Consider the following 288,358-nt stretch of genomic DNA (forward strand, 5'->3'; position numbering starts at 1 on the left):
GGGCTAGAAGCTAGGTTCTAGCCCTGAATACCACCAGAGGTCCCTCCTGAGCACAGAGCCAAGCAATAGGGGTGTGGCCCCAAAACCCTAAATAAAGAAATAATATTCAGCTCTCATCGCCCCTCTTCCTGCTTTTTCTAATCACCTCAGGGACAGAGAGTTCTGAGGAGGTTTAGTTTAGACATTGAATGGACACAGTGTTGGTCTCCTTTCACATCTCTTAACCAATAAGACAATTTTCCTTTGTAGATGAAGGGGTTTCAATGACTTTTTCTGTTCCCTAGCCCTGGCTAAACTTCCCTGGAGCTAGGCACAAAGGGTCTTGAAGAAAAAAAAAAGGATGAAGAAGCCTGTGATATATCAGATAAGGCTGGGCAGATCAGAATGAGCCAAGTCACTGATTCCTGAGAAAATCCTAATTTAGGAGTTGCCAAGGACATTCACTACTGGAAACCTGGCAAGCAGAGTAGAGAGGACTAGCAGCCTTTCCTCTGAGCGTTGGTTGCGGGGTTGTAGACATAAGAGTGGCATAGTGGGCATGTAGGCAGGCCTGTAGGTTGAATCCTATCTATTTTTTTGTTTGGTTTGAGGGCAACACCTGGAGGTGCTTAGGGTTTCCTCCTGATTGTGTTCTTGGGGATGACTCCTGGTTGCCCTGGAAGACTAGTGCACGATATGCCAGGCAGATAGATCCCTTACCTCCTATACTAGCTCTCTGGCCCAGGAATCCTGTCTCATATTTGCTCTGAGGTCTTAAGCATATTTAAATCTAGTTTGACAGCCAACAAATGATTAATATAGATAAAGATACACACCTATACATGGTAACCATCAAATATACTAGTATCCAATATGTATTTTTTTTTTTTTTGCTTTTTGGGCCACACCTGGCAATGCTCAGGGGTTGCTCCTGATTCTGCACTTAGAAATTATTCCTGGCAGTGCTTGGGGGACCATATGGGCTAATATGTATTTTTACCTATAACTGACTATATATATGTACATATACATGCATTTGAGTTCCACATTTTTCATTGGAGTAGGAGATAATACAATGGTTAGTGCACCAGCTATGATTCCCGGCACCACTGCTCTTCTGAGCATCATTGGGTGCACTTCTGGAGTCTCCCCAGCACCACCACCAGGGTATCCCAGGTAACCCTGGCACCACACAAAGCAGCATCACATCCTGGCAGTGAACTATCAGCCTGATAGGCCAAGAAATCTATAGGCCCTGATAGGCCCCCAAATCTATTGAGCACTGTTTAGATGTCCTCCTAAAAATAAAACAAAACAAACCAGACCTTTGTATAGAGCAGAGCTTCACAAAAATGCCAATTGTTGCCATTTTCATATTGCACTAGAAAATGGGTTTAAAATTGGGGCTGGAGCAATAGCAAAGTGGATTTGACACTTGCCTTGCACTTAGCGAACATGGATTTGATTCCTTCTCATCTCATGTGGTCCCTCGAATACTGCCAGGAGTGCATGATTCCTGAGAGCAGAGCCAGGAGTAACTCTTGAGCCTGCTGGGTGTAGCCAAAAACTGAGAGAGAGAGAGAGAGAGAGAGAGAGAGAGAGAGAGAGAGAGAGAGAGAAAGAAAGAAAGAACGAAAGAAAGAAAGAGAGAACGAGAGAAAGAGAGAAGAAAGAAAGGAAGGGGAAAGGAAGGAAGGAAACGGAAGGAAGGAAGGAAGGAAGGAAGGAAGGAAGGAAGGAAGGAAGGGAGGGAGGGAGGGAGGGAAGAAGGAAAGAACAAAGGGAGGGAGGGAGGGAGGAGGGAGGGAGGGAAGGAGGGAGGGAGGGAGGGAGGAGGGAGGGAGGAAGGAAGGAAGGAAGTTGGTATAAAATCTACAACTCAAAAAACTAACATCTCTAAGGGATTTGGTCTGCCGTAAACTCAATTCTTAACCTCTCTCTCAAAGTCTCATTGGATTCATCTGGAAATAAAAACATTTACTGCCAGGTCAATTCTGGGAGCTCATAGCATGGGTCTGGATGTTCAGTTAAGTGTTAGTTGAATCTAAAATAAAATTGTTTAAAAACTGTCTGTTGTCTTCTATTATCGACAACTCTATACTAGATAGAAGTCAGAGAATACAACTCAAATCAGGCCTCTGACACTGGCTAGATTGTGCAAGATTATGACTCGTTAGGTGGGTAAATGTCTTCCATAAATCTGGCCCCACTAACATAAAAGGGAGGCATGAGTATGGGGAGGAAACATCTGTATTTCCTTTAGAAATTTAGGAGAGTAAATTTGCTGATTTGAAGGGGGGAATTCCATGAACTTCTATGAAGCAAGAAGGCTTTGGCAGTGCCTTGATGACAGCAAATGGAAGAGGCTGAGGAAGAGTCTTACAAAGAGATCATTCAAGTAGCGAGCATGCACTGCATTCTTCCTTGGTGCCAAGTGATGGCCAGTGCCAACAGTCAACTCAGTGCCTGTAACAACTGTATGATTTATATGCTATGCATTCTATGGAGAAGAAACAGGCACATAGAATTAATTGCCCCTGAAAGGTAGTGGCAGAGTCCTCATAAATGACAATTTGGTGCCAAAACTGTACTCATAACATCCATGTTTGCCCCTACCAAGAACACCCTTAACTATGAAGGAAATAATCAGCTCTCATGTCATCAGGAGTGTTATGCTGGTTGAAACGGGATCCATATGACAGAATGTAATTATGACCCTGAAGGGAGCACAAATCAATTCAGACACAAGGTGGCCTGTAGAGAAAGAGCTTTATGAGTTCAGACCCAACAGGCTGGGAGAGGCTGGGCTCATGTCACAGAGAATCCTCTTGTCTGCACATCCCCAGAAACAGCTCATATAGGAATAGCCCCCAAAAGGATATTTTGATTCATTTTATTTATTTATTTATTTATTTATTTATTTATGTTCGCTTATTGGGTCACACCCAGTGATGCTCAGGGGTTACTCCTGGCTCTGCACTCAGGAATTACTCTTGGCAGAGTTCAGGGGATCATATGGGATGCTGGGAATCGAACCTGGGTTGGCCACGTGCAAGGTAAATGCACTACCCACTGTGCTATCACTCCAGCCCCTATTTTGAATTATTTTTCCTTCCAATTTTTATTGAGACATCATCGTTAACAACATTATTCATGACAGAGTTTCATGCGGACAGGGCTTCAACACCAAAATCACCAGCAGAGTGTCAGCGCCACTCCATCAATGACCCCCCCACCATGCCCCTTCCACTTGGTAAACTCAATTCTGTAGACTAACTCCCATGTTCTTCTGTCATTAATCACTTGTATTTCCTTACTGTAATAATGAGAGACAGCACAGCGGTAGGGCGTTTGCCTTAGAAGCGGCCAACATGGTCGACCCGAGTTCGATTCCTCCGCCCCTCTCGGAGAGCCCGGCAAGCTACCGAGAGTATTCGATATGCCAAACACAGTAACAACAAAGTCTCCAATGGAGACGTTACTGGGCCGCTCGAGCAAATCGACGATCAACGGGAGGGCCTTTACCTTTACCTTAATAATGAGAGACACTATTCCATATTTGTCCCTCTTCTTCTAATTGACTTTACTCAGTATGACACCCTTTAGTCCCTAGGGAGGATATTTTTTAAGGAGGGTTGAGGTCTCTGGAGGAGCCAAGGTAATTAAACAATTTCCTTGTTGCTGGTCCACTGAAACCTAAGAGTTCAGCTACAGGTTATTTTCCCTTTATAAGGATTGGGAGAAACAAGAAGATCAAGGAAACTTTAATCAACCACCCAAGCCCAGAAAAGTTTGCTGGCTTTAATTTTGAGTACAGCTTTTAATTCCTTTGGGACCAGTTTTAGAACCTTAATGTACATCTCTCAATTCCTTACAGAGAAAGCCCCATGGGAAAAAGTCAGAATATACCTAAAGAGGTCACTGCAGAGAAGCAATTCACCTGAGATTTGCTTTAAATTAAAAATTCACATATAATAAGCATTCTAAGTGCTGCATATATTTTACATATTTAAACATTAATTTAACTAATAATGTCAGTGATATTAACTCATCTTCACCCCCATGACCCTGCTCCCCCACTATTTAGCCCATGGTCTCACGTTGGCAAAACACAGCTATTTAAGTTGTGACTTCTGGCCTGTGTTTGAAATTGTTTTCATGGTATCTTCTTGAAAAACATCTCTCAATCCGGCGACTCTTTTAATCTAAATTTCTAACAGTGGGGCATGGATAGCTCTCCTTTCTGGAAAAAAATAATTATCATAGGGTTTATGAGTCTTCAGTTTCAGGACCCATAGTTGTAGGGATGAACATGTTAAAACTTGCCAAAGATAAATATTTTCAACATAATGAGTTCTCTCTTCGATTCCTATTTTTCCTAGTGTATGGCCCCTCTTTTTTGAAGGCAGCAAAATCACTGTGGAAAATTTCAAGATCTAATTGAGCAAACGTTGCTTCGTGGATGTGTTATTTACGGAAGTATGGTATAGCTATGTGCTTTGCATGGGCTTCTGCATGTCCTTAGCTGCTTATTAAAAAAAAGGCTTCCAGAAAATACTTATCCTTTTGCCTACCGACACACCTACGTTTTGATTGGAAGATGTGGTGTCAAAAGTCAAATCAGATGTGACTGTGGTCCACGGGTATGCAATTTTAACAGTGTATGGCTGTTGGAAGAAAGTGAATATTGAGCAAAGCCAGAAGCTACTCTAAAAAATGTTTCCAAATCTTTCACCTTGTGTGTGCAAGAAAGTTTGGAGATTTTCCAATTTTGAGACTGGAAATGTACAGAGCATAACTGAAAGAATCTGAGATATTAATTTGTTCCACCATTCTGAAGGAAAGTCTGGATTATCTTTCTAATTTCTCTATAAAGATACATTACACTATCAAAGCCCTATAAAAAAAAGGAATCAACATACACAGTCAAAAGTGGAAGGGACACTGGTGGAGGAATGGGTATTTGATCATTGTATAATTGAAACCCAAGCACAAAATTTGTAAGTCTACAACTGTACCTCATGGTGTCTCACTAATAAAAAAATAAATAAATAAATTTTTTTTGAAAAAGTGGTAGGGAAAAACTGTTCTCCTGTTATGTTGCTCAGTTGATGAATGAAACTGCTCCTACTGGACACTGATGCTCGCACAACTTGCCAGCTTTTCCATTTTGCAGTTTCTTGGGATTTTGCTAATTTAAAACCTCTCTCTTGTGTTTAATTTGTCACAGTCCCCCCGTTGTTCATCGATTTTTCTCGAGCGGGTCCAGTAACGTCTCCATCGTGAGACTTTTTGTTACTGTGTTTGGCATATTGAAGATGTCAGGGGTAGCTTTCCAGGCTCTGCTGTGCGGGAGAGATACTCTCGGTAGCTTGCCGGACTCTCCGAGAGGGGCAGAGGAATCGAACTCGGGTCAGCCATGTTGGCTGCGTGCCAGGCAAACGCCCTACCGCTTGTAATCTTGCTTAAGAGTATGACTAATGTTCATTCATAAGCCTCAAGCTCCATCAATCTGCATGACCCCTCATTTCCTTGAGAGTACTTCTCTCTTCTCCCTCTGAAAAAGTCATACCCCAGAAAGTTTCAAATACCCTTCCTTTGTTTAATTCATGTCTTAGACTGCTCATAGATTGGTGGCTCATAAACATGGAGTTCTGAAAGCTGGAAGGTCCAAGATGAGGGACCGGCAGTTTGAGCATCTGGTGAAGTGCCCTTCCTGGTTCTTAGGCATCGTCTTTTCTGTGTCCTCACATGATGGAAGTGGCAGAGGATCAGTATGGATGCTCTTTTATAAGGTTATAGTCCCATCCATGACTCAAGTACCTCCCCCAAAGTGTCCCAATATCATTACATCAGGCCTTAAGATTGATTCATCATATGGACTGCCGAGTGGGGAGGAGAGGGAGGTAGATAACTCAATCTATAGCAAATATTACCAGACACAAGAATCCTTGCTAGGGGCTGGAGTGATAGCACAGCGGGTAGGGCATTTGCCTTGCACATGGCCAACCTGGGTTCTATTCCCAGCATCCCATATGGTCCCCGAGCACTGCCAGGAGTAATTCCTGAGTGCAGAGCCAGGAGTAACCCCTGTACATCGCCGGGTGTAACCCAAGAAGAAAAAGAAAATCCTTGCTAGGCCATCGTACAAATCAAACAAACAAAAAACCTTTTGCTCCCCATTATTTTCTGACTCTTTTCACCACTTTATATTTTTTAAAGGTCTTTGTTGATGTTTGGGGAGAACACCTGGAGATGCTCAGGGCTTACTCCTGGCTTTGAGTTCAGAGATCACTACTCCTGGCTGTGCTTATGGGACCATTTGGGATGCCAGGAATCAAACCCAAGTCTGCCACATGCAAGGCTAGTAAGTACCCTACCCGCTGTATTATGACTCCAGCTTCTCTTCATACCACTTTATATCAAAGCATTTACCACCTGCCTTTCTGTGTGTCTCTCACTATAGAAAAAGCTCCCTGCAAGGGACAGGTTTGACTGCTTTGTTCATTGCTTTAAGCACATTGTTGAGATTACTATCTGGCTTATAAACCCCAAATACTTGTGGGTTCAAAGAGATAGGTCAATAGATAGGGAGATAGACTATACAGGGAGATGAGAAAGAAAACATGTTATTCAGATACATCGGTATGTCCATCTGCCTACTGGGAATTTTTGGACTCAGTGAGCACTGTGAAAACTGTACAAAAGAAAAGCAGAAACTGCTCTCACCTTCCTAGGGTGTCTATATCTTAGCCCACTTGCATCACTCCAGACTTCTTTTTTTTTTAATTTATTTATTTATTTATTTATTGAATCACTGTGGGAAAGGTTACAAAGCTTTCAGGTTTAGGTCTCAGTCATGCAAATATCAAACACATTCCCCTTTACCAATACTTATTTTTTACCATGAAGAACCCCAATAAAACCCCAACCCCCACCCCTCCCAGTCCCTGTGAGGCAGATGAATTCTAGTTAACACTCTATCTGCTTTGATTAGATTCATTGTTTCAATAAAAGATTCACCACTATTATTTAGAGTTTACCCCCCACCAAAATCAGACATGCTGAAAAAGCATTGTGAAGTGATTTGCTTTCTACAGCTGGGTTCAAGAATTAAATGTTGGTTTTGGATTTCTGCTATTTTACTTATTGACCCTGGAAGTATTTCTACTGAAAGTCAGATAGTTAAGAAATTGGTTTCTGTGCTCTGGAGTTGTGGCCATGCTGGAGAGCCGCTCGTGGGGGGCAACTGGTGGCCTCGGTAGGGCATGAAGGGCAGACCGAAACGCTCCCCTTCCCATGAGGTATTAGTCGCCCCCACACCCCCGGCTCATACCTGCTGTCCACAAGGCTCCCATGCGGCCGCCATCCTTCTTTCCAGAGAAGAGAGGGCGAATGGGGGCAACACCCTTTCCCCTCCAGGCAGACTTGATGGCCTGGATTAATGCATAGTCCTTTCACTTTTCTGCTCCAAGCTGCTGGGTTCTGCATTAAGTCCTTGTGCTTCTGGGGCTGTGGCCATGCTGGAGAGCCGCTTGTGGGGGGCAACTGGTGACCTCGGTAGGGCATGAAGGACGGACCGGAATGCCCCCCTTCCCATGAGGTTTTAGTCCAGACTTCACTTCTGCAGGTGAAAATTTCAGCAATCTACTCTGTGTCAAAGAAGCGCCCCTATTGCTCTAAAGGGAGAAAAAAAGTTTTCTTTATCCTATTTGGGAGGGAGGGGTGGAAGTGGGGAGTGATAAAATGTTTGGCACAACTGGTGGTGCTCAAGGCTTACACCTGGCTCTGGGAACTTACACCTGGCTCTGGGGACCAAGTGAGGTGCCTGGGATCAAACCCCAATCAGTTGTGTGCAATGCAAGCGTGTTACCCACTGTGCTATCTCTCCATCTGAAGAAAAATAGTAAGAAACTAAAAGTTCTTCAGATCAAGATGAGCATTTTGGCAAAAACTTGATGCTCATTAAGAAAAGACTATAGCCATTAAGAAAAGCCTACAGCCAAATCCCCACTACAAGAGTCATTGGCTCACCCGCTGAAGGAGCTTGGAGGTCATCCCATCAAGACAGTCTCTCAGTGCTGCCTTTGCCATCTGGAAGTCACGGGCCATCCAGACTAGCACCGAGTAAGCTAAAGTGTTCCTCAATCTATGCCCTCAGAAAGGAAAAAAAAAGCAACAATAACAACAAAAAGCCTCCAACACTCTAAGGCTTGGAGGCTTGGTGTAACTTCTAACTTCTCCGTACAGGTATAAGGCTTTGCTCCTCTGAGTTGCAACAGACCAGATTTGCTCCATGGAGGCAATAATCATTTAAATTTCCTGTTAATCCTTCAGCTAGTCTCCTGGAGCTTTCAGCATCGGAGTGTGCTCAGAATGCTGATGGCGGGTGGATCTGTGATTCAAAGACTGACTAGAAAGTTAAAACTGCAGGCGGCTCAGAATCAGAGAGCTGGTGGATTTGTTTTCATCTTGTGCTAACACTGCCACCTAGTGTCATAAATGCATCACAGAAGTGCTTAAGAAAATCCTCCCAAAGAAATGCAGACTCACAGAAATTAGGAAATAGAATGGAGACAGACCTTGATAGGTGTTTTGTTCCAAGCTGCTAGTATCTTATTTTTTACATTTGTTAAAAAAAGTTTATTCTTCCTTTATATCAAGCCAATTATCTAATAGAGATAGTCAGCCAAAATATAAAGTTAAGATAAAATCTGTGCAACAGTGAAGTCAAAACCTCTAATTTAATAAATAATAACTGTTTACTTTGAGAGAAAATATGTAAAGAATTTTAACTTCACTGAATAAAAACTGTGAAATATCAAAAGAAAAAGAAATGCAAACTCTAGGCCTTGATTTTCTAAAATTGTGACAATCTTGTCTCATCTGGAAAGTGGAAATCACGGTTTTAAAAAGATTGATAATTCATTACATTTTACAAAACTCAACATTCATTCTTCAGCTTTGAGTTCAAGATACATTGTTTGAAACTTTTAAAATGTTGAAAAGACCTGAGATTAGAACACACATTAAAAAACACAACTGAGATTTGGAAAAAGACATCAATAGCAACACAGTACTAGTGGGAGACTTCAACACTGCTTTGTCACCTCTTGATAGATCAACCAGACTCAAGCTTAGCAAGGACATACTTCATTTGAGGGAAACAATGGAAGAAAGGGACTTAGTAGATATATACAGGACACTTCATCCACAAAAAGCTGAATACACATTCTTCTCAAGCGTACATGGAACATTCTCCAAGATAGACCACATGCTGAGCCACAAAACATGCCTCCATAAAATTAAGAAGGTAGAGATTGTATCGACAATCTTCTCAGACCATAATGCGCTGAAATTAGAAGTAAATCACACACAAAAACAGAAAACTAAATCAAACACCTGGAAATTAAACAGTGCACTATTGAACAACGAGTGGATTAGACAGGAAATCAAAGAGGAAATCAAAAGATTCCTAGAAACAAATAAAAATGAGAACACGAGTTACCAAAACTTATGGGACACAGCAAAGGCTGTGTTAAGAGGAAAGTTTATAGCTCTACAAGCATTCCTCAGGAAGGAGGAGCGAGCACACATAAGTAACCTAACCTCACAGCTTAAGAGCTTGGAGAAGGACCAAAAAAAGGAGCACAACCCGAACAGGAGAAAGGAAATAATAAAACTCAGAGCAGAGATTAACGAGATGGAAACCCAAAAAACAATCCGAAAGATCAATGAAACCAAAAGCTGGTTCTTCGAGAAAATTAACAAGATCGATAAGCCTCTAGCAAAACTCACAAAGAAAGGGAGAGAGAAAACCCTAATAAACCGAATCAGAAATGAAAAGGGGGTCATTACAACAGAAACCACAGAAATTCAGAGGATCCTCAGGGAGTACTTTTGAAAGCTTTATGCCACGGAACATCAAAACCTCGAGGAAATGGATAAATTCCTAGACTCCTACAGACTCCCAAGGCTGAACCAAGAAGACCTGGAATACCTGAACAGACCTATCACCATCAAGGAAATTGAAATGGTAATAAAAAGTCTCCCCAAGCACAAAAGTCCTGGCCCGGATGGATTCACTAGTGAATTCTTCCAAATCTTTAAAGAGGACTTACTCCCGATGCTCTTTAAGCTTTTCCACGAAATTGAAATATCAAAAACACTTCCGAACAGTTTCTACGAAGCAAATATCACACTGATACCAAAAGCAGACAGAGATACCACAAAGAAAGAGAATTACAGGCCGATATCCCTGATGAACACAGATGCAAAGATCCTCAACAAACTACTAGCAAATAGAATCCAACTACTCATCAAAAAGATCATACACCATGACCAAGTAGGATTCATCCCAGGGATGCAAGGATGGTTTAACATTCGGAAATCAATCAACATAATCCATCATATCAAAAAAAGAAAAGATAAAAAGCATATGATCATATCAATAGATGCAGAGAAAGCATTTGATAAGATCCAGCACCCCTTTATGATGAAAACCCTAGCCAAAATGGGTATAGAGGGGACCTTCCTCAACATAATTAAAGCCATCTACCACAAGCCTACAGCAAGCATCATCCTCAATGGGGAAAAACTGAGAGCCTTCCCTCTAAGATCAGGGACGAGACAGGGATGCCCACTCTCTCCACTGCTGTTCAATATAGTACTGGAAGTACTTGCAATAGCGATTAGGCAGGAAAACGATATTAAGGGCATTCAGGTAGGAAAGGAAGAAATCAAGCTCTCACTATTCGCAGATGATATGATACTCTACTTAGAGAACCCAATAACTTCCACCAAAAAACTCCTAGAAACAATAGACTCGTATAGTAAAGTTGCAGGTTATAAAATCAATACCCAAAAGTCCATGGCTTTCCTATACGCAAACAGTGAGAGAGAAGAAAGCAACATGAAAAAAACAATCCCGTTCACAATTGTGCCCCAGAAAATCAAGTACCTAGGAATCAGCTTAACTAAGGAAGTAAAGGACCTGTACAAAGAAAACTACAAAACGCTACTTCAGGAAATAAAAGAGGACATGAGGAAATGGAAAGATATCCCCTGCTCATGGGTCGGGAGACTTAACATTGTCAAAATGACAATACTACCAAAAGCATTGTATAAATTCAATGCAATCCCTATAAGGATACCCATGACATTCTTCAAAGAAATGGAGCAAACACTCCTGAAATTTATATGGAACAATAAGCCCCCACGAATAGCTAAAGCAATTCTTGGGAAAAAGAAAATGGGAGGAAACAACCTCCCGAACTTCAAACTGTACTACAAAGCGGTAATAATTAAAACAGCATGGTACTGGAACAAAGGCAGAACTGCAGACCAATGGAACAGGGTTGAATACACTGACATCTCTCCTCAATCATATGCTCATCTAATCTTTGATAAAGGTGCAAGTAATGTGAAGTGGAGTAAGGAAAGCCTCTTTAATAAATTGTGTTGGCATCACTGGACGGCTACATGCAAAAAAATAGGCTCAGAACTCTGCCTAACACCATGTACAAAAGTAAGATCAAAATGGATTAAAGACCTCAACATCAGACCAGAAACCATAAGGTACATTGAAGATAAAGTTGGCAAAACCCTCCATGACATTGAAGCTAATGGTATCTTCAAAGATGCCACGCCACTGGCCGAGCAAGTGAAAACAGAGATAGATAAATGGGACTATCTTAAACTAAGAAGCTTCTGCACCTCCAAAGAAACAGTGACCAAAATACAAAGACAGTCTACAGAATGGGAAAGGATATTCGCTGAATACACATCTGACAAGGGGTTGATATCCAGGATATACAAAATACTGGTTAAACTCCACAAGAAGAAAACATCCAACCCCATCCAAAAATGGGGCAATGAAATGAACAGAAACTTTCTCAAAGAAGAAATCCGAATGGCAAAAAAGCACATGAGAAAATGCTCTACATCATTAATCATCAGGGAGATGCAGATCAAAACCACAATGAGATACCATCTCACACCTCAGAGACTAGCCCACATTCAAAAGAACAAAAGCAACCGATGCTGGCGTGGATGTGGCGAGAAAGGGACACTCCTTCACTGTTGGTGGGAATGTCCACTGGTTCAGTCTTTCTGGAAAACAGTATGGACGATTCTCAAAAAATTAGAAATTGAGCTCCCATTTGACCCAGCAATACCACTCCTGGGAATATATCCCAGAGAGGCAAAAATGTATAGCCGAAGTGACATCTGCACTTGTTTGTTCATTGCAGCACTCTTTACAATAGCCAGAAACTGGAAGAAACCTGAGTGCCCAAGAACAGATGACTGGTTAAAGAAACTTTGGTACATCTACACAATGGAGTACTATGTAGCTCTTAGAAAAGATGAAGTCATGAAATTTACATACAAGTGGTACAATATGGAAAGTATCATGCTAAGCGAAATGAGTCAGAAAGAGAGGGATAGACATAGAAAGATTGCATTCATCTGGGGGATATAAAGTAACAAAGTAAGAGATTAATACCCAAGAATAGCTGAGATCAGCACCAGGAGGATTACTCCATAACTTAGAGGCCAGCCGGGTATCCTAGAGGAAAGGGCAGTTCAGAGAGAGAAGGGAGCACCAAATAAAGAATGTTTGGAGGATCCTCCCAGGAGGGGAGATGCATGTCGAAAGTAGACTATGGACTGAACATGTTTGCCACTCAATGCCTCTTTTGCAGACCACAACACCCAAAAGGAGAGAGAGAACACAGGGGATTGCCCTGCCACAGAGACAGGGGGGATGGGGGGATGGGGGTGGGAGGGATATTATCCATGGTGGTGGAAAATGGGCACTGGTGGAGGGATGGGTATCTGATCATTGTATAATTGAAACCAAAGCACAAAAAATTGTAAATCTACAACTTTAAAAATATATATATAATAAAGGGAAAAAAAATAATTTAACTAAAAAAAAAAAAAACACAACTGACCTCTAATGGCATGGATGTGAGGAAAAGCAATCCTCACCCATTGTTTGTGGGAATTTCAACTGATTCAGTCTTTTGGGGAAAACAATATGGATACTTCTCAAAAAAAATTGCCTTTCCATATGACCCAGCAATTCCACTTCTCAGCATATAGCTGGAAGGGACCAAAAAAAAAATTTCAAAAAGACATTTGTGCCTCGACATCCATTGCTTTGCACAAGAGGCAAAATCTGGAAACAGCCCGAATGCACCAAAACAGATAACTTTATAAGGAAATTATGGCATATGATGCTGGATTGATAGCACAGTGGGTAGGGTGTTTGCCTTGCACGCGGTCGAACCAGATTCAATTCTCAGCATCCCATATGGTCTCCTGAACACCGCCAGGAGTAATTCCTGAGTGCATGAGCCAGGAATAAATCCTATGCATTGCCAGATGTGACCCAAAAAGAAAAAAACAAGAAATTATGGTATATATATATATGTGTGTGTGTGTGTGTGTGTGTATGCAAATATCACTGTCACTGTCCTCCCATTGTTCATCGATTTGCTCGAGCGGGCCCAGTAACGTCTCCATTGGAGACTTTGTTGTTACTGTGTTTGGCATATCGAATACATCACGGGTAGCTTGCCAGGCTCTGCCGTGTGGGTGAGATACTCTCGGCAGCTTGCTGGGCTCTCCGAGAGGGGTGGAGGAATCGAACTCGGGTCGGCCATGTTGGTTGCATGCAAGGCAAATGCCCTACCGCTGTGCTATCACTCTTATATTGTTTACATTGAGAGAAAATATGTAAAGAATACTACTAAGCTATAAGAAAAATGAAGCCATGCTATATGGAGGGATCTGGAGAGTATTAGGCTGAGTGAAGTCAGAGGAGAGGAATAGATCCAGAATGATCTCTCTCATTTGTGGGTTACAAGTAAATATAGTAAGAGAACAACAAATGACGGAAATTAACAGAACGGGAGTTGGTCTACAGAACTGAACAGGTAGGAGTAAGCCCTCGGATGGCTGCTGGCCTAGTCACGGCCCTGGTGCTTCAGGCTGCCTCCCAAGTAGGCAGAAGTTTTATCAAAATGAGCTAGCACATTTCCAGTCTAAGGGAGCCATTCACTAACTGTTCCTTTGGTGTATATTTCAAGAACTTGGTTGTGTACATTTCAAGAGCATATTGCACAACTCTGCTGAAACATATCATTTGAATATCTTTTAAAACATATTAGTTTCCAAAATCTGCTGCGCAAGAAATGTTTGGGATTTTGCAATGGTCTTAAGAAGATTTTCTGGGCGGAAGGGGAAACACCCAGCTGTGCTCAGGGCTTACTACTGACTATGTGCTCAGGAATCACTCCTGACTGCGCTCAGAGAATCAGATGTGGTTCTAGGGATTGAACCCCTAGAAACAGATGCAAGCATCTTGCCTGCTATACTATCTCCCTGGCCCTGCATTTAAATTATCACCATATTGCATAAGAGGACTAAGTTAATGTTTTTGTGGGGGTGGGGAGGTTGGTTTGCGGTATTTTGTTCAGGAGTGTGTGGAATACACCTCACTGTGCTCATTTGTCCTTGGAGATCACTCCTGGCAAGATGGACCATATGGGATGCAGGGGACTGAACTTGGGTTGACAGCATGCAAGGCAAACGCCCTCTCTGCTGTACTATCTGTCCAGCCCTGTATTTGTGTTTTAAAAATATATATTAAGAAAATGACAACCATTCATTTATCAGGAAAATGGACAACAAATTTGGAATTTTATTTTCAGCAAAGAAAAAGTACATCTTCAATTTCAACACCAAACATCAGCCAAGCGGCACAAATGCTAGCTGACTTTGACCGTGAGTGTGGAAAGGTAGGACTACAGTTGAATCTTACAAAGACAATGTTTATGAGAAACAGCCTCGTTCCTGATGCCCCATTTGCTCTCAACGGAACGACCATCTCCGAATGCAACAGCTATGTGTACCTAGGTCGAGAAGTCAACATGACAAATGACCTGACACCCGAGCTGCGCAGGAGGAAAAGAGCAGCTTGGAACGCCTTCAAGAACATCGAAGAAATAGCTAAGAGGACGAAGAACCTCCGGCTCCGGGCACATCTCTTTGATTCCACTGTTCTTCCTGCATTAACATATGCCTCAGAGACCTGGGCCCTAAGCAAATAGGATGAGAACGCTATTCGGGTCTCCCAAAGAGGAATTGAAAGATCTATGCTTGGAATATCACGTTTCACTCAAATGAGAGAACGAATCCGGAGTTCTGACGTCCGTCGAGGATCAAGAATCAGGGATGCTGATTTTTGACGCCAAGGTGTCAAAAATCAGATGGGCTGGCCACGTAATGAGATTTAAAGACGACCGCTGGACTAGAGCTGTTACTGACTGGATCCCATGGGATGTCAAAAGACTGTGTGGCCGCCCACCTACCAGATAGTCAGACTTCTTCATCAAGATCATGAATGATCGGTTTGAGGATCTTCATGTTCCCAGAGTGAACAGATGCCATTGGGCTACACTAGCACGCGACAGGGACAAATGGAGACGTTACTGGCGCCCGCTCGAGCAAATCGACGACTAACGGGAAGTTAAGTGATTTAAGTGATTAAGTCTATTACGACCACACAATGTAATTTTTTAAAAGGCAATGAAACATTTTTACCATCAAAAGTACCAAAACTTTTCCTCATTATTCCCTATCTTACTATACAGTGCATTTCCACTTTTATAAAGTTCTTGCTTTTAAAGTAAGAAGGTGATTGCCAAGGACTGGGGAACTAGAGAAGTATGGAAAGGTTAGTAAATGGCATAAACTTTCATTTGATGAGATTAATGAAGTCTGAGGACCTAATAAAGTACAGCATGCTATAGTCAAATTTGTATTGCATAATTCAAATTTGCAAAGTGTAGAACTTGAATGCCATCATCCAGAAAAGAAAATAACCATCTCAGGTATGACAGTTAACAGACTTAACACTAGTTCTCTCACAATATATATGTGTGTATATTCAGAGCACCAGGTTGCATGCTTTAGATATCTTACTATTTCATTTGTTACTGATACCTCAACACAACTTTAAAAAAATTGGAGATACTGGTGCTGGGAAATTACACTGTGGGACGGATGGCTGTATGCCTGTATGCCTGAAATCCAATCACTGTATGACTGAAACCCAATCATGAACAGCTTTGGAATGCTCTATCTCATGGTGATTCAAATTTTTTTTTAAATCTTGTTTACAAAAATTAATGACTGTAGGGGCCAGAGAAATAGCACAGCAGGTAGGGTGTTTTGCCTTGCATGTGCCCCCCTGAACTTGATCCCTGGGTATCCTATCACCAGGAGTAATTCCTGAGCGCAAAGCCAGAAGTAACTCCTGTGTACCGCAAGGTATGGCCCACAAAAACAACAAAAACGCAAAGCAAAAAGAATTAATGACTGCAAATTTCTTTTTATTTTCTTGTTTTATTAGTGAAACACCATGAGGTACAGTTGTAGACTTACAAATTTTTGTGCTTGGGTTTCGATTATACAATGCACAAATACCCATCCCTCCACCAGTGCCCATTTTCCACCACCATGGATCCCAGTATCCCTCCCACCCCCATCCTCCCCATCCCACCCTGCTGTGGCAGGGCATTCCCTTTTGTTCTCTCTCTCCTTTTGGGTGTTGTGGTCTGCAAAAGAGGCAATGAGTGGCAATCATGTTCAGTCCATAGTCTACTTTCAGCATGCATCTCCCATCCTGGGAGGATCTTCCAAACACCCTTTATTTGGTGCTCCCTTCTCTAACTGAGCTGCCCTTTCCCCTAGAATGCCCAGCTGGCTTCTAAGCAATGACTGCAAATTTCTAGCTTCAACATCTTTGAGGATAAAACTTGTAATGAACAATACAGGGGAGTTCGTACAGGAGTTAAGGCACTTGCCTTACACACAGTTGATTCCAGTTCCATCCCAGGATTGCATATGATCCGCAGCACTGCCAGAAATGATCCATGAGCAGAGAATCAGGAGTAAGCCCTGAGCACCATTAGGTGTGGCAAAAAAATCAGGCTAAATAATAATGCGATGAAAAAAGAATATCACATAACTATATTCTGGAATCTTCATACCACCATTTTTCCACTGTTCTAACAATGGAAAAATTTACACAGTTATGACATAAATTTTTTTACAGGAATTTACCATTCAGAATGTGTTTTCTAGGATGTTTTTCTTTCGATGACTCATAGTTTCTCTTGTATTTTATCAGTGAAATGGAATTTAGCAAATACCATAAACAAAGATATGGTAGAGATACACATACTATGTAGCAAACCTCCCACATCAAATTATTTGTTTCCAGAGTCATTCTTTTCTACTTAAGATGTATTTTCTGCATCTCTTCCAACAATATTCACTGGAAAATAAATATTCTATATTGTTCTCCATGTTGTTTTCAGCATTTTATTTCATTATTTTTTACCTTAGCGAGGGAATTTTCCTCTCTATGATCTTCTTTTATTTAAACACAAGGGCTGCTTGTGAACATTTATTTTTATATGTCATAGATAAGTGATAGATGCCATCTTAATTTACTTTAACTATCACAGAAAAAAAGAGTATAGATTTTTCTTCATGTTCCTCATGCTTAATTTTCTGAGATATTGCTTCAAGTAAATTATAATATATCATGATGGCCCTGGAGCGATAGCACAGCGGGTAGGGCGTCTGCCTTGCACGCAGCCAACATGGCCGACCCGAGTTCGATTCCTCCGCCCCTCTCGGAGAGCCTGGCAAGCTACCGAGAGTAGTCGATATGCCAGACACAGTAACAACAAAGTCTCCAATGGAGACGTTACTGGGCCCGCTCGAGCAAATCGAGCAAATCATGATGGCCCAAATGTGGACACCATAGTTAAGCCCCCACATTGTAGAATTTTTATTCAACCCTCAGACTCTCCTGTTTTCTGTGTCACTTGTGACTAAATAATGGATAGGCATGGGTTTCAATATTACTGTGACATAGTAACATGATGACAATTTTTTCAACGAGAGTCCACATAAATAGGGATTCTTCCTACAATACACAGATCAACATGGTACCTCAAATTGGAGACCACTCTAAAAGACTTGAGCTGAGAACAGGTCACTCAGATAGAGTTCATTGGCACAATGCACAAGCCCACTAAAAATAAGGTCTATGGAGACACATAAACATTTCCTAGATCATTTAGTGGAGAGCACATATTGATACATAAAATCTTAGAAAAATTCGTTAAGAGTTTTATCATAATCATTCCCATGCCCTCCCTTTAAGTCAATAGAGGCATGATGGAAAGCTAGGAAATGTTTTTAGCTAGGAAATATCAATAATGACTCTGGTAGAATGAACAGTGTCCTCATCTTAGTTCCTGGAACCTATAACTAAGTTACCCTATATGCCATGTATTGATTTAGGGTCTAGAGAAAGAAGTGAACTTTTGCATCAATAGGGCCAGTTGATTGACAATGATTCTCACAGCTGAGATGAAAGAGGAAACTGAACACAGGATACACTTGCTGCTACACCTCCAGAAGGGAGAGTGGACATCCCACTGGGTGCCAGCATGAAGCGTTCAATGTGTGCCACTATGAGCACTGTCATGGAAAATAATGAGCACAAAGTGGCTTCCTCAAGGCCACCCAAGGGCCGTGATTTGTGACTACGTAAAGATGCCCAAAATTCAGGTGCCAATCATGAAGAAGAAAGGATGGGGAAAGTCTCATTTGACTATACTTAAAGCTGAAAAAGCTGTGGGGAGGAATGGGCAAGGTTGGTCTGCCTTCAGATGGAATGAAGGGGGCTCCTAGTAGATATTAATTTCAATCATGAAACTGCTCATCACTTCCAGCTTCAGCTGTTTACTTTCCTAGCTGAATTTTATGATACAATAGCACCACAATTGTTATCGTGTCCCTAAGAATCCTGGCACACAGAAAATCCTCAATAAACATTTGTTAATGTGAACTTTCTCTACCCACTTATCCCATTCACTATTCAGGATCTCTCTCTCTCCCTCCCTCCTTCCCTCCTTCCCTCTCCCTCTCTCCCTCTCCCCCTCCCCCTCCCTCTCTCCCTCCCTCTCTCCCTCCAGCTCTCTTTCTCTCGCTCTCTCTCTCTCTCCCCCTCCCTCTCCTTCCCTCTTTTCATCTGGTCCTAGCCTCAACTGAGTTATACTCCTGAGACTTGAACTTAAACATACTCAGAATGAAGGCATCAAGAATTCAAAAACTCAATTCTGGATCTTAACTTGAAATGGACACATACTTGGTGTCTCAAACTGCCTGGTTTGATTTGCAAGGGGGAATGGGAGTGATGCACACACTCACAAGCATGAACCAGGAGTCTATCTGGCCATCTTTGATGAATGATTTCCTGCTGTTGCAGGGCAGGTTGAAAGGGTGAATGAGCATCTGACAAAGTAAGAGGTACTCTCTATTGAGCCTGAAATGGAACAGATAGATCAATGACTTACATGCAGGTCTGTGACATTGAATCCATTACAGATCTAATAAAACACTTGAATTACACATCCAAAATGAAAAAAAGAAAGAAAGAAAAAGAAAAGAAAAGCTAATAGCAGCAAGGATTATACTTAAACTGTACAAATTAAAAGCCTGTTTAGAACCTCCAAAAACTGTTGACTCATTTTCCTGATTTTAATACACCTTTTCTATGGACTTCTAAGTGTGTCCTAATTTTTCTCTAATCTAATGTTAAAAGTTGTGGTACCTCCACAAAATAAGTTTATAAAATAGTGATGAAAAATACTTATTATTCATGAAGAACTTGAAGGCTATTCATAGTATAAGTATTAAAAAAATAGGTTGGAGTTATAAAAAAGCAGGCAGGGCACTTACCTTGCACATGGTCAACCCGGGTTTGATCCCTGGCATGCCATATGATTCCCAGTTATCACCAGAAGTGATTCCTGAGCACAGAGCCATGAGTAAGCCCTGAGAACTGGGTGTGCTCCACTCCCCCCAAAATAAGATGTTGCTCATAGTGTTGTTAAACTGAATAATCCAGCGTTACTAGATGAAGTAAACAAGTTAAACAAAATCATGGATTGCAATATGTCATGAGTATTTAAACCACAATGTCTTCTCAAGCTCTTCATATATGAAAACTGGAAAAATACAAGTACTTTCCATACTTTATACAACATTTTCATAAATAACCCAGGTTTCAATTTTCTCACCTTATCACCTGATTTACCATGAGCTGCATATTTATATTTGTCTGAGTGGATCATAGTAACTCTGTACTTATATAATCCTATCTGGATACAACCAAAGGAAGACAATCTTATAAAATGCAAATAATCAGTTTTCAAGAGAATTCATAAGGCTAATAATAACAGAAAATTTAGTTCAGTTCCTGATATTTGTTCTATCTTATCCATTAATTATCAATCATATGATTTGGAAATTGATCTTCATTTAGGGAGGTACTAAGGGCTAAGAGAAGAATTAACCTTAGTTGAAAAATGACAAATATCCCAAGAAAGGCCAATAAGAGTATTTTGCTTCTTGGAAATTCGACACACCTAAGAGCAATGACAAGCCAGTGTGTAGAAATAAGGATATATGAAGCTTATCAGCCATCCTGCAACCTTGGTAGAATCAGGTTGGTACTGAAATTAATGTCATGGGTTTTTTAAAAATGCTATTACTGAAACTGACAGATAATTGATCTTCTTGACTTTCAGATGAGAAAACAAACTCCTGCGTATTTAAGTCAATTTGAGCATGCACACCAATTTCATCCTGTTATTTAAATGAAATATCCAATTCCCAAGAACTTTTAGACACTTTTCTCACAAGTCAACCATTGAGTAGATACAAAAAAAGAATTTATATCCTTCCAACAAATACTCTAGCTAGAGTCAATATTTTCTAACTATTGAAGCTTGGAGTCCCAGAGTTATTTGCATCTTTTCTTTGGTACTTAACAATGGACCAAAAAAATTTTTTAACTTTGACCCATCATCTCCCTACTTACTCTTGTTGTGTCATAACCCAAGATCAGATTTTCACCGTTTTAAGACTACATCATTACAATGAGCTTATCCAGTATTCTGTAAAAATGAGTTGAACTACAAAGGGTTGATGATCGCTGGAGTGCTGATTCCAACTCAAAAATGGCATTTTGTTCCTTTTGCATGCTCTAAGATTGCGTCTACATATTTTTGGTTTTGAGCTATATCCAGTTGTGCTCAAGGATCACTTCTAGAAGCCTATAAAGGACTCAAACATGGGGCTACTGCAAGCAAAGTGCATGTTGCAGTCTGTTATTTTCCTAGCCCCATAATTTCTTTTGTTTCTTCTTTTTTTTTAGTTTTGGGGCCACACTAAGTGGTGCTCAGGTATCACTCCTAATAAGCTCACCATAGGAAGCTGGGGATGGAACTCAGGTCTACTGTGTGCAAGGCAAGTGCCCTATCTGCTGTCCTATAACTCCAGTCCATTTCTGTTCTTATTATTGAGGCTCTGTACTTTACAATACTGTTAAAGATGGTTTCCCATGCTCATAATCCCAACACCACACCCATCACCAGTGTACCCACCTCCCTCCCCAAAAAGGTTCCAAAGCCTCTCCCTATCAACAACCCTCTCCTCCCAACTCAATTATGTGAATCAGTTCTCCCTTTTGAGTTGCCGTTGGCTCTTTGTTGCTAAGTCCCATATATGAGAGAAATCACTCTTTATCTATCCCTTTCCTTCTGACTTCGCTCAGCATAATACTCTAAGTCCCAATGATGTTGCAGCAAAATGCATGGCTTTGTTCTTAGAGCTGCATAGTGTTCCATTGTGTATATGTTCCACAACTTCTTGAACCATTCATCCATAGCTGAGCATTTAGGTCGTTTTCATATCTTGGGTATTGAACACTTGGGTATAAGTGTGGCTATAAATACAGGTGTGCATATATTCCTTCTAATTAATTTTTTTGTATCTTGGGGATAGATGCTATTTTGAAGCTTGCTTGCCACAGTCACAGGTATTTTTTTCTCTTTCCCTTTATGTTGGCCCACAAACACGGAGGACAAAGAACTCTTCACTCTACTAAGCCATTATACTCAAGTGAGAAGCAGGAAGTTTGTCAGGGGAAATAAAACTGATGTTTTTTTTCTATCCTTTCCTCTTGTAAAGAGTCCCAATTGGGTCCAGAGAGAGCTTAGCACAAAGTGTCTTCCTTGCAAGCATGAACCCCTGACTTTCACCTCTGGCAACAACCCATGTAACAATGGAGCGCAATGTTGGCAAAACTGCTATTTGCAATCCTGGTGCTATGTACGACAAAGTGTGTGGTATCCAGTACTGAGTGGTGGAACCAGTGTGTGTGAACCAAACCTAATATGTGCAACCCCCAGCCAAGCATGTATGGAAACACCACAACCAAATGTGCAACCTTAGTTTAGACCACAGTCAAGTGCATATGACTCATGGTCATCACAACCACCGAAGGGGGGGGGGGGGGGAATTAAAAATGGAACCATAAATCAAGAATAAACAAGAGAAAAAAATTTTAAATGTCTTACAAAAACAAAACTACCCAATGGATCCAGTACTCTGAGAAAAGAGAGGGATGTGTGTGTGTGTGTGTGGGGGGGGGGGGGGTTGGAGGGGATTGGAGGGGAAGGCACACACATATGCATGGGTAAACTAATTCTCAACTGGGAAAACTTAAAACATGAGTAATATAGAGAATATATGTGTACCTGTTGCCTCTTGAAGTCAAGGATAGCATGAAATAATCCTCTTATTTATAATTAGATTTTCTAACTTATGTCTTACATATGGCAGGTAGACAGTCATTTTTGACTCAACCTCTATTTGCTTCCCACAGAGCAGATGAGAAGATATTGAAGATAATGAATATCCTGAACACTAATATTCAATGTTTATTAACACTGGGAATTCAATCATTGGGTCAAGGGGAGAATTTCAATCAGATACTGTGAAACTAAACTTGAATCATAATTAAGGACCAAAACATATTTGTAACTTGAAATGAAGCCCAGTGACCTAGGCCTGTGTCTTGGCTAAGAGATTTAAACTCTGTATATCAGCAGAGACGAAGGCAACTTGTTCCTAACTGCTGGCTCCGCCCCTGGGGGTGACCAGTACTTTTTTTCCCATCATATTCTGTGATGCCTCTAGAAACTACACAATTCTGCTCCTCAAATCAACACCCCAACATAACTCTTCTCTTCCTCTCATGCTACATCCGGCCAATTCATCACTGAAATCTGGCAGTTTCATCTTCAACAGTATATATTAAATATATGTAATTATGTAATTAACATAAACCATTTATAAATATATACACATATATCCATATCTTACTCATTATACCCCACCCATTCTTATCCGATGAAGTCCAGCACTATCTTTTGCCTACATAATTTCACAGACTAAACTCACTTTTCTCCTTTTACCTTTGCCCTTTGGTAAGATATTGTTCACATGGCATTATTTTAAAACATAGGTCAGTTTATTTCTCTGTGCAAGTCCCTCCCAGTTTCTCTATCCCATTCAGAGCAAAAACCAAAGTCTTACAATAATACCCTGCTGGCCTCTGTCCTTGACACACTGTTAAGCTCTCTTAGCCCATCCCAACCACGCGACTGTTACTTGAACATACCAGTACACTCCTATTACTAAAGATTTTTTTATTTGCCATTCCCCAAATATAATGTTTTCTCCTCCAATGTCTATGGGCAAACCTCCTTTTCCCTGTCTGGCATATGGATCTTCTTTGCCCTGATCATTTGGTCAATGTTGTGATCATTACATACGTGTTATGTTTTCTTGAATTCCTTTATTCATCATTCCCACTAGAAATATGTCAGTCAAGACTTTATGCTTATCTGTTGCTATACTGTAGTGTCTGAAACTGTGCTTCTCACATAGATGTTTGAACTAAAAGTGTTGAATCTCACCGTGATTTAATTAAAAAACAATTTTCTTAAAGTGTTGAATATCTTTGACCATACTCCAAGCACTGTATAATAAGTGACTTAGGATAAAAACCTCAAAAACATGTTTTAACAACCTGCATAAATCAGAATTTTATTAGTAAATAAGATTGTTATATAAAAAAGAGGAGAAAGTCAGAAAAAAAATCCACTCAGGAGAAAAATCAACAGGATGCAGTGAAAAGACAAAAGATTTAAATGAAAAATAATAATGGCCAGAAAAGGTATTAGATTTTTAAAAATCTGAAATGATCTAAGAACTAAATGTTACAACCAATCCAAGAACAAACAGAATGAAGAAATCAGAAACTAAAGGAGCCATTTATGCATTTATTCAGTTTCTGCACACTGAAGGTACTTCCTACATGTCAGGCATAGGTCAAAGCAATGGCAATGCTTGTGACCAAAGATGCAATGAGCACCAGAATTGCCTGTGAGAGTTTAAACTGGAAATCTCTCTGGAAATCATTCTGACAAGTCATCATGATAACATAACAATGCATAACCCCTGAGCCAATAATCCTATTTCTATGATAATATAAATAGAAATGAACATAGCATTCATCATTATAGATTATAAATACACTTAAACTTACATAATAAAATACTAAATATTAGAAACAACTGAGAGGCTGGAGCAGTGGCACAGTGGGTAGGGCATTTGCCTTGCATATGACTGACCCAGGTTCAACCCCCAGCATCCCATATGGTCCCCCAAGCACTGCCAGGAGTAATTCCTGAGTGCGTGAGCCAGGAGTAACCCTATGCTTCGCTGGGTGTGACCCAAAAAAGCAAAAAAAGAAAAACAACTCTGAAATGTACACAGTTGAATTATCAACTAAACTAATGGTGTCAAAAAAAGGCAACCATTAAGATAAATAAAATTATTTTTACTTTTTAAAAATAATTTTTATTCAAGAACGTAAACAGCCAAAAGTTAGGTATGTGCGAGACACACCCACAAACCACCTCCGGCTCAGCTATATAATTGGAGGCAAGGCCTCTCTGGTTCCTGATCGAACTGCTTAATGACCATGATCCCAGGGACTCAGAGACAAATCTTAGAACCCAGCGGATTTTGGCAGAGATGTGTCTGGTCCCCGCAATGGGTTACTGGTGCTGGACCACGCCAGGGGAAAAGGGTGTTGTCCCTCCGCCTGCTTCCCCTTGGCAGCTCGGTGGCCACCATCCTCCAGAGGCCATTGGACAATCAGATTTAGGCTTGCAGTGATGAGACACATGGGGGCTCACAGGATAGGGGTGAATCCAGCCGTTTTCTCCCCACCCCAACGAGACCCCCAAGTTGCCACCCAAGTATGGTGACCCACTCCTGATCAAGCTGCTTAATGGCTATGATCCAAGAGACTCAGGAACAAATCTCAGAACCAAGCAGGCTTTGGCAGAAATCCTTCCGGATTTCATTGTTAAAATTTCAGAATTCCAAAATCGCATGGCCAGTACTGTGGCCATGCAACCTCATATTCTATTCATAAGCAGCAATAGAAAACAAATTGTCTACAAACAATTGCCTTTTGGCAGATCTGAGTGTTGGAGTAAAATCCCAAATAATAATGGCGGGTCTGGTGTTGAAAAATTGAATGTAATCAAAGTAGAGAGAGAGTAATGTGGAAATCATCTGCCCACAAATAAAGGGAGGGTGTGGGATGGGGGGTATACTGGCATTCTTGATGGTGGAAAATGGGCACTGGTGAAGGGACGGGTGTTTCATTGTATGACCGAGACTTAAACCCGAAAGCTTTGTAACTGATCTCACGGTGATTCAATAAATAAAATTACAAAAAAGGAAAAAAAAAAGTAAGGTGGAGTTCATGCCCAATTCAATCAGCCTAATCAATGGCTGAATAAATAGCAATACTCCTACATTAAAAAAAAATTTTTATTCAAATTTAGAAAGATTGGAGGGGAGTGAAAAAGAAAAACATTTTTTCTTTATTTGGAGGTTCCAACAATGCTTAGGGTGTACTTCTGGCTCTGCACTCGGGAATTACTCTTGTCAGTGGTCAGGGGACCATCTGGGATGGCAGGGATCAATTCCAGGCTGGCCGCTTGCAAAGCAAGTTCCTTGCCCACTGTACTACTGTTCCCGCTTCCAGAATTGTTTTTAGAAGGTGGAAAATTTCACGGACTATGTTAATGAAGAATACAGGCTAAACAACTTTACACAGAATAAGATCAAATGCAGAGCTCCTATCTTGGGGTTTGGAATTACGTATTTCTTATACTTTCATTTGCTCAAGCGGGCCCAGTAACGTCTCCATTGGAGACTTTGTTGTTACTGTGTCTGGCATATCGAATACTCTCGGTAGCTTGCCGGGCTCTCCGAGAGGGGCGGAGGAATCGAACTCGGGTCGGCCATGTTGGCCGCTTGTAAGGGGAACGCCCTACCCGCTGTGCTATCGCTCCTAAATTTGATCATTTAAAAAATACATTATTTTAATAAAAATAAGTATTAACCAGAAATAAAAACTAGAATTAAAGTCCTTATTGTATCCCACAGTAAAGCTATTTTGAACTATTTTAAATAGTTCTCATACCCTAGAATTATCTGGTCCACATTTTATTATAAAGGATCCAAGCAAGTTTATATTTTCACTCAAAGAACATTACAATATTTTCTCATTAACTCATCATCATTGTACAGTAATATGGAATTTCAGTGTATGGTTTTCTACATCTATGTGTGTAATTATCACCATGCCCACCCACCAAAGTTTTAGTGGTGCCCACCACCATACAGACTTTCTGTTCATTTTTCTTACATACCTCTGTTTCTTCTGGTTCCAGCAATGTTTTCACTGATTCCATCAGTTGGCTGTTTATTAGCTAGTTCATTGGCTTTAGCAATTCATATTCAAATATGAATAAAACAATAGTCTTTCACTGAGCCATAGTCACTTTACATTCCATACATTTTGTTTTCAAAAAAATTTTCATCTATTTTGGGGGTTGGGGGTTGGTATTAAGGCCACACCTGGTGATGCTCAGGGAATGATATGAGATGCTGGTGATTGAAGTCAGGTCAACTGCAAGGAAGGTGATAGACTTATCCACTGTACTACCCTTTTCACCCCAGTATTTCATCTTTTTAATGGCAGAGCAGTATTTCAACAAATATTTGTACCACAGTTTCCTTCTCCAGTCATGTTTGATGGGCATTTAGGCTGATCCTATGTTTTTGGCTACTGTGAATAATTCATGTTAATGTCTTATATTCATTTTCATACTCCCACACTCCAAATGTCCATGAACTTATGTGTTCTTTTCATTGAGAAAACAAAAGAATAAGTAAAGAGTTTATGTGCGTTACCCAGCCACCATTTATGTCAACCCTAAACATAACTATGTATAGCATTCAAAATGTGTTTCCATTAAAAAAATAAAAATAAAGTTCCTCTAACTAAAAATATTTTAGTATGGGTCAGAGTGATAGTATAGCAGGTAGGGTGCTTGCCTTGCACAGGGCAGACCCCATTTCAATCCAGGCATCCTTATGGTTCCCCCTGGCCCCTGCCAGGGATGATCCCTGATTGCAGAGCTAAGAGTAATACCTGAACAGTACTGGGTATGGCACCAAACCAAAAATAAGCAACAAAAATGTAGTCGAAATAATATCAAGATTGTAATGATAGTCTTAGAGGTCTACGTTCTTGTCAAATAGTACAATTTAAATAAGTGCAGTTTAAACGTCACAGTATGTGTCAATGTAGTTAATAAACATACAGAAAGTCACCGATTGAGTATGATTAAGGATGAGAAAAGAAATATACACACAAAGAAGCAGCATTTATTTAATGCATCACCAAGTTTATTTACATATTCAGCTGAAGAGAAAGTTTCCTAGAGAAAAGCTCTAGTACACAGACCATGTTGATTTTTGCATTAAGAGAAAGTAGCACTTTTGTACTGGGAATTGCTCAGCAACAATGCTGGTGGATAATACAGGGATCTTCTCATCAAGCAAATAAAATAGTATAGAAGGTAAGGTTCTGTGTTAGAAAGTCATAATATTACATAGAATACAGAAAATGAACTTAGGGGTAGATTTTGGTGAAATTTTCCATATGGTTCTGCATTAATTTAGTATACATTATAATAAACAGAGCAAATGCAATTACATATTTATATTAACTATTTCAAATAATGCTTCAGAACCTTTTTCTTTCCAAAACAATAATAAAATATCCCTCATCAAAACACCACTATAAAAGTCAGACTCATTAGCCACAAGTGTTTGAAACTCCTTTTTCTCTTGTGCTTTTATGATGAAGCTGAAAAGTAAATACTGCACCTTCCCCTCCCCCCCATAATTACTTTCTTATAAATAAACAACAAAAACACAGATTTTACCAACACTCTAATGCTCTGGTGTAATCTAAAGATTCCCCCCCTCCCCATGAAAGAGGTTAATTCTTAAAAAAAAAGCCAAAAAGACATACAACATATATTTATAGATCTCTATCAGCAGCAACCACCTCTTCTTCTATCTGCAACAGTGCCTTCGTAGGGGCGCTTACATCACATGGCGGTTGGCCGGCCAGCTGATCAGGCAAGGAGAGAAGAAAGAAAAGGACTTAGATTCCAAAACCCTTGCAGAGGGCGCTGTAGACTCAAGAGCAGTCATCGCTCCCAACACAGCCAGCCAGAGGCAGAAAGAATAACCTTGTCACTCTCTCAGGACAATGTGAGTCCAAGCATAGCCTCTGGGCACTTGGATTCCTTATTTGTAAACACAGAATCAAAATGAACTGTTGATACAGAGGGTTATACTCAACGCTCTGTTACTTGTATGGGAGAAGACAATCCTGGGCAACGTGGGTCCCACTGATTGCAAAAATCAATTCTCTTTGGCTTTGGAATGTGATGGGAGAGATCAAGAAGCACACACACATCCACGCACTTCCCGCCACCAGCACCCCCCCACAAGCCCAACCTTGCTGCTCCCCAACCTCGTCACAGTCCCTCAGGAAGGAGAGGGACTGCTGAGAGGGGAGCATGGAGCCCACACAGATAAGAGAAAGATGAGTGGACGGTAGCCACGTCCAAAGCACTCTTCACAGAAAGGGCCATATAAATACCTCAGAGTTCAAAAGCAAATGGATTTTCTGATATCACTTGTATGTAACACGCTTTCGCAATGAGGAAGAAACACATGTTACCAGCATCAAAGTTCAAAAAAAAAAAAACAGTGGTAATGGTTGTGTTAAGAGGCTCTAAACACTAAAGAATTCTAGTCACACAAACCAGTTTTATACCAACACTTAACAAGCAAACACACACCTAGACCTAAAATAGCATGGGAAGGCTTCAAAGGAAAACTTGAGTTTTTCCAAAGTGACACTGAACCCCCCATATTATAGATTTATGTCCTCCTTTTATGTCTATTATCTCTATTGTATAGGTATTGTATAGGGCCAGATAGTAACAAAGCATAAAATGACTCCTCCATCTCCATTACCTTTCTAACCATACTTGTTAGAGCTGATGATAATCAATATGACATATTCAAAGCCCACTGATTATATCTTAGAAATGAGGGAACTATGAAGGACCACTCAGCCAATCAACGGATGACAGCTACAAAGAACATCTCTTATATCTTTATCTGTCCCTTCCAAGTCTTCGAAGTGGCTCCTGACTTAAAGCAGATGGCACGAGAACACGGTCCTGAATCTCGGCCCTAGGGTCCTCTCCAATTACTCAGCCCATAGCTCTCCCTTGTCTGGCAAGACCCAGTGGCCACAGTGGAGTGGTCACTGCACCCTCTTTGAAGGGTCCGTACAGACTGCTAGGGCTCAGACCTGGGGCCATTCTAAGGCAGGTCCGTGGAGGGAGGGACGGCCGTCGGATCGGGGAAAGGCAGAGGAACTCGGGGTCGACTCAAAAGGCTAGCAATTTTCTCCCTGATTTGCTCTCTTACTTTTGAATCTGAGATAGCAGTCGTTGCAGTACAGCTCATTGTTTCGGATTCGGACTTCGGCTCCTGAGGTAGAGCCTCCGAGGTCGCAATGACAGGACACGCACTGGAGGGGAAGAAAAGAAGACTTCTAAGTGTTTATCTCAAGAACACAGGTTGGCATTTCCAGCAAAAAAAAAAAAAAAAAGCAGTAAGCACGGTATGCAACTTCTCAGCTCTCAGATGTTCCAGAAAAAAAAAGTCAGAACATAATTAGTAGTTAAAATCAAGCCCACCAGATGAGATAGTAAAGAGTCCATAAAGCTAATTTTGAGAGCCAACATGGTTATTCTAAATATAGCAAGAGAGCAGAAATGATTTGTTGATTGGCTGAAAGGAATTTAGACTTTATTTCCTCCAGGGGGTCCCAGGAGGCTAAGACACCATGGGAAAGAGCGGGCAAGAGAAGCGAAGGCCGGTTTCCTAGCAGGCCAACTGGAGCACACACGCCCAGAACTCCTTGCACCAGCCTGGCACACGGTGCTTTTCCATCTATTTTGGTTCCATGTACTCAAACACTAAGCTTTTTTGACTTTTTTTTGCTCTGCTAAGGAACAATCCCAGGTAAGCCAAAAATAAAATGTGGCCTACTGAACTCTAGGACCAACAATCAGTCTCTCTCTGTCTCTCTCTCTCTCTGTCTGTCTCTCTCTGGCACGATGTACATTCAAGAATCATAGGTGTAATCTGTGTGGGGTGGAGGGTAGTTAAGATATAGGAGGGCCCAGTATGACAACAATAGTTGGAAATGATCACTCTGGAAAAGACCTGAGTGTTGAAAGTAGGTAAAGGGCTATACATGATGACCTTTCAGTATCTGTATTGCAAATCATAATGCAAATCAAAATGAGAGAGAAAAGGAGAGGAGGGGAGGGGAGGGAGAAGAGGAGAGGGGAGGGAGGGGAGGGGAGGAGAGGAATTTTCCTGCCATAGAGGAAGGTTGGGGTAAGTAGGATTTAGAGGTTTGGGAGGGAAACTGGGGACATTGGTGCTGGGAAATTACATTGGTGGAGGGATGGGTGTTCAAACACTATACAAGTGAAACCCAATCATGTACAGCTTTATTGCTCCATCTCATGGTGATTCAATAATAAAATAAAATCATAGGTGTCTTAAAAGATACTGAAAAATGTTACAGTCTTAGTTCTTGACTATGTGCAGGAACCCACTGGGGTAAGCAGGCGGTGCAACTATAAAAATACATGTAAATATGTATGCAAAAAAATTTCCTTAGAGGGTCAGAGGGCTAGAACAGGGGCAAGGTGCTTGCTATGCACAGAGTTGACCTGTGCTTGGTAACTGGCACCACATACGGTCTCTGGAGCCCCACTAGGAGTGATTCCTGGACACAGAGCCAGGAATAGTCCTGGAGCACAACCAGGTGAGCCCCCCACCCCACCGATTTTTGGAAATAAAAATAACAAGAGTTCCTTATGTACTCTTCCTACTCAAACATTGGGGCAATGTTATAATCACCTGTCTGTCCCTCCACTGTTAATAACAGTGAAAAATTACATTTCAAATAGACCTAGGACATGTTACAGCAAGCATGGACATGCTATAAGAATGTTTTGCAGTGTTTCTAGACAATTAATTTTTGAATCAACATTTGACAACTAGGTAGCAGCAAGCAATGGGCGGTTGGAAACGCAGGACTGACTGACAAACACGGCACCTTGCTTGTTAGTGGCACGTCCACCCGCAGCGATCAAAGCAGCCATGCGCTATTCCAAGCAAAGCTCTGAAGCCCCCCAGCCCCGCAAGCTGCTCGGCTCCGTCTCACCTTAAAACAATGTAAATGATAACAGAGCCCCAGGGACTCGATGATCATGGCCGCTCCTTTGCCCAAAATGCTACTACAGGAGGAGCACACACGCTTCCCACTCACTGACCTAGACGTGGAACAAGAACGGAATGGAGGCTTTCATTGGTGCAGTTCGGTTATTAGTTCAAGTCACACTCTGGCACGAAGGTGAATCATTAAGCCGTTCTCTGGATGTCTGGGGGGTAAGTTTCAGCAGCTGACCCGGTGATGCCTCAATCAGCTCAGAGCCCCATCATGGCTCTGCAAACCCTTGATAAGTATCCCCATGAGTGAACGCTGCCTGCACTTTATCATATCCTCTCTGCACCTGATCACACAGCCATCCTGTTCTCAGCAGCCAACTCCCTGCTTCTGATCTCTCCTGACTTGGCCTGGGCAGGTCAGCCTGCCCGAGTACTCTCTCCTCCCGCCATCCCTCCCATGAGAACACGAGGAGACTAAGAGAGCAGCCTCAGCTTCTTTTAAGGAGTTGTGGAAGTTTCTGGAGCGATAGCACAGTGGTACAGCATTTGCCTTGCACTCGGCTGACCTGGGTTTGATTCCTCTGTCCCTCTCGGAGAGCCCGGCAAGCTACCGAGAGTATCCCGCCCACACGGCACAGCCTGGCAAGCTCCCTGTGGTATATTCTATATGCCAAAACCAGTAACAACAAGTCTCACAATGGAGATATTACTGGTGCCCGCTTGAGCAAATCAATGAACAATGGGAGGACAGTGCTGACAGTGCTCCTCTTTCCCCAGCTTCTTTTTCAGTACCTGGTGCTGGACATGTCCATGTTGGAGCGTTCCTGACAGCGCTTCTGGCTTGAAGCACTGCTTCTGTGGAGAATGAAAGGAAAACTGCCCACAAGCAACCTTTCTTCTTTGGGAAAGGAAGTTTTAGGTTTTCCTTTCCCTGCCCATCTTATCTCTGCTCCACAGTGAAAGGGTAAAAGGGCACTAGCTTTTGCATCCCTTGGCACTTCTGCAACATTGTATAGCTTAGAGTGGTGACTGCTGGCTAGATGGCCACTTTTTTTTTCTTTTAGGGCAAATGAATTCCTCTGCCTTTCTCTCCCTCAACAGGCTTTGTCTCTCCCAACACTTGACCATTAACTCTCGCCCTATCTCTTCATTCCAATCCATGAAATATTCTTCACAGTAATATTTTAGACTGGTGTAAAATAAGTTTTCTTCATATTATCCTTTACTTGATACCCTGAAAAAATTCTGCCAGAAGTCATTATATATTGACTTTTTTCAGGATTTGTGATGAAATAAATGCAGCCCAGGCTGGTACACCCTCCGTTAGGTGACAGTCAAAGCCTTGCTGTACCGAAGACAAAAGTAATGTGTGGAGAAGTGACTCAGACCTAAAAACTCAATGCCTCCTCAGACAAGGGCATCACTCAAAAGTCACGTCTCAAGCCTGGCTCATCATTATAGCTCTTATACAGCCCCTGCCACCTAGGATCTACAGAATGTACTTGCTGTGGCCCGAACAAAATGTTGGTAAGCCTGAGAAGAGGCAATGGTTTTGGCAAATAAAAGCTCCAAAATACATGAACTTTTAAAGTGTCATAAACTGTGGAGTATGCATAGAATGCTTTTTAAATGTGTGTGTATATGTACATGGATATAGATATAGATATAGATATAGATATACACACACACACAGACACATACAATATACATGCAGTTTTTATCCAATGAGTTTGTGCTGTGCTCTTGTTCAAAGAGAAATGCATTTTACAATCTTGCTTTTCCTCATGGGCTGGAGCAATAGCACAGCAGGCCAACCTGGGTTCAATTCCTCCATCCCTCTCAGAGCCCCCAGCAAGCTACCGAGAGTATCTCGCCCGCTGGCAGAGCCTGGCAAGCTCCCCGTGGCATATTTAACATGCCAAAAACAGTAACGAGTGTCACAATGGAGATGTTACTGGTTCCTGCTTGAGCATATTGATGAACAATGGGAGGACAGTGTTACAATGCTGCAGTGCTTTTCCTCATAAACCTGAAGTGCACTCAGGTGCTGCTGTGTAGCCGGAGGAGTCCCCGTGAGAACTCCTCAGGGGCATTTGCACCTAAGACAGTGGCCACAAGCACAAGCAAATGGGACAGTTGCGATGATGTGGCCGTTGTCCGGCACTCTGAGATGGCTTCACAAGACACCCACCAAAGCTCTTGGTGCACAAGGCATAAAGAGAGGTTTTTTCATTTCCCTGACTGGAAAAACACAGCACCACACTGAATTTGACGTGTTTGGAAGTTCCCTTCTCTTTCCCTGGAAGGCTTGGACAAGACTAGGGGGTCCACTGGTAATGGCTCAAATACCCATTAAGACCCAGAGGAAAAGGAGAAAGCTCCCCAGTGTCTCACCTGTTGCGCAGTTGTGAGCCTGACTGGGTCACCGAAGGGGACTGGCTGCGTGGGGTGGGGGACGGAGTGCTGGAAGTCCTTGCCAAGCCCGCAGAGGGAAGGGGCACGCTGGAGGAGGGTGTCCGCATGTAGGCGCGGTTCGACGTGGATACCAGATGAGGCAGCGGCCGGCTGAGATCTTGAACCGAGGAAGCAGCTTGGACAGGCCCTGACTGATTGTGCCAAGTGGACTGTCTCCAAGAGTGGGATCTGGGAGAATCCAGGTTATCTAGAGATTCACCTCTGAAACGCAGAGAGGACAACGGTCATAGTTCCAGAGGGAGCAGTTTCACTTCATTCGTGTCCCTAGGGGCTGGAGCGATTGCACAGTGAGTAGGGCATTTGCCTTGCACGCAGCCAACCTGGCCAACCCAGGTTCGATGCCTCTGCCCCTCTCGGAGAGCCTGAGTCTCTTGCCTAGCAGGCAAAGCCTGGCAAGCTACCCGTGACATATTCAATATGCCAAACACAGTAACAAGTCTCACAATGGGCCCGCTCAAGGAAATCGATGAACAATGGGAGTACAGTGCTACAGTGCCTGTCCCTAGGGTTAAGATTAGATAAGATTTGCTCCTTCCCCCCCCCCTTCCGACCAAAGTCCCCAGGATTCTCCGATACTGACCTATTACCTCGAATCTGCTTCTCATCCGCCCACCCACTCCTTCTCCCTGCTGAGACTACATTTTGTAACCCAACGCCCAGGTTTGTCACTGATGGGCCAAGGGTTTGTCATTTTGTATTTTTTTGCTTTAGGGTCCCATCTGGTGGTGCTCACAGGTTACTCCTGGTTCTGCACTTGGGAATTATTCCTGGCGGTGCTTGAGAGGCCATGTGGGATGCCAGAGACTGAAACCAGGTTGGCTGTGTGAAAGGCAAGCGTCCTACTCTCTATACTATCACTCCAGTCTAGGAGTTGTTATTATTCAATATTATCTATTCCCATCTCTTGTCTCTCTCTATTCCTCAGATGAATGAGATCTTCTAGTATTAATTCTCCCCACTGATTGCATGTAACACAATACCCTCCACTTCTATTCACACTGCTTTGAAGAGCATGGTTTCATCTTTTCTTAGAGGCTCATTTTATGTGTCTTCTACACTGGTCTTAATCTAACAAGCCCTCTGGCATGTTAAACCTACTTTTAAGAAGTTCTTTCTCATCAGCAGCATAATGGTAATTCCCATGCAATTAATTTTTCTTTTTAACTTATTGGCTTGGAGGTAAAAGGATAAGAGTCAACATCGAAAGGAAAATGGTAAGAATAAAAATACTCCAAAAATAAAATACTAAGTCAAAGAAGACGTGTGTGGGTCATTTAGATCTTTAGTGAACCCGGCTGGCAAGAGGTCTCAAAGAAGTGGAGTACATGCTTTGCACACAGGAACCCCACGTTTGATCTCCAGCACCACAAGGTCCTCAGATCATGAGGTCCAAAGCCCAAAATAAAGAAATCTTCAACAACATAGCCATAGAGATCTTATAATATTTTAAAAATTCCATCCAAAAATATTTTCAAGCATTTACATAGGTCAAGTATTAGACTAGGAACTATCGCAAATAGTAACTTTTTTTGGGGGGGGGGTCACACCTGGCGATGCTCAGGGGTTATTCCTGGCTTTGCACTCAGGAATCACTCCTGACAGTCCTCAGGGGACCATATGGGATGCTGGGAATTGAACCCAGGTCGGCCGCGTGCAAGGCAAATTCCCTACCGGCTGTGCTATCACTCCAGCCCCATCAAATAGTAACTTTTTTTTAACATTCATAATACTCTGTGATTTTTTTTAAATCTCAGAGATATTAAAGTTGTCTATAGCAAAAGCCAATGAGTACGGAACTAACTTTCAAATTGATTGTTTTAAATCTGACTTGCAACCTTGATTCCAAAGACATCCTGGCGATCGTAAGTGTGAGGCCCTAGATTTTGCACAAATACTGAGAGTTTACATTATAGATTCACTACTTATTTCCCCTAAGTTGAATGTATTCTCTTAAAATAGGATTTAGTTGTTCTTTTTTGTTTGATTTTTGTTCTGTTTTGCTTTTGGTTGTTGAGCCACACACAGCTGTGCTCAGGACTTACTCCTGGCTTTGCACTCAGGAATCACTGCTGGCAGGGCTTGGGGAATTATATGTGGGGCAGAAGATCAAACCCAGGTCAGCTGAGTACAAAGCAAGCACTTACCCACTGTACTAGTTTTCCTGATTCACTTTTGTTGTTCACTTGGATTCACTTTCTACAGTCAGTTCATATCATTATGTCTCGGTAAAGTTGTCAGGGTTGATTTACCGATTGACAGAAGTTATTTGTGTACTGAGATAATTAGACCTGGTCTACAATGTGTTAGCAAAAGATTTGCCATCTGCTTATTTCTCCCTATCAAAGCATTGGCTTTCATTTGCCAAAGACATATTTTAAAAAGAAATCAGGGTCAACCCAGGGGTGCTCAGGACCAGGAGGGTTTGGGGGACCACAGAACCAGAGATTGAACTATCAAAATTATGATAGCTATGTGCTCTACCTCTTCATCTGTCTCCAAGCTCTTCCAATCCCACCCATAATGCATCCTTTAAAGATGTGAATACTCTATTGCTAGGTATAGTTCAAATACCCCTAAACCCACAACAACAAAAAAAGTTTATACTCTTATCTTAACCCACATCTATAGATTTACCTTTGCAAAATTATAAATGCTCGGTTTTCAAACTCAGTAGATCTTTTAGAGTGATTCCAATATAACTCTACCTCATTCTGAATATTAAAAATAGGTCATCAGGCAAAATAGCATTAAGAGGGGTCACAATGATAGTATAGTGGGCAGCCCTATCTGTTATATCCCTAGCATCTTATATGGTCCTCAGAGCACTGCCAGGCATGATTCTAAGTGCAGTGGCAGGAGTGACTCTAAGCTTGACTGGTCAAAAAAACAAAATGAAACAAAACAAAGCGCATTAAGAGCAGAATAAACTAAGTATCTATCTGAATGATACTACCATAGAGTTCCAAGTCCAACTATGAAACCTATTAGTTATGTGGTTTGGTCCAAGATTTTTATTTGTCTGAGCCACAGTTTCTCTATACAGGAAAGCATTTTAAAAATATAATAACAAAAATAAAAATACTACTCCTGCCTCAAAAAATTTTTTCTTGATTAAGAGAGAAACTTAGACAAAGCAAATGGAGCAGGTTTGCAATCTAATTAGCACTCGATGCCCTGTTGATGACAAGTGCCAAAGACAAGTGCTCTACTCCCTCTTCTCCCACCAAACATCTCAGGGAGGTAAACAAAATTGTGCCATCACCTCTGCCCAAAGTACCAATATGTCTGGAAATTAAATATTTGGTTCTCAACACAGAAGAGGAAACAATTTCCAGTTGTCTCGCACCTTCTCATAATCCCAGGCAGACAAATGGGCTCTTTATTTACACTGGAACTGCGCTGGCGGATCCAGCTGTTGTCATTGTGGAGGGAGGTTCTCTTTCTCATTTCTTGAAGGATTTGTTGTCTTTCCAGCTCTGCTCCTGATAGGAATTGTTCCTTCTTGTAGGTTCTCTGCAAGGAGTTGGTGTTCCCGACTCGGTCTAAATATCTATTGCTTCCTAAAAAACACACACAAACACAACAAAAGCCTCAGGATGAAGACATAGGACGGTGAGTCTCTCTCCACAGTTTAGGGAAAAAAAGTGACACTGGCCCATTGGTTAATGTTATCCACTCCAGTGCCCAGTGACACTGCTGAGCACAGACATGAAGCAATGGTTTCCTATTCCTGGAATTTCGATTTCAATTTCAACCAAAGGATGTACTCAGGATAACAAAGGTGACTGCCTGAAAAAAAAGGACACCACTAGCACTGGCCTTAGCAATATTCAGCTGTAAAATGCTGGTCCAATGAACAGTTTCTCTTCTACTTTTCCTTTTTTAATTGAATCCCATGAGCTACATTTATAAAGCTTCCACTTTCAGTTTGAGTTCAGTTTGAGTCACACAATGATCAAACACCCATCCCTTCACCAGTGTAACATTTTCCACCACCAATGTCCCCAGTATCCCCCACCCCCACCCACCATCCAACTCCACTTCCTGCCTCTATGAAGATTGCTCCATAGTTGGAAACGTGACTTATAAGCAGGGAGAGAAGGCAGCTGGGATAGAGAAGGGATCACTAAGTCAATAATGGCTGGAAGGATTGCTCGGAATGGGAGATGTATGCTGAAAGTAGATAAAGGACCAAGCATGATGGCCTCTTGGTATCAGTATTGCAAACCATAATGCCCAAAAGTAGAGAGAGAAAGAAGAAAACTGTCACTTTTCCCTTCTATCCTAAATCAAATCAATCAAACACATGCTCATCACACAACTCTGAAGGGAGCTGGGAGTTACATTCTTTCAGAAACCTCACAGCCTCCTTGAAATAAACACAGACACAAACATGTATCTACAAACTGTGGTATGAAAGTCCTGGGATAAGTCGTGATCAAATCATAAGAATAAAAACACATTTAATCACTGAAATGGCTTACATGAAACTGAAAATGATCCAAATAATACAGATGATAACCAAACAAAAAAAAGTTCAGAGCATTTGCTTCTGGTCAAAGAAAGAAACAGAACTATAATTTGGATGCTAAATGTATTAATAAGTTGTATTTTTTCTTGAAAGCCTTGCTTTATTTGATTTTATGATTATGTTTGATTTGGGAAACATACACATAATTTTGATGTGTACCCTCCACCTTAATTTGAATTAGGAAAACTGATATAAGGTTTTATATTCTGTCTCTAGAGTCACTCCTCTTGTTATTCTTTCAAAATTCAAAATGTTTCTTGCCATCAGTGCATCTTCCAATAAGCAATAAGCCAGGCCATCAAAGGCTTTTAATACACACCTGTGTTAATAATGGTGAAGACACACTGTTCATTAATTTGTCATATTTTAACAAAACATTTTTATTTTTAATGTACATTAGTGTTAATAAAAGCAACTGTTTGGATAAAACACTTAATAATTTTACCTGCCTTCTACTCAGGAGATTGTAAGGGAGAAATATAAAAAACTCCCAGAGCATCACAAATAACAGATATTAGTAAGAATATTCCAGAGATTCACACTTGCCACAGTTAATAGATCATGGTTTAAGACCAGGAGAAAATGTTTTGGCTGCAGGTTAATATTTTTTTTTTAAATCATGGATTAAAGTACTTTAATTTTAATGGAGGGTAGGGGCAAATTCAAAGAGAAACAAACTGGAAATCCAAGCAGAAAGATAAGACAAGTGAAAAGTCACTTTGATTTTAAAAAAAAATCTGATTTATTTGGAACATACCAATCAATTTGGATGCAGTTAAGAGTACTTATGGGCGGGGGGGGGGGGGGGAATAGGAAAATAGGCTGGAAAGTTAAATGAGGACTAATTAATGTATAAGAAAAGGGGTCATCAGAGATCCAAGAATCCTGAAAGAAACTGTAAATTCTACAAGCTTTAATCACTAGACCACACAGGTCCATAGAAGTGCTCTTGAGAGCTTTACTTATTTTTTCTCTACTTATATATTTATTTTTTATGGCTCCCAAAGCATTTTGTATTTTTCAATCCCTTGTCAGCATTTAAAATAGAACAGGAAATCCCAGGCTTTCTTCATTTTTTTATAAGAGAGAAAAGTAAGCACCATTCTTGTATGTTCCCACATTGCAGCAACAGGATGAGGTTGAGACGGGTGGGCCACCAAGTTTATCTCCCGCCTCTCTGACCCTTCATTTACTAATGGAATTGACCAGCAAATGCCTGTGCCAAACCTTATATGCAGGCCCTGCCTACAATGATGTTTAGTGCTTCGTGGGGTTACTTTTCCTGAGTTAAGTTCAACTACTTTATGTTCATCAGAAATACACTGATGGCATCCAATGTCACTGCGTTTTTGCCAAGGAACAAAAATAATGATCATTTCAGATTTGACATCTTGCTATTCCAATGTACAAACTGAAGTCCATCTATAATTAGATTCCCTGATAATCTCTATAACGCTTTTTTGGCCCCATTTCAGTGCCTGTGTGATAAAATCTACAATGGAAAATCTCAGTATAACTTTGCAAACTTTCCACATATTTCACTCGCTATTTAATGAAATTTTTAAAACCATGTAATCTGCCAAGACCCCCTCCATCAAAAGATATGGTCAAAATAAGCCAAATATATTTGTATTCTTTAACAAATGTTAAAAGTAATTAGTATTTTAAGTATATAATTTTAATGAACATGAAATATCTTGGGTTTAAACAGGATGATATCATTTATATGTGGTATTTAGCATAACGGGATGAGGAAACGCCATCATTTAAAAGGGGTATACCTAGATCAACCATGATGCAGAGTCTAGGGAGGAGAGGTAATGAGTGAAGAGGAAGTGGAGAAGAGACAGATAAGAAGCAATGGGGGCAGTGGTCAAGGCAACTCAGGTCCATCAGTGGTGTTAAGGAATAATAGAGCTAAATATCCAAACTTGAGTGTCAACAATAGTGAAATTATGAGACCAAAATTTTAATAACCAAACTTTAGGGTGCTTACGGTGGGTCAAGATAGTAGGCTGGAACTTGGAAGAGTGGAGGTAGCAGGAGGGGGAACCTGGGAATATTGACGGAGGGAAATAGACACTGGTTGATAGCACAGCGGGTAGGGCGTTCGCCTTACAAGCGGCCAACATGGCCGACCCGAGTTCGATTCCTCCGCCCCTCTCGGAGAGCCCGGCAAGCTACCGAGAGTATTCGATATGCCAGACACAGTAACAACAAAGTCTCCAATGGAGACGTTACTGGGCCCGCTCGAGCAAATCAACGATCAACGGGAGGGCCTTTATGAGATCAATGCTGAAACATTATACGTCAAAAACCCAACCATGAGTTTCATGCTTTAACAAAATAAAATTTGGGAGATAGAAAGAGAAATATCTTGGGTTTAAAAGTACTGACTATTGGGCTGGAGTGATAGTACAGTGGGTTGGACATTTTCCTTGTACACAGACAACCCTGGTTCGATCCCTGGCATCCCAAATGGTCCCCTGAGCACCACAAGGAATAATTACTGAGTGCAGAGCCAGGAGTAACCTCTGAGCATCACCAGCATGAGCTCCTCCCCAACCCCACTGCAAAAAAAAAAAAAAACTAAAAAAAAAAAAAAGACCGCTGGCCAAAGAGTCAAAGAGATAGGTTAAAAGACAGAATGTGTGCTTTGCATGCAGGAGAAGAGCCAAAGAGAGTGGTTACAGGGCTGAGTGTGTGTTTTGTATGCAGGAGAACTGAGTTTGGTCCCCTACACCACATAGTTCCCCTAAATATCACTGGAAGTAACTCTCTAGTATCACAGGGTATGACCCCCAAAACAAACATACTTATCATATGATAGCATAAATAAACAGCTCTGGTGAAAAGTATTTTAAAATCATATTTACCATTTTTATTTGTGGGACAAGCATCCAACTCTGTAGTGGATCTAGATTTATTCCTAAAACAAAAAAGACAATACATTACATATGTCATATTAAGAACATTCCTTTTATATTTACGAAATAAGAATATCCAATAAACTGTTTGTTAAAGCAGCTGATTTATTTCCTATGTCTATTGAGAGACAAAAATATTTCCATACCAAATGTTTCTGTTGCATAGACATTATGTGTCTTTTAAAAGGAAAAATTAAAATATAGAACTAGATACAAACTATTGAAAGTCCCCACTAGCTTGTATGATCATTAAGACTATGCTTATTGACAGTCAAACACTTTGAATCTCTTCCTATCTTCACTTTTGAGATAGGACAGAGCATCTGCCATCAGATCACCTGATGTCAACTGCTACTTTCAAAGGACCAGTGTCAAGGTTGGGCAGCATTTAGGGTACAATTCACTGTACCAAATATGATCCTGACTGTTCGAGATAATATTCAGAGTGCAGGCAACTTCTAAAAATTCTGCTTTGTACTGGTACCATTTAGTGTCATGTACCCACAATATTGATTTCATTCTCATTCTATATAATGTCTTCATATAACAGGGAAAACAGTAATTTATACAATGACATACAAAGCAATTACATGTGTGATATATGTATTGCATTTTGTATAGCTTTATAATGCAGTAATATAATAATAATAATGCATCACAATCCTTAGGCAACATTCATAGACATTTGTATTAACACAGAGCCAATTATGAGAAGACATCAAACCCACATTCTTTAGGACTCTATTACAGCTATACATACTGTTTCTTTTTTCCCTTTTTATTGTTTTTTGAGGGAGGGTGGGAGGAGAGATTTGGGCTACACCCAGTGGTGTTTAGGCTTATTCCTGGCTCAATGATCACTCCTGGTGGGGCTTGGAAGGATCATATGTGGTGCTGGGGATCAAACCAAAGTCAGCCATGTTCAAGGCAAGCACTGAACCCACTGTACTTTCGCTCTGACCCCTTTACATGCTGTTTCGATACTGACTGAAGGTAGTAGTTCATTTCTTTAAGGATGACTTAAGCTTTCTCTCTCTTCAATCTAAATCTTTTATCCCATGTGATAAGCCAAGTAAGGTTTAAACATATGTGTGCATATACATATTTATACATATTATTTAAACATACATATATACACACATATGTATACATAGCTACAAAGTGAGATACTTACAATTAAATATATAATATATGAGTATATATATATAGACTGGAGCAATAGCACAGTGGGTAGGGCATTTGCCTTGCACATGGCAACCCAGGTTCTATTCCTCCATCTCTCTCGGAGAGCTCGGCAAGCTACTGAGAATATCCCGCCTGCACGGCAGAGCCTGGCAAGCTCCCCATGGCATATTTGATATGCCAAAAAACAGCAACAATTCTCACAATGGAAACGTTACTGGTGCCTGTTTGAGCAAATCGATAAACAACGGGAGGACAGTGCTACAGTGCCTTATGTATGTATACATACACACACACACACACATATATATATACTGCACTGCACTGTAGCACTGTCCTCCCGTTGTTCATCGATTTGCTTGAGCGGGCCCAGTAACATTGTAAGACTTGTTGTTACTGTGTTTGGCATATCGAATATGTCACGGGTAGCTTGCCAGGCTTTGCCATGTCATGGTATATGTCATGGCAGCTTGCTGGGCTCTCCGAGAGGGGTGGAGGAATCAAACTTGGGTTGGCGGGGTCAGCCTCATGAAAGGCAAATGCCCTACCTGCTGTGCTACTGCTCCAGCCCCAACAAATATATTAAAGCTATATATATATATATATATATATATATATATATATATATATATATACATGTATATAGCTTTAAAATGAGATACTCACAATTTAATACTGTAATTATCCAGAAACATTTATCATAAATAAGATTATCCACAGCTATAAATTTTTCTCGTTGTTGGCCCATTATTGTATCTCTTTTCTTTCCAAGGCTACTTTGAGCTTTATTAGGTCAAATTGATTGCCCAGAGATAAGAATCTTCCCACATCTCTAAAACAAAGTTGCTTATTTATACAGCAAAACATTTTTAGAGTATTAAAAAGTGAATCAATGTAAATAAAATCAATATGCAACCTTATTAAAATCGTACTTAAAATATTAAATTAAATGTTTTTGCTTTGTGGGCTACACCCAACAGTATTCAGGCCTTGCTCCTGGCTCTCTGCTCAGGTATCAATACTGACAGTGCCAGATTAACCCCTGTACTCTCTCTCCAGCCCCCAAATTAAAAGTTTTAAAAAATTCTTAAAACATGTAAAAGTTTTCAGATATCTGAAATCCTGTCTTCAGTCCCTAAAGCTGACCACAAGGACAAATCAAGCTAAGAAAAATGGCATAATTTCATTCATCATTTCAGATGTCCATATGTAGCTACTTTTTGTGACAGTTTGTATCATGACTCAGAAAACCCTTAGAAAAAGATAGATAAGCGAAAAATTGAAAAGAACTCTTCTCCTGCGTCCAGTCACCTTATATCATGGCTCCTTTTATAAAGAGCTGGAATTTTTCTTTTTACCATGAACTGTAGACAACAGAACACTGTAGAATCCAGAGTACACTAGTTCAGAACTTACACCTTGAGATGCTTCACAAGCTTTCTCCCTTTCTCTTTCTCCTGCTCATCATGTATATAACACTTCCTTAGCTTGATGTTGAAAAGCATGATCCAGTTGTGATCACTGCCACAGCTGAAAGCCAGCAAACTACCCAAAGCAGAGTAAAGGATGGCAGATCCCTGAGCAAGCTCAAGGACCATGCTGTCAATTCATACAAAATGTGAATGAATGAATGAATGAATGAATTAGTGAATGAATGAAGTCATTGCATTTAGGGACAGTTGAATACCCAGCAAAAACAAAGATCAACCAGAGATAGTACAGTGGATAGGGTACTTGTCTAGCATGCACCTGAGTCTGGAATCCCATACGGTCCCCTGAACACTACCAGGTGCAATTCCTGAGTGCAGAGCCAGGAGTAACCCCTGAGCATCACTGAGTGTGACCCACACTAGTCCTCCGCATACTACCACCAAAAAAAAAAAGAGAGAATTTCTTGTATTACACAAGAACAAGGGTTGAAACAGTTACCAAAACATCTCTGAAGCCCTAGAATATTCATCCAAGCCTGTTACTTCAAGAAATTTGCAATAAATGTTCTACCTACCTGTCATTAGGATGCAAACCTGAAGATTCTTCCTCTCTCTTTGGTATATCATAGGAATCAGCAGGCCTGCAAAAAAGAGAAAGCAAACAGAACAAGAGGTTATGGTCAAAATATCAGTTGTTAATTCTATCCCTGAGCTAAAGAAATGGAAATCAAAATAATAATTCTATCATTGCCCCTTAATGAGATGGTCTTGGGGTTAGAAACTAGACAAAGAATTTCAACCAATCACTGCTGCAGAAAACAGACTATTACTATTACCAGCAGACATCTGTAACTCATCTCGTCCATAAATCAGTAGCGTGCCTGTTATATTCTGGAACTGTTTCAGGGTTGGGCTTCAGAAATAAAGAAAACCAACCTAAGTATTAAATGCAACACTCACATGTTTGTTTGCAGGGCAGATAGGCCAATAAATGAATGTCATATAAAACAGGAAAGGGACTAGGACAGAAAGGATGGAGAGAGGCAAATGTACTTTCTTTTACAGAAGGGTTCATGACTGATTTTGATCTAGGGCCACCAGGGACATACCTCAAAATGTTGGGGGGGAGGGAGCGAGACACTGCCAGGTATCAAACCCAGGTCCTTGCACATGTTCAGCACGTGTTCTACCATGCAAGAAAGCCATCTGCCCTACATTTAAAGGCCCATGAGCTGTATGTAGAAGATGTTTCTAAAAGGTCTCGAGGTGGTGACATTTGAGCAGAGGCATAAGGAAAATGAATTAGTATGGCAAATACATGAAGGAATACTTCTGCTGGTACACAGACCAGAAAAAGAGGTCAGTGCAACTGGAAAGGAATGAGAGAGAAGGTTGGGAGTTAAGATCTGGCTCACAGGGCTGGAGTGATAGCACAGCAGGTAGGGTGTTTGCCTTGCACACAGCCGACCCAGGTTCAATTTTCAGCATCTCATATGCTCCCTTGAGCACCACCAGGAGTAATCCCTGAGTGCAGAGCCAGGAGTAACCCCTGTGAATTGCCGGGTGTGACCCAAAAGCAAGAAATAAATAAATAAACCCAAATAAAATTAACCAGAAAAATTTTAAAAATAAAAAAAAAGATCTAGTTCATGGGGGTGAGGGGCAGATGCATGGCACTGCATATAGCCACCCAAAACTACCAGGAGTGACCTTTAAGCAAAGAGCCAAGTGTAACCCCTGAGCATCAATACCATCATTACCATGCCCTCCTAAGAAAAAATATAAGAACCAGCTCACTCAAGCCTTGCAGGCCACAGTGAGAACTTTGATGGTATCCTGATAGGCAGAAAGCTACTTGTTGACTTCGAAAGTGGAAAGGAGACATCACGAGACTGAGAAACGCAAAGCGTCCACCCCTGGGTGGACAATGGGTGGTAGGAAAAAGGAAGATGAATTGGGTGACTTGGAAGTGAGGAAAGGATACAGCTAAGACCTGTGAAAAAATATGCCCTATGTTCTTGGCCTGAGGACGGACCTTCGGTATTGGTATATTTTCACTGATGTTTCCCTTTCTCTCTCTGCTTGGCGCTGCTGTTCCTCAGCACGCTGCTTCTGAGCCTCAGCCTGACGCTGCTTCTGCTCCAGCTCCTCTCGGTACTGACGCTGCTTCTGCTCCAGCTCCTCTCGGTACTGACGCTGCTTCAGCTCCTCCTGGTACTGACGCTGCTTCAGCTCCTCCTGGTACTGACGCTGCTCCAGCTCCTCCTGGTACTGACGCTGCTTCTGCTCCAGCTCCTCTTGGTACTGACGCTGCTCCAGCTCCTCCTCGTACTGACGCTGCCTCAGCTCCTGCTCCTCGAGACGCTGCTCTTCCTCCTTCCGTTTCCTCTCCTTCTCCAGATTGAGCTGTTCCTGAAGCTTCTCTTGGAGGGTCTCGCTCACGCTCTCCTCTGGCTGGGGGCTGCTCTCCTCTTCTCCTGCTCGGGTTCCTTCCCTGTCTGAAGATTTGGACCCTTCGCCCCAACTGGCTTCCCAGGTGGCCAGGGCGGGCTCCCGCACCGTCAAAGACATGCTGCTTGAGTTTAGAACCATCAGTTCCTGTGTGACCAGGGAGAAAAGAAACACAACAGAGATGACATAAGGGCACTGGTAAAGAGTCTTGGATATAATAGTTTTTTAAGTTCATTACATTACTGAGGTTTTACCCATATTGCAACATCTATCAATCTGTTGTAAGGATATCCACATTTATTCATTCCTCAACTGAATTTTCACAGTGATGGAAAATGTTGTATGAAATGTTTTCAGTATAAAGTATAAGGTGCTTTTTTGGAGGATCCTCCCAGGATGGGAGATGCATGTTGAAAGTAGACTATAGACCAAACATGATTGCCACTCAATGCCTCTTTTGCAGACAACAACACCCAAAAGGAGAGAGAGAACAAAAGTGAATGCCCTGCCACAGAGGCAGGGTGGGATGGGGGGGATGGGGGTGGGAGGGATACTGGGATCCATGGTGATGGAAAATGGGCACTGGTGGAGGGATGGGTATTTGATCATTGTATAATCAAAACCCAAGCACAAAAATTTGTAAGTCTACAACTGTACCTCATGGTGTTTCACTAATAAAAATTTTTTAAAAATTAAAATATTTTGTTTAGGCTTTAAAAAAGTATAAGGTGCTTTCAGTTTTCTTCAGGCTCTAGAGCTGAAATTGCTGGGTCATGGGAGAATCTATGAGAAACTACCAAACCCTTTTGACAACACATCTTACTGCCATGCAAAACACAAGGATTTCCGTTTCTTCACTTTCTACTTAACCTACTTTCACCTATTTGATGTTGAAGTTTGCACTTCTTAAAAAAAATGTGAAGTATCTTTTTTAAAATATAATAAAAAATTTTGCTAAGGGGGTGAGGAAGAGCAGGCATGAGATACTGGGGAGAGGGGGGATGCTGATACCACTGGTGGCTTTGGAGTTAAAAATAAAGGCATCTAGAAATTCTGTTTTATACTATGCTTTTTGTAGTTGGTCCAGAATTCCCCTTGAAATAAAGTTCAAATTGTATCACCAACAGCCTCAAACATGGGTGACAGAGATGCCCCCTAGAGGAGGAAGATGTACTTGGGTCCGACTGATGACAATTTAAGGATATGGTAGAGAAAGGTTGGAACCAAAAAAGAGAAAGGTTGGAACCAAAAAACAAAATCTGATAATTTAGAGCACATGATATTTTTCTGAAAATATGTGCCAAGATGCAAGTAAAATCTTCCACTTTTCAGCTAATTTCACAAGCAAGATGGGAAAAAGAATAAAAAGGCAAGGGCCAGCCCTACCTCATTCAAATACTTGGAATTCTCTTGCTCAGCCTCTTGTTTAGCCTTTTGCCACTCTTCCCTCAGCTTCTCCTGCTCACGCTGATATTTCTCCTTCAAGAAAAGACAGAATAGAGAAAAAGCAAATCAACAAGTAAACAACAATTACCAGATGGTTTTTCTCTTGTGTGAAATATAAGTGGTTTTTCTCTTGTGTGAAATATAAGTGATCAGAGCAGATGAACTAACAAAACACAACAGCAAAACAAAGGGTTGGAGGGGTAGTACAGTGGGGTTAGATGTTGCCTTGCGAGAGGTTGATTCTGGTATGATCCCAGCACCCCTTATTGTCCCCTGAGAAAACCTGGAAGTGCCCCCACAAAATAAATAAATATTTATAAATAAACTCAATCTCTGAAAAATATGGCTACCGATACAGCCGAAGAGAAGGGCCACATGGAGGGCGGGATCCACAGCTCCCGGAGGAAAAAAAAAAAGGTTCCAAAAAGAAACGAGATCATCGGAAAGTCCCAGATGATCTAGGTACTGCATCCTGCCTCCCCCAGATGGGACCCCGGTGACCAGAAGCCTCTACAAGCACAGCTCGAGTATGCGGGAACTAGGACTTTTCCTCAAAAATGCCGGGGCTACAGCTCCCAGGTAACCTCTGATTCCGGAAGTCACGCCCACAGCCCGCCCCCCAGTGCCATCTTTACAGCATACCGCCAAAGAGAAGGGCCACATGGAGGGCGGGATCCACAGCTCCCGGAGGAAAAATAAAAGAAAAACAGGTTCCAAAAAGAGCCGAGATCATCAGGAAGTCCCAGGTGGGGTAGGTACTGCATCCCACCTCCCCCAGATGGAACCCCGGTGACCAGAAGCCCCTACAAGAACAACTCGAGTATGCGGGAACTAGGACTTTTCCTCAAAACTGCACGGCCGCTTACGTGGCCACGTGACATCTCTCTATATACAAAGTGATCAATGGGAAGTAAACCACCCAACGTTTCTCCCTGAAAATCAGAGTTAAGTTTGGAGCACAGCCACAGCCCCAGAAACACAAGGACTTAATGCAGAACGCAGCAGCTTGGAGCAGAAAAGTGAACGGACTATGCATTAATCCAGGCCATCATGTCTGCCCGGAGGGGAAAGGGTGTTGCCCCATTCGTCCTCTCTTCTCTGGAAAGAAGGATGTCAGCCGCATGGGAGCCTTGTGGACAGCAGGTATGAGCCGGGGGTGTGGGGGCGACTAAAACCTCATGGGAAGGGGGGCGTTCCGGTCCGTCCTTCACGCCCTACTGAGGTCACCAGTTGCCCCCCACGAGCGGCTCTCCAGCACAGCCACAGCCCCAGAAGCACAAGGACTTAATGCAGAACCCAGCAGCTTGGAGCAGAAAAGTGAACGGACTATGCGTTAATCCAGGCCATCATGTCTGCTGGAGGGGAAAGGGTGTTGCCCCATTCGCCCTCTCTTCTCTGGAAAGAAGGATGGCGGCCGCATGGGAGCCTTGTGGACAGCAGGTATGAGCCGGGGGTGTGGGGGCGACTAAAACCTCATGGGAAGGGGAGCGTTTCAGTCCGCCCTTCAAGCCCTACCGAGGCCACCAGTTGCCCCCCATGAGCGGCTCTCCAGCACGGCCACAACTCCAGAGCACAGAAACCAATTTCTTTTTTTTTTTTTTTTCCCTTTATTTTATTTTATTTTTTTTAAAGTTGTAGATTTACAATTTTTTGTGCTTTGGTTTCAATTATACAATGATCAGATACCCATCCCTCCACCAGTGCCCGTTTTCCACCACCATGGATAATATCCCTCCCACCCCCATCCCCCCATCCCCCCTGTCTCTGTGGCAGGGAAATCCCCTGTGTTCTCTCTCTCCTTTTGGGTGTTGTGGTCTGCAAAAGAGGCATTGAGTGGCAAACATGTTCAGTCCATAGTCTACTTTCGACATGCATCTCCCCTCCTGGGAGGATCCTCCAAATATCCTTTATTTGGTGCTCCCTTCTCTATCTGAACTGCCCTTTCCTCTAGGATACCCGGCTGGCCTCTAAGTTATGGAGTAATCCTCCTGGTGCTGATCTCAGCTATTCTTGGGTATTAATCTCATACTTTGTTACTTTATATCCCCCAGATGAATGCAATCTTTCTATGTCTATCCCTCTCTTTCTGACTCATTTCGCTTAGCATGATACCAGAAACCAATTTCTTAACTATCTGACTTTCAGTAGAAATACTTCCAGGGTCAATAAGTAAAATAGCAGAAATCCAAAACCAACATTTAATTCTTGAACCCAGCTGTAGAAAGCAAATCACTTCACAATGCTTTTTCAGCATGTCTGATTTGGGGGGGGGGGGGTAAACTCTAAATAATAGTGGTGAATCTTTTATTGAAACAATGAATCTAATCAAAGCAGATAGTGTTAACTAGAATTCATCTGCCTCACAGGGACTGGGAGGGGTGGGAGTTGGGGTTTTATTGGGGTTCTTCATGGTAAAAAATAAGTATTGGTAAAGGGAAATGTGTTTGATATTTGCATGACTGAGACCTAAACCTGAAAACTTTGTAACCTTTCCCACAGTGATTCAATAAATTAATATATATATATATATGGCTACCAATAGTGCAGTGGCTTGAATGAGTTTAGGTATCACTTTATTTATTTTTAATTTATTAAATTGTCATTAGATAAACGGTTACAAAGTTGTCCATGATTGGGTTTCAGTCATGCAATGTTCCAACACCAGTCCAGGCACCAGTGTACATTTCCTACAACCAATGTCCCTAGTTTCCCTCCTTTTATCCCCACCCCACCCCGGTGAGTCTGTGGCAGACATCTCTTCTCTCTTCTCCCCTCCCTTCCCCTCCTCTTCCCTCTCCTCTCTTCCTTCCCCCTCCCTCCCTCCCTCCCTCCCTCCCTCCCTCTTTCCCTCCCTCCTTCTCTCTCCATCCTTTTGGACATTTTGGTTTGTGGTACAGGTACTGTAAGGTTATCTCTTTGCCTACCTTTAGTACTGCCATTGTCATAGTGGTCCTTTCTGTCCTAATTGCCTTCTCCTACTGTCCCCGACTTGTGACAACCATGATCCAGTCCTCTAGGCCCTCATTTCCATTATCTATGGTTAATAGTCTCATACTGTGTTTTTTTTATATTAGGGCTCACTTTAACACTAGTAATTCGGAGGTAGGAAGATGGTACATATACACATATCAGATACGAGGCTATACTCTCAATATGTATGCAATACTGGAAAAACATGGCGAATCAATATAACTGAACTTCTTTAGAAAGACAGCACATGAAATTATTAAGACACTAGTAATGCCAGGGGCTACTGAGTGAGAGGCACATGCAAAGAGGTAAGAGGCACACATTTTGCATGTATGGGATCTTGGTACGAGTCCTGGTACCACATGGTCCACCCAAGCACTGCCAGGGTCACCCTGGTGGTCCCCAACACCACAGCACTAACCAAGGATCACCAGAAGTGGTACCATAGATCCCCCAAACACTACTTGGGAGATCTCCACAGGGAAAAATAAGAGGGGAGCAAGAGATGACTGATGTTAGGTTTGTTCTCCTCTCTTTACATCAATCATTAGAGACATTAATGTTATTGGCTGGAGCGATAGCATAGCAGTAGGGCATTTGCCTTGTGCCAGCCAGCCGGCCAAGCCAGGTTCGATTCCTGCGCCCCTCTCGGAGAGCCCAGCAACCTACCGAGAGTATCTCACCCGCATGGCAAAGTCTGGTAAGCTACCCGTGTCATATGCATATGCCAGACACAGTAACAACAAGTCTCAAAATGGAGATGTTACTGAGCCCGCTTGAGCAAATCGATGAACAATGGGAGGACAGTGCTACAGTGCTAATATTATTTTAACCAATCAGTCTTTCATCCCCAAAGGAGAAGATGGCTTGCAATAGGTTTAAACACAGGTACGGGGAAAGTGAAGGTACTTGGATCTGAACCAATCTCAAGGTTGCCATTCATTCAAGTCCTCTGGCTAACCTTAAAGACTCTGAAACAGACTGAATACACAATTGGGGCGAGGGGCAGCTCTTAAAAAGCTTATACAACTTGCAAAGAAAAACCCACAAAATTATAGTAACCCATGTTCTAAAATACATGAAAAATCTGCAGTGTGGCTCTGAAAATTTTCAGAATGCAAAATAATAATTTAATACACAATGCAGTCTATATCAAACATGTTCAATATGAGGTCATTGCTTTGCACATTTTATTTTCTTAAATCAATGAATTGATTAATTTTGTTTCAAAAACTATCACTTTTATAGGTATATATTTAAAAATTAATAGTATAAACAATCTTATACTATCATAAAGGGTTCTACCTCTACCCTCATACATGCTAATACATTCTATTTTCTCCTATCTCTATGTTAATACATTTTAAATGTATAATTTGGCAAGTGAGAAAATTAGAACTACAAAAATTTTAAGGCAAAATCTGAATAGGCCTATAAAGGTATAAAAGTGTGTTTTATCCTAAAGAGGGAATTGTCTTTTTGCCAGAAAACTCTGGATCATCCTTAGTATCAAGTAAAAGACAATAATAAAAAATTTGCATGGTGTTTGTGGTTTCCACAATCAGATTTGAAAAAGTCTGTTGGGGAGTATGGTGCTGCCAGCAGGTCAACCTGTACCCGCGGGGTATCAGTGGCCTGTTGGTGCCTTCAGGTTTCCTGATACCCCAAAATTGCTGCTGTGCTTCTGCCCAGAACCCAATTATGCAGGACCAAGTTTCCTGAGAAACTAAATAGCTAAAAATTAGGTATGTGGGAGTCATGCCCATAAATCACCTCAGCTCAGCTATACAAGGTAATTTATCAGCCTTGCTTCAGGGACCCATAAATAAATCTCGAAAGAGATCAAAGGTCGCAGTTAATCTTGGACCCATGAAAGCCTGAAAAGACTGGGGTAAATCAAAGGGGGGCAAGTTAGCCTGGTGCCCACCCAAGCAGAGCCCCTGACAGCTGCTTCTTTCCACAATCTGAAACTGCCATCATGCCCCTGGCTGGACTCCACCATCTCGGGATGGACCTCATTAAGATATAATCTGCTGAAAATTTGGGTATGCAGGTTTTGTGACTGAAATCTCTAGGCTTTCTCAGAGTCAGGTTGGGCCACCATCTCCCACCTCCCTGTAATATTAGCAATCATGTCCATACCCCAAAGCTGCCACCCAGTTAAAAAGCTACTTCAGTCATACCTTCCAAAGAACCTGAACAAACATGATGACATCTTAGTACCTGTAGTGCAAACCATAGTGCACAAAAGGAAAAGGACAGAGAGAGAAAGAAGAAAAGTACCTCTCATAGAGGTAGGCTAGGGGTGGGGAGGTGGGGTGTTGGGGGATGGTGGGAGGGAAACAGGGTATTTTTGGTGGGAAATGTACACTTGTAGAGGGACAGGTGCTGGATCATTGTATGACTGAAATACAGTCAAGAACAGCTTTGTATCTCATGGATAGTCAATTAAAAATTTTTTTTAAAAAAAAAGTAATGTGGAGTTAGTTCATGTCCACTTCAGACATCTTCATCAGTGGCTAAATCAGCAGGAGGAGGAGGAGGAGGAGGAGGAGGAGGATCTATGAGGAGGAGGAGGAGGAGGAGGAGGAGGAGGAGGAGGAGGAGGAGGAGGAGGAGGAGGAGGAGGAGGAGGAGGTTATTCCTAGCTTGCTAAATGTTTTATACATTTTCAGTCATGAATTAATGTTTCATTTATACTAAATGTGCCCTATCAATTCAGCTTTGTGCATTGTTTGAAATTTCCTTCTCCACACTGAACAGAGCAAAGCAGTCACCCCCAGTGGGCGTGAGCGAGGAAACACCCAGGGCAGTTGGCCGAACGGCACTGGGAGGGACAGAGGTTTGTTTTCTACTCTCTTGGGAAAAGCAGGCATAGGCCCTCTGGCTCCCTGATTGGTCAGTGTTACCTGCAGCAGCCGCTCCTGCTCCTTCTGCCATCTCTCCTGTCGCTTTCGCTCCTCCTCTTGATCCCAGGCCCAGCGACTCGGGGCACTGATGGTTGGAACAGGGAGCTAAGTGGTAAGGAGGGAAGAGGTGATTAGCCCAAAGAAAATATTGCTCCTTCCTACTGAAGCACTTGCACACACATTACTCATACCCGTGCCTTTGCCTAAGCCATACCAAAAGAATATTTGACTTTATGTTTCAACTTGGTCTCTTCACCATGGAATGATGACTTCTTGATACTTCAAGAAATTCTCTCTGACTCTCTCTCTCTCTCTCTCTCTCTCAGGTGGAGGGGGCTGGTTTTTGGTTTTGGGGTCACACCTGGCTATGCTCAGGCCTTTCTGATTCTGCATTTAGGTATCCCCACTGGCAGGGCTCAGGGACCATATGCAGGCCTGTGGACTGAATCTGGGTTGGCTGCAGGCAAGGCATGCACTACTAAACTGCCTCTCTGGTCCCTCTTTGATAAATTCTAAAATCAAAGAAAAGAATGGGGAGTGATGCTACTTGTGCATGAATTCAACCCCCCAAGCCCCTAAGGTCACTTTCTTTATTCCAAAAATAAATGATTATTACTCACATCCGGAACCACAGAATCAGTACTTCCTGCTTTGCAGCACATGGTCAAAGAAAAAAAAAACAAACACAATGTAAGTCTTTTCAGGTCTCTGAAATAATTTCTTTCATAAATTACAACACAAGCTATTTCTATGCACATACAATGTGATACCAATTTTAAAATGTTCATAAATCTTTTTCCCTTTAACTCTCTGTAATTCATCTTCCAATTTCAAAATCAGTTTTAAAAACCATTTAAAAAGAACTTCTGGTGGCAAAGGTAAACACTCTCTAGTACTAGAGTGAGAAAATGTTTCTGAGAAGAATTCAAGTTTCTTTATTAAAGATTGGGTGGAATCTCCTACTTTGGTTAAATAGGAAAAAACAAATACAAATGTTTCATCATCCATCAAATCCAATTTCTTTACATACTATTATTCAATTACAGTGTGACTGTTGCAAACACACTTTTCAGGTCTTCTTGTGAATGAGCTACTTTTCTTAAATAAGCCACCGTAACAAACCTGCCCACAAAACATTTCCCTTTCCTTTCCTGTTATTTGAAAATCAAATATTCAAGTAGCATGTGTAAACTTACAGACATGCTTTTATTCTTTAAGGGGCTCACTTCAGAGTGTACATCTATACATCAAGTACATTTTTAATGTCCCTGAAACCTCAGCTGTCAAGTAAGTTATTTCTCTGTACAACTATATTTTTTAAGAAAACTGCTGAGATTTAGAAAAATATTCTTCCTAAAGTAGCCTATTGTAGAAAAAAAGGGTGAAAATTAAATTAAAAAATATAAAAACTGCTTTATTTTATCCAGTTGGAGCTAGGAGCACCCTAGTGTTTCCATCAAATTATCATGGAAAACACACACACGTACACACACACACACACACACATACATATTCACACACACACACACACACATACACACACACACATACCAGGAGTTTAACCAAAAATGTCAAAAACACTAAAGCTTCTGACACAGAATTTACCAGAGCCATGCAGAGCTGCTGAACTATTTCTATCTATGGTCAGAAGGAGACCTGAATTTGCCAGAGGAAGATGCCTGGGAGATCAGCACAAAATATACACAATTTCAGTGAGTATCATGTTAGAAGACAAACCTGAAATGTTTTTTATTATCTTAAAAGTATGAAACAGTAACATTTTAGACACCAACCGCACACACCCCTCAAGCTGTGCTATGGTGTCTCAAATGTTATCACTTTTAAGCTCTGGATAGGCAAAACAGTGCATTCCTGAGAAAAAGCATTAGACCAAGGTGACAGCAGAGGGAACTTCACATGCATGGCACATCACAGAACAGCGCTGCCCAACTACACCAACACCGAGAACCACCCCAATGTACTTGGTTCCCACATCATCTACTTCTGGATGGCTCTCCAAATTGATTGGCTCTTCATTGACTTCAAAGCCTACAGAGCATCCAAGCCACCATCCCAATAGCCAAAAAAATCTGTTCTTCATTTAAAGCATTTTCCACAACCCAAAAATAGGCACTGTTTCAAAGTTGGCCAGTTATATGTTGGTGTAATCTCATTTTATGCAGTTTTTAGGAAGTAGTAAGGCTTCAATGAAAAGTCCTTGGTTCTTATGGCCACCCAGTGGAAAGAAGTATATGTTTAATAGCCTCTCAATTATTTTTGAAAGATTTAAAAAAATAAACAACCAAACTTCAGAGGAATACAAAGGACACACAAAGACCCATTACCACAGAGGTAGACCCATGAACTGTAAGAAAAGCCCGATGACCCTAGGAAAGAATGGAAATGGGTTATATCTCTCAGTCATAATGGGTGCCAGATTGAAGAGGTGCAGTGCTCAGGACTATATACTACCAGGAAAGAATGAATAAAGGGAATGATTTCATGAAAGTACATGAATTGTAAGCTTGGGGGTTTACCTTGTTCAAAAAATTGTGATCGTCTTTTTAAGTTTTTCAAAGAAATAGGTTCAGATGCTATTTGAAAAATACAAAAACAAAAAATCAATACCATGCCATTCATTTGGTTTTCTCAACACTAGAAAATTCAATACTACTTAGATTTACCTTTCTACTCTATAGCAATGTTATATTTAAACCACACACAACTGATAGCCATAGAAGATAATGAGTCATTTCAATGCACAAACACAAAAAATTTTAGTACTCTAAAATACATTCAAATTAGTAAAAAATATAGCGCAATTAATCTAAAAATCATAGCAGATCATACCCTCATTTCAGAAAAGCCAAAGTATCATCTTCTGTGCCAGAGCACATAGTTTTAGAAAACTTTTTGCTTGGAGTTTTGGGGTTAATCCAAAATCTCTTTTAGCACAAGAATAAGTGGCCATAAATGTGTTTTCATAAACCTCATGTATGTGACCAGAGAGACCGTACAGGGGTGTAAGGCACATGCCTGACATGCGGCTGGCCTGGTTCAATCCCCATCACCACATGATCCCTGAAGCATCTCTGAACTTCTGGCTATAGCCCTGGAGGTTCCTAAGCACCACCAGAGTAGCCTCCGGATTCCAACCACCACAGGGCTCACTCTCTCTTAAAAACCCATATCGTCAGGGCCTTGCAGTGAACTGCTGGCCAAGTTAACTGAGAATCACCAAGAGAGACACCCAGGCCTCTTGAGCACCACTTGGGAGCTCTCAAAACTGATGTGTGTGTGTGGGGTCGGGAGGAGGGGGAGGATGAAAAGGAAAATGGTGGGGATGAGAGGAAGAAAATATACAAAACCAAAAGAAATCTAAATGTGGAAGACCTTTAAAAATCCATCCAAGCAAACTATTTTGCCCTCATTTTCAAGATCTTACATTCACTAACTTTAAGCGAAACAAATGGGGTCCAATCAGACCTGTGTTTCTGTCAACTGCTACAAAACTATAACAACTGGTCATTAAACTTCCGTTTATTCAAAAAGTACAAATGCTACTGGTTTCTGATAGCTCATCTAAATCAAACCTTCAAATGACAGGGCCTGCATAGAGTCCTGCAGGCACTAAGGAGTTAGCTTATCTTATCAGTTGGCTCTGAGTCACTGGCGAAACAGGACCCGGACATGTGAGATAGAGCATCAAGAAGAAAACATGTCATGTTTACTTAAAAGCCTCCTTTGATAAGGAACCAAATATGAAACAATTAAAATATAGGCACGGTTTATCAGAAATGAAATAAAGTGATAAGTAATATAGGATATTTATAAATTTAGTTTGACTTTGAAATGAAACACTACAAATTGGCAAATACAACTTCGAAGCCATTCAACAACTGTGGAAACTAAGTCCTCTCCTCTTTTTGTCCTCTGGTTTCAGGGTAAAAGAAATTCCTGCTCTGGTTCTCTCACTCAGCCTACGTAGAGCAGACCTTCCTACTCTTTTTTTTTTTTTAATTTCGCAAGCATAAGACATCGAACACAGCATGTGGCCACTAAATTATTTAGGGATTGGAAGAGGAAGAGAGTGAGAACCTATAATTCAAAATCTCCTTAGATATACTTGATGCCTGTGTTTTCAGTACAAATGAGTACTTTTCCTAAGCACTTGTTACTGCCTTTAGCTTTACACTATGAATGCAAGCTGTCCCTTGCACAACAATAAAGGGAAAAAGGAGAAACTTCATTCATCATCTTTTTTTCCCCCCAGTATTTAAGATTTCTTTGCCAGCATACCATAGCCAGAAGGCTGAAAACCTCAGGAAAACCAGTCTTTTTTATTTGGCTTACACACAGGCACTCAAATCTCCTGGACTTGTTGCCAATGCTTTGTTTGCAGTTCCTGAACTATTCAATGCAGGAACTCATCGCCCTTCCACCTGGTTGCAACTGGATCTGTGCACTAGCCTTTTAGTTTCAACTTGCAGTGAGTCTATTTTTCTTTCACCCGCTGATAATTATTTTTATCAGAATAGAATTTGAGTACTCTGGCTTTTCATTATTAAAAACACACTCTGGAAAGTAAATGTAAGAAAATGGTGATGATTACCTTTTGTTTCAAAACTATTGCTTTCATCACAAATTCCATTGACTTCTTTAGACTGAATATTCTGAAATGCATTAATATGCCAGTTAACAATCACCTCTTCAATTGGTCCTTGGGCTTATAAAATACATTTTCCATTAGTAAAAATATCCTGACAATATGAATTTTTTGGGATATTAATGTGTACCTTTTAGTCTTTTTTTATATATAAAATACATAAATCTTCCACACTTTTTAATACTTGTGGAAGGGTGCTGCAAGCAAGGATAGCTTTAATCACTAATTTGCAAAAATAAATATAATGGATCAAATAATCATTATGAGTATTTCTGAGGATCATAATCACACAGGATTCTCCAACATTGAAACTTCTCTTACACAATGTAGCAAGATCTTAGAATGATAACAATTATATCTGGGGAGTCAATATAAACATTTTTATTTGAAAATTAGATTTAATTATTACTTTGATACTTGAAAAATTCAACATTATAATTATTGTAATCAATTGATGTAACTATCTCTTAACCACATATCCAGGTCTACCCATAAAATTTGCCTACATAAGGACTGAAAATGCTTCATGAGACTTTAAAGTGCACACAATTACCATACTTATTTACTTTTAGTGAAGACTAAAGAAAGCATGAAAAAGTTATAGTGTATAATTTTACATAATTACTACTTCACATTCACAAACATCTGAGATAGGTATAATGATGAAAGATTGATAAGAAACACCTGCAATACCATATTATGAAATCTTTTGATTTTACCATTACATATATCTATATGTAATATAGGTAGATTACCCTTAATGAGTAATGCCTTAAAATTTTCAAAATTATTCAAGTCTCATCACTTCAAATAATCTTTCTTTTTCGATTATTTATACTTTTTAAAGTAATATCAAAACTGTTCAAGCAAAATAAATCCACATTGTTGGGTGGCTCTACACTGATTCTTCTCAAACTACTTACAGAGCCCCGCAGGCTTTCTGAGAATTCAGTCGTTATTGATAGACTTGAAGATTTGTCTGAGCTGTAGATTCCAGAAGTTGCATCAATCCACTTTGTTTCAGGTGAACCTATAATGTTTGTAGCCATACTGGTGAGATTGAGGGTTTTATGCCTTGTAAACGGCAGGGAAGGTTGGTCTTTGGCCCAGTCTGATTGGCACGTGAAGATCAAGAAATGACACATATAAATGTTGAAGTAGAATGAACAAAATTACTGAATGCACATATACAAAATACACATAACACGACAGACAGACAAATCAGGTAGAGTGTGAAAAAAAGAGAGAATTTAGAACTTGTGCCAACAGATATTCTGCTGCAAATACAGACTGTGTTAATGACGAAGACTAGCAATTTTACTGAATCCTTCAGGAACACAGAACTGGATATTTTATTTTTATATCCTAGGTTGGGCTGGAGCGATAGCACAGCAGGTAGGTCGTTTGCCTTGCATGCGGCAGACCCAGATTCAATTCCTCCGCCCCTCTTGGAGAGCCCGGCAATCTACTGAGAGTATCCCACCTGCACGGCAGAGCCTGGCCAGCTCCCCGTGGTGTATACGATATGCCAAAAACAGTAACAAGTCTCACAATAGGGACGTTGCTGGTGCCCGTTCAAGCAAATCCATGAACAAGGGGAGGACAGTGCTACAGTGTGCTACAGGTTGTACAGAGACTTGATGCCCTTTCCTCTGTAACCTCAGCAACTGAGAAACAATAGTGGAATGTATATTGAATATTCCTTGAGAATAAACAACAGGAATGGGGACCTGCCACATATTCCCTGACACCAGGTATAGTTATGGCACTGTGGAGAAACTGAAATCACAGCATAAATCGCAATACTCAACATTATTACAAAATCCCAAATGCAGGCACAATTACAACAGCCCAATTCAATTGCTATTTGCATCAGGTCAGTTCAGTACATAAATTAGTCTTTTAATGTAAAACTCAATAAATTTGCTAGTGAAAAGTTTTCAGACAGAATGTTATAGAAAGTATCATTCAAGACTGATCTTGACAACCACAAAACACTTTTATGCCAAAAAAAAAGAGTAAGATGGAAAGAAAGTTATTGAAGCAAGCTGTTATAACCACCTGCCAAAGACCAGTTCCCAATTTAGAAAGCCACACACAGTGGTAAGCCCACTCACCAGACTTTCCATAGCGCCTGATATCCATCACTAGGTTTCCAGTTTCTTGAGCATTAGCCATGGTTTCCTCCCACTCTTTTTTGTCCTTATATGAAAACTTGGTGTTGTTAACAGCAATAATCTCATCATCTACCTGTAGCTGAGAAAATTCTGCTGCACTACCTAAAAAAAGCAAAGCAAACACACTGTTAAAAAAACCAAATAATCTACTATTGATGAATATATAAAGAAAACAAGATCTTATATGGTAAATAAAAAGCCCATGTATGGTAAATAAAAAGCCCATTTCTAGGTGGAAAGGTATAATGTCTTTTTTAAGTGATGAAATATTTGAGTTATTGACAACAGAGAAAGCACCAAGTGAAATTTTTTATTCCACAGTGATCTGTACTAATACTTAAAGGAGAAAATGTAAACTCATATGATCAATAAAATGTCTTATTACATTCCTAACAACAAAGAAAAACCTAATTTTTAAATGAAACGTGATATGCATTGCCCATTAACTGAACTTCCAAACACTTTGAAACAGAGTGGGAGAAAGGCAATTCTAACCAGCTTAAAATAACTTCTTCCCCTACCAAACTAAAGCTGTCTTGAAATTTCAAAGAAATGACCAAGGTTAGTGTGCAATTTTACGTACCTAAAATATGTGAAGTAGGATTATTTCCTGCTCAATTTTTGGCCCTGTGGTAATATTTTGTTGAATTCCAGGGCTTAAAAAAATCATAAAACCAACTCTTTTTAACCTAGAAGTGATCAGGCAAAGAACACAGTGTGTACTTTGTAACCCTCTTAGTCTCCATGAACAGGATGCATCACTGCATATTATTGTTGGGGGTTTTTTGACACCTGATTTATTCTATATAAAATAAATGCATTTCTGTGGGGTTTTTTCCGTTCAGCATAGGCTAATAAGGGAGAAGGAAATTCAGTAAAGTCAAATCTATGATTTACCTGGTTCGACTGATGCTACGAAGATGCCGGAAAAATCCCATCTTACTGTAAAGCCAAAGTCAAAAGCGTTCCCAGGCGTCTGGTTTATGCTGATTCTCATATCACTGAACTGATCCTGAAAACAAACATGAAACGGTGGGATCGGGTGTCTCTGGCACCCACATGCAGGAAAGTCTATCCATGAACGAAGGGAGGATGCATGCAAGGCGTACTAGATTATTTTGTGGCCAACCCAGAAAGTTAATTCTTTGTGTCTGGGGTTTGGCAAAAAATAATAATAATAAAAATTCATCTAGCACCAAGTTTCTTATTTTTCTGCTTATTTTTCTCATGAGGGAAACGTCATATCAATTTCTTTTCTTCACATTACTATTGTAAATCAGCTGGCCATTGGTACAGCTTAGGCTTTTGCACCGTATAACTGGGTCTAATTTACAGGCTATTTGTTATATTCCCTAGAAATAAAACTGAGTGTCATATTTACTAAAATTAAGGATTTTGTCTTTCACTATGTAACACATTTAGCTGAGTAAATTCAAGGGTACTCATAAACACATACGGTAGCTACCAGTAGTATTGTTCATCCAGACTGTGACTGCCTTCTAAGGGGCATCTGAAATTTGGGCAAGGCAGCTTCACGTTGCCCACTGTTGAAGACTGAGTTGAAAAGGCAGGGCTACCTCAAGTGTCACAACACAGTGCTACATCATCAAACCAAGGAAAACATGTAAAATGTCAGGGTATCCCTACACACATTCTGAGCTCTCCTTGGAGCAATATCAAGTCATAACCCTACAAACAGTAACTTCTTGAACAACAGACATAACTCTCTTAATTTCCATCACCACACTACAAAACTCTAAGTTTCACAAACTTTCTGAAACTGTTTTCTGAGACATATTTAGTTTTAAAATATGCTGTGTCATTGAAAATTTCCATTATCTTTCATAATTTACGAGTTTTAAGCTGCAGACATAAATTTTTGATATAAATTTTTGAAGACTAGAAGTCAGAGCAATAGTACACTAGGTTGGGCACTTGCCTTGCATGCTATCGACCTGGGTTCAAACCCTGGTACCATTGTTGTCCCCCAAGTCCATCACAAGTGATGCCTAAGTACAGAACCAGGAGTAAACCCTGAGCATTACCAGGTGTGGCCCCCAAAGGAAAACAACAACCAAAAAATTTTTGAAGACTGAAACACTAAAAAACTGTGTTTTAGCTCTTTGATTAATAATCATAGATTTGCTATTTTTATTATTTTGGAGGGGAGGGGGATTGGGACATACGAGGTGGTGCTCAGGGATTACTCCTGGTGATGTTCATATGTAGGGTCAGGGATTTAACTAAGGTTGGCTGGCTTCAAGGCAAGTGCCTTGCCCCCATCCCCAACAACTTGCTAACTTTAATAAACTTTCTTTGTAAAAGTCACTTTATTTTTCTCAACAAGACCTACTGTTTATCTGTTTTAATTTAACAGTCAAACCCACAAATTTGCGGACAATTCACAAAGCCTTCTATCTACTAGGGCTGTTCTAAAGTTAGCTTAAAATCTAAGTGAAATATTCCAAGTAAGATAATAATAAAATAAGAAGATAATAATCCATGAGAGAACTTAATAGTATCTATGGCTTTAAAAGAAGACACTGTATAAGGAATCAAAACAGACATTTATCCAACATTGATTACATAAAGGACACAGTGACGGTCAAGAGTGATTAAGGGTAGAACTCTTGCCTCAGATGCAGCCAACCCAGGTTTGATCCCTGGCACCACATATGGTCCCCTGAGGTTGCCAGGAGTAAATCCTAAGCACTGGGTGTGGCCCAAAAACAAAACAATAGTAACAAAAAAGACACCATGCTTAGCAGTTTGGGAAATAAAGATGGATTGGGCATAATTTCTGCTCTCCAGAAATAATTACTGACTCTTCAATAATGAACATAAAGTTTTTAAAGAAAAAATTTTAGTTAATAATATGGAAAAGATTTTATCAGAAAACTCATAAAATACTTTAAATATAGGAAACCAGGACTGGGTAGTGAGAATATTCATTAATAATCAGCCTGAGAAATACCAGTCTCCAGAACATAATAAAACTTTGCTATGAATAGAAAAAAATTACTGGCTTCTCCTCCTTAACCAAAACCACCACACATTTAAATTAGGGATGACTCGATGAAAATAAGTGGTCATCTTCACCACTGTCATCACCCCACCCAAAAAACTCTGACTTAAATTTGAGAACAGAATCTGTTGCTATGTAAAAGCAAAGAGACAGACACTCAAGACATTAACTGAGGCTTCAGGAAAAAAAAAAACACTTCAGTGAAAGCAATGAAAGGCAGGATGGAGTTTTAATGGTCTCAAACTCCATAAATGTGAGTACTCTGTGGGAGACTGTAAGTGAATATTATTTTTTATAACAAATATAGAATGAAAGACTGAGCTTCTGCCATAGATGGGAATTCACATTTATATTAGTCCAGACGAATAATCTACAGAAGGCTACTTATTCTCTTGGAAATAAATACCCTAACTGAACATAAGAAATAACAGGGAAGATAACATCCCCATTGAAACAGTTAACAGAGAAGGACAGCCTCAGTGGTAAAGAGCCTAGCAGACCATTCTGTGGTTCTTGGACAAGAGATCTGCTTGTTTTTGCTTGTGGGGGGGGGGGGCCACACCCAGATGTGCTCAGGGCTTACTCCTGGCTCTGTGCTTAGGGATCACACTTGGTGAGACTCTGGAGACCATAGTGGGTGCCAGAGATCAAACCTAGATCTCCCACATGCAAAGCCAGCCCCTTACCCACTATTCTGCTTCTCTGGTCCTGCACCAGTCCATCTGTGTCTGGTAGCTAGGTGACGTTGAGCACGTTACTGAGTCTGGCACAGACACCACTCTCCCAAGATGACACTGATTTCCAAGATTTTCTTTTTTTCCCCTCAAAACACTACCACCAAATGAAATCTTATATAGATGACCTCCCTCACAAACCAACAAACAGAAGGTATGAAAGTGGGCGACTATATATTCCAGAGACAACATATGAGTAGCTCCACATTTATGGAGGTATGTCATGAGACTGTCCCTGACACTACTTTGGAGGGCAGTGGGTCTATAGTATAGTCAAAAATGAAATATCCAGCAACCAATCTGTTAAAATTTCTAACTATTCTGTGCAAGATACGTGCCACAGGAATATAGTATAAAGATCTATGTTTCAGAAGATAATGGGGAAATGTGGGGAGAAGATAACATTTTGAATGGGATAGAATAAAAATAAAAACTATTAGGGGGAAAAATCTAGGTACTTAATGATCAACAAATAATGACAACTGGTTTCCATTGTCAATGCCAGAAGGAGCAAAACTTAATTATCAACATATGAGCATTTTTTAAATTTTCCTTTCAAGTTAGGTACAACCTAAATTGAAGTATACACTAAAACTATTTCAAGCAAAAACAAAATGAACTCGAGTAATAATGATTAAGAATAACTTTGACAGAATCTTATAAATTAAGATCCTCAAATTACCAGACAGAAATGAATGGAAAATATTCAGGTGTATGTACTAACCATTTAGATAGCTATTTGTCTCAACCTTTTTCAATAAGGTATATCTTTCCACTTTAAGGGAGACTTACTTAAGTCAAACATGGATTCAAGCTGTATTCAACGGTAGCACTATAGCACTGTAGCACTGTCCTCCCGTTGTTCATCGATTTGCTCGAGCAGCCACCAGTAACGTCTCCATTGTGAGACTTGTTGTTACTGATTTTGGCATATCAAATACGCCACAGGGAGCTTGCCAGGCTCTGCAATGTGGGCATGATATTCTTGGGAGCTTGCCCAGATCTCCAAGAGGGACAGAGGAATCGAACCCAAGTAGGCTGCATGCAAGGCAAACACCCTACCCGCTGTGCTATCACTCCAGTTCAATGGTAGAGGAAATAAATAAGCTTTAATTTTTAAACACATGATTCTTTAGTATCTTTTTGTAAGAATCATAATGGAATGAGAACAAAGTTAGTAGCCTCAAACTGTGGATCTTCTTTCTTCACCAGAAATGAAACCTCTCTCTACTCTCATCACTTTCTCCATTTTAGAGACTGGTAGTCTTTCCAGTCCTACCAATTGATTCAACCCATGCCAAACTTATCTCTTACCCACCAAATCTGTGTTCAGTACTCATACCACCCAAGACTAGCAACATATCTTACTTTCATAAAGTCTTATAAATCATTATCCTGTTTTTCTTAGTGGGGAAAGTTCCCCAATCTCTCTCTCTCTCTCATATCTTGGTGCCATTAGTGTATTTTTCTTTTTCTTGTTTCACTTTGTGATTATTTTTTCCCTATGTGTCTCTTTTCTTTGACTATATACTTTCCTGAGTAACTGTATTCAACTACTAAGGCCAATAGATCAAAAATTAAATTCATTATCTTCCTCCCCAGACCTGCTTCTTTACCTCTTTTTTCATATACTGGTTAATTGTGTCGCTTCTTACCCAAATTCACAAGTTAGAAATACCAGACTCGGGGCTGGAGGGATAGCACAGCAGGTAGGGCTTGCATGTGGTCAACCCGGGTTTGATTCCCAGCATCCCCCGAGCACTGCTAGGAGTAATTCCAGGATGCAGAGTCAGGAGTAACCCCTGTGCATCGCTAGGTGTGGCCCAAAAAGGAAAAAAATAAATACCAGTCTCTTTTGGGGGCCTTTTCCTACGTCCTTTCCCTGACTATCAACACCCCACTCCACACATTGGTGCTGTTCCATTCCCATCATACACATGAATTTAGTAAAGTGATACACTGTCAACAATTCATAAATTTATCTTGAATAACCCAATTTCCATCCTCTCTAGGCTCTCCTTTTGTTCAGATCATGGTCTTCCCTCTAAACAGTGTGGGTCAGTTCTCAGTTCACTCACAAGCCTCATTGCCTTCTCATCCATCTTCCGACACAGCTGCCAGGACTTCAGTTACAGAACATGCCAATTATACCACACCCTGGTTTAAAATTGTGGGTAGCTCCTTCCTGCCTTGGGCTAGATTTCAAACTACACTTCAGAAATAGATTCCCTTCTGATAAGTTCCAATAAATATATACCTTTCCTCAAAAAAAAAAGTTCAATGATTTTATCTTTATGAATAGGAAGACATTTCAGTCGCTGTTGGCTCTCAAATCCCAAAGATAAGTCGATTCCAAAACTGAGTCAGCATCTGGTATTTTTAACTAAACATCAGTCACTTTTCCAATGCAAGCGTGCCCCATTTCCAAAAATGCAGAGATCAAGAAATTACTATTGTGGCCAAAGTATGTAACTGGCCTGGGGCAAGTTTCATAACTTTGAACTCTTAAAGTCTTCATTGGTAAAAGTGGATATAACACCATCTACTTTGCAAGGTCACTGAGAGGATTAAATAAAACATTTAAATGGTGCCAAGGCACTTGCCTGATGCTTAGTCATCACCTTCTTCTTCCAATCAAACAATATTACACATCTATAGATGCTAGTTACCAGATCAACTAAATGAAATCATAGTCAACTCCCATGTACTTAGTTTAAGTTCAATAGCTCTTGGTCAGCATTCAACAAATGCTTACAGATCCAACACTACCAACAAAGTAAGGCACGTTTGCATCCTGCCCTCAGTAAGATCTGGTGGCAAAAAAAAAAAAAAACAGTAAAATGCATGGGGTGAAGATGTGATAGGTAGCCTAGGTACAAATAAAATAGGTACCATCCACGCCTGGGATTTGGACAATGGACATGTTGAAAGTTCCTCTTGTCTAAATATGTAATCCTGTTTCCAGGTCCTGCTTGAAAACTCTGGGGCAGGGACCTGAGAGATAGTACAGGGGTTAAAGCACATGCCTTGCATGCAGCTGACCCAGTTTCGATCTCTGTTGCCACAAGATCCCCCAAGCACAGCTGAGTGTGATCCCAGAGGCACTCCTGCACCTTTGGAGTTGACTAGGAAATCCTTATCACTGAATCCTCAGGCCTCATGTTGGACCATCACCTGGATTAGCCAAGAATTGCCAGGAAGGGCCTCTCGACCACTGCTTCAGAAGCCAAATGAATGAATGCAATAAAATGAGCCTGGAGCTGTTTTTGGTGTGGGTTTGGACGGGTTCTGAATATGAGATCTACCCTCTGTCATGACAGACAAGAAAATGAACCCATAGACAAAGCCACTTTGGGTAAAAATCACGAGCGTTACCTTGATGAGGAAACTGGAGGAAGATTACACACTCTGGGAGTTCTCCTCTCTCCCGGTGATGAGGCTCACCTCAGAGATTCCCTGACAATCTGGGCTGACAAGGTGGTGGTGGTGGTGGGGGGGGGGGGGGGGTGGGAAGCAAAGCAACAATATCATAAGAACTGGGAAAGAAAGAGAACCAGTAAGGAACAGATTCCCCAGTTCAGCAATAGAGGCGGGGAAAAAAATTCTGGCAGGTTTCAAATAAGCTTTCCTTCATTACTCAGCTCCTTCTTTAGGACATAAGGCACATCATTTCCACAATTCTGTCTTAGATGGCCAACCAGTCTCCACCCCAAAACTTTGCTCCTGTGAAATAATTCTATGCAACAACACAGTGCATTTCTAAAACCACCCCTAATCTTAAAATTCCCACATGAAAGAACCCATTAACACCTAAATTACCTGCTGGATCAAGTTCATGTTTCAATTTAGTAATCAAGGCCTTAAAGGCAATTGCAGTAGGCAAATTTTTAAGTGCCAACTATATGAAAAGACCTTGGATGGCATGAAATATGCCAGTGATGAGAAACGATGAACATTAGGAATAAGAATGAGTTCATGACCATTTTCTAGTGAAAAGATTTAATTCCAACCTGTGAACAGGAAATACTTTGATTCTTGCAGAAAGTGACCCTACTGGGCTTTGGGAAAGAACATCAAAAGACAGAGACAGATGAAATGGACATTTTTAAATGGGTAAAAATATGAACAAATATATACATGGGGTTTATGACACTATATAAAGTGCCCAAGAAAAAGCAGAAAGTCTCACATGACTAAGACGGTGACTTCCCCTTTGGTTCCTACAAAAAGTATGGGGTACGGGAACCTTCAATTAGACTATGGGGCTCAAATCCTGACTCCATTACTCAGTACCTAATGGATTAAGGCAAATAACACCAGTCGGCCTTGCTCCTTTTCCCACGGCTCAGGGGTGCTGGGGATTAATGAAGACAGTCCCCTGAGAAGCCTGGTAGGCATGTGGAAGGAATTCAGCTATGTGGGAACGGTAGTGTGGGCACTCAGTGCTCCATGGAGTGTGCAGAGCATCTGTCAACAGACCAAAGAGGCCTAGAGAGGCTGCAGAGCAGGGAAAGGATGAGTTCTAGCCTGACATGAAGCATATTGATTTGATGCTCCATAACATAACATACACACCGGGCTGGAGCAATAGCACAGCAGGTAGGGTGTTTGCCTTGGACGTGGATGACCCGGGTTCTATTCCTCCATCCCTCTCGGAGAGCCCAGCAAGCTACTGAGAGTATCCTGCCCACACAGCAGAGCCTGGCAAGCTCCCCATGGCGTATTCGATATGCCAAAAACAGTAACAAGTCTCGCAATGTAACCGTTAGAACAAACGATGAACAATGGGAGGACAGTGCTACAACAGACACACCTGCCTGCATTGAGGGAGAAGAAGTCTGAATTAGGCAGTGGCCAGAGGGATGGAAAATAACAGCATCAAGGAAGAGTCTAGAGGATGAGGAAATAGCAAGTGACCACAACAAAGGGGGGAGGGGAGGGAAGGTGAAAACAGCCTGAAGAATACTCTGCTACAGAGATTTCAAGACACCTCACTGATCAGTTCCACATTTGATTTCTGCAGTTGATTGGATTCCTAAAATAACACAGTGTGGATGAGGGTTTGGAGGAGGGGTGCAGATGCCCTTGTCTTCCTTTCCACGTGCTGTTGTATTCACTGACATCTTCCTTCACACAGTCAATGAGCTCCTTTTCATCGAGGGCCATGGGGAGATGCTACATAAGCTACTTTCCTCACAGTGTGCAAGTGGACATGCCAAGCCCCTAGGACTGCTGGCAAGCCACTGTGTGACATGCGAGTGCAAGAATCCCAAATGACTCCACTCACTTGCTAAATAAAACCGAATTTTGCTGGCTTGAAGACCATTTCAAATCGGTGGCAAAGAAGCCCAGATAAGTCAGCAATGAAACAGGAAACCATGCCATGTTACATGAGGTTCTTCTGGATGGCAATAACCTCAAGCACAGCCCACCCCACATTTGGCCTCTTTTATTTAATCCGTGACTGCAGCTCCATCAGCTGCCACCCTCGGGGAGTTACCATCAGCTACTGCACAATACATTATTCAGGCGCTTTTGTTGAACTGGTGATTTGAAAAGGTCAAGGCAAAGATGCAAGTCCACAAAACAAAAGAGGCCTTGCTTCTGCCTGTACTGATCATTCACTGCTACCTTTGATTATACAAGGGTAAGCAAATCTTATCCACATGAATTTAGGATTCCAATGACAAACTTCTAACTATTAAAAATATTTTAGATTACAATTAATGTCATCAGAAGTTGAATAGATTACATAAATATATACACACATTTGAAAGTGACTATGGTAAGAAAAAAACAAAATTATTAACCAAGTTGATCTCTAAATGAGAGGATTATAGTGGTGTTCGTGACATAAAATTTTCCCGCATTTCCAAATTTTCTCAAGCATACAGCACTTTAAAATGAGAAGAAAATGCTCATTCTGCTACTTTTAAAGCTTGTCTGTCCTAAAATTTAAATGAAACATACTATATTAGGGTCGGAGAGATAGTACAGCAGGGAAGGAATTTACTTTGCACATAGCTCACCTGGATTCAATCCCTGACACCCTATATGGTCCCCTGAGCCCAGCAAGGGAACACAGAGCCAGGAGTAAGCCCTGATCACTAATGGGTGTGGCCCGAAAATAAGCAAACAAAAAAGTAGAATATGCTATACCAAGTTATTTCACAGTTATCTCATTAATATACATTGGCCAAGTTCTATGCTTGATTCTAGATATGAAAAACATATAGGCTCTACTAAGACACATGAGAAACCCTAAGCCAGTAGTTTCCAACCTTTTTATACATGCAGATCAGCTGGTTCAAACTACAGCATTAGACTAAGCCAAAGAACTGAAAGCACTCATCTGGGATACTAGGTTCCATTACAACTATCTAATTCCTTACCAAAAAAATCTAAATAAAAAGTTTCCTATCATCTAAATGGATGTTTCTCCATCTAGAGCCTAATGTCCAGAATATTCCAAGGGGACAAGAGGTGAAAATCAGGAAATAGTGGCCCACGGCATGAGACTGGGGGGGGGGGGGGGGGAGGGCAAAAGGAAGGATGGGGGAGGGGGAGGAGAATTCACAGGAAGGAAGCAAAAAGGAAGAAAACTAGGGAGGGAGTCTCGACTGGAAAAATATTGAGGAAACACTAGATAACCAATGACTTTTTAACCAACATTTAGGATATAATAAGTCATAGTCATTATCTACCGATTCTTTTCGAAGTTATCTACTGGAATTTAAAGTAGGAAAAACTCCCAGTCATTCTTTATCAAACAACATCTTTTGCTTTGCCTTCAAATGTTAAGAAATGCAATAACTCATCCTCAATATTCCCAACATGCAATATAAGAGACAAGAGATGGTGCAATAGTGCAGAATCTCAAAAGTATTGCCCAGCATCAAAAGTTACTGGAAGGTTAATATGCTAGAAAACAAACTCCCATGTCCATAGAAGCCAGCACCTCCAATGTGTACCTTCAGTTTCTTCTAACGTTCAGTTAAGTTCCCTGAAAAGGGGCTTCTATCACCCTTATCTGTTAGACCTGCATCAATAATCTCTGGAGTGACTCTTGTCCCTGAAATTTGGGAGTATTGAGCACTAAACATGTCAGGCTACCGACACGACAATCAGGAGGACAGAAACAAAGAACCAAGTCCAAAAGAGATGGGTCCGAAAAGTCTCAACACATGTAGATCACAAAGAAACCTGCTGCCAACAAACTCAAAGTTGGAAGAGAACTTTCAAGAATTTGTTAAAATAAAAATACAATCTCATTTGACATATGATCACAGTCCAGACTATAACAACCAGGTTGTTATAGGATTCTGGGTCGTAAAAATTCTCTATAGCAGAACTCACTGACGAGAAAGGATGAGCATGAACGAATGATCAGAGCAGCATTTAATAGAACACCCAGGATGTAGAAGCAGCAGTTATCCAATGGCAGGTGGATGAAGAAGGAAGTTGTTTTGTCTTTACCTGTTTTTATATAACAATGCCAATAGCAATGCTGGGTAACATTATAGATTCTTCCAGTTTTGTCATGGTACTACTTGTGATGCATTCTTTTTTGGAAAAGTTCCATTCCCCTTATGTTTAATATTACCTTTATGGTAGATCTTTATGTAAGTGGCCAAAGGAACAACTCCATATTTCTAAAAAGGTCTAAAGAACATTTAAGAATTCCTTTCCTCAGGGCTGGAGCAATAGCACAGTGAGTAGGGCATTTGCCTTGCACACAGCCAACCCAGGTTTGATTCCCAGCATCCCATATGGTCCCCTGAGCACCGCCAGGAGTAATTCCTGAGTGCATGAGCCAGAAGTAACCACTGTGCATTGTCATGTGTAACCCCCCCCCAAAAAAAAAGAATTTATTTCCTCTTTCCCTTGGTGTTCTGGGTTTTTTAAAGTTCTCTCTGGGGGCTGAAGAAATAGAGTAATAGCACAGCGGATAGGGTGTTTGCCTTGCATGTGGCCAACCCAGATTTGATTCCCAGCATCCCATATGGTCCTCTGAACACCGCCAGGAGTAATTCCTGAGTGCAGAGCCAGGAGTAATCCCTGAGCATCGCCAGGTGTGACCCAAAGAGAAAAAAAAAATTCTCTCTCTGTGTGCATGCCTGTGTGGGTATGTCTATGCATGCCATGTCATGGAATAACTACACAGATTCAAGAAAAAAAAATGAAATCATAAGGTGAGATGCAACATGCAACAAAGAGACTTCCTAGACTCACCTGTGACTTTGAAACCTCCCTCTGAGGGGAGCCTGGCCCTTCCCCAGACTCGGACATGGAATCAAGACCAGACATGGAAGACAATGTGGCTTTTGAAGTGGCAGGCTGGTCCTGGGAAAGAGAGGCCAAGGAAGAGGTAGGAGAGGGGCCTTGTGTGACACTCTCTACAGTGGTCTCCTGCACACTGGACAAGCTGGGTGCAAGCGGGACTGGGTCCAGGGTCCGCGTCATGGTGCCGGAACTGGTCTGCGTCCTCTTACTGCTGTCTATATCTCCATTATACTTCCAGGAATCATCCAGCTAAATAGGAAACATCATGCAAAAGTTGGTGCCACCTTAGATTTATTTGTCTGAAAAGGTATACATTCATATTTTAAGACTACAAAAGTTCACAACTGCTAAAAATTGAAGCAGTTTCTTTCACTCCACACGAGGGATGGCTGTGATGTATCCATTTGATACTATATTCAACGTTGTTCAGTTTTCTAGAATTTGAGTATGGATCTTGAGATTTCAAACAGTTGGATTCACTATGTAGTATTAACTTTACATAAATAAAGTTCATAGACTTTCAGCAATGTGGCCCTGTGGCATTCGCATTCTCAGGGTTGATTCCATATTGCATATTCCTAAAATCCCAATATAAATGGAAACATATTTTTAAACAATAAGAAAATTTTTAACGACTATATCTAAACATTTCAAATTCTAATACATGAACCATGAGGAGATAATCTCCTCATCGGCCACCCTCCAGAACTCAGGATGCTCCTCCCAGACAAGAGTATAAAATGAGGCTCCCAGAACCATGCCACTGGACTCAGAGCCAGGCTGTGGGGTGCGTGAGAGCCCTCTGGCATCCGACCTCCACTACCCAACCACTGCCACGCTCCAGGTCGCTTTCTGGACACATTATAAGACACTTCCTACCCATTTTCCACAATTATTACACCATATCTGATGGGATTCAGACAGTAGGCAACAAATCATGGTGAAAAATATATAAATATATGCCTCTTGGAGAGCCCAGCAAGCTACCGAGAGTATCCCGCCTGCACAGGCAGAGCCTGGCAAGCTCCCCGTAGCGTATTCGATATGCCAAATATAGTAACGACAACAGGTCTCATTCCCCTGACCCTGAAAGAGCCTGCAATCATTGGAAAAATACAAGTAAGAAAAGGCTGCTAAAAATCTCAGGGCTGGGAGGAATAGAGACATTACTTGCGCCCACTTGAGTAATTCGACGATAAACCGGGATGACAGTGATGATGACAATACATGGACATAAGAGGAAAAAGAGAAATGTGAACACAGCATCTGAAAACATTTAAGTTAAAATCATAAGAAGTTTGCTATGGGTTGCCTTCTCATCAGTCATAAAGAACAGTATGGACAACACCATACTGTTTAGCCTAATTTATTCCAATACAATTATTTGAGCAAATATGACATTAATATAATGCTATGCCTTAGAATCTATCTTATTCTTTAAAACTACTTTCACTGAACATGAAGTTCAGGCAGTTCAGTTCTGTATTTGAAGTACTTAATTTCTAGGGGCTGTGAATAGGTGACTCTACATGATGATTTATTTTCTATGTAAGTCTTGTATATTATTATACACCAAGTCTGTGCAGCTGAAGTCTGCAAATTCACCAACACATATTCCTAATAACAGACAAAATGAACTAAGATTATTTTTACCGTGTAGGATCTTGGGAGTGATGTGATTCCTCTTGAATGTGAGCCAAAAGGTCTCGCTGTGACCACAGATGTTAACCTGGCAGTATCAGTTTTCTGGTAACTTCTGGGGAAAGAAGCTGAAACTCGAGTCGACTCCATTTGTGTGCTCAAGGAGTACTGAGAAGACAAAGAGACGGGCTGCTGAGAAGACAAAGAGACCGGCTGCTGTTCTTGCTGTTCTTCCATGGAGCTTTTAGAAGGAAGCTGAATTTCAACCGTGATACTGTCCTCTGTTTTTGCTAAAGTTGTAGGATCTTGTTTAGGGGTTTCTACAGGAGATGCCGTTCCTTTCTCTTCCACTCTGCCACTCTGATCACTTGCTTCTGATGTGGTTGATGAAGGGGGAAACACTTCTTCACTTAACAGATCATCAGAAGAGTAAATTCTCCTCCTCGATGTCATTGTAGATGTTTGATTTCGAGATTCCCTTTGCAGGAAGAAACAAACCACAAGCACGATATTATGCATTCGAAACACAGAAATGGACCCACAAATCTTGTTTTGGTAACTAGCATGTAAAACAGACTGGAGTTTGCTTTTTAAAACTACTGACTTCACACAATCAATACAAAATTAACAGCAGGAAGATCAGCACATGCCACTTTTTAAATCCACTCTGATTATAAGAGCTTGACATTGAGTCTCCCAAGTACCTTAGAGATGTTTTTCATTATAGAGACTTCAATAAGGAAATATAAGAATTTAAGAGGATTATTTACAATTTTATCTAAAGATTTATAATTTTTCCAAAATAAACCCTTATAAATGCACTAACTGACAACCAATTTGAAAAAACAAAATGTGTGGTCAGTGTTGAGAACTTTTTCCAGTATACAATTTATAATAATTTTATGCTGGAGAGATAGAACAGTGGTTAAAGTACTTGTTTTGCATGCAGCTGACCCTGTTTCAATCCCCAGCACCAATATGGTCTCCCTTAGGCACCGTTAAGAAAGACCCCAAGCACAGAGCAGGAGTAAACCCTAAGCACCACCATGGATGATCCCAAAACTACTAACAATAATCATTACTATTATTTAGTAAAAATAAAGAACTAAGACTCAGAAAAACACTAAAATTTCCTTTAAAATCAAATTGGAATATTATTTTATACAGCTTGATGCCTGGACAGTTACTATTCAATTTAAAAGTTACCATTCCATAGCTGAGATCAGCACCAGGAGGAGTACTCCATAGCTTAGTGGCCAGTCGGGCATTCTAGAGGAAAGGGCAGCTCAGATAGAGAAGGGAAAACCAAAGAAAGGGTGTTTGAAGGATCCTCCCAGGAGGGGAGATGCATGTCGAAAGTAGACTATGGACTGAACATGTTTGCCACTCAATGCCTCTTTTGCAGATCACAACACCCAAAAGGAGAGAGAGAACACAGGGGATTGCCCTGCCACAGAGACAGGGGGGATGGGGGGATGGGGGTGGGGGGGGATATTATCCATGGTGGTGGAAAATGGGCACTGGTGGAGGGATGGGTATCTGATCATTGTATAATCAAACCCAAGCACAAAAAATTGTAAATCTACAACTGTACCTCATGGTGTTTCACTAATAAAAAAAAAAATAAAAAGTAAAAAAGTTACCATTCCAGTGAACTGTACTTCTTTCTAGTGGTATGTTTAATGGAGCATGCACAAACATGACTGATAATGATATACACTTGAAATTATGTAACGCTATAATGCAATGTGACTTCAATAGAAGTTTTTCTTAAAAGTAGCCATGTTTAAAAAGTCGATGAAATAATCTCATCTGTACTATTTAATAAGGAGTAGCTCTCAAGCTATATTGCATTTAGTTGAATGAAACTGTGTTTACATCAGATTCTAGGGCACAATGCTGCTTTGTTTCATTTCACCTGACAGCACATTTCCTTCTTGGCATGACACATAAAATTATTTGCCTTCTCCCTGACCTGTAAATACCCTGAGGTTTCACAGAAACTAAGAAAGTTTAAATTTAGCTTTTATCTTGCTAGGGTGCAAAGCAAAAACAAAACAAAACAAAACAAAATTTGCTTTTTCATCTTCCTTTAGAATATATTTTAAATATTTAAATTCCACTAAAACACACACACATATACACACACAAGAGAGACAACACACAACCATTATGTTACATTTCACACAGTTCATTTAAAAATTGCTTTTACTTGACTGATTAATTCCTAAACACATACTAAAGGCAGAAAGAACAGTTTATATTCTGCATCCAATACCATCAGCTTCATTCATTTCTGCATGTGACACATAATATTAAAATGAATAAATAGCATATGTTTCTTTTGTCAATACGAATCACTCTGTATCATAGTAATGCTCTTTGCTGCACTGCAGAGCAAAAGGTTGGCAGTTCCAGTGCACATTTGATTACAGTTAATACTGGTACACACCGGATATCCTGCTATGCTACTGATTATTTCTAATCCTGCTATCTCCCAATTGGGAGACACAGTCAGCCTTGTTACCTGTCCTGTTGCATTTCCTTAAAAGTCTTAGAGCTCTTCTCTGATGTCTCAAGAGCCAGTTTTTCAATTTCTTCCCGCTCTTCTTTTTTCTTCTGCAGTTCCGAGGTGTAGCTCTTGCGACGGCTTTTCCATTTGGCAAGGTCCTGATAGAAGAAAAATCACATCAGCACAGGCATACCTGAATTTCTACACACTCTTTCTACCAGGGAACACATGCCAAAATATCCCATTACATCCCTGAAACTATCCACTCCCGCTGCATGCCAAGATGCCCTAATTTTGCTTTTTACAGCCAGGGTTTCTGTACCAAGCCTTTTTCTCATGTGTCTGTCTCAAACACCTGACCTAATAAGATAGACCCCTTTCTTTTTCTTTCTTTTTTTTCAGTTTTCTCAGAAAGAGCATGCCTCATTTCACAAAGAATACTAAGTGCCTGTAATGAGGTGCTAGGTCAGAAAGATCAGGAACTGTTTCTAACTCATTTTTATCTCCTTCCAGTGATTTGTTGGTTGTGGGAGATGACACACTTCCCCTGTGATACCGAGAGACATGACTGCAATAGAGGCATGTCCAGGCTCTCAATGAACACACATGCACCATCCCTCCTCTTCTGGACACAATGGATCAACCTAGACACACAGACACACACACACACACACACACACACACACACACATTTCCAGGTCAAGGAACTCTCAATCTCAAAGGGAAAAAATACTGACTTGTAAATCAGGGTCATACTGGGATCAGGAAAGGGCACCTTGAGAGAGAGGTTGTCTCTTCTATCCCAGGCAGGGGAGGGTTGGGTTTGGAAAGTCTTCACCAGGGAGGTCAGAGTGGAGTGTTATTTCAAAGCAGATAAACTCCCCATAAGGACAGGGCAACAAGAAAGAGCACGCAAGATTGAAGCGGTAACCCAAGAGACTAAATATATAATCCAATGCAAGAGGCCTGCTGTAATCCCTGATGGTCCCCTGAGCACTTCTGGGAGTGACCCCTAAACACAGAACCAGGAGTAGACCATGAGGACCACCAGGTGTGGCCCTAAACCCCCACTCCCCAAAAAATGATAACACAGGGACAAGTGGGCACCTGTTTACCACACCTCAAGGTGAACCTCACTGGGTAATCCCAGGGCAATCAACCTAACCAAGTGTTTAAATTAGCCCTAAGAATCTCACCTGGTTCAGATACCTGAGTGGACATTCTGGGTAGTAAACATATCTGTGTCCCCCAAACAGAGAAATCCTGTGCTAAATGACTGTCATCTAAGTCAAATACAAATACTTCCTAGGTCTAAAGCACTAAACTAAATTTGATTTATAATCTTTGGGAGCTATCAGGGCAACTCTTGCTTAAAAAGCAGCGTCAAATAATTATGAGTAATTTTCAAAAAGAATAAATGCAGGTAATGTGCTATGGTATAAAGAGCATGAATTTTTCAAATCAGTTAACTTACTAAATAACTCCCCAATACATATTTTTTTCATACCCAAACAGCTGTGACAGTGCGTCTCTGAACTTTATAGTAAATATATATAAACATATAATTGTGGTTTTACTCAATTCCTCAAGTGAAAGAGGCACTGAAATTTAGAAAAGTAATCAAAATCTTACTTTCACTGATTTATAATTCCTTTAAAAAATAGTATTGATGATCACCACCCCTAATTTTCATGTTGCCACTCTCTTAAAAAAACATTCTCAAACTTTTCTGAGGTTTTTCTGCATAGTCTATTACATTTCATTACGCTCTTGGTTTATAACAATTGTCCATTTCAAAAAAAAGGTTAAAGTCTTTTCTATAGGAACAAAATTGAAGCATAAATCTCTGGACATATTTATATATTTAAATATATGCCATCTCTACAGAAACATCTCATTTGATTCATGTTGGATCAATTCCTTTCAACCAACATTTTACTGGGTTATAATTCTTATTCCCCAACCTTAAATCCCTATTAACTCTGAGAACTGGTTTCCTCTTATCCTACTTGCCAGTACTCTGTGTTTGACCCACCAATCACTCTTCTATTCCCAAACCTCAAACACAGTATTTTCTTTTCACAAGGATCAATAACATTCACTCCTCAAATTCGACCACCAAAGCAGGTAAGCAAGTTAATCGGTTGTATTGCAAGAAAGCAACATCACAGTTTTGTAACAGAGTTCAGCAGTTAAATTATCTAAATATTTCTTCTGATGAACTATAAGAAAAGCAAGAGTCATAGGCCAAAAAAAATTTATAAATCCTCTTCCATGAAACTGAAGACATTTTCTACAGAACCGAGTTCTGTAACCGCAAAGGTAAATGTCTCGAATATACTGACTTTCCATAAAGAGCAAAGACACACTCCCAGTCTTTGTATCTCCTCATAGAAAGAATACTCACATCTTGCCATTTCTGATCTTGTTCTCTCAACTGTGATTTTATTTTCTGCATTTCGTCGTAATGCAGCTGACGCAGGTGCTGAACATCCTCTGCGCTGACATCACTCATGGACTTACTCCTATAACAAAAAGACCCAAGGTAAGGCAGGTTCATGTGACCACACTGGGGGTTAAAACAGGAAGGTTGGGCTGATACTCGGAAACTCCACCTAAATTTCTGCTCCGCTGCTACCTAGATGTTTTGGTGATAGTATCAGAGAAATTAGCACTACAGAGATAAATGGGTGTTTTTTTTCCAAAACTCAGAAACAAGAGCCTCCCAGTGAACTCAGGTGTGAATTCTTTCACAAACTAGCTAAATAAACCATGCGAATGTCTGGAAAAAATAAGCCTGTGTTCCTAAATGGAGTGGTTCTTGCATAAAAGGGTGGTTTTGGAAAAGAATCATTAGTCAACAGGAATCATCTCTATTTTTATCTCCCCCAAAGATAACCTTGTAAGATTTAGCTACCTCTTCAGAGTACTTATTAAATAATTTAATGATTACCTGATATTTTGTCAAGTTCAATACTATGAATAAATGTGCTATTGCTTCCAGAATTTTCTAAGATCTATCCCACTTCTACATTGTCTGATTCTCAAAGCAAATAGATGTATGCTTCTCTCCAACCTTATCTCTTTTTTCTTTTATCAAGGTGTATTTTATGTCTTCCATACGTGAACCCTGATGCAAATCTATACTGAGGGTTAACTCTCCAAGAAGCCAAAAGCAGAAAACTACAAAGAAGTTGCTGGTCATATGTGTGCAATCTCCAGGCATGAAGAAGGGGGTGGTGAGCTGTGCTGGAGGTGGGGGTGAAGGGGGGAGGTGCTGAGAAATGCCTCCCAAAAAGAAAGGAGTCAGTCAGATGAAGATATTGAAGAATGGGTACAAACAGAGGGCTTTTGAAAGTGAATTGTCCAAAAGTGCCCTGTCCTAGAGTGCTCCTGTAATATACTTCTGATTTTGTTTCACTGGTTCCAATTTTAGTTATTAAGAAATGGTGCATCTCCTTCCTAGGCCCCTAGGATTTGCCTTCTAAGACTATGTAATTTCACATTTTTTATAACATACTGGCCCTTAAGTGGTTGAGAAACGCAATTATAATCTCTATGCAAATGACACCCAAATCCATAGCTCAGGACCAGCCCCTACTTTGGCTCATTTCCAATTACTTATTGAATAAAGGACTCTGCAAGGATATCCCCCAAGGTAACCCAATTTATAAAAGGACCAACTGAAATAACATCTGGAAAGGATTTTGAGCCACATAACTCTCTAAACACTTGCTTACTGTTGATGAAGCCACATTCAAAGTTGTCCCCAAACCTGCTTTCCCTCTTGGGGCTATTACAAGCATTATCTGCACTCCAACCTCCACATTTGAAACCTAAGAATGAATTTTCACCTCTGCCTCTCCCTACCTTCAATTAGTTATCAAGTCCCCTTATTCAGTATCTTTCTTTCCATTTCTACTGCCAACAACCTAGATCAGAGCACAGTCAACTCTTTACCAAGACTTTTAAAGTGGCTTCTTAGATCATCATCCAGCCTCAAAATTTAGCACAGTCTTCTCCCAACTATTCCCTCCAACTCCAAAGCTCATCACCAATATATATGCCTATTTAAATGCCACCCCATTCTTCAGGATCCCTGCCGAACTCTGGATAGGTGTATACAACTTCTGGCTCTTTCTCAAGTTGAGTTTAATAGGCATCCAAGCTTAATACACCAAGAACTAGAAACATGATTGCTCATATTTCTTTCCTTCTCAATAAAAATCAACTTGAGGTTGGCCCTTCTCATTACTTCAGCCACAAACCATGGGGTAATCCTGGATTCATCTCTCTGTCAACTCTACCTTTTTGGAAATGTCATCAGATTTCTCTTATAACACATTTACAATAGCTAGGTGGGAAATATAACTGATTCCATCAGCAAACCCTTGTCACTCTTCTCTCTACATATACCTAGCATATAACCACTTCTCACCATATCCATCATTACCATCCCCTCATCAAGCCACTGTTTCTTCTGAAAGGTCCAGACTGGGCCAGGATCATCCATGAATGATTTCAGTGCTCATTCAGTGCTCATTCCCTGTATGCCTCAAATCTTATCATGTGTCTTTTTCAGAAAATGCCCTCACCAAGAGCAGAGAATGCAATGTCCCCTGGGGGCTCACAGTACAAAGACAAATACATAAGAGATCTCAGACAAGAATGAAGTGAGCCAAATATCATTAGAATGGACATGACATTGCATGAAGCAGGCAGGTGAACTCCTTTGGTTGGGTAATACATAGAAAATCACTTGGATAATCACTGGGCATATTCAAGACAAATGAAACTCAGTTCCAGAATAAGACCCGGAGAAAAGTTAGGGCTCCAGGCAGGCAGGGGCAGCAATTTCCATCCCAAGCGAACACTGCTGAACTGCCGCTGGATCTCAGCCAGCAGGCAGAAAGAAAATGGGTGAGACTATATGGATCACTTTTGAAAACTATCTGACACTAATTACCAAGTTTTCTTAAGGCAAATATGACTGACTCAATCTCCTGAAAACTACCAAAGTAATTTCCAAGTGAAGAAGTCACCCCAGGCCAAAATGATCCAATCTAGAACTTTGGGAGTGCTGGGGCTTCTTTTTTTTTTTTTTAAAAAAAAAATATGGAACACTTCACAAATTTGCATGTCATCCTTTTGCAGGGGCCATGATAATTTTCTCTGTATCATTACAATTTTAATATATGTGCTGCCGAAGTGAGCACGAGTGCTGGGGCTTCTTAGCCAGACCACTAAGCATCATCTCCTTCCTAATGAGATTCTGCAGACGCAATATGGACCAAAACTACTGGTAGACATGAATTATCTCATTGGAAAAAGCCCAAATTCGATACTGCTACCCCTAGCTGTATATCCGTGAGAAAGCGGCAATACGTCTTTCTCTATATCTCTAAAATGCATGTATATCTACCTGTCCAATTCAAAAAATTGAGATATGCACCATGAGGAGCCCTAGGAAAACTGTAAAGCTAAAGGATTACATAACTGCAAGTTTTATTGTTGTTGTTGAATCAACTACTAGTCCTAGCAAATCACAATTCTCTTATATTTCCTAGATATGCTCTTTGTTCCCTTATTTGGAAAAGCTCCAATTTTGAATTGCTTTTCAATTTCTTCACCAAAAACCAAATACACCTGGTTGCCTTTTCAAGTGAGTAGTTGTGCATGTGTGTGTGTGTATTTGTTGTGTGTGGTTTTTTTCACATAGCATTTAGGTTTAAGAGACGAACAAGGAAAAACTTTAAGGAAAAAAGTGTAGACCATAAAACAAGATCACAAATATCTTCCACGATGCTGATCACCTACTCCTCTAGGAAGTAAAGATTCAAAAGATACCACCATGGATCCTTCTGGGGTAGGGGTGGGAAGATAAGGGGAAGAGAAGCAAGTTTTCAAGGAAGATATAACTACAATTATTCATGTAACTCCAAATGCATTTTTAAATTAGATACTACAGAAATTTTCTGATGAGCTATCAATACTAATATCTTGGTAAGAAGATATTAGTAAGAATTTTCACTGACTAGAATGAGAATGTAATTAAAAATTCTCATTTATAGGTTTATATCATCTAAATTTGAATTTCTCTATGAAAGCACTACTAACATTTGGAGTAGAAAAGTATTTGTTGTGGAGGGCTGCACTGCAAGATAGTGAGCTGCACTTTGGTTATAATAAAGACATTAAAAGTCAGTAGTAACATTCCATTCACCTCACCTAGTGTGACAATCACAAATATCTACAGACATTGTCAAATGTCTCCACAGAGCAAAGTTCTCCAGTAACTCACATCAGCTTTCTTCTCCCTTCCTTGCTGTTGTACATGTCCTTACATTCCACAGACTCTTTTGACCAAAACCCCTAATCCATATACAGTTGCCTTAGCTCTCTTTGATTACAACTTCACAATGAATCACTGTTCAGTTCTGATTGATTTTTGTAGGTGAGGCAATGTCTGAATGATACTGAAAAACTCTCTATACCCTTTCAACACTATTCTTTTTTAACAACTTCTGCCAAGAAACATCATAATTAAAATTGCAAACAGCACAGAATCAGGCAGATATCACTTCATGCAACACAAAAGCACACATGTGGGATATGACTGCCACACACAAAGCAACTTACTGGAAATAGGCAAACTGACAGGTGTTAAATGCTAAATAAGAAGCAAGCCAGAAATAAAGACTTTAACGGGAAATTCATTTTTTCATTAACATGATTGGTCCTTAACAAAAAAAAAATAGTTCTCAAGACAGCTAGTTTTTCAATTATGGGATGTCAACAATAATGATTTACCAAGTGCTCAAAATTTGATGATGTATCTTCTACACAGTGAAGTATTACTTAGACACATCACTTGCTCTAGATTAAAAGCCTACATACACTTGATCCAAGTAGTTTATTTTACTGCAGCAAATTTAAGAATACTGATAACAGAATATAGGAGAAAAATCCCATATTATTTTGATTACAAATGGTTTAAAATGTACTCTTTTCTAGATACATATTTATGCCATTTCTATTATTTTAAAAGTCATGCATTAGTCAACAGACTATTTTGCTTTGTGATATTACCTAGATACTAAGCTGTATAAGAAACAGTCTATAAATTAAATATTACAGTATACATGCAACAATCTTGAAATATTCTGCAGAAGCCATTTAATGAAAACCCCAGAGAGAGTGTTAGCTTCTGAGTTATGGCATTTTGCTTCCCTCTTTAAAAAAAAAAAAAAACAGAATCAAATGATGATTAAGGAGAAGTAGGTATAGTCACTGAATTTAACTATACATTCCCAGTAAGTACTTGTTCTCAAGGTATTTATATCCCCTTTAAAAGAGGGGGCTGGGAGACAGCTTAAAGGACTGATATGCATGCTTTGCAAGTGGGAGACCCAGGTTTGATCCCCAGCATGGTCTTATAGCACAAATGAGCACCTGAATAGCCAAGTCTAGAATAATCCCAGGTATTGGATATGACCCAAAACACTCTCTCCCAAAGGAGAAAGAAAAAGAATTTGTTTATACCATAAAAATAACCTTCTTCTAAAAGTTATCATTCAATATACTTAAAATCACAAAGAGATTTTTCACAAGTTGAGACAGCTTTCCCACAATGAACAGAAAGTTTCATTGCCTAAGAGTCATGCTGAAAACTACCTGTTCACCTTCACTGAAAAAATGGGAAAATGCTTTCAACACAAGATCTGGATAGAAGATAAAGTGTCTGTAGTCTGGCACTTTGGAAATGGGAAGGCAACTTGATTTTTAAACTAAGTGCCTAAGAGGTACTTGCAATTAGCTGCCAATGGCTCAATTATACCATTGACCTTTACAACAGTGATAATACTTTAAAGAGTAATATTAGTAACTTCCAAGATCTCTAAATTATCAAAATCGCCAAAATGCTATCAAAGGAAGAGAATCTGAAAGATGAAATAAATTAAAATAGGAGAAAATAAAAGACGTTTAGCTACTAAGTCTTAGGCAGATAGAAACAGTTGACATGCTTAAATTCCCTCCCTATTCAAATGAGCACTGTAGCACTGTCCTCCCGTTGTTCATTGATTTGCTCGAGCGGACACCAGTAACTTCTCCATTGTGAGACTTGTTATTACTGTTTTTGGCATATCGAATACGCCACAGGGAGCTTGCCAGGCTCTGCCAAGCACTATTCAGATAAGATTTATAAAATTACATAAATTTTGCTAAAAAATATTAAGAGAGAGATCTGTCTATTCTGGACTAGGGAAAAAATGATTCTACACATTTAGTGCATAGGAAAAAGTAAGAGCATTTCTCCCAGTTATTCTGGAATTGGAAAATATTTCCAAGAAGCTGCCAGAATACCAAATGACTTAGAATTAAACGGTAGACCAAATTTGAGAATCTGCTATAGTTTAAAATTATAGTGTGAAAATTTTGATATTTGACACTATTGAAAGCCATCAAGGTTTTGTTTTTGGTAGTACTAAAACACCAACTGGATTCTATAGCATATCTGTATTATAACTTTGACCCTAACTGGGAGTATTGAAGATTTTTCTAAGTATTACTAAGGGAAGGACAATCATGCCAATTGCATATACTCTCAAACTCAAAATAAATGCTAAACTGTTTTTCCATCATAGTTTTTTCCCTAAAATGTAGTCGTTTGAGTTTTAACAAACAGAAATCAGAATTTTAGCCTATGTAATATTTAAATCCCTAAATAAGACAAAATAAAGTACAAAATATAAATTCTTTTGTTACCTTAATCCTCCTTAAATTTAAGAAATATACACTTGGCTTTTTTGTTGTTATTGTTTTGGGGCCACACATGGCAGTGTTCAGGGCTTACTCAGGGCTCTGTGCTCAAGGATCACCTTTAGCATTACTTCGGGGACCATATGGTGTGCTGGGGTTCAAACCCAGGTCTGCCGCACTTAAACTTGCAATGCAAGTGCCTTACCCACTGTACTAACATTCTGGTCTCCTAGACTTGGATTTTAAACTTCTAATCATTTATTGCTGTCATATAGCATTACATGCATGTGCAGAAGTATGACCACTAGGTTATAACATTAAGAAAGAATTCCCATTTTAAAAATTTCATGCATAGCACACAGCACCCCATTTAGTGACATGCCAGGAGAGAAGTGCAATGACATGTTATACAGACAATAACAGACAAGATGCATACATTTTTGTTATGAACTACAAAACTTACCCATTTTCACCATAAATCTTTTGAAAGAGTCTAAGAAACCAAAAAACCAAAAATTAAAGAAAGTCATTTTTTCCAGTTAGGTTGTTCCAAAATGTTCAAGGTCTTTGACTTAAGACTCTAACTAGAGATGGACAAATCTCAAAAGGTTGCTTCTTCTATCACATTCTTAATAATGACTCAAATTCCCATTGATCTCATAACTCAAGGAATTCAGATTAATCAAGATAAAGGCTTTTTTAATTTACTTTGAACCAACAAATCCATAACAAATAGCTTACTCTTGCCAGGAACTAATAAAAAAGATATGGATCTACTAATTTTATTCAACCTAATCATATTTGTCCATCTCAAAGTTCAACAAACATTCATCAAGACAGCAAGTTGCATAACACATAAATGCAGAATCCTTATCAAAATGGCCATAATTACATAGACAATTTAGATAGCAAATAAAATTCATGCATTTTACTAAATTTACATCAAACTTTATGAACTAAAAAAGTCACACAATGATATTCCAAGAAATGTAGGACAAAAATCCAAAAATTAAAATCGGATCAAATGCAATTTGCAATGCCATATTTTAAGGGAAAAAATTTTAACACAAAAATCATCCATTCCAAATCTCCAAGTCAAATGACAACCAGATTACTTCAGAAATGCATGGACCTGGAGAATGAAAGTCATTAAATATAATGGAAAACATTTTCATGAAACATGCTGCAGGATGTATCTATAGATTTCCTAAGGTCAAAGGCAAGGTCTGTGTCTACACCAGCTGAAGCAGACCAATTGGTGACTTAGGGATGTGCAAATATGGAATTGCACCTTTCCCCACAACATGACTACAGGTTTCTCAAAGCAAAATAAATGTTTGCAGGATGCTTCCAAATGGCTTGGGACATGCAGAGTTGAGCAACATGATGTCACCTTCTCACACAGATTACACAAGACCAGGACAAGCAAATTCCTTGCAGAAACACACTCTAACCTCTCAACCATCAGCCGTTTCCTGTGCCTAAGCCTGCTGGCCTCCCGGATGGCCTCCCATTTTCGCAAGTCGGCCTCACTGCAGGGCCCAGGGGTGAAGCTGATGGGAGGAACAGCCGTTCCCAGCTTCCAAGACTGGATCTTACGCGTCAACATGTCGTCTTTCTTCTGTTGGTAGGAAGGAACCAGCACGCGACAACTATTACTCTTTTCTTTGGATGGACTTGTCCTCTCCAGCATACAAAGAAACTTTGCTTGAATTTCTGGAGGAAGTGTCCAGGGATCAGGGAAGGGAACTGGTTGGTAGCGATCTGGTGCCCCCGACAGAGGCACCTCCTTCTTCTGCGCAGGGATCCGGCGGATGATCATGTCATCTCTTTCTAAATCAGGAAGGACAAGTTCCCCTTCTCTACACTGCAAAATGATATCTCGCTCTATAGGATCTTCATGCTCAGAAAATCTTCTAAAGTCTTCAAAAGCCCGTAGGACACAGGGGTTGGCATGAAAAGCCCCCATCTTTCTGACAAAGAAATCATCGTTTTCTAAGTCGGGGTCCAAGGCTGTCATCTCAAGGTCATCTCTTCTGTACCCTAATGCGTAAGAGGGATTCCTTCTGCGGGTTATGAGCCTGGGGCCCGCAGTGGGATCCAGTTTGGCATGTGTTTCAGAAGACAAGACGTCATCCGAGTATGTTTGGAGGGCCTGAAGTAATAAAAACTGACTGAAGCATAGAAAAGAAAAAGGAAGGGAGAATCTTATTAAGTTTGGGGAACACAGGTCTTTAGGAAGAGAGCAACTAGGCAGTGACAGTGGGTACGTTATTCTAGGGGTCACAGGTGGGATGCTTGCTGAGAAGAATGAGTGGCACTTAATGCCACCTCCCTCACCCTCCCTGGGTATATCAGGGAAGAGGCCAGGGCCCAGGCAGGAAGGGTGGACCCAAGGGTCCTGGGATGGGGCTAAAGAAGGATGAGAAAACACCTTCCTGAAATACACACTCCTGAGATTTTTGGCCTTCTTCATGCATCAGCCATAAGAAATTAGCTCATTCCCAGAGAAACAATCACAATCTTAGAGTGTTTCAAGAGCAGAGCTTCAGGCACTTTATGCAGTAGTCAATGTAGTCAGGAAATTTTAAGGGGATGAGGGGAGACTTTGAAGTTTTATAAAAGACCCTGATGAATTCTTTGTTTGCATTTTCCCACCAGATTTTGGCCATTCCAGCACCTAAATATGATCTCCTTTCTCCACATCTCCACTTGTAGCACAACTGTAGAATTAGGCCAACTTCCCCAAAGCCTTTGAGAAATGGCTTTCAAAAAAAATGCATGCAATCATAGACTCTGTCATACATTATTGTCCTGAGGAGGATTTACTCCTATAGAATTCTAAGCTTACATGCTTGCACAGAAAGCAGGATGTTACAGATTATGCTTTTCTACTAAGTGAATAGGGAGAGCTCCAGGATTCAACACGTCACGGTCAGAAGTTAAGGTAGCAGCAGAAGCTGGGACAGATGTCGCAGGCCAGGTTCCAAGCAGGCAGGCTCATGCAGACAGGTACACCTGGGCTCATCTGTAGCACCACTGGTTCTCCTGGCTGCATGGATGTCCCATGAGTTTCTGGCCCGTTGGGTAGCCAGTTCCAGCAAGAGTGAGCGTCGCTGGAGACTGCTTTCTAGCCTACACTCTGTGTTTTGCATTCTACTAAAAAAGGCGGAGCTTCTGTCAGAGCTTGAGTCCTCATCCTCAGAGTCGGGGTTCCTTCTACCATGGGGTAATGCGGAGAAAGGAAGGAGGAAAAGAAACAGAATTGGAGAACACTGAACCAACTAAAATAAAGTCACCCTATTGACTGCACTCAGAAGAGGGCTCTTTAAAAACAGACATCCTAAGGTTTAAGTGCAAACGACAATCTTTCTCAGTGACACCGGTTCTAGAACGATTGGAGGGAAAATTAACTTTTGTCTCTCTCAAGAAATGCACATACAGAATGCATCCAGCCAGAATACTGAAGGAATAGCAGAAACATGCACGGGGACAAACCTGAATCCCTGAAATTCTTTATACCATGGTTTATAAGTTTCCCTTTTGATTCTTTTCCAGTTCACATCTTCTGGAATCCAACATTTGGGAAGAAACTGATCAAAAGCATTCCCTGGGGTCGGCAGGTTGGGACTTAGCTTTCGCACATAAAGATCATCCCTGGCGATGCTGCGCATGCGTGTCCTTCCTTCCTCTTCCAAATAGCGAGAGGAGTGGGAGGTTACTTGTACTGCTGACCAGTTCTCCACGCGCGTGCCCCAAGTTCTCCTCTCGTGACTGTTCAAAACATCCAACCAGTTAAGACACTATAGGAACCAATGTGGCCCAGAACACAAAAGGCATGCTTTCTGGCTCACAAAGTTTACACCGTGGCGCATGAAGCTATTTAGTTCCCCTTCTCATCATGACAGGTCCTAGAACAAAGTGGTGGCATTACAATAGCATACTGTATTAGAGAGAACAGCTTGATACACGCAGGTTGAAGATGGGTTAAAGGGCAAACTGCCACACCACGCGGCATGTTACTTGATGGATTAAGATTCCCCAGCATAATAGGCATTCCGACAGAGAAGGGCTGGTTCTGACCTTGTCACTTCATATAGTGGCTAGAGGGTCAGTGGAAGAAAAGAGTTTGTGAGCAAGAGTTAGGAGAGATGGTTTAAGATGAAATTCTCAAGCCTCCCTTTCACTTGGCTAAATCATCCCAAACTACTCTAAGCAACATTTGCTCATCCACCAAGTCCAGTTCACCGTCAGATCCCTCCACCCTCCCCATAGCAAAATGGATTTGAAAAGTCACGCTCTGCTCTGCCACGCTGATGGGGAATGGAAGCTTTATTTCTGTGTCCACTGAGATCAATCATGACAGGGGAAAATGAAAGAAAAATAATACATCAGAGCTCATCGTGAACCATCTAGATCATTCCCCAGAGATGAAAGATACCAATAAGCTAAAGGCTTGCATTGGGGATGGGGGGAGCAGGGATGAGAGGGGGAGAGGAAGTGTTAAGATCAGGCTTAAAATAAGCCTGATTACAGGCTGACATTCTAAAACAGAAGAATTCTCTCCAAGAGAGGCACGACTGAAAACAGAGGTAAGAAAAGAAAATTTTGGTTAGAGAAATACAATACAGAATCCATGAAATATACTTTAAATGAGAGTCCATCGATCACGCTTAAAATCCCAGCAAACTCACAAAGTACCTTAAAATTCTATCATTAGACCAGTACCTTGGGAATGGTCCATCTGCTCCTGCATAGGCCGGGCTTGCCCAGCTTCTTCGGTTATCTTCATTTTTGTCCGGTATTTTCTTCCTCAAGGGCGCTGGCACATAGGATGGCTGTCGACTTTTGTTGGGCAAGAAGCGATTGAAGGGTAAGGCTGACTTGGGCTCAATCACTGAAGTCCTTCGATAGGACATATCATCCTTATTGTAATCCTGCATTTTGAAGGTAAATTCAGAATCGGTGTCACTCTCGCCACCTGGAAAACAAAAGGCACGAGAATCTGCCTTACTCTCCCGATGATCCATCTAAATGAGAGGCACAGAGCACGCTGCTGTCTTTCCCCTGGAAACCCGGCACTCGGCTGCTAACTGCAGGGAATTATTTTTAGAAATTTGACATGAAGTTGTGATAAGATCCATTAGGAGGAACTTGTTCCACATGCTGGAGCTGCCTGCAACACATTCTTTTACCATTGCACATTCTTTGCCAGAAAAGTTTCTATTTGTGGCTGAACCCACTTTCATCTTGCTATCCCTTGCCCCTTCGACTTTTCATAACATCTGTTAATGGGACACACATCAATAAGATGAACAGAGTCAACACTACTTAAAATTGCATCTAGAACAAATTCTAGGGAAACTCACTAACTTCAAATCAAGCCGGCAGCTATCTAAACTTCTGAGATTCGAGATAAGGGCAGATGCAGGAAGTGAAACAAAAAAAGCACGAAATCACAAAACGGGTCCTGCCAATTGTTAAAGTCAGACTCTAACTCTATGAGCACAAGAGGTAGGCGGCTGCAAACCCAGAGGAATTTCAGGTCTCAATCCTAAATGGCAGCACAAATCCAATAAAACATTTCATATAGGATTCAAAAGAAATAAGAAATTAAAATCCATCCCTTATGATCAGCACAAATTCACAACCTCGCAGTATCTATTTTTTCTTTACATCTTGATGGTGGTGAGAACATTATATTTACAGAAACATTTATTTGCCATTTTAATCCAGTTCAACTTGAGTGGCTGGAGGTTTAGAGGTCCCAAACTTATTTGGCCTATCACTAGCTTTTCAGATTATTTTTAAAAAACAACCACCCAGAACCCCCTTGGAAAACTACCTTCTTTGAGTGAACAAACAGAAAGTGCCCTCTGCATTGTTTCAGTAACTATGGGGTGGGTGGACAGTACTACCAACTTTGCTAAACAATGAGATCAACCATCAGAAATTTCTGACGTCACCAAATAGCCATAAGAATTGGGCTTGCATTGAAATGACTGATTTAAATGTGATATTGGGGTTTTGAAAGATGACTACTTCCCACAGCTGACCCTTCTTTGTCCAGGGTCAGCTCTGGTCCTAATAGAACCAAAAAACATTATCTCACAGTACGCTAGCAATATAGCTTGATCTGTCAAAGCTCAGGGTAATACTGTTCTATTAAGATCTATCAGATATATGATTGGTATCTGAAGCAATTGCTTCATTGGGGGAGGGGGTTATGGAGAGCAATATGCTATTTTTTCCAGTTTTGCTTATTATTTTTTTAAATCCTTTGGAGAAAAGAAAAAGAAAATTACTCAGGAAAGAAGGCATACTTTTACAAATTATTTTTTTTATGTTTAGATATACCCATTACTATGCTCATAAGCACAGGTTGTTAAACTTGAATCTGAAGAGAAAGTAATTGGGATAAATTATTGGTAAAAAAAGATCACAGTTAATATATCTCCTCCCTGGACTGCTCTGAAACTGGAAGAACAAGTAAAACTAACACACTTGTAGTAGGACTATACTAAGAGAAGAAATATATACTAAATATATTTTATAAATATAAAATTTATATATACAAATATATATAAATATAAATTATATCTATAAATATATTTTATATATACAAATATATATAAATAATATTTATAAGTATAGGTTATATATACAAATATATATAAATATTTAAATTACATATAAATATACTAAGAGAGAGAAAGGGAGAAAGAGAAGGAGGGAAGGAAGAAGCAACAAAGGAGGAAGCAGAGAGGGAGGAAGGAAGTTTTCTCTATGAAAATTCATTCTCAGAAAAATACTTTACCTCAACAATCATTCAATTTTTCACTCTCCCATTTCCTAAATTCTCATCATATACAAACAATTCAAGAGGCAAACAATGAATGGGCAAGAAAGTAAAAAAAAAAGTGACTCACCTTCACGTCCCCCTCTCAGTGTGATATCAGAGGAGCAGCTCGTGAATGACCTAGACCCCAGAGAGTCTAAGCTCTCGAAGGAATCTTCTCTCCTGTGGCTCCCTGCAGGGCCAGGAAACTCCCCTCGCTCTACACACCAGCTATCACCGTAGCCACTGTCCCTGCCACTTCTTTTCAGACCACTGCAGTCTTCAAGTGCCTAGAAGAGGCATGTTGGAAAAGTAAGTCAGCAAGAACTTCCATACATGCAGTAGAGATTTTTTGTTGGTTTTTTTTTTTTTTTGGATCTTGGTCAAGTAGTGACCAGCTGCTAGGTGAGGCAATGTGATTTTCCTTTTAGAGATAATGAAAAACACTGATTAGAAAATCTGTTTTCCCACAATACTTGTTTACTCTATTCCCACAACAATAAGAGGGTGTCTAATACTATTCAATGAAGTTTAACTATTTTAAAATAAGATAGGAAAACAGTTTGATTATATTTACACAATCCATCACACTAAAATCAATTATTTTATAATAAGCTCATTATGCTTATTAGCTAATAATAAGCATTAAAGAAGTCAGAAAAAAAAACTTCATCAACTTTTTAAATATCAAAATTAAGAAGACTGTATCCAAGAAATAGTTTTGCGTGGTCTGCATTAAGGCAGTCAAGTTTATTAACAAAGGAAGATTTATTAAAGAGAGAGAGAGTGAGAGTGAGAGTGAGAGAAAGAGAGAGAGAAGTGGCAAGGACTCTCCCTCCTCCATCTACACTGCAGAGAATTAATTTTTAAATGATCATGAAACCTTGATCTAAATAAAAGAAAGCAGACTTTTTTACTGTCATACAAAACATTTTCCTGAAACTAAATTAAATATCTGCTTGGCTTAAGTAAGTTATATATGAACTAAGGCAAAGATCACTTAGCTTTAAGTTTTGAATCACATAGAATTGACTCAAAAAGGAATTTCTAATTAACATTCCTTTATGTTACTAGCAAAAGACAACTCTACTATTTAAATATTATTATCTATCATAAACAGCTTTGTAACTGTGTATCTCATGGTATTTCAATTAAAAAATATTATCTAGGTAAAATTTATAAAGCCCATGACATAGTTCTGATGTAGAGTTATCAGCAAAGAGCTATAAGTCTGTAATTTAAAATAAGGTGAAGGTACTTTAGTCATTAGAGTAAAAATCAGGAATGCTTTACCTTCCACAAGCTTACTAATACAGATACAGTTTAAAGAACCTAATTATTCCTAAGAAATATAGCACATGTGAAGCATGAAGAAATCATGACTCAGATACAAAATATAAAAGAGATGAGAGACAACTGGGGAGTTTTGAATAGGGACCATTACATAATTAAAAAAATATTTGTCAAATTTCCCAATGAGGTGTTGTAGATGGGAAAAATATTCATACTCTTTTTCTTTTTTTTGGCAGGGTGGGAGTGCTCACACCAAACAGTGCTCAGAACTTCCTCCTGGCTTTACACTTAGAATCACTCCTGATGGGCTTGGGGACCATATGTGAAACCAGAGTTGTTCACATGCAAGACAAGCACTCTACTTGCAGTACTCTACTATCTCTCTGGCCCAGTGCTCATACTCATAACAGATACATGCGAAGTATAGAGGAGTGAAATATCTTCAAATAACTTTAAAATGGTTCTGTAAAAATAGGAAAATGTGTAAATAGAATGTCCAATATTGGCTTTAATAATGAGTTACGTGGTATAGAACTGGGTATTTATACCATCCTTTCAACTTTTAATTCTGAATATTCTCGACTTATTGAAAAAGCTGAAAAAGGAGTCTTTACAATGAATAATTAGCAGCTGCCTCAGCCATACATTTTGCTATGACCAGATCTGTCAGTTCATGGTTGAACTGTTTGACAAACGTTAGAAGTTCCAATAATGTCGAACAAATTTATGTGTGATTCCATGTGTTATAGACGCCAACCCGCTGGGCAGGAGAACTGACATCCTGTCATGATGATACAAGTGCCTACCTTGCACTCGATCTCTAAGCAGATGGCAGTGCTGATACCTTCAACGCAGTCTCAAAATAGAAGAATTTTAAGTAAACTTTTGAAACATCAGATGTATTAGACATGCATTTTTTTCCCTTTGAGATTTAGAGTTTCACACATCAGATGACTTTTGACCTCAAAAGTTAAAGTTGGGTCAGGGGAGTGATAGCTCATAAACTGGAGAGATAGCTCATAGTGCATGTTTTATACATGTGATTCCCAGGTTCTCTTCCTGGTACTACATGGTCCCTGGAGCCTTACCAAGCATTAAGCTAGACACTGTCCTTGAATATCATAGGTAAGCCCCAGAACCCAAAACAAATCAAAAAATGATAAACTTATGATGATTCAGACATTCAGCCAACACAAGAACTTGAATCTGGCACTAGTGCCTGGGGATTGCTTTTAGTTTTAGTTTTTTGAATGCATGCAAGGCAAATGTATTTTGTCTGTTGTACTATCTCCCCAGACCCATGTTGGGGTTTTTTTTTGAGGTGGGGGAGAGATTCATTTTACTTAGGAGATTTCATACTGACAAGTCATCTAAAATTACTTGCCTTCAAATTATAGAATGGCAACTAGTACAACATTTAATTGTATTTTGGATTGGCCACTGAGCATCATCAAAATCAATATGGAAAAATTTAGGAGTACAATTATCTATATTTTAGCAGAACAGATATGAAACAGTAATTGAAAAGCCACACATCACTTTTGGCCCACTCCATAATGATAAAATGGAACTTCCCATGTATTTTTATCCATTAAAAATTCTCTTTTTGACCTACTCTGATTTGGCATTAGGAGCCTTTCCAGCAGAAACATACTGTATTGTAGATTGTTCAGCCTGAGTGAGACTACCATAAGAGCAATCAAACACAGTTAGAATATGAATACAGAAGCCAACGTACTACACTGTTTTTCTTGAGGTATTTCCTAAATGAAAGTGTTACATGGCAAGGCTGCACTTATACCCAAAGCACCCATCACGTTCCATCAGTAGTGTTTTCTCTCCTCCACTGCAGATCCCATCTGCTTATGTGTCTCCACAGATGATGTGTTCTATGACAATGTGTCATTGTCTTGGAAGTGTTTTTCAACACCTAATGCAATGCTCATGCATGATCATCCCAATTCTTATCCTAATCAACTGATTTAAAGAACTGGAGTAGAAAATTTGAAGTATGGACTCTTCACAAAATTTTTAAAAAATTAAAAATAAATATTTGAAACTTTTAGGTTCTATAAACTCATCTATCTGTACTATATTTAGCTGGGCTCCAGCAAAACTATTTTAAAGACTCAGGCAGATGTAAGACAATGTAATTACTTTTACCTTTGTCTAAAATGTCTATCTTCCAATAATGGGAACCAACATTTAATTTTAACTTTCCAGTGTGTCAAGAGACTAATGCTACATGCTTTATTCCTATGAAGTCATTTACTCAACACAAAAACCCATGGAGCAACTCCTATTAGATGGTTAAATATTATCTTGACTATATATATTCCCAGCACTGCCTAGTCCCATGGATAAATGAGCTTCTAGAAAAAATAATTTTCTTGGTATGGAGCAAAAGTATATCAGGTAGGGCATTTCCCTTGCATGCAACCAACCGGGGTTTGATCCCTGGCATCCCATATGGTCTCCAGAGCACTGCCAGGAGTACTTCCTGAGTGCTCAGCCACGAATAATCCCTGAGCATCTCCAGGTGTAACTCAAAAAGCCAAGGAGGAAACAATAAAGAAAAAAATAATTTTCCTATTCAGATCTTATACCAGAGAAACTGCTTTGAAATAGATGCGCTCCATGGTAGTATATACTAAGCTAGCAAATGAGCAATGGTCCTCTCTACCCAGTCTAATCTAGAGTGAAACAAAGATCATCAGAGCTGTAAAAGAGAAGTGGAAAGGAAAAAGGAGAGGGAAAACTTGATAGAAGAGTAGAGAGTGAAGAGGAAGAGAAGAAAGCAGCAGCAGTCTTAGCTATAGTAGTCATCTCAAATAGATGCGAAGACCTTACCTTAGTCAGAGTTTGTCCTAAGAGATTCTCAAATGCTTTCAGATTAAGATAGGGACCATTATAGTAGGGGTTACTCTGTGCTTTTCTTCCCAGCCAGTACAATGTTATCAAAACCTTTGAAAGAAAATTTCATAAAACAATAACATCAGTCTATTTAGTAACTAAATGCAAGCTCAAATCAGATGAGCACTGTAACATATGTATGGTAGAAAAAGTAGCATTTTAAAATTATAGAAAGAAGGGTCACTGAACATCTCTCTTCTTGAATTTCAGTCTCTGACCGAGAAAATTCTCAGGCAAAAGCTCAGAAGCCAACAATTATTTTCATACTTTACCTAGTACAAAAGAAGATGAGAAAAAAGTACAAAATGAAAGAAAAAATTAACCTTACTATTTAATAGGTTGAATCTTATGAATTCTATCAAGAAAAATTGTTAACTATTTACGATGACAAATATTAACTCAATTTATTTTGGTGATATTTTGCTAACTTTTTAAAACTACTGAGTCATTACCTTGTATATCTAAAACCAGTGTTCTAAAAGGAATGCCCTGCCACAGAGGCAGGGTGGGGTAGGGGGATGGGGTGGGAGAGATACTGGGACCCTGGGATACTGGGATACTGGTGGAAGATGGGCACTGGTAGAGGAATGGGTATTTGATCATTGTATAATTGAAATCCAAGCACAAAAATTTGTAAGTCTACAACTGTACCTCATGGTGTTTCACTAATAAAAATTAAAAAATAAGTAAAAAAATAAAACCAGTGTTCTCTGTCAATTATTTAGTCTAAATAAATGAACTTGTAAAGCAAGAAGTACTTTTCCACAACTTACAGAATGAACACTTAAAATAATTCTCAATTTCCTTGATAAGGATATTTAATTGTTAGGTTTCTTTATTCTTACATTTTTAGAAATCCTTATAATATATGCACAGTATTAGATATAAGCACGTGTGTGGGTCTGCACACACAGACATACAGCTATAATCCAGAGTTCTCAAACATTCAGTGTTTTTAAAGTCAGCTTTTTAACTTATTCCCCCAAAAATCCTGAAATAAATTCACTTAACCAGAGTGTTACATTTCCCATATTTAGCTTAGTCTAGATCATAAAGTTATAGAATGTATACTTTAAACATATCTGAATGTATTTATGGTTTCTGACAGTGATAGAGAAAAAGTAGAAAAAATACTTTAAAAAGAATACAGAGTAAATCAGATATTGTTAGATCCACTGCCTTATGACAGAACATGAAAAAAGTCATTTATAATTTCCATTAAATATATCTTACATTTTTCACTCTCCTACTGGTCTCTTCTTGCCTGTAAAGAAAAAAGGGAAACTATTAATATTCATGAACCTTAAATTATTATCTAGGAAAAAAACTTATTTGTATTCTAAAGTTCTTTCAATATGAATACAAGCTAAAAGTTCTGAAATCTTAGATTGCATCTTTCATCTAAAAATTTGTATTCTTTATTTTAAAACACAATTAGTTTTCTATATTTAAAAACAAAAGCAGAATTTCCTTTTTCCTCTTACTTTATACAGTGATTTTTAAGTGAATTTTTGTATTTTCATTTTAAACACTGAAAAGACAAAGTGGGGGAAGTGTGCTCATGGCAGAAAACTCATGAAAATGGTGTGGGAGAGGTGTTAAGGCAGGGAAAAAAAAACCATTCTGCGCTGGTTTTGCTTTTCTTTATTCACAGGGGTTGTTCACTCAAGTTCTCCAGAGAAAACTGCCTATGGTTCAAGACACTGTTGATGTTGAAATGGATGTTTCAAAACTACAAATCATTCTCTAACTGAAGAGATTAAACTTTACTATAAGAATCAGGCTACCGAATGTAGCCTGCCCACACGGCAGAGTCTGGCAAACTCCCCGTGGGGTACCCAATATGCCAAATACCAGTAACAATGATGGGTCTCATTCTCCTTAAGAGCCTTGAACATAATCTCAGGATGAGGATGAAGGAGACGTTACTGGGGCCTGCTGGAGGCAATCGACGAATAACAGGATGATTTGTGATTTGTTTGTGATAAGAATCATGAGCTTGGGTCAGAGAAATTGTACAGGAGTTAAGGCACTTGGATTGCATGTGGCATTGTATAGTCCCCAGAGCCCTTTCAGATGTGAACTCTGAGCTCAGAGTGAATAGTGAGGTCTGAGCTACACCAGCTATGATCCCCCAAACAAAAGTGAATAACAAGTTTTATCTCTCATCCATCAAAGTATAAAAATGTATTTGTGGAAAAAGAAACGAAAGGAAATAGTTGTTACCACACTCCTGAAAAAAAAAACATGAGTTAATAATAATAGGAATGAAGAAAATTTCCATCATTACTTAAACTTGAGTTGGATTGTTGCAAGTTCAAAAGAAACAGATGACTTCTGATTCTGAGGTGGCCTTACAGATTAAACCATAAGTAGTCTATTTATGTGATTGTATGATGAAATATGTATACATGTTATCTATAACATATAAAAGACATAATATTGGGCTTTCTGGTATGGCCATGGCCCCAGAGGCACACGGACCTAATTCGGAACCCAGAGGCTTTTGGCAGAGATGTGAATGGACTATGCATTAAGCTATGGTGTTGTGTCCCCCCTCCCTCCCCATCCAGGGAGGGAAACGGTGTCTGTCTCTTCTGCCTCCCCGACCCCCGGCGGCTAGTGGTCACCACCTCAGAGCTTACTGGACAGCCAGGTATGAGCCAGCGGTGACGAGGCAACTGCGGCCTCATGAGATGGGGTGCAGAACCGGCATGTCCTTCTTGCCCTGCTGAGACCACGAGTTGCCCCCCATAAGCATCTGTCCCTCACAGCCATGGACCCAGAGGCACACAAACCAATCTTGGAACTATGCAGCTTTTGGAAGAAATCCCTCCAGACTTAATTAGTAAAATATCAGAAATTCAAAATCATATGCTCTACATAACCAGCAATAGAAAACAAATTGTTTCATGATGCCTTTCCAGTAGGTTTGATTGTTGGGAGAAAATTCCAAATAATAATGGTGCATCTTTTGTCAAAATAATAAATTTAATCAAAGTAGAGAGAGAGTTAAGTGGAAATAATCTGCCTCATAGGCATGGGGAGGGTTAGGATGGGGGGGTATCCTGGGATTCCTGGTGGTGGAAAATATGCGCTGGTGAAGGGATGGGTATTTGATCATTGTTTGACTGAGACTTAAACCTGAAATCTTTGTAACTGTTCTCACAGTGATTCAAAAAATAAATTAAAAATAATTAAATAAATAATAAATCTAAATATTCGTTGCTCTCTATGAAATAGTTTGCTAAGTCTTATGTTTATTAAACCCATTTTCCCTTTTCTTGGGTCAGGAGAATCACTATGATTCTCTTCTGCCCTTTTATGCCTATGAAATAAAATTTATTTTGTAAAAAAAAGACCTATAATGTTAAATGTATATGAAGACAAAAAGGTGAATGAACACACAAATACTGAAATTAGCTTTTATTCAAAAACTAGAAATTGAGCTTCCATACGACCCTGCAATACCACTTCTGGGAATATATCCTGAGGATGCAAAACAGCACAGTAGAAATGACATCTCTTCCTATATGTTCATTGCAGCACTGTTCACAATAGCCAAAATCTGGAAACAACCCAAGAGCCCTAGCACGGATGACTGGTTAAAGAAACTTTAGTAGATCTACACAATGCAGCTGTCAGGAGAGATGAAGTCATGAACTTTGCTTATAAATGGATAGACATGGAGAGTATCATGCTACGTGAAATGAGTCAGAAAGAGAGGGACAGACATAGAAGGACTGCACTCATTTGTGGAGTATAAAACAACATATCATGAGGCTGACACCTAAGGATAGTAGATACACGGGACAGAGAGATTGCTCCGTAGCTGGAACCCTGCCTCATGAGCAAAGGGGAGAAGGCAGATATAATAGAGAAGGGATCACCAAGAAAAAGATGGCTGGAGAAAATGGTCAGGATGGGAGATGTGTGCAGAAAGTAGATAAAGGATCAAACATGATAACCTCTCAGGGTCTGTATTGCAAACCATAATGCCCAAAAGTAGAGAGAGATTATGGGGAATCATGTCTGCCATGGAGGCTGGGGGAGGGTGGGAAAGGGGGGGGGTATACCAGGGATATTGGTGGTGGGGAATGTGCACTGGTGGAGGAATGGGTGTTTGATCATTTTGTGATTATAACCCAAACATGAAAGCTTGTAACTATCTCATGGTGATTCAATAAAATTTAAATAAAAAGAAATTAGCTTTCAAAGATTTGATAAGAGAAGAATGATTATTTCCTTCCATTTTAAAACACGTTGAAATTAACCTAAACACATGAGTTTACCCATAAATCAGCTTTTAGGAAATAAAATTCACAGTTCCCATACTACTGTGGAAATGTCAGTTGGTTTAATCACTTTATCTAACTGCTAAACATTTGGCAGTATCTATTTCATGCTGAATTTGAACATTGTTTATGACCCATTCATTATACTCCTAGGTCTATACTTGCACAGTAAGTTTACTATGAAATACTTACATAGTAATATGTACATAGCAAGTGTACTAAAATATGAATGAAAACCAAAATATGAAAATTCATTTCATATAGGAACATGTTTAGAGCAACTCCACTCATAACAGAAAAGAAACTGTGTGTATTCCTTTACCAGTAGACTGGATAAATTGTGGACTACCCACACAATTAACACTGATGATAAAAACAACCTGCAACTGACTATGGTTCAATCTTACAAACAAAAGGAAGCAGAGAAAACAAGGCACAGAGTGCAGATTATAGTCTTCATAGCAACTATCAAATCAGGGTAAACAAAACTTTGATGTTAGAAGTTTGGATAATGGTTAACTTGTGGGGGAAGATAAAGTCACTGGGAAAAAGGCGGGAAACTTCTAGGGCACTGCCAATTTATTATGTCTTGATCTGGAAACTGGCACTCTACGCATGTTCCTCCGCTATAGACTTTGCACTGTAAATGTGAAATATGTATGCTGGGGCCAGTAAGATGGTACAAGAAGTTAGGTCTTTCTCTCACTTGCAGCTGCGTCTATAAGAGGGGTCCCAGAGCATCATAGTATGTGACCCAAAACTCAATGTCCCTCAGTAAGATAATAAGAAGAAGTGTCCTTTCTTGTTGGTGTATACTTTGAAAATATCAACAAAATATATTTCGTAGTCAAATCCTCAAATCATAGATTGTATCTTGAGTAAAATGCAATCATCTTGTGGGGTCAGCCAGAGAGGTGGTCAAAGGTAGAACATTTGCTTACATGTACAAGGCCCAAGGCCCAAGTGATCCCTTGCACTATCACCATAACTAAAAATCAATATATATTTTTGAAGAATTAAGTAAATATTTAAATTGGCGAAATGGACCAAGGATGCATGTAGTTCAGTGACAAAGCACTTGCCCTTTACGTGTGAGGTCCTGATTTCAATCCCTAGCAGCACCAACCCCCCAAAAAAAGCCCATATCCTGCATAAATTCTTCCTCCAACATATACATTCCTATTTACTTTTTATTATGATAAAGAACTCATTATAAATGCAAGCAATGGCCTCTTCCCTAATAAACACTAACAACACAGTGTGACCTTGGCATTGTAAGCTCTCCCTCACTTCACATTCCCTTCTAAATATGAGCCTTTCTAACATGCTCTTGAACATAATGATACATGGGCCAGCCAAATGAGTGCTGTATCACTGAAGTATAATGTCATAAATTCAAGTAGTCAATGATTTGCTGAAGTGAGCAGAGTTCACTCTTACACTCAAGTGCCCGACTATATGCCATGAGGAACAACTCCATGATCTTTTAAATAAACAAACAAACAAAAATACTTGAGCACAGAGGGGAAGTCCAGCATACCAGATGCTCCAAGAGCCAGGTCTCAAATGATTTAAGACAGGGGCCAGCACCCAAAAATTATTGTTAAAATCGTCTACACTCTCCATTATCATTTATTTCATTAACAGTCATTTATTTCATTAAGTTTATTTATTTCATAAAGTTATTTATTTTATTAACAAAAATATCAATCAGCAAGAAAACATCAATCATCAAGAAAAACACCTAAAATGCTCCAAAACTCAAAACATTCATATGATGCCAAAGAATAGTTAAACTGCACTCATTTTAGGGGTTGGAGAGATGGCTTTAAGGGGTGGAGTGCACATTTTACAGGAGGGAACTCCAGGTTACACCACTTAGAATGGTTGTGTGTGTGTGTGTGTATGTGTATGTGTGTAATTTTGACTCAAATTGTATGGACATTCATAATTTGAGTTCTTCAGCCTATTATTTTTAAAACTGCAATCAGAGGGAATTCTCTGCAATCACCAAAGGCCAACAACTCCAACATGCTGAGTACAAAGATTCCAAGCTAGATTCTGCTCTAAAAAGGCATCCTCGCCGAACTCTAAAAGACAGAGACTAAAGACTCCAAATTTGCCCAGCCACCCAAATTTACCATAAGAAGAGGGAGAGATAAAACAGCAACAGTTTGGGGAAAGCCACCAGTTATATAACTTACTAGCCCAGTGTATGTAAAACACTGATTTAAATACTACAAAGATATCCAGGATTACTGAGTACAGCAGAAAAATAATTTCCTCCTCTGTTAATGGAATACCTCCAGCAATTAACTTTGCTGACAAAGGCCAGGAGACACACATGCCCATCACAGACCTCTGAACTCTCTGCCAGAGGTCAGGAAAAGAGCCACAAAGTCTTCCGGGGCCACACCCAGCAGAAAGCACCTTCTCCTGACAGCTACCTGACAGTGCACTCCAACAAGACTGGCAGAGGCTAGTATCAAGAAAGCAGGTGCCAGCTCTAGCCCAGGAACCCGGACAAATCACACGCAAGATTAGGTGCTCTGGCAGATTCAAGAGGGGCCTGGCGTGGTAGCAGATTCCACACCAGCTCCTTCTCTGGCTTGGCTCAGAGGTCAGACCTCTGTGGTGTGAACTGGGACTGCACTTTTTACTAACGGCGAGAAGCTATCACCTTACCTAATGCCTGTAAAATGGGAAGAATGGCCTGGGTCTCATGGCTGGGAAGTGGAGAATGTTCAATGGCTTAAAGCAAATATAGCAACAAGTCAAGGTGATCTGGCCCTGAAGATCTTCTTAAATACTCAACCTAAGTGCACCAGTAAAGGAAAATGCAAAGCGAACAAGCAAGTGGCCCCATGCATCAGGCTCCTGCCCCCCCCCGCACCCCCCCACAAAAAAAAGACATTTCAGTGTAACACAATCTAAGGCATTCTTTCCTGTGAGGCTGCGCCTGTCCTCTGCTTTGACCATGGAGAAAAACATTATTTCTACAAGGTCAAACAAAGGCCAAGGGAAACTGGCCTGGCATTAATGTCACTGCTGAAACCCTCACCCTGGCACCAAGGCCGCCTCTCTCACCCAGCCCACATAGAACAGATCTTCCCAGTCCAAGGAACCCTGGACTTTTGCAAAAGTTCAAAGTCTAAGGGAAAAAGAGAGACCAGAAGGGTGAAACATTTTTTCCTCTCCCCTATGCCCCTCATCTCCTCTTTCCTTCCTTTCATCTCTCTCAAGCCCCTCTCCCTTCCTCGAGTTCTCTCTTCCTTCTCTGCAAATGCACAAACACACACACAAACACACACACACACACACTCACATGTTCTTCACATGTTCTGGCCAAGAGCCATGGAGCACTCAGATGTCCAAATACAAATTAAGTTCCTCAAGTCACTCAGAGCCAATCCACCAGACCCAGGACAGAGAGATGGAGGAAATTTTCCCCCAAATAAGAGTAAAGTTTGACAAAGCTTAAAGCAGGATCCAAGCCACTTTCACGGGTCTTGGCGACCCTTTTCCTCAAGGTACCAACCTTCATTTGCCACACCGGAAGGTCCCCTCTCCAGCTCCATCCAATATCACAATCCCCCTCAAAACTGAGTTCTTCCAGACTGCAATAGTCTTCCCTCTCCCCAAATCCCAGCTTCTCATTCGGAGTCAGCCACCTTTGCTGAAGATCAAATAGTATTCTGACAGAAATAGAAATCCGAGTGCAGAAAAGGCTTTCGAATGGAGTGGCAGGATTTCTGCCCCAGGTATCACCAGGAAAGATCTCTCCAGTGCACATGAAAAAGATGAGACACTTGCGTTCCCACCCCCACTCCCAATAGCACCTCTGGATAATGAGAAACATGGAACTCAGTGAGGGACTGTGTGTCACTTCCTACCCACCCCCCTCCCTGCAGCATACACGAATCTTCCATCCACCCCTAATCCCACACTCCCTGTCCTTTCCCCACACCCCCTTTCCTGGCTCAAAATGCTCCTCCACCTTTGTCCCTGGAATAAGTGCTGCGTGATTAGGTTCCCAGGCATCCATTTCCTCAGGGTACTTCCCAGAGCTGGGTGTGGGAGCTTCCCTGGGGGGCCCCACCCTTCTCCAGCTAGTGCCAGCCCAGCCCTACCAGCTGACTTGGATGTGGACTCTTGGGAAATGGGGTGAAGGTGAGAGGAGCTGAGCTCGCTAGAAACTTGATTATCCTCCAAGCCACTCAGGAATCTCTGCCCCTCAGTCGCTGCATATGAAGTCAGGCCACCTGTTCACAGTGTTAAAAAGAGAAAATGAAGATATGAGAGCTTACTCATGAGTAGGAAAAAGCCACGTTGACGGTATCTGCACGCACTGGGTTTTATCAGAGACACAAGGGCTAAAGGAAGGGTGTGTGTGTGTGTGTGTATGTGTGTGTGTGTGTGTGTGTGTGTGTGTGTGTGTTCTCTCCTCAGGAATAAAAAAATAGTTGAGCTCACATCCAAATGAAGTTACGTTCTATGTGCAGTGTGCAAGGGAAAGCAGAAAAGTGGACACATTCTATGCAGGAATCAAGACAGGCTGCTTCCAAGTTTTCTGAAAAACTCCAAGGATACTAAGCCCAATTTTAAGCATAGTAGGAAAATCATTTTATCACTACCACCTATAAAGAAGGGTCTCATTCCAAATGCAGGAACCAAAGAAGGTATTAAAGTATCAAGTAAAGGGGCCTGAAAGATAGTATGGGGAGTAGAGAGTTTGCCTTGCTTGAAGCCAACCTGGCTTCAATCCTTGGCATCCCATATGGTTCCCAGAGCACCGCCTGGAGTAACCCCTAAGCATCTCCGGGTGTGATCCCCCCAAAAAAATCAAAAGGAAAATAAGTATTGATGAATAACCCCCTTTTTAAAACAGTAGTTTTCTTTTTCTATAATTATTTTCCATTGTATTTACTATTTACATCTCTTCAATTCACTGTTCTTCCTGCATTAACATATGCCTCAGAGACCTGAGCCCTATGAAAACAGGATGAGAATGCTATTAGGGTCTCCCAAAGAGGAATCAAAAGCTATGCTTGGAGTATCATACTTCACTCAGGTGAGAGAAAGAATCCACCAACAATCGAGAATTAGGGATGCTGTCATGTTTGCCACGGCGTCGAAAATCAGATGGGCTGGACATGTAATGCAATTTGAAGATGACCACTGGACTAGAGCCATTACCAATTGGATTCCACAGGATGTCAAAAGATAGCGTGGCTGCCCACCTACAAGATGGTTAGACTTCTTCATCAAGACCCTGAACAATTGGTTTGAGGCTCTTCATGATCCTGGAGCGAGCATACACCATTGGGCTACACTAGTACGTGACAGGGACAAATGGAGATGTTATTGGTGCCCGCTCGAGCAAATCAATGAGTAACGGGATGTCAAGCGATCAAATGATAATTATTTTCAGTCCAGCCAGTATTATTTAAAATTTAAAAGATAAAGTCACCTTTATTAATGACTGTGTCAGATAAAAAGAGTCCAGAGTTGTTGAATTTAAAAACACACAAAAAAAGAATTCTTAAAAAAGAGTTCTTAGAATTCTGCAAGGAGTCTTTTCTGCACTCCCCAAAATGTAAGCGGCATTGAAAGGTAAGACTCTGCAATTTTCCCCTCCTCTCCTCCCACCTTCATCCCTAAAAATGAAACTGCATTTCCTTTGACAACCTTTCAGGAATGTTAGACACAGGTGACTCAATGCTGTTAATCTGCCACTGTGCCAAAACCTGGCCCCACCTGCTCATCATCACGGAGCTTGTAAAAATAACAACACACCGAACCCAGAGATAATTAGTGAGCACAAATAATCTTGACTTTTCTGTACTTTGTGAGAAACTTACAAATTCATCCGGTTTTTCCCTTAGAAACGATGCTTCAAAGCATGAAAAAGAAGTACCCTTTTGCTAAAAATGATCTGTTATTAAAATTGTCACCCCTCCCACATACTACTTAGAATAGAGAAGTTTCACTTAAGGAGAGAGGGAGAAAAACATGCACTTCAAAGACACCAGGAACACACAGCTCCACTTCAATAATGAAACTGGGCTGTGTGGTTATGGGCTCTCCACAGGTGTCATGTATGTCTACCTCGCAACCAAAGACATGTTGCCATTCTTTTCTACTTTTCATAATATGTTTGCCATTACATAAATAACGATTCCACAGCCAAGACTCACGTGAGTATCTCTTCTAAGATGGCAACCCAGAAATAGATGGTTCCTAAAGAAACTTTAATTTATGTACACAATTCAATCCAGTTATAAAATTAAATTCTATAAAATGGGGAGGGAAAAGGGCAGGAGGAGTGCCAGCTGCAAACGTACCAATAACTGTTGCCTCTGCCTGCACATTGCCAGGTACCAGCAGTAAGGAAAACTGGGGTTGAGGCTTCTGGCAGATTGAGTTTAAGATACTGAGACAAAACAGAAATTCTGATTATGCAGTTAGTCACATATAAAGAAACTAACCTAGAAAATAAATGTATATATATCTAGGGATTGAGCACTGAGATTTCTAGCACCTGGGATTTAAGAAACAGAGGAGAAACCATCAAAGCTTAGTCAGAGGAGGATTAGCTGTGTGACTGTGATTTGCAAACCAGAGAGAAAGAAAATGACAGGAGTGAACAGGATCAAAAATGGTTGTTGGAGCCAGCAGATAAAGTTTCCAGCACTGGTCTTGCAGTCTTGCATGTAGCTGACCCTGGTTCAATCCCCAGTACTCATCTGGTCCCTGAACACTACCCAAGAGTCACCCCTGAGCCCCACAAGATATGACCCAAACCTCCAGTCCTGTCCAAGTTATTCAGAGGGGGAATATAAGGGATGGGAAAATTGGGGAGTATTTTAGTAGCTCTTATATTTTATGAATAATACATTACAAATTATTTCTCCCCGAAGGGAAAAAAGAGGGATTAACTAGTAATGCTAACAACATTGGTTTTGTCAAACTCACTTATGTTCCTAAAGATGTTTTTAAGAGAACACTGAAATAAACATTTCAAGCATTCTGGACTTGAGCCCATGCTCAACAAAATTAACATAAAATTCAACTATAGACACAAATCTTCTAGCCCTTGACATTATAATAGTAAATAATCTTGTGCCAGGTGACATTTTGACTCAAGGTCTGGGTTTCTTAAATTGGACTATGAGAAACAGGCAAATTTTCAACAAGGCTTACAGTGAAAAATATCACCTATGACATCAGGAAGATAGTTCAATGGGCTGTAGTCAATGCTGTGCTCAATTCCTGACACCATCTGGTCCCCTATGCATGATAGAGACTGAGCCCCAAGCTTCGGGCTGGGAAAATCTCCTGAGTACAGCAGGTGTGGCTCAAAAACAAAACTAAAAAATATTGCATATGGTAGTTTCTTCTTGAATATACATAATCACAAATTAAAGTTCTGAGAAATTTTATATTTGACAAATTTGAATTTATATTTTCTTGCATGCTTATTAAAATCCTAAAGACTGGTACTAATGAGACATTTTCTAATTGTGTTCTGCTTAAGTCCCAGTATAATCTTAAAAAGATAATTAACTTTCATTAGGCGTTTCTAAATTGATCATTATGGAAACATTATTATCTCCTTTAATCCACACAATCTAATGATTTAGAGGCCAGAAAACTGGAACCCTAAAAGTTTAATCATCTTTTCCAAGGCTACAGAACAATATACTTATATGTTATATTAATAATAAAATGTGCTATATTAATTAATTATATCAACAATAAAATACATGTTGTACAATGTGTTAATATTAATAAAATTATATTAATTTAAAATAAAATTAATAATATTATATAGATAATAAAACTATTAATACAGTTATGCATTTCTGTCAATGTGATCCACAGACTAAAAAATCCACAAATTAAGATTGTTTTTGCACAAGCAAAATACAACTTTAAATATATTTTTTAAAACCATTTACCTCTTAAAATCTTGAAAGATTGTCTGTAAAATATCCTGAAACAGAAATCACTCATTGTTCCCTCAAAATATTAGCTAAAAACCTATCCAAGGTAACAACAATTTCCTGCCTAAATCTGTCTACCAAAGACATGAACAGAAACACCTCATTAATTTAGGTTGGGGGGAGGCAAAATTTAGGTACTATCTTGCATAGACAAGCAATTATGTAATTCTATAAATGGAAAACTGCTGAAACAACTTTCGAAATACTTCAAAGTAGGTGAAACAGCATCTTCATGATAATTCTCATAGTGAAAATACAACTGCAAAGTAAGGATTGTCTGTACTTTACCAATGCTAAGCCTTTATGAGTATAGCTTTTAATAAGACAAGCAGGCATCAACTATCAATAGGATTATAAAGTAAGCATATACAAGATTAAGTGGGAAGGCCTTTTGTTTAGTTTCTGAAGATACATTTTCTTTCATACATTATTTTAATGAACATATCTACCTTTTTTGTTCTAAGAAAACAGATATATTTAAAGTAATAGTATATAGTTATTTCCTTTCTAATGAACATAAATGTTCTTTGCAAAGGACAAAATTATATAAAATGCAATTTGTAGGTTATTATTTCATTACACCAACTACACAGTGATAATTATGTGTATTAAATGTTTTATGTGTGTATGATATAAATTCGAGTAAGGAGAGGCTGCTAAAATCTCAGGGCTGGAACAAATGGAGACATTGCTGATGCCCACTCGAGCAAATCGATGAACAACGAGATGACAGTGAGATAGTGATGCAATGATGATATAAATTCAAAGAAATATACATACAATTAATTTGCACTCCACATATTCTGAAGTCTTTTGACTTTAGAATTTTTTTTGACATAAACTATTTCTTTCTTGCCTCAAAGAGGTCTTTCAAAATTGAACTTGAACCATCATTTAATCATTATCAGGGGCCAGAAAGATAGTACAGTAGGTAAGGCACCTGCTTTGCATATGAGCAACACAGTTTCGATTTCTGACATCCCATACGGTCCCCTGAGCACCACCAGGAGTAATTCCCAAAATGCAGAGCCAGGAGTAACCCCTGAGCATTGCCAAGTGTGGCCCAAAACAAAATCCCCCAAATCCTATTAGCCACAAAAATATCTATTCTAAAGTTTTATCACTATTTCAGTACTACATTTTACTTGTTCTACATAAATGTCCCTTTTTAATAGTTACTCCTTAGTTACTCCTTCTAATAGTAGCTCCTATATAGGAAAAAAAAACTAAACTTTTCAATTAAACAACTACAATATTGTATTTATGCCAAAGGCTCATAAAGGCTATATAAATTTAGAACACTATTTCTCAACCTTTACAATAGTATATTTTGAACCTCATAATTCTTTTCATTGACACATAATAGACATAATGCTGTGTAAGTTTAAGGTATGGAACATGTTGACTTGATGCATTTAAATATAGCAACATGATTACCATCATCAATTTAACATCAGTCAAAACTCATGAAAAGATCTAGTCTTAGTAGCAGTGAAAAATATTATATTGTGGGCTGCAATTGCTATACTGTGCATACTATTTCTCCAGAACTTATTCATCACTTCTAGTTGCAAACTTCTATCATTTAACACAGAAACTTTTCAATTCCCTCAGCCCCCAATTCCTGAAGTAACCACTTTTCTACCCACGTCTTGTCGGCTTATTTGTTTGTTTTTTTAATTTGTGTTTATATTCTTCAATAAGCAAAATCAACAGAGTATTTTGCCTATCTCTGACTTACTTCCACAACACCATCTCCCTCCATTTAGCACAATCCCTCAAGGTCTACCCATAGTATACTCAGTGGCACAATTTCTTTCTTTCTCATAGCTAAATATTGCATTACATAAAATTCTATATATTTTATAGATATTCTTTTGTTTCCATATCTTGGCTATAATAATCATGGGAGTACAGTTTTTGGCTATCCTGTTTCTCTCTTCTCTTCCCCTCTCCCCCCTCCCTCTGTGTGTGTGTGTGTGTGTGTGTGTGTGTGTGTGTGTGTGTGTGTGTCCAAAGTGGCACTGCTAGATCATGTGGTAGTCCTATTTTTAATTTGTTGTTGTTCATGCCTGGCAGTGTTCAGGGGCTTCTTCTGGCTCAGTGCTTGAGGAGCCAAGCATGCCAAATCCTGGGCCTCCAGCATGCAAAGCATGTACTCAAGACCTCTGAGCTAAATCTCTGAGCTTTATTTTTAATTTTTGAGAAAACTCCATTTCCCACCGTAGTTGAATTGATTAACATTTCCAACAAAAGCACACAAGAGTTCCCTTTATTGACACTCTCAACCCCATCTTTTTTTTTCCCCTCACCCAGCAGTGCTCAGGGTTTACTTCTGGCTATAAGCTCAGGAATCATTCCTGGCAAGGCCCAAGGACCATATGGGCTGCTGGGAATCAAACCAGGGTCCACCACTTCTAAGCCAAGCATCTTACCCACAATCTTATTGTTCCGGCTACCCACCCATCTTTTGGATCAGAGCAGTTCTAAACGGGGTAACTGTAGTTTTGATATGCATCTTCCAGATAATTAGTGATAGCAAAACATCTTTTCACATCCCTGTTGACATTTCTTTAGAAAATGCTTATTCAGGTCTTCTGCCCATCTTTTAAGATCAGGCTGCTTTGTTATCAAGGTGTCCAATGAACCTCAAAAATTATTTGTTGTGGGGTACTATCCTGTGGAGGGAGCATTGTTTTTTTTTCTTTTTCTTTTTTTAAATTTATTTTAGAGCATTACAAAGTCGTTCATGATTTGATTTCAGTCACACAGTATTCCAACACCCATCCCTCTACCAGTGTATATTTCCCAGTACCTGTGTCCCCAGGTTCCCTCCCATCAGCCTCCCACTCCCCACCCCCTGACTCTTTGGAATCTCTTTCCTCTCTCCTCTCTCTCTTCTTTCTCTTCTCTCCTCTCTCTCTTCTCTCTCTCTGTCTCTCTCTCTCCCTCTCTCCCTCTCCCTTCCCTCCACTTCCCTCCCACTTTGGGTATTGTGGTTTGCAATATCGATACTGAAAGGGTATCAATAATATCCCTTGCCTACTTTTAACCCTCAAATCTTGTCCGGCAGGATCATTCAGAGGGACCATTGTTGAGCAACATCCCTGGCCTTCTCCACAGGTTCTCAGTATCTCCAATTCTGAATGTAATAAGAAATGCCCCCAGACTAATCCCAAATGTCTTTAAGAGGGTTGAGAACCATTGTTTCAATAAGTCTAAGAATTTTACAGAATTCTCACAATCAAATAAAGTATGTTCTACACTCAATGGACCCAAAACTAGTTGAAAGAATCATTTAAAGACAACAAGAAAAACAATGGCATCAAATGAGTAAGACAAAGGAAACAGTCAAGCAATGGCTACACATCCCAAAAAGCAATAAGAAACATACTATCATCAGATGGAATGGCAGTGCCTAGCCTGGCATCTGAACCATAATCAGCAAACAAATACTAACTGCCAAAAGAATTACAACTTAGTGCAGCAAGGAGCACAGCATTCACATTATCTCGGGAAACATGCATTCGAGCTTACATATCTCCCCCCAAAGTCAAATGAAATAGATTCATGAGATCTTCATTTCCTCTACTGCAGCCCTATTGCAATACTTTCCCCCAGAAAGTCTGACCAACATAAATGCTCTCCCAATTAAATCCTAATTAAGCTATTAGTAATATTTATACATCTTAAGATCTATTTTTATGCCCTTCAGAATGATGACCAGGCTATAAACCATATGAAATGCACGTGAATCATTTCTACAACACTATCACCAGTCTTCTTAGTTTAAGCGAATCATTCCAGTTCTAATTTTTTACTTCTTGTTCATAATATGAACTTACTGAATACTGAGGTAGGCTGAAAAATAAACTTCACCACCAAAAGATGCTCACACCTTCATCCCTAGAATTGCTGGGTGTTACCTTGTATGGCAGAAGGGGACTTGTAGATGTGATTAACTTAGCCATAAAGGAGAAGATATTTGACACTCTCCAGTTGACCCTGAATGAAACCACAATTCTTAGAGAGAAAAGATGAATCCTGAATATTGTCAACAGAGAGAGAGACCTCAGAGGCCAGGGGGATTCTCTCTGATGTTTCCAGAAGGAAACCAGACCTGGCCACATCTTGAGCTTAGTCCCTTGAGACATGTTTTAAGTCAGTACATCTCAAACGGAAGGATAGGGAACTTTAGGGGGAAAAAAAAGTCAAAAGAGATCCACTGTCAGAAAAAGATTGAGAAACACTGTTTTAGACACATTACCCTCAGAACCAGCTTCCAGAAGAAGAACAGTGCAGTCTCCTGCCCCCGCGCCTGACTGTCCTTGCCGCTGGGGCCCCTTGGAGGGGAGCAGTTTGAGCTTTCCTCCCCGCCCCGACCAGGGCTCCAGCAGCCAAAGACCTCCAGGACCAGTCACCACCATGCTGAGACCACTCTCCGCACATATGAAGGTACTGGCAGAGGGACAAAGTCACGCGGGTTCTGGGGCCGAGATCTCCAAGCCTACTTGGATTTGGGCCGAGCATCCTCCACCCAGATCCTCCAAATTCCAGTAGGCGGGGGTCACACCCACCAACTGGCCCCCTGGCACCGTGTAATCCCATCAACGGTCAAGACTCAGAGACTATAAAAACCAGCTCTCGGAACCGCGCGGCCGTGACATCCTATTATGACATCTTATTATCTCATTTCTACTTTGGACAAACTGGCAGGCTACCGAATGTAGCCTGCCCACATGGCAGAGTCTGGAAAACTCCCTGTGGCGTACCCAATATGCCAAATACCAGTGACAATGATGGGTCTCATTCTCCTAAAGAGCCTTGAATATAATCTCAGGGCTAGGATGAAGGAGACGTTACTGGGGCCTGCTCGAGGCAATCGACAATTAACAGGATGATTTGTGATTTGTGATTTGTGACCTTCAGAACCAGAATTGTAAGACAATAAATGTGTTGCTTTAAGTCATTAAATTGTGGTCATTTATGACCATGTGGCAATAGGAAACCAATAAAAGCCCTACATAAGCATTCTTCTGTGCATCTTAGCTTGATCCATATAGCTCTGCATTTTATAGATATGAGAGTAATGCTAATGAGACCAAGTTTTTTACTAGTATTTACTACTGTTAAACGCTTATAATTGAAATCCAAATCTTGCTCACCTGAAAGCTTACTTTTAGCAATATTAGTGTCATTGGATGTATGTGTGGGAAGGGGAGGGGAGTTAAAAAACCTACTCTACTTCTCAGTGGGCTGGAGCAATAGCACAACAGGTAGGACATTTGCCTTGCACGCACCAACCCAGCTTCGATTCCTCCATGCCTCTTGGAGAGCCCAGCAAGCTGCCAAGAGTGTTCCACCTGCACAGCAGAGCCTGGAAAGCTCCCAAGAATATCACACCCCCATGGCAGAGTTTGGCAAGCTCCCCGTGGCGTAGTCGATATGCCAAAAACAGTAACAAGTCTCACAATGGAGACATTACTGGTGCCCACTCGAGCAAATCGATGAACAATGAGACAACAGTGCTACAGTGCTACTTCTCAGTATGCATTTTCATCTTTAGTCACAGACAGTCACTGCCACAATGCCACCTGCACTTAAAATAGGCACTAACAACTCCATTTAAACCTGAATTTTGCCACAAATTTTTATATAAAATTAATTCCAATGAGTTACAAAAATCCAGTAAGCTTTCTAAAATCCACAATAACAGTCTTTCGCATAGCAGAATTTCCAAGCTATGAATACAAGTGACAATAGCGGGGGAGGGGGGGGGGGTTGGGGGAGGGGAGGGGTGGCAGGAAGAGATAATAGATATTTTTCTTCTTTGTACATGCTTTTAAGCCTCCTGAGATGAATAAAACCAAAAGTATTCTTATCTCACGAAGTTTTATCTTATAAATGAAGTCTAAGGAACCATGTAAACTTTCCCATTTTATTTGGAATACCTTTTTTGCAAACTTCCCATGACCCTTAGACTTTTATGATTCTGGATCAGAATTTAAGATTCAGGGTTGGAGAGACAGTGCAGTGGCTAAGGGGCTTGCTTGAGTGCAGTCGACCAGGATGTGATCTCCAGCACTATATATGGTCCCATGAGCTTTGCCAGGAGTGACCCCTGCCACAGAGCCAGGAGTAAGCCTAAACACAGCTGGGTGTGGTCCAACAGCCCCCTCCCCCAATAAGAACTTAAGATTCAGAAAATTCTTCATTTAATCTCAACTCTGCTCATGCTTCCACACACTCTGGTGAAAGGGTCCAGGGATGAAAGCCAGGGAGCAAGACCCAAGCTAAACACCTTCCTCTTCCTCGCTCATCTCCACCTACCAAATCCTATCAATTCAAGCTCCTGAATGTTTGTTTTCATGTTCATGATCTGACCACACTTAGTTCACTTTTTTTTACCTTATCTGACATAAACCCAATTCTCCTGCTGTAAAAATCCCAGAAAGCTCTGAACAGTGCTAACCTTTCCCACCTCCACAGAGAAGATAAGGATCTTCCTAGAAAATTCTTGACTTTTGTCCCCTTCTCTTCATCCTTTCAGATGAATCTCAAATGTCACCTGCCTCTGAAGCCGCCTTAGTCACTCCTAGGGGCTTCTCATCAGAGCCCACAGCTAACCAGCGCAGACTGATTTTCCACTTAACTCTGATGCACTGGGGTCCTTCTCCAACCTCTCGCTGAACATGAAATCTGTTCATGTTAATAGCAGAGTTCTGTTCATGTCCGATTCAACACCTGAAATAGATGCTAAGACTGGAGAGAGAGCTTCTCTGCATGCAGGAGGGCACCCCACACCCCAAAGGACAGTAACTCCCAAGTACAAGGGGTTGTGGCCCCAAACAAAAACAATTCCCTCACAAAAAGTCACTAAGATATTAAGGGAAAACACAGGATAATATTGAGCCTCTTCTAACTCTCTATCCCAGTGTCCTCCAACCATTTTGCTCCTGCGATTCGGCACCTGTCCTGCACATAGGACCCCAGATGCAGTTACAACCATGGCAGTAGGTAGACCAGTGATTTTCAACCTTTCTACACCTGCAAACCAGCAGCTGAAGACTAAAGTTCTATCTTACCTGGGTGCGCAGAATCAGGGGGACTTATAACCATGACATTTAATCCCTCCCATCAAAATTACAAGACTCCTCAACTTTAATCCCAGACTTTAAATTACACCCTTTCTATCCTTTAGCACTTTCCTGTGGAATCCCATATTGTATTCTGTTTCCAGACAAGCAAGTTTACTGCACAGGACCTGTTTACTCACCGGAGAGTCAATAGATGCCATTCAGACACATGCCAGGAATCTGTCAGACACTTGACTCTTTGCTGTCAGCATTTCCAGTATGATGCAGTGCCTGAAAACACCCAGGACTGTAGAAACTCAAAAGAAGTTCCTGCTAATTTTACCCAACTACCCATTTCTGATGTGAATATCCGTTGGGTGTGTGTCTCCCCACGGCACAAAGAACTTTGAGAACTAATCTCCTTTTCTTTTCACAACGATTATTCAGATATAGGAGGTTTACAGAACATCTGAATAAATATATCTTGGACAAGACTTCATATTCCTTTCCTCTTGGAAGTAGTTCCCACTCATTTTCCCTCCAAAACTAAAGTTCTCAGGGTCAGCAGCTGCCAAGGCACCTTGAATTCTTGTCAGAAATTTTGAGGCTCTACTCCATACTTCTTAAGAGTTCTGTGCAGGAATTAGGGGGTCTAGCTCTAGATGATTCAAACGTAAGTCACTGACTGAGGACCTAGAAATATAGAGTTAAAACTAGAGCTTCACTGAAACTACAACTCGTTTAGCTACTTATCTGAAAAAGGAAGTTAATCTGAAACATAATTCCTCTAGGCTTAGCTAACTAGAAGGTAAAACAATAAAAAAAAAAAGCACAAAGAAATTCAAAGCTATGTGAAAAGCCTGGAACTAGTGCCAATGCTTTTCTAGAGTTGACTGAAACACCTCAACATGCTCCCCTGGGCTTCGGTGTGCTTGAAAGAGCATCATTAAAAATGAGCTTGGTTTGCTTCTGTCATAACCAGTAGAAGTGACTCGAGGGACATCTCAAGCTAAGGACTTAAAGACAAGGAAGTCTGAGTCCTTTACATAACACTTGACATGCACCAACACCCCCTGGGACCCAAAAGAGAAACATAAAACAAAAAGCAGGCATACACACACACACACACACACACACACACACACACACACACACACACACACACCTCAAGTCCACAGAACAAAATGTTTCAGGAAGCACTGAAGTGGTTTCTTCTGCAAGATTTCCGAAAAGTCAGCCACACTAACTTTACAGGAATGCTATTTAGAAGGGTGAAATAAGTTACTTGGGTGGCATTCACCTTATAATGCCCCTGTATTACCATGTATGTCAATCTCCAAATAAAGATAATTGGTAAGAAACAGGCTACACATCTGTTTATATTGCCTAATGTCTAATTTGCTTGCCCCAGTTAAAAAAAAAGTGAATTAAATAATAATAGACTGATATATCTATAAGTGGTAAAAAGTTACATAAATCTGAATCTAAATCTATAAAATTTACACAGAGAATTAAAATACTAAAGACATTTCCATAGAAATATAGTCATGTGTAATCAGAGCTATAAAGCACCAGAATTAAAATAAGAAACCAAACAACTAGTGAAAGATAGGTACACTAGATAGGGGGGGAGGGTGGCAAGGGAGGGAGTTCAGATGTAAGTTGACACAACACTAAACTTCCTTGTCTTTAAGTCCTTTGGTAAACTTTCATCATATTCTAAAATGTGAAATAATGTGAACACATTCTAGTCCACTGATTTGAGTTGGTAAAAGCCCTTGAAGTTTAGCTTTTTATTCCAATTACTAAATCCAAAACAGAGTAATTAATTAAATACAATTAAAGTACCAATATCCTAAAGAGCTGTTCATTCAAATACAAAACCATGCTCTCGTTCAGTAAAATGAATTATTAGTCGAGCACATTTCTGCTTTGGGCATGCTCTCAGAGAGCCAGAGTGGACAGCCCCACACACAATCCAGAAGGTGAAGCTGGACACCTGCACCAGGCAACACTACCAAGTCACCATACCCCTTCAGTACCACTTTCTCTCCTGCAAATTAACTATATTGCATATGATTCTCTCTTTAGTCCCTCCTCAGATTGGTATCCTAAGGGTCACCTCTCTTTTTTTATTATTAGCATTATTGGATCACCATGAGATAAAGCTATAAAGCTTTCATGAATATTTTTGCAAAGAAAATATGTGTTGTTTATTATAATTTTGAATAGGGGTATTGGGACTATACATGACAGTTCTTTTTTTTAATTTTATTTTCACATTTATTTATGAAATACATTTGTGATATTTGTATTTCTCTGCAGCTTTATTTTCCACATCTTTAATGTCTCTCTTCACTGAGCTAAACTATTGACTTTGCCTTGTGAAATACTTTATTTCTTAATTGAATCACCGTGAGCTACAGTTACAAAGATTCCATGTTTGAGTTACAATTATACAATGATCAAACACCCATCCCTTCACCAGTGCAAATTCCCCAACACCAATTTTCCCAATATAACTCCCTTTCTCACCCTGCCCCTACCTCAATGGCAGACAATTTCCCTATACTCTCTCTCTCTCTCTCTACTTGGGGAATTATTGTTTACAATACAAATACTGAGAGGCTATCATGTTTGGTCCTTTATCTACTTTCAGCACACACCTCCCATCCTGAATAATCCCTCCAATCATCATTAATTTACTAATCCCTTCTCTATCCCAGCTGCTTTCTCCCCCAGCTCATGAGACAGGCTACCAACCATGGAGCAATATTCCTGGCCCTGTTTCTACTGTCAGTCTCATATTATGTTACTTTATATTCCACAAATGAGTGCAGTCATTCTGTTTCAGTCACACAATGATCAGAACATCCATCCCTACATAATGGTCAACTCTTATAAGGAAAGATAAGGAATCCTAAACAGTGCTTGTGCTCAACTTAACAATCCCACTGTAAATTTAAGATGAATATGCAAGACAACATAGAGCATTACTAGTCTCCCAAGAGTCTTTCTGATAAGTTAAACACTGAACTCTCATATCAAATCCCTGACATGACTAAGCATTTTGAACACATAAATAGATGTCCCTGTGTATTAGCTTGATTATGATTGTGAGACAATGTACTCCAGAGCTGAAGATTCACAGCTTTTCAAATACAATATTTGTCTCCTTGTAAATGTCAATTTTTCAGTCTTATTACATCAAAATACTTTGAAATCAAATTTGAGATTACTGTTAGCAAAGTATGAGTAACTTACCAAAATCATTTCATAAAAGTCATACTGATCCGATGCAATTTTAAAAAGTATTCAAATGGTGGAAGCCCACATTTTTTTCCTTTAAGTCACCAGATAATATAAGAAGGAATAGGGAAGCAGGGAGGAAAGGAGGGAAGGGGGGGGGAGGGAGGATCAAATACTAGATTGTTGATTTATTGGGATGTGAGGGAACAACACAATGGCACAAAAAAGAATTGAAAACAACACAAAGTTGAGGAGGATGAATTTTAAGAAGTTTAAAAATTTACCTAAGTCTAATACTCCCTGGTTCAAAAATTATCACTCTATGAATAAAATAACTTCAGAAAGCCTTAGGAGACCTTTACACAAAATGATTAATTACTTCTTGGTGAGATAATAATCCTCCTACTGCTCTAAGTCACATTAATACAACTGTGACTAAAATTAAGAGGGATATTATCTACTTACAAACAAATCTTTAACAAAAAGCAAAAATAGTCATTCCTAATAACAGACTAAATTAAACAAGAATTGGGGAGCTACTTAATAAGTTCAGATTTGAGATGCAGAAACAAACACTTTTGCTGTCACTTTTTTAGCACAGCGGTAGGGCGTTCGCCTTACAAGCGGCCAACAGGGCCAACCCGAGTTCGATTCCTCCGCCCCTCTCAGAGAGCCCGGCAAGCTACCGAGAGTATTTGATATGCCAAACACAGTAACAACAAAGTCTCCAATGGAGATGTTACTGGGCCCGCTCGAGCAAATCGACGATCAACGGGAGGGCCTTTACCTTTACCTTTACCTTTGATGTTGAAGAGGAATATTACCTCTTCATATAAAATAAAGCAAATTGTCTATACTTATCAAAGTAAAAGCTAAGAGTTATGGGCAAGATACACAATTAATTATTCCGAAATCTTCAGGAATAAATCTTCCATTCTTAATATTTAGATTGAATTACTATTTGTTGCTCTAAATAACAAGTAACAGAAGGAAGTAAAAAAGTTTCTTCTTCATCTGTATATGAGAGAGTTAAAAGGAAAATGCTGCCTGCCATAGAGGCAGGGGTGGGTGGGGTAGGGTGGGGTGGGGTGGAGGTGGTGAAAGAGTTATTGGGGACATTGGTAGTGGGAAATGTACACTGGTGGAGGGATGGGCGTTCAATCATTGTATGACTGAAAGTTTATCATGAAAGCTTTGTAACTGTATCTCACGATGATTCAATTTTAAAAATATTTCCTTTTCATATTTAAGGATAAGACTATTTTTACAGGATCTACAGCCAATGCCGCTCAAGGGACTGAAGTCACAGGGCTCCCAGTGCTGGGGTGCCACTCGAAAGTGCTTGGGAGCTATGCAGTGGCAGGGATCCAACTCAGGACCTTGTACATAGCAAGCATATGCTCTACCACTCAACTCTTCCCCGGCCCAGAGAGCAACTATCTCTAAAGGACCTTACTCTCCCAATTACTTTCAAACTTAACTGCAACTTAACTGCAATTGTCCCAGGATGTCGACTTGACATCAGAATCTCCACCCCTACCCCCAACATGCGTATCAAAATGTTTGGACACCCAAGTCCTTCCAAGTCAGCTTTCCATATCTAAGGGGTGCATGGATCAACCAAAGCAACCCCAAACTTCCAAGATCCCTTGTATCCAACAATGACAAACCTACTGTCAGAAAAAAAAAAATAACTACCTATAATTAGATCCACAGAGTTCCAATCCATGTTGTTTAGGGGTCAATAGTATCAGTTATGCAAAACAAGTCCTGGAGCACTGTTCTATAAAACACTTTTAGTTAACAATTATGTATTCAAAGTGTTGGCAATGGGTAAATCTTATGTTAGGCATTCTCAAAATAATTGCTTAATATATTACTATGTTACTGTTGTTACTGTGTTTGGCATATCGAATACTCTCGGTAGCTTGCCGGGCTCTCCGAGAGGGGCAGAGGAATCGAACTCGGATCGGCCATGTTGGCCGCTTGTAAGGCAAACGCCCTACCGTTGTAAATCTATAAGCCTAGCCTGTATCTAAGAATCAAGGGGGAAAATAGCTCAACAATACTTCTTTTAATATCATTATCCCCTCCTCTCAGATTTCATGCTAGTAGATTAAAACCATACTTAAAGTATTCTTGGCACCTCCAGTAGAATTAGTATTTTTACCCAACCACCGTTCACCAAATATTTCTTCCTCAAGTGGCTCTGAATAAATTTAGAGTTAAGTGTTTTGATATATACCATAAAGATGAAAAGTGAAGCATCAATAATACAAGCAAAACACTCTCATATAGACTGTAAATGCTACAGAGTTCAAAGAACACCTGGTAGTCTAAATGTTTACCATTTAATGACATAAATAATAATTATTCATAGCTTTAATTAATGGCTATGCACAATATACAATGAATATTTCTGTGCGTCAGGCAGCTAAAGCTGTCTGTAATAATATAACTAATCCTCATCGTGATCTCTGAGCAGTGGGGATCAGTGTTGTCCCCATTTTTCAAATTAAGGAAAAAAAGGAGAGAGAGAAGGTGAATGGAACTGGCCAGGTACCACCTACTCACTACTGACTGAACTAGGACTAGGACTAAAACCAGTAATGTGTCTTCCTCTACTCGTGAGTAAGGACTTCTTGGATAAAACACAGGAACCTGGTCTGTACAAATGACCACTTGGAAAAAGCCAAAAAAAGAAAGGTGGTCTCTGGTTGGCAAAGTTGGCGAGAAGAAAAATTAAAACACAGGATGATAAGTAACAAGTGATAGCAGAACTCTTTAAAAAATGCCTGTTTCATCTGGGAAACATAAAGAAACAAAATAGGAGACAAACACCCAAGAATAGCTGAGATAAGTAACAGGAGGTTCACTCCATGGCTTGGAGGCCAGCCGCACCTGCTAGGGGAAAAGGCAGCTCAGATAGAGAAGGGAGCACCAAATAAAGGGTATTGGGAGGATCCTCCCAGGATGGGAGAAGCATGCTGAAAGTAGACTATACACCGAACATGATTGCCACTCAATGCCTCTTTTGCAAACCACAGCACCCAAAAGGAGAGAGAGAACAAAAGGGAATGCCCTGCCACAGAGGCAGGGGGTATAGGGGGTGGGAGGGATACTGGGATCCGTGGTGGTGGAAAATGGGCACTGTTGGAGGGATAGGTACTTGATCAGCGTATAATTGAAACCCAAGCACAAAAATTTGTAAGTCTATAACTGTACCTCATGGTGTTTCACTAATAAAAATTTTTAAAAATTAAAAAATTAAAATAAAAATAATAAAAATCCTGTGTGCTCAGATTTGACATGGAGGGTGGACAGAACCACAATAGGCTCCTAAATGAGAATGCCCAGCTCAAGAGCACACACAGGATACAGGGAGAACCAACAAAGACCACATTCTCCCTTATAAAAATCGAGTCCAAAAATTCTATAAAGCATTTAATCATCTAACCTGAACTAGTTCCATCAAAGCCACACCATAAAGAAACCTTAAAAAAAAACTGAGCCAGGCTGTTTCATTCGGGGTGCCCCAGAGGGGGTCGGGTGAGACCCCTTTCCACCCCAGGGGACCCAGATCCAGCAGTTGAAAACCTCCAGAACTTAACGGCTCTCCAAAAGCTCCTGCCAAGCCTCACCCACAATTGAATCTATTTCTGAAACTCATACCTTATATCACCCATACTCCGAGAGTACCACACCACATTTGATGGGGTTTAAAGTAACCAACAACCAATCTTAGAGGAAAATGTATTTTTTACAGATATATATATATATATATATATGTATATATATTAGCACACAAGTCTCAAACTCTAACATATTAGTGAATTCTTATAGAAGGGCTTAATGGCTCCTGTGTGAAACACAACAATCTTCACACTCTTTCCTCTAAGGAAACTTTTCTGTAGCATTTTCAGTGGTTTTTCATAACAAACAATACAAAATAAATTATTTCAGTTCTTCTTTGAGGCAGGGGTTGGGGTTCAGGATGGAAATGTCTGAAACATTGTGGTGGGAAGCTGTAATGGTGGTGGAACTGTTGTTTGAATATTAAATGTAATCAAATATTGTGAAGTACTTATAAAATAGAATAAAAAAATTAAAAACATTTTGAACCTTCAACTCACTTGTGAGAGTGAGATCTAAATGCAAAGACAGTCCTAACAAGCAGCAGCCTACTATACTAGAGATGCAGGTATTAATGAAGGAAAGTTTCTTATCATTACAAAGAAATGCACCCCAATGTTCAGAAACTGATGAATGGGAGCTAGATAGTACAATGAAGAGGGTGCTTGCCTGCATGCGGCCAGCTGGGTTCAATCCCTGGCCTCCCATATGGTACCCTGAGCTCATCAGAAGTGATTCCTGAGTGCACAGCCATGAATAATCCCTGAGTATCATCAAGTGTGCCCCCCTCTGCCCCCACAAATAATTGACATACCTCTTCTCATTTTAAAATACATCATCATTTCAGTTCATTGCACTCTTATCAGGATATTCCATGTTTACAACAGGGCAGGTCCAGAGAAGTTCAATTTTGTCACTGTCACTGTCCTGTCCTCCCGTTGTTCATCGATTTGCTCGAGCGGGCCCAGTAATGTCTCCATTGGAGACTTTTGTTGTTACTGTATTTGGCATATTGAATGCATCACGGGTAGCTTGCCAGGCTCTGCCGTGCGGGCGAGATACTCTTGGTAGCTTGCCGGGCTCTCCGAGAGGGGCGGAAGAATCGAACTCGGGTTGGCCATGTTGGCTGCATGCAAGGCAAACGCCCTACCGCTGTGCTATCACTCCAACCCAAGAAGTTCAATAAATACTCATTAAAATCATGCATTTATTCATTAAATCAAATATACGGGAGACACAAATAGCAAATTTTCCCCATTTGGATGGACAAAGAAGAAACAGTTATACTTTTCAAAACTGTGTTGGGTTGGGTTAGATTTATCTGACTTTGCAGACCCCAAGGGTTTGTTTTATTGTATTATTTAGCAGTTGGATTCTCAGGGTTGGGGAGAAAGCAGGAATAAGTACATTTTATAACATAAATATGGATGCAGTTCTTCTGAAATTGCACTGTGGAAGGTTGGATGTACTCTTGTTCAAGAGTTGTCTACAATTGGGCCAGATTGATAGTGCAGCAGGTAGGGCTTTCAAACGGCCGAGCCAGGTTCAATCCCTGGCATCCCATATAGTCCTCCCAGCACTGCCAGGAGTAATTCCTGAGGCAGAGCCAGGAGTAACCCCTAAGCATTGCTCATTGTGACCCAAAAAGCAAAAAAAAATAGAGTTGTCTACAAGAGATTCAGACATTAGACTTAAGATGGTAGAATAGAAAAGCAAGTAATAGCTTTGGTTCACGCTACAGAAGACTACAAAACAATGAATACTGGTAGGTTTAGTTAAGAACTCTGCTGCGATTCCAAATTAAAATCCTTCATATGACAGGCATCCAGAAGCCTTGCAGAAAATGAGCTTTAAATTTTTCCAAAAAAATGGGAAATCTTGAAAAAAAATGGTTAGAGACAGTATATGCAGACCTGACAGATATACAGAGAAAGGGAGAGAACTCAACTCAAAGGGTTGGAGTGCATGCTCTACAAGTTTCTCAGAGCTGGGCTTTCCTAAGACCTGGACGCCCCAACTACCAGCAGGAGCTACCGCTGAGCACCAAGTCACTGTAGACCCTGAACATCACAGGATATAGCCAGTAAACAAACCAACATTCCAGAATTCCAGCACCACCAGACCCAATGAATCAGAACTGGCATATGAACAGGGGTTTTATTTGTACAGTGAGGTTTAAGAGGCACGTGGTTCAAAGCACTAACTCAAGAAAATGCGGGTTATGTCTCACCCACAGCATCCAAAAATTACTGGTTTTTCTGTCTCTTCAGAACTTCTTTCTTTCCCAACCAAGTCCATGAAGTTTAATATTCATTAACACGTTAGAAAAAAATTCTTTTGTTTAACCTTTATATTTTGGTAGGAACCAGAGGCTGAATATTATAATGGGAAGGCAATGGTACAGATTCCAAATGAGGCTTTCCACTTTCACTAAGCTTGTGACTTCCAGTCAGTCACTGACACAAAGTATAGAACTTTAAGAAAGCTATTGAAATGTCTTTGCAGTGTTACATAACTCGAGCAACCACCCTATCTCATACAGTGGTTATAAAACTGCACAAGTCATTAGGTAAAGCAGTCAAACATGATTTTCTTTCCATTCCTAGTCTCAAAAGTATTTTTCCTCCCTGTGTCTATTTAATAATCTTAAATTTGGTGGTGAGTGTGTGTGTGTGTGTGGGGGGGGGTGTATTATTGCATACTAGCTTGCTACTAACTATTTAAAAGGGATTTGCTCTCGTCTATATTTGCTCTCGTCTGAGATTTTCCAAGAAAGTTTTATCTCAGGCTACCATTATCTCCTTTACCTAGGTACTCTAAAGCAGTGTTTCTTGACCTTTTTCTATCTGTGGTCCTTTTCCAATCTTGTGGCCTTCCTAAGACATCCTTTTGCCTCTGTCCTATCAGTTGGTTCTGAGTCTCAAGCTGGAGGCCCCAATTATGCTATTTTTATCTATGACCCTTTGGGGACATCCTGAGGATTCAGATAGAGCCACATGGTTCATAGATGAGGAACTTTGATAAAGCATCATGGTCACAAAACCACAAGGTTAAGAAGTTTTTTCCTACTACTAAAAGACAAGAATTCCTGGTGGTTTTCACTGAACTACTAGCAAGAAATAATTTCTAGTGTTTAGAAAGAGAAACAATCACTCCGTTTATCATAAATCTCCATAAAGGAACTCTGAAAGTGTCTCAATTCTTGAGTCATTTCTTGGACTTTGCTTTTCTGAGTCACTATCTGATCCCTCACTCTCTTTGCTGCAATAATAGTTTCATGTTACTGGAATTAGTCTGAGCTATTTATTGATACAGTCAATGCTCTCTACTCACCACCTGTTTCACACCTTCCAACAGCTGGACTGATAGAGGTACTCTGAGTAATATACTGAGCAACACACTTGGACGTTTTCCTTGAATACATTAACATTATTATAACATTTTGCTTTTGCCTTTCAAATAGGGCTTCAAATCATCACTAAGGTTTTATGTTAAATTTAATAAGCAATTATTTAAGTTTTCCATTTTTCATTTAATAGGGATTTATTCCAAACCAATGATCATCGACAAATGCCATGGATTAGTTTGGGCTTAAAGAGGTGAAGTCAATCAGAGCATCAAAAGATGGCAGAAAAGAAATTAGTCTAAATAAGATGTGTTTCTTATTTCTATTTTTAATTATAGTTTTCTTACCCCTGCTGGAAAGGTCAAAGTATGGCATTATGATCCTGAGCAATTTAGATTAGTAAGGTTTTATAATCCTCAGCCTTACACAGGAACATTTCATCATCATGGCAAACACAATTGGGCATTCAAATATAGCCCGACAGTCATAAAACCTATAAAGGTATTTATATACCCATAGCAGCAAAATCCAAAAACTGTATTATTTTTCAGTAGCCATTGTTAAAAGACCATGCATATTTCAATTCTAAGACAAACTTTCATTTAACATTCCTAAAATTAGCACTTCTTATAATCACTGATCTTCAATATGATGTCATACTATATGTACCCTTATATCGCTTTCATATTACCTAGCTCTCGAACTTAAAAAATAATTAATTATTATGCAGATGTTCGCCACATTTCAAATCAATCATATATAAAAAACAAATTGTGGATAAAGCTGTCAGTTTAAAGAAGCAACTGACAATTTTACCTGTACAGCAATAGAAATAGTATTTTTAAGGCTGTTTAAGTTCTGTTTATCCAGTGTAAGGAGTCCAAGCTTTAGTGGCTAAGACACTCCCTGAATAAAAATCTTCATTCCATTATTTGACTAGGGTAATTTAGCTGAGAAACTTACTCTTCCCTGAATCATTTTACTCCACACTTCTGAAGCAAAAACAGGAATTGCTATGTGGGCTGTTACGAGGATGGAAATAACTAAAATAAAAATGCCTGACAGTGTCTAATAATTCCCATCATAGCTTGTCCAAACCTTATCAAATACTAGCAATATGAACATTTCTGAGTTATCTGAAATCTCAGAAGTATGTATGGGGGGGTCAAGAAAAGTTGACAAAGAGAATGCTCACAATGTTCATTACCATTTATTGAGCACAACTATACGGCAAGTGGCACACCTTGTCATATCTGACTTTATGTCATCATCACATCGTCATGGGGCAGGAGGATTCCTCAAATTTGCTACCTTCCAAGAGAGCAGTAATTACAAATGTCTGCTCACTAAACATCAAGGGATCAGAGGTGGTAAAATAATCCTTCAAAAATCATTCACTCCCGCAAGAGACAGATTAGGATGGGATGAAATCTATGTGAGGGCACAGCTAACACCTGCTCTCATTCAAGATGCTTGTCTGTCCATGACAACTGGTATACCACTACTGAATTTCTTGCTTCATCCTTGGGAATGTGATGAACAAGTTCATCCTGAATTATAAGAGAACTGCTAAAGAAATTGTCAAGTTGGGGCTGGAGCAATAGTACAGACGGTAGGGCTGACCCGGGTTCAATTCATATGGTTCCATGAGCCCCTCCAGGAGTGATTACTGAACACAAATTCAGGAGTAAGACATGAGCACTGCTGGTTGTGGCCCCAAAACCAAATAATAATTATCAAGTTTTTGTGTGCAACTATTCTTCCAGTGTGTTTTTTTCATGCTGCAAAGGAGCTTGTGACATGGCTTTAGGCTTTAGCACTAGGCAAAATAAGAAGCAGAAAAGCAGTAAGTTTGACATCATAAGGAGTAAGACTTAAAAACTTGTTGGTAAAAATCTCTTAATTTAATGACCTCATTTGGCATCATCTCCATCATTCCCTCTTTCATAATCTTCCATTTTCTATTTTTCAGTTTTTAAGCAATTCTATTCCAATTGCCCCTGACATTTGTGCCCCAAATCTTAAAAATGCTTAATATTTTGTGCCCCAATCTTAAGCATACATCTGTATATTATAAGAGAAACAGTGAGAAGCTCCAATATTATTCAACATTATTAAATATGCAATATCATGAAATGTTTCTAAAACTGCAAATCAATATCAGCATGGAAAAAAATCCCTTAGTATAGTATTTACTATTTCCATATAAGCCTGAATTTTAGATCTTTCAACAACTACTCTGAAAGACACATAGTTCAAAGTTTCATTTAAGTTTATTGCTCCCACACTCCGAGGAAACATTCTTCTCAAACTGTATAAAGTTTCGATTACATGTAATATACTACTATTCAGGAATGATAAGTGAAAGGCAATTGAAACCAGAAGTACAGTGACTATAAAATCTATTTTGCAATTTTGAAAGATTAGAAGAGGAGGAGAAAGACTTGGCAGGAAAAGTCAATTCCCATTCTCTACGTCTGGTTTTCAAATGTCCCACAGTCTTAGTAATTCAAATCTAATTTTGAAATAAATGCATAAACACCTAAAGTGTCAGAAAACAAGGAGAATTAAGGGACTGTCTTCACTAAGGGATTGTCAAATAGTTTCAAGTTGAGAAAAAATTGGGTGTTGATGGAAATGACACCCGCTTTCAAAGTCCAAGTGAGAAGTCAGTATTACCCCAAACTGGAAATGTTTCTGATTGAAAAGCTAAAATGTCTGTTCTCTGCACTCCCAGTGTGTTTCAGCAGAACAGTTCCCAACTACAACCTGACCTCACTAAGTCAGGACTCTCGTCTTCCTGATGTCTGTAAAATACCTGCAGCAGGGCCAATGATGCATCTGTGCCGGTTATATAACGAGTGAACAACTTCTGGGAAACCAGAAGGATTAGGGGCCCCTTTCTCCTCTGTTTCTACCCAGAAACAGGCGTAGAGAAGCAAACTCACAGCTATACCCTCACACCAACAACCACTTGAATCAGCTAATATTACAGCATGAAATTTGGAAAAATGCTCAACACTTCCAGTTACTGGTGACATTTACATTTTCACCATGACTGATAGCAGCGGGCCAGGAAGAGAGGTGAGGAAGCATATACTGAGACCTTGAATAACAGGGAGTATAACACCACAGGCCCCTTATTGGCCCTGACACTGCAGGCCCCAAGTGGCGCAGCGTCCTCAGGCCTCAGCCTGGCTTGATTGACCAGGCATGGCTGGGAGGGACCCACAGACCCCCCACCCTCCACCCTGAGCACTGCTCTTAGGAAGCCCCTTTCCTCCACAAGGAAACAGAAGACTGACAGCACTAACAGATATTGGAGTGCAAGTAGTTTTCAAACGCTTGATTAATTCAACAGTAGAAACTCTACAAATGACAATGAGAAAGAGAATCACTACAAATCATCTTAATAAGACAGAATAATCTCTCTAACAACAACAATCAAAATCTCTTTGGTTTCCCCTTTGAAGGATCTAATTATAAAACAAACTCTCTGGTCAAAGGAAGCAAATTCCTACAGGTGCCCATGAATGGACTCATGTCAACTACTCATCAGATGAGCCTCCAAGTGGGAGTCTTTGGGGCAATGAATATAGGTCAGATTACTTTTGAAGATAGGAATCCTGGCCAGAAAATCTACAACTTGTAGTCTCATCCAACAAGACACCACTGGGTTCCCACCATGTATTTATCATCACCATCATCATCATCATCATCATCATCATTTTGAATAGAAAGCTAAGGAAGGGGAGTTGGCAGCCAGAAACTTGTGAATCTATCTACAACACAAAGATCTAGCCTTGTTAGGTAGGGGAGGAGCAAGAGGCTGGGGGGTTGCAGGGGAGAGGTGAGCGACAGCTCAGTGGTGGAACACAAGGTTCATGGATAAGGGGCTTTGGATTCGTTCTCAGTATTAGACCTGCCTCTGATTCCATCACCTTTTCTCTGCAGAAAGCAGTCTCTTATTCAAGAGCATTTAAAAGCATGGCCATGCAGTTTTGTATTTGTTTTCCTCCTCCTGGCCTGAAACCAAGCCTTGGAAACATGCAAGAATGCAGATTTGCCTGGTAACAACTGCCTCATACTGGGCTAGAGATGTGAGTAGTGCAACCAGGATCTTTGCTGTTTTAGTCCCTTCCAATGACTTGGTGGGAAGGGAACATTTTAAAATAGTAACATGCACGGACAGGTGGAAGTCACCATGCTCGAGTTACAGATCCAGGCTCAGAGCCCATGAAGTTTGCCTTCTTCCAAAGAGAGCACTGGGTTGGAAAACTCATTTGAAAGATGTGGGGGTGGGGTGGGGTGAGGGGAAATGCAAAACCAGGTTCAAGTCAGAAAAAGGTAGGAAAGACATCATTCAAAGTAGGGATATTTTCATTTCCATGAGGGAAAAGAAAGAGAGCCAACGTATAAACCACATATTCCTGTTGCTATCCCCAGCTGAGTTTGGCAGATTTGAGGAGAGTGCCATCTGTCATCTGGAGCCTGGCTCCTCAGAAAAGACTTTACAGTAATCGCTGTAAAACCTAGCACCCTTTTTGAAGCTTTAAAAAAGTTAAATTCTTAAAATACCACCATGAGCCTACTTAATTTTCACAAGGGAAATATGTTAAGACTGATCTCGCCTATAACTACTATTTTACTCTTTCTTAAACACACACAAACACACACACACACACACACACACACACACAAACTCATAGGGGTCATAGGGGTCACATCCCATGGTGCTCTTAGGTGGTGTGTGATTCTCAAGTCTGTGAGTGCCCGGAGGTGACCAGTTGCTCAGTGGGCCATGCAGTGCCAGGGATCGAACTCACAACCTCACACATGCTAAGCAGGTATGTACTCGCTATTCCTTCAGCAACAAACACATGTAAAAACAAGACTCAGAATTCCAAACCCTTCATTTGGTAAACGCTCTTTCAACTCAGTCAATATCACGATTTAAAATTACATTCCATGGGTCAAAGATATACTACAGTAGGTAGTGAGTTTGCCCTGTCCATGACTGACCTAGTCTGATCCTGGTACTGCATACAGTACTCTCTGAGTACCCCCAAGAGTGATCCCTAAGCACAGAGACAAGAGTAAGCTCTAGGCACGCCAAATGTGGACTAAAAGAAATGAATTAAATATAATAAAAAATTAAATTACCTTTCATACCTAAAAAAGGAATTTCCTACATAATAGGAAGTCTGTACTAAAAAAAAAACAATTTTTCTTTGCATCATTAAAATATGTTCTTTAGCACTGCCATCCTGCAATTGTGTTATGAACAGAATGTATCTGTGGAAGTGTTAAAAACTAGATTGGAAAGGCTAAGGGGGTGGGAAAAGGAAACATGTTTACAATCTGTTCCAATTTTTTGCTTGAAAATCTCAATACATAAGTGGACTGGAGCCGTGGATTACATACAGGGTTTAAGGCTAGAGTCAAATCTGACAGGGAAACAAAAGCACTGATATTCAACCCTAGCTAGCTTTGCATCAAACCCCGGGCTACTTCGGCTGATCTTTCACCAGAAGCAAGTTCTCTGCTCCTCTTAACAGGCAAATGTGCTGCAGAGGGCATGACCTGAGGAGTTGTGGGATGAGTGGGCTGTAGGTTGACCCCTGGTCACCAAGATTGCTCCCTTCCGGGCCTTCTCTAGAAAGTGCCGAGACCACTCTGTGAGAGTTTCACCTTCTCTTTGTGGGTGGAGTGTGTTTCCAAAGGTCAGTTTGAATATTTAAAATTAATGTCAATAATAACAGTGCATTTGGTAACACACATTATTGCTCAACCTGAGTAAACATCTCATATAGGATAGATCCACAGCAACCTCACACTCACAGCGGCTAAAACACAAATCAGCCAGCGGGGGAGCAAAGAAGTCAAGATGAAGCCTCGCCATTCAAATCAGGAATATCACATTCGAAGCATCAACTGACTTATTTACTATATGCAGCTCCAAAATGAATGGAGTAATTCCAACAGAACTGGAAAATCTAATCAACGTCCTGTAAGATGTGAAATAATTCAGTTAGAACATGGGAGTACTATTATGTGTACAGAAATATAAATTGGACTTTTGGTCTGCTTGGTTAAATGTTATTGCAAATTCAATGAGAAATCTCAAATTGCTAAAAAGAAGAGTGTTTTGTAGGTTGTCTTCTGGATCACTGAAATTCAATGACTCTTCGCATCAATAGCTTGTGTTCCACTCACTCACTCTCACTACATACAACTGGCTTCATATCCCATTTTGCGTTCACGACTGCTGCCCACTAACAAAAGTCCTTCACGCTTGCCAACATAAGCGTATAAACTGCCCTTTCCTATTTGCTCTATATCTTTCAAGCAAACATGTATGTTTTTGTTTGGGGGCCATACCCAGCAATGCTCAGGGCTTATCTCTGGCTCTGCACTCAGGGATCACTTTTGGACTTTTGGCAGGCTTAGGGGATTATATAGGATGCTGGGGATGAAACCCGGGTCAGTCATACACAAGGCAAATGCCCAACCCACTGTGCTATCTCGCTCAAATCCCACAAATGTGTATATTGGGCTGAACTGGCAAGAGGCCCACTAGAGATCCACTCATGTTGGAAACTATCTCTGCAGTTAATCATGGAGCATTTAAAATAAACTGCTTGTCACACTTTTGCTAATTTTATTGTATGTCGTGAGCAAAGTAATCTCGGTACTCACACTACTGCACACTCAAAATTAGGAGACTCCTTTACAAAGCATACTAAACCATACTTAAATTCTGTTAGTAATTAAACATTACATTGCAGTACAGTATAAAAGTCTATCACTCAATATCCTTGCTTCCATGTGTTACCATGCTGATAAAAAGGTGTAAGTTGGAAATTGTAACACAGGGTTCTTAACCCTGAGCTTAAATAATGATATTTTGAAAGAGGAAAATTCTTTGTGACTGACACTCACTCCAGCTACAAAAACTGTATCTCGAGGCCAGGAATGTAGCTCAGCCTTGTATGTTTGCGACCCCGTCACCACACCCCTCAAAAATGAAACAAAACAAGCACCCCCAGACATCGCCATACTCTGTCACCTGGGGAGTGCCCTTAAGCTGAATATCACTAACCGGCAGCATGTCCTTATCCAACATTAATGACAACTTTTTTTTTAATCTATAAGAAACCCCACATAACAAAACTCATCAAACTAAGATATAGATTCCTATTTTACTAAATGATTCTTTGCTTTCCCTGAAGCTTGCTTCCTTGTATAAAAACATCATGTCAGGGCACCAAGGCTGTGAGTGACATTTTCAGATTAGCTATCAGCCAGTCTCCCAACAAGAAGGCTTCCTGGCTTCCACCGGGAGCTACAGAGTCGATTCCCCATGCTCTATAGCCTCACAATACAGGACGCTCAGGCGAGACCTTCTCAGCAGACTCCAGGATCTCACGGTGCCATTCTCACTCTGGCACGCCTTGCTTTTATGGACTTGTGGTTTCCACTGAAACAAGTTGTTCTACATACTTCCTACTTCAGCGGCAACTACGTGACCTCCCGGTTTCAGTTTGTCAGTAATTGCGTTTCCCAGAGAGCTGAGCCCAGATACTGATTTTTTTTTGTTGGTGGTGGTGTTGAATACTGTAGTCTCCCCCATGAAACAGGCTCCAGGAAAGCTTGGGCATGGTTTCTGCACTTCACTTTGAGAGCCAACCTACCTGTTCGGCCTAGTCCACAAGCCCACTCCAACACAAGCTACAGTTTCTAGACATTTTGATTTTCAACAGAAAGATTTTATTTTCTTCATAAAATGAGAAAAAGACTTTTGTAGCCAAAAACTTCTTTACCCGTGAGCAATCTTTTTAAGAGAATGTTGATGGAGGATGGGGGTGGGGGGAGGGGAATCATTCATTCACATTGATATTTTTCAGGGAAATTAAATATAACCTCACATACTGCAGAAATAAGCCATTTTATGTGATGAAACTTAGCGTCTCTCAACTACCTTTTGATTAATCAGAAAACACAGAAGGTTCATTCTACTATAACCATTATCGCTAGAGCCTTTAGAAATGCATATTCAACAGAATAGGGGGCATTATGGAATCAAAATGACTCTTCACTTGAAAGAAGATAGACTTTTAAATCTACATGGAATCTTTAGGGTATACTGCTAAAATGGAAAAAATATACTATAAAACACATGTATATACAATATTGCTTTAGGCAAAAATATTTGGTATATTTAAGATGTGAAAGCTATTAAAGCAGCGAAAATAAAAAATATATATGAAAAATCTCTGAATGGGTAGAAACAGATCTTTCCATTTCTGTTATTTTGATAAATATAGGTGTTTATTTTCTCCCTCAGAAAAAAATGTTAATTAGGTGTAATAACCATGATAAGGGAAGGGTAGTCATTATTCTAAAACTGAATTATCTTCTGAACACATATATCTGGTAACACGAGTTTACTCTGATTCACTAAAAGAAAATTAGATTTATAGGGAGAAAAAAAGTCTCACAATATCTTCAAACCAGATTTCCTGAAACTATGTACTCATACATGAGTACCATTTTCCACCAAAAACTCAACAGAAATACCTGTGCACATTTTCACTCCCACTTTCACTTTTCTGTCCTGGCCATTAAAATCGTGAAAAGCAGTTTATTTTTAAAAATCAGCCACAATCAACACTTTCATTAAATCTACATGTTGATCCCAGGCACAGCTGCCTTCCAAATACTCAGTGTTTTACCTCTGCCCACACTCATTTTTACATCAGTAATTGGACCTTCATTCCGATTTATAAAAACTATTCTTAATCACTCTTTTCACCCCAGAAGCTATATGAGAATCTCTATATTCACTTTTAAGTACAGTGTTAAATATAATGGGGACCTTTACCATTAGCAACCAAAAACAACCTTATTGGACAAGCAATGAAATAGAAACTGTGTTTTAGTTAAAATAGACCCTGTCATGGTATCAATCACAGACTGCTTCATAACTCACAATCCTCAAGCTCATTTCATGTCATTTGGAATGAGAATAGGCAGGAATAGAGAGGAATACTTTCTATATAATCGTAAACTCTCAAGAATTCTTTGCACTTAAACCTACATTTAAAATACATATATACATATAAAACAAGTCCAACTTACTTGACAGTGACGCGGTTTGATAAATCCTGTAGATCCCCAGGATGGAAAAGCTGGGCTTCTCTCAATCCAATCTGTTCACAAGCTTTCAAAAATACATTTATATTATCCTGTGAAAAGAAGTAGAAAGTGGTTGCTTAGCTGAACTCGTTCTCTCGCTCTTTCTCTTTCTCTTGCTCGCTCAGACAAAAGATTAGTAATTTTTATGATATAACTTCTCCGCTTCAAAGTCCAGTTACAGCAAGCAAAAAAGGAGGCAGTGAGACCAATGATATGTTTAAAAAAAAAAAGCTGGGCTTGTAGACTTGTCTAGGCGTTCAGTCTAGCAAAGCATAAACGGGAGTGCTATCCTATGTCCTATCCTACGCTGCTTCCGTGATCTTTGTGACTGGCACGTTAAACATTACCTGTTATAGGACAAGTGCCTAGCCACTGAGCAGTAATCTACACTTTGATGTCAGCTCTGCTCTGCAAACAAACGCCCTCTTCCCAGCTTTGCACGGCAAGCTTCACCCCTCCTCTTTAAAAATAACTCCAGCTACTGACATTCACCCACCCAGAAACTGTTGGCAGGAAAGAAATAAGAGGAGGAACATTCTGTTTCTATGATTACAAATTACAGAACGACTGTGGAATAAATACCACACCTGGAATCTGGGTTTGGTTGCTGAGCCGGCTCTTGACAGACAGGGAAACCTTACTATAGGACCCAGGAGAAACCCAGTGCTCATTGGCTCACTCTGCCTGAGTTAGGTGTGGCTCATGACTCACGCCCTGCACCTGCCTCCTGGGGAACAGCCTCCCCAAAAGAAAATGTACGTTGTGCCCCTATCTCATTTCAAACCCCAAATCCTCCGTCCACTAGACAACGCTCCCTGCCCGCCCCCCCCCCCCCCATGCCCATGCAACTGCTCCAGACGCTGACTCGAAACAAGTCGCCCTCACAGGCAGCTGCACTGCAAAGGCAAGTTGGGTGAGTAGCATGAGCTGGATCTTCCATCTCCACTCCTCTACATATGTAAACACTGTGCAGGGCTGAGCCGGTAACTGATCCCATGTGAACTCGACCTTCACCTTCACTCGCTGGGGTTCTCAGGCAAGAGAGTGGCTTCCTAGCGTGCCAACACACGTCCGTCTATTTAAACAGGATGGCAACACTGCGTCTGTGGTGTGAACCTCAGCAAAACCTCCCAGAACCCTCATCCCCTTCCCCAGAAGCTGACTGTGAGCCACCAGAAGACCACCGAGCACTTGGAGAAAAAAATAAACGCTCTTTCCCCTGCAAACTCACCCTCACTGGAAGAAAAGCAGGGTGGGGTAGCAAGGGATGGTGAAGGATATAAACAAACAAACAAACAAATAACAACAACAACAACAAAAAGAAGAAGCTATAACTCAGCAGCTGGGAGACAGGGAGGGCGTTGGGGGAACGGGAAAACAAATATATGGCAAAAGAAAGGCAACGCTGATTTGCAAAGGAGCCAAGATTTTCTTCTTAAGGAAAAAGGAAGCATAAGGGTGGAAGGTTACTCAGCCTATTAAGGCAGTATTAAGTCCAAGCTGAAATCCATGATTCCTTTAAATATAAGGTCAAAGATGAAAGGAACTCATAAGTCAAAAGCCAAATAGATGCCTTGATACAAGGCATTTAATCTGATTTTTGTGGGGAAAGGGGAAATAACACACTGGCGAAATTCCAGGCTGAACAAATGTGATTATTTTGTTATTACACACACATAATTTCTAAAACCTATGCTAATTGTAAGTATCAAATGATTCAAATTAATGTTTTCAAAACTGATCCCCAAATAATCAGGAAAGAACAAATGGCTTGGTGTTTCAGTAACCCAGGATGCAAATCTCATATCAAAAAAAAATAGTTATAATGCATCAGACTAATACCCAAGAATAGCCAAGATAAGTACCAGGAGGTTTACTCCATGGCTTGGAGGTCAGCTGCTGCACATGCTAGGAGAAAAGGCAGCTCAGATAGAGAAGGGAGCACCAAATAAAGAGTGTTGGGAGGATCCTCCCAAGATGGGAGATGCATGCTGAAAGTAGACTATAGACCGAACATGATTTTCACTCAATGCCTCTTTTGCAAACCACAGCACCCAAAAGAATAGAAAGAGCAAAAGGGAATCCCCTGCCACGGAGGCAGGGTGGGATGGGGGGTGGGAGGGATACTGGGATCAGTGGTGGTGGAGAATGGGTGCTGGTGGAGGGATAGGTACCCGATCATTGTATAACTGAAACCCAAGCACAAAAAATTGTAAGTCTACAACTGTACCTCATGGTGTTTCACTAATAAAAATTTTTTAAAAAAAGAGAAAAAAAGGTCTCCCATCAATTGTTTGTTCCAATTTAAAATATTTCACAAGTTTTAAGCAGTAAACCTATTGAATTAGAGTCAAAATATTCTCACATATTTTATGAAAACACAATAGCATTAATATGGTTCAGTAAAGACAGGCCAACTTTTACTTATGTTTTTTAATTTAATAATTATAGCTCAAGGTCACATGTTTGTCATAGTTATTAACATTCGTGGTTTTTATGTTTAGCTATTATACCTCATAACCATTAAAATGCCCAAAACCAGGGGCTGGATCCATAGCACAGTGGGTAGGGTGTTTGCCTTGCACGCGGGTGACCCAGGTTTGATTCCCAGCATCCCATATGGTACCCTGAGCACCGCCAGGAATAATTCCTGAGTGCAAAGCCAGGAGTGACCCCTGAGAATCACTGGGTGTGACCCAAAAAGCAAAAAATAAATAAATAAAAAATAAAATGCCCCAAACCCTCCACAATTGTCCTTGTATTACTTTTTGGCCACCTACTCATTCCCCAACTATTATCCCACCCACTTGGTAACCTCAGTTTAATAATCCAAGGCCAAGGATTTGATACTGTCTCTCCTCTTGATTTGTTTCTCTGTATACCACATATGAGTGAGTCATTCAGTATCTGACAATAAGGATAGATTCTTAATGCCACACATGCCTCAAATCCCAACTAAGCATTTGGAAGAAGCCACTTAAAACCCAAAGTGGCTATGCTTCATTCTAGTCAAAGGAAAATATAATTATAATTAAGCTCTAATTTTAAATAAAGCCTTTATGTTAAAAAGCAGACTATCTAGCAAATAATTCAATGACATTCAAGCCAGAGTCGCATGTGGCCTAGGTAGCAGGAACAGGTTGTACACAGACCTCAGCTGTAGTATAAATCATGCTCATTGGACTGGAGCCCAAGGGTAATTTATTTTTGCAATTTTGAAGTACCTATGTAAAGAGCTGCCTACGGGGACACATAAAATCATAAAATTCTAGTGTCTATTGAAACATCAAAAAAACACAACACACTTTAAAGAAAGTATATAGTCCTCATTTAAGGAATTCATTTTCACTTGAAATTAGCAAAGATAATAAAAATCAAAACCACAGTCAGGCCTGAAACAAACCTTATCTCATTGTGCTGGTGGCCAGGACTCCGAGTTAACTCCACTACAAACCAACTGTGTGGCTTTGGAAACAATAACCTTTCTGGCCCCTTTTCTTCATCTTGAAATTGAGTAGTTTGGGGGATCTGCAACCCATTCCACCAAGGGCAAACTCTTCTCTCGGCCTTGGAAGGAAAGGCCAGCCCTCCACAGCCCAACCCTTAACACAAATATATTTCTACTTACAAGCCAGAGTTCATGTCAAAAGCTTGTGTTAACCATCTAGAATTTCTACACTTTAAAAACCAAAAATGGTTTCTCAAAAATAAACCCCCAAAACAATGACCCTGGATTTCTGCAGTAGAGCTTTTTTTTTTTTTTTTTTTTTGGCTTTCGATTTTTCTTTGGCTGTCAGAGAAAGCAGACACTAGCTAAGTGGGAAATCAGAGTGGTTGGAGATTTTCAAACCCTCTCCAATTGTCTCTGCAACTCTCAGTATTGAATCAATTCTAAGGACAGACATAATGTGTATGGGTTCCTGAGGATAGTAGATACATGGGACAGGTAGATTGCTCCATAGCTGGAAGCCTGCCTCATGAGGAAAGGGGAGCAGGCAGCTGGAATAGAGAAGGGATCACCAAGAAAATGATGGCTGGAGGAAGCAGTTGGGATGGGAGATGTGTGCAGAAAGTAGATAAAGGACCAAAGATAATAACCTCTCAGTGTGTGTACTGCAAGCCATAATGCCCAAAAGTAGAGAAAGATTATGGGGGATTATGTCTTCCATGGAGGCAGGGGGAGGGTGGGAAAGGTAGGGTATAATGGGGATATTGGTGGTGGAGGGATGGGTGTTTGATAATTGTGTGATTGTAATCCAAACATGAATGCTTATAACTATCTCATGGTGTTTCGATAAAATTTAAAAAAAAAATAGGTGTGTGGGTTGGGGCTGGAGTGATAGCACAGCAGGTAGGGCATGTGCCTGGCATGCAGCAGATCCAGGTTCAATTCCTCCACCCCTCTCGGAGAGCCTGGCAAGCTACCGAGAGTATCTTGCCTGCACAGCAAAGCCTGGCAAGCTACCCGTGATGTTTTTGATATGCCAACAAGTCTGACAATGGAGGCATTACTGGTGCCCGCTCAAGCAAAATCGATGAACAATGGGAGGACAGTGCTACAGAGGTGTGGGTTGAGGAGGCAATCTGTTACTGAGAGACCAAATAAGGAAGAACACTCACTAACAACAGAGGCACTATGAAACATCTACAAAAACTTACCAAGACTTCAGGTTTATATTATTGCATTATAGTGCTAATAATGTTTATCCGTGTTCCCTAGCAAGTTATCCCAAAACTTTGCAATTTAAAATAAATACTTATGAATTCACCCAATTTCTAAAAGTCATGTATTTGTCCCAAGTTGTCCTAAGTTCGATGGTTCTGCCTTGTGGTCCTCTTATCGGGTTGTATAGAAGATGTCTGAAGGCTTGAAGCCTTTGCTTCCAAAGTCACTCACACACAGGACCAGCAAACCAGGGCAAGTGGAAAGCAGGAAGCCACAGTTTTTTTAGCAAATGGCTATTTAGACAAAGGACTGCTCAACAAAAACAATTACCCAAGAGCAAGATGGAAGTTGCAATGCCTTGTCCTAATTTTACAAACTGTAGTCACTATTTTCTCAGTATTCCGCCTTTTATAAAAGACTGCCCTACAGAAGGTAGAAAGACATACAAGAACACAGATTGTAAGAGGGGAGAATCACTGGGTATCAATTTTATAGATTGGTAAAGTGACCTCAGCTCATTTTCTAGTCCCAATGTCCTCCCACATGCCAGATTCACTAATACCCTCCTACAGCTCCAAAAATTCTCATCCCTTTACAAAATGACCTCAATATCCACAAAATAAATCAGATTGGGCTGTGCATGATATCAGGACTGGTTTTCATTGTTTGTCTCCTTATGATTTTGAGGGGTTTTTTTGAGGCCACACTCAAAACAGTACTCAGGGGACCACATGTGGTGCCAGGGATCAAACCCAGGTCAGTCAAGTGCAAGGCAAGCACTCTTCCTGCTGTACTATCTCCCCAGCACCTAGTTTTGGTTCTTTAGGGGTAGTTCTTCAGTGCAGTATCCCATAGCTCAAAAGGTAGTGAATTAAAGTGGCAAGTTACCTGCCACATATTCATATAAGGTGGTACAGGTGCTGGATAATGATAGATGTACTCCCAACTCCAAGTCGGAGAAATGAAATAAATATGGGAGTGAGTCACTGATCCAGTGAAATCTTGAAATTTTGCAAAGCATGTTCGTCCTTAGGATCTGAGACTAGGGAATAATTTGTGATCTTCTATTTCATCCTTTAGAATCTTCTTCACTCCACCTTCATTCCATCACCTTTTGTTTTCCTTGAAAATATCCTGTATTTGTATGTGTGGCATTTTTGCTTGTTTCTTTCTATTTGGGAGCCACACCCAGCAGTGCTCAGGGCTTACTCCTGGCTCTATGCTCAGAGTTCTCTCCCAGCAGGGCTCAGGGGACCATATGTGGTGACAGAGATCAAATCCATGTTGGCCACATGCAAAGCATGCTACACTATCTTTATACTACCTGCTATACTATCTCTCCAATCTTTGTATATGTGGATTTTTAGGTCAACTTCCTCCCTGTAGAAGTTTGGGAGATTAGCAAGCTCTAATTTTATGTTTTTGCCTTTTTTTTTTAACTTGATAGTTCTGCAAATAAAATTCCCTCAAAAATACTGTTTCCTGTGAATCTTTTTGAACTTCATTGCACTGACAAAAGTCATACCCACTAGTCAACTCAAGAGAGGTCTTCTCTGCCTTGGTCTTCTGAAACGAATGAATGGCAACACTGTTGAGTTTCTTGGAAGACTACTGCGACACTAGAGAGAATTCCAAGGCCAGTTGGATCTTTCTAAAATCTTGATAAGATTTATGGCCACACTCTCAGCTTCATCCTTCATTACCCTGTGCTTGATGATTAACTAAAATTTATTTCTCAATTATAATATCACTGACTCACTAAAGAGATTAATCATTTTAAACCTAGCAATTCCTGTCTTTCATTTTTAACATTTTAACCTTTTCTTTCTCACTCACCTTACATTTTACTATAATTAGCAAAAATAATAAAAAGATAATGAAACAACAACTGAAAATTTCATAATATGGGTCACCAGTTTATTTTGGCCTGGTTTATAGGTGCAAGAAATTAAATATTTGTTAGCAATCACTGGAATCAAGAGGCAAGGTCAAGATGGTGAAATAGGGAGAATCTCTGTAGGGTTCTCCTGAAGTCATGAAAAAAAAATCACATCAAGAGTTAGAAGACATTCAGAATTCTGTCTGAGATCTGCTGAAGAGAACACAAAGGGACCCACAAGAGGGACCCTACTGTGGAGCAGCAACTTGCAGCTCTCATTCGAAAGTTAAATTTTCACATAGCAGCAGACATAAGGATATGGATGGGTTTGCCCACTTCTATGAATGAAAGTCAAAGTCTAATACCCCTCAATCCCCAAGCATAAGAACAGAAAATGCCCAAAAAAAATTAAAAACGAATGAGCAAAAGCAGGGGCTCGTACACTTCTTTCTCCTAGAAAGTTTTCTTCCAAAGAATTTTTTTACATGATCCTAGGTGTGTATGTGTTAAAATAGATATACCAAAACAGGCATACCTCACATTCAGTTTTTTAACCCCATATGGGCCCATTACCCATCATTTAAAATGCTAGATGCTAAAATATCTGAACTGTAAAAAAATGCAATATGAGGCTCAATGGGAAAATGGAAGAAATGGAAGATAAAATAAGTAAACTTGAAGATTAGGTGAAGGAAACTATCAAAAGGGAAAAAAATGGGGCAAGATGGAGCACTTCCAGCGGAGTTTGGGGTCCAGGAAGTACCAGGGATCAAATCTGGCTCACTTGCATGAAGCATGCTTCCAGTCTTTGAGTTACATCCCCTTTATCTTTTGTGTGTGTGTGCATGTGTATGTGTGTGCATGCGTGTGTGTTGAATTCCAGGTCTCACACTTGCAAGTGAAAGTGCTCTATTATTGAGCTACATCCCTGATTCCACCACATCCCTCTCCCCCAAAAAAGGAATTAATATATATATACATATATATACATATATATCATGGTTTACAACAGGTTTCAAGTCATTATTTTATACTTGTAATACTACTTCATTATCCTTACACCAGAGTGTCAATACCCCACCGTCCACCCCCTCTCTCCCCTTTTGTCAACACAGATTGCTCCTCTGTTGCCATTATCTCAGAGCTTGTTTTCATAAGGGACTAGCTTATCAATTGCTTTGGTTCTTAAGATATATATGGGTGTGTGTGTATGTGTGTGTGTGTGTGTGTGTGTGTGTGTGTGTGTGTGTTTGGTGTATAACTTTTTAATCAAGTAAACAGGAGATTTATCTGAAAGTATCAAAGGAATAACACTTGCATTGCATTCCAGAGGTTCAAAAAGAGAGGAAATAAAGAAAGCAGAATTCATAATTGCAAAAATAAGAGCTGAGAAATCCCTCTATCTAAGAAGGGAGTAAAGTAAAGGCCCTCCCGTCGATCATCGATTTGCTCAAGCGGGCCCAGTAACGTCTCCATTGGAGACTTTGTTGTTACTGTGTCTGGCATATCGAATAAATCGAACTCGGGTCGGCCATGTTGACTGCGTGCAAGGCAGACACCCTACCCGCTGTGCTATCGCTCCAGGGCCAGAGCGATAGCACAGCGGGTAAGGCATTTGCCTTGCATGTAGCTGACCAGGGTTCGATCCCTGGCACCCCATATGGTTCCCCAAGCACTGCCAGGAGTGATTCCTGGGTGCAGAGCCAGGAGTAACTTCTGAGTATCGCTGGGTGTGCAAAAAAAGCAAAAACAAACAAAAAAAGTCTAAGAAGGGAGATCTTTATCTAAATCCAGGAAACTCAAAAAATAAATAAATAAATAAATAAATAAATAACAAAAGAAATTTAAATAGTCAATACCAAGACATGTTGTAATGAAAATGGCAAGAGTCAAAAATACAGAATCCTAAATGCAGCAGGACACGTGTGAGAGAAAATTCACATATAAATGAAACTACATAAGACTCAGCAGATTTCCAAGCTGAAACTCTTTCTATAGGATTGCAGGGAATGGCATGGCATATCTAAAGTGTTACATGAAAAATCCTCAAACCAAGAATTTTCTATCTGATAGGTTATCTCTTATATTTGAAGGAATGATGAAAAGTCTTTCAAACAGAAAAAGGAACTAACAGTAGTAAGATATATATTACACATAAAATGGGGGAAAGAGGGAGCATAGTAATGGGATCTAAAATGAATTCATGACTTATTTGCTCTAAAATAAAACAAAATTAATCTAGAACTTTAGATGTTAGCTACATGGTAGCTTCAAAACAAAAATACTTAGAAGAAACCAACGAGAGGCCAATGGAAGCTTATCACTCACTACACAAGAAGTAGATACAAAACTAAAGGGGGGGGAAAGAGTCAAACAAAAACAAACTGCAATAATACCCCCAAATCCATGTAATTACTCTACACATAAATGGAGTAAGCTCACTGATCAAAAGGCCCAGAGTGGCAAAGGGATGAGTAAACAAAACCCAGCCTTCCACTGCTTACAGGAGACACACACAACTTCAGCGTTAAACACAGGCTCAAAATAAAAGGTGCAAAATAATCACATAGGCAAATGATAGCTTAAAAAAGGCACAGATGGTCATATTTACAGCAGAAAAAAATATCTAAAACTAACATAGACAATAAGAAAGATGAACATTACACAGTTATTAAAGGATCAACACATCAAAAGATCTTAACTCAGATATATATATATATATATATATATATATGAAAGAAACACAGTAAGAGAGCAATAAACAGGCAGAGGCAATAGAACTGTACAGTTGGTCCACAGAACTGAGTTTGGGGAGTGAGGAGAAGGCCTATGGGTCCTGGAGGAGGAAAGTGGGTACCCTGGTGGTGGGTGTTGTGTTGGAATATATACATAAAATCCTTATTAACTAAGTCATAGTACCTCAGGTTTTTTAAATACTAATAATTGGAAGAGCTGACTAACAGACAGTGTTCTTCAACCTCCGCCCCCCCACCCCCCACACACACATACACATACACACAATGCCAAAAACACATTCTTTTCTGGTACACAAGGAACATTCTCCAGGGTAGACCACATCTGGGACACAAGCCTAGTGTCAATAAAGTCACAGAATGAATGCAACTCTATCATGTATCTTTTCAGATAACAACACCATGAAAGTCGAAATTGACCATAAAAAGCAAGTTGGAAAAACCTCAAACATTTGGAGACTAAATAGCATACTTTTAAATAACGCTTTGGGTCAAGAGAGAAATCAAGGAATAGAGAAAAGAATTCTTGAAACAAATGAGAATAAAGACACAAGCTATGAGAACATCCAGGATACAGGAAAAGTGGAACTTAAAGGAAAGGAAGTTCACAGCAAACCATGCTTACACCAAGAAACAAAGAAAGCGGGCAGGAAGCCGGCCTTGCACACAGCCAGTTAGAGTTCGAGTTCAATAACAGGCACTTCTTATATTTCTGCATGGTGGTTTACAGTACTGTTACTTTCAGCAACCCCTACGCCTGGCTGACAACTTCCCTACACCACTGTGTAGAGTTCTCTTCACTGTCCTATTCCCCCCACTCTTATCATGCCATACTTCCTACTAAAGACTAGTTCCCATGATTTGTGTTTCTATTGCTGCTGGGAATTTGTTAATCCTTTACTATATTTCTGTATATCCTGCATATGAGACAGAGCATTCTGTGTCTGTCCCTCTCCTTCTAACTTCACCCAGCATGCATGATAACCTCCAGATCCAACCATATAGCAGCCAATTGCATGACTTCATCTTTTCTTACTCTAGCTGAGTAGTATTCCACTGTGTACGTGTGCCATAGTTTCTTTATGGGGGTCATCTGTTCTTGAACATTTGGGTGGTTTCCAGAATTCTGCCATTGTATATAGTGCTGCAATGAACATCAGAGTGCAAATGTCTTTTCTGAATAGGGTTTTGGGGCCCTCAGAGTAGCTGCCAAGAATTGAAATTTCTGAGTCACATGGAAGCTCAATTCTTAATTTTTTCAGACAAGCCATTATCATTTTCCAAAAGGGCTAAATGAGTCAACATTCCCACCAGCAGTGAACGAGGATTCAGGGTAACATTTTCACCCAGAGTTCCCAGATGACATCACCTAGAAATGCTTCCCCAAACAACCAATAGTTCCATGCTATTCCAAGATAGGCTCTGGGCGTACTTTAAACATGTTTTGAACATTTTATAAATGGTCTCTAATTCCTGAACCTGAGTGTAAAATTCAAAGTGCCTGAATTCCATTCTTACCAAATCCTAATTGTGATCTCTACTGAATTACTTGAAAGCAACTCCTAAGCATTGAGGCAAATTCCATAGATGCAAATTTGCATTTTTATTAGTTTCCATTGCAAAAGTGGTCTGGTCACAACTTGGATCACCTGGCACTACTTTGAAAAATGTGTCCTTTATTTTATAGCATAGCTAATAATAATTGTGTCCGTGAAGTAACACCTACATTTATGACTACTATGTGGGTCACCCTCAAGGATCCAGCTTCACTCACTGTAAGAAAAATAAGCAGTTAGATCTTTGCCTTTCACTTGGGTTCTTATTCCTCCACAAAGAAAAGATTTTGTGTTCATTTGTTAACAAAGTAACCTTGCATAAGGAAAGGCATTTTGTCCCCTGTAAAAATGGGAATAGCAAACAAGCAGGAATGCTCGGCAAAGCTGGAGCAAAAACAAAATCAAAAGTTGGCAAGTTAGGGTGCAGGAGGTCTGAGGAATGAGGCCTGAGTTCTCTAGTGCCAGACTGCTACTGAAACGCTTAATCAACTCAGGTTACAACGAACTCCAGGACAGAAATAACAGGCTCTCTCCCACTGCAGTGTGAATTAAGGTACAGTCTTGCATATTATTTGTCATGTTAAACTTCACATCAAAAATGAAGTAATTATAAACCACCTACTCTTTCAAAGAAAGTGCTGAAATAGAAGATGCATATTTTATGAGGAAAAACTATGCAGCAAACTTAAGAACTGCCTGGAAAATCACATTTATTTTGTGCAGCTCTTGCCACCCACTTTAGGGAACACCTTGATTGGTGGTGTTCTGGGGTCACTGGTCCTTATGTAAGCATGCTCGGTCACTAGGATTCTCTCTTTATGAAACTGACCCACTTTTCCATGTCAAGAAACTCCAAAGGCCTCTAACTATAATAGATAAATTTATTTATAAGATAATAAATAAAATTATTATCACACTTTGATAAGTCACAGTTCTTCCATTTCTCTTCCCCTTTCCCTCTGTCAATCACCATGTTTCACAGAGTCTGAGTTTTATTTCCAGGATTTTTTTGGTCACTTAATTTCATTTGTTTCTTTATAGTTTACATAGAGTGAAGCCATCCACTACTGGCATTTCAGTTTCTGAAATTTTTTTTAATGTTTAAAATCTTAATTCCCTCTTTCTCCCACATGTGGGTCCCTTAGCTCTCCTCCAACTAGACTCCATGTGTTCCCCGATTGCTTCAATGACTCTTATCTCTAATGTGACATTTTTAGGTTCCCATAATAACCCACTGGCCTGTCACCAAACACTAACTTTTCCAGATTAATTTTTTTTACTTATTACTATTAGACAGCAAGCTGGGACACTTTACATGAATTACCACATGTTCTCTTATTTTTTTAATCAATCTAGCACAGCAGGTAGGATGTTTGTCTTATACAAGGCCAACCCAGGCTCGATTCCTCCGTCCCCCTCAGAGAACCTGGCAAGCTACCGAGAGTATCCCACCCATACGGCAGAGCTTGGCAAACTCCCCATGACGTATTCAATATGCCAAAAACAGTAACAAGACTCACAATGGAGATGTTACTGGTGCCCGCTAGAGCGAATGGATGAACAATGGGAGTACAGTGCTACAGTGCTATATTTGCAATAGTACAAAATTTGGGGTGTTTGTTTAGCTTCATATTCAAGTATATGTTTATGTGCTACCAAGCCCACCTCCAAAGGGCCAGTGGCTTAGTTTCCACATTTGTCTTCTCCTTTCCCTCTGGCAATCACCACGTTTCTCAGAGTCTGAGTGTTATTTTTTTTTTTTTTGGTCAGTTAATTTCATTTGCTTCTTCATAGTTCACATAGAGCGAAGCCATCCACTACCGGCCTTTTACTTCCTGACATTTCACTCAGCATAAACACCTCAAATTTCACCATGTCATCAAAAGCAGGCCTTCATCTTTTCTAATATCTGAGCAATATTCCATCAAGTATTTGACCCCAGGTTCCACTCATTCTTTGATGAACATTTCAAATGACTTCATGCTTTGGTTATTTTGAATAGTACATTACAGGTTTTTTAAAAAATGGAATAACCTCTGGCAAATTTTTAGAATCTTTTTTTTGGGGGGAGGGGGAGCGGGGAAGGGTTTAGGGTTTAGGGTTTATTTAGTGCCACTTTTCCCAGTGGTGCTCAGGACTTACTCCTGGTTCTGTGTTCAGTGATCACTCCTGGAGGTGTCCAGAGGACCACACACAGTGCTGAGAATAATTCTCACCCCAGAAGTTAGTGCTATCTTACTAATTTACATTTTACACATTAGAAAACTGATACTTAACAAGTTGTGTGACTTGCCCAAGGTCAACCCTTGAGTCTGTGTTCTTAACCACAAGATGAGTCGTCCTGTGTTCTGGAAAGGCTCTAGTAGGGAGAACCCACTTCTCTTTTTCTCCAAGAGCCCCTCTTCTTCCATCTTCAAAACCAACAGTTTTGAAGGCTTTCTATATTAGGCACATTTGGATAATTCAGACAGAATTCTCCCTGCTCAGGGTCAAATGATTAGCAACGTTCATTTCATTTGCAACCTGGCTAGGACTAGTAACACTCATGGGTCTTGCAAGACTCACAGGTTCCAAGGATTTGCGTAAGAGTATCTTTGGGAGTCATTCTAGGTTGGCTACCTTAACATCGTAAAGACATGTTCCTGTGTGCTATCTTCTCTTCTCCAGTGAAGCAGCTATAATTCATAGGTCTGGGTGTGATTAACGCAATCAGGAATCACTAAAAGAGTTACTACTAAAGGTCGGCTTGTAAAACGAGGATACAGGTTTCCCTATTAACCAAAAGTAGAACAAGCTCATTTTTGTATGATTTGGTAGGTTATTTTTCGAGGTCTGTGAATATTATTACACTGCTTTAAAAAATGTCAAGTCAAGGCCCTAAAAAAGTTCCAAATCATAGCAAACAGGAAGGCTCTACTTTCAGATATTGGGTGAAACTTGAAAATAGTTGTGAGGATTTAGTGACGAAACAGCTATAAAATTGGTAACATTGCTTGGATTTAATAAAGTGGTCAGTAAATGGAGAGAATCCACTTGACTACTTGACACAGCCCATGGGTACTCGGTACTGTGGCCTCTATATTATCCTGTAGCTGAGTAAGATTATGTTCAATGCTGACAGCCAACTGAAAACACCACAGTTCAAAGGAAGATGATCTGTGAGTTTCAGTGCACCAAGAGGTTAAATTTGAATTTAGAAAGGATATGACTCAACCTAAAATAATGTCATCTTATCAGTGAGGTTCCATGAATAAAAGCAAGATTAATTTTAAAGATAATATAGAACCACTGAACTTGAGATTTTGTTCCCTACTAAAAGAGAGTTGCAACCACGGCACCCAAAAGGAGAGAGAGAACAGGGGGGAGTGCCCTGCCACAGAGGCAGGGTGGGATGTGGGGATGGGGGTGGGAGGGATACTGGGGTTAGTGGTGATGGAGAATGGGCACTGGTGGAGCGATGGGTACTCAATCATTGTATAACTGAAACCTAAGCACAAAAATTTGTAAGTCTACAACTATACCTCATGGTGTTTCACTAATAAAAAAAATTTTTAAATAAAATAAAGGAGAGTTGCAGGGGCCAGTGAGATGTGTCAAAGAACTAGATGACATACTGCCATGCATTCTAGAAACTCGAGTCTGATTCCCAGCACTGTATAGTTCTTAACAGAGCCATAAACAGACCTCAGGCACTGCTGGGTGTGGCTTCCAAACTAAAAAAAACTACAGTTGCAGTTTTTGATAATTATGCTTTTGGAGACTTGAATCCCTCAAGACCATTTTATATTCCAGATTTTTATAACAGTATATTAGTAATACTTTTTGCAGTATTTCCTGAGTGAGGGGTGGGAGTGCCATATGACCCTCATACATCACCAGATTTTCCAAGACCACAGATGACATTTGCATGAATAGGGGACCACAGTACAAGATTTGGGAGGGCAACTGGGTAGGATGAGGTAGCAGAGGAAGGAAACAAGGTTGGAAGTGGACCAGAGTTGAAAAAGGTTGAGAAACACTTTGCCCAATGTACCTTATGAAAGGTACATATTTACATATTTTTATGTAAATAAGGCTGTACAAATCCTTAAGGTGAAGTGCCAAAAATTTCTCTCCAAGTTTACATGCATTTAGATTTGGACTCAAGGGGCTGGAGCAATAGCACAGAAGGTGCTTTTGGAGACTTGAATCCCTCAAGTGCCTTGCACGTGGCCGACCCAGGTTCGATTCCCAGCATCCCATATGGTCCCCAGAGCACCACCAGGGGTAATTCCAGAGTGCAGAGCCAGAAGCAACCCCTGTGTATTGCCGGGCATGACCCAAAAAGCAAAAAGAAATAAAAAATAGATTTGGACTTAAAATTCATTGTTTTTATTCAACCAAAGGACATGGCATTTCAACTATGGACATGACTATCTTTTCTTTATCTTGATTATACCAATATTACTATATTTTCTTTAATCTAACCACAAATAGCAGAAATAAAATGTATGACTACCAGAGAAGATTGGGAAAAATTGAATGAATCAAATGGTATAGTATTAGGGAGATAACAAGGAAACTAGACACTCCCTACCTATCTATAGGACACAGACATAAAAGTTGTTTGGAAGAAATATAGGTTTACTGTTGAGAGATTTATTTTTAAAAGTCTGAAATTATGAATTTATCCAAAGTCATAGAGTATACAAGTAGCAGTTTAAATTTTAAAAACAAGCAAAAATATTTATAAGTAAATCAAATAAAACCCATGGACAAAATGCCCATGGGTTTTATTTGATTTACTTATAAACAAAAAGTCTAGGGGGTCTCCTCAACTTTTTCTTAGAACCAGCCTGGCATGACCTTTGGCTTCAGAATAATTGTTTATAGTAGATAAGTTGGTATCTAGTGATTCCATGTTTATTAAAAGTCCATTCATTTCATCATCATTTCCATAATGTTGCTTACTGACATTGATCTCCTGCTTTAATATTTGCAAATTTGAAATCTTATGCGAAGTGATACATCTTCTCAAGGCTCAAGACTCCTTTTCCCTCCACCAACACTCTGCTTCACATTATCTCAATAAACTACTGATGTAAAATGCTTCAATTCTCTCTCAGTTCATTAGCAACTCCTACATACTCTTTTGTCAAAATATTTGTAAACTGACCACTTTTCGCCACCCACCTACCATGAACTATTATATTAAAGGTCTTTAAAGAATGGACATAATCTAATTATAGCGGCTGAGGAAGTTGGATGGTCTTCCTATCTATAAGCTTCACACTTAACAGAATTGATAGCATAGCTTCAGTCCTAATCCAAAGACTTGAGAAGCAGAAACATTCAGTGGGATGGCCTAAGTTCTAGTACGAAAGTCAACAGGTCAGAGACACAAGAAGAGCCATTGTTTCAGGTCAAGCCTCATCTTGACCTGAGAAGATCAGTATTCCAGCTCCTAGAGTCAGTGGTGGTTTCTTCTGACTCACAGGACAGTTGACCTTTTCTTTCTAGTCTGACCTTGCGCTGATTAGATGAGGCCCACAGACCCTAGGGAGAGTTTTATTTACTTAGCCTTCTGAAAAATGTTACTCTCATCCAAAAACGTCCTTCCAGGCATAGTCAAAATATTTGAGCAAAATTCTGGGTACCTCATGGACCAGGAAAACTGGCACACAAAATTCATCATCAGAAGTATTAAAATTGTTCTTTAATAATGGAACCTGACTTCTGGAGTTCCTTCATTCTGTTCTTTATAGGAAACTAAGGACTTCTTCTATTACTGTTACTTCAGTGGGTAAAGTATTTTTGGTGAGGAAGTTTATTTCATTGAGTTTTTTCACTATATCCCACCACTGTCTTCGGGTCTTGAGGGTTTCATCAGAAATTTACTTATAAAGGGATGGTCATGGAGAGGATCATGCTAAGTGAAATGAGTCAGAAAGAGAGTACATAGAATGACTGTACTCATTTGTGGAATATAAAATAACAAACTGATACTGACACCCAAGGACAGTAGACACAAGGGCCAGGAATATTGCTCCATAGTTAGAAGTCTGTCTCATGATCTGGGGGAGAAGGCAGCTAGAATAGAGAAGGGATCACTAAGTCAATGATGGTCGGAGGGATCGTTCTGGATGGGAAATGTGTGCTGAAAGTAGATAAAGGACCAAATGTGATAGCCTCTTAGTATCTATATTACAAACTATAATGCCCAAAAGTAGAGAGAGTATGGGGGAAATTGTCTGCAATATAGGCAGGGGAAGGGTAGGAAAAGAAGTGGGGGGAATACTGGGGACATTGGTGGTGGAGAATGTGCACTAGTGGAGGGATGGGTGTCCGATCATTGTATGACTGAAACTGAAACATGAAAGCTTTGTAACTGTATTTCACGGTGATTCAATAAAAAAAACTAAATTAAAAAAAATATATATATACAACCCGCCTACTTTGTTCAATTCAATGATTTTTGGTATATTTATAGATATATTTGCTCAGTACCACAGCAACCTATGATTTCTAGTAACAAATTAAATTGCCTTCAGAAGCTCCCAATATCTTCTATCACACTCCAAGTAAAAATTGCGATCTACTCACCCACTCAGCCTTACATAATCTTGCTGTCTTACTCAGCTCCAGACCTACAATTCTTCTTGCTGATCCAGTTTGATCCTGCCTTAATCTTCCTCTTTTCCTCCTGTTAGGAAAACTCCCTTCTGCATATCTTCTAAGTGCATTGATCTATTTGAGTCCCTGACGTAATTAATATATAAATTATGTGAATTTATAAATATTGTATAAAATTATACCTATCATATTATATATTTTATGTCATATAATTTATGTACAAATATGTTAATTTACATATCTGCTCCAGAACTAAGCTGTCACTATGCATATTCTCTGAAATATTTCTCAAACAAGTACCCAACTATTCTCTACCCATTCACTTTATTTTTCTGTATAATTATTGGTAATTGATAATGATTTTCTTTCATGGTAACTATTAGAATCTGTCAGACAATACTGACATGCTAACTGTGATCCTTAGAGATGAATTACCCTCCTACCTTATCTATGACCATGACTGTAGTTCGTAGAAGAGTGCCTAGCACATACTAAGAGCTCAATAAACACTTTTAGAAAGTGAGGGGCAGGGGATACACTGGGGCCTAAACCCCAAGGGATCAGAGCCCACATACCAGTTTACCCCTGGATCCTACTTCTTATTAACTTCATTTGTTTCTCCTTGAGCAACTTCTCCACAATAAAAGGCAAGTGCTTCAGTATCTGAATAAAACCGCCATGCATGATATAATCCTATCTTAAATCATTTTTTAATTCTACAAATTAATTGTTGTATTTCTTTAGCAATTCTAATTCATTGATGTTTTAAAGAAAACCAGATGCCCTCAAGGCTGAAAGTTGACATAAAAATGCTTGTCTTAGACTTTAAAGCAAGTTTTAGAACTCCAGGGAAGTGCTTCTAACCGTGTCAATGCCATGACTAAGAAATTTTGGCTAGAAAGAAAAACAGGAGTTTCCTGATTTACAGCACTACATCATTATGAGGGTATTGGGAACAGCTTTAATGTCAACATAAAGTTTTAAGTTTCCACTCCTGGTGATACTTATTTTAAGTGGGAGTTTTAAAGAAATAGAAAGAAGCAAGGAGATTCTTTGAGAATTCTCCTAAATAATTCACCCCAAACTGCCATACTGATGTGCCATAATTTAGGAAGGGATTAAGGACTTAGTTAAAATGTATGATACCAAAAAAATCCTTCAGACGCCTATGCATTGCTGAGACATCTGGGGCCTTCAGAGGGGAGTGTACCAGCCCAGGACACACCCAAACAGAGCCCTGGCATCCACTCACTCCCACAATGCAAAATCGCCACCATGACTCTGGCTGGACTCCATTGTCACCGGACCAAGACCACCCAGAAATCACCCTGCTAAAAATTCAGGTATGTGCATCTTTGTAACTGAAAGCTCCAGGTTTTCTCAGAGTTGGGATGGGCTACCTTCCCACAATCTCCCTGCACTTCTGGAAGCCTCAGCAATCACGTCCATACCCCAAACCTGCTGCACAGTTAAAAATATAACTCCAGCTCTACCATCCAGTTAAAAATTCTGTATCTGTACCTCCTACACTATGCAGCCATGCAACATCTCCAAAATCTACAATTGATAACCCAGTAGTAGCACTCCAGATTGGATGTGATGTAACATGAAGGCAACCAGACACCAGTCTCAACTAATCAAACAGTAACACAGAATGCTTCTTAGTTATCCCTCAAACAAGGACTTAATGTCTCCATGGTGAGATACAACAATTTTCAATAATTTTCCTCTAAGGAAATATGTTTGGTCATTCTGCTAGCAATTTATTGATAGCAGCAACACAAAATAAATCACTGTGGGCCTGCCATGGGGGCAGGCTTGAGGGGTGGTTTGGAAAAATGGAGATAATGATGGAAGGAAGGTGATAGTAGTGGTGGGACTGGTGTTGGGATACTGAATGCTTATAAGAAATAAGCACTAAAAACTTTGCAAACCTACATCCTTAACATGTAGGGGGAAAATTTCATACATGCAGGTCTTACCTATTTTATGTAAACTCCAAAATATATTAGCACAGAATTTAAAAGTTTTATTAAAAACAGGTAAGGCATGAATATTACCAAAATGAGATCCAAATATAAAATAAAATTTAATGCAATATGCTTTTTAAATAAATAAATAAACTGTATGAACCTGGAATTGGAGAGATAGTATGGCAAGTAGTTTGCACTCAGCCAAACCAGGTTCAATTCTTAGCATCCCATATGATCCCCCAAACCCTACCAGAGGTAATCCTAAGTACAAAGCCAGGAGTAACCTGAGTACATTGGGCATGGCCCCAAAACTAAAACAAAACCAAAGTAGTAAGACATCTAATAGTTGTTAGTTTGAAGACAGCAAATGGCATAATCTCCATTCTATTTTCTCAGATTTGATTATTGGGTAACCTCAGACTATTTCAAAATTTAAAATTATAGAATTTTTTCTGAATACAAATGTGTTTCTTTACCAATTATCTCATTTTCTCTGAAAATTCTTTGTATGAATTTTTGTACATAGTTTTTTGGTTTTTCTTTGCTTTTCTTTTAGGTCTTTGGGTCGCATCTAGCAGTTCTCCATATTTACTCCTGGCTCTGTGCTCAGGGGTCACTCCTTGCAGCACTAAGGGACCAAATGCAGGGTTGGGAATCAAATCGGGGTTGACCACATGCAAGGCAAGCGGTTTTACCTCTGTACTGTCACTCCAGCCCTGCGCATACTTTTGTATATATATGCATAATCATATACCAACAACAACATACCACATTCTCATCATGTATTAAGAAAACTCCATGACTTTGTTATCAGCATTTTCTTTCCAGAAAATGAGAAACATACTCAAAGTAATTGTTTGAATCTTATTGTTTGAGGCATTATTCTACAATTCCTTGACAGTTCAGCTTCTTAGAAATTAGAACACTTCTTCAGAACAATCACAAAACCACAACTGAGCAGTCTTGGCTTTTATCCTTTATTGTGGGCCATAGCAGCAGTGCAGGAAGGCTAGGGAGGGTGAAGTCACAATAGCAATGCTCCATTTAGTGTGTGCTGCTTGGGAGTCACCAATGCAAAATTTAAAATTATAGAAATTACACAACTCAGGGGGACATGAGTTCTAGGGACCAGTACAGGGCCTGTTTATGCTAGGCATATACTCTGCCACTTGAGTCATACACTTGGCACATGCAATTGAGTAATTTTAAACAAGTGTATCAATACGCAGCTGACCCAGGTTCGATTCCTCCATCCCTCTCGGAGAGCCCAGCAAGCTACTGAGAGTATCCCGCCCACACGGCAGAGCCTGGCAAGTTCCCCATGGCATATTCGATATGCCAAAAACAGTAACAAGTCTCACAATGGAGATGTTACTGGTGCCTGATCAAGCAAATCAATGAACAACAGGAGGAGAGTGCTACAGTGCTACAATGAACAGAAGAGAATATCTTGAATTCAATGGTGCTAGGTCTGATACAACATACATGAAATTGCTCCAATCCAATAATTAGTGAGAATAAACAAAAGTCAAGGATCACGATAATGGTATGAAACATCTAGCTTTCCCTGTATGTCGAGTGTGAGGAAATCAAGAACATGAAAATGAAAAGAGAAATTGAAAGAGAAGTGATGTCAAAACCAGGATAGATATAGATATAGATATAGATATAGATATAGATATAGATATAGATATAGATACAGATATAGATACAGATACAGATATAGATATAAATATATTAGCTCACCCTTCTTTTAACACCTGAATCTAAAATGGCTTTACACCCATCAGGAATAAGGATTCTGACAATCAAAAATCATATTAGTATGAAAGTTATTTATTTTTACTGATTAAGAAATCAAACAAGCAAAGATGCAAAGCAAAGGCCCTCCCGTTGATCGTCGATTTGCTCGAGCGGGCCCAGTAACGTCTCCATTGGAGACTTTGTTGTTACTGTGTCTGGCATATCGAATACTCTCGGTAGCTTGCCGGGCTCTCCGAGAGGGGCGGAGGAATCGAACTCGGGTCGGCCATGTTGGCCGCTTGTAAGGCGAACGCCCTGCCCGCTGTGCTATGAATGAATAAAAAAGAATTTGCTAGGAAGAAGCCTCTCCCAAACTGTTATGTGAAAGAGCTCTTCAAACAAAACTGCAAAACCAGCAGCAAAATTCAAGGACAGAAAAATTGACATGAAATATTCCACCATTAAGTGGTCATTCTAAATTATTTTACAATAAGGTCTTCAATTGCTTCCCCTGCAGTGACTTCTTAAGTGTTTTGTATGTTTTGGACCCTCTGCATTCCTAAATCTAACCCTAGCCCTGATTCTAACCCTAACTCTAATTCCTAGTAGGTCTGATCTCTAGTGAGGCCCCAAACTAGCAAATTTTCAAAGTTTAATGATCTCTGTACACTTAACATTCATTTTTCTGAAATAATACTGAAAAGCACCCAAAACTGCTGGGAACTTAAGTGCAAATCTTGCTGCAAGCTAATCCCACCTTTAGAACAAGCAAGATCCTACCAATTGACCCAAACCTAACAACTGCAAAATGCTTCCCTTCCCTTTCTATCTTGGAAAACACCAATACTTTATTTTGCTCATAGTTTGAAATGAAAGTCATAGTTTCATAGAAACCATACTGATTTGTTTTAAGAAGAGTAAAGCAGTCCATACTTTTTCAAGCAAGGTTTATATTGTCTGCTCAGTCAAGTAACACTCAAATATTTCTTGAGTATATTCTCTTCAACAACACAAAATTTATTCCTGCCTCCTGCCCAGAAAAGTGCCTCCCCTGAATGAAAATAGTAATTAGAATCATACCATCTCATTTCTAGTTGGATTAGGAATGAGAGGAAACAAAAGTGGGCTCCCACAACCACCACCATTGAAAAACACAGTTATTGAAGGGTCAGGCTTAGGTTTTATTTGGATAAAGATCTCACCAGTTCAGTGTCCCACAAACCTTCCAACTCCTTTTGCTTCCCCAACTCTGGGGAAAAGAATAGGATCAATTTATTCCCTGCCTGTGAGTGTTTGTTAGTTTAAGAAAAGCGTGTAATAAAATCTAGGCAAGAATATTTTGATTTTATAGGTGATCCTCAGGTAAACTTTCCACTCCCTCTGGAAGGGAAGGGCTACATGTTTCAAAAGTGAATTTAACTCAAGAATGGGTGGGGAGAGAAAGACAGAAAGAATATCAGAAATAATTTTACGAAGGTATAAAAAGATTAATCAATAATATCTGAAAAGGGCAGTAACAATGGGCCATGGGCTTGCCTTGTTCCTTGTAGCAGTCATTAAGAAGACAAGGAAAACTGACACATCCAAAAAAGCTTAAGCCCGCTGGCATCTTTATCCACTTCCTGCATTCTACAGCATTCCTGGATGAGAAGACTAACTCCCCAGTTTCACAGTCACACCTTGTGCATTCCGCTCTGAAAAGTAATCTGACAGAGTAAACCTCTGTAACAAAGACGTTGAAATTAGCCCAGACTTTTGAGGCGAGTGTGTCTCTCTGGAGAATTTTTTCCCTTGAGGATTTTTTTTCCTTTACAGGTCCTTGAGGCAGAAACATTCAAACAAATCATTCAAACCAAATCTTTGGAATACCATTGCTTTTCAAAAGGAAACTGTGATGGAAAAGGCAAGCAGACCAATCAATCCACACTAATTCATTGCAACATCCCATGTAATATGGTGTTCACTTTTTTGATTCTTTAGCTCTGGTGGCTCCCAGTCCAAGATGATTTTGCCTCACAGATATTGCTGCAATGACCAAAGCATTTTCAGCTATCACAAGTAAGGGGAGGAGGACGGTTGGAGCCACTGGCTGTTGGTGTGAAAGATATACAGTTAAACATTCTGCATGGGAGTCTCAAGACAGAGCCCACAATGGAGAATTATCTCGAATTACCAGCCCAAAACATTGAGTGAACAATGACAAACAAGCCTGAGAAACCCCATTTTGCTAAAAGCAAGTAAGTCACCAGGGGTCCAAGATCACTGTAAGTATTCGGGTTAATCACTTCCTTGATGTTTTATACACATATTGTGTTTCATGCACGCTAACATCAGATGCTAAACATTATTCTGCTTCAATGGCTCCTTTCACCATCAGAATATCTTGTCTATTTCTCCGAGCTTTATTTTGAGGTTGAGTTTTCTGGTTCCCAAATAAAGTTTTAGTTTTGAATTACAGTGATTTGGACATAGCCACATTTAACACTCGCTAGTTTTTTCGAAGGCTTGAATTCATGAGTTAGACAGCATTTTTATTTTTAGCAAGGCTTCATAAGGAACAGAAATAAAAACAAAAAAGTGGGTTGGAGATATAAATCCTTAAAAAAAGTTTTTTCAATCAAATGAATGGTTTCAAGCAAAGCAGTGTGTGTGTGTGTGTGTGTGTGTGTGTGTGTGTGTGTGATAATTATTTATGTTTTAGTCAGGCAATGTGGCTATTCCATGTTCTTCATTCAGATCCATATGCAAAGGATAAAAATCTATTGCTTTATTTTCAAAATTAAGTATATATGGTAGCTGAGTTGTGTTTTTTTTAGGGTGGAGGGTGGGGTGGGGTTATTACTAAAAAAGAAAGAATAAGAAAGAATAGAAAGTTTGGGGTACTATAACCACCAACTTTAAACCCATACACAGAAATTATGCAATTCTTTCTTAACTGAATTAGCCTGGTATATTTGCTGTGCACAAATCTTTAGAGACCCTGCCTTTTGAATCTCAACAAGAGGTTTCTATTAGAAATGAGGCAAGAAAAAAAGTAATTAAATGGCATATGGCTGCCATATTTATAGCCTAAAACATTAATGGGTGAGTTCCCTGATAAATTCTTTCAATAAACACATTTCCTGGGGGCTAGAGCAATAGCACAGCAGGTATGGCGTTTGCCTTGCATGAGGCCCACCTGGATTCGATTCCCACCATCCCATATGGTCCTCTGAGCACTGCTAGGGGTGATTCCTGAGTGCAGAACCAGGATCCTGTGCATCGCCAAGTGTGACCAAAAAAGCAAAAAAAAAACAAAAAACAAAAACAAAAAACAACAACACTTTTCCATTCATTTAGCTATAAAAGTATCTGCACTCTGGTTTAAAAGACAAATAACAAAAATATATAAACTGGTATGAAAATGGTATGAAAATGGTGAATTATACTCATGTCAATTCCCTGGGGTTTTTTTGGGTTTTTGCTGTTTTTTGGTTTGGGGTTTGAAGCCATAACTGGTGGTACTCAGGGGCTACTCAATGCTTGATGGTCATGCCTGGTAGAGTCCCATGGACCATCTGGTACTAGAAATTAAAACCAAGTTTTCCATATATGCGAGGTATGTGTCCCAAACCCTGAGGTATCTCCCCAGCCCAGTTTTACTGCTTTAATATTGGACTGTATTTATGCAAGATGTTACCCCCAGTAAAACTGGATAAAACTGGCTAAGGGGTAGTGATGATCTCTCTCTATATATTTATTTTGGTTTGGGGCCACACCCAGAAATGGGCAGGGTCCATAGGGGATGCCAGGGATCAATCCAGGGTCAGCTGCACTCAAGGCAATAGTACCTGCTGTATTAGTACATATTACTCCAGCCTCATATTTTTAAATATTATTTCCTGTGAAATCCTTACTTCAAGATAACAATTTTCTTTAAAAGTGAGTTGCTGTGGGGCAGGGAGATGGTTTTGGTGCCACACCGGGTGCTCAGGGCCTATACCCAACTCTGCGCCTGGTGATGTCTCCTCTTGGTGCAGAGATCAAACCTGGGTCTTCTACATACAAAGCATGTGCTCAGCCTATTGAGCTATCTAAAATTGAATATTACCTAGGAATATTCCGTCGCTGTTTTAGTTAAGTTAGTGAAGTTCTGCACTCGGGGTGGTACTTCAAATAATAGACATTTATTATCTCTCAGTTCAGGAGGCCAGAAGGCCAAACGCACGGTCTCCACACAAAGACACACTCCTGAGGAACCCCACAGAGGAATCCCCTTCCTTGTCTCTTTCCCACTTCTGGGGGCTGGCTGGCAAACTTGGCATGTTACTTGTCCTGTAGCTGCATCACCTGGTACTCCCCTGTGTGAACCTGTCTTCACATGTCCGTCTTGTATTGGATCTGGGCACATCATCTCCCCATTCCATTGTGACCTCATCCTGACCTCGCTAATTGCATCAGCAGCAGCAACAACCGTATTCCCTGACAAGGTCGTGTTCCTTGTCTGAAGGATGGCGGGGGTGGGATGGGAGGAGGTATAGGAGTGGTAAAGAAACATAATTAGGCCTCTAATACTCTCCCATTAAAGACATTATCCTAGAGTGTTTGGTTGGTTTTTGGACCGTGCCCAGCAGAACTAAGGACTTACTTCTGGCTCTGTGCTCAGGGATCACTCTTAGCAGTGCTCAGGGTGGCAGTGATTAAACCTCAGTTGACATGTGCAAGGCAAGCACCTTTACCTGATGCACTATCTCTCTAATCCTCAGTCTTATTTTTCATAGTACAAATAGTGCAGATTCCTTTATTTAAAAATTGATATATTTGTTCTCCAATGCACCTATCATGTTAGGTGCTATAAACAGAATAACTACAATAATAGTATGCTAGAAACACAATAAACACAACAATAGTATGGAGAATCTGGCTCTGATTTTTTTTCTTGTGTCAAGAATAAGATTTCTATATATATTACATACATATTTAATCCTCTATAAATGGGGAAAATTTTATTTGGCAGACACTCGATTACTGGTTAAAAGTATAAACTGCCACCAAAAAAATTTCATGAGGTATCTGTGTATAATGTTATATTTAATTATCAGGTGAGTCACCACATCTCTATCACACAATCTATATATTATTCCTTTCCCTCCTCATTAACAACCCTACAAGTAAATTCTGAAGCTCTACTTTGCACTGGAAATTGAGACTTAGAAGTTTTGAGAAAAGCAAGCTGACACATAAAGCATGAGAAGGAGTCCAATGAGGCATGTAATGACTTTCAACCAGCTGGGCTGAGACCTCTTCCAGAATCACAGTCACTTATACTCCCAACATCCAAATGAAAATACTCAATATTTGAGAAATCATCCTATTTAATTTACCAGAAATGCATTTTAGCTTGGTTTCTAGAGATAAAATTCCAACCAGATAGAATTTCTGATGCTTGAAATAGAAATACTCGGAGATATTTGGATTTAAAAATAAAATTGTATTTTGTGTTCTTGTCTAATCACAGAATCAAGACGGAATAAAATCTCTAGGGTCCAACAACAACAAACAATAATTCAGGCATTCCAAATATGTGGGGTGTTTGAGACCAAAGGCTAATTTTATTTAAAACATATGCAATTGATCCAAGAAATGGCATTTAAAAATCTAAACGTCAGCCTATCTAAATATATTACTCAGCCCCTTTGAAGAGACGAGTCCTTTAATTTGGGAAGTGAGGGGGGAGTGGGAGTCTGTGCCATACCTGGCTTTGCTCAGAACCAACTCCTATCTTTGTGCTCAAAGATTACTCTCCTAGAAGTGCTCAGAAAACTAGATATGGTGTTGGGGATAGGCCAGAGTTGCCCAGGCTTCGGGCAAGTGCCTTAACTCCTCTACTAACTCTCTAGTCCCAATATTTTCAATATAACTGCAACTTAGAATGTTCATAGATACCAATGACAATGATAGGTCTCATTCTCCTAGCCCTGAAAGAACATTGAATATGGCTCTTTTAAAATCTCAGGGCGAGGAAGAAGGAGACGTTACTGGAGCCTGCTCGAGGCAATCAATGAACAACAGGATGATCATGACCGTGATCATAGATGCTTTAGAAAACTTATTTTTCAGTTTTCTTATTTTACTAAATTGAATGTTTCTACCTAGAAATATTTCAAAAAATATTTCTCTCACTTTTCTCTTTAAATAACTTCTGACACTATTACTAAAGCTAATTCTATTCACTGCATATGAGTTTCTTATCTACACAAATTTGGGATCAATAATAATATCATGTCAGCCTCCTAGTTATGACACAAATGGAATACAAAAAAAGCTGTTAAAATGAGCAAATATTTGGATCGAACAGCTTTGGGAACTTTTAATATATGTAAGTATATATTTCAAATATGTTTAGTTATATGCATACCTATTCAATATTGGAAAATCTTTAAGCTATATTTCAGAAGAAAAGAAAAATACTTTAAATATCTTTTCTTCTAGGAAAAAAATTCTAATCTGCATTCAACTTACTCCTGTCAAAACTTTGATGAGATTTTCATGTCAGCAGGAATCAAAAACATTTTAGTACTCCTACCTTTAAATTCTTCATATTTTTAGTATCTGCAGGCCTGGTCAAAAGAAGGTTGTTGAACATATTTTAAGCAACTTAACTGATTGCTATCACCAGCCTTGGTTCTGAGGGCTCCAAAACATGTGAGAAATTACTCAGCTTCTGTACTTAATTACAAATCAGTTATTTCCAAATGCCATCTATTTCTGGCCTCTCAAGGAACTGGATCCTTCAAAGTATTTATATAACTGTATTGGGTATTCTTTAGATGCAAAATTCTGAATTTGAAGTTAGAAAGAGTCTAGAAAATAACCCATGATCATTATAATAGTATTACCAACGCAAAGAGAAAAAATGTCTTGCCACATCACACTGCATATTGGTGGAGAATTCATTACACTGAAGAAAAAAGTAAGCAAGTCTTGAATTTCAAAACTACTCTCCGACCAGAGAGATAGTATAGCAGGGCAGCCAGGTTTGATTTCCAGCACCCATATGGTCCCCTGATTCCCACCAGAAATGATCCCTGAGCATAGAGCCAAAAGTAAACCCTGGGCACCACCAGGTGTGGCCAACTCCTCCAAAATTAATATATTCCCCAAGACTAAGACAGAGTAATGTCAGAGTGTAAAGCAAAAACAAGCATTGAATATCTGATAGTTCCATAAAGTGTGGCCAGCTAACAATGTATGCAGGATTGACTGTCAGAAAGAATAAAATTCTATACAAAAGCAATTTGTGGAATAAATAATCCAGAAAATGGTGTGACGTTTAAGGGCACAGATATCAAAACAAGCAGACTGAAAAAATAAGTAAAAGTAAAGCCTCTGTGCAAATAAATAAATAAAGCACTAAAGATATAGAATTACTAGATATAACACCCCTAAAATCACTAGAATCACTTCTCTTTTTTATTTTTTGATGACCACATAGGAGATGATGAGAACCAGCTCCTGGTTAAGAGCTTGGAGCCACTATCAATTGTGCTCAAGGGTACAGGGTCTTAACTTGGTACAGAGACTTAACTCAGGTCACCTGCAAGCAAAACATGTACTCAATCCACCCCCTAGAAACATTTTCTTGAGAGGGGAGAGTAGAAAGGAGGGAGGGAGGGACAGAGAGAAAGAGGAGAGAGATGGAGGGAGGGGAGAGATAGAAAAAGAGAGGGAGGGAGAGAGAGAGCGACGGAGGGAGGGAGGGAGGGAGGGAGGGAGGGAGGGAGGAAGGAAGGAAGGAAGGAAGGAAGGAAGGAAGGAAGGAAGGAAGGAAGGAAGAGAGAGAAAGAGGGAGGGAGGGAGGGAGGGAGGGAGGGAGGGAGGGAGGGAGGGAGGGAGAGAGGGAGGGAGGGAGAGAGGGATGGAGGGAAGGAGGAAGGAAGGGACAGAGGAAGGAAGGAAGGAAGGAAGGAAGGAAGGAAGGAAGGAAGGAAGGAAGGAAGGAAGGGAAAGAGAGAAAGACAGAGGGAGGGAGGGAGGGAGGGAGGGAGGGAGGGAGGGAGGGAGGGAGGAGGAAAGGGAGGGAGGAGGAAAGGGAAGGAAAAGGAAAGGAGAGGACGGGAAGGGAAGGGGAAGGAAGGAGAAGGGGAAGGGAAAGGGGAGGGGAAGGGAGGGAGACACCCAACCCTAATTTCTATGATAATTCCAGGTATTAGTCTACGCCCATGGTTTCAAAATCCAAGAAATTTAGTTTTAAAGACAGTCTATTACTTACCAAACCTGCTATTGGTGTGGACAGCCTATTGATCTTCTTAATGACACCGGGTTTAAGCTTATTGACCAAACTGAAAACAAAACAAAACAAAAAAACATATGCAATTACCAAAATGCCAACAGAGTGATCATTTGAACATTTTCAAAAATTATAGGTCAAGCATACAGCCGAAGAGAAGGGCCACATGGAGGGCGGGATCCACAGCTCCCAGAGAAAAAAAAAAACAGGTTCCAAAAAGAGCCGAGATCATCGGGAAGTCCCAGATGGGGTAGGTACCGCATCCCACCTCCCCCAGATGGAACCCCGGTGACCAGAAGCCTCTACAAGCACAGCTGGAGTATGCGGGAACTAGGACTTTTCCTCAAAACCGCGCGGCCGCTTATGTGGCCACGCAACATCTCTCTATATACAAAGTGATCAATGGGAAGTAAACCACCCAATGTTTCTCCCTGAAAATCAGAGTTATGTTTGGAGCACGGCCACAGCCCCAGAAACACAAGGACTTAATGCAGAACCCAGCAGCTTGGAGCAGAAAAGTGAACGGACTATGCGTTAATCCAGGCCATCATGTCTGCCCGGAGGGGAAAGGGTGTTGCCCCATTCGCCCTTTCTTCTCTGGAAAGAAGGATGGCGGCCACATGGGAGCCTTGTGGACAGCAGGTATGAGCCAGGGGTGTGGGGGCGACTAAAACCTCATGGAAAGGGGGACGTTCTGGTCCATCCTTCACACCCTACCGAGGTCACCAGTTGCCCCCCACGAGCGGCTCTCCAGCACGGCCACAGCCCCAGAAGCACAAGGACTTAATGCAGAACCCAGCAGCTTGGAGCAGAAAAGTGAACGGACTATGCATTAATCCAGGCCATCGTGTCTGCCCAGAGGGGAAAGGGTGTTGCCCCATTCGCCCTCTCCTCTCTGGAAAGAAAGATGGCGGCCGCATGGGAGCCTTGTGGACAGCAGGTATGAGCCGGGGGTGTGGGGGAGACTAAAACCTCATGGGAAGGGGGGCGTTTCGGTCCGCCCTTCAAGCCCTACCGAGGCCAACAGTTGACCCCCATGAGCGGCTCTCCAGCACGGCCACGACTCCAGAACACAGAAACCAATTTCTTAACTATCTGACTTTCAGTAGAAATACTTCCAGGGTCAATAGGTAAAATAGCAGAAATCCAAAACCAACATTTAATTCTTGAACCCAGCTGTAGAAAGCAAATCACTTCACAATGCTTTTTCAGCATGTCTGATTTGGGGGGGCGGGTAAACTCTAAATAATAGTGGTGAATCTTTTATTGAAACAATGAATCTAATCAAAGCAGATAGAGTGTTAACTAGAATTCATCTGCCTCACAGGGACTGGGAGGGGTGGGGGGTGGGGTTTTATTGGGGTTCTTCATGGTAAAAAATTATTGGTAAAGGGAAATGTGTTTGATATTTGCATGACTGAGACCTAAACCTGAAAGCTTTGTAACCGTTCCCACGGTGATTCAATAAATAAATAAATAAAAAATTATAGGTCACCATCCTGTCATTCAGAGCTAAGACCTCAACATAAAACAAGGAAACCAAGTCAACAGACAGAAGAAGAGAACTGCACACAACAGGCAGGGGTCCTCTGGCTGTGTCTTAGGATCCCACGTCACATCAGCAAAATCTGTTTCCTCCACTGTTGCTACAGAAACATGTGTTGGGTCCTTTCAAATTGCCAATTTAAGAATCTCTTTATTATAATTTAGCTCAGTTGGTCTTAACTATTTTTTTCTATTAATTATTTTCACTGATTTTTTTCCAAACTGATTCATCTTTAATACCATATTATTTAGGGGCTGGAGTGATAGCATAGTGGGTAAGGCGTTTGCCTTGCCTGCGGCCAACCGGGGTTTGATTCCCAGCATCCCATATGTCCCCTAAGCACTGCCAGGAGTAATATCTGAATGCAGAGCCAGGAGTAACCCCTGAGAATCACTGGGTATGACCCAAAAAGGAAAAAAAAAACATATTTAGCCAGATTTAAAGGCAGTGTGTGGGGACGGGGGGTAAAGATGGGGGTAGTGTGCTTTCCTTGCATGCTGCTGACCCCAGTTCAATCCCACTCCCATACAGTCTCCCAAGCATCTCCAGGTCCCTCCTGGAGGTCCCATGGCATTACCGGTGTGTCCTGGGTAAACTATGACACTACAGCACACAAGGAACACCAAATTCTGTGGGCCCTTACATTGAATCACAGATCCAGGTGGCAGAAATTCAACTGGAGGGATCCCTGGGTCTCCTAAGTACCTCTTGGGAGACACCCTTCCCCCAGTTTTTTTAATTACAAAGTAAACAGTATAACTCATTCAAACAAGCCCATCATTGACTGATCTGTCACCAGAGTTGAATGAGTGGGTAAAAAATTAACAATATTTAAACTCTCCCAAACAGGCCAATAACCACACAATGAGTTAACAATGAAAAAGTCAAACTTACTCTGACAGAATCTGCAGATATTCCTAAATTTTCATACTCTCAAGAATACTACAAAAGGAGCAACTCCTAAGAATAATCCCTGAGTATCACTTGGTGTAGGCCCCCCCAAAACCATATATAGAGAGAAAGAGAGAGTACATAAATTACTACATTATATTAATCTCAATTTAAAAACTTTGGGAGGGAGTGGCCTTAGATTCTGTGCTTTAGAAGAGTGGAAAATTTTCTATGTTCAAGTAGATGCCTGAAATTTCACCATCTTCATTCCTGTTCTTCTTTATTTGGGAATGGGGGACAGGTTTGGCGACACCCAGCAGTGCTCAGGCTTCCTCCTGTCTCTGTAATTCCTCAGGGATAACTCCTGGTGGGAATCTGGTTACCATATATGGTACAGAAATTAAACCCAGGTCAGCAGGTATAAGGCAAGTACACTACCACTGTACTATCTCTTCTGCTCACCACATCCCCCACTAGGATTTTTCAAGCTATAAAACTTTTTCATTATTATTTAAAATGAAATATTTTTTAAAAGGAACCTAGGGGGCTGCAGCTGGTAGTGCATTTGCCTTGCAAGTGCCGACCTGGGTTCGATTCCCAGCATCCCATATGGTCCCCCAAGCACCGCCAGAAGTAATTCTTGAGTGAATGAGCCAGGAGTAACCCCTGAGCATCACCGGGTGCAACCCAAAAAGCAAAAAAAAAAAAAAAAAGAACCCAGTTTTAACAACCACAACTTCAGAATATACCTTTTGTTTCTAAATTTAGATTATTGTGAATTCTGGGTTGCTGCTGCTCATGCCAGGTCATGATGAAATTTAACATTGTAATAAGGCTTTTCTATTAATATTACCTTTATTAATTATTCATTTACAACCACCAGAAAACAATAACTTGAAACAGTGATTACTCTATTCAATAATTCATCTACCACAAATAAACAACTCTTTATTCTGTGATGGAGTTTCAAAAGGAAAATAATTTAAAAAGAAAAGAATCAAATATCCTTAATTTGCAGGTCTCCTGTTCACAAGGAGAGACAGGGAAAAAAAATCTGGCCCTTGAGGAATGTCCCTCCTTCAACATTCCAGAGATTTATATATACACTTGAGTATGCTAAAAATAAAAAAAGACAAAAGTCTTAATTTAATAACCTTCAGAATGTTGTTAGACGGGATTCAAATTACCCAACGGTGGCTTAGGAAGATTTGGTCTGGAAGACTTCAGAAAACAACAAGAGATGTTTTTCTATTTTCATAGTTTCTTCACACAAAGATATATTGACAATGTTAATATATTTAAAAAGTTAGGAAGGAAGGAAGGAAGGAAGGAAGGAAGGAAGGAAGGAAGGAAGGAAGGAAGGAAGGAAGGGAGGGAGGGAGGGAGGGAGGGAGGGAGGGAGGGAGGGAGGGGGAGGGGAGGGGAGGGGAGGGGAGGGGAGGGGAGGGGAGGGGATTATTGAGCACTGATCCAGCAGTGAATTCCTTACATCAACTTGGACCCAAGAAAGTAACCCTTCCCTGATAAAAAACACTCGAAATTGATAGATGCTGAGATGACTCATAATATCAGAAAAGTCTGGCATCCGTTGTCCTCATTAGAAAACTAGTGTCATAAATTCCTCCCGCACCCATCTGAGTCATTGATGACTTTGGCCAGATAATTCCATTTACCTGTTTACTTCACTCACCACTTTTATAACATTGTGTTAGTAATAACAAGAGCTTTTTTTTTCCTCAGAAGAGCTTCCGGAATGGATAATAGCACTGCTTACTCTCATTAAATTCAGTAAAAAGAAGGTGGGACAGAGGAAAAGCAAACAGAGAGGACAAATGTTATCGCCCAATAATAAACGGGGTTACTTTCTGCCAGCAGGGACCAGACGTGTTACTTCGAAGTCACACTCACAAGGTCGACCAGTGTCTATCCTAGTCCTGATCCCTCACAGCATGTGTCCAGATATGGGAACTACCTAACACAAAGCAGAGAAGCAACATCCTGGATAGCACAGAGGACACCCTCCCAAACAACAGTGCCATATGAAAAGGCAATAATTTTCTTTCATTGACTGTAAAAAGACTCATCAGTTTTAAATACCAGGACATGGACAACATGCAAATGCTAAAAATCCTACCAAATTCTGTATCATGCATAATTATGAAAGAAATCATGTTTCAGGTGTTATTCTAGAGTGGGATTGGGGGAGTGGGGGAAGCTAGTCTCATGCAATCCAAACATCTGTGTAATTTGAACATTATCTCTAAAGAACTTGAGGTATCCTCTATGTCAAACATAACATTGGTGCCACACAAGAGCACTATGACTCTCCTTTACAAATAGAATTTCTTTGGTTAATAAGTGTTCTTCGGTTACACACATGGAATTTCTAAGACAGGAGTGTCTAAGGCTGAGGTCATTAACCCTATTCATGACTCAGATATCATGATAACTTTGCAGAAACGTCCACGCATAAAGATCGAGACACTCCAGGGACCATTCCTCCACCCCTCTCGGAGAGCCTGGCAAGCTACCGAGAGTATTCGATATGCCAGACACAGTAACAACAAAGTCTCCAATGGAGACGTTACTGGGCCCGCTCGAGCAAATCGACGATCAACGGGAGGGCCTTTACAGACACAATAAAGTTGACTCCATTTAGAATCCTGTCACCAATGAATGTGACCCAACTTTGAAAGAACTCAGAGGTGACACTCAGAAAACTGTTTATCAGGCTTAACATGCTATCCAGCTCAGTTACACAAGGTTTTAGTAAGAGAATGTTATGCTCTCTGTTAATCTCCAGAAACTAGTCCCAAAAGCCAATTTTCATTTTCCCTTTTATCAAAACAGAGCTTTAGAAATATTTTTCAATTTTGAAATTTCCAAAAGAACTCAAAGATTTATTTTCAAATATATACCAGAGAGACTGACACTGAAAGGCATATCAATACTAGGCTTTTAAACTAACTTATGAATGACTTAGTAAGTAGCTAACTCAAATACACATATGCGTAGTTCAAAGACCATATACATACATAGTTCCAGGAGCCTGTCAAATGTATTTTCTAAATCTATACTCCACATCAATTTCTATTAGGAACCAAATGTTCAACAAGATATAATAAAGATACAACACATTTTCTTACAAATTTGCTTTCTCTGCTATTTGGCACTTTCTTATATACCCACTTTTTTTCCTAGACACAAATTCTAGAAAAAATGGCTCCGCCTGGGGCTGGAGAGAGAGCACAGTGGGTAGGGCATTTGCCTTGCACGCAGCCGACCCAGGTTCAATTGCCAGCATCCCATTTGGTCCCCTGAGCACTGCCAGGAGTAACTCCTGAGTGCAGAGTCAGCAGTAACCCCTGTGCATCACCAGGTGTGACACAAAAAAGCAAAAAAAAAAAAAATGGCTCCAGCAACATCTGAATGCTTATGAAGAACAGAAAGCTAGGCTGGGATCAGCTTCAGACCAGTGAAGTTCCAGGCCAAAGGATATACTCTCAATCGCCAAAGCACCCCCTAGCACTTAGTAAGCTTCCTGGAACTCTCCAGGGGTGCAAATATTTTTTAAAAAATAACTAAGATAGCACAGAGGTTAAGGTGATTGCCTTGCAAACAGCTGATTCCAGTTTCATCCAGGCACCCCCAAGCACTGTCAAGAGTAATCCCTGAGGCCAGAGCCAGGAGTGAGTCCTGAAAGCCACCAGGTATGTCCCCCATAGCAAAAAATAAATAAAATAATAAAAACAAATTCTATGAATGATTTAAACCCTCTATCTTCTTTAAAGAAGTAAATCGGGAAGGGAAGGGGGAATCTATCTTTAGTTTTAATCCAATGCCTTAAAAGGTTATTTTCATTTTCCCCAACAAGGGTGAGACCCAAAAAACAAAAACAAAAATCAGTATGTTTAATCTCGAGAATTCCTGTGGTGGTGATTTTAATACTGCTGATTTACCCACACCACAAATACTTTATCATGAATGCTAAGATGGGAAAGTGTGTGGAACAGCAACAAGTCAGCACCAGTACAATTGATAATGATCGTTCTGTTATGACAAAATTTCCTTATCTAGCCTCCCCGTTATGCCTGAAGCATCCTGAAGTGAGGGTAACAATGCACAGGCAGTCTGACAGGAGATATGTCTTAGACTACACAATGTCAATAGAGCACTCATGGATCTTGGTGAGGAGTAGCAAACTTCCCAGTATGCCACAGAAGTGTAAAGTGATTAACAGCTGGTCTTGGGTTTCTACTAACCACTACTGACTTCGGTGTTGTTTGGAGGGGTGAATGGGGCGAGTAAACCTGGCTGTGCTCAGGACTTACTCCTGGCTCTGCACTCAAGCATCAGTTCTGGAGGTGAAGGGGACCCTGAAGCACATGTGGTGCTTGGACAAGAACCCAGGTCAGCCCCATCCATACCTACTTTCCTCTCTGACCCCTACTGATCACTTCTAAGTCACATCACTAAATTTCTCTGCCCTCTTCCGGTAAACAAGAGGGGAATGATCTCTTACAGGAAGACTCAGGTTGGCACCAACTTTTGCCAACAGTAAGAGGCACTTGGATGCATGTTTTAGTGTATTATAGCCATGTTCCTCATCCTTTCTTATCCTCTATCTCGGAACCAAAGTCACCGGTGCTGAATTCCAGCTCCTTACCTAAAAGACATCTGATGTTGTGAATCCACTTACTTTTGTATCAGGAAGCGGCATTCCTGTGTCCACTTTGTAGAGGAACAGAGTAGAGGCTGCCTCTGTATTTTCAAAAGAAGGGAATTCCCAAATTTCCAACAGCCTGGTTTTCCAAGAAGCTGCAGCTTTTGTAACTTCCACTCTATTATGGTGGGGGGCTGGGGTTAACACTCAATGGGGAAAGATTTTAGAGAAGTCTTTTCCCCATTCTGGAGTCTTTTTGATTCTCAAAAGAATTCTTCCAAAAGGTCTTGTAATTTTCATGAGAAATATATCAATAAATAATAGAATTGTCAGGTAATGCCACATTGCCTTCAGGATAAGTTCTATCAGCATATTAGCCATTTAGAAATGATATCATTTTGCCACATTCTTTGAAAGAATGTTAAATTATTTGCCTAATTTAAAAAATAGTACCTAGGGGGCCAGAGGTCTAGTACAGGGGTCAGATGCCTTGCATGAGGCAGCGGTTACGTCACTGGATAAAATCTCTGTCCCCTGAGCACTGCCCCTGGCTACTCCTGAGCTGAGCCAGGAATAGCCCCTCAGCATTTGCTGGCTGGTGCCAACAATCAAGCAAATAATACTACCTAGTTTAGTATGATTAATTCTCAGTAATAAAATTGAAGATTTTACTGTTCATTTCCAGAAATATTTCTTTATTATGAAGTTATCTGGGCATATTTATTATTAACTTACCCACTAATGGTCTGAAATGTCTATTTCACCAAATTATGTAAATACTAGAAAATCTTTACATTTTTTTTCTTAAACTATTTTCCTCAGAACACAATTTGCCAAAATACATTTGGGGTAATAAAAGTGGTTTTGGAGAGGTATTTCTTTTCCTGTTTCTTCAAAGCTTAGAATTTTAAACAGACTACAAATCCTTTTTCTAAACTTTTTGGGGGGGCCTCGGGGTGGGGAACAGCAGTCACCACCAGGGCTTCTCCGTTCCCCCAGGCCAGAGGTTCAGTGTGAAGGCCTGAGAATGTGGTCCTACTTGGGCCTTGAGGCACAGGGAATGCTCAGGCCAGCCAGGACAAGCTGATGGAGAGAGGGAGGCCTCCTAGCAGAGCTTCTCCCTGAGATGCTCAGGGAGCCATGTGATACCGCATCCACCATACAATTTCATGACTTTTTGATCCAGGGCCAGAATGCTAGGACAGGAGGTAAAGCACCGGGTTTGCATTCAGAGACCCTACTTCAGTCCCTAGCACCACAAGGAGTGACACCGAGTCCCTAAGCACAGAGCTACAAGTAACCACTGACCACTCTCTGTTGTGGCCTGAACCCCCTCCAGCAAGCCTCTTTAATCATACTTTGCAGCTTTTCATTTTAATTTGACTTATCCTGGTGTATGATGAGTCTATTTAAATTAGTTCTGAGCTCATTTTTTATTCCAATATGCTGAATGAATTGTAACTTCTAATTTTTTCATATTTCCTTTATCATAAATTATTCTTATGTGTAAGAATGCCCTTCTAGGGACAGAGCAATAGTATAGCAGGTAGAGCACTTGCCGTGCATATGACCAACACAGGTTCAATCCCTGACATCCCATAATGCTTCTTGGAGCCCACCTGAGCCCTGAACACCTCTAGGTATGGACAAAACAACAAAAATAAACAAACAAAAGAATGTCTCTCTGAATCATGCCACACTAGCACGCACATATAAAAGCAAATAATAATTTATAAATATAGTACTTCATCCAATTTTGTCACATTTGAACAAAACAGACACTCCACAGAAATGTATTTTTTAGTAGTTTTTCCCACTCTCATATTTTCATCCTTCATATGAATACTAAAATAATTCTAAGTAAAATATAATTTTATCACTTGATCACTTGACTTCCCGTTAATCGTCAATTTGCTCGAGCGGGCGCCAGTAACGTCTCCATTTGTCCCTGTCACGTGCTAGTGTAGCCCAATGGCGTCTGTTCGCTCTAGGAACACGAAGAGCCTCAAATCGATTGTTCATGATCTTGATGAAGAAGTCTGACCATCTGGTAGGTGGGCGGTCACGCGGTCTTTTGACATCCTGTGGAATCCAGTCAGTAACGGCTCTAGTCCAGCGGTCGTCTTTAAATTTCATTACGTGACCAGCCCATCGGCTGGAGCAATAGCACAGCGGGTAGGGCGTCTGCCTTGCACGCACCCAACATGGCCGACCCGAGTTCGATTCCTCCGCCCCTCTCGGAGAGCCCGGCAAGCTACCGAGAGTATTCGATATGCCAGACACAGTAACAACAAAGTCTCCAATGGAGACGTTACTGGGCCCGCTCGAGCAAATCGACGATCAACGGGAGGGCCTTTACTTTACTTTTGGGAGACCCGAATAGCGTTCTCATCCTGTTTACGTAGGGCCCAGGTCTCTGAGGCATATGTTAATGCAGGAAAAACAGTGGAATCAAAGAGATAATTTTATATCTGATATATTTATTGGAGTAAAATTATAAATTGGGACCAGAGAGATAGTACAGTGGGTAGTGCACCTGCCTTGCATGCAGCCAACCCGGGTTCAATCCTCAGCACCCTGTATGGTCCTCCAAGCCCTGCCAGGAGCACAGAGCACAGATTCCTGGGCACAGAGCCAGGAATAAGCCCTGTGCACCACTGGGTGTGGCCAAAAAAATTAAAGTAATCAACCAATATCACCCAATATAGAAATGCTGTTTGTCATTCCTTCTCTTAAATTTCATAGCTTACCACTCCATTTCAAAATGCAGAATAAAATTTCCACATAGAGAGTATGTATCTACTCTAAAATAGATTTCTATGTATGTATTTACTCTATAAATAGTAAGTAGGTTTCTCTACTTAGACTCTACTGCTTTTATCCATTAAATCTCACTGAATTTCTGATGAATTGTTTTTGGTATATAAAAATCTTAGAGACTATCCCTCTCATAAGGCAACAACAATTATTTTCAATTAATGCGGTATCTTTTACATCTTTCCTTTTCACACTATCTATTCTCCTTTTTTTCTCATTTCACTGACCATAATTCCTTTCCTTCCCTATGGCTTACACATTGTTTTCCATAGTTCAATGATAATCTCTTGCTAATCATTTTTAACGAATTGTTATCACACACAATTAGTGCTCGCGTTACTTATTTTAGTAGCCCATCATTCTCATTTACTTCTCAGAGAACCTGCCCTTAAAATGCTGGATATTCGAGTCTCAGTAATTTACATGGGAATTAAAAGGTTTTGTCGATACAGCCTAAGAGAAGGACCACATGGAGGGCGGAAACCAGAGATCCTGGAGGAAAAAAAAAAACAGGTTCCAAAAAGAGCCGAGATCACCGGCAAGTCCCAAATGGGGTAGGTACCGCATCCCGCCTCCCCCAGATGGAACCCAGGTGACCAGAAGCCTCTACAAGCACAGCTCGAGTATGTGGGAACTAGGACTTTTTCTCAAAACCTTGTATATCTCTCTATATACAAAGTGATCAATGGGAAGTGATCTATATACAAAGTGATCACCCAACCTTTCTCCCTGAAAATCAGAGTTAAGTTTGGAGCATGGCCACAGCCCCAGAAACACAAGGACTTAATGCAGAACCCAGCAGCTTGGAGCAGAAAAGTGAAAGGACTATGCGTTAATCCAGGCCATCAAGTCTGCCCGGAGGGGAAAGGGTGTTGCCCCAATCGCCCTCTCCTCTCTGGAAGGAAAGATGGCGGCCGCATGGGAGCCTTGGGGACAGCAAGTATGAACCGGGGGTGTGGGGGCGACTAAATCCTCATGGGAAGGGGGGCGTTCCAGTCCGTCCTTCACGCCCTACCAAGGCCAACAGTTGCCCCCCATGAGCGGCTCTCCAGCACGGCCACGACTCCAGAACACAGAAACCAATCTCTTAACTATCTGACTTTCAGTAGAAATACTTCCAGGGTCAATAGGTAAAATAGCAGAAATCCAAAACCAACATTTAATTCTTGAACCCAGCTGTAGAAAGCAAATCACTTCACAATGCTTTTTCAGCATGTCTGATTTGGGGGGGGTAAACTCTAAATAATAGTGGTGAATCTTTTATTGAAACAATGAATCTAATCAAAGCAGATAGAGTGTTAACTAGAATTCATCTGCCTCACAGGGACTGGGAGGGGTGGGGGGTGGGGGGTGGGGTTCTATTGGGGTTCTTCATGGTAAAAAATAAGTATTGGTAAAGGGAAATGTGTTTGATATTTGCATGACTGAGACCTAAACCTGAAAGCTTTGTAACCTTTCCCACAGTGATTCAATAAATAAATAAATTAAAAAAAAAAGGTTCTGTCAACAACAAATGCAGGGTCATCAAAGACACAAGACATGGTGTTTAAGTTTCTTTTCATTTGTTCACTTACTTTTTAAGCAGTTTTTATTGATAGAACATATTTAAAGATATGTGAGGGGGAGAAAGAGAAAGGGACACATGTTCAAGAGGGAAAAATGGGCTTCTCCAGAGCAGAAAAATCCTTATTTTTTTTTTCACCATGAACAGGTCAGCTATTGCATTTGTATTTTTATGCAATAGTATTCAAGTCATTATTTCATAGCTGTAGAGTTCTACACCAATCCTTCCACAAAGTGCTTTCAATTTTGCCTCACCGCCTTCAATTCTGAGGCCAAATATAAAAAGACTTTTCTGGGCACTGAGGAGATAAGTGGTAGAGCACATGCTTAACTCATGTGTTATTCTGGATTCAATTCCCAGGACCACACATTCTCCCCAAGCACCACCAGGTATGGTCTTTCTAGTTCCAGAGCGCTACCACGTGAGCTTCTAGTCAAATAAATAAATAAATAAAAAGCTTCTGTGACATTTACATCTGTATAGTATTGGATATCATGGTCACGGTCACGGTCCTCCCGTTGTTCATTGATTTGTTCGAGCGGGCCCAGTAACGTCTCCATCATGAGACTTGTTGTTACTGTGTTTGGCACATTGAATACGTCATGGGGAGCTTGCCAGGCTCTGCCGTGCAGGCGAGATACTCTCGGTAGCTAGCCGGGCTCTCCGAGAGGGGTGGAGGAATCGAACTCGGGTCGGCCATGTTGGCTGCGTGCAAGGCAAACGCCATACTGCTGTGCTATCGATATCATTACAGAAAAAAATTTTAACTGGTTTTGGAGCACACTTGGCGGTGCTCAGGGCTTACTCATGGCTCTGCACTCAGGGATCACTCCTGGAGGGGCTTGGGGGGCCAGGGATTGAACTCGGGTCGGCTGCATGTAAGGAAAGCACCCTGCCCAATGCACTATCTCTCCAGCCCAAGAAGTACATTTTTACATTGATGTTTACCTACTGAACTTCAATCTAATAGATCACTTATTTTTTAAATAGCGTTTGTTATATGTATATTTTAAAAACGCAGAAGAAACTTTTTTACCATGAGTCTTAAAAAGAAATAAAAAGTTTACAGATGGCAACCACAAAATACTGCTATGAAACAAAAAGGCATATTTTGCATATTTTAATTATCTGCATTAGCTTGATGATTTGCATCTTTGTCTACTGCTGTGCTAAAACTTCCAAGTTTCTATTATTGTAAGGAAAGAGTTTGTACTACTAAAATGTCATATGGCTATAATAATGAATCAGATCAACAGAAAGTGTTGGCTTGCTAAACACATGGAAGGATGCATGTGTTATCAGGAAATTAAAACAGAAGCAGCTCTTAGAGGGAAATCTTTTCCATGATGAAAGCACCCCTCTATGCTTCCCCCATGCACTACAGAAAAGCTCCCAAGGTCCGTAACAAAAGGACAGAACTCTCCTGTATGGCTGAGAAGTGACCAGATTCTATCCAGTGTCCTCAGTCACCCAAGTATCCCACCACAATAATGACAACAACAATAAAGCATCTCAATCAAACTTAATGATGTCATGAATGCCCAAAATGGGAAACCTGCCTCTGACCCCCCTACCCGCCTTCCCTTTGTTGCAGGGTTTACACACTTGATAGTGTACTGACCGGAAGTCATACACTTGGGTGTGGTGCCGCCACATACTTGGTTGAAATATGCCAAAAATCACTTGATGTGCCACCTGGATCACATTTGGTAAGTGGAATGATGCTGGGGATGGAACTCATGAAATCATAGGTTAAAAGCAGGAGCTCTGTCTCACAACTATTCCCCCCTAAGAAAAATGTTTTGACCAATGATTTATTACGGGAAGTATATAAGCACAAAGTAAATTCTTTGAAAAGATCATTTATTTGGGCTTTACAGCCTCATTTGTCTGAACATGATTCTGCTTTGTAGGAATGCTTTCTGCATAAACCCATCTAACTGAGAGCAATTTGTGGAGCTTAAAACTGACATTAAAGAAATTTGCAACAATTGTCTCAATAACCCATAGTTAAGCTAAGCTAGCTTTCTCATCAAGTGTCTCTCTCTAATAGACTTTGTTCACCCCCTGTCTTCAGAATTCACTGGGTACCAGAGGGACAGTACAGAGGGTAGTGCACTTGCAGACGGCTTACCCAGATTCAATCCCTGGCACCACACATGGTCCCTCAGCCTCAGCAATAGTGATCCCTGAGTGCAGAGCCAGGACTAAGCCCTGAGCACTGCCCACTGGGCGTGACCCAATTTCCCAATCACCACCACCACCAATCCCCTATGCCCTCAAAAAACAAACAAAATGACAGAATGTATTGGAACTCACTGAAGTCCTATAGTTTCAAGTCAACAATGCAATGCTCAGTTAGGCTGACCAAACTAACCAAAAGTAGCTTAAATTAATCAAAATTAAACGTGGACGTGACATTAGAAGAGAACAATCCCTTAGACTTCATCATAGCCCTTCGTTTCTGCCCTTATACATAATGAGTGTGGCCCAGTGACATTTCTTTGGAACATAGAGACTGGAATGCCAAATCTTCACATAGTTCAATGTACTAATGTTGCTCTCAGACAAAGAAGTTTAAACTCCTACTGACTGCACTGATTATTGGCTGGGGCTATTATCCATGTGGCTATCTTCCAGGTTAACAACATATATTTATACTGATGTTTGATAGTGAATAACAACCTTAACATAGGCATTATGAAACTTTGCCACCCTGTGCCTTACTCAGGTCCGATATCCTCATCCCTGCTTTACAGATGAGAAAACTGGCCCAGAGAGTCATTTGAGCTCAAATTTCCAAAAGTCATAGAGCAAGAAGACAAACCTATGTTCTTGGTTTCTGTTCTTTGCTACAGCTGCCTTTAAAAAGGTCAAAACCATAACTAGTAGCACCGACTCTCCAAGTGCACACATGTGGCCAGATTCCATAAATAACTCATGAGATAAGTATCTGGATTGGAATATTTGAGTGCCTTCAAAAATGTGGGTGTGTACTAAAGTGCATTCTTTGACTTATTTGCCTCTTTCTGCAACCTGCCCCCCTCACCAGGACTTTGGCTTGACATCCTGTGGGCCTACACACCCCTTGTGCCAAAGGCTAAGTTCCTGGTTGACATCCTCTGTCTCCACTGGGGAATAAAACATTACCCTAGACATTCACTACAGGTCTCGGACAGTCAGCATGGCAGCAACCGATTTGACTGCTTTAGAGCCAAATCTGAGGAAGGAGTCTCAATAATATCATTTTCATTGAAAGAGTGGTCCATGACTCACTTTTAACGTCGTACTAAAAGGATTCCAGGTAAAGCTTCAGAAGAAAACATTGCCACTTACTCTATCATTGTGTCCCACAGCCATCACCATTTACTGATGAGGGAAAAGTTGTACAGTAACTTGCAAACCAGGCCATTCCACACATAAGAACATTCAAAGTGACAGCTGGGGACACATGGCTTCCTTCACAGCCACCTAAACCATAATGGACCAGCATGCAAGAATAGAATCTCTCTTATTTGCTAATTAAATATAATATATGTTTCAACAATGTTATCTATCAATACAGAAACTGATCACCTCTTCTTACTGGGGGAAACAGGGAGGGAGGTGTTGGGAGGATCAATTCCTAAGATCAAATTTCACTGGGGACCAAAAAGAAACATTTTTGACTGTGGTATCTGTGGGATAAGAGAGGAGGCAGGGAAAAGTGAGAACGAAACTCACACACACACACACACACACACACACACACACACACACACACACCACACACACCCTTTGGTTTTGAAATATTTTTTTTAATCCCTTAAATACTTACTCACACAACAGTACACCATTTTCTAGAGAGGCTCGAAAATCCTTTGTTTCAAAATTCTTCTCTGTCACCGCCTGAAAAGGAAATCTGGGTATTAATCATCTGTTGATTAGAGAAAATACACAAGTCAAATTCAGCAATAACATTAGCTCAGGTGTGTCTAATGTTATACTTGAAAGATATGTGTATATTACCAAAAGTTGTTTCCTGCAGGAAATTATGTGCAGTTATTATAGGGATAAGGAAAAAAGCAAAATGAGTGTTTTCAGCAATGTAAATAGACCCAAAAGGATGATAAATTAAAGCTTAAAAATTCAGCACATATTTTCTGTTTTTTAAAAAACTATCATTGTCATAGTGATAGTTAGCTCCACCAACCAAAGACACAATGCGTCTTGGGGACCCAGCTCTGACCCATCAAATTTACATCACCAGGATAGGAGTGGTCTCCAAGTATCCTAAGTAAGTACACTGGAAAGAGCCCCTCTAAAACTTCCTCTACTAACAGTAAATAAAAACAGGCTAAACGGTTTCATAAATTTGAAATATGCAGTACAGACCCACATCATTCAACTGTCTTTTTATTCCACAAGCTTTGTTCCAAAACTAAATAGCAAAAGACACCAAATGCCTTCCACCTACTCCAGACACTGGCCCGGTATGTGTCATCAGGAACAGCTTACAGAGCTGCCTTCAGGAGAAGACTATCAAAGAGAAGGGGTGCAAAGAGAAGGGGATGGCAGGGGACACAGGAAGGCAATTCCCAGAGGAGGGCGATTACTTAGGAGCAGGCTGACCGTGTTGAACACCATCAATACTATGCTATATATAGCACTGTAGCACTGTCCTCACGTTGTTCATCGATTTGCTCAAGCAGGCACCAGTAAGTCTCCATTGTGAGACTTGTTGTTACTGTGTTTGGCATATTGAATACATCACGGGGAGCTTGCCAGGGTCTGCCGTGCGGGTAGAATACTCTCGGTAGCTTGCCGGGCTCTCCAAGAGGGGCAGAGAAATCGAACCCGGGTCGGTTGCATGCAAGGCAAACACCCTACCCGCTATGCTATCTCTCCGGCCCAACACCATGAAAACTATCTACCGACCATTTCCCTCCAGGTGGGCTAGGAAAGTATCATGGAGAAAGGCAGAAGAGAGAAGCAGCTCCCAGAACAACGTGCGGGTCACCAGCAAGGGACTAAGCAGGGAACTGGAACTGGGACTTTTACACGTGGAAGGCCCGTGCTCCACAGCTGTGCCAGGGTGCCCCTAGAGGCAGCCAGCATGGATAAGCAGGAGCCCACGTGGTACCTGCCCCTGCAGAGAGAAAGTCTTGAAAGAATGATTTGGGAAGTAACTGATACTTTGAAAATTAGCTTCAGGGCCAGAAAAAAAAAATCCAACCCAGGGTCTCACACAGGCAAGGTGGGCGCTCGACCACTGAGCTGCATGCTCTGCCATGGAATCTGGTCAGCATCAATCTCAGGCCAAGCATGGGCCTCATGCTGTTCCCCCTCACCATACTGTGACCTTTACAGAATCACGCTCACCTTCCACAAGGCCCAGCACCGCTGCAGTTAGGTCCAGTACTGTCAGGTCCCAGATAAAACCACTTTAGGTTTCATTTCTCAGAAGTTAGTTAGGTGAGTGTGGACAGGAGTCTGAGTCAGGAGATGACTTCTCAAATTGCAGAATAAAAAGTCGATGGGTCTCTACAAAAGGCATTCGGTAAACAAGGGTGCATTGCTGACTTATGTTTACTGAGTGGCTGTTTCAGCCACTTTTCTGGATACTGGGTAGAGAATCACTTTTGTTGTTTTTCTTTGGTTCCCTTTTGTTTCTTGTTTGGGGGGCCACTTCTGGCAGAGCTCATAGATGACTCCAAGTTCAGTGCTCAAAGGTTGCTTCCATTGATACTTGGGGTGGCGGGGAGGGAAGCAAAGCCAGAATGTTCCTGGCATGCAAAGTGTGATGCATCGAAGCCCTCTGAGTTATCTCCCTAACCCTTTAGACATTGTACTGAACCCCCAACACACATTCCATGGAGCTGGGAATTGCACCCAGGACCTCCCCACACACAATATCTGGTTCCACTGAGTCACACTCTCAGCTGGGTAAAGTTTTTTCATTTTTAAAGCAGGTAATTCTAGGGCCTGGGATGTGGTTCAGTGGTCAAGCATAATCAAAAACAAAAAAAAAAGCAGATAAGATGATAAGATCCCCCCCCCACAAGAAATTTAAAGACCTTGAGTGGCGCATGGATGATCCCAGTCAATCTCTATTGTACAGACTTAAATTCCCTTCATCCTCAACAAAACAAAAACACCAAGGCAAGCACATAAGATCCAACCAGTGAACACAGAGTCACATGTCATTTCCGCGGGAACTTCTAACTAGAGCCAAGCGGCATAAAATAAGCACAGACATCTCCAAATCAAATGTCAGAGTGCTCATTCTCTCGAGTCATAGAAAATTCCTGAGAGCCACTAGGACTTAATTATCCCCCAGGTGAGCAGAGATGGGAAGGAGTGATTCACACAGAACGAGGTAGTGAGTGGCCTGGCAACGCCCATCGAGCCCAGGACAGACAGGAGCAGTAGGAGGGAGAGGCAGAGGGCAGAGGGCAGTCAACAGCAAAAGAGGCAGAGAAAAGGGCGTAAGCCCAACCAAAGTGATCTCAAATCTCACTTTCACTACCTGCTGCCCTATCATCTTAGGCAAGTTAAGGAACAGATCACCCACTCCTTAGCTTGAAGTAGCCACACTACCATACGTAATGGGTCAGCGGTGCATAGTCTCAGCAACTGGCCTCAGCTCCACACGTCTCCAGGTCAGTACTCAGACAACACACTCTAACAAGTAACCCTCGGAGGAGCACTTAGCACCATTTGAACCACACTCAGAATACCGTTTAATCAAGTACAAGTAAGAAAATATCAAGAGCTATTCAGAAAATGCAGCTATGCACAATGGTTCCATTCCCATCACCCCCCCCCCACCAAAAGGCAAAATCATAGCACACAATAAATTTCATTTTTTTCATGTGCCAAAATATTCATATGCTCTACGAGTTATATAAGTAACAAAATCTAAAAGTAATGCCATCAAATCAGACTTCATTAATACGATCAGAATGACCAGAATACAAAAATTAAACAAAAAATTAAATAAAGAGTTTATATGTTAAGGGCAGAAGATTCTTACATGTTCAAAGGAGATAGCATAGTTCTTTGAAAATACTGACTCACTGTTCTTGATGGGACGGGGGGATGGGGGGTGGGAGGGATGCTGGGACCCGTGGTGGTGGAGGATGGGCACTGGTGGAGGGATGGGTACTTGATCATTGTATAACTGAAACCCAAGCACAAAAATTTATAAGTCTATAACTGTACCTCATGGTGTTTCACTAATAAAAAAATAAACAAATAAATAAATAAATAAAAATAAAGTGTACTAAAGAGAATCCACCAACTCTATTCTGGAAACAACTTGTGATATGTGTCCTAAGTGTTAATTATGCATACTCTCAGGCCCACTAAGAATTTACACTAAGGCAACAAATATCAGGGGAACACAAAAACCAAGACAAAACTGTTTCATAGCATTCTGTATACTAACAATTACAAGCACAGTGACTTTCCAAAAATAACAAACTGTCTAAACTGTGATAGTCATAAAAATAGAAAACTACATAAAAGTTAAATCAGGTTATAAAAATAATGAATATGTTAGTTATAAAGGAATCTGAGAAAATATATAGGATATGATTCTAATAAGTATATAACGAAGCATGTACTGTGAGCATGAACTATAGAAATGGTAATTATTTCAAAGTGGTAGAAGTATATCTCATTTTAGTATTACTTTTAATTGTATTCCATAATAAACAAGTGCTTCTTGTGCAATATAAATACAAAGGAGTTGTAATAAAAAATATCATTCAGAGGCCACGGATTGTGCCTTATCAATAGAGTATGTGCAAAAACCAGGATTCCATAACCAGCACCACTTCCCATCCCAAAAACTAAATAAACAAAGTATCACTCAAGAAAGCTCAGAATCCATCAGCTTCAGATCAATTTCCTATATATTCTTATTTAAATGACAGATATACCAGTCTGTACAGTAATTAATCTTTCTCCTTATCTGAAAAAAAATAACACTGAAATTTAATAATCCTTATTGTTACTCTTTTTACCAGTAAGAATATTGAGACTCAGAAAGGCTAACTTCCTAAAAACAATAAATGACCTTCAAACTGCAGATGTTCTTAAAGCTAAATTAGAATATCTTGCCATATAATATGTCTTCAAAAGTAATCCTCCACTATTAAGGGTCTGCGGAAAAATGCACTGGGTAAATTAAAATGTTCAATCACCTCTTTGTCAATTTCTTGAATAAGAGATACACATACTTTTGATATTTACTATTTTAATATAGAATGTGTGAGAATGAGAAAGAGCATACAGTCAACTAAATTCTGATCAAAGGAAATATTCTCTTGAAGTGTTTTAAGAGTTTCCGAGGATACATACATCAACATTAGAAAACATTCATAATGGATACACCACCTATAATAACCTCAATAATTCAAAGCATCTGATTAAGTGAAAATAAAAATTAGGGCTGGAGGCACAGCTCACAAGACTGAGCACAGACTTTGCATGTGGGGGTGTTGGTTCCAATCCCTGCACCCCATGGTCCCTGAGTTAACAGCCCCAGAGCACTGCTAGGTGTGACCTCCAAACAGAAACAAAAAGAAAATTTAACTTGCAACTTATGTAATCATTTCAATAAAGGCTCATGTAAGACCCTTCCCAAGGAACTGAATCAAAAGACATTTTTCCAAGCGTTTTAAGCCAGAAAGCAAGTATGAGCGAATGCCCTGGCAGAGACTGGGTTGGGCCACAGTCCTTAAACAACAACTACAGGGCACTGTGTTACTCAGGGAGGCCAGTTTGGAGTCCAGAGCCTGTGCTTCCCTGCTCTCATCCAACTAAACTGGACCATCTACTGCACCTCTACTCACCTCTCACCTCATCTACTCACTCATCTACTCACCTCTGTGACAGAGACACCAAGTGCCTTCACACAGAGTCAACTGAGAATTCACTAAGAAAAAACGTGTAAAGAGCTCAGCACTTGTAGATGCAGAAGCATCCCAAAGACTAGCTAGGATTATTATCTTTCCATATCCATCTCCAGAATGAAGGTGAGAAAGTTTCCCTCGAGGCCAGAGGTGAGTACACAAAGAGAAAGGCACTGCCTAGCAGGAAGCAGCTACGCATATGGTCCCAAGCCCTGCCAGGTGTGTGCCCTGAGCAAAGAGCCTGGAAGGAGTGGCCCCTGAGCACCATCAGGTGTGGCCGAAAGAGAAAAACACAAGAGCTTCCCTTTGGCAAGCACAGTCTTCCCGTCGCTTATTTTAGCATAGAACATAAGTCACCACATTATAAAAATCCACTAGACTTATCTTCCTATATCCTGGAAGTGGCAAGAATTATAGCGATACACACACACACACACACACACACACGCCCAAAAAACCCTCAAAATATAATGAAAGAAGATCAGTTTGTAACTTTTGCTCTGTTTATAATTATTCTTAATTAAAGAACCGTTATATATAAAATGATTAACAGTTGAGTCTTCAGCATATAATATTCCAACACTAATCCTACCACCAGGATCAATTTCTCTCCCCCAGTGTCCTGATGCTCCTACCTTCCCTCACAGATACACTCCCACTCTTTGACAGGCACTTTTTTGGGGGGGTTCTTTTTTTTTTTCAATTTTTATTAGTGAAACATCATGAGGTACAGTTGTAGACTTACAAATTTTTGTGCTTGGGTTTCAGTTATACAATGATCGAATACCCATCCCTCCACCAGTGCCCATTCTCCACCACCACTGATCCCAGTATTCCTCCCCTCCCCCCCATCCCACACTACCTCTGTGGCAGGGCATTCCCTTTTGTTATCTCTCTCCTTTCAAGTGGTGTGGTTTGCAAAAGAGACATTGAATGGCAATCATGTTCGGTCTATAGTCTACTCTCATCTCGCATCTCCCATCCTGGGAGGAACCTTCCAACACTCTTTATTTGGTGCTCCCTTCTCTATCTGAGCTGCCTTTTCCCCTAGCGTGTGTGGCTGGCCTCCAAGCCATGGAGTAATCCTCCTGGTACTTATCTCGGCTATTCTTGGGTGTTAGTCTCCTATTTTGTTACTTTATGTTCCCCAAATGAATGCAATCTTTCTATGTCCCTCTCTTTCTGACTCATTTTGCTTAGCATGATACTTTCCATGTAGTACCACTTGTATATAAATTTCATTACTTCATCTTTTCTGACAGCTGCATAGTACTCCACTGTGTAGATGTACCAAAGTTTCTTTAACCAGTCATCTGACAGGCATTTTTAGCCATGGGTGGTTGTAGTTGAATCTTAGGCTTTGCTAGACCACTCTCCCGCATCATGGGAGAAAACCCAGAGACCCTGGGAAAAAACAATTTGTTTTTTAAAAAATTATATCCTAGGGGGCTGGAGCGATATCACAGTGGGTAGGGCATTTGCCTTGCACACAGCCAGCCCGGGTTCAATTCCCAGCATCCCATATGGTCCCCTAAGCACCACCAGGAGTAATTCCTGAGTGCATGAGCCAGAAGTAACACCTGTGCAATGCCGGGTGTGACCCAAAATGCGAAAAAAAAAATTATATCCTACTTTCAAATAAAAATCCATCCAAAGGGACCAGGATGACAATAATAGCTGGAAATGATCATGCTGGACAAGAACTGAGTGTTAAAAGTAGGTAAAGGGATATGCCAGATAACCTTTCGGTATCTGTATTGCAAATGACAATGCCCAAAATGTGTGTGTGTGTGTGTGAGAGAGAGAGAGAGAGAGAGAGAGAGAGAGAGAGAGAGAAGTGCCTGCCATAAAGACAGGTTGGGGTGGGGGAGGGGAGTGATAGGAGGGGCACTGGTGGAGGGATGGGTGTTAGAACACTGTATGACTGAACCTAATCATGACGGAACCTCATCATGAACAGCTTTGTAAAGATCTATCTCGGAGTAATTCAATAATAAATTTTTTAAAAAATAACAAAAATAAAAAGCTCCTCCAGACTTAAAAAAAAAAAGCCCACCCATCCTTAAACAGAATTCAGCACTCTGAAACACAGCCCAGAGTCTGAAAAGAACGACCCTTTGCCCATCTAGTCTAACAATCACTCGTCACATTTCCCAGTAATGATGAGCCTTACTCATTAGCAAATTATGTGAGGTGTGATCCATTTTTACGTAATGAGGCCGTGATTCACGGGCACTAAACAAACACAGCTCACGTGTTTTCCTCTCGAGTTCTCAAAAGTTAACATACACAGGGGTAATCGCCGAGTCGTCAAACAGCCCCACCCTGTCTTGTCTAACAATTCTGGTTCTCCCCTCTCCCGGGGTCCCCAGTACAGTTCCCCACTGAGGTTCAATAAACTCATCCCCACCAGAAACGAGCACTTTAGCTCTACATCAGAACAGATGCTCTCAGGGTTCAGCCTGGACCTCACTTCCCCGGATAACTCACTGTTCACACAGGGCATGAGTGTCAACACACTGGACCTCTCTGAGGACTGCTCCAATGTCTGTGGTGACAAAATGCCATGGACCCAGGGATGCTGCCTGCTATCACCTGTCCCTGGTGCCGACCAGCTATTCTGCTAGAAAAGATCATGGAAGTGACAGGGCCAAGTGTGGGGTTCTGGGAATGCTTCCTGGGAAGTTATAATTACTCTAACCCGCCACATTCAGGACTGTGCAGAGTTGTCGAGAGCATACTTGACTCACACACCCTTGCCAGACCTGTCCTACCACTGGCAGCCTGCAGAAAAGCCCTTGATACCAGGTCTTTATAGGACATTATCTGGTGCAAGAAAATATCAATCAGTGGCGTATGCAGACAGTGCCAAGCTCACGCACTGCAAACCAGCCATTTCTCTCCAAAGCGTCTTAAATGGGAATTACCGTCCCCGCCCCCCTTCATGGCTTTGTTGGTTTTGTTCTCATCCTCTCGTTAAGATTTCCCACCGCCATAAGCCACAAGTGTTTCTCAAGCCGATGCTCTCGGTTCCAGCTCTGACCACATAATCCACATGACTTAAATCCCAAACATTCTGGGAACTTCTCAACGCCCACTTCATGCTAGACTGGTTATCAGCGTGACAGCCGTGAGTGCGAGTCAGCAAGCTCTCGTCTCATCTACACTTCTCAATGCCTTTTGCAGCAGGCATTTAAAATGGCTAGAATCTCCAACACACTCACTGCCATATTTCTGTGGATAACAGGGCAAAAACCACAGGGCCTTCTTGAGCGTGTTATGTAATAGGGGAAGAGATGTTTGCAGATACACCCCCCAAAAAAAATTAAACAGGGTAGGCCTGAGGTTTCATCTGAGCTCACAATTCTCACACACACACACACACACACACACACACACACACACCAGAAGCAATGAGAGGAAACACACCCAACTGCAGACCCCCCAAAAAAAACAGGGTACATATGAGCTTCATCTGAGCTCACAACTGACACTCACACACACACACACACACAGAAGCAATGAGAGGAAAGACACCCAACTGCAGACCACCCCCCCCCCCAAGAAAAACAGGGTATGTCTGAGGCTTCATCTGAGCTCGCAACTCACACACACATACACACACACACACAACAGAAGCAATGAGAGGAAACATCCAATTGCAGACCGCCCCCCAACCCCCCCAAAAGATAAAGTATATCTGAGGCTTCATTTGAGCTGCAACTGATTTCCTATGAAGCTACTAATTGATCTGCTACTGAGTCTTCACACACACACACACACACACACACAACCGATGAGGAGAAACACATCCAAGAACATTTAAGATCAGAGGCACTAAGCTACTAATTGATCTGCTACTGGGTCTTCACACACACACACACACACACACACACACACACACACAACCAATGAGGGGAAACACATCCAAGAACATTTAAGATCAGAGACACTGTGGACCAAAGGAGCAATCACACCACTCAGAAAGATGGGATTGCCCCGATCTTCCATTCAGAGGCAGCTGCATATTACCTTTAAGTGAGAAGGCCCTACGGGGGCCCTAAATCTGTAAAAAGAATCCCCAAGCTGGCATATATCCAGGGGCAGACCGAGCATACTTTGCAGTTAGGCTCTGAAGCTGTCATGAATTATATGAATTATAAGCACCTTCCCTCCTCCCTGCCATTAAACTTCACTTAAGAGAAAACCATTATAGGTTCCCTGTGACTCCACCAACAGGCCCAATACCATAAGACTTTTATATTATTATTTATGATACTGTAACTCTGACAGATCTTATGGATTATGCATGCCAACAACTTATTAACATAAGGATTATGGCACGTTGTTCAGAATACTAGATTTAACATGAAACAACTTACATAGAACAAATTTCTGCCTCTGAGTGCTTTTCTTCACCCAAATATAGTTGTTGAAAAGGCCACTCACAGTATTAGAGAAATCAGTATGTCCCAAAGGGCTGGGCTCTGACGTGCTTAAACTACACTCTCTTTTTTTTAATTTTTTTTAATATTTTTATTTATTTTTTGTAATGGATCCTCCTGAGGTGCAGTTACAGACTTACAAACTTCTGTAGTTACATTTAGTCATACAATGCTCGAGTATCCATCCCTCCACCAGTGAAACTACACTCTCTTAAAAAGAAAAAAAGCCTGGAATTGAAGAAATAGAGATAAAAATCTCAGATTCTTTATAGTATAATGAAGATCTATAATATTCCTACAAGCTTCTCCAAGCCTCAGTTCTTCACCTTTAGAACAGGTACCTGAGATAGGAGAGAGTTAAGGCATTCGTTTTACAAGAAGTCAACCCCAGTTCAATCCCTAGAACTATATATGGTTCTCAAATTTCTCCAGGAGTCACTCTGGAGCACAGAGCCAGGAGCATCCCCTGAACATTTCCAGTCTCTCTCACACACACACACACACACACACACACACACACACACACACACACCCCTCAATGATGACAGCCCATACTTAAATATTTACTCCATGCACCTTCCCTTTGTTCACCTCAATTATCCCTTTTTGTTGCTTTCATTGTTGCAAAGACACTTCTTTTGGGGTGCCCGTTCACTGTCGCTGTGATTCTCAGCCAGGGTTGCACATCTGATTGACCACAGAGTCACACACTTTGTTCTGGTACCAGGAATCACCTATGGCAGAGTTACTGGGACACACTTAGCATATGGAGCGATGATAAGCTCTTGCTGCGGACCAGCCCCAAGCTTCGCCACAATCGCTCTAAATCTTAGCAGCAAAACTGAATAAAGTCTGACCACCCCCACTTATTTATTAGGAAACTGAATACTATACTTGAGTTAAGACCTAGTTCTATGAGTAATTCCCTACCTACTGGACATTGGATGCTGCATGAATCAGTCACTGAGTGAACTCTGATAGAAAACTAGGAAGTCACCCCAGTCATCCCATGCAAGCTCTTCCCAGTACAGGGCTGTCTTGTCCAACTTCTCTTGACTGAGATAGTGCTGATACATTCAGTAACTTGTGTTGAATTAATATTCCTTTGAATATTTGCACTACAGATATTTTAAACCAAAAAAAAAAACTGATAAGACTGATGACCACTTTTCAGGTATGCGGGGCAGAAGAGAGATTGCTTGTCTTTGGAAAAAACCTAAGTCAGTTTCTAAAGTCACTTTATAAAAGTACCCTTCAACTGTGCAGGGGTGAACCCATCCTGGCTTTGTGAGCACAAAAGCATAGATTTCATCCCGAAAAAAGCATATAAGATTCTGTAGACACCCAACTCAATTAACTTTTTGAAAGAGACATTCTTAGATCACAACTTCAAAACGAGAGATTGTCAAAAATACTGCTTTGTCATGTGGAAGCTTTTCTAGACGACAGACTGTATGAGAATTTAAATTTCCATTTAAATAGTGGCCTGATTATAAGAAACTAAGTGTGCATTCATTCATTCAAAATCATGTAGGGGCCGGGAGAGAGAGTACTGATCCGAGTACCACATATGGTCTACCAAGCACCACCAGGAGTGATCCCTGATCACAGAGCCAGGGGTAAGCCCTCAGCACCACCATGTGTGGCCCAAACCACCAGCCCACCCCCCGCCCACAAAGCAATCATGTAATGGCCACAGCTATGAGAAGACCTAGTTTGGAAGCTGGCACCAGGAATATCAAATGAGATGAAGCAATTCTTGGAAATAACTCTGTAAAATAGACTCTGTTTTGAAATATGTGGTCAAAATGGCATTTTAAACCGAGGCATGTCTCTAAAATGTGGCTAACCCTCTAAATTATACGATATTCTTGGTTAACTTGGAGTGTATATTCAGCAAATAGCATTGCCTTAAACAACAGGACTCTCCAGTCACACACTTCTCAAGATTTGGCATCGCACTACATAATATTCTGGAGTATACCAGGACTCTCTTGCCAATAATAATATCACTTGATCGCAAATCCAAACCAACTCAGTTATCCAAGAGAATGGGGATCAGAATTGCAAAGATCACTGAATTCGAAATAGAATTCCAAAGGCTCAGAGTGGTCAAGACATTTTTCCTAGCCCACAGTCCCTGCTCAGAGGTTCCACACAGTGGCCCAGATACATTAAACCTTCTGCTATACCTTCTCTCAAGAATGACTCACAACTCTTCATGCAGCCAAGGAAAGAAAAATAGCAAAGTACAAAGTTCCCTGTTGAGACTCTATTTAATTAAGACTGTCAGGTGCCCTAGAAACATTCAAAGATCCTCAGTCAACATTACGCCAAAAGTTGGCCACACTCCGTTCCTGGTAGTGGCAGCAACAACACAATGACGACGACAGAGAAAATTCAAAATTCAAACATTGTGTCTGGTCCTGGAACAATGTTTGTTTCAGGTTCATGCCATTGTTAGTTCATGGACTTAATTATTTGTGCTAATTATTTGTGCCAAGTCCCAATGACTAACAAAAAAAAATTAAAAGCAACTGGAAAGAGCTTAATAAAACAAACTGGAGAAAAGACGATTGACTTCAGGGCTGACAATTTACCTCCCATGTTTCATCAAGATACAAAATCTAAGACAACCTGAGTTCGATTAGAAGCTAGCTAAGTTCACTGAAAACATCACACGCAAAAATGTGCTCGTTTTATAACTCTACTTTGGTCTATGGACAATACTTGTACAAGGTAAAGTACAAAGTATACTTTGTCTTTAAATACAGGGTCAAACTCCGATTTATGCTGTTGCAGACGATAAGGAAAAAGTATCCCAAGGGGGAGAAAAGTCTACCGAAGGCCTACTCTATAGCATAAATTGTTAATTTTTTCTAAATCTAAAGGAGGTTTGAAGTCACTAACATGCCAGGTACACACAGATGTGAGCATCCACTATCAGGATATTTTAAGTATACAGTTCAGATGCTTAATATAATCATGGGTTCTCAAGAGTCAAGAGACATGGTTGTTTTTTGCAGAAATGTCTCACACACACATTAGCAAGTCTCAACAATTACCTTCTTATCTCCACTGAATTACTAGGAGAGGCATCGCTGTGGGAAATACTCACTTTGGGAAATCGTATGTCTGTATTACAGGTGAGAGTCCCTACTTATTTTATACAAACTTCAAATTGATAGTTACAGTCATGCTCCCAATAATATGCTTCACCTGTCTGTGGAAGTTTGTATTAAAGGATCAAGCTGGGCAGGGTGCTGCCAGGTGTACCCCGGCAGCCCCCAGCACAGGGAGGCCCCAGGAGCACCCATCTGCAGGCCAGGTACCAGGCCCAGTGACACCAGGAGTGGTCCCCAGGTCCTGAGCATCACTGCAGAGGATCCCTCAAAAAATAAAGGATCGGGGCCAGCGTGATAGTCCAGTGGGTAGGGTGTTTGCCTTGCATGCTGCCAACCCAAGTTCAATCCCAGGTATCCCATATGGTCTCCCAAGCACCGCCAGGAGTAATTCCTGAATGCAGAGCCGGGAGTAATCCCTGAGCATCTCTGGATGTGACCCAAAAAAGAAAATAATAATAAAAAATAAATAAAGGATCCACTTGAGAAAGTTTTTACTATAGGAGTTTCTGAAATGATCTGTAATCTGCAAACCAACAATGCAGGCCTTCAGGTAAGTATTCATCAACCTTCCTTCAGTTCAACACCAAACTTCTAGATGCTGAGACAGTTACAATTAAGTTCCTAAGTGTATATCCAAGAGAGGGGTGTGTGTGTGTGTGTGTGTGTGTGTGTGTGTGTAGGGTAGGGAGATGCACAGACATGGCTCCATGACAAAGGGGTAAAACATCCTGCATGTAAGGAACTGGGTTCCATCCCTGATATCCGCCTCCCAAAAAAAAAGTCATATATCTGCTGAAAAAACATGAATGTTTATGGAAGCATAACTCATATAAGCCAAAATTCAGAAACAGTTCAAATGTTCATAGACTGATGCATAAAGAGAGAGAATAAGATAATTATACCATAGAAAATTACTCAGTCATAAAACAGAGAATGAAATATTGATAGGTGCTACATTGTGGATGAGCCCAGAAAACAACAAGTGAAACAAGACAAACTCAAAAGACCCCCAGCTATACAACTCCATCTTTTCTGAAATACCCAGAGCTAGCAAATCCTATAGAAATAGTGGATTAGTTGTTGCAAGAGGTTCTGAGAAGGGAGAAATTGAGAATGACTGCTAACGGGTATGAGTTTCTCTGAGGCATGACACAAATGTTCTGAAATTAGATTGGGCCGCTGATTGCATAACTTTGGCGGTGCTGAAAACCCACAGTGCTGGGGGGACAAGGGTGGCTTAGTGGCGAGAGCACCTCCTGCCCTGTGAGCGTGCAGCCCATGGGTCTGATCCCAGCCCCCAGCAGCTGTGCTATTCGGGAAAGGACCACAACAGACTGTGCCATCACCCAGGCAACGAGGTGTGCAAGTGGCCCCGTGTCTGCACCACTACAAAGGTTAAACTGGACTGGGGAGAAATAAAACTTCCTTGTAGAAACACCAACTATGATGTTCAATTTAAAGGAGTGAAGTGGATGCTATGGGGATTCTATCTTTACAAATATTCTATTGGATCCACCAGGAGTGATTCCTGAGCAATGCTGGGTGTGGCTCAAAACCAAAATCCCATGGGAAAAAAATGTTCTTAAGGGTCTGGAAGATAATGTGGTGGACAAGGCACTTGCTTTGCATGAGGCCAACCCAGGTTAGAGCTCTGGCACCCCCAAATGATTTCGGTACTGCATAGCCAGGAGTAAGCCCTGAGCACATCTGCGTGTGGCCGCAAAACAAGAATGCTCTTGAAAAACCTCACTGGACTCCACTTTGAAATATGTGCATTTTATTCAAATTCATCAAAGATGACTCTCTAATGTTAGTTACAAAAGGTCTTTGATCCCATCTCATCTTCTGACATAAAAGGAGTTCAATTAGTTAAGCTATTAAAGTTATTTCTATTCTCCAAATGCTTACTTCCCTAACATGGATATCTAATTTCATAGGATTCAGTCTAAATTTGCAAGGTGGAATTTCCAGCCCTCCTACCACACACACACGCACACACGTGCGCGCGCACGCACGCACACACACACACACGCACACGTGTTCATGTTAAATATGATCACAATACTTCCTTTCATTCATCTATATCTTTCTCTTTTGAGTACATCACCTTTGTTTCAAATCTAGGTTCCAAAGCATCAAATTTTCTGAAGTGCATTTACGGACTTCTTTTAAAACTCAACTTACTTAAGGCCAGCACAATAGTACAGCAGGTAGGGTGTTTGCCTGGCATGTGGCTGACCTGGGTCCTTGCACACAGCCAGCCCGGGTTTGATCCCCAGCACCCCATATGGTCCCCCAAGCACCTCCAAGTGTGCAGAGATTTCAGTATGCAGAGGCTCAAGTAACTCCTGAGCATTGCCATATGTATCCCCTCCAAAAAAAAAAAATCTGTATGTGTGTTAGGATAATAAGGGTTTGAGCGAGGCTTGGGCTGGGGGCAAACCTGCCATGCACAGGGTTTATTCCTATTCTGGCTGCTACTCTGGTGACAACCATACGTAGAGCTGAAAGTCGAACTCTGGCTGAATGCAGGCCTAATCAGTTTGTCATTCCACCCCCCACACCCCACATGCCCCATAAAGCAAATTAAGGGCCTTGCGAACTCATCTGCAGGAAATTTATTTGCACTCCCTCAAGCAGTATTGGTTGTCTCGGCTCCAACTCAGGCCTAGTCCTACTCACATCTACCCAGGATGCTGACATCAGAGCTGGACCAACGGCGACTCATGTTCCCGTCTTCCCTACCACCTGCGTGCCTGACGCTGTCACAGCCCACAGGCTGACTCCAACCTGTGGACATGCTTTGTTTGGCCACACACAGAACGTGGGAGTTGGAGCACAGTCTGGATTGCTCTGGAAAAGCAACGGTCGGTTGGGCCCAGCCACATTACCTCATCGACAGGACAGGCTGCCCAGAGAGTGACAGACATTGTCCTCCCTCTTGGCTCACCCTCACAGGCTTGGCCTTCCGCATGGCCCCCAGGCAGGTCTCCCTTGGAAACAATAGTGGCTTTTTTTTTCCCCTTTAAGTCCCCAAGGCCTAACACTACTGCCCCAGGGAAAGCCTTGTGGACTCCAGAAGAAAAATACCTGTAGGGCCTGTGCCACAAGACAGGTGCCCAGCCTTTCTCAGATCCATCTGGACTGACACAGGGAAACCCACCTCTCCAGAAGCCACGTTCCTCTGGCTTGCTCAAGCAGGTCCCAGGTAACCGCTGAGAGGCTCCTACCCTCCACAGTGATGGGAAGGCGAAGAAAACCAAGCAGGAAGTGCGTCCTAGCTCTCTGCCACCACCTGCTGGCACAGTGACAGTACTGCAGCGCCAGAAACTGCACCCCAGGGCAACCAGGCTCTAAATTAAGGGATAGTCTGTAGACATAAAGAATACAAACCAGCGGGCAAAGAGATAGTCTAGCAGTCAAGGTGCTAGCCTTGGGGGCAGCCGGAATCACTTCAGTCCCTGGTATGGTTCCCTAAGCATAACCAAGAATGACCAAAAAATAGAGATATATATATACACACACACAGATAACAGAAAATATACATACATACACACACACACACACATATATATATATATACTTGTATATATACACACACAAAGCGGCCACTCATTTCAAAGTCAATATCATGTTATATTTGATGAAAAGGAAAAAGGATGAATTTAATTTATTTTTTATAGATTTTTTTTATTAGATCACTATGAGATGGACCCTTACAAAGCTGTTCATGATTAGGTTTCTGTCCTACAATGTTAAACACCCATTTCTCCACCGGTGTGCATTTCCCAGCACCAGTACCCCCAGTTTCCCTCCCATGACCTGCCCCCCCCCACACACACACACACCTGCCTCTCTCCCTCTCCCCCTCTGACATTGTGAAAAGGGATGAATTTACCACCACTTTTGTTAATTCCCCACAAGCTCTTCATCTGTCCCCATAAAGTTAAGTTCTGGAACATATGGAATTTGAGATTTTTTGTGGAGATATGTGCACATTTCAATATGCAATCTGTTCAACTGTAGATTTGGGACCCACTCTATGAAACAACTTTTTACCAGATTAGAGAGAGAGAGAGAGAGAGAGAGAGAGAGAGAGAGAGAGATTCAAGTGCTTTTCATCAGAAAACAATGTTCTGTATTCCTAGAAAAAGTAAACTCCCGATACTGAAAACTGTATGTGTTTGGAGAGACAGTGCAGGGAAGGGTGAAGCCACCTGCTTTGCAAGCCTTGGGCCGAGGTTCCATCCCTGGCACTATGAGGCATCCCAAGGACAGATCCTAGAACAACCCCCCAACACTTCCAGGTGTGCCATCCCCCCAAATAAAGCTCTTTTTCATGGTCTGAAAGAAACTTCTAGAGCTGGAGCAATAATGCAGCAGGTAGGGCGTTTGTCTTGAACACGGTTGCCCTTGGTTGGGTTCCCAGCATCCCATATGGTCCCCCAAGCACCACCAGGAGTAATTACTGAGTGCAGAGCCAGGAGTAACCCCTGTGCATCGCCAGGTGTGACCCAAAAAGAAAAAAAAATCCATGACATCAAGGGCAACATCCAGAGATATGATCTCCAAGCCCACAGCCCCAGGAGGAAGACAATATGGGTAGAAGACACCCCAGAGAAATCTCTTTACCCAAGAAGGTTTAAGCAAAAACAAAGGATTCACGGCAGAGAGGAGCTGGGTGGGACAGGATGTGGGGGTGGGTGAGACCCCATTCATCGTTCATCTGGGAGACTTCACAAAAGGATTATTGCATCCTCTTCCAAACTCTGAGGCTTCATCTATCAACACTCCCTCGATTCTTGCCTCAACTCCCTGGCCCAGTTGTCTTCTTCTGTCCCCTCACCTGCTCTGCACACTGTAGTGGGCCGCCTGTCCTGCTGGACTCCAGGCTGGACTCCAGCCTCCCATGCGTTCCGGGACATTTCCTCCGGAGCAGCCTGACATCATCGCAGAGCCAGGCCGGAAAGCCACCTCGCCCTCCCGGCCAGCCACACCACTTGGCTCTATTGAAATCCCAATGCCCGCCGCCCGACCTTCTTCCTGCTGGCCCAGCTCAAAACACCACAATGGGCCTTCCTTGTCCCTCCAAAGCCCAGCAGCGCTCTCCACGCCACTTTGCGTCTTCTCCTGAGCATCAGGAGTTCACCTTGGCATAATCTCCCTGCTGCATCAGCAGGGGCACCGCCCTATCCACACTGCACTTCCCTCCAGGCCTGCCTCTCGGTGCTTAAAAATCAGAAAACGGGGTGAGGGCAGTCAGATCCCAAGGCTACCTCATAGAAAAACTGAGCACAGAAAGTAGGTAAAGGGATATACATGAAAACCTTTCAGTACCTGCACTTCGAACCATAATGCCCAAAAGAAAATACAGAGGGGCCCGGTGGGGGTGGGAGAAACAGACAGAGAAAGAGACAGAGAGAAACAGAGACAGAGAGACAAAGACAGGTGTCTGCCTTTAGAAGCAGGAGGGAAACAAGGGACATTAGTGGCAGGAAATGTACACTGGTGGGGCTGGAGCCATAGCACAGCGGGTAGGGCATTTGCCTTGCATGCGGCCAACCCAGGTTCAATTCCCAGCATCCCATATGGTCCCACAGACACCAGCAAGAGTAATTCCTGAGTGCATGAGCCAGGAGTGACCCCCTGAGCATCATTGGGTGTGACCCAAAAATCAAAAAAAAAATGTACACTGGTGAACGGAAGGATGTTGGATCATTGTATGACTGAAACCCAATCATGAACTATTTTGTAACTGCATCTCACGGTGATTTAATTTGTTTTTTAGTTTTAATTTTGAAAAAAGCAAAGGCTGTGTCCTTCCTCTGTGGGCGCTCAGGTTCCATCTCCAGCATCATCTGGTCCCCCACAAATGACTGGGAGTGACCCTCAGCCACAGGACAGGGAGTAACCCCCAGCAGGGCTGGGTGTGGCCCAAAGATAAAAATCCCCTTGCTCAGGGGTTGATATCCAGGATATACAAAATACTGGTTAAACTCCACAAGAAGAAAACATCCAACCCCATCCAAAAATGGGGCAATGAAATGAACAGAAACTTTCTCAAAGAAGAAATCCGAATGGCAAAAAAGCACATGAGAAAATGCTCTACATCATTAATCATCAGGGAGATGCAGATCAAAACCACAATGAGATACCATCTCACACCTCAGAGACTGGCCCACATTCAAAAGAACAAAAGCAACCGATGCTGGCGTGGATGTGGCGAGAAAGGGACACTCCTTCACTGTTGGTGGGAATGTCCACTGGTTCAGCCCTTCTGGAAAACAGTATGGACGATTCTCAAAAAATTAGAAATTGAGCTCCCATTTGACCCAGCAATACCACTCCTGGGAATATATCCCAGAGAGGCAAAAATGTATAGTCGAAGTGACATCTGCACTTGTTTGTTCATTGCAGCACTCTTTACAATAGCCAGAAACTGGAAGAAACCTGAATGCCCAAGAACAGATGACTGGTTAAAGAAACTTTGGTACATCTACACAATGGAGTACTATGTAGCTCTTAGAAAAGATGAAGTCATGAAATTTACATACAAGTGGTACAATATGGAAAGTATCATGCTAAGCAAAATGAGTCAGAAAGAGAGGGATAGACATAGAAAGATTGCATTCATCTGGGGGATATAAAGTAACAAAGTATGAGATTAATACCCAAGAATAGCTGAGATCAGCACCAGGAGGATTACTCCATAACTTAGAGGCCAGCCGGGTATCCTAGAGGAAAGGGCTGTTCAGATAGAGAAGGGAGCACCAAAGAAAGGATGTTTGGAGGATCCTCCCAGGAGGGGAGATGCATGTAGAAAGTAGACTATGGACTGAACATGTTTGCCACTCAATGCCTCTTTTGCAGACCACAACACCCAAAAGGAGAGAGAGAACACAGGGGATTGCCCTGCCACAGAGACAGGGGGGATGGGGGGATGGGGGTGGGAGGGATATTATCCATGGTGGTGGAAAATGGGCACTGGTGGAGGGATGGGTATCTGATCATTGTATAATTGAAACCAAAGCACAAAAAATTGTAAATCTACAACTTTAAAAAAAATAAAATAAAATAAAGGGAAAAAAATATATAACCCTTTAAAAAAAAAAAATCCCCTTGCTCATTCAAAACAAAGGTACAAGTCCTCTTCTTTCCAACAACAGGCCTATCACCTCTCACACAGGAATCTGGATTCTACCTGTACAGGAAAACCTAGTATCTTCATCTCTGTCCCACAGCATCTCTGATTAGACCTCTCTTCATCTTCCTATAATCTCCTCATATGGCCACCCTCCAGAACTCTTGGCTGCTTCTCCCAGAAGGGTGCATAAAATGAGGTCCCCATAGCCATGCCATTGGACTCTGTGCCAGGCTGTTTTCACTCGGGATGCCCCAGAGTAGGGCGGGTGAGAGCCCACCCCTCCATCCCCACCCAAAGGGACCCAGCCTCAGCAGCCAACCTCCACTACCCAACCACCACCATGCTCAAGGCCAATTTCTACACACTCGGGCTGAGCTTCACATATGAGTGAACATATTCCTGGACACATCATAAGATACTCCCTATCCATTTTCCATAATTACCACACCATATTTGATGGGGTTCAGAGAGTAGGCAACAAATCATAGAGGGAAATATATATACATATGCATATATACATATTTTCAGACATTTATACCATAGTTCACATCACCCAAACCATAACAACATGTTAGTGATATCCTATAAAATGTCTTAATGGCTCCTGCCAAAATAGAACAATTTTCATACTGTTTTCTATATGAACACTTTTTTGTAAGCATGTTCAGCAGTTCTTCATAACAGACAATACCAAATATAGTCATTCATTTGTCTTTTGGGACAGGGATTGGGGCTTGGAAAGTAAACATTCCCAAATTTGGTGGTGGGAAGGTGTAATGGTGATGGGATTGGTGTTTGAATATTGAATGTAATCAAATATTGTGAAGTAACTTACAAATTTTTTAAAAAAGAGAAAACAAACAAAACACCGCCCTCTCCCCAGAAAAGATTCCTTCTTCTAACTCTTCTGTCCCACAAATCCAGCAGCGATCCTTCCCCATCCTGCCTTTGGGCACAAGGATCTGGTCCTCTTCTCTCTCGGGCCAGATGGAGACTGTTGGAGTCAGGTCACTCCATCAACCGGACCTTCTCCGGCACTCTTGGGCTGTGTAATCTGCACCAGACAGCTCTGGGAAGCAATACAGACAGATTCTCATTAACATCCCCCTGAGGCCAAAAGGCCGCCCCAGAAACCACTGCTCCTGGGAGCCAGACAGGGGTGGCTTAGGGACGTGAGTCTCTGAATGGTGACCAAGACTAAAAGAGCATGGATTCAGGGAAAAGACTGAGACTTTTTGGACCCAACACAAAGTGAGGAACGAGAACAAGAGCTGGGAGCTCCCAGAGGGAGAGAAGGTGGTGATGAATGGGAGGCACAGCTGGGAGAGTCAGCCAGGGGTCACTGCAGGGATCCGAGGGATGTCGCTACACCAAGGAAGGACACCCAGGGATTTCCAGGAGTATGAGAGGAGGCAGCCAAGCTGGTGTCCTTGGAGGGGATATGAGGTGCTCATGGGGACCTTCCTTCCCTAACAGAGATCGTGGTGGGTCATTTATATCCTGCAGAAGAGTGGAGTCAGACGACAGAGAGAAAACTACAGTTACTAAGGCAGGGCTGGGCAGGCCACATAAAATAATCATCACCAGCCTCCAGCGGGGCCAGGTGGCAGCCACAGACAATGGAGAGCCACACGGAGCGATATGAAATTTTGATGAGGTCCTTAACAGCCCAGAAAGAGACGAATAATAGAACAAGTGTTGCTGAGGCACATGACAGCTTTACAGCTGCCTTCATGATTGACTCATCTCTGTTTGCACAGTTTGCAAAATGCAAAACTTTAATACCCTATTTCACCACATACTCATCACCAACACATCACTGTCTCATTCTGTTGTTTGGTTTGTTTTTTAAAAAAAAAATTATTTTTTTCAGTAGTACTGCTCTTTTTTTCATGCTTCACATAATGGTCACGCACCACTTTTCAGGGGGGAAAATATTAGCAAAAAATCTTTCCATAAAGTAAATAAAGGGCCAAACATGATAGCCTCTCAGCATCTGCATTACAAACTATAAGGCCCCAAAGTAGAAAGAGAGAAAGAAGGAAATTGTCTGCTATAGAAGTAGGGGGTGGGGTAGGGTGAGGGTGGCGGCGGGGATACTGGGGACACTGGTGGTGGAAAATGTGCACTGGAGAAGGAATGGGTATTCGATCATTGTATAACTGAAACTCGATCATGAAAGCTTTGTAACTGTATCTCACGGCGATTCAATCATTTTAAAAAATGTTTTCCGTAAATACAGCACATACTTTTGTCAGAGAAAGTGATGATGTATATGACATGAATCGTGATGTGACTTTTTCAATGTCTAACCACCTCTTCCGGGTTGGTGATTTAAAGGCATTGCCACAAAGACATGTACTGGATGCTTCTCCAGTCACCCAGTGCACCTGAGCCATGGATCAAGGGAGCAGTGGTCAGGTCCCTCAAGCCCCTTGAGAGGAGCTATCATTCCCAGCATCAGCCTGGAGGCCGACACAGGAAGTTCCCGATTCATCCACAGCTTCTGGGAAACTGGGAATCTTAAGCAAAACCTATTGCAAAAACAGAAAAAAAAAAAATTCAACATAGGTTGGGGTTTCTTTTGTCTTGTCAACACTAAAATGAGTTGGTGTGGAGCCGGAGCAATAGTACATCAGGGTGGGTGTATGCCTTGCACACAGCTGACCCGGGTTCTATCCCTAGCATTCCATATGGTCCCCCAAGCAACGCCAGGAGTAATTCCTGAGTGCAGAACCAGGAGTAACCCCTGGGCATCGCCGGTGTAATCCAAAAAGCCAAATAATAATAATAATAATAATAACAACAACAACAATAATAATAAATAAAATGAGTTGGTGTTAGGGTCAGAGAGAGAGCACAGTGGCTAAGACACATACCTTGGGACTGGAGAAATAGTACAGCAGATAGGGCATTTGCCTTGCACGCGGCCAACCCAGATTCAATTCCCAGCACCCCATATGGTCCCCTGAGCACCACCAGGAGTAATTCCTGAGTGCAAAGCCAGGAGTGACCCCTGTCCATAGCTGGGTGTGACCCAAAAAGCAAAAAATAAAATAAAATAAAATAAAAATAATAAAGCTATTAACTTAAAAAAAAAAAGACACATATCTTGGGTGAGGCTGACCCAGGATTGATCCATCTACCTCAGGGTGTCTCAGCATCACATGACTCCCAGGTGCTTCCTGGTTTATCCTGGAGACACCCCAACCCAGGCAGGTGGTCCCCAACATTGAACTGCCTGCCTGATTAGCTAAGATTAGTCTGAAGGGGGCCCCCAAGCCTCCTGAGCCCCCGTAAATGAAATGATGTTGATGTAACAGATATTATTCAAGAACGGAGGTGTATGCTTGATCCTTCTGTGAGCAGACTAATTTACACAAGAGTAAACAGGGTCTTATTAACTCCTACTGGTTTAAATAAGGCAAGATGCTTCTGAAGTACTTCGCATTTGCCTAAAAGGTCCTCTTTTGACCATCCAATTAGATGTCAAAAGAAAATGAGGCTGAAGGTCACCAGTGTCATCTGCCCTCTATAAAAGCCTTGATGAGATGTATTCAATCTCCAAGAGAGGTTATACTCCAGCTAGTCACTGCTTAACAAGGCACAGCCATTTGACAGCTGGTCTGAAGTGAACCTCCAGAATTTTAAAAAGGAAAAGGAAAAAGAAACAAAAAACTAATATTTGCTTGGACATCCCAGGAGGAATAGGAGTGGTTATAAGCATGCACATAGAAGTAAGTAGAAAAGAATGTAGGGAATGACAGCATTCCTGCAGGTTATGTGTAAATAACCTCTGAAACTGATGGACTAATGACCCCCAAACAAGCAGAGATCTGTTGGCTCCTGGCCCAAGCCCCAGAACTTTTTGGGATTTAGAATGAAATCAAATGGTATGGGCCGGGACTCCAGGAATAGGCAAGCTCATATTAAGAATAGCAAAACAGGGCTGGAGCAATAGCACAGTGGGTAGGGCATTTGCCTTGCACGCGGCTGACTCGGGTTCGATTCCCAACATCCCATATGGTCCCCTGAGCACCACCAGGAGTGATTCCTGAGTGCAGAGCCAGGAGTAACCCCTATGCATCGCCAAAAAATGCAAAAAAAAAAAAAAAGAATAGCAAAACAGATACGGACAGCTGTGTTTTCCCAACGAGATGTGCGAAGACAACCAAGACTTAAAACATTGTCATTAAAGTGTTGGAAGTATGTGACCACAGTCCACACTCCCCGGGGAGAGGAAATAATTACAGTGGGCTGGTAAAGAGGAAGAAAAGTTTAGAGACTTAGATGAGGTGGGGAGAGTTGAAACTGCACAGTAAAATGTTGGGATTTAACAATGCAAACATGAATCCCTGCTGGAGAATGAGCCCATCAAAGAAAGTGGCTGGAGTGGAAGAGGAAGTCGAGAAATAAAAGGCGAGAGAACAGGGTAAGTCAACACGACATTGTCCAGAATGAAGGTGAGGCAAATGGGTGTGAGCAGACAGCAAACACACAGTTTGATGAGGGTCTTCACTGCAAAAGATGTGCAAAACAAGAGAAGCTAGTATCAGAATGAGGATTTGGGATCTAGGATGAAATCAAATAGTATGGGCCAAAGAAGATAATACAGGACAAAAGATGTTTGTCTTGCACATGGCCAACCCTGGTCTGAACCCCTATCAATGCATATGGAGTCGAGAGCACTAAGCCAGGACTAGTTCCTGACGTCCACTGGGTGCAGTCCAAACACCAAAATAAAATTAAAGATTAAACCAAATGGTGGGACGGAGCAATAGTACAGTGGGTAGGGCATTAGCCTTGCATGCAGTCAACCCAGGTTCGATTCTGTGTATCCTGGTCCCTCTAGTACCGCCAGGAGTAATTCCTGGGTGCAGAGCCAGGAGTAACCCTTGAATATCTCCAGGTGTGACCCAAAAAGACAAAAAAAATTATTTAAATTAACCAAATGGTACGAGGAATAGAGATTTATTTTTTTCTTGTTGCTTATGAAATATTTTATTTCTTTCAAGTACATACAAAGCAACCCAGCAAAAAATGTTAAGAGTTGTTAAACACAGAGAAGAAGAACATGATTACCTGTCTAAAGATTCTCTTTCTCATTTCTGTCTGTATACTGAACACTTCAACTGTCTGTATACCTGAACACTTCAACATTTCTCTCTTTTGGGAGCTAGAGTTTGGGTCACACACCTGGCTATGCTCAGGGATCACTCCTGGCAGAGCCTGGGGGACTGGAATCAAACACAGGTTGGCCACATGTAAGGCAAATGCCCTATCTGCTCTACAATCACTCTGACCCCACATTTTTTAAAATTATAATCAACACACATGGCAGTTTTCTCAGACACACTGCAAATGATCAAAACAACATGTTTATTTCCATTCCATTAAAAAATTTCAAATTTGTAATACTATCACTATTAATTTAGCAAACAAAATACTTCAGGGTCAGAGAGATAGAATAGTAGATAAGTCACTTGCCTTTCATGCAGCTGACTGAAATTCTATACTCAGCATCCCACATGGTCCTCCAGGGTTTACTGAGAGGAGTAAATCCTGAATACAGAGCCAGGGGTAAGCCCTGAACACTTCTATATGTGGCCCCCAAATTAAAATCCACTTTGTCTGAATAGGCAAATCCCTACAAAAGTATTAACACTTTTCATCAGTGGCTACACTTCCTAGATATTAGAGGGATCTGTCTTGAGCATCACCTTAGTTCTCAAACAGATGGCTGCATGTGATCATTTCGAGCTAGCTGGAAGGGGCCACTTTTTCCAAGTATACAGAGTGTGCCAGAAACACTCTGAGGGGGTAAAGATGCTCTGGTGGCTTCAGCCAAGAGGAAGGTTTAGGAAAGAGGTAAAAGTTGGAGCACTCACCACAAAACAGTTGCCTCAGAGAGCAGACGGACAGAGGAAGCATGGGCACTGGGCCAAGAAGTCAAGGACCCAAATCCCCCAACTTGGGTAGTAAGTAAAACCAACAGGAAGCCGTTCGAAGAGACCACAGAGAGAGAACAGGGGTTCAAGTACTTGCCTCGCACTACACTGTGTATGATCCTCTAGCGTCGCCAGGAGTGATCCTTGAGCACAGATAGAGGATTAAGACTCCAGTGTGTCCCAACCTTTCCCCCAACAAAAACATAAAAATATGGGGTTTTTTATATGAATGGAGGAAGGAAGTACCTACCTCTTACCAGGATGACCCTGACATGACACAGATGATTTCCATATTATATTTAGCACTAAGTCACTTGTGATTCTAAGTTAGATCACGACCATAAAAGTCCTGCATTTTTTTATATGATAAACCATTCTTCATTTTGAAACTAAACTGAACAAACATCCTTTATGGAACACGCCCAGGAGATTGATGGGATGAATAATATTTCAAACATTAGGTCACTGGTCTATAAACAGTGAGACATTTTTACTATAATCACATTACCTGAAGCAAAACTAATTTTTTAAGTTAAAAAAAAAAAACATTCTGAACAGAGAATTGAATACTGCAACTGAGACCCAAAACTTTAATTAAAAATAAAAACCTAAAAAAATTATCCAGTCGTTTAGAGTTGCCTAATTACTATCACCAATAAATCATGCAGTTGTTTACTCAAATGCATTAGCATCAAACCTGATGTTGAGATAGAAGAAAATATGTACAAAATAGAGGATGCTTGAAGGGCCTTTCTAATACAGGACACACACAAAATAAAATATGGGCTTGTGCTCCTGGTAAAAGATGTGAATTGAGGGGTAACTGATCAGGTCTCATGGTCTCCAGCGGTCTAGGCTCTTTGGAGTCCATGGGGAGAAAGTATCTCTGTCCCACCCCTTCCAAAGTGAGAAGCTCCAGGGTTACTTTCCAATGGGAAAATGGACTATATTTACAATTGCCATCACCTAGAAAACATCTAAAGTTCATGGAAATGTCAACAGACCAGAAATCCCATCTGGGATAAAGATCAGATAATTAGAAAAACAAATCTCAGATTTCTCTGCTGATGGACCATAAACTGAAACGGGGAAAAATGGAAGTGCATATAAAGCATGTCCCTCTCAAATTTCCTTAAATATGTGGCATGAATTTCCCCCCAAAAAAAAATGCATAAAACAGATTCCAAACCAAAAACTCCAATCTCAAGATATTGGGAGGAGAGGGGGCATCCACCCACCCAACCACCACCAAAGGAGACCAGCTGTCCAGGAAAGGAACTCAATGAGAAGGAGGCGGACTGGAAAGAGACTGCACCGGTTAAGGCGTTTGCTTGGCACGTGGCTGACTCATGATTCCAACCCTCGACATAAATATGGTCTCCTGAGTATTGCCAAGAGTGATGTCTGTCTGAGAAGAGCCAGGAGGAAGTCCCAAGCACTACCAGGTGTGCCCCCATACTCACCCCCCCCCCCCCCCCCCCGCCGCCAAAAAAAAAAAAAAAGATGGTTATATCTCAGAGGGAATAATCTTTAAAATAAAGTCCATTGGGAAAAACATTCTTTTGCAATCAGTGATGAGTCTGAAGAAAAAGAAAAAGAAACCAGCCAGCCGCACGAACAACGGTGTGGATGAATGAAAGGCAGTTGGAGGAAGTTAGCACCAGCTGGCTACCAGGAGGACTGAGTTGTAAAACCCGCCAAAACTGTTGCCAGCTACAACTTTGCAAAAGCCAAAGCGGCATAGGACCCAAGCTGTTTTTTAAAAAGAAGAAACTTACACAGGGAAGCTAAGGCACAGAACGGATGAGAAACCAAATCAGTGCAAGGTATAAGTAGCTTGACTGTTCTCATGCAATTGATCTCCAAATTCCGCATTTATTGCAATGCTGTACCTACTTGTTTTAACTGTGTCAGGAAACTGACAGATATGAGAAGCAGCTTAACATTTTGAGAGCTGATTTTTTTCATCTGTTTTATATTTGTTTAAAGAACTTATTCAAGAAAAATGAACGGAATGGAGCTTTCTGTTTTATGTAGGAGAAATCTCAATCTTATAGATGGAGGAAATGAGAAGATTTTCAACATAATTCTACCAACAGAGACGGTGCAGAAGGTAAGGGTTTTGCTTTATACACAGCTGACCCAGTCAGAAGCAAGCACTAAGCAGTAAAAAGTATGCACATATATGTGTATATATACATACCTAAGTTCATTTTAACATTTACCCACATCGAATAACATAGCCCATGAGTTCCTATTCATCAGCTAAGTTTACCAGTTTCCTCTGGAATTCCATTTTTATAATTGCTACTTGTTCATAATACATCAGTGTTAAGTATCAAGAGAGTCTCCTTGTTATTGCTTTCACAAATGACTTTAATTGCTTTAGTGTCACAAAGGTAATTATTAAATCTATTGCATGGCAGTGGAGCTCCTGTGTCAACCCCATGGCAAAAGCAATTTATTTTTATATAACTTCAAATATTTTTTAAACAAGTGATACATAATATGCTGTAGAATAGCTCTGCTTGGTGAAATAAATATATTTTAAATTAAATCTTCCTGGATTTGACCCAAAGGGGAGAGTATAAAATCAGTCCAAAACTGTCTTCATTCACTGGAGGCTGGCAGCTCTCCTAGCTCACAGCGCTGGGGGCAGGTACTCTCAACGGTAGAGTTCAGCGATGATTTGTTGGATGACTGCTGCCCTCTAGTGGCCCAAAAATGTTATGCAGCATTAGGGCTTTCTCTAAAATCACCCTAATAGTACTTACCTTCCAAAACTTCAAAACTTTCTAGCTTTTATTCCAGTCACTTAAGACTCTTACCTGACACTATTGCTAATATTACTAACAAATAGGGACACTACCACTAGTATTTCTATCCTTCCAAGAGTCATTATGCATAAATCCAGAATGAAGGCAGCCTTCATGCAGAGAACTTTGAGTGTCTTATTCCTCGTAAGATGACTCATTTCTCATGGGCCTGCCTTCCCCTACAATTCCTGCAGTTCTTTCACTGAAAGGATTTTCAGACACTGGTTCCATGAATTTGCCTAGATGCTCCAGTACACATTCTACTGTTCTGTCATATCCAAATCCTCCTCCTCCAAAGACAATCCTAATATAGTTTTGTCTGTCCAATAAGACAGAAATCCTAATTTGATGAAGCTTGGTTTTCCAGTGAATTAAACAGAACTGATCATATAACTGCTAAAACGATCCTATTTCTCCTTCCTCCCCCTCTTTTCTCCATCACCAGTTATGTCATTCCCAGATACTTCCTCTCTCCCTTTTTTTCCCTACCTTCTCTCAAATTTCAGTGTTCAAATTTGTCAACCGCAAACACGAATTCTGAGCACAGCACATTCAAGGCTCAGCCTGAAGGCATGACTTTGTTTCAAAACATCCCTCAAGGGGCTGGAGCAATAGCACAAAGGGTAGGGCCTCTGCCTTGCATGTGGCTGACCCGGGTTCGATTTCCAGCATCCCATATGGTCCCCCAAGCACCACCAGGAGTAATTCCTGAGTGCACGAGCCAGGAGTAACCCATGTGCATCACCAGGTGTGGCCCAAAAAGCTAAAAAAAAAAAAGTCCCTCACAAGTCATCCTGGGGCAAACCATGATCCACTGTCCACTGAGTTTCCATAGGACAAATCTAAGTCAATATTCCAGGAAGCCTCAGCGTCCTCTCCTCCCTAGGATCTGCAGGCTACCCAAGACCGATAAATTAGATTGCACTGCTTTTTTCATCTGCTCATTGGTCTCTGTCTCCATCATGCCTTTAGTACACAGCAAAATGGAATGAGACTTTTTTTTTCCACTTTCCACATCGGGAGTGAACTCTAGCCAGAAGGAAGCAAAAACTCTCAACAACATGACCAGCAGAAACTGTGGAATCTGCAAACCCAGGCTCCTCCAGGCTCACATCTGCCTTTACAAGCTGCTCACCAAGATTTCTGCTGAGCAGAATAAAATAAAGGCAAATTTCATAGAAACTCTAAAGCAAAGGACACCTTTTCTCATTATCTCTTAAGTTCTGGGAGGATTGCCTCCAGGAGAAAGCACCCAGGAGCCATACATAGATCGATCACCTGATGACAATTTCCAATACTGCTGCTTTTATGCAGTAATTTACAAATAGTGGAGGACAGGTGCAAAACATCAAACTTAATCCAGTGCATCACAATGTCACAGAAGATCACATCTTGAAGACACTTCTAAAATTACCTAAGAGCTGGCATCCCATGCTCAGTGTAAATTGTGAATCTCACTGATGCATGTTGAAAGTAGACTATGGACTGAACATGTTTGCCACTCAATGCCTCTTTTGCAGACCGCAGCACCCAGGGGGAGAGAGAGAACAGAAGGGAATGCCCTGCCACAGAGGCAGGGTGGGATGGGGGGGGGGGGGGAGGGATATTATCCATGGTGGTGGAAAATGGGCACTAATGGAGGGATGGGTATTTGATCATTGTATAATCGAAACCCAAGCACAAAAAATTGTAAATCTACAACTGTACCTAATGGTGTTTCACTAATAAAAAGAAAAAAATTGTGAATCTCACTGTTTATGAGGAAACCTGAGACTCTCCACTCAAAGAGACAAAGAAAAGGAAAAGGGTTAGTGAAGAAAGAATAGTATATAGTATAGTATATATAGTATACAAGACCAGCTTTGCAAAACAGACATGTCCTAGTCTCAATTCAGGCTCTAGCTATATTACAGAATGTCTACATTTCTCTCATTAAGCCCAACAGTTTCCATAAGAAAACTAGTCAGGTACTAGAAAGAGAATGCAGGGCATCAGGCATGGCCCTTGCACGTGGCTGGTGCTAGTTCAAATCCCCAGCAACACATTTGGTCCCCTGAGCCCCACCAGGAGTGACCCCTGAGCACAGAGCCAGGAATAGGAACAGCGGGGTGTGTTCATACCACAGCCCACCCCCCAAAAATGAAAGTTGGGCAACTTCTATCCCTTGTCACATACTTTTTGATTTCCATAGTAAAATTTGTTGAATCAAAAATAAAATAGGGGGCTGGAGAAATAGCGCAGCGGTAGGGCGTTTGCCTTGCACGCGGCCGACCCGGGTTCAATTCCCAGCATCCCATATGGTCCCCTGAGTGCCGCCAGGGGTGATTCCTGGGTGCAGAAACAGGAGTAGCCCCTGTGCATTTCCGGGTGTGACCCAAAAAGCAAAAATAAATAAATAAATAAATAAAACAGAAGCCAAGGAGACAGTGCATGGTTCAAGTGCATGTCTTATATACAGGTATCCAGTCACCCTAGCACCACAAGCCCAGGAAGTACCACATCCTCAGAACCTCCCACCGAACCACTGGCCAAGTTGGTGGAGAATCTCAGGAAATACCCTTGAATCTCCAGAAAACTGCTTGGTAAACTCCCCATCCCCCACCGCTACCACCAAATAAAAGGACAAAAGAAAAGGACTAGGTGCTGGAGTAATAGTACAGTGGGTAAGGCGTTTGCTTTGCATGCGGCCAACCCCGGCTCGATTCCCAGCATCCCATATGGTCCCCTAAGTACTGCCAGGAATAATTCCTGAGTGCAGAGCCAGGAGCAACCCTTGTGCATAGCCAGGTGCGACCCAAAAAGAAAAAAAAAAAGAAAAGGACTAATAAATTTCAAAGTGACAAAGTCAAGACACATAAAAATTACTCTTTCTACTACTCCATCCATTTTCCTAGATGTACTTAAGATGATGTCCCAGAGTTTAATCGTATGGGGAAGTATAACGTAGTTGAGCAAGACTATAATCAGAAAAAGAGAAATATATAACTGTCCTAAATGTGAATAACAAAATGGTTGTGGGACACATATTTAAAGGCTACTTTGAGGGCACTGAAGTGATAGCACAGCGGGTAGGGCGTTTGCCTTGCACATGGCCAACCCGAGTTCCATTCCCAGCATCCCATATGGTCCCGAGTGCCGTCAGGGTTGATTCCTGAGTGCAGAGCCAGGAGTAACCCCTGTTCATCGCCGGGTGTGACCCAAAAAGCAAAACAGTTAAAAATAAAAAAATTTTAAAAAAGGATATTGTGAAAAGAAGGAAGAAATGGGAAAATACTCTCAACTGAAACTTCATCAAAGAAGACAAAGCACATTTTTTGCCATTTCTTCAATGGCGAATAAGCAAACAACAAGCTCAACATCAGGAGCATACGAGAGAAATCCTTAGGTTGGGGTGTCTGACCCCTGCCCACTTTCCATTCTCCAGCCCTGCCCTTTCCTCTCTGTCACACATTCCAGCAATCTGATTCAAGTGCCCATGGACACAAGCTGTCCCCTGGCACTAAAGGAAAGTTAGACCACAGTAACCCTAGGCAGACCCAGGGACCCAAAAGGGTCTGCCCCACACCACCAGCCCTGCTTCCTGGATTTCACTCCAGACCAAAACCTAGTCCTTCTCCTTGGGGACTCCTGAGCCTATGACAAGGTTAGCTATAAACTTTCTCTTGGGCTGGAGCAATAGCACAGCGGGTAGGGCGTTTGCCTTGCACACGGCCGACCTGAGTTCGATTTCCAGCATCCCATATGGTCCCCTGAGCACCGCCAGGAGTAATTCCTGAGTGCAGAGCCAGGAATAACCCCTGTGCATTGCCGGGTGTGACCCAAAAAGCAAAAAAATTATAATAATAATGAAATAAACTTTCTCTTACTTCGCTGGTACCTTATGTCCACCCTCGAGTAAATTCCCAGTGGTGGAAGTGAAAGTAACTACAGACAATGGATGCCAGTGCTGAACTGAAATCCCAGTCAGAGGGAAATGCAGATTAAAACCATGCGCAGGCAGGAAAATATTGCAAAATGTTGTAAGTACAAACTTAATATGTGGGAGGCCTGGAATGGGTCCCCGGAACTACATGGTCTCCTAGGCTCCATCTCAGGAGCATTATCCCCCATCAAAACCATGTGGGAGTAATCCCTGAGCACTATTGGGTGTTCCCCCACCACCAAAAAGATAAAAGGCCGATATGTTAAGGTCTGGGATATGGCTCAGCAGTAGAGCTTTGGCCTTGCATGTGTGTTGCTCTGGGTTCAATTCCTGGTACCACAGGGGAAAATAGAAAGAAATTTTTTTTAACTATGCAGTATACAACTGCAGACTACATACTACAGCTACATGACCTTGGTTGCAGCCCTAGGAGTGAGCCCCACCAGGAACGACCCTAAGCACAGAGCCAGGAATAACCCCTGAGCAGCAACTGGGTGTCGTCCAAACACACCCCACCCAAAAGCAGAAGAAAACATCCATAGTAGTGAGTATTGAAAAGGATGTAAAGGAACTAGATGACTCCACTTTGGTGCAGAAATGTAAAATGGCATGGTCAGTCAATAGGGAAGATATCAGCAATTTCTGATGACACTAAGGTAAAGGTAAAGGCCCTCCCGTTGATCGTCGATTTGCTCGAGCGGGCCCAGTAACGTCTCCATTGGAGACTTTGTTGTTACTGTGTCTGGCATATCAAATACTCTCGGCAGCTTGCCGGGCTCTCCGAGAGGGGCGGAGGAATCGAACTCGGGTCGGCCATGTTGGCCGCTTGTAAGGCGAACGCCCTACCCGCTGTGCTATCGCTCCAGCCCACTAAACGGACAAATCTTTGAACAAGACAATCAATCCTACTCTGCAGCATCCACTCAAGTAAAATAAAAAGCCGTGCCCAAATGTTCACAGAGTCGTAACTGCCCCAAACTCCAAACAACCCAAGTGTCTCTCCAACGGTCACGATCAGGTGTAGGGAGTCCTGAGATAGAGGTGAAAACTGTGCAGCTCTCTAGTCATCAAATGTAAAAAGTACTTGATAAACAACAATAGGGATTGCTGTGGGATGAAAGAAGATACAACAAATAGCACAATTCAAGAAGCCAAAGTGACATATAAGGACAGTAAAAATACTTGTGCTCGGACTGGAGAGTCAAAGGGCTCTGGCACATACATGCTTCACATGCAGAAGGCCTAGCTTCAATCCCTACCACTGCTTGGTGCCCCAAGCACAGCCAGGAGCTACCTCTGAGCACTGAGTCAGGAGTAAGTAATAAGTAACCCCTGAGCAACCTCTAGTGGCGTCCAAAAACCCAAGAAGAAATGGAAAAATTCAGTGATTGTTAAGGACTGGGAGGGAGAAGAGGGGAGAATTGTATCACTACAAAAGAGTGTCCAAGAGGGGCTGGAGCGATAGCACAGCAGGTAGGGCATTTGCCTTGCACACAGACGACACAGGTTCGATTCCCAGCATCCCATATGGTCCCCTGAGCACCACCAGGAGTAATTCCTGAGTACATGAGCCAGGAGTAACCGCTGTGCATCGCTGGGTGTGACCCAAAAAGAAAAAAAAAAGAAGAAAAGAGTGTCCAAGGAAATTAAGGGGCAGAAATGACGCTACTGTATCATAACTGTAGGCATCTGGCAAAAAACTGTAACTTAAAAGAGTGAATTTTACTATGAATTACACATCCATACAAAAAAATTCAAAAACAACAGCTATATGAGAAATGCTGCCATTATCTCAGCTGATATTACTAAGGAGGCTTAAAATAGTGATTTCTGGGGCTGTAGAGATAGTACAGCTGATAGGGCCTTTGCCTTGCACCAGTCAACCCAGGTCCAATTCCCAGCATCCATATGGTCCTGTGAGCCAGGATTGATTTCTGAGAGTAGAGCCAGGAATAACCCCCGAGGAGTTCTTAGTGTGCCCTCCCTCCCAAGAAAATTTTTGGGGGGCGGATAGCGATTCCTAAACCTAAATGAGAAAAATACTTCTAGAAACGGGTGTTGGAACACTGTATGACTGAAACCCAATCATGAGTAACTTTGTAAACTACTCACCGCAATTGAATTAAAAACAAACAAAAAAACTTCAATATCCTCTTCTGCCTCCTTTATTAACCACTGAGTCCATGATGGGAGCTGGGAGTCTGCCCTTTTGCCAAGCATCACGGATGATTCTGAGGCAGGTGGCACAGAGATCTGTTTGGGGGTTGCATCAAGCATGGCAAAAGTGACACAGACACCACTTCACTTCCTTCACCTAAGTCAGTCTTCCTCCTCCCCCAAAGCTCTTCAAACACCTCTAGCATCTCCAGCTAGCACCTAGCACGTTGCAGCAGCAGACAGGGGTGGACAAAGGTGATGTCGGTGGGCCCCACAAGTGACTTATGTGAAGTGGGGAGGAGAAAGACCATCACTTTCTCCCCACCCACCTCTGCCACCCGGGACCCTGGGTAGGCTAGGACCGGTAAAGTCTGCAGTGAGCACCTGCTCGGCACGGGCCTAAGCCCCGCCAGCCCCACAAGGTGGCCATCAAGCCACACCTGAAGTCCGCTTGATCTTCTCGGCACGGGAGTTAATCCCCGCCACCCGATTGCTCGATTGCTCGGGGAGCCACGGACTCAAGCTGGGGCGAGAATTTGCTCTTTGCAGGAAAGGAGAGACCAGTCCCAAGCCTTACCCAGGGTTTTGGGGGTTCTTGTCTCGCTCACAGAAAAGAATTTCAGGAGTAGACAAGCAGTGAAGTAACAGGTTTTATTTGGAGGCTTTTGGAGAGGGAGAGGAAGGGATAAGCAGATAAGCGGGGGAATGGAGAGTAAGAGAGAGAGAGAGTAACGCGTCCAGAGGGAACGCAGGCTTCTCCGAGGGTGGAGAGAGCGCCAAGTGGGCTCTCGAGCTGGCTCTTATAGATCCTTCTGACTCAGAATGTTCTGGAATCTCCTTGGGGCTGGGTCGCTGGAGTCAACCGGATTGAAAGGGGGTTCGAGAATCCTTCTGACTTGGAATGTCCTGGAATCTCCTTGGGGCTGGGTCACTGGAGTTAACTGGATTGAAAGGGGGTTCTCGGAAAGGAGGAATTTCATGGGGAGGAGGCCCATATCTTCAGGGTCTGGGGATGGTCTTATCAAGTCTTTATTCTCTGTGTCCGTAGGGTGGGTCGGTCCTAGAATTCTTCTTCTATGAGACTTTGTTTCATTGCAGAGAGCCTTTCCCTATCTACCTGCCTACATCAAAGGGACCAGGGCAGCTGGAGGGAGTGTGGGAACAAACCACCCTCAAATACCAGATGCACTGCAAAGTCTTGCACTAGGACACACAGGATATCTAGCAGATTCCTACTGTGAGGTTTTCCACCATCTCTGCAGTACGTTTGCTGCCTTAGGTAATCAATTTGAGTCTTACTATTCTGGATGTGCCTCTGATTTCTTCACTAATATAACTCTTCAAAATTTTTTAAGAAGAACCAGTCCTAGTCTCAGGAGGTACTCAAATATTTATTGAAAGCATGACTAGCTAAGCAGAAAGTAGCTTATAAACACTACACAACCTAACTCCAGGATATTCAAACTTTGATGATGGTCCTGGATCAACTTTGAATGGCAAAGGCAACTCTTGGAGAACAATTGCCACCTTATAAGGCAATTACGTAAATGACCCTCTAATGAATCTAAAGTATTCATGTAAACTTTTCTAAGAGGCCTTTCCATGGTCGATGCACCTCTCCAGCAGCCATACCATCGCTCCAAATATGCCAGTACTAATTAGTTTGGGGCATGTTTGCTATAAGCAATGTATGCTAAACAAAACCATGAAAAATGAACCCAAGAAAAAAATTCTTGGCTTCATTCTATAACATAAATAAGGTTTTAAATATCTTTTCTAAAAGGGAAACTAAGTTGCTCTTATCTCAGGCACAAAAATAAAAGTTTTACTACCAGAATCTGATCCAAATGTAAACCTCCATAGCTTTCCTATTAAAAGCTTCAAATGTAAGTCCAAGTTCCTATTTTAAACATTTAACAGGCATAAAAGCCCTTAAGAAAGTCTTCCCTGCAATCATCAAAGAATCGCCACCTTATTATAACAAAGCAGCTCTGAATGGATGTTTTTGTTTTAAAATCAGTGGGGGGTTGTCTCCAAGTTATTTACCTAGCATCCCACTTAGTGGCTAAAAGCTTAAATAATGCAATGCCTTCTCATCTTTGTTAGCTAGTGAAACAAGGTTTGAGTTTCACATTCAACTGGGAGCTGCTGTGGAATGCATTAAATAAGGAATGTTTTATCCAGAGCAGAACAAACCTAATCTTCAGGTGTGGATTGATACAAAGAGAAGGACATTCACAGAATTCAAAAGAGAATCAACACCTAACAAATTCTTGCTCCCAGTCCGGGTGTTAAATTACCTGCTACTTTGCTGCTGAGACACTTAGAAGGAGGTATGCTTGTGAATGTAAAGGGGCCAGCATGGAGGGCCTGGTTCTTTGTGGAGAACTTAAGACACATGGGAGGGTAAGCTCTGAAAAAATCTTTTTGTGCTTAGCATAATCGTGCTAACCATCTTCAAGGCAAATGAGTAGCAATGAGTCGAATATCCTTCCTGAAGAAAGATCCATACTTAAAACTTAATTCTATACTTTAACAATACTGTTGTGTTTACTCACTCAGCCAGCATTTACTCATCACCTACTATGCTCCAGCAAGGTGCTAAGGATAATTTGACTAAGAAAAGACTACATCTAATAGTGTGCATGCGTGAGTGTGTGTGTGTGCACACGAACACACACGCACATGAATTTGACTCTGTCAATAGTCTTTCATGAATATGTGGAGTGTTTTAAAAACTCACAATTTTCTCTTTTTAATCTACTAAGAAGCACCACATATGGTACATATGCACAGTGTGTATGTTTAACAAGTAAACTTTCAAATAGGGAGGCAATTAATTGTTTAATTTTATCTGTTAATAACTGCCTCTGCATCGCTCTCTTCCAGGAGCTTTGTTATATATTCTCTGGATCTTGAGATTACATGGAGCCAGGAGCAGTTTGTGGGTGTCGCTGCCAAGCTACTGGAAAACTGAGGATCTGGGTGGAGGAGACCCAGTCCCCATCCGAGCAGGCTTGGAGATCTCAGCCACGGGTCACAAATACCTGGGTTCATCGAGACATACTTGATATGCCAAAAACAGTGACAATAACAGGCCTCATTCCCCTGACCCTGAAAGAACCCCCAATACACCATCAGGCTACACTAGCATGTGTCAGGGATGAATGGAGACATTGCTGAAGCCAGCTCGAGCAAATCGATGAACAATGGGATGACAGTGATACAGTGATACAGTGAATAACTGCCTCATGAGCAAATGCCCCTGTTGGGCAATGGCTTAACAGGGTGAGCATATGCTTTGCACGTTGGAGTCCTGGTTTCAAACCTCAGTACCACATGGTCAACAGAGCACTATCAGGAATAAACCCCCAAACAATGAGCTAGGGGTAGCCCCTGGGCACCTCTGGGTGTGGCCCAAAAAAACAGAAAGCTTCATGTTTTCGTGGTCCACAACATAATGACTCATTCTTCATTTGGAGAACAGCATTCCCATGATGAAGAGATGGGAATAATTTAGAATGAGCACTCTCTCAGAAAGCTCACCCATACCTCAGGCTGACCTCCTGCCTCAGAGGTCTCAGATTCTACTTTCTGCTTCAGATTTCCACCGTCCAGTAGAAAAGAAAACAGTTTCCACAAGAGTGGGGTTTTTTTTTTATTTGGCTGTTTTGGTTTGGTATTTGGGCCACATCTGGAGATGCTCAGGGCTAACATTTGGCTCTGCACTCAGGAATTACTCCAGGTGGTGCTTTGGGGGGACCACCTGCGATACCAGGGATCAAACCTGGGTAAGCCATATGCAAGGTTGATACCCTACACACTGCACTATAACATCAGCCGCCCACAAGAGTGTTTGTTTTTATTTTGGGATCTAAAGGAGAATGCTAAAATTTGCAAGGGGAGAGGCAGAGTGAATCAATGAAAAATTAATAAGGACTGGTTTCCTAAACAAGTTGAAATATCACTTCGTGAAAACATTTGACAATATGGGTCCCTGCTTAAATTTGTCTTCCAAAATATATCATAACTGAAAAAGAAATCCAGTGCTGTGGGGGCAGAGAGCTAGTAAGGGGGTTGGGGTGCTTTGTGGGAAGCAGAAATTCTTCAGCATGTCATCTGCAAGAGCAAGAGTGAGATGATCTCCAGACCATGCACACACAGAGAGCACAGTCTGCGATTATGAAGTGACACTATGACCATCTCCAGGACGCCCGGAAGCACTCCATGATTAGACCATGTCACCCAAACTCAGCTGCCCCTAGCAGCTCTCCAAGAGTTAGCCTGCTTGACAAGCGGCCAGGGGTCTATTCTCCTCATCTAAGCTCAACCCAGATTCATTCTTTGGCATGGCAGGATCCCCCAAGTACCACTAGGAGTGACCCCTGAGCACAGAGGCAGGAATCAACACCAAGCACTGCTGGAGGGTGGCTCAAACCTACCCACATCCATCCCCACCCACCCACTTCCTGCCCAAAAAAAAAAAAGAAATTTTTTTTTTTTGCTTTTTGAGTCACAACTAGCGATGCACCAGGGTTACTCCTGGCTCTGCGCTCAGGAATTACCCCTGGTGGTGCTCAGGGGACCATATGGGATGCTGGGAATCGAACCCGGGTCGGCCGCGTGCAAGGCAAATGCCCTACCTGCTGTGCTATTGCTCCAGCCCCCAAAAAGAAAGAAATTTAATACAGAGCCAAGAATGTAGGTTAGGGCCAGAATGATAGTACAATGGTTAAGGCAATGGTCTTGCATACTGTAACCTAGGTGAGAACTCCAGCATGGCTCATGATCCCTCCCAAGCACAACCAGGAAGTGATGAGCACAGAGCCAGGAGTAACTGGTGAGTAATGCTCGGTGTGGCCCAAGAGCAAAAAAGAAAAAAGGCCTTAAATGGTAGAGTACATGCATTACATGCAATGTCCTGGGTTCAATCCCTAGCACCACAAACCTGCTCCCTGTCCAACACCACCAGGTGTGACCCTGGTCTTCTACCACCTGTTGTATGGACCAAACAACAGCAACAACTGAAGGATGCAAACAAACATGTTCAAATATTCTTCTTCATGATTTAAGCTGAAGGTTATAAACAAACAATATTGAAAGGAAAAAAGAAAAAAAATAGTACAGTGGGTAAGGTGTTCGCTTCGCAAGCAGCCAACTTGGGTTTAATCCCCAGCACCCCATATGGTCCCTAAGCCCATCATGAGTTATTCCTGAGTGCAGAGCTAGGAGTAAGACCTGAGCATGGGCAGGTGTGGCCCAAAAACAAACAGAACAGATTAAAATTAATTTTTTTTAAAAAGAGCTGAAATGGAGTCCCTACCACGCATTCATTATCCAAGAAAAGATTTAATTCAGAAGTGCCATTAAATATCATGCTTGTCTTCTTTACAATATAATCTCTAGTCTATGAAGACTGCATACTATTACTTCTACCACTAATCCCTCTCCTACTCAGAATTTGGAAAAAGGTTTGCCAAGAAGTACTCAAAGGGCCCAAGGCCTCTCTGAGTCAAGCTCTGAGGCTCTGGTCCAGTATAACAGTGGGGACCCTCCAGGGCCATCCTTGCAGTACTCAGGAGACTGTCTCCTGGAGTGCCAGGGATCCAACCCACTGAGCTCTCAGACACTGGGCCCAACTGAACCTCTCCTGAAAACAGGTTTTCTCTGCCTTTCAAAGACCAGCTCAGACTTGGTGAGAACAAGTAACACATTTCGTTTAAGAGGCCGTCATTGCTTCATTGCAGTTTTGGCTGCACCTCAATTAGCTCGATTTGGGGCAATGGACAACACAGGAATAAGGAGCCTAGAATTCAGTCTTCCACGTAGGTGCATTTTTCCACACTGTTTTACTTTCTGCTCCGGTATGCGAACAGACACATCCACAAATGCACCCTGACCTCTGCTGCCAGAGATGAGCACGACTCTTGCTGGGTTTGTTTTTTCACCCCGTTGCATATTTCCAGGAAGTTCACAGCATCCAAAACAACATTTCTCAAATGGAACCCACAGTCATTTCCTTGTTGAGTCACACATGCTAGAAATCTATACCTTTCACCTTGGTTCAAGTAGGTAAAGAGGGTCAGGGTGACCAAAGGCCAACCCAGCCCAAGAGACATTACACAGGTTAAGGCACTGGCCTTGCACACAGCTGACCCAACCCCCAGCACTGCATATGGGCCCCTGACCACTGCCCGGAGTGATCCCTGGGCACTGAGCCAAAATAAATCCCGAGCACAGCTGAGTGTGGTCCAAAAACAGTTACAAAAATAGGCAAACAAAAAAAATTGAGACCCAAGGGTGAAGCCAGCAGTCTGGCCCCCAAGACCTGCTGCGCTCTACATCAAGCTTCTCCACCTTGTGCCTCCAGGACTATGGCCATCCACAGCTCCAGAATGTCAGAAAAATGTTTCCATCCGAATTTACAAACACTTTTGTAAAGATCAGGTTTTACACAGAACCGACATGTAAGACTTGCCAAAAAAGTCATGACATGGTAAACCACGTGAACAACAACAACCCAAAAAAAAGAATGGAGGTAAGAATTCACTGGGGCGGGGGGGGGGGGGGGGGCTAGAGAGATAGCAGAGCGGGTAGGGTGGTTGCCTTGCACGTGGCCAACCCGGGTTTGATTCCCAGCATCCCATATGGTCCCCTGAGCACTGCAAGGAGTAACTCCTGAGTGCAGAGCCAGGAGAAACCCCTGTGCACCACCGGGTGTGACCCAAAAAAGAAAAAAAAAAGAATTCACTGGGGTGCCTATGTGAAAATAAAAGTGAGATGGCTACACAATGGAATACTATGCAGCTGTTAGGAAAGATGAAGTCATGAAATTTGCTTATAAGAAGATGGTCACAGACAGCATCGTGCTAAGTGAAATGTCAGAAAGGGAGGAACAGACATAGAAGGACTGCACTCATTTGTGGAATATAAATATCATAATATGAGACTGACACCCAAGGACAGTAGAGATAGGGCCAGGAATATTGCTCCATGGTTGGCAGCCTGCCTTATGAGCTGTGGGAGAAGGCAGCTGGGATAGAGAAGGGATCACTAAGTCAATGATAGTTGGAGAGATCGCTTGGGATGGGAGATGTGTGCTGAAAGTAGACAAAGGACTAAACATGATGGCCGCTCAGTATCTGTATTGCAAACTATAATGCCCAAAAGTAGAGAGAGTAAGAAGAAAATTGTCTGCCATAGAGAAAAGGGGAGAGGTGGGGGGGGAGGGATACTGGGGACATTAGTGGTGGAAAATATATACTGGTGGAGGGATGGGTCTTTGATCATTTTATGACTGAAACTCAGTCATGAAAGCTTTGTAACTAGCTCACAGTGATTCCAATTTAAAAACTTTTTAAAAAATTTTTTTAAAAGTAAGATGGCAAGTTCCTTGTTATATGTAAGCTGATTCCAGGGGGATCACAGAAAGCAGGGAAGGCCCCTGAGACAAGGAAGGAAATGAGCAGTCTGTCTAGGGGTGGTGCTGAAATGCTGGGTGCATGGAGCCCTGTCACTCACAATGTTGTAAGATCCTGGATCACAGTGACTAAAATATGTATTATATTTTTTATGTATTTTATATATCTATATACTTTATTTTTATGTATTATATACATTATAAATATATTTATATACTATATATTTTATATATAATATAAAACATAAAGGATGGATCTACAAATCAAAAGATACCAGACGTTTTATACTTTAGGAAGGAGAAAGGTCACTAGGATACAAAACCCAGAAGACAAGAAAATAAAAATAAATAAATAGCACTGTAACACTGTTCTCCCGTTGTTCATCGATTTGCTTGAGCAGGCACCAGTAACATCTTCATTGTGAGACTTGTTGTTACTGTTTTTGGCATATCGAATACATCACAGGGAGCTTGCCAGGCTCTGCCGTGTGGGCAGGATACTCTTGGCAGCTTGTTGGGCTCTCCAAGAGGGACGGAGGAATCGAACCTGGGTCAGTCACATGCAAGGGAAATACCCTACCCACTCTGCTATCACTCCAATAAATAAATCACTCACATGCCTACATGAGCCAAGCAACATCCTGGGGACTCAATTACTGGGGACATCGAGTAGCCTGTGACAATCTGCCATCCTCAGGGCATGACAGGGCTGTAGCAACCAGCTATGAAGGAGCACCGGGCTCCAGTGTGTGGCCTCTGGACACAACTAAAAGATGGGTAACAGTGAGAGCCACAGTGAAAGGAGCACCCCCTGGACAGCTAGGGCACCAGCCAGGATCTAGAGGTGCGTGTTCCCCAGTGAGAACCCCAGGACTGTGCCTGTGTGACCATCCCCAGCCATCAGGACAAGGAAGGGATGTCAAAGAGAAAAGGAAGAAAATAGAGTAGGTGTGGATCCCTTTACATGTCAGGAGATGTGATTCCTTCATGCTGCAGGTCAGAGCTTTGAAGATCTTTCCCAGAAAGAGTCCAGTGTGGAGGGGACCACAGCCTGCAGGGCCCGGGCGGGCCGGAAGGGAAACCCTGCACCCCTGGACCCTCTCCACAGGCTTGGCACAGGCAGCGCTGTTTCCAGCAGATTAACCGTGGCCTGCTCCCAGATCCTGGACCTCGGCCAGGGAGCTAAGGCAGAGTACAATACAAGGTGCCGGAGGGAAAGAACACCCCAAGGAAAGAGCAAATACATTACCGTTGCCTTGGTGCCACGCATGCCAGCCCACACAAGTGGTGTTGAGTTTTACAGAGCAGCGGCTGGCATAGGGGGAAGAGCTCCCAGCAGATGCGCCAAGGGGAGAGGTTGGCAGGGAGCCTGAGCCAGCCGAGGTCGAACAGGCTGGTGAGGGTGATTCCTTTCGGAGCCTTCTTCCCCTCTATCATGCAATCGCTACCCCCTTATCATCCAGACTTCCGGAAGGAACTCCATCCTCCCCCCCAACCTCACCCCTGCATCTCCCACTGGCTTCTACCAAACTCCAATTTCGATCCCTCCTGCCCTCTGAAGTTGCTCTAACAATGCCACAATCGACCTTGAAAATTGCAGATTAGCTAGATGTTCTTTTAGAAGTTTGAATTTATATTATTTTTTTTTCTTTTTAAAGAGGTCACACCCGGCGATGCTCAGGAGTTACTCCTGGCTCTGCACTCAGGAATTACTCCTGACAGTGCTCGGGGGCCCAGATGGGATGCTGGGAATCAAACCCGGGTCGGCCACATGCAAGGAAAACATCCTACCCACTATGCTATCACTCCAGTCCTGGGCTTATACTATTATTTCAATGTTTCACTCTTTGTAGGTTCCAAAATCTTCTGGGAATGCTGGAGAGTACTACAAAACTTATCTCAATAAGTTTTATAATACACACATACACACACACACACACACACACACACACACACACACACCGCTGTTCACACACTACCTACAACTTAATACCATAACAACCAAGTCAAGAAATGCCAGGGAAAGAAGACCTGACTAGATTAGGTACTTGTCTTGCTCACGATCAACGCTATTATCCCTGTCTCTGTGTATGGTCCCCCAAACCTTCAGGAGTGATCTCTGAGCACAGAGCTGAATGTATGAGCTGAGCTGCCAGGCGAAGCCCAACCCACCCCCAAATAAAACGAAACAGCTGATGGAGGTCAGGGAGATTGTCAAAGATACAGCAAATGTCCAAGTGTATAAGGTCCTGAATCCATCCCTAGCACGACATGCTCCTCAAAGCACAGTCTGCTGTTTCTCCATGTCCCCATCAGCACCACCCCATGGGCCAACCATTGCCCAAAGCATGTTCATCCCCCAGCACTGCTAACCATAATCCCCATTTTTTAAAAAAGCTTTGGGCTAAAGAGATAGTATAGCAGGTACAGAGCTTGCCTTGTACTCAACCTGGGTTTAATCCCCAGCACCCAGAACGGTCCCCCGACTCCACCAGGAGTGATCCCTGAACACAGCATCAGGAGTAAGTCCTCAGCACTGCTGCATATGACTCAAAGCCAAAACTAACAAACACCTGACCAAGGTTGGGACAGAGTTCAGTGGCCAAGCACGTGCTCTTCATGTGAGACCCTGGATTTAACCAAAAAGAAAGAAGGGAAAAAAAATCAAGAGAGTAATGTGGAAATCATCTGCCCCACAGATAGGAGAAGGGTGTGGGATGGGGATATACTGGGGTTGTTGGGGGTGGAGAATGGGCACTGGTGAAGGTACGGGTGTTTCATCGTATGACCGAGACTTAGACCCGAAAGCTTTGTAACTGCTCTCACGGTGATTCAATAAATAAAATTCATCGATTTGCTCGAGCTGGCCCAGTAACGTCTCCATTGGAGACTTTGTTGTTACTGTGTCTGGCATATCGAATACATGACGGGGAGCTTGCCAGGCTCTGCCGTGCGGGCGAGATACTCTCGGTAGCTTGCCGGGCTCTCCGAGAGGGGCGGAGGAATCGAACTCGGGTTGGCCATGTTGGCTGCGTGCAAGGAAAATGCCCTACCGCTGTGCTAGAATTATAAAAAAATAAAAAAAGTAAGGTGGAGTTCATGCACAATTCAATCAGCTAATAAATAGCAGTACTCCTACATTAAAAAAAAAATCAAAAGAACTGCTGACCATCTGCTTAGTTTCTATAACATCTTTTCTTGCTACACTTTGAATCTCCTTCAGGGATTTCTCTTCTAATCTTAATCAGGGCCACTGTCTGTGGGACCAGAGAGAGAGCCCAGTGGGCTGAGCACATCCTGACTCCCAGGAGGCCAGCTTCTGTCCCCAAACTCACCAGCAGCGATGCCCGGGGCTAGGAGTGGCCCTGAGCTCTCCCAGGTCTAATCCAAAAACCAAAGAGGGCACTGGCCCTTTAACATGGAGTTCGGAACTCAGATCAGCCCTTCCATACAAAACACTGCTCACCCACTCCTGATCCCGGCCATCACTAGCAAGCATTTAAGTCCTAAATATGCAGATCCAGTCAGAATCAGATCTTTAAGAGTCACAGATCTGTTACCTGCTGCTTGGTAGATAATTCCACTTTGACCACCACACTCAGTGAAGCCAAAATTACATTGTTCTCCTTCACACACACACACCCCCAATAGAGTCAGGTTTACTTTCTATGATGTCTCTCACAGCATCAGGGTCCACTTCTGGAACAAAAATATGTGTGTAAAATACATATAAATATACATACATATATAAGTATGCACTGTAGCACTGTTCTCCTGTTGTTCATCGATTTGCTCAAGTGAGCACCAGTAACATCTCCATTGTGAGACTTGTTGTTACTGTTTTTGGTATATCAAATATGCCACGGGGAGCTTGCCAGGCTCAGCCATGTGGGCAGGATACTCTCGGTAGCTTGCTGGGCTCTCCAAGAGAGACAGAGGAATCGAACCCAGGTTGGCCACTGCAAGGCAAATGCCCTAACCACTCTGCTATAGCTCCAGCCCACAATGTATATATGTAGCACTGTAACACTGTAGCACTATCCTTTCCATTATTCATCTATTTGCTCCAGCCGGCCCAGTAAAGTCTCCATGGTGAGACTTCTTGTTACTGTGTTTGGCATATCGAATACGTCATGGGTAGCTTTCCAGGCTTTGCCGTGTAGGTGAGATACTCTTGGTAGCTCCTGGGATCTCTGAGAAGGGCGAAGGAATCGAACCTGGGTCGGCCTGGCGGGCCACATGCAAGGCAAACGCCCTACTGCTATGCTATCGCTCCAGCCCACGTACATATGTATGTATGTATATTACACACACACATACATCACAAAACAATTTTGTGCCACAAAGGCAGCACAAGGGTTAAAGTGTTTGCCGCCCATAACCACTCCCGGTTTAATCCCTGGCACCACATTCATTCCCCTCTCCCTCCCCCCCCAACAGGAGCAATCCCTGAGCAAAGAGCCAGGAATAAGCCCTGAGTATTACCAGGTGTGACCCAAAAACCAAAGGGAAACAAAAAGTTTCTGAAGACACTGAAAAAAAAAAATGAAAGCAGATAATTGCTGGAGGAGAGCTGACATGTGGAAGAAGGGAATGGCAGGCACTAGGGTGAGTTTCCAGTTTTTAAGGCTTCTTAGCCTGAGGACAGGCCTCGTCTGTGCATGCAAGCAGAGAAATGACTGGTTTTTTTTTTTTAAAAAAAAAAAAGTCCACAATCTCACTGGGCTTGAGAACAAAGGGTCGCGGGGTCCAGGACAAGTACAGTCACAGGGAAAAGAGAGAGAAATTCCAGGTGAGAAAAACCTAGAGAGAAATAGGAACTCTCCCCCCTCCCCGACCCGCAACCCCCCCCAAAAAAGTTTCAGATGGCCCCTGAGCCACACGTGAGCAGCCAGGCAGATGCAGAGAGCACCAAACTGAGTTGAGCTGCACGCCAGGGAGGGAATCCAGAATATGCGGTTTAAGTCCAGCCAAATGAAGGGTCTGGCCTCACTAAAAATACACAAGCAAAGCTACTATTTTTGAGCAAAATGTAACAATTGAAAGTTCCCCACAGTTTAGAATTTGTAATATCCAAGATACAATCCAAATGCCTTTAAAAAAAAAAACAACAAGAAAACCAGAAATAGGGGTTCGTTCCTAAAGACTGGACAAAAAGAGAGACACCAAGGAATTCCAGATGTTCTCATGAGCCAGCACGTGACAGCATGTATCCCAACATTCAGCCACAGATCGGAAAAATTCTCATAAAAAATAATGCGAGGAAATCTCAGCAGAGCCACAGATACTATACACTGTCAGCACTGCCTTCCTGTTGTTTGTGGATTTGCTCGAGCGGGCACCAGTAACGTCTCCATTGTGAGACTTGTTGTTACTGTGTTTGGCATACAGAATACATCACAGGGAGCTTGCCAGGCTCTGCCGTGCGGGCGGGTACTCTCGGTAGCTTGCCGGGCTCTCTGAGAGGGACAGAGGAATTGAACCTGGGTCGGCCATGTGCAAGGCAGATGCCCTACCTGCTGTGCTATCACTCCAGTCCAGATACTACACAACTGAAAGAAAATAACAACAAAGGGACAAGAAGAGAAGCCAGGCACTGGAATGAAAGAATGGTTTGAGAGCTAAAATAAGAACTTCACTAGGTGGCCTGACCAGCAGAAGGGAGAATGGCTGAGGGAAAAGTCAGTGAATTCTGTGGAAATACATCAGTAGAAATTATTTAATTGAGAGCCAGAGAGACAATAAAGGAGATAAGGGATTTTATTTGGTACATGGCTATATAGGTCATAAGCCTAGTTCAAGTCCCCAGCACCACACGAGGTCCCCTGAGTGCTATCAGGGTCGCTCCTGAGTACAGAGCCAGACAGAAAGCATCCCTGAGTATCGCCAGGTGTGGCCCAAATCCCCTCTCTTCCCCAAAAAGTACTTAATCTAAAAACAAGGGGAAGGGGTGAAGACAGAAATAAAATTAAACTCAGGGCTGTAAAGACGGTGCTCACTCTGACATGGCCAACCCCCATTCAGTCCTTGGCACCCCCAAAATGTTCCCTGAGCACAGAGCCAGGAGTAAAGCCTCAGTACAACCAGGCATGGCCCAACCCTGCCACAAAAAGTAAAATTTAGGGACCTCTGCATCAACATTAAAATGTCTAGGGTAAAGAACAATTGATATTACAGAAAAAGATAAATGAAGTAGGAAAAAAAATGATGGAAAAATAACTAAAATATCCTCCAAACCTGGGAAGCACATTTAGAGACTCTGGAACAGTATTTCTCAATCGGGGGCCTCGTGGACCCCTGTGGGCCTCCCATAAGATCCCCAGGGGGTCCCAGATGAAAATCACATAGAGGAGCAAAGAACCAGACTAGGGAGGGGACACACAAGGGGAGAAGAGGGCCAGTGCCAGGAAAGGGTTAATACGCAGGGACTGGGTGAGAGGACAGACATCATAGTGCATGGCTGGCATGCACCTGATCCAGGATTAACTCCCACAACCGCATGGCTTAAACCCGAGTTGGCTGATGGCAAGACAAGCATCCTACCCACTGTACTATCTCTCGGGCTCTTCAGCAGATTCTGATTGTCCTTCTCTCCTCTGCCACACGTCCCGCTGCCTAACTATGCATTATCACTTACTGGATAATTGAACCAGAACTACAATGGAGTCACGCATCTCTGTATTCCTGGGGAAAAAAAGGGGGGGGGGCAGAATTTCAATCATGCAATTAAATGACACCAGCAATCCTTCAGGGAAACTGATCTGCTGAAGAAATGGAAGCCATCCTTCCCCCAAATTCCCCCCAAATGTAACTGCACCATTGGCCTGACCTGTTGGGTTCCAAACTCAGGATTAAGCCTATTTCCCAAGATGAAAATCAGGAGGAAGTTCTCCTTTATGTCAGACTCTCCGTTCCCTCAGGATGAATGTTTCACACCATCCAGAGTTTACATAAAGTGCAGAAAAAGAATCGGGGAACACAAGTGAAGGATGGCAGGAACCGTTTCTGAAGGTGAGAAACAATTCTCCTAATGCTTCGTAACCAGGTTGAGTTACCATGAGGGGGCCGCGGGGGTGGGGGTGGGGGGGCGTGGGGAGTAGAATTCTAAGATGATATATATCGGGAACTATGATGGCCTGACATGCACAGAGACATGAAAGCTGGGTATATTTTTCACAGAAAAGCTATAAATGCATGAAAACGTTGGAGGAAGAAGATGGGAGACCAGCAGTAGGGTGGAGTGTCACACGGTTGCTGCAGAGACAGTCTCTCAGCTGGAAAAGCAGCTTCCTACACTTGAGTGCTCTTTCTTATCACCTTAAGATTCTACACTGAGGGACAGGACGGTAACACAGCGGGTAGGGCGTTTGTCTTGCACGTGGCCGACCCAGGTTCGATTCCCAGCATCCCATATGGTCCCCTGAGCACTGCCGGGGGTGGTTTCTGAGTGCAGAGCCAGGAATAACCCCTGTGCATCGCTGGTTGTAACCAAAAAAAAAAAGCAAAAAAAAAGATCCTACACTAAGTGGATGTGAAGAGGGGAAAAGGAAGACTTCAAGGCTATCTACCCATCGCTACAGGAAAGCTGGAAAGGCCTTAGGGAGGCAGAAGCATCAACCCTTCACACCACCCTACATCTTCAAGAACACAGAGGGACCAGAGCAATAGCCCAGGCCTTGCATGTGGCCAACCCAGGTTTAATCCCAAGCACTCTACCTAGGTGTCCTGAACATAGAACCAAAGAGTAAGCTCTGAGCACCACAGGGTGTGGCCCAAAACCAAAAAAAGGGGGGGCCAGATTTTGGGCTAGAGAGACAATACAACAGGTAGGATGCTTGCCTTGCACATGGCTGACCCCAGTTTGATCCCCAGCATCCCATTGTGGTGTCCTACGCACTTCCAGAAGTAATTCTGGAGTGCAGAGCCAGAAGTAAACCCTGAGCATCAAAGGATGTGACTCAAAAACAGAAACAAAAAATAAAATAAAATGAAACAGAAAGAATACCAAGTACTTTATTCAAAAACAAAGCAGGGGACAGGGGCAGAAATGTTCCTGTGGGTTCCATCCCCAGCATGCCATGGCCCCAACAGCAACAACAACAAAATGAAGGGAAAAGAACAGCAAAATGGCACACATTTTAGGAAGAGCTCTACATTTGAAAATTCCTAACTCCTAGAGTCAGAGAAATTCTATAAAAGTTAAAGCACTTGTATTGCACGTGGTTACACGTGGCTGATTCAAATCCCCAGCACCACATGTGGTTCCCTGAACATTTGGCCTGATGGATACGAATTCCTTCTTAATTAGAGCTCTATCAAGTTTATGAATCTACTCAGACTGAAAAACATTATCATTTACAAACTAGTAATCCAAAAGTAAATCTAGTTTTTCCCCAGTATAAAATTAACAAAATGTCTAAATGGCTACTTCCAAATATTAAAACTAAGAAACAAGGGAAATCCCAGCATTTTAACAAAGTAAAAAAAAGGAAATAACAGACTTATTTCTAAACTCTCACTGACTCTAAGATATTCCTCAATTTAAAAATTTTTAAGCTCCAAAGAGCTCTAAATTGTCTATCAAATAAAAAAATCTAACCAGATATGCTACTCGGGACAATATAAATACCTTTAAAAAGTGACTATGAAGATTTTAGCCTAACTCATAGGAGCTACTTCATTTCTAAAACGGTAACAAAATAATTTTTTTTACAGATACCTCACCACCCTTTCATTACATCAGTTTAAAGAGATAACAGAAAGTGCATTGTAATTGACTTTGAGGGATCCCATCATAATCAACTTTGAGGGACCCCACTGCTTGATTATATGAAAGGAAGTTTGTCAGACTGGCTACACAAATATCAGTGACACTCATTTGTGTTATGAATGCAGATTTTTTAAAAGATGGGCATTGTGAGGTCACATTCATATACCTAAATGTTCAATTTTATTAAGGTGGAATTACGAAATTAGAAAGCGCTTCTTTATAACCAAGGTGAGCATAAAGCCCAGCTGAGAGGTGGTCACATTCCCCTGGCCTATTAGCCACCAGATCAGTACAATTAAAGAAACGATTTTGGGTCTCAAGGGAACGTGTGATGCTGGGGATGGAACGGCAGACCCCTACATGCAATCATGTGCTCCAGCCCTATGTGCTGTCTCCTCTGCCTTCAAAGCGAATTCTTCGATGAGAAAGCAATAGTTAGGACCAGGGACAGGACTCACATGAGTTTAATTCAGAGCACCATGTACTCCAGTCCCCAGAACCACCCAGAGTAATTCCCATTAAATATATATATATATATATATATATATATATATACACACACACAATATTTAATATCCATGTAGAGGCATCCTACATTCATTATTCCCAATCCAAATCCCATTTACCCAAAACCAGAAAGAAATCTGAGATACCAATGGACAGAAAGGATGGCATAGAAAGTAACACTGGAAAAAGAAATTGTGGTACATGGAAGCACAGCAAGGGAGTTGCTAGAAATAAAACACTTATTAAAAGGGACAAAAGAGATAGTACAGTGGGTAGGGCATTTGCCTCATATGTGGCTCACTGGGTTCAATCCCCAGCATCACATACTGTCCCCCGAGCCTGCCAGGAGAAACTCCTGAGCACTACTGAGTGTGGCTCAAAGGGGAGAGGGGAGAAAAGAGGGGAGGCAACAGAACTTATAAGACTGTCTAGGAGGATTCACTGGAGAAACAGTACACAAGCACTCAATTTCCATGCAGCCACGAGTGCTTCAAATCCCAGCACTGCATATGGTCCCCTAAGCATCACCAGGAATGGCCCCTGAGCATGGTAGGGTATGCTGACAACATCCCTCCCTCTCCCTAAAATAAGAATGTGTAGGAATGAAGCATCTGCTTTGCATGCAGGAGGTCCAGGTTCGATCCCCAGCAACACATGTTCCCCAAACACCGAGAGCAGCCCCCAAGCACAGAGCCAAATATGGATTCCCAAAAGAAAATGCTGGTTGTGAACAACCCCCCCAAAAAAAAAGAAAAATTAAAATGTGAAGAGTGACTAGAAAAAATGAAAAATTAAATATTATTCACTATTTAAAAATTAAATATTAAAAATTAAATATTATTCACTATGAGGGTGGCGCTGTTTAGGCCACACTGCCTTGCAATGGCTAACTCCTAGCTCAGTGTTCTCCCTTTGAAGCTTAGGCAATCATATACCTTTGCAGGGATTGACTGTGCTTTGCCACGTGTAGGACAAGGGCCTTACCTGCTGGGCTATCTCACTGTAGACACTTTTTGTGATATTCCTTATTTTTATATTTCTACTCTGGGCTGGAGCGATAGCACAGCGGGTAGGGCGTCTGCCTTGCACGCAGCCAACATGGCCAACCGGAGTTCGATTCCTCCGCCCCTCTCGGAGAGCCCGGCAAGCTACCGAGAGTATTCAATATGCCAGACACAGTAACAACAAAGTCTCCAATGGAGACGTTACTGGGCCCGCTCGAGCAAATCGACAGTCAACGGGAGGGCCTTTTTTTTTTTATTCACTATTTATTTAAAGGGCTGGAGTGATAGCACAACCAGTAGGACGTTAGCCTTGCACATGGCCAACCCAGGTTCGATTCCTCCACCTCTCTCAGAGAGCCCGGCAAGCTGAGAGTATCTCGCCCAAAAGGCAAAGCCTGGCAAGATACCCATGACATATTTGACATGCCAAACACAGTAACATATTTGACATGCCAAACACAGATCTAAACTTGGAGCAGTAATGTCACAATGGAGACATTACTGGTGCCCACTCAAGTAAATCGATGAACAATTGGAGGACAGTGCTACAGTGCTATTTATTAAAAAGATAAGAAAGAAACCCAAAAGAATAGGTAGATATTTTCAAAGTAGACAGTTTATTTGACCTCTATCAGTGTGGTCAACTTGGAGTCTTATTTCACTCTATCAAGGTATCTAATTCAATATAAATTGAAAGTCAAACTACTTTCAGGTTTTCATAGTAGCAAACACAAATGTTGATACTTGTATTCTTACATGACTAGAAACAATATTTTTACATTCTCAACCACAGCCTTAAATTTCTTCCCCCCAAAAACCAAAAACAAGCAGAAAACCATTTAAAAAAAAGTTTGTTGCCTTACAAGGTTTATTTGAAAGATCCTTTCAAGAACCAGAAATAATCTAAATTAAAATCTTGGTATTAAATTCCAGATATATCATGCAGTTAGCAGACAACAAGCCAATCTTTCCTTTGGCAAATGTTAAGCTCTAGAACACAATAGGACAAAGATATTATTTTTTCCACTGGTGAGTACATTACTTGCTGTATTTTCCATTAAAAATTCTTTTTTTAAAAAAAATCCGATAAAAAATGCAACTCAGAGACAGAACTCAAGAGGCAAAACACATTCCGAATGGGTTCAAGACCCAGCACCACAAGAGCCCCACACACACACACCTACCCCACCAAGGACCCTTAGATACCCTCGTGGCACTGAGCATCACGGGTTGGAAGCATCATCAACTCCCAAGAGCCTCTGACCATGAGTGACTCAAGACTTCCACATTCCTGAGTGTGGTCCCTATAAAAAAAATAACTAAAATCTGATTCATATAAGTTTTCTAAGTTTTTAAGAAGCGATACAGATATTGCATATCTTAAACATTAGAAAGATCAAGAATGACTCCCAACTTAAGCTATGCCAGTACACACCAGGAGAATTGAGACTTCTCAGAATTTTTACTTGGAAATCTATACTGACACATTTGGAAGCCCTATTTCAACTCTCAAAGACAAAGCAGTCAATAAAAAATCTGTGCAATAAATTTTATGTTACTTTTTCTCATTATCCCTCCTTCCCCCCCCTCCCCGCCCTGAACATTTGTATGGTTGCAGTTAGGTTTTGGGGGTTTTTTTTAAATTTTTATTAGTGAAACACCATGAGGTACAGTTGTAGACTTACAAATTTTTGTGTTTGGTTGTTTTTAACTTTAAATAGTATGCAAAGTCTCTCCGCATAAATAACAATTTGTAAATGACTCACTAGAACACAATCGAAGGTAAATCTAAACTCATTCTATCTACCAATTGTCATTTGACCTTACCCATAGTACAACAGCTAGGACAGTCTGTCAAAACATCAACCAAGGGAGGGGTTAAATGAAACATCTGCACTTTAATAACTTCAAGATTAGTGTAACACTGTTTTTAATTCATCCTCTTGCATTGCTTTAGGGGTTTTATGTTATTGTTTTGGTGCCACACCTGGCAGTGTTTACAGATCCATAAGCATTCCTGGAAGTCAAACCAGGGTCCTAGCATCCCATGGACAAGTGCCTTAACCTTTATACTATTGCTCTGACCGGCAGCAGTTTTTTCTCTACCTACAATTAGTGGTGCTTGGAGGACTCTTCCCAGCGGTCTTTTTAGGGGACTATTTGGTGCCAAGGATCAAACATGGGGTTCCCACACGCAAAGCATATTTCCAGTTCTTTAAGCCATCTCTCTGGCCCAATTCAGATTTCTTAAAGTTGGTAGTTTAATAGCACTGTAGCTCTGTCCTCCTGTTGTTCATTGATTTGCTCAAGCAGGCACCAGTCATGTCTCCATTGTGAGACTTGTTACTGTTTTTGGCATATCAAATACGCCACGGGGAGTTTGCCAGGCTCTGCCGTGCAGGCGGGATACTCTCGGTAGCTTGCCAGGCTCTCCGAAAGGGATGGAGGAATCAAATCCGGGTTGGCTGTGTGCATGACAAATGCCCTACCTGCTGTGCTATCGCTCCAGCACACACTAGAACTGCAAAACTTAAATGCAAAATTATATTAAAATAATATTGGATTAAAGAAGCATGTAACACAAAAGAAGAATTAAAATTAGATCTAAACTTTGATAAAACATATGACTAATCATATAAGTATATGTATATAAATATATATAATTTTGATATCCATATTTTGGATATCATACAAATCCAAATTGAAACAATAGATATCTCAGAGAAAATCCTTAACTGAAACTAATATACAGCAGTTAGAAAAAATTTATTACATTTGCCACGATGAAGGAAGTTGGTCTTACAGTCACAACAAATATTTCAAACTTAAATATCGCAACCGGGATGAATGGAGACGTTACTGGCACCCGCTCGAATAAATCGATGAATAACGGGGATTAAGTGATTAAGTGAAGTGATAAATATCTCCTGTCTAACTTAAGTCATCTTGGTTGCCATCACATCAAAAGCAAATAAAAAAAAATAGTGCCCTGATGACTTTTAAAGACATGTTTAGCTGAGGGTATTTGTTACCAGTGCTCCTTTAGACTTTCAGCATTAATCAAAGTCAAAAAAACTTCTGAAAGAAGGAAAAAAGGATGGTGGGAATAATTAAAGGGAATTCATAAGAAGTTCCTCCCCATTGTGAATAGGGAAAAGCTTGGTCTTATTCCCCAAGGTTATAGACTTGGGGTTAGTTGGTTTCTTCATGGAGACTATTTCTTCTTTATCATAGGCACATACCAGAATTATTTTTTTTAGAAAAAGATAAAAAACGTTCCTGAGTTCAACTGGGTATCTTTCTTCTTTAATTAACAACTACAAGAGCCCTTGGGAAAATACACTCAATCCACAAACGTCATTAGGATTCAAATCAGAGGCCCTCAGCTCCACCATTTGGAGACTGTACAAAGCCATTTAATTGAGGGCTAAGCTGTAATTCAAAAGTCCAGCATTTGCCTCACATATTCCGGCTCTGGGTTCCAGCCTACCACTGTGGGGTAGAAAAAGTGGTAACCACAGTTCTGTGCTCTGAACCCCATCTGTTTCCACTGGTTTATCTGTTTCTGTGCTTGCCTTCTCTCTGTGCCACATATGGGTGAGATCATCCAATCCTCTTTTTCTGACTTAACTCACTCAGCCTGGCCTCCCCCAGTTCCATCCAGACTCATAAGAGAGTTGCTTAAGTGAGCCTCGAGTGTAAACTGGGAACGTCATCCATGGACTAGGAATTCTGCAAGGATCAGATGAGAACACACAGGAAACCAGTACACAAGCCAAAAAGCACCAACGTCAATAGGAGAGATGGGAACCCATGACAGTTAAATCCGTATTCTCACTCCTGGAGTCCTCTCCTCAAAGTTAATCATTCTCTCCCTGCTGGCTCTTCCCCAGGTCATTGTAAAAACCATCTAATACTCCAAGAATGCAGAGATAAATGAGAAAGCAAGACAGCCACTGGAAATTATAGTCCATGGTAAATAATCAGTTTCTAAAAATTCCATGACTACCACACAGAAGAACTTTGGGACCATGAAGAAATCCAGTTCAACACACAAGGAAGGGTGAGTCAAGGTCAGGTCACTTTGCAACCTAAAACAAGCCAGAACTTTAAAAAGCAAAAGAGATAAAGTCACAGGTAAACAAGTCTCTGAATCTGTAAGTTTGATGAAACTGTCTATAAATGATTCCTTCTAGCAGAAAAAAAAAAAAAAAACTAAAAATTCTTTAAATTTACCTTAGCTCAGAAATGACTACAGTAGCAACACCTCTCTGTCAGATCAGCGCATGACAAGTAGTATTTTAAAAAACTTTTAATCTACTTGGTGGGCTGGAGCGATAGCACAGCAGGTAGGGCGTTTGCCTTGCAAGCGGCTGGCCCGGCTGAGCTGGTTCAATTCTTCCGCCCCTCTTGGAGTGCCAGGCAAGCTACCGGGAGTATTTCGCCCGCACGGCAAAGCCTGGCAAGCTACCCGTAAAGTATTCGATATGCCAAACACAGTAACAACAAGTCTCAAAATGGAGATGTTACTGGGCCCACTCGAGCAAATCGATGAACAACGGGAGAACAGTGCTACAATGCTACAATAGTCTTGATTTTGTTTTGTTTTGGTTTTGGCTTGGGGGCCACACCCAGCGATGCTCAGCTCTTACTCTTGGCTCTGCACTTTTGGAGGTGCTCAGGGAAACATACGGGGTGACAGGGATCAAATCTGGGTTGACAAGGCAAATGCCCTCCCCGCTGTACTATCTCTCCAATCCCAGGTGCTGATATTTACAGTCATGATTTAGACAGTTACCTCATCACCACCACCAAAGTGCCCACAACTCCCCACCCACGCCCGGCTGTCACCTCCAGTCGACCTACTACTCCCCAATAAGCTTGTGCTTTCAGCTTGTACTTCAATACACAGGAAAATATAGGCTCAATTTTTTTAATGTAGGAGTATTGCTATTTATTTAGGCTCAATTTTATTTTAAATGGCTCAAGTGTCAAAGTAGGACTGTAGGACTGTAGGACTGTGTTCATCGATTTGCTCGAGCGGGCCCAGTAACATTGTGAGACTTGTTACTGTGTTTGGCATATCGAATTTGTCATGGATAGCTTGATACTCTCGGTAACTTGCCCAGCTCTCCGAGAGGGGCGGAAGAATCAAACCTGGGTGCACCAGGTGCAAGGCAAATGCCCTACCCACTATCTAGCCCCCTCTTACATAATTATGGGGTGGGGGAGGGTTGTTGCTGCAGGATCTCTCACGAAGCACAGGATTTCAAGGTTACCAATCAGGCTTCTGAAACCTGGATAAAATAAAAAATAAACTAGAGAGAGCCAGGATAGGGAAGGAGGATGGAAGCCGAAGCAGCTGGCCACGGTTGGCTGACCCAGCACCATTCATTCCCGAGGATGCTCCGCTGGGGTGCAAGCTACCTTTGGGGGAATTTGGCCCTTTTCCTTATCTCTGTGTCCATCTTCTGCATTCCTTCCCTGCTCCAACTGAAACTGCGTTTCCTGGCCTCATCCTATGTTCCAAACCCCATGAGGCTCATCTGAAGACCTAGACCCCCTTGGTCATGGGCACAGGAAGTTATAAATCATGTCCATTATATGTGAGCATTATCCCCAGCTGTGGAATGTCAAGAAGCTATTTTCCCTAGAACTAGTATTTGACAATAATGGGTTCAGGACATTATAAGTCCGGAAAACTAGTGAGGGGATCTTTAGTTGTTTATGGCTATAAATTTGCCACCTGGATTGTCTGGGTTATCTTAAGTGTCCAATTAGCATTCTTTCAACAAATACACAAAGTGGCTTTTTTTAATATTATGAGATATTAATGAAAATATGAGAATCTAAACAGTCTGGCTTGATTTTTCAGAACCATACAAAATGGCCAAATAAATGCAAGAATAAACAGACTTTTATTGGCTCCTTCTCTGAAATATGAGTGTCCTTTATACAAAACAGCATAAGAGCAGAAGCAACACAATTTATTTATTTATAAAGATAATAAAATCTTGATTCCAAATCAAACCAGTAACCCCAAAGGAAAAATTCAGAACTAATTTTCTTAAGAATATAAATAAGAGGAGCCACAGCGCTAGTACAGAGGGTAGGGCATTTGCCTTGAATGCAGCCAACCTGGGTTCGAACCCTGGTACCCCATATGGTCCCCTGAGGCCTCCAGGAGTAATTCCTGAGAGCAGAGCCAGGAGTAACCATATATATGAGAAAAACCTTAGGGGAAAAAAATCTATTAATAATGGCAAATGGTGTGTTGTTTTGTTTTGTTTTGTTTTGTTTTTTAATTGAATCATGCTACACAGTTACAAAGCTGTTCATGGTTGGGTTTCAATCATACAATGTTCCAACACCCATCCCTCCACCAATGTACATTTCCCACCACCAATATCCCCAGTTTCCCTCCTGCCACCCCCAACCCCCAGACTGCCTTTATGGCAATTCATATTCTCACTCTCTGTCTCTGTCTCTGTCTCTGTCTCTGTCTCTGTTTCTGTCTCTCTCTCCCCTCTCTCTCTTCTCCCTTTCTCTCCCTCTCTCTCACTCTCTTTCCCCCTCTCCTCCTTCCCTCTCTCCCTCTAGGCCCCCCTCCCCCTCTCCCTGTACCCCCTTTCTTCCCCTCTCTTTCCCTCTCTATCCTCCCCCCTCCTTCTCCCTACCCTTTCCCTCTCCTTCCCCCTCTTCCTCTCCCTCTCCCTCCCTCTCTCTCCCCTTTTGGATATTATGGTTTGCAATACAAGTACTGACAGGTTACCTTGTTTGTTCTTTTACCTACTTTCAGCATGAAGTTCTTATCCAGAGTGATCATTTCCAACTATCATTTTCCTAGTGATCCCTTCTCTATCCCAACTGCCTTCTCCCCCAGCATTTAAGGCAGGCTTCCAACCATGGACCAATCTTCCTGGCCCTTGTTTCTACTGTCCTTGGGTATTAGTCCCATACTATGTATTTTTATATCCCACAAAAGAATGCAGTCATTAACATCTGTCCCTCTGCTTATAAATGGAAGGACATGGAGAGTATCATGGAGAGTATTTTAAATACGAAGGCGTATTTTAAGAAAGCAAGAGCAGCTTAATATTATAAAATATATGACATTAGACATCAATGTGTCAAATTGCAATTTATTAATGGGCTAAAGAGGGAAAATTTGCATAATTTTCAAAGATGCTAAAAAAAGGTACATTTTAAAGTTCTGAGCATCTGAGCATTTTAGCATCTGAGCATGCTAAATATTCTAAAAGCTCACTGTAGGAGTAAATATTCAAAAACTTATTTCCAATTATATATACCCAAAACTACAGCACAGTCAAAGAGTGAAAAAGAGATGTCTGGTGCATTCTTATTAAGAAAGCAACAAACCAAGTGGCATGGGAACCCAGAGGCCTTGCATACATGAGGCCCTAGGTTTGAAGAACAGAACCAAAAAAACAATTTTTTAAAAAAAGGAACAAATCAAAGATGTCATATAATGTTATAGATCATGGCCAAAATAGTAAGACAAGAAAAATATGGGACTAGAAAAAAGAGACACAGTTGTCATTTGAAGATGATTTGATCATGAGCAGAGAAAACAATCAATCAATCATCAGAATTAGTGAAAGCTTAGTTCATAAATTGAAGATAAACTTCTGATAGCATTTTCCCTTATTAACCAATTGTACTGTAGCACTGAAGCACTGTCCTCCCATTGTTCATCGATTTGATCAAGCGGGCGCAGTAACGGTCTCCATTGTGAGACTTATTGTTACTGTGTTTGGCATACTGAATACGCCACGGGGAGCTTGCCAGACTTTGCCATGCGGGCGAGATAATCTTGGTAGCTTACCAGGCTCTCCCAGAGGGGCGGAGGAATCAAGCCCAGGTCGGCCAGGTTGGCTACGTGCAAGACAAACACCCTACCCACTGTGCTATCGCTCCAGCTCATTAACCAATCACAAGCTACAATTAAGTAAGATATAATTTGGAAATAAGAATTTTATTCATCATTTAAAAACATACTAGGAACCACTACAACTAAAAAATAAGAAACATGTCCTTTATATAATGAGATTAAGATAACATTCTCCCCAAATTGACCCAGAATTTTTAAGAATTTAAATCAAGTACAATTTGGATTATTTTGATTTCTCTGTAATACACAAGTTTATCTTGAAAAATACAAACCACTAAATCAAAATTTTTTATACTTCCCTTTACTTTTTTATGAATTATTTTTCCCACTATATTCCACTTGGAAATGAACATTGCTTACATGACAAAAAATGAATGCCAATGAATGGAAATAATTTATATACTTACAACTAAATTATAAAAACAAGCACAAAAAGATCATAATGCCTACTAAAGACACAATTGTTTTGTTGCTATATTTTGTTTTTATTGAAATATGGTACTAGTGTTTCTGTTTTAGGGGTACATTTCCATACCTCTTCAAAGTAAATATACTAGCATGCCACAACCATCCACTCAATCAGAGAAATGTATATGGAGTCTTCTGCTCTACTGCTTACAAGGAATCTGGATCATAAAATCTGAAGACTGCTGATTTCTCCAAAGACTCCATCCTGGTACAATGGTTTTTGTTGTTTGGGGAGTTTTTTTTTGTTTTGGGGGGTTTTTTGCAGGGGGTGGAGGGGCGGAGGAGGATTGGGCAACAGTGCTCAGTGGTTACTCCTGGCAGACTCGGGAGCTATACAGGATGTCAGGGATAGAACCCAGATTGGGTCATATGCAAGAAAAATGCCCTACTCACTGTACTATTGCTCCCTTGGGTATAGCACCAGGACTGGAAAAAGTACACTTGGTAGAGCCTTGCTCACAGCCTGCCTGGATCAATCCCCAGCAACTCATATGGTTCCTGAATTCCCATCAGGAGTGATGTCCAAACTAACAGTCAGAAATAAGCCCTGCACCTCATGGTGTTTCACTAATAAAAATATTTTTTAAAAAATTTAAAAAGATGAATGAAAAATAAATAAAATTTAAAATGTAGCTATCTTAGCAATTAATTCACTGTTTGAGTTAATGATCATGTATGAGTAGAGATATATGATTTGAATGATTGAATACAAGTATAAGTATAAAAAAAAGAAAAAAAAGAAAGAAGCCCTGAGCAAAGCCAGCTGTAGCCCAAAAGCAAACTTAAGGACTAAGGTACTAAAAAATTCGGGGAAGAAAAGTCTGGAGTCAAGGACAGAATTTCTCAGCTTCAACACGCTTATGTTTCAAGGCCAGATAATGTCTGGCATGGGGCTGAACTGGCACTGTAGGTTAGAGAGCAGTATCCTGGCCTTGATCTATTAAAAATGAGTAGCATCCCCAGCTCAGCTATAAGCCACCAGATAGTCCCAAATGTCTTCCCCAGTTGAGATAGTCCAGAAGAGTATGACAATCATTTGGGTCCAGAATGCACTGAAAGCTGTGTGATTTTCCAAAGGGAAGCAAGCCTACGTTCGGACTGCGGGCTCAGGAAGAGAAGTCAAAAAGATGATCTAGAAGTTGAGTCTTCCCCAGGCAGGTGCTCATTCCCCATGTACCAATCCTGCATTACGGCTTCTCAGTCAGAAGAACTGCTGTAACATTTCCAAAAGCCACATTTCATATCCAATGGAACTTGTTGGCTAAGAGCTCTCCCCACTGGCTCTGACTATAAACATTCTATAGCCGACTAACCACAGGCTAAACAGGGCGTCTCAGAAACCATAACTATGACAACCCCTTCATACACAAAAATACGTCTGCCTCAATTCCAAAGTCATAATTTATGAGAAAACCTTCATCCAGATTTTACAATGTAGGAACATCTACATGTTGCAAAAGAGTAAATGTGGAAAATATTTGAAGACTATTTCATCACTCTGAATTGACAGATAGGTGGGGGGAGGGGAAGCATATTAAATGTTAATAGTGTATCCACAGAAAGGCTAAAACATGTTTAAGAGGACTTGGAGATAGTGGTATATTTAATGCAGTCTTCCTTTCTACCCCAGTTCCAAACCCAACCCATACACAACGTTCCGGGCAAAGTAATAATTAGGTGCCCAGAGAAGAAACTAAAGAGCTATTGCAGGATTATCACCAGCCATATCAGCATGGGCTGGAGCGATAGCACAGCGGGAAGGGTGTTTGCCTTGCACGCAGCCAACATGGCCGACCCAAGTTCGATTCCTCCGCCCCTCCCGGAGAGCTCGGCAAGCCACAGAGAGTATCTCGCCCGCACGGCAGAGCCTGGCAAGCTACCCATGGCGTATTCGACATGCCAAACACAGTAACAACGAGTCTCACGATGGAGACGTTACTGGGCCCGCTCGAGCAAATCGATGAGCAACTGGAGGATAGTGACAGTGACAGTGATATCAGCATGACCCATAGAGAGAATTGTTTCCCTAAGGAAAAAAAAGAAGTTCTGTTCCCATGGCCTCCGGGATGAGTATAAGGAGAGCTCGGCCCCCTCCAGCAGGATGAGAGAAGAACAGAAAGAAATTTAGGAGTAGAGCTGTTTCCTTCTGGTACCTCAAGCTACAACAGGCGCCTCCCGTAGACTCACTCCCCACCCAGGCTCCTGTAGCACCATTCTCACCAAATGAAAGAGCCCAGTTGCTGAATCTGAGCTGCAACAAAAAGACAAAGAAGGGGCCAGAGAGATCACTCAGGAGGCGAAGGTATTTACTTGCAAGTATACGATACCTGTTCCATCCCTGGTACCACATATGGTCCCCCAAAACTGCCAGGAATGAACCCTGAGCACAGAGCCAGGAGTACCCCTGGAGAACTGGTGATGGTCCAAAGCACTGACTTCTGGACCCATGCCCCCGCAAAAAAAAAAAAAAAGAGAGACATAGATAAATTGCCACATACCTATGGAGTCCAGCATATTGGAGCACATACCAAACAAACAAGAAAAACTCCCAGCTAATGAATTACAGGTACCGGAAGATACAGGCAATAACTTGACTACAACAAACAGAAAAAGCAAGCAGGCACTTTATATCAAGGAGCCAGGCTGGGGGATGGGAGGGACCCGGGGCACACTGGCAGAAGGAAGCTGACATTGCTGGGAAGGCTGGTGCTGGGACTTTGTATGCCTGAAACTGTACAATGAATAACTTTGTAAATCATGGTGTCTTAATTAAAAAGATTTTTTAAAATGTTTTAAAAATGTTTAAATGGGAACTTCAAGAAATTCAAGGGCCAGAAATATAATACAGGGGTTCAGGTGCTTTTTCTGCCTGCAGCGAACACGGTTTCATCCCTGGGTCCCTCACTTATGGTTCCCCAAGTACCCATCATGAGCACCACTGGGTGTGGCCCAATCCCCACCTCAAAAATGAAATTCAAGTCAATATGAAAATAAATCCTTCACACACACACACACACACACACACACCATGAGCTAACAATAATACAAATGAACTAATGTCTCAGCAGTGTCAAAATAAGAAATCTCATAAAATGGCAGGACAAAACTACAAGGAGAACACAATTATGAAGAGGGGCCAGTGCAGGCAGGTTCAGCAGATAGGAAGCTTGCTTTGCACCTGGCCAATCCAAGTTTGATCCCCAGTACCCCATATGGTTCCCTGAGCCCATCAGGAGTAATCCTTGAACACAGAACCAGGAGTCAGGCCTGAGCACCGCTGAATACGGCCGATAAAATTAAAAAGAAAGAAATCATAAAGAGACTCAGGAAAAAAAAAAACCAGAAAACCTGAATTACAAACAAAAAATTGCCACCCCCCCCCCAAATAAATGTGAATGGTTATTTAACTCATAGAATAAAAGTTCCACTCCGACAAAATCGACATTTTGAAATAAAATTGCTATAAGAAAAGAATACTTAATAAACTTCCAGATAAGATCAGTTTCTTAAAAAAGACTTATCTACATCATTGATATACTGAAAAATACTCTAGTCTTCAACACAACTAATTCTGCAGTCTTACAGACAGTTTTGTAGACAGATGTGCAATCATTCATATTTCAGGGAAGAGAAAGAGATCTTCTGATATGCAAGGTAAAGGTAAAGGCCCTCCTGTTGATCATCGATTTGCTCAAGCGGGCCCAGTAACGTCTCCATTGGAGTCTTTGTTGTTACTGTGTTTGGCATATCAAATACGCCATGGGTAGCTTGCCAGGCTCTGCCGTGCGGGCGAGATACTCTCGGTAGCTTGCCGGGCTCTCCGAGAGGGGCGGAGGAATCGAACTTGGGTCGGCCATGTTGGCTGCGTGCAAGGCAAATGCCCTACCCGCTGTGCTATCGCTCCAGCCCTTCTGATATGCAAGGATTCAGAAACTTTTTCTCCCAAATCAGATCTAAGTAATTGAGAATTAAGTATAACTGAGTATAAATTAGATGTTTTGAGATTGAAGAGGAAGCAGCAGCAATAAGTGGCCAATATCCTGGGTAATGAGACTGGAATACAAGGTTAAATCAGGACTCATAAGGCCAAAATTCTGCCAGGAAACTTCTCAGTCCAGACCTCATGTCAGACTGCAGGGAAAGAAGGAGAGAGGCCTAATGGTATTCTATATGGGTTAGTTCATTTATGCTCATCCCCACAAGGGCCTATTTTTGGCTTCTCCCAAATCTAATTACACCGACTTCCAAGGCCATAGAAGGCTGCCTCCAACAACTACATCATCTTGGTTATTTGGTCAGTAGACTTCTAATTGGGCTGAGCCTATGATTATGTGTGTCAAATGGAAATGAGAAAGAATAATAATAAAATCAGTACCTCTCTCCCCCACCCCCTCTTCCTGTCTTTCAAGAACACTTCAAAATTAGAACTTTCATCAGTTTGCCTCAGATTCACTTTTCTGCTTTGAAACTACTGTATTTCTTTCTCTGACCTTCTCAGCCACTCCCAAGAAGCTACTTTCTGGGCCTTGCCAATCCCTATACATCTGTAGAGCTTGTTCATGTAAATCATGTGACTTGTGATCTTCTCTTGCTAGAACCCTGCTGGGTACTCCAAACTGATTTTGTTGGAATACCACTTTAATAATAAAACCAAAGAAAGTGTATTCTGGGTCCAGAGATGTTACAGTGGATAAGGCACTTGCCTTGCAGGCAGTCAACCCAGGTTCAATCCCCAACAGCCCATAGGGTCCCCCAAAGCCCTGCTGAGAGTGATCCCTGAGTGAAGAGCCAGGAGTAGGCCCTGAGCACCATTGGGTATGGTAAAATATATATAAAAAAAGTAGGGGCCAGACAGTGATTCAATGAAAAAAAGTTTAAAAAATAAAAATAAATAAAATCAAAACCAAAAAAAAAAAAAAAAGTAAGGGCCAGAGCAATAATACATCTGAGAGGGCACTTGCCATGCACACACCAACCAGGGTTCCGTCACAGCACTTGATTGGGCCCCCTGAGCCCCACCAGGAATAAGCCCTGAGCACTTACATGTATAGCCCAAAACGCCCAAAAATAAAATTAAATTAAAATAAAGAGTGAGGGAGGGAAGAAAGGAAGGGAGGGAGGGAAAGAGAGAGTGCATTCTTTTTTTTTATTTTATAAATTGCTTTTATTTTATTTTTAAAAATGTTTATTTTTTAATGAATCACCATGAGGTACAGTTACAGACTTATAAAGTTTTGTGCTTATATTTCAGTCATACCATGATCAAGGACCCATCCCTCCACCAGTGCCTGTTCTCCATCACCAATGTTCCCAAGTGCCCCTCACATCCCCCCACCCCCCAACCTCGCCTCTGTGCAGGCGCATTCCTTTTCACTCTCTCTCTCTCTCCTTTAGGGTGTTGTGGTCTGCAATGCAGGAAGGGCATTCTTACAGGGAAAGAAACCTCAACTAGATTCAGGGCCAGAGTTTGGCTCAAAGGACTACAGCACATATTTTACATGCTAGAGATCTGAGCTGAGTCCCCAGCACTGAATGACCCCCAAGGATTGAATCTGGACCAGTCCCTGAGCACCGCTGGGTACAGGCCACAAGACAAACAAGCAAACAAACAAACAACAAAAAAAAAAAACCAAGGTTCAAAGTTGTCATTTAATTCAATGTATTTTCCATCAAGAAATCAACTATGTTTGAAGTGAGAAAAGCAAACAATGAAATTTAATTATTGACTTGTTGACTTTAAGAACTAGGCTGGAGCGATAGCACAGCAGGTAGGGCGTTTGCCTTGCATGCGGCCAACCCTGCCAACCCGGGTTCGAGTCCTCCACCTCTCTCGGAGAGCCCAGCAAGCTACCAAGAGTATCTAGCCCACACAGCAAAGCCTGGCAAGCTCCCCATGACGTGTTCAATATGCCAAACACAGTAACCAGAAGTCTCACAATGGAGACATTACTGGGCCCGCTTGAGAAAATCAGTGAACAACGGGAGGACAGGACAGCACAGCACTTTAAGAACATGATGCAGTGGGAAGGGGGGCGTTCCAGTCCGTCCTTCACGCCCTACCGAGGTCACCAGTTGCCCCCCACGAGCGGCTCTCCAGCACGGCCACAGCCCCAGAAGCACAAGGACTTAATGCAGAACCCAGCAGCTTGGAGCAGAAAAGTGAAAGGACTATGCATTAATCCAGGCCATCATGTCTGCCCGGAGGGGAAAGGGTGTTGGTCCCTTCCGCCCTCCTCCCTCTGGAAAGAAAGATGGCGGCCACATGGGAGCCTTGTGGACAGCAGGTATGAGCCGGGGGTGTGGGGGCGACTAAAACCTCATGGGAAGGGGGGCGTTCCGGTCTGTCCTTCACGCCCTACCGAGGCCACCAGTTGCCCCCCGCGAGTGGCTCTCCAGCACGGCCACGGCCCCAGAAGCACAAAACTTAATGCAGAACCCGGCAGCTTGGAGCAGAAAAGTGAAAGGACTATGCGTTAATCCAGGCCATCAGGTCTGTCCGGAGGGGAAAGGGTGTTGCCCCAGTCGCCTTCTCCTCTCTGGAAAGAAAGATGGCGGCTGCATGGGAGCCTTGTGGACAGCAGGTATGAGCCGGGGGAGTGGGGGCGACTAAAACCTCATGGGAAGGGGGGCGTTTCGGTCCGCCCTTCACGCCCTACCGAGGCCACCAGTTGCCCCCCACGAGCGGCTCTCCAGCACGGCCACGACTCCAGAGCACAGAAACCAATTTCTTAACTATCTGTCTTTCAGTAGAAATACTTCCAGGGTCAATAAGTAAAATAGCAGAAATCCAAAACCAATATTTAATTCTTGAACCCAGCTGTAGAAAGCAAATCACTTCACAATGCTTTTTCAGCATGTCTGATTTGGGGGGGGGGGGTAAACTCTAAATAATAGTGGTGAATCTTTTATTGAAACAATGAATCTAATCAAAGCAGATAGAGTGTTAACTAGAATTCATCTGCCCCACAGGGACTGGGAGGGGTTGGGGTGGGGTTTTATTGGGGCTCTTCATGGAAAAAAAAAGTATTGGTAAAGAGAAATGTGTTTGATATTTGCATGACTGAGACCTAAACCTGAAAGCTTTGTAACCTTTCCCACGGTGATTCAATAAATAAATAAAGAAAGAAAAAAAAAAAAAGAAAAACTGTAGAGTATAAATGTAAATAAAGGTTTTCCTTCAGTTTAAAAAAAAATAATAAGAACATGATGCAGGAGGTCAGGGAGACTCTCAAAGGCCAGAGTACGTGCTTTGTCTAAAAGAGGCCCAGTCTCAGTCCCAGCATCAGTCTCAAGCCCCCTCAGACACCACCAGGAGCAATCCTGAGCACTGAGCCAGGTGTAGTCACAGAGCATCCTTCAAGCATACTCCCCCCCCCAAATAAAAAGAAATCAGGAGGGAAATAAAAACATTGTGCATTAAAAAAGTCCATGCAATCTTTCCAGTTTGTATGAGTAGCATAAAATTGTCCAATATTTTAATGTTGAACTGTAGATTATGTATTAACTAATGACAGAAGAAATGCAAGTCTAAACTTACTAGAATAACATCAAACTATGTCTTGGGCTCTGGCCTCAGACACTTGCATATTCTCTTAGGCTGCAAAATACCAGAACAATTCCAGACAGCTTCCAGTTGTGCAGCTGACTTCCCGCTCTTACTCAGCAATTTCCCTCCAGAAGCTCTGAGTCTAACTCATCAAGTCTCAGAACTTGACAGGGACTGAGAAAGACAGTTGGATACACAGAGACTGGCCGTTTCCAAAAAGAGAAAGAAAAGGAAAAGCCTGGAGAAGTAGGACAGTGGTCATCAGATACTTAAAAAAGAAAACTTCCAACTTGAAGGAAATCAATGCCAAAGGCAGAGAGTGGGAAAGAAACTTGGAAGAAAGAGACACAATGCAGGGATCAAGAAAAATAACTTACAGAATTTAATATCCTCAGAGAACTAAGACACTGGATTACGATCACAGCAAAGTACGATGAGAAACAAGTTTTTCCAAAAAAAAACCAACAGTTTGACAGCGACCTCACCAGCAACCCCAAATAAATGTCAACATCTTCCACCTTAGCTGAGTAAGTTGGTTAGTTAATAACTTAGTAAGTTACTTAGTTCCACCTTCCCCAGACTCCCTTATAAACCCAGGTGAGGCAGAGAGAAAATGTGACTCAGTGGCAGAGCACAGGCTTTGCATGTGTGAGGCCCAGGATTTGATCATCTGTAATATCCCACATTAGCAATTACCACTGCATCACCACAATCATTATAATTATAATTTTTGAAGTAAGAAGGGTTCTCCTGATGAGCTTCCTAGAGAATCTCTTTCATGACACTAGCACATTCTGTGCATCTTCAGTTTGGTCTTACTGCCTAAACTAGCCACAAGCAGAGATGCTTGACACTTTGCAGTTCCAGGCAAGGCCAAAAGCTGCGGGGCTGGCCACGTCATCAGTTTGGGTGGCCCCCAAATGGCCCACCCAAAATGCAATTTTTCCCCCCAAGATGTTTCCGTTTTTGCAAAGACTTTTAACTTTACATTGGCCATTATAAGCACAGAGAAGGTTGCTATAACTAAATTGAATAATGAAACCTGAATTTTAAATGACTTGGAAATAAGCAAGGGACCAAAAACTCATCTGGAATTTATTAAGCCAAGTAGATTCATTTCCTTACACGAAAAGGATTACTGTAAATTGCCGTGTGGCTCTCAACCACATTCTTTTTTACCAGAACTAAAGCCAAATTTCAAAAGTATCAGCTATTTGGCAAGTTATACCTTTCAAGTCTTATAAGCATTTTCCACGTCGAAGAATGTTTGCAAACTGGCTTAAAAGGTTGGCAGTTGTATCAACTTCACCCTGTGAATAAAACACCTAGAAAATGATTTCATTTCTTCATGGAAATTATAAAGGCTTCTCTTTCTGAAAATAGCTCATTGAGCTCACTGTAAGGGCGACTATATAAGATGTTCTTCTGGAAAGATCTTTCAGTGGCATCTTCCAAATAGAACAGAGCAAAAGAGACAAAGGAGGAAGACAACTTCAGGTCACACAGAACATGAAAAGCAACTTAAAAGGGGGGAGGGGGAAGAGAGGAGGAAGAAGAACAAAGAATAACTAAGATACCAGTTATCCAAGGAGATTTGAAAACACCATTTAAATGGAAAGGAGAAACTTATAAATGGAAATAAACGTATAAACTTGCAAAGGAGAAACTTATAAACGGAAAGGAGAAATGTTATAAAGCTTCTCTTTAATCTGAAACTTCACATGAGGGAAGCTAAACAGAGGCACAGGGTGCATTTGACATGCGGCAAAGGCTTCCTTTCACGGGGCAATAAAAGAGGAATTCTTTTCCTTTGACTTGAAAAGTCCTAGGCAATCTAACTTGTCTTACAGTCATATTATAAATTCATTCACAGGAAAGACTGGAGAGAGAGCAAAGCAGTGCTCAAATGAACAGGAGACTCCCTGGAGACCAAACGGTCGAAGCCCCACCAAGAAACAAAATCCTCTCTTAAGGTGTGCGCTGGAGCGATAGCACAGCGGGTAGGGCGGCTGCCTTGCACGCAGCCAACATGGCCGACCCGAGTTCGATTCCTCCGCCCCTCTCGGAGAGCCCAGCAAGCTACCGAGAGTATTCGATATGCCAGACACAGTAACAACAAAGTCTCCAATGGAGACGTTACTGGGCCCGCTCGAGCAAATCGATGATCAACGGGAGGGCCTTTACTTTACTTTAAGGTGTGCGTTCATTTCAACCTTCCAACCTCAAAGAGATGAAAGGACTTTCTTGTTTTCGCTTTGGTTGGGTTGAGTTTGGGGGACCACAACAGGTGTGCTTGGGGCTGGCTCCAAACCTAATGCTGTGATGTGGGGCGGTGGGGGGGGGGAGGGGCTCTCACATAGCTTGGAGGAGGACCATGCAATGTCAGGGATAGAACTGCGTGCAAATCATGCAAATTTGGAGAGATAGCAATTCAAGTGGGGGACAGGAGAGGTTGGAGGGTGGGGGGGATAAAATTTTCTGAACCACCTTTGTCATCAGGAAAAAAAATAAATGGTATTGAACAGAACAATATACTTAATTCCTATGACAGCAGAAAGAGAAGGCCTTCTGCTTTTTGAAAGAGGTGCTCCCAAGCAGAGATTGGGAGGCCGGTGATTCTCAGCTAACCTCACCAGACAGTTTCAAGCTAGGGACCAGCAGTGCTGGGGACCCCCAGGGCCACATAGGCAATGCTTGGAATCTTCCAGGGATATACCCAACAGAGCTAGAAGCATGAAGACCACACAGTGCCCAAGATTTAACTCGGGGACTCTCACATACAAGGTATGTGTGCCAGCCCTTTAAGCGATCTCCCTGACTTCAGGAAAAAGTCCTTTTTTGCAGGGGAAAGGAACACCCAGGAGTGCTTGGGGGCCACTCCCAGATGTGTGTTCAGGGAGTCCGTGCAACGCTGGAGATCAAACACAGTCTCCTGCCTGCAAAACATGCATGCTGAACTATTTCTCTGTCCAGAAATCTTTTTCAAAAATAAAATAAAATAAAACATCAGCTCAACCAAAACAGGCAAGGAGTTTTACCCTCCCTTTCTCCATTTCTGAATAAGTTTTTTTTTTTTCTCTTGTGGGGGCCAGGCAGGTTGGACCATGGCTATGCTCAAGACTTACTCCTGACTCTGCTAAGGGATCATCCTGGCAGCTTTGGCAACAAAGGATTGAACCCAGGCCTACAGAGTACAAGGCCAGCCTCCTATCACTGTACTACCTCCCCAGGTTACCAAACATCTTTTAAAAGCCTTCATCCCGGGCCAAAGTGATAGTACAGAGGATAGGGTTTGATCCTCTGTACATGGCTGACCCAGGTTTGATCCCTGGCATCCCATATGGTCCCGCGAGCACTGCCAGGAGTAATTCCTGAGTACAGAGCCAGGAGTAACCCCTGAGCATTGCTGGGTGTGACCCAAAAAGCTAATAATAATAATAATAATAATAATAATAATAATAAATTACTTAATTAAAAATTTAAAGACTTTTTCCTTAATTTTATTTACCATTCCAGAATGATTCTTGAAAAATTACTATGAAGCCCAACACTTTGAAAGCATGAACCAGGACTGATGTTTGAGTTGAGGAAAAAGAGAGAAATGGTCATGTTCTCAAGCCATAAGGCTATTTTTATGTTTTCTTGTTCCCAGTAATTTCCTGCATGCAGTCCTTGATCAAGCTGGGAGACACTAGTTTGCCAAGCTCTTATACAGTTGAGTTGAAAAATAAACCACTGTCCCCAACGCAAAGTGCTAAGCTCAGAAGACTCATGTTAGATTTTCTTGGGTGCTGAATATCTCATGATATTTGCCTGCCTTTGGGCATGTTGACAATTTGATTAAACAGTCCATTTCTCCTCGTTTAAACTTGCTTATTTAAAAACATGCTTCAAACATGCTTCATCTAGAACTGAAGTTGAAGAGAAAAAAAACACCTATTACAACAAAGCCAACTTGACTTGTTGAGTGAAGCCTGGCCAGAAAGTCCATCATGCCACAGGACATGAAAGATTTCAAGCACAAAGAACTGAAAGACATTTTTTTTAATTCCCCCATTTATTTATCTAATGAATATTTATGGAGTGCCAACCACATATCTGGCACTAGCCAAGGGCTGAACAGAAATGCAGGTCATGCCCATGAGACACTCTTCCTCTAGTGGGAATAACAGCCAAACAGAAAATAAGTCACACAAGAACAGAAAATAAATGACCCAAGTGGCAAATGCAACGGGACACAGAGAATGGAGTACCATGGAGTAGCACGTGCTGTGAACACACAGAGTGTGTCAGAAAATAGACAGTATTATGGAACACATGATGGAGTGGATTGTGCATTATGGAAAGCAGAGCATGGAGAACTGTATGACAGGGGAGGTGATTTACAGGGAAGGCAAGAGAACAGAGATGAGGGAAATATTTGGGTGAAAGGAAGGGCAATCTAACCACAACACCCAAAAGGAGAGAGAGAACAATAGAGAATACCCTGCCACAGAGGCAGGGTGGGATGAAGGGATGGAGGGTGGGAGGGATACTGGGAGCCGTGGTGGTGGATAACGGGCACTGGTGGAGGGATGGGTGTTTGATCATTGTACAATTGAAACCCAAGCACAAAAATTTGTAAATCTACAACTGTACCTCATGGTGTTTCACTAATAAAAATTTTAAAAAAGAAAGGAAAGAAAAGAAAAGAAAAGAAAAGAAAAGAAAAGAAAAGAAAGGCAATCTAAAGGTCTTAAAACCAAACCCTTCTTGCTCCATGTGAAAACAAGCAGGGAGGCAAGCAAGCAAGGTGAAGAGAAGGAGCAGAGAGGAGGGAGGTATGCAGGAACTGTATCACGTGCATGAGGGAAGGCAGTGCAGGCGGTGGGGGGTGGAGGGGCACATAGGTCATAGTTTAAGAATCCAGATTTGCGGGGCCAGAGTGAAAGTACAGCAATAGGGCACTGGCCTTGAATGCGGCTGACCTGGGTTTCATCCCCAGCATCCCAAAGGGTCTCCCGTGCACCACCAGGAGTGATTCCTGAGTGCAGAGCCAGGAGTAAGTCCTGAGTATCACCAGGTGTGATCCAAAAAGCCAATAAATAAATAAATAATAGATAAAAAAGAATCCAGATTTGATTGCCCAGGGAAATAGCCAAATGGGAGCACACATGTCTAGTGCAACTGAGACCCTGAATTTGAGTCTCAACACTGCATGTCAGTCCCATCTCAAACACCACCGAATGGTGTCCCTATATCTCTGCAGGTACGGCCCTGGTGACCATCAGCATGGCCAGGGGTGACCTGTATTTTAAAAACTGACTTTATTCCAAATGTACTGGGTATCTATTAGAAAATGGCAGCAGTGGATTTATGATTTCTGATATTTTGGCAGTGGAGGAGTCAGGAAAGATTAGGACAACCCCGTGGTAGTCTGGCATCACTCCAGCACTGTTCAGTGGACCACGTGTAGTTCCAGGGACTGACCTGCAGTCAGCCATGTGTGACGTGAGCGCCTTAAACCCTGTTCAATCCCTCCAGTCCTTGGTTTACATTTCTAACAACAAATCTGGCTGTTACTTTGGGAACAAGGTGGGGATGATGAATATGGAGAGTACTAGACAAATCTAAATGTAGTTGAAGATACAGCAGTATTTTCTGATAGACTGGATACCTGATGCACGGGAACAGGATGATTAAAACAAGAGCCCATAATGTCTTCAAGGGTTAGAGAGATAGGTCTGGGGACCAGAGCACATGCTTGCATGAGGGACCTTGGGTTCAATCCCTAAAACCTCACAGTCCCCCGAGCACTTCCAGGAGAAGCCCCTGAGCACCACCAGATTGGGCCCCAAAAGAAAACAGTGAGCAATGATTCTATAGTTGAGTACTTGAGCAGTTGGGCAAATAATGGTATTATTTACTAAGATGTGAACACAGAGGTGAACAAGTAGGAAGAAGGGAGAGAAAATGAGAGCACAGTTCAGATCACAGCAAGATCCTACTAGACTACAATTAGAAATCATGCGTGTGTGTGCGTGCGCGCATATGTATTGAGACACTGTCAGAGTAGGGTATAGATATATGAAAGTCACATGTATTTGACAGCATCTACTAGGAAAAGAAAGACATGGACGGGGGCTAGAGTAACAATACAGTGGATAAGGCACTTGTCTAGCATGTGGCTAACCCAGATTCAATCCCCAGCACCCCACTGGTCCCCCAAGCCTTCTAGGAGTGATCCCTGCACACAGAACCAGGACTAAGTCCTGAGAACCACAGCTGGGAGTGGTCCAAAACCCCCATCCAAAAAAAGACAAGGAAAGATGAACTCAGGGATGCTCAAAAGTACAAACCAAAATAATTAGGAGAGTTTCAGCCAAGCAAAATCAGAAACATCAAGTCAATGGGAGAAAATTATCCAGAGGGCAATTGATATGGACAGATATGTTTCAAGAGGGCTGCAGAGATAGTCCTGGGGTGAAGGCGCTCACCTTGCAGGTAGCCAGTCACAATTCAATCCCTGGCACCGCCTGCAGCTCCTCAAGCCCCAGCAGGAAATAATCCCTGCACACAGAGCCAGGAGTCAGCCCTGAACATAACTGGGAATGGGCAAAAGTTAGAAGAAGAAAAAGAAAAACAATGTTTTTTGATAAAGGAAATATTTCAAGAAAGAAGGTGGGACATGGTTCTGCTGAAAGATTGACAACATTGCCAAACAATAAGGGAAGCTTCTAAGCAATTAGGTGCCACGTAAATGGCATAGGCAAAAATGCTTGTTTGCATATTTCCCCCTCCCACAGAATGAAGAATTTTTAACTCAAAAGAAATGATGGGGGGGTGGACAGGATACTGGAATCCGTGGTGTGGGAAATGGGCACTGGTGGAGGGATTGGGTATTTGATCATTGTATAATTGAAACCCAAGCACAAAAATTTCTAAGTCTACAACTGTACCTCATGGTGTCTCACTAATAAAAATTTTAAAAAAAAATAGAGCTGGAGTGATAGCACAGCGGGTAGGGCGTTTGCCTTGCACGCGGCTGATCTGGGTTCAATTCCCAGCATCCCATATGGTCCCCTGGGCACCGCCAGGGGTAATTCCTGAGTGCATGAGCCAGGAGTAACCCCTGTGCATTGCCGGGTGTGACCCAAAAAGCAAAAAAAAAATTTTTAAAAAAAAAAGAAATGTTCTTCGCTGGGAACCATATTGGCCCCCTGGAGAATTCAAGAAGGTCACAGGTGAAAGACTCAGGGGGCAAACCAGAGGGGGTTGGGTGCACATATGGAAACCTGGGGTTGGAAGAGGAGCACTGTTGGAAACACTTTTCTAAAGGAGGCCAGAATCAAAAGTTTATAATGAGGTCTGCAATGACTGCCCACCTTGCCTTGAAGTATTATGAAATGGTAGCATGACAAAATGAGTAAGGTTATTTTCTCCCCAGCTCAGTCACTGAGGTCAATTTCAGCCTAGTCAAGCAGGTGAACTCTTTAATAAAGACCTTTGCTTCAGAACTTACAGGTTTCTAATATGAACTGAGGGCCCAGAAAGATAGTGCAGCAGGTAAGGCCACCTGCCTTGCATGTGGCCAACCCAGGTTTGATCCCCAACACCTTGGTCCCCCAAGCACTGGGCAGAGTGATTCCTGAGCACAGCACCAGGAGTAAGCCCTGGGCACTGCCCAGTGTGCCCAAAAAGTCAGAAAAACAAATAAATACAATAAATAGTCATCAAAAATATTTTTTAAACTGTCAGAGCGGGGGTCAGAGAGAAGAGTAAAGCACACAGCCCACCTGGGTTCGATTCCGGCATCTCATACAGTTCCCCGAGCACTGCCAGGAATAATTTCTGAGTGCAGAGCCAGGTGATCCCTGAGTATGGCTGGGCATGACCCAAAAATTTTTTAAAAATTCAAAAAAAAAATAAGTTAGAGATTTAAAACACTGTATAAAAGGCTATTTGTTTTTATATTCACCAAAAAAAAGGTCATACAAGAAATTCATATTTTAATAAATTATCTTCTAGGGTCCAGAGCAATCGTACAGTGGGTAGGGAGCTTGCCTTGCATGCAGTAGACCTAGATTAGAGCCCCAGCATCCCACATGGTTCCCTGAGTACCACCAGGAATAATTTCTGAGTGCACAGTCAGGAGTAATTCCTGAGCTTCACCAGGTATGGCCCAAAAACCAAAATAATAATAATAATAATAAATTTTCTTCTAGAAGAAAGCTAGACATAATGAGTATAGTTCAATGTCATCATATAAAGCATTTCTCTTCATACCCAGAGATGCTCAGAGTCACTCCAGGTACTACTACTGAGCAGTGCTGGACACTGGACCCAGAACTCCCACAGGCCAAGCACCACAGGCCCTTTGGGCACCCTTCCTGGCCCCAATTGGTAAGGCATTATACAATTTGTTGAACGCTCATCCTTTACCTAGACGGGGCAGAGTATATCCACTTAAAGGCTGCAACTCCTGAAGAGCATTTATCGACAATTCTGAATGATCAGCTTTCCTTCTGCTAGGCAGCCCTAGGGGGCTGGAGCACAGCACAGTGGTATGGCATTTGCCTTGCATGCAGCCATCCCTACTGAGCCGGGTTCAATTCTTCCGCCCTTCTCAGAGAGCCCGGCAAGCTACCGTGAGTATCTCGCCCTGACGGAAAAGCCTGGCAAGCTACCCGTGATGCATTCAATGTGCCAAACACAGTAACAAGTCTCACAAGAGAGACATTACTGGGCCCGCTTGGGCAAATCGATGAACAACAATGGGAGGACAGTGCTACAGTGCTACAGGCATCTCTGTGAGACTGACACCGCCAAGCACCTGGCACCATCAGGAGGGGAACAACGGGGCACCCCGGGGCCAGGCAAGACCCATGAAATCACTTGGTCTGGCCCAGGGATCTGATTCGGAGGATCTACACGGATGCTTCTCCTCAGCTGCTCATATCTGTGGGTGCTGGAAGGCCTGTGAGGGATGTTAGACAAACCCCGAGGGCTTCTGGCAGGAAAAAGCTTCCCCACCACACACACTTAAGCAAATCACCAGCCCTCCAGTTCCTGGGAATTAGAGCCAGTGTGGGAGGCCCCAATCAGGGAAGATTTGACAGTCTTTGGAAAGGTTACTTTTTCCTGGGGTGACATGCCATTTGTTTGTAGAATTTGCTAACACCCATCTCCTTAAAGTGACTGAAGGAGTTAAACCTCTTTTTTTTTTCAAAGTTGAGCATGTGTGACAGCAATTATCCTTATTAAGAGCTTTGAGTACATCAAAAGTGACTTGATTTTGTTAGCTTTTTTTTTTTTTGAGAAACACACCCAATAATTACCTTTTGGAAACTAAAGAGTAAGCGTAGGTACCCATCATTTATCATTTCCTCAGGCTCAAATACATTTTTGAAAGTTATTAGACTTAAGGAGATCTGCAAACATCAATTAAATAAGCCAACCTTTTAATTGGAAACAAAACATTCATTCCTTTAGCAAACACTGGAGAACTTTCCTACATAGCAGCAACGGGAACAATATAAACAACTCTGCAGATGGCTGCAGATAAAATAGTTCAGCCACAGAGAGCATTTGCTCCTGACTAAATTGGGTGGGGAATTGAGTTTGTGGGGCTTTGTTTGTCTTACCTACATTCTCCCGCAAAACAGGACATGTCATTTACTCATTGTTATGCTGAGCAGTGGTGTTTGTTTTTTTTAATGATTTTTTATTAAATTAAAGAACTGTGATTTTAGAAGTTGATAGTTGGGTTTTCGGCATATATAGTTCAACCTCAATCCCACCACCAGTGTTCCCATACTCCGTCCTACACCCCTACCCCCCACACCCCCAACTCCACTTGTCACCTTGGCGGGCACATTACAAAATTCCCATGGTTGCAGCTTAGATCACCTTTGTTGTTGAGTCTGTGTTCTGAATGTATGGCTACTCCACTCAGAGTCATCACCAGTATAACTGAAGCCTCGCGTTCTGTTCACCCATTCCCTTCTCTTTGATTTTGTTGGGGTTTTGTGGGGTTTTTTGTTTTTGTTTTTTAAGAAACATACCCAGGGGCTGGAGTGATAGTACAGCAGGTAGAGCATTTGCCTTGCACGAGACCAACCTGGGTCCAATTCCCAGCATCCCATATGGTCCCCTGAGCACTGCCAGGAGTAATTCCTGTGTGCAAAACCTGTGCATTGCTGGATGTGATCCCACCCCCCAAAAAAACCCAGTAATTACTGTTGGAAACTAAGGAGTAAGTTTCTCTTTCTCTTCTTTTTTCCTTCCTTGATTTCTTTCCTTTTCTGTCCTCCTCTCTAAACTCTAGGTCAAGGGTGATCTAGGCATCTGCTCTTTGCTACAATACATTGCCCCACCCAGTTATCCTTTGTACCACCGATAAGTGAGCTCACCCTGTTTATCTCTTTTGAGAAGCAGGTTTTCAAAGATGTATCAGGGGTGTAAAAGGAGTCAGATGATCTCAACATCTAAACAGTTCCCTGGACACGCACACTGGGCTCCCCGGGGTCACCATGTTCTGTCACCAGAACCAAATGGATCAAGTACATTGGCACACTTAGCCCTTTATTCCTCTTGTGGCCGTGGAGAAGCCCGAAGGATGTCTACCCATGACAAATGGCTAAAGAAGCATAAAGTGTTCCTCTTGCTCAGAATGGTCCTTATTCTGGTCTCCAGCGCAGAAGCTCAATGTGGAAAACACCTGAAATCAAAGTGAGGCCCCTCCTTAACAGAAGACACATCCTTAACAGCTGTCCACACTCAGGGTCTCAGAGACCCCTCAAAAGGAGGAATCCCCTGTACCTTATGTGACCTCACAGCAGAGACTTAACCCTTGGGTTTCAACTGCATGCATTCCCAGTGGCAGAACCCAAATGTTAAAGTATTTGGTAAATATTTTAAAAAGTATTTGTTAAAATACTTTTAACAAAGCATTTGTTAAATGCTTAACATCACTGGGGACCTATGGATCACGGCTTTATTTCCGCTTTACAGGGAAAGTGCAAGTGATAATGCCCAGCTCTGTCCTTCCATCCCTGATCCAGGTGGCAAAGCAGCTCAGAGCCTTCAGAGGGTTCATTTGCTGATGTGTATCACCAAATACACATCAGCAACCAGAAATTTTCAGGAACCAGAAAATCAGTTATTCCCTTTGCTGCGGGAATCCTGCTTTCCTAGTGAGTCAAAAGGCACTGCCTTATTCCTCCTTTTGCTTTTGCTTTTCCCACACTTCTGGGCCACACCTGGTGGTATCACTTGTATCACATGTCATCCCGTTGTTCATCGATTTGCTCGAGCAGGCACCAGTAACATCTTAAACCGTCCCTGTCTCATGCTAGTGTAGCCCAACAGTGTACTGGGGGCTCTTTCAGAGTCAGGGGAATGAAACCCATTATTGTTTCTGTTTTTGGCATATCAAATACGCCATGGGGAGCTTGCCAGACTCGGCCGTGCAGGCGGGATACTCTCAGTAGCTTGCCAGGCTCTCCGAGAGGGAGAAACTGCATCACTTTCTTCCAGGAGCTTTGTTTTATAGTCTCTGGATCTTGGCCATTGATGGGGTTACATGGCGCGGGGGGCAGTTTGTGGGTGTAACTGCCTAGCTACTGGAAAATGGGGGAGTTGGGAGGAGAAGGCCCAATTCTGATCCGACCAGGCTTGGAGATCTCAGCCCCGGGTCCCACACACCTGGGTTCCTCTGCCGGTTCCTTCATGCGTGAGGCTCTTCCAAGCGAGTGGAGAGTGGCCTTAAGCATGGCTATGGCTGGGTTCTGGAGGTTTTCGGCTGCCTGGGCTCTGCGCAGGGAGGGGAGGGAAACTCAACCCGCCCCTCTCTAAGGGGTTCCGGTGAGGACAGCCTGGTACAGGGGCAGGAGAATCTAAGTACCACATCTGGTGGTACTCAAGGGCAATTCCTGGCTTTATGCTCAGGAGTGACCCCTAGCAGTTTTCAGGGGACCATATGTGGTACCAGGGATATGACCAGGGTTGGCTACATTCAGGTAGGCATCTAACCCCTGTGCTGTCTCCCTGGCCCTGTTTCCCCTTTTCAAAAAACTTCACTTTTATTTTTCCCAGTTTTTCGAGCACCTTGGAAGGATTCCGAATGAGTGACACTGTGCTGGAATCCTCCCAGTTCCTCAGGAAATACCAATAAGAATCTGTTTACATTTCCTGCAACCAGGCTGTTCTAATGGCATCCCTGTCTGGGTCTCCATTTGTGTGACCCAGTTCCTCCCCAGGAATGCTCTGGCTCTCCGTCCTGTCCCTGGTAACCTTTTTCGCACTCCAAATAAAGACAGTAAGCTCAAGAAATTAGTAAAATGCTGCATAAATAAAAAAGAAATGGCATCAAGGTATCTCTTGGCGGTTATGCCCAGAAATACCAGAGAAAGCAGAAGAATGTCGTCTATAAGAGCCACCACTTAAACCATTTTGGTGATGTTTTTTAAAAAGTGGGGTTTTTTTTTCTATCTTGAACAGTGTATTCAGCCCATGAGTATATACATTGGCAAGAACTACTGTAATTGCACAATTAAAATCTGTGCATAGGGGCCAGAGCAATAGTACAACAGGTAGGGCATTTGCCTTGCACATGGCCGACCTGGATTCAATCCCTGGTATCCCATATGGTCCCCCAAGCACTGCCATGAGTGATTCCTGGGCGCAGAGCCAGGAGTAACCCCTGTGCATTGCTGGTGTGAACAAAAAAAAATTTTTTTTTAAATCTGTGCATGGGGATCCAGGGCATGACTTAGAGGCTACAAGTGCCTGATCTGCAAGTGTGAGACCCCCCAAGTTTGATCCTTGATACATCACGTATGCCAAGCATGTCCCAGTGACTGCTGGCTGGGATCCTGGCATTGCCATGGAAGTGCTGGAACACACAACAAGCATGTGTGGGCTACAGGAGCACATGTGTGAAGACCACAACAGTCCCAGCAAGCATTACAACCAGAACATGTGTGAGTACAATTAAATGATGGTGACTGTGCCCCGGCAAGAATGTGTACAAAACTGCAACAACAACAAAAAAGTGGGGGGTGGGGGTGTCAAGAGGGAGGGGAAGAATCTGTTTGAGTCAGTGGAGGTAAACATCCCTGAGTGGAAACATACAGCTGCAAACATGTCCTGAAAGTGAGGTCGTGTTCTTCATGATGTGCAATGGCCGGGAGCCCCGAGGGCTTATATGGGAGCCCCACTCTAGCCCCAGCTCAATGCTCCCTTCTCTGGGAGCTGCCTGACTCACCCCGCGGACATGGGCTGCCTAAATGCCATCATTCACGCTGGGCAAATTCCACTGCTAGCTTATCGGAAAGCTCTGTTGGGTTCTTTCCTTATCTGATGCTCATGAGGATGAGCTTTCTGGGGGTTTCCTTTTCCCCCTCTGAAGAAGTCCCTGTTGGCTGATGTTCGCTCTCGCTCACTTACTCGCTTTCTCTCTCTCTCTCTCTCTCTCTCTCTCTCTCTCTCTCTCTCTCTCTCTCTCTCATCCACACATATACAATCTCTAAGAAAATGTCTTTAAAGCTATGAAAAACAATTTGGGGGCTGGAGCAATAGCACAGCAGGTTGGGTGTTTGCCTCGCACGTGGCCGACCCGGGTTTGATTCCCAGTATCCCATACAGTCCCTCGAGCACTGCCAAGAGTAATTCCTGAGTGCATGAGCCAGGAGTAATCCCTGTGCATCACCGGGTGTGACCCACAACGCAAAAAAAAAAATAAAAAAAAAAGAAAAGAAAAGAAAAGGAAATCAATTTGGACAACTGAGCGGGGTAGAAAGCCCACAGTCAGGACATGTGCTTTGCATGCAGGATGTCTGGATTCAATCCTCAGCACCACACTCCCTAGATCACCCCCCGGGAGCAACCCTTGAGGAACACACTTTGAGTAACATCTAAGCATCACAGGGGATGATTCCCCACCCCACCCTCCCAAAAAAATTGTCAATGGGGCTGGGAATGTGAGTCAGTGACATGGCATGTGCCTCACATCTGTCAGGCGTGGGTTCATTATGTGGCACCACACACAGGAATTGGAGGCAAGTGACTGGTATATAGCAGGCACATAATAGGCCCTTCGTCCATAGAAAAGCATCCAAATGTGAGGAACAGCATTCAGGAGGGTGCAGGGACAGAAAGTGACTCAGGACCCGGGTTGGAGCTGAGGTGGAAATGCTGAGTTAACAGGCAAGCAGGCACCAGCTTTGTGCTACAGCTGGTGCCCCACCAGACAACGGCCCAAGCAAAATCAGCTCATGACACTGAAGCAATTTTCCTCTAGGAAAAGAATGGGCCACTCCTTGAAACTAGGTTTGTTGGTGCATATGCTGCCCAAACCCATGTGCTGCTTGCGCCCACGTGGCTGAGCACATGTGGTGCCCAAGCACATGTGTCCCCTGCATCTCCCCTATTAAGATGTGTACTTTCATGCCCAATGCTGGGATGTGTGTAGGGGCTCTCTTTGCCCTTGGAGAAACCCGTGCTCTCTCTTAAGCATGTTACTCTCCACTCTCTCCCACTTTCTCTTCCTCCTTTCCTTCAAAAACCTCCAAATAAAATCTGTTTTACTTCAGCAACAACAACAACAAAAAATAATAAAGTAGGTTTGTTTTCTGTGAAGCCCAGAAGACCACACCACAAGCAGGAGTCCCATATGAGTCCAACCTGCAGAAGCGGCAAGTGCCTTAGCTCCTGAACCATGGCCCTGACCACACCAGTTCTATGCAGAACCCCAAAGCATGCGCTGAGATGCTGTTCTGGCCCCTCGCTGTGCTCAGAGTCCAACACGGGAGAACAGGCAGCCCCAGACCAGAGAGCTCCAGGGGCAAGCCAGGCAGAGTAAGTGGCTGGGCAGAGGGGTGTGGGGCTCCAGAAAACATTCCACATAAAGGCTGGCCCAGGGGGAAGAGATGAGGCCAGGAGACCATGGTTCAGGAGCTAAGCCACTTGCCGCTTCTGCAGGTTGGACTCATATGGGGCCCCAAGTACCACCAGGGGTCACTCTTGAGCTCAGAGGCAGGAATAGCCCCTTCCCCACTGGGTATAGTCTAACCCAGCTTCCCCAACAGAAGGCTGGAGGGGATGGATGAAGAGAAGCGAAGCGGGTATTAGGTGAACAAGGAATGAGGAAGAGTATTCCAGGCAGGGCTCGGAGAAGACATCCTCGGAAGGAAAATACAGGACAATTAGGCACCACAAATCGCTAGGACCTCCGCTTTGCATCTCCTTTATCTGCTGTGGAAGGAGGGTACATAATTAATTTTAAGTAGCAGAGCCAGGACTTGAAAAATGACTTGATTCCAAAACTCTACTAGTGTGAGGAGGGAGTCATGTTTTTTTTTTTCAATACTGAAATCACATTGGCATGCCGCATTATGAAAGCTTAAGGTATAGCACATAAGGGTGAGACTCAGATACTGTGAAATGGGCAAAATGGCAAGATAAGTGAATATTCAATTCCTACAGTAACACACACATTGCTGTGTGTGTGTTTGTATGTGTGTGTGTGTGTGTGTGTGTGTGTGCGCGTGTTGGGGGGGTTCTTGTTGTTTTGATCCTCTTGGGATGTGAACTTTTTAATAAAATCTACTCTCTTGGCAACTTTTGAACACAACATAATAGCCCTGTTAACTATAATCATCATAAAATGAATGAAGGTGATTGAAAGATACGATCTTCCAGTTAGAAGTACTAGGCATGTAGTGTACAAAACTGTGATCCCTTTTGTTTTGTTTTAGGCCACACAGTAGTTCAGAGGTCGCTCAGGGATCATATGTTAGTGCCGGGGATCAAACCCCTGCCAGCCTCATGCAAAGCACATGCCTTACCCGCTCTCCTATCTCAGTGTCATGATCCCACATGCAAAGGGTGTGCTCAGGAGCTGAGCTAGTTCTCTGGCCTCCAAAACTGTCATCTTAATCTTTGTGTTATTAGCAACTATCCAAAGAATTACAGAGAAAATAATAAAAAATATAGATTGAGACAAGTTTGTCCAATGCTGCGAAAGCTACAGTTCATAATGGAATATAAGACTTGTGGAATTTAAGCAAGGACTAACAAAACTTTAAAACTTAATTTTGGATGCAGCAATTTGTCTAAGAATTTCTTTCTAACATTTATAATTTATTCTTTGGTTTTTACATCACTTCTGGCTGTACCCAGGGTTTACTCCTGGCTCTGAGCTCAGGGATCACTCTTGACAGTACTCAGGGGAGCATATAGGGAGCCAAGGTTGGAACATGTGTCAACTGTATGCAAGACAAATGCTCTACCCACTGTATTATCACTTCAATCCCTGACATTTACAATTTTTAACAAATCTGCATCATCATGGAAGTTTTTTCTTCTCATTTTCTTGGAGGGATGGAGCTTGGATCACACCCAGTGGTGCTCAGGAATTACTCCTGGCTCTGTGCTCAGAAGACCACACATGCAATGCTGGAAACTGCACTAGCATTCACCACAAGCAAGGCCAAGTGCCTTATCCTCTGTACAAATATCTCCAGCCCTTTAATCTTTGCTCTTAAAAATTATTTCAAATTTCTAGAACTTTATAAATTTGTTCTCAGATGATCCTGTTGTTCGACACACATTTGAAAAGCAACAGTATGAGTCCATAAGATCTTCATGTACTCCTTCCCGCCACGCTGAGACCATGAGTTGCCCCCCACAAGCGGCTCTTCAGCACAATCATGGACCCAGAGGCACAGGGACCTAATTTGGAACCCAGCAGCTTTGGGCAGAAATGTGAATGGACTATGCATTAAGCTATGGTGCCATGCTACTCCACCCCCCCGGGAGGAAAAGGGTTTCTGTCTCTTCCGCCTTTCCTCCCCCACCCCCAGTGGCACAGCGGCTGCCGCTTCAGAGCATATTGGACAGCCAGGTATGAGCCAGCGGTGACAGGGCAACTGCAGCCTCGTGAGATTGGGGGTGGAACTGGCACGTCCTTCCCACCCCACTGAAACCATGTGTCATCCCCCATGAACAGCTCTCCAGCACAGCCATGGACCCAGTGGCACAAAAACCAATCTCCGAACTATGCGGCTTTGGGCAGAAATCCCTCCAGACTCAATTAGTAAAATATCAGAAATCCAAAATTGCACGGCCACGATAGGGGCCACACAACATCATGTAGTCTTCATAACCAGCAATAGAAAACAAATTATTTCAGCAGGTCTGATTGTTGGGGTAAAATTCCAAATAATAATGGTGCATCTTTTGTCGAAATAATGAATGTAATCAAAATAGAGAGAGAGTTAAGTGGATATCATCTGCTTCATGGGCAGGGGGAGGGGTGGGATGGGGGTATATTGGGGTTCTTGGTGGTGGAAAATATGCACTGGTGAAGGAATGGGTGTTTGATCATTGTATGACAGGGCTTAAACTTGAAATCTTTGTAACTGTTCTCACAGTGATTTAATAAATAAATTTTAAAAAAATCTTCATGCACGATCCAGTAACAGGCACTAAGAATTCATGTCCTGAGCAAACCCTTTAAGAGCAAGAAAAGGGTGGAAAACTAGAAGGCAGAGGGAAGCTTGGAAGGACTTGCCCACAGCAAAGGGAAGCCTTAATAGGTGTTGTTTTAAATAATCAGCTGGAACGGTAGAAATGACATCTGCACCTGTATGTTCACTACAACATTGTTCACAATAGCCAGAATCTGGAAACAACCCAAGTGCCCAAGAACAGATGACTAGTTAAAGAAACTTTGATACATCTACACAACGGAATACTATGCAGCTGTTAGGAAATAAGTAATCAAATTTGCTTTTAAGTGGATGGTCATGGAGAGTATCATGCTAACTGAAATGAGTCAGAAAGAGAGGGGCAGACATCTAAGGACTGCACTCATTTGTGGAATATAAGCTAACATAATTTGAGACTGACAGCTAACAACAGTAGACATAAGGGCCAGGAATATTGCTCCATAGTTGGAAGCCTGCCTCATAAGCTGGGCAAGAAAGTACGTGGAATAGAGAAAGGATCACTAAATCAATGATGATTGGAGGAATCGTTCAGAACGGGAGATGTGTGCTGAAAGCAGATACAGAACCAAACGGGATAACCTCTCAATATCTATGTTGCAAACCATAATGCTACAGAAGCAGGGGGAGGATTGGGAAGGGGGGTTGGTAGTACTGGGGACATTGATGGTTCACAATATACACTGGTAGAGGGATGGGTATTCGATCATTGTATGACCAAAACTCAAACATGAAATCTTTATAACTATATCTCACTGTGATTCAATTTTTAAAAAAATAATAATAATCAGCTGGAGAGAAAGCACAGCAGGTGGAGAGCTTGCTTTGCAAGTAGCTGACCGGATTTGGATCTCTGCACCAGATGGTCCCTACTAGGGGTATCTCTGAGTACAAAACCAAAAGTAAGCCCTGAGCACCGCTGTGGGCCCAAAGCAAAAATCAACACCAAAGGGAAACCAAGTTGGTGTTACAGCACATCATAAAAGGGAATAAATTGGGAATAAATACATAGCCACTGGAAGTAAGTTGGGAAGGATTCACATTCCAGTGCCAGGCTTGGCAAGAAGCTCAAGTTGGCATCCCTGAGGTCCTGCTACAGGTGACAGTGATACTGAAAACACTGAACCCAGAGATAACAGGAAGGACAGGGAAGCAGCAAGTTAATCAGTTAAATTAGTCTGTGCTACCACAGCCATAAAAATGAACACTCACCCTAGATAATGTCTGCGCACAGACTGCAAGCTTGTGACCATCCAACACAATGAACATTGGACCCAGTTTCCAGTCACACTGGTATTTTATCTATTTATGACAAGGTTTTAAATGCCACAACAAGAGACAACTATTAAGTACAGAAAATTAAAAGGAGCTGTAGGAAAATAAGTAAAATTAGAGGATCCAAACTGCATTTTCTACCACTTCCTCACCAACTCCTTGGCCTTGCTAGAAACAGGCTTTGCCTCTGCCTTGGCCTTCAACTCAGCACACTATTTGCTTTTAAATGAGTTTTCAGGGTTGGAGACATAGCTCAAATGGCCTGAGCATCTGTTTGCATGCAGGAGGGCCCAATTCAATCCCCAAGGTGGTGTGGTCCCCCAAGCATTGCTGAGAGTAACTCCTAAGCACATGGCAGGAGAAGGCCTTGAGCACCACCAGGTATGGTGTTCCAAGAATAAAAACAAATAAAATCAGACGGAGGATGGAAATGAGAAGGGCATACTGACAGGTATTCAGCACATCGAAGTTTTACATGGTTAATAATTTCTTGGCTGGAGCAATAGCAGAGTGGGTAGGGCATTTGCCTTGCACATAGCCGACCCGGGTTCGATTCTTCCATCCCTCTTAGAGAGCCCAGCAAGCTACTGAGAGTACCCCGCCCACACGGCAGAGCCTGGCAAGCTCCCTATGGCGTATTCAATATGCCAAGAACAGTAACAACAAGTCTCACAATGGAGACGTTACTGGTGCCCTCTCGAGCAAATCGATGAACAACGGGAGGACAGTGCTACAGTGCAATGCTACCTTGTGAACTAAAAAGAAATCTAACAGTGAACCACTGCTATCACATCAAATAACCAGGAGTCTCCCTAAAGTCTATGTGAATGTGTAAGTTACATTCAATGCAGACACTGTCATACCCTCTGTAGTACTCGGAATATTTAATCTTAATGTCCTGTACTATATTATAATGCAGTGATGTCATCAGGAAGATTCAGCTCACTGCTAAAGAGAGCCCAATGGCCACCGAAAAACAGAAGTGGGACGTTGGCACAGTGACCACACCCAGAGACTTCTGTGTAGGAATGGGTCAGGGTTTGGGTCATATCCAGCAGCGTGATTTCTGGCTACACAGGCATCACTCCTCACTGTGGAGGGACTATGGGGAAGGAGAGATGGGGCAGGGGAATGTGGAAGGCTCTAGAAAAGCATTTGCATTGCCAGAGAGTGAACTAGTCAGGTACTTGCAGGCCACGATGGTACCTTATCCATGTACCATCTCTCTGGCCCTACACTGAGACTTTTGCCTTGACACGATTTCCCAGGGTTTAACAGATAACAAATTTCTCATAAAACTCCAACCCACTTAGGAACATGCTATAACAAACCTCTCTAGATTTCAAACAACAGTACATCAGAAATGGGTGGAAAATCACACACCACCGATTTCCTCAAGAATAAGCAAATACAAACTCCATGACCAAAAAGTAACCCCAATTTTCTTCCCTTATTCCTCCCTCCATCCCTAACACAGCACCAAAAAGGCAAGCTTAACTTATTTTCTAAAATTATGTAAGACAAATATTACTAATGGAAAATTACCTTTGGAAAGAAACCTTGACTTTCCAAAGTGTATGAATGAGGGAAGTTATTTCTCTTAACTACATTGCTGGAATTTTTCCACTCTCATTTCAATTCAAAATAAGGTGTTTATTCTTCTCCCAGCCCCCAGGCCTTACCCTTACACCTTTCTAAGTCACCTTCAGACTTGGTCAAAGTTTCAGTCCAAAAATGACATCAAGAGCTCATTTCTTCAGCACCCCCTCCCTCCTCGATTTACCAGATAAACTCACATTCCTTTATAATGTGTAAGAAATATGACATTTAGTTTATTCTTGATCTTCAGTTTACTCTTTTCTTCTACACATGCGTATGTGTTGCTTTAGGACAAATGTGTTCTTTTGAAATGCTGTTTGATTTGGGGCGCTTGAATATCTTGTTTTTCTCCCCAGGGGAATAATCTTTACACCTAATTTGAATCGTTAAACACTCAGCACACGTGACACCCATAACTTCTAAACGTCTGCAAGGCCGCTGCGGGGTCCCAATTTTTCTGACAGGCAGCTGTTCCTGATGCGCATCTGCTGGGAAGCATTTTTTTTTTTTTGCCTCAATTTGAGTCAGCTCTTGTAGATTTGTAACGAGGCACACCTGAAACTTACATAACGCCACAATGCAACGGTACCTCAATGAAAGCAACTTTCTGTCATCGGTTTCACTCTGTTTGAATAACGGCAAGAAACTGATGTGGACCAGCAGGAAAACGGAGCCCTGGAGCGCTGCCAGAAGAACTTCTCTTTGCAATGGGAAAAGTGTGGGGCTATCTTGTCTCTCAGGCTCTGCTGCCAAAGGAACAACCCTCCAGCGCGTGCCCGCAGGACCTCTCAAGTCCTCTCAACAGCTGCAGACTTTGAGACGTGCTCCACCGCTCCCTCCCACGTATCACCAGGGCTGCGGGCGCAGCGACGCAGAAAGCATCCCCCAGAGCGCCCCAAGATGCCTCCTCCATTCGCCCTTGCAGGGGGGCGCACACTTCAGACGCCGCCCTCGGCGCTTCGAAGCGCCCGTAATGAAGCCTCTGCAAAGTCTAGCATCCTTGATGGGGTGTGTGTGTGGGGGGGGGGGGGGGTCATCCGAGGTCCACCCGGGGTCAGCTTGGCGCCGCAGAGCGGTTCACCGGGAAGTGCGGTGCCGGAACGGGGTGGGCGAGGTCCACCTCTGGCCCCGGCGAGAACGGCGTGGAGAGGGAGGGGGAGCTTCGCTAAACTTCGCATATCTGTAAAGGAAGCAAGCGGGCTCGCCCCCCGAAATGCTCAAGTCACCGCCGTCTAACGTTCTCTGCGCCCGCGCCAGTCCCGGGGTGCCGCCACCCCGCAGAGCGCGCGGGAAAGAGTTTGGGGGGGAAAGACACTTACCTCCACCCATCGCTGGGCCTCCGCGAAGGCGAGGGCGCAATCGGCCTCGGCCTCGTCCATCCCTGTACGCGGGGGAGGAAGGGAGCGAGAGAGAGAAGGGGCGCGTGGATGGGACTCGGGGGGTCCCGCGTGCGCGGTTGATGAGCCGCCGCCCAGATGCGGGACGCCCGGACTCTGTCGCTCTCGGTCTCTCTCCCTTTGTTGCGCTCCGCAGTTGGTGGGGGGCGGAGGTTTGGAAGGCTCAGAAGTGGCCAAGACCAGACTGTCCTTGGAAACTCCTGCCCAGAAGCCCCGGTCCTCTGGCAGCGGGGTGGCGGGGCAGGGAACGCGAGGAGAGGTGGCGCGCGCCGGCCCGAGCGCTGGGAGGACTTCAAAAGTCGCTACGCCGCCGTCCTCCTGGGGCTGGCCCCGCCCCGGGCCGGCCGAGTGGCCGCTTCCGTCCGCCACACCCCCCAGGCCTGCCACACCCACCCCAGCCTAGCCACCCCGGGCTCCCCGAGCTCCGGGCGCCGCGTCTGCGCCAAGGGATGCCACGATGCACCATCGTGAGGTCTCCACTCCGCCCCGCGCGGGGGGATGCTGCCCCGTTCCCCGCATCCTTCTTCCCTACCCCGCCTCTCCCGGGGCTCCTTGTAAGTGGAGTCCTCCCCCCGCTCCCCGCCCCCCTCGACTGCGGCCGCCCGGCCCGCCTGACATACCAGGAATAGCTGCACACAATTGCACCTTTCCCGGCCAAGAAAGTTCCCCCGCGGAGGAGCGCGGTCGCCCCGACGCCCGGCCCACTGCGCCCCGGCCCCGCCGCCAGATGAGCGGCTCTGCGCCTGCCGCGCCGCCCCGCGGCCAGGTGGGTGCCCCGCTGGAAGGGATCCGCCGCGCTTTTGCAAAGGCTTCGAGTCTCATTAACGCGGCTGGCTCACTTGGCGCTGTTTGGCCACCCCTTGCCGACCCCCACACTCCACTCTAGCATTCCTGCCTTGGATACACTCCGGAGACCCGGAGGTGACGGTGTGCGGCGACCGCCGCCCCGGGTAGGTGTGCAGGTGGAGCTTAGGAGACTCCAGGGTTAGCTTCTGGGGATCCTCTGCATGCGCAAAATAGACCTGCGGGAAAGCATCTGGCTCTGTGATCCAGAACACCATCACCTTGTAGGGAAATTAAGCTCCTTTCTTACTAGAAGTAGCAACCCTGTCTTTTCTTTTCTTTTCTTTTCTTTTCTTTCTTTCTTTCTTTTTCTGGTACTTTGCAGTTTGTGATGAAAGACTTAAAGATACCAATATAAAGGGGGGTGGGGGGGAACCTGAGTCGCGGCCCAAAGACTAGAGTTCTTGGCAAGATCTCTGTCAGGGCATGGTCCAGCACTGCATGGCAGGGCCCTCTGCAGCAACCTCACTCAGGAGTTTCTGAACACCACCAGGTGTGACCCAAGAGAATAGCTACGGCTTTAAAGATCTTGATCCCTGCATGTTAAATATCCACTTTTACCAAAAAGGGTACTTTTCTATACAACCGTTCTTACACCTAACAAAACACAATAATTCTCCAGTATAAGCAGTCCATACCGAACCCTCCAGCTACTGTTCCCAAAATGTCTTTTACAGCTGACTTACGCGGACAAGACCCAAACAATGACCACACGTTGGATTTAGTTATGACTTTTAACCTAAAATAGCCTCTTCCTGCTCCCAAATGCCCCTCTTGACCCTTACAATGGCTTTGGTTTGTTAAAGAAACCAGGCAGCCTTCTGAATTTGATTTGTCTAATGATGCCTCCAAACTATTTCTTTTTTACTCTATATTTCACGTTCCCTGGACATTAGATATGAAAGTCTGGCTTACGCGTGGGCACTGCAGAGATAACTCAATGGTTGAGTTAGCTCAACGATTCAAAACTATAGTTTTCTCAACTATATTAAAAATGCAAACTTTGCATGCAGGAGAGTTGGGTTCCATCCCCTAGCAGAGAGTACTGCAGGCTGCCAAACAGAAACAAATAAAAATTTTCAAACGATGGCTGGGTTTGTATTTATAAGTAATAATACAACTTTTTAGTTAAGACTTCACCCACTGTCTTCCACTCTGGGGTGACTCCCAAAAGGATGGGTTTTGTTAGATTTATTTTTGGTCAACCTTTTTTTTTTTTTTCATCAATGCTGCCTTTAATCAGTGGTTCTTTTGAAAAGAGCTGCCAATTGTTTCTAGTGAAGTGGAAGGCCATTGACTGGACCATCTCTTTGCCTCTTGGCTACACTATGATCAGGCCAAACCCCAAATGAGGATGGGAGGATGAAAGAAACTGGAAAGATGTTTTCCTCTTCTGGCTATTTGAAAGCTATCTTGTTAAATAATTATAAATATTATATGTGTCATAAGTGATACAGAAACGGGGGAAAAATGAAACACAAAATCCTGTGGCTTCAGTGTCTGGAAGTGAATCCCATTTCCAGTCCCTTAGGATAAGCCGGACATTCCCTGGGCTATATGAGGATTTCAACTACTGTGGCTACTGTCGATTCATCTCATCCTTTTTTTTTTTTTTTCATCTCATCCTTTTAACAGAAGTTGGGCAGGGAGAAAACACCACAGACGCTTGAGTCAGCCACAGGAAGTCTGTTGGCTGTGAGGCTTCTGGGTCCCTGCTCCCCCACATTCCAGCCCCCCTGCTGTGGCAACCTGTGGAGGAGCCCCAAGCCCCTGGAGGAAATGAGGTACCCATATCCACATAACAAAAGAAAAAAAAAGACATTCTTTTTCATGGATTTATTTCTTACCTACGGATCCTTGAATATGTCCCTACACCTAGGCAGCCGATAGATGGAACTCATCTTCATCCCTGATGTTAGAAAAAATCCTATAAACACAAAAATGAATGCTTTATTACTTCAAATGGTGAATGTAAATATGCCCTCTATTAAGAACAGATTGACCCCGTGAGCCTGTGTGCACAGAACTGGGAGTAGCTCCTGTGTCCTGCCAGATGTGTCCCCAAAACAAAAGAATCGCCTGCCTGCCTGTGGCCCAGGAGATAGCTCAAGTAGTTGACCACATGCTAGCATTTGCAAGATCCTGAGCTTGAAATAGAACCCACTTTCTAGCACCATTGAATGCCTGTGTCCCTTAGTTGGTAAACAGAATAGTCTACCTGTCACTATGATACAGAATTAGGATCCTGCCTTATAAGGATAGGGAAGCAACTAAGATCAGTGTGTGTGTGTGTGTGTGTGTGTGTGTGTGTGTGTGTGTGTGTGTGTTTACTCCAAACTGGCTCTTAACCCTGACTTTGAAAATAAAGATTTTTTTCCTATGGAAGCACCCTTGGAAGGGGGACACACCCAGTCCCCTCCACACCAAAGTCCTGAAAGCTGCATTTGTATTGTTACAGCTGCAGCCAGACCAAGAGCCCAACTCCACTGCATCATGATTAAGCTCTGCAGAGAGGCCAAACTGCCAAAAATTTCAGGTACACCAGTTTTCAGGCTGAGAACTCTGAGGTCTTCTTGGAGCAGATGCAAACAGCCTCCCTCCGGTACTCTTCCCCCCTCTGAAGCCACACCCACATCCCACAACCACTGTCATGTAAACTAACTGCCCAGTTGAATATTCTGGAATTTCTGGAGTGCACAGCTGCATTTGCAATACTGACAAATTCTACAATACTGACATCCCAGTAGGAGCACACCAAATTAGATGGAAAGCAACATATAAACCAGCTAAATTCAATTAAAAAAAAAAAACACTGACAGAAGACTCAAGAAGCAATGGACAGTTCCCTCAGATAAGGACTTGATGACCCCATGGAGAGATATAACAATTTTTACAAATTTCCTTTTACTGAAGTATTTTTTGATAATTCCATTAGCCATTAGTTGTAACAAACACAGTACAAAATAAATTATTTTGACTGTGCCAAATTGTTTTGTGCCAGTTTGGGGGGGAGGGGCTGTTTAGTTTGGACAGTCTTGAGAGGGTGGTTGTGAATAGGGGACAATAGTGGAGGGCAGGTCACACTGGTGGTGGGATTGGTGCTGGAACATTGAATGTACCACAAACAACATTATAAACCATAGTGTTTAAGTAAAGGGGGGGGGGGAGTCAAATAATTTTTTAAAAGAATGAAAAAGCTTATTATCTTCCATTCAGCAAGATTTCTTTTTAATCAACACATTGGGGATTTTTTTTGTTTGGGGTTTTGTTGGGTTTGTGTGTGTGTGTGTGAGAGGGAGGGTGTTGATTGTTTTTTTTGTTGGGGGTTTTGTTTTTGTTTTGGGGAGCCACACTCAGTGATCAGGTGATGCCAGGGCTTGAACCTGGGGGTCTTGAACCCAGGCCTTCTGCATGCAGAGCACGCGTCCAGCCCATTGAGATCACGCTCCAGCCCCAACATGCTGTTTAAAAGTGCTGCAAAGTCACTTGACTCACAGCTTGGGGTCAGCAGCCAGGAGGGTAAGAAGCGCACAGGCTTGGACATATAAATGACTTAGATATGAAACACTGAACTTCAATTTCCTCACTTGAGAAAAAAATGTACAGTAATAACTACATGAAAGGGGACTGGAGTGATAGCACAGCAGGTGGGGCGTTTGCTTTGCATGTGGCCAGCCTCAGTTTGATTGCCAGCATCCCATATGCTCCCTTGAGCACTGCCAGGAGTAATTCCTGAGTGCAAAGCCAGGAGTGACCCCTGTGCATTGCCGGGTATGACCCAAAAAGCAAAAAACAAAAACAAAAACATATCAAAGGGTTGCTGTAAGACTAAAAGGGTGTATGTAAAAGCCCAGGACCTTGCTTGGCATCCAGTAGGCACTCCAAAATGAAATTTATTTCCCATTAATTTCTAACAATAGTGTATTCCAGATATGGGTTAGTCCCATCGGACTAAGCCTATAAGGATGTCATTTATATGCTCAATATGTAGGAAAGCCTGCTGCGTTTGCAAATTCTGTTTCAGGTCAGCTTTGCACCAGCCATTTCTGTTCTACTTTAAAGGTGCCAAGTTGCAGCCCAGAAGATCCAAATCCAATTCTTTATCTCCTAACCTGAGTCATTACCATTCCATTCTTCTGGAAAGATTTGTGAAAGGTAACCTGACGCAGGAGTTTAAATTAAATTCACAATGAGAGAGTATCGAAAGCATTATTTTCCCAAAGACTGCAATGTACTTTTCTATGCTTAAAAACTGCACATTCGTCATGTTCCTTTCCACTAGCAATGAAATAACCGGCTTGTGGGGGAGGGTGAGGGCAGAGAAAATGGCATAACCTCCCAGGAAGGTAATTTGGCAAATAAATATTAAACGTTTTTGTAAATGCTCATTCTTTAGTGCCGCAATTTCACTTCTGGGAACTTTTTCTAAGGTATGAGCAAAGATGCATGTGGACACAGTCAACTCCCCACACCTGCCTCCACAGGAGAAGTCTGGTGGGCAGAAAACCTGGAGCCTTTAACTGCTTGGGAGAGTCTCTGGGCTGCCACCCTCACCCAGTAACCCCGTGACAGGAGGATGGGAAAGCCCAGACTCTTCATACAATCTGGCATTGCTCCACTTGATCTTTGCTCCGTCTTCCCTTCCCTTTATCATTACTGACATGGCCGGGGGTGTTGTAGGTACACTTGACTGTGGTGATCTTGAACTTGGTCCTGGTGCTTCCTGGAAGTTGCTTGCTTAGTTTTGTTAAAAGTATGAGGGGTCTGGAGATATGCTGAAGACACAGGTGTGGACCACCTGCTGCAACTGTTGGCAAATTACCTTCCTGGGTGCTTGTATTGTTTTCTCCCACCAACTAATTATTTCATTGTGGACATAAAAGAATAGGACAGGTGTGCAGCTTTTTTGTTTTGTTAGTTTTGTGGCCATACCTGGCCATCAGGGTCACTCCTGGTAGGTCTTGAGGAGCCCTGGGGGGTGCCAGGGATTGAACTCAGGTGGGCAGCATGTAAGACAAGCTCTCTACTATCTCTCTACCCCCCCAAGTGCAATCTTAAGTATTGATAATACTTAAGAATTATTTTAATATCTGAATTATTTGGGGGATTGCATCCCTGACTACTGTAGCTGCTAATTGAACCTCTGTAGATGTGACAGCCAAAATTACTTCCAGATAGTCAAATGTTCCCTGGAGAGAGGTCATCCACAGTTGAGAAGCACTGCCTGTGATACACTGCTTTGGTTACCTAAGGCTTTGATGCAGGACCAAGCTTCTTGAACCAAGGGTGGAGAGAAACAGAGCTAGGCTGAACTGACAATTTTGTGCTATGAAGGAAGAAGATCCAGGGGAGAGTTGAGGGGAGAGATGCCTGGAGCAACTATTGTATGAGGAAAGGAACACTTGGTAATGAGTCAGAACTGCAAGAAGATCATGGTAGATTGGTAATTCTTCTATAAAAGAAAAAATTGGGGCGGGATGGTGTAAAATCTTAGCACGCTGAAGGTTGTGTGTTCGCGGGCTCTCTGGATAGCTCTCTCTCACCGCCCACATTCAGTGCTCTTGAGCCGCTGTGTGTGGCCTGGAATGGGACGGCTGTTGGCCAAGGGCAGATGAAGGAAGAAACGAGGGCCAGGCTGGTCGGTATCAATTGTAGTTTATTCCAATCCTCTTCACTCCTGTCTCTCCTCTGCCTCCTTCTCTCCTGGGCCCCAAACTGGAACCTTTCTCCTTCTGGCTCTGACTCTGGATCTCTGCAACCCGAGCCCTCTCACTTCTGACTCTGCCCTCCAAGCTTACAGTCTTAGTTTATATAGCAATCACGTAAGGCAATGACACAAAGGTGGGTTGAACATTAACAAATCAACAAAGAGAGGTAAGACCACTCCTTCAGGAGATTAACTCAAGGATAAAATCTCATCTAAAGAGATTACTCCAGATTACTAGGAGATCCACTCAAGGGTGGGATCCTAACAAGGGTGTGTTCTTTCCTCAGCTAGTAATCTACTTAAATAGTTGTAGTAAATCTACTTCTAATATTTCTAGCAATGTCATTCTGTGTGAGCACAGTAAGAGATATAAATATCTTACTATACATTCCGCAGTCCTCAGGTCAGGTTAGTCTTCCTAGCCCCAGCAGGGTCCTAGTCTCATCGTTACTTACTTTTGGATCATGACAGCATTTGTCCATGATCATGCCCTCAACTTATAGTTGAGTATTGTGGCACTTTGGCCTGGCCCATTTCAATGCCAGGGTAGCTCACAGCTTGCCCTGGGTCCATTCAGTCCCTCGTTGGGACCCTGGTTTTGGGGTGCTAGGAACTAAGAGCAACTGAGTCAAAGCAAATGCCCAGGAGTAAATATTATTTGAAGTCAATCAACTCCCAAGTTACAAAGCATAATATTAACTGTCTTCCTGTGTCCATACAGAAAGGACATTGCTTACAAGTTCAGTGTCCTTAGATGGGTGTGACCCGATAAACCTAAGCTACCTGAGGAAGGACAAACCAGTGTTATCCTACAGGATGGTGCAGGAAGACAGGCAGAGCAGTAATTGAAAAGCAAATAAGGCTTTGCACACAGCCAGTCTGGGTGACCTGGGTTTGATCCCTGGCACCCCATCTGATCTCCCAAAGCAGCCAGTAGTGACCACTGACCACAGAGTCAGGAGAAAGCCCTGAGCACAGCCTAGTGTGCCCCTGCCCTGTCAAAAAACAAAGAATTTTGCATTGTTGTTGTATAAAAGTGTGAGTCCTAATTGTTTCAAGACAATATCTGGATTACAGGTATGTTCTTCATGGCTTATATGGCATTCATTATTAACGGGAAAAAACTACTCATATATAAAAATATATTAAATATAATAAATTTTGTGTATTTTATAGGTGATATGACCTTTAATAGAGAAAACTCTAAAGACTCCACTGAAAAATTTAGAAGTAATAGTTGAATTCAGTAAAGTTGCAGGATACAAAATTAGCATATAAAATCAATTGCAAGAGAGGTAGATGACTCAAAGAGCATGTGTTTCCTTATGGAAGGCCTGGATTGACAGCCTGTGTCACCAAAGTATCACTCTCTCCTGCTTTACAAGCATCTAACTGGGAGCAACCTCTGACCTTCACTGGGTCTGACCAAAAACCAAACAAAAATCAGTTGCATTTCCTTTTTTTTTGCTTTTTGGGTCACACCTGGCAATGCTCAGGGGTTACTCCTGGCTCTGCACTCAGGAATTACTCCTGGCAGTGCTCGGGGGACCATATGGGATGTTGGGAATCGAACCCGGGTTGGCCGAGTGCGAGGCAAACGCCCTACCAGCTATGCTATCTCTCCAGCCCCTCAGTTGAATTTCTGTGCAGTAACAGTGAACTATCTGGGAAAGAAATAGGAAAACAATCCAACTTATAATTGCATCAAAACCAATAAGATACTTAGAAATAAATTTAACAAATGAGGTAAAGGATCTAAACAATGAAAATGAAAATGTGACAGAAATTAAGAAAGTTCAAATAAATGAAAAGACATTCTGTTATGGATCAGAATATTAGTAAAATACCTATAATAGCCAAACCATCTACACATTCAGAGAACTCTCCTTTTTGTTTGTTTTTTATTTTTGTTTTTTGTTTTTATTATGTTTTTGAGCTATTCCTGACTATGCTCAGCAGTTACTCCTGGCTCTTTGCTCAGGAGATCAAACCTGGGTGACCCATATTCAAGTTAAGCACTGTACAATCACTCCAGACCCTCAAAGCACTTTCTATCAAATTGTCAATGACATTTTTCTCAGAAATGGGAAAAATTCTGAAATTCATATTAAATTATGTCTGTCAATCAAGGCAATCTTGAAGAAGTCAATAGTCAAACTAATTGAGAAAAACGTGGAGGCACCATGCTTCTTGATTTCAAATTTTAACAGAAAGGTATAGACACCAAAGTAGAATGGAAAATAAAAATAGAGATGTAGACTAATGGGAAATTGAGATCCCAGACACAAACCCACATCTATATGATAAATATTTGACAATAAGGCCAAGAGAAACAAATAGTATTGGGAAAATTGTATATATTCATTAAAAAGAATTAAATTGGACCTTGATTTTATGCCATCCACCAAATAAAATGAAATTAATTATCATAATACCTAAAGCCATAAAACTCCTAGAAGACTGGACAAAAACTGAATGGTGAAAATAGTAAAGGGATAACCTTTCAGTAACTCCCAAAAGAGGAGAGGGAGGGAGAGAGGAAAGGAGAGAGAGAAGAGAGGAGAGAGAGAACAGGAGAGGGGAGGGGAGGGAAGAGGAGAGCAGTGCCTGCCATAGAGGTCAACCTGGAGTGGGAATGGAAGGAGAGAACCTGGGGATATTGATGGTGGGAAATATACACTGGTGAAGGAATAGATGTTGGAACATTGTATGATTAAAATCCAATCATGAACAACTTTGTAATGGTATATCTCACGGTAGTTTAATAAAAAGATAAAATTAACTAGAAAAAAAAAAACTCCTAGAAGAAAACAGAGATAAAGCTCCTTAGCACTGCACTTCTCAGCAATTTTTTTTTTTTTGCTTTTTGGGTCACACCCGGCAATGCTCAGGGGTTACTCCTGGCTTTGCACTCAGGAACCAGTCCTGGCAGTGCTTGGGGGACCATATGGGATGCTGGGAATTGAACCCGGGTCAGCCGCGTGCGAGGCAAACGCCCTACCCACTGTGCTATTGCTCCAGCCCCGCTCTCAACAACTTTTAGACATAACACCAAAACATGGGTCACAAAGGCAAAAATAAATGAATAGAAAAAATAAATGAGTAGAATTACATCAATTTAAAAGGCACACCAAGATAGGGCTAGAGAGATGGATAAGGGTAAGGTACTTGCCTTTCACGCACGTGACCCAGGTTCAATCCCTGGCATCTCATATGCTCCCCCAAATACCATCAGTAATTTCTGAGTACAAAACCAGAAATATACCCTGAGCATCACCAGATGTGGACCAAAAACAAAAATATAAATAAATAAGTAAATGAATAAAAAGCATAATTGGGAAAATAAGAAAAATAAAATAGCAACCTGTGGAATGGGAGATTTATCTGATAAGGGGTTTATTAAGGGTAAATTTAATTTAATATTTCTTAAAATCTAAAGAATTTATACAACTGAATAGCAAAATAAAATCTAATTTTAAATGGACAGATAACTGATAAAAGCATTTTTCTAAAAAAAAAAAATCCAATGACCAAAATTTACATGAAAAGAGGCTCAACATCACTAATCATCTGAGAAATACAAATTAAAAACAAAGAAATTTCACTCCCCTCTTGTTAGATTATTATCTAAAATGTGAGGGATAAGAAATGTTGAAGAGAATGTGAAGAAAAGGAAACCTTATTCTCTGTTAATGGTGATTTCTCAAAAAAAAAAATAACAATCATATGAGCCAACGGTCTCACATTGTGTCCATATCCAAAGGAAACAAAATTAATATCTCAAAGAGATGTATTAATTACATTATTACCATAAGCATAATAGTAAAACAACTGAAGTGTCCAAAGAGTAGATAAATGGGTAATTGAAAATTGATTTTAGCTCTCTCTCTTTTTACATATACGTCTATAATATGTGTATAAATATATATTAGAATTTTTTTAAATGAAAGAAACCTTGTTTTTGTGAACAGAATAAACTCAGTGCATTATGTTAAGTAAAACAAATCACAGCAAAACAAATTCCATATGTTGTGACCTACATGTAGAATTTTGAAGTCATACAAACAGAATAACGTTAGTTGCCAAGGACTAGGGGGATGTGGAAAGTGAGTAGATATTGACCAAAGAGTATAAACTTCTAGTATAAGATGAAGAAATTCTTGGGATCAATTGTATGGTATAGGGACTATAGTAAACCATACTGTACTATATGGTGATTACGTGGAAAGATGGAGGTGTTAATTAACTTCCCTTGTTAATCACTACTACATAACATATGCATGCATCAGATAATCACGTTGTACACTTTAAACTTTACATAATATCAATTATATCTCAATAAACTTGGAAAATAAAGTTCCAATAAACAAAAAATATATATAATAAAATCTTACATCTCCATCTCCTGGCCAAAAATATACTTTTCAAGGTGTCAGTAATTAGAGAATTATGATGTTGTTAATACTTACAAAATGATATTCATACAGATTCAATTCTGTATTTGGAAATAGATGACAGAAGAGAAAAAGACAAAAGCCAAAACTTTCCCAGTAATGAGTAAGAGATGGCGATAACGGGGGGGGGGGGGGGGGGAACGGTGTCAGTGTTTATGGAGTAAAAAGCAGAAGGGGAGGGGAGTGGTGAATCTGAGGTTATGTCACTTCTCCCAAACCTTGAAGTCTTCTTATTTTAGGATAATGGTGAGCACTTGCCCACGGTATGAGGAAGAAAATTTGAATTTGTCTTCTGAATCTGCTAACTGAGAAGAGATGAACTTGAAACCCTAGCTCTTATCAACCTTCCCCCTGCATGCTCAGACTTCTCATTAAGACATCAACTGAGAAGGTCACTTTCAAAACACAGAACCAACCCCATAATCTGAAGAGCAGTTGGTTATTTTCTTCCTACTGTAAAGATCTTAAGGGTTTAGGTTTGGGATTTTTTTTTCCTTAACATGTAGAAGAGCTTCCTATCATTGAACTCAAATTTTTTAACATCAACTCTAAGACTTCTTTTTTATGTTAAGGTCTTGCAATCTAGCCAGAACTGCAGATCCTCACTATAATTTTCCAAGTGATAGCAGTGAGATCAAAAAGACTTACCCTAGAATTAGCTTTAAAATAAACTATTGAGGCTTCTGGGGAAGACAGGGAGAATATGTGTTTACTAAATTTCTCTTCCTGAAGCCCAGTGAAGAGTCAAATGAACTGTGTTTTCCTTTAAAAAGGATGTCTTAAGTAATGATAACCAGAGATAAAAATAGTCAAGCCCAGATTGGTCTAAAGCGCTTTTTTTCTTCATGTTTTGGTAGACAAGTTTTACCTGGCCTCTCATTAACTGACTTGAAAAGAGAAATAACTTTGCTCTTGCTCTCATGGTTCTTCTACAAAGGACGGGGTGGGAATGGGGAATGTTTATTACATGATTCACGCTTGAGAATCATGAAGGCATATTTTGTTTGCATTTTAAAATAGGATCGTTTCTATGATTTTAATATAGAAAACTTACAAACTTTCAAAAGACAATTTTTTGAGAGGTCACACACCTGGCAATACTCAGGGGCTGTTCCTGGCTCCATGCTCTGAGGTTATTCCTGGTTCTACGCTCAGGAGTGACCCCTAGCGGTGCTCAGGGTTTAACTTTCTTTGTTAATCACTACATAACATGCATTCATCAAGTCATCATGTTTTACATCTTAAACATATGGTATGTGGAGCTGGGGTTTCAAACCAGGTTGGTTGGGATGCAAGACAAGAACCTGAGCCCCTGTACCATCTCTCCATCCCCAAACTACATTTTTCCCAACATTGGCCCTCTTCTGTGAATATTGGGCTAGATACCAGTATTATATAGGCTTCAAAAGAGGAAAGGATTCCAGAACTACAAAATGAATGACCTGAGGAACAAGAAACCTGAACTAAGCTCCCATGTCTATGCCTAGGACTGGACTAAGCCTCAGAGGCAAGTTCATGATAATCTAACAAAACTCACTCGCACCAAAAAAAAAAAAAACTCACTCGCACCTTCACGGCTGTGAAGAAACCTTACAAATAGCTCTGAAATGAAGCCCAGGGCTAATCTCAAGAGTTGCAGACTAACAGTGAAATCTCAGGTTGTGTGGAGATTTGTCAGCTGTTCCTTGGAAAAATTGGAAATAATGACACAAGAGAACAGTACTGGATGCAGGTCATTTAAAAGTTTCTGTGTGAATGTGGTAATGGAATTTCTTTGAATGTGGGATTCCATTGAGATGTATACAACGATTCTAAACAAAACCATATAGTCCCTGAGGTATGTCCACTGTCTCCAAAGAGATTCTAGAGGAGGAATAAGAATTTCATCCATGACTCTATTATACTCTACTCTTTGGTTTAGTCCTTGTGAACAAAAAATAAATCAACCAGGGGGTCAGAGAGATCTACAGGAAGTAGGGCATTTGCCTTGCATGCTACCGACCCCAGTTTCATCCCCAGCCTCCTGTATGGTTCTCAAAGCACCAACAGGGGTTACTTCTGAAAAGGGAGTGAGGATAGCCTCTGAAAACTGCTGCAGGTGGCAATAAATGAATAAATTAATGAATTAATGAATGAGTCAAGCCAAGGGGCTGGAGCGATAGCACAGCAGGTAGGGTGTTTGCCTTGCATGCAGCTGACCAGGGTCTGATTCCCAGCATCCCATATGGTCCACTGAGCATTGCCAGGAGTAATTCCTGAGTGCATGAGCCAGGAGTAACCCCTGTGCATCGCTGAGTGTGACCCCAAAAGCAAAAATTAAATAAGTCAGACCAAGCTATTTCCACTCATATCATTGTCACTGTCACTGTCCTCCCATTGTTTATTGATTTGCTCAAGTGGGCCCAGTAACATCTCCATTGTGACAATTGTTACTGTGTTTGGCATATCGAATACATCACGGGTAGCTTGCCAGGCTTTACCGTGAGGGTGAGATACTCTCAGTAGCTTATTGGGCTCTCTAAGAGGGGCTGAGGAATCAAACTTGGGTCGGCCAGGTTGGCCGCTTGCAAGGCAAATGCCCTACCCACATATAAATGAAAGTAAGTAAGTAAGTAAGGCCCTCCCGTTGATCATCGATTTGCTCGAGCGGGCCCAGTAACGTCTCCATTGGAGACTTTGTTGTTACTGTGTCTGGCATATCGAATACTCTCGGAAGCTTGCCGGGCTCTCCGAGAGGGGCGGAGGAATCGAACTCGGGTCGGCCACATTGGCTGCGTGCAAGGCAGACGCCCTACCCGCTGTGGTAAAAGAAAAAAAAAACCTAATGCATGACAGGACTCGGGAGGCAGCTCTGTATTAGGGCATATGCTTTGCAGATAACAACAGGTTCTAGGGTCAGTTTGCAGTGGCATCACACACACACACACACACACACACACACTTCTTTGAAGCACACAAATATATTTTTGCTGAGTCTTTCATTTTTTAAAGGTAGTGATTAGGGCTAGGACTCTGTTATTTGAAGAAGTATCATATTTAATGGGTTCCATTTAATTTTCACAAAGATAGGCCTCTAGTCATGGTCTACATAATCAGAAAAATATGGGGAGGAGAGACCTTAAGATTTACTGTATAAAATGTAAGACAGACTACGTAACCATGGACAGAAAAACGTTTCAGCAGTATTGATTTTCAATTATTAGTCCTCTTCCCTTTTCATTTTCATTTATTTGTTTAATTTTTTATTGAATCACGATGAGAGACCATTACAAAGTTGTTCATGATTGAGTTTCAGTCTTACGGTGACCCAACACCCATCCCTCCACCAGTGAACGTTTCCTACCACCAAGGTCTCCAGTTTCCCTCTCACCATCCCCCAACCCTCCCCCCACAGCCTACCTCTATGGCAGGCATTTTTCTTCTCTCTCTCTCTCTCTCTCTCTCTCTCTCTCTCTCTCTCTCTCTCTCTCTCTCTCTCTCAACCTCTTGCCCTTGCTCTTGTTCTCTTAAATTTTTTTTTGAATTTTAGGCTCCTCCCAGTGCTGTTCAGGGCCTACTTCTAGTAGTAGTTGTGGAACCATATGTGTCACCCGATATTGAACCAGAGTTGACTACAGAGTCACTACAAAATAAACACTTTAACTCTTGTTCTTAAAATAAGGCAGAGACTGACTGTTGAGCTATTTTTTCCCACTTTTTTTAAAATTGCATTTTAGTCACCATTTGTTTACAATACTATTAATGGTAGAGTTTCCTACATAACACATTCCAGCACCACTGCTTCCACCAGTGTCCACTTCCCTTCACCATTGTCCCAGTGCCCCCACCCCAACCCTGATCAGATGTCCCCCATCCCACCCCTGTGACAAGTTTCCTTCTAAGGACCAGTTCTCAGTTTCTATTGCCTTTGGGCATTTGCTAGTTCCTTGTTTTATTTCTTTATATGTAAGTTCACTCAGTTTCCAAGAGTGGTCTCAGCATGGTGGTGGCTGGTTCCAGAGGTCTTCGGCTGCAAGGGCTCTGCCACAACCATGCTGAGACCACTCTCCAGAACCAGCCACCACCATGCTGAGACCACTCTCCACACGCATGAAGGTACCAGCAGAGGAACAAAGGCATGAGGGTCCCAGGGCTGAGATCTCCAAGCCCGCTTGGATCAGGGCTGAGCATCCTCCACCCAGATCCTCCACCTTCCAGTAGCCAGGTGTCACACCCACCAACTGGCCCTCTGGTGTCGTGTCAGCCCATCAAAGGCCAAGACCCAGAGACTATAAAACCCAACTCCCGGAAGTGCGCCGCCGCATTCGTGGCAGCATGACATCTTATTATCTCATTATTGCTTTGGACAACTTGGCAGGCTACTGAATGTAACCTGACCACATGGAAGAGTCTGGCAAACTCCCCATGGCGTACCCAATATGCTAAATACCAGTAACAATGATGGGTCTCATTCTCCTAACCCTGAAAGAGCCTTGAATGTGGCACTTTTTAGAATCTCAGGGCTAGGATGAAGGAGACGTTACTGGTGCCTGCTCGAGGCAATCGATGAACAACAGGATGATCGTGATCGTGATCAGTTTCCAAGGCACTAAGAGAGATACATAAATGCTGACTAGAAAGAAGTCATATAGAGTCCGGGAAGACAGGAGAGTGGGTAAGGCATATGCTTTGCATGAGGCTGCCATGGATTTAATCCCCAGCACAAATATATGATCCCTGAGCAATGCCAAGAGTAACGCCAGAGTATAGAATTAGCTCTGAGCACCGCTGGATGTGACACCCAAACAAAAAATAGTCGAAGACAAGAGGATAGATATCCGCTAGAATAAAGAATTGTTTAACTTGAATTAGTCAAGTAGCACACATGATTACCAATACTTTTCCTTCCCTTTGCTTTTGTATTTGTGATGACCCGAAGTTTCACCCCCTTGGTTGTGGTGCTCACTGAAGGTTGCTGTGGTGCTCACAAAAGCCTGGCTGTGTGAACCAGAGAGGACACACTCAGTTCATGTGGCTCGAGGGACCCAGAGAGCAGAACAGCAGTGATGTGCTTGGAGCATGCAATAGATTGAACCAACGGTCTCACACTTCCAAGAAGGTAACTGACTGCTGATGAACTACACCAGGGCCTGAAAGATAGCTCAGACGACTGAAGCACAGGTTTTGTTTGCAGGAGGCCTGACATAGTCTAGTCCCTTAGCACTACTGGGGTGACTCTCAAGCTCTGATCCTGAATACTGCAGGGTGTGTCCTAAAAACAAAAGCTTAAAATATTTTTTGGCTCTTCCATTGACTTGGAGAAATTGCATATCATCTGCAAAATCATTGTAATGTCAAGTTAATCTTACGTTTTAATTTATGCAAAATATTTTTCACTAATATTTTATGCCACGGCAATTTTTTTCCCCAAAGTCTACATTCTGCATTAAGTCCATGTGGCCATAGGAGTCTAGGGGATGTGAAATCAAGAACAGGAGTTATTTTAGATGTTTGAGTTATATGCTAACATAGTCAACACCACCGGAGAATAACTCTTCTTAGACCATACTCTGTATTTGGAAGTCAGACATTCTGTTCTCTGTGTTGATGGACATACTTGTTGAAGAGAGTAAATATGAGGCTAAGCTAGAGGTTGCACCGGCCTTCAGCATCCATTTTTAGTCTGACTCCTTTAAACAGAACCTGGACTTCTCAATCTTTTTTTTAAATTTTATTTTTATAAAGTTGTTCACAATATTTTGTTACATTTAATATTCCAACACCAACCCCACCACCATTACACCTTCCCACAACAACTATTTCAAGTTTTCCCACCACCCTCCAAGCCTGCACCAAAGGCAGATCCTAAATAATCTATTTTGTATTTCTTGTTATGAATAATCTGCTAAAAATAATCCGAAAAGTTTTCCTTAGAGGAAAGTGTGTGAAAATTGTTGTATCTTGCCTTGGAGCAACTAGGGGCTTCTCATTCTTAAAGCTGTTTTTTTGTTTGTTTATTTTCTGTCTGGCAGGCACAGTCAGAGGTGTTCAAGACTTATTCCTGGCTCTGCACTCAGAGATTACCCCTGGAGGGGCTCTGGGGACCATCTGGGGTAGCAGAGATTCAACCCAGGTCCACTGCATGCAACTCCCTCTCACTGGACTATCTCTCCAGTCTCATAATTCTTAAGACTTTTAAAGGCAGGATTAGAGCAGAAACATGAATCATGAAAGAAACATTTATAGACAGTTACAAGATTACAAAAAGAATAGGGGGGAGGGAAGAGTTTCAAAGCAAAGCCCAGCAGGATCTAAATAATACCAGATCCAAAAAACCAAAACTAAGACTGACTTTGACTAGTTCCTTAGACATGTCTACATGTACTTAGCACTTTGTAGTGAAAGCACCCAGCAAACTGCAACACGCTTTTTGTTCCTTAATATATTCTACTACCCAACCATACACTAAAGAGCAAGAACTCAACAGTGATTATCAAACTGATAAGAGAGAACAGTATTGTTTTCTAACTATATACTAACAATAGAAGTTGAAATTCAAGTCTGAACATAGTCTGCAAAATTGGCTAAATTTTTTCCCACTCTCAGCATCACTTTTATTTTTTTTTTTTTTGGCAGGGGCACAACTGTTGGTACTCAGGAATTACTCTGGCTCTGTGCTCAAGGATCACCCCTGATGGTACTCGGAAGACAATACATGGTGTTGGGGATCAAACCAAGGCTGGCAGGATATAAGGCAAGTATCTGAAGTTCTCTACTAGCTCACTGGCCCCTGGCAGCATTTTTCTCTCTCTCTTTTTTGGGGCAAAAGTAGCATTTACTCTTAACTTCCTAATTTTCTTTTTCCTCATTGTATGTTCCTGCAGAAAGCCAAATGAAGGCTCTCTAAGTGTTTTCAGAGCAACAACATTAAAGTC

General features: G+C 41.7%; 1 protein-coding gene and 1 non-coding gene across 6 annotated transcripts; both read right to left on the reverse strand.

The window, feature by feature from the left end:
* Window positions 1–27,746: 27,746 nt before the first annotated feature.
* On the reverse strand, window positions 27,747–180,477 carry LMO7 (LIM domain 7). Of its 5 annotated transcripts, XM_056109695.1 has the most exons (31): window positions 180,414–180,477; window positions 165,098–165,167; window positions 135,608–135,714; window positions 98,095–98,125; window positions 96,799–96,912; window positions 92,747–92,945; window positions 90,546–90,798; window positions 89,316–89,591; window positions 87,272–87,991; window positions 86,281–86,310; window positions 79,465–79,582; window positions 77,073–77,215; window positions 74,558–75,023; window positions 72,854–73,153; window positions 61,760–61,874; window positions 60,803–60,964; window positions 59,609–59,796; window positions 58,632–58,692; window positions 56,557–56,613; window positions 56,365–56,406; window positions 54,640–54,665; window positions 54,020–54,124; window positions 48,081–48,173; window positions 46,279–46,841; window positions 44,819–44,884; window positions 41,581–41,633; window positions 37,520–37,733; window positions 34,093–34,374; window positions 31,694–31,802; window positions 29,875–29,977; window positions 27,747–28,495 (listed from the first exon to the last, which is right to left on the reverse strand). In XM_056109695.1, exons 7-31 carry the CDS (start codon window positions 90,758–90,760, stop codon window positions 28,473–28,475), a joined length of 4,530 nt encoding a protein of 1,509 aa, XP_055965670.1. In that variant the 5' UTR covers window positions 90,761–90,798; window positions 92,747–92,945; window positions 96,799–96,912; window positions 98,095–98,125; window positions 135,608–135,714; window positions 165,098–165,167; window positions 180,414–180,477; the 3' UTR covers window positions 27,747–28,472. The 5 variants fall into 5 exon arrangements, with proteins under 5 accessions (XP_055965670.1, XP_055965672.1, XP_055965673.1 ...); XM_056109697.1 differs by lacking the exon at window positions 56,365–56,406 and having other exon boundaries at window positions 59,609–59,715; window positions 180,414–180,475; XM_056109698.1 differs by lacking the exons at window positions 56,365–56,406; window positions 165,098–165,167; window positions 180,414–180,477 and adding an exon at window positions 136,252–136,335 and having other exon boundaries at window positions 59,609–59,715.
* LOC130019455 (U6 spliceosomal RNA) lies at window positions 82,167–82,273 on the reverse strand. The gene has a single exon (XR_008791784.1). It is a non-coding gene; the product is annotated as a U6 spliceosomal RNA (small nuclear RNA).
* Window positions 180,478–288,358: the final 107,881 nt, after the last annotated feature.

The sequence above is a fragment of the Sorex fumeus genome, unplaced genomic scaffold, assembly GCF_029834395.1.
Source record: "Sorex fumeus unplaced genomic scaffold, SorFum_2.1 ptg000008l, whole genome shotgun sequence".
Classification (NCBI taxonomy): Eukaryota; Metazoa; Chordata; class Mammalia; order Eulipotyphla; family Soricidae; genus Sorex; species Sorex fumeus.

What these genes read in the sequence shown, in the direction of transcription:
- LMO7 (XM_056109698.1), bottom strand. Translation starts at nt 136,335, where the DNA reads ATGAGCACTGGGTTTCTCCTGGGTCCTATAGTAAGGTTTCCCTGTCTG. An exon ending in CGTAGCATCAGTCGAACCAG is followed by an intron (nt 60,965 to 61,759) that starts GTAAATCATAGA and finishes TGCTTTTTTTAG; the next exon opens with GTAGTGCAGCAGAATTTTCT. An exon ending in ATCATTTACATTGTTTTAAG is followed by an intron (nt 29,978 to 31,693) that starts GTGAGACGGAGC and finishes CTTCCCCTCCAG; the next exon opens with TGCGTGTCCTGTCATTGCGA.